Consider the following 221,592-nt stretch of genomic DNA (forward strand, 5'->3'; position numbering starts at 1 on the left):
TATCCAGACAAAAGGCAAATAATCCTTATCCACAAGGGGCTGACATTCTTACATTTGTAAGTATTTGTAACTATGTGCAGAATATTGACAAAATAAATTCAAGGAAATTTAGAGAGGGAAGATACTATTAGCTGACTTGGGGATATCCTACTTATAATAATAGCCTGTCTCCCTTTGTGATTAAACTAGTCTGCTCTAGGTTTCAGTTTTCTCCTTATCTGTAAGAAGAGGTTAATGATCTATAAGATTTTAGAATTTTAAGCTGTGCTGAAGCAGTAAAGGTCCATTTCCACTCTACTTTCTTTTAGGGAGCTAATTTATGGCTATTCAATTTCTTTTTCTAAGAGAGGATCACTTAAGTATTCTATTTCTTCTTCTGTTAATCTAGATTATTTGTATTTTTGTAAATATTCATCCATTTTACCTTAGATTGTCAGTTTTATTGGCATACAATTGAGCAAAGTTGCTCCTAATAATTGCTTTAATGTCATCTCCATTGGTTGGGCAATTACCTTTTCCATTTTTAATATTGGCCATTTCATTTTCTTCTTTTTTTTTCTTAAAAATCATTTTAGTCAATGATTTGTCTATTTTATTGTGCTCCCCCACCCCATAAAACCAGCTCCTAGTTTTATTTATTAGTTCAAATTTTTTTTTTTTTGCTTTCAATTTTATTAATTCCTCCTTTGATTTTCAGGATTTCTATTTTGGTGCTTAATTGGGATTTTCAATTCGTTCTTTCTTTCCCCTAGTTTTTTCTACTTTAATTGCAATTCTCATTTCAACACTTACTATAGACCCTGAGCAATCTAGAATAGGGTAGAATTCATCTACACCAGCTCTGAATTTAATGTATCTTTGAAGTACTTTAAGAGAAACCACAAACCAGCTTGACTTTGTGAGCAATCTATAGAATTATATTTCCACATAGGGACAAAAACTTAGAGAAAGGTTATATTAGCTAACAGAGTTAGTTGTACAAAGTAAGATACTAAACCACTGAACTAATAAACTGATAAAAATCACCCCCAAATAAGAAGTAGGTGAAAGATAATTTCAAGCATTGTGTGTGTATGCTTAATAAGTTAGTTAATATTAACTTCCCCTCCCCAAAGGAGGAGTTTTCTGCGGTTTTCAACATGGCTTGTATGATAAGGGAGGGAGAACATGTCAAGGAGAAACAGACAATGGGAGGACCAAGAAGTCTATTATCCTCATCCTCATCTATTATCATCATCCTCAGTCAGTCCTCAAGGAGAGATCTTGCACTTCAGGACAGGAAATAAAAGGGTCATTCCCACATCTAGTTTTTTTGCAAAAACAGTAAATAAACCAGCTTCCTTCATAAACTCCTGGTCCTTTTTATCTTTGTAGCATATTTCCAGCAGACTTGAAACCAGGGCTTCTACTCTCATGTATCCAATTGAAGGCCAGTTAAACCAGAGATATGGAGTAAGGAACAATTGTAAGTCAATCAGAAGTAAGACTGAGAAGGGATGAAGAGTCATGAGTAAAGGAGTGAAAAAACTTGTATTATTTACTTCTATGTCAAAAACAATGCTAAGCTCAGGATCCAAATATAAACACAAGACAATAATTCCTTACCTTCAAGGAGTTTACATTCTAAGTCAGGAAATAGAACAAAAAAGGAATTGGTGGCTGGGAAGTAATATATTGATTTGGAACAGTTAAAGGGGTTGGTAATTACAGCCATAGAGGAGAGATAATAATAGCAGTATTGATTTGCATTGGTTGCAGAATTATAAAGAAGGGAGGAGGAAAGGGTACCATGGGGTGGGGTATGATTGGGGAGGAAATGGTGGAAAATAAAATGAAGCATGAGTAGAACCAGCCTGGTCTGATATGGTAGACCATATATGAGAGGCTTCAGTATATTATTCCACTATTCCAGAGAAGAGGGGGCCAGAGGATAGGAATTCCATTGATGACAAAATTAAAATCTTCCTAGGCATAGTGCCTAGTCTATCTGGTAAGGAGGAGCCAAGAGAAAGCTGAGGCCAAGAGACTGAAAAGAAAACTTCAAATGAGAGATGGGAGAAGCAATCTAGGTAGATTGCTGCAAACAATGGGTGGGTCAGTGACTTTGTTTTTAAAAGTCTGTTCCTATGGTCAAAAGATATGAATGGGGTTCAAAGGAAAAAATCCAACTGATTAACAACTATAAGAAAAAAAAATCACTAATGCTTAGAGAAATGTAAATCAAAACAAATTTGAGATTTCATCTCTGTTAGGATTCATACAAAGTGCTAAGTAAGTGGAATTGAGGAGACAGTGATTAAATCTAGTTTAACATTGATTTAATCCTACAACAAATAATGGTTTCCTAGTGATATAATGATTGGTGTATACTCAGTGTGGGATATATAAGGAGGAGGTCTCAGGGCCAGGAAGGACAAGCCCAGTAAAGGACAAGCCCACTAAAACAGAAGCCCATTAGAAGCTCTCAGAGCCTCAGCCAGGATTCAATTGAGGAAACCTGCTCCCAGAGAACATTATATTTTAGAGAAGAATATTACACATTTCACTCTTTGAGAATAGTAATATTTGTCCATCAGACTAGCCAAAAAGACAATAGAGGAAAATGACAAATGTTCTCTGCACTTCAGGAAAACAAGAACACAAGTATACTCTTGGTGCAGTTATGAATTCATTTAGCCTTTTTGGAAAGCTATTTAGGACATGATCAAAAAGTTACTAAACTGCATACCCTTTGATCCTGCTATATCACTCCTGTGCCTAGACTCCAAAGAGATCAAAGAAAAATGAAAAAGATCTATATGTACAAAGATCTTTAAGGCAGGTCTTTTCATGAAGAGTTGGTCAAAAATTAGAAACTAAGTATCTGTCTTCCTATCCAAGACTGGCTAAACAAATTATGGTATGTGAATGTGATGGAGTATTATTGTGTCATAAGACTTGACAAGATGAATAATTTCAGAAAAAACTGGGAAAGTTTCTATGAACTGATTCAGGTTAAAGTAAAACTGAACCAGGAGAGCAACTTATATGAGACAACAACTTTGAAAGACTTTAGAAATCTGATCAACAATAATAAGCCATAAGTCCAGAGAAACTATGATAAAACACAACACTCATCTCCAAGCAAAAATATGAGTCTTAAAATGAAGAGAAAGAGGTATGTGGCTAATGTGAAAATTTGTTTAGCTGAACTATGCGTATTTACAGTGAGGGTTTAATTCATCAGAGTATTATTAACACTTGTAAAAAATAAATACATCAATTTTTTAAAAAGCACATTGATGTTTGCTAGCCATAATTCTTCCTGCTTCTTAAACGGATCTGTTTATCAGAAGAAGCATCAGACTCAGTGTCCTGGAGAATACTTAGCTATGCTAGAACCAGTTCTAAATGATTTGTTACATTTTCACTGTGAACATTAACACATCAGCGACCACAAAATCTACAAATCAGGACTTCATTTATTGTTAAGTTGATTAGTGGTCTGTTGATCCGTACATATGTCTGGAGGAGCTCCAGGTGATATAATGAATAGGATACTGGATCTAGAGTTCAAAGACCTGAGTTCAAATGTGACCTCAGACTCTTATAAATTGTGTGATCCTGGGCGAATCACTTAACTGTTTGCCTCAGTTTCCTTATCCATAAAATGAGTGAAGGAAATGACAAACCACTCCAATATCTTTGCCACGAAAACCTGAATGGGGTCATGAAGAGTCAGACACAACTGAAAGGAATGAACAACAACAACAAATTTATCTTTAAGGAAAGCTGGTTGTTAAATATTTATCAGCACACTCCTAACATAGCTGGCATAATTCAGATTCCCATTTGTTGGCAAGACTGGTTTTGAGTGTTTTTATCAATAATTAGATCTACCTATATAACAGGAAAGTGAAAAATATGGAATACTTAACTAATTTTGCCTGCTCTTTGCAGATGCAGACACATTTTTAAAAAAATATCTTGAATTTAAGAGAAAAAAGAGGTAGAACACATTTCCATGTACAAGGTAGAACAAAAAAGAGGAATAAATGTGAAACCATGAGCCTCTGCTATCAGAGGCTTTAAAAATTAAAATAAAATTACAATCAATTTAGCCTTTCAAAGCTATTCTTCCTGTCTGTATTCCCCTATAAATTTTCCTCTGCTCCCTTTCATGGATTTTAAAAGATGACTTTATCATTTTCCTCTTTTTTAAACAATTCTATTAATAGCCACCCTCCCCAGCATCCTATTTTACCTCCTCCTAGCACCCCCCAACAGAAAAATATAATCTCCGTCACAAATAAGTAGTCAAGCAAAACAAATCCTCACATTTGTCACATTTAAAATATATACCTCACTCCCTTCTACCCATCCCCTTTGTGTAAGTGGGAAGTCGACAAGTGTTACACATTACACCTGTTTTCAGACTTTTTCAATTTTTTTATCTATTAATCTGTGTTTTTCCCTCTCTGAAAAATACCATTGTCTTGAAGAATGGCTCTTTGAAGGAGATCATGGTACTATGATACCATATTAATATAAAAACCCCAACAAAATATGAATTTAAAAGTTTTAAAAATTAAAAGAAAACCCAAAATATGTCTCATTCTGCACCTTGGATTCATCACCTGTCAGGAGTTTATATTTCTGGAGTTGTGGCCATTCATTGCATTAAAGTTTTCCAAGTTATTTTCTATACAATATACAAATTGTTTCCCTGTTTCTGTAGAGATAGACATTTGAAGAAATATAAAGATAGTTATTTTTTTGTCATTACCTTGAACTCATATTATCTTTTGCTCCAAAGATACTTAAGAGAAATTATAAAACTTAAGGAAAAATATGACATTAATTCCTTTCCCTGCTCCTAAATGCCATGTCTTCTTTTTATAGAAGAGAAGGAAATTTGATGTGATTTCATTGAGTCCTTCTTCATTTCCTTCCCATCTTTTTCCATCACAAAAATACATTCACAGGGTTAGTGACATGCTGTTCTAACTCCAAAATGAATGAGTGGGAAAGAAGTGTTATAGGTAGGGAGTCAGTAGGGAATCCTAGTTTCCACTTCTTGGTTGGCCAGAGTCACTTTGTGACATTTTTAATGTGATTTCATATTCTTGTATGTCTTTTCCTGCTTAGCAATTCCAAACAGTCTTGGAAAACAGGGAGGCAACTGGGGATAGAGTACTGGGCCTAGAGTCAGTAAAACTCGTCTTTATGAGTTCAAACATGGCTTCAGATATTCTCTAGTTGTATGACCATGAGAAGCCAGTTCACCCTGTTTAGTTCAGTTTCTTCATCTATAAAATGAGCTGGAGAAGGAAATGACAAATTATTTACTCTAATATCTCTCCTAAGAAAACCCCAAATTGGCCCATAAGAGTTAGATGTGAGGGAACAACTTGTAAAGCAGTACAGTATGGTAGAAAAAACATTGGTTTGGGAGTTAGATGGCTTGAGAATCCCTGTTCTGCTAATAGATGTATATCTTTGGGCAAGTAAATAACAGAAAGAGCTTTGGATTTGGAGTCTTAACTCTGATATTTACTCACCTATCTAGAACTTAGTTTCCTCACCCATAAAATGAGAAGTTTGTACTAGACCTCAGGATCATAAATTTAGAGCTTAAAGTAATCTTAGCAGACATCTAGTGCTTAAATCCTCTTTAAATTACAGTTGAGGAAAATGAGGTCCAGAGAAACTCAATGACATGGTAAAAGCTATTAGGCAGGATTTGGACACTAGGGTTTTTTTTTTTTTTTTTTTCTTTTAATCTGGTTCCTTGTCCACAATTCTATGCTATTTCTTTAAAGATTAGAAGGGGCCTTTGGGGAGCCCTATCCCTTTGCAGCAGCTCGTAGAATAAGTATTTGCTGATAAGAATTATTTCTCAAGGATGGGTTTCTTTCATTGAAATTGGGAAGTTGGAAAGGAATGAGGAAGGATGACTGAAAGTATTAAGTTGGTTCAGCACTGGTGGTCTAAATGCTATCAGTTGATGATTTTCAGTTCTGCTAATTTTCTGTAAAGAATATGGATCACACAGTTTTTCAACATGGATTGAAACCTGACATTGAGATAATAGCAGCACTTGTCACCTGGGCATGTCAAAAGAACTCTAGAGAACTGAAGATGGGTCAACATTTAGATGGCAATTATTGGCTTCTTGATCTCATTTGCCAACATTGGCAAATTACATTACTGGCAGATTACATTCAACAAGAATCAGTAACAAAAGAGTAGAAAGTAGCAATCTGGTCTGGACCTCTTGTAATTTTTTTGGAGATGACTAGAATGAGAAATGTGATTGGGTCCGTAAAGACTTAGCTAGTAATGAACACTAACCTAAATGTCTGCAGGGGAACTTTGTATTACAAGAATGATGGCCAGCCAAAAATCTACTGCTTCTGTGAGTAGAGAATTTGTTGATATTAAAACTCATTATCTGGTCTACAGTTGTAATTCTTGGCCTTGAAGTAGGCAATCACTAAACATTTATGGGATTAAGAAAATGGAGCTCAGTTTTAGGCATGGATTGAAAGCAACGTATTGACGTGTATCTTGACAAATGTTGTCGGATGCCATTAGCCAGCAGTGGGTAATAACTCTGGTTGCTCTAAGTTCTGAATGTATCCAAAACTACTTTGACCAGAATTTTTAAGTCTTTCACCGTTCTTTGTTTTTACAAGTTGTTATTTTATAAGTTGTATTAGTCTGCTCACTTTACTGGGTATCAATTCATACAAATCTTCCCAGGTTTCTTTGTAATTGTCTCTTTTATCATTTCTTATACTACAATTTCACAACAAATGTTCATTTATTTGTCATATAAGTTGTCAATAAACTTGTCATTAATTGGCTTTAGAAGGCATGACGAATGGCAAAAATGATGAGTATTGAACAAGTTTTCCCCCTAAGGAATACATCTCTAATGTACAGCCTAACCATCCTTACTAAGTGAGATGTTTAACTATATCAAATCCTTTATGATTTTGTTTTCCTGTTTACTTTTTTATGCTTCTCTTGAATCTTGTATTTGATCATCATATTTTCTATTCAGCTCTGGTCCTTTCATCAGGAATGCCTGAAAGTTCTCTATTTCATTGAATTTCCATTTTTCTGGGTAGATCATTCTTGGTTGTAATTGTAGTTCTTTTGTCCTCCAGAATATCATATTCCCAGATCTTTTATTCTTTATGTAAAAATGCTAAATTTTGTGTTATCTTGACTGTGACTCCATAATATCTGAATTGTTTCTTTCTGAATGCTTGCAATATTTTCTCCTTGACCTGGGAGCTGTAGAATTTGACTTTAATATTTTTTTAAATTTGGGATCTATTTCAGATGACTTATAGATTCTTTTCATTTCTATTTTGCCCTCTGGTTCTCAAATATAAATTGATAAATTGATAAATTCTTGAATAATGATGTTCAGGATTATTTTTTTTTGATTACGGCTTTTAGGTAGTCCAATAATTCTTAAATTATTTCTTCTAGATTCATTTTCCATTTTTCCAATAAGATATTTCACATTTTCTTCTTTTGGTGTTATTTTATTATTTCTTTATGTCTCATGGAGTCATTAACTTTCACTTGCTCAATTCTAATTTTAAGGAATTATTTTCTTTAGTGAGCTTTTGTACCTCCTTTTCCATTTAGTCAATTCTTCTTTTTAAATAATTGTATTTCTTCAGTGAGTTTCTATATGTCTTTTTACCATTTGGTCAATTCTATTTTTAAAGGCACTCTTCTTTTTAGTGGAGTTGAGTGCCCTTTTTACCACTTGGCCTTTTCTGTTTTTTGAGGTATTATTTTCTCCCTCATTTTTGTGTCTCTTTTTACTAAGATGTTGACTCATTTTTTCCCGTGATTTTCTTATGCCATTCCTATTCCCCTCCCTCCCCCCAATTTTTCCTCTATCCTTTGTATATGATTTTAAAAATCTTTTTTGAGCTCTTCTGGGAACTATTTTTGAGCCTGAGACCAACTCACATTTTTCTGTTAGGCTTTGAATATAGCAATTTTGACTTTTTTTTTTTTTCTTCTGAGTTTGTGTTTTGATCTTCCCTCTCATTGTGGTACCTTTTTTCCTAGTCTTTTTTTTTTTTTAACTTTTCACTTTATGTGAAAGTGGGACTCTGTTCCTGGGGTGGTGGAGTATAGAGGGGCAGTATTGATTAAGTCCATGTACAGGAAGAGCCCAGTCCAAGTATTACTTGAGATTTGCTCTTCTTGTACATGGACCTATTCAATAATGGCCCTCTTCAGAGAGAGAACTGTACCAAGTTCCAGACCTTTCTTGCTTCTCTTCTCAAAGATAGTTTTGGAAATCTATAAGCTCTGGTGTGCTAGTACTGCTACCTGCCCTGGGTCTGTGAGCTGTGACTCAGGGCTGTGATCTAGATTTACATATGGGTATTGCAATAGATTCTTGCATCCATTACCAGCAAAGGAACTCCTGTAATTTCTTTCCGATCAGTTGTCTGACCCTTTACCATCTGTGGACTGAGAGCTCTGGAAGTAGCCACTGCCATCACTGATTCAGTCACCCCCAAAGTTTGCTGTTATTTTGCAGGGGCTTGGTCATGGGATAGCACAGCTGGTGCTGGACTGTGCTCCATTCTTACCCTTGTGTGACAGATCTTCCCTGCTAATCTTTTAAGTTATTTTGGGTTAGAAATTTGTTTCACCCTCTCCTTTGTGAGGTCTGTCATTCCAGAATTCCTTTTAAGATGTTATTTTAAAATTATATGGAGGGGAATTTGGGAGAGCTCAGGTGAATCCCTGCCTTTTTTCTACCATCTTGGTTCTGTGTGCCCCCTTCCTTACTCCCATACCCTATCCCATCCCAGGCAATTCTTTAATATTAATTGAAGAGAAGGTGTCAACCTGTATTGGGAAAAGGAGTTTGCTCATCCAATAATTCTCTGTATCAATAAAATCATAATTTCAGTTTCTTTTCCTACTTACAGGGAGCCTACTTACAGGGGCTCTGAAGGAGAAAATGAGGCAGGTGACCTAGCACAGCCTTCCCTTACTTAAATCCAATTCACCTCCCTGATGACCTGAGGTCATGTCTTCGAAGGACAAACAACAACAGGCTTATTATAAGATTCAAATGGCATGATATATGTAAAACTCTATCAACTTTAGGACCTTTTATAAATTTTAATCGCTATTTTGAAAAAACAATTAATATTTACTAAAAACCTACTGAGTCATGTTTATAAGAGCACTCCATAATGATTTTAAGGATCTGGCCAGTTGAAAATTCTGGACTTAAGAAAGAATAAATCCTATTGCTGAACATGGCAACAGATGTATACAAGAAGTGTGAGACCTGTGCCTGGTGTGTTCGGTGGAAACTGCTAATGATTCAAGCTGCTTCTCTGGAAGGTACAAGCACCAGCAAGTCTTTGGAGTTGTTTTGAATAGAATCCTTTTCTTTGTAAGGGGATAAAAAAAACACACATAAATTCCCAATGGGATAGATATGTAGCTTTCCAATGAAGAAATACAAACCACTGACAATCATATGAAAGACTATTTCAAATTAATAATACAAAAGGCAGTATTAATTAAAGCAATGCTGAGGTTTCAACTCATGCTAATCAGATTGGAGATGACAAGAAACCCCCCAAAATGGTAAATGTTGGAAGGCAGTGGGAAGACTTTTCATTAATGTAATGTTGATGATGCTGTGAATTGGTCCAACTTCTAGAAAACAATGTGAATTTATACTAGAAGAATCACTATATTGCACACTATCTTTTGATCCAGTTGTCCCATTGGATATATGTGCCAAAGGCCTCTAAAGAAGAAGGTCACATATATACAAAAATAAGTATGGTAGCATTTTTTTTTTGGTAACAAACAATGAAAACAAGTTGGGTGGCCATCAATTGGCAGATGGTTGAACAAATTGTGGTACATAAATGTAAGAAATATTACTGACTGTAATAGGACAAAGATGAAGAATTCAGAAAAACTTATGAAGACTTGCCTAAACTAAAACAGAACAAAGTAATCTGAACCAAGAGAACAATGACCACAATTACACAACAACAATAAAAAACAACAATGAAAAACATGAATGTCCTGATTAAGGCAATATTTAATTTTGACTCCAGAGGACTGATTACATATTCTCCTTTCTTTTTTTGAAATGAGGCAGCAGAGGCTTTGTCAGATGTGGCCAATGTATTGGTTTATTTTGTTTAACTATATTTCTTTCTTACAAAGGAGAGCTCAAGATGAGGAGGAAGGGCAATGGTCTTGGGAAATGATACCTTTTTTTAAGTACTAGTAAAACTTTAAAAATTAATATAAACATCATTCTAGTGGTGATAAACCATTTAATGTAGTTTCTCTAGACCTATCTTAACAGAACTCAGGGGTCTTTCACAATTTTCAAGGTATTATGGGAGAGGTATGTTTTTGTACATGGTTTTCCTGACAGGATTCATTTTGATTAGGTTTAAAATTTGGAAAGCAAACTATTTAAAGAAGTATTCAACTTAATAGGAATTAGGTCTAGAACTATACCATCTCATTCTTAAGAAAACCAGCAATAGAAGCAATCCAAGCTGTACTCTGCTAATCCTGTTTGTGGTGCTAAGGCCAGAACAGATGGCAAAGTAGAGCCAGCATTTGACCTTTCTTGTGCATGTTTCTCATACCACCAAAAATGATGCCATAGGCTTTATTCCATGTGTACTGATGGCTGGGCTTGAGCCATTGATGCTTACTGACCTATGCTTTGAAATCTCTGAGGATAGGGACTCATAACCAGTATGTTACTCAGCTGAGAGGGTAGCTGAAGGAGGCCTATTGCCTAGTTATGAACCTCAGCTCAGAAGAGCAGGGAGAATACTCAGTAATATGATTTGCAATTAGAACTCTGGTTATGAAATGGAGGCTGGAAGTGCCTCAAAATCTTGATTCCTTGAGAAAACAGATACCAGATGGGCATAGAATCACTCTATGCTGGGTAGAGAAAAGATAGGCAATCTGACAGATTACAAAACAGTACCAGAGACTTGCCAGGTGTTCTAAAGATGATGCATCACAACTGAATGTTAGTCATAGGTGAGTAAGTCAGATTCTCTAGCAAACAGAACAGAACTTGGGCAAGTCAAAAAATTAGACACAAAGTTGAACATGGGTAGGACACCAAATAATGTCCCATATGGGAAGGGACTGGGTCAGTTGTAGAGGAAGAAACAGCTGTGTGTTATTGTGAGTGGCCAAGATTTCTCTCATCTGTGGGGGGAACTGTACCTGGATAGGGGATAACTAAATCCAGAGGTTGAACTGGGCATTCCAAAATTGCAGATGTATAGCTTTAGAGGATGGAGATAGTACCATTTGGTCAAGGCCAACAGCTAAGGAGCTGGAGGGGGGGCTCAGTGGATAGAACTAATATATCTAGAATTAGAAAGACCTGAGTTAAAATCCAGCCTCAGATACTTAACTCCTATCTGCGTTTCCTTGACTATACAAGAGGGTAGTAATGGTACCTATCTACCACTACCAGTACCTTGTGAATAAACAATTAAATAATATTTGTAAAGTACTTCACATAATGCCTGGCGTATATTAGGTTTACTTAGTAAATGCTTATTCCTTCTTTCACATTAATAGATCTAGAAGTGGGATTGTAAGGCTCCAAGGCTGAAGACAATTTTGTGTTTCTCTTTCTCTTCCTCCTTTTCTGACAAAATGTTGAAAGGCAACATTGGAGGGCTACATATTGCCCTGGTTGGGGGGAGGAGGAAGAGAAACACATACAATTAATAGTTACATAAAATTTACTTTATGTAACTGTATTCTTTATTCCTTCAAGACACCTACTTAGAGGTAGCTACATGACCCAGAGTACTGCACCTGTAGTTAGGAAGACCTAAGTACAAATCCAGTCTTAGAAACTTAGTAGCTAGGTAACCCTGGAGAAGTCAGTTGACATCTGAGTGTCTCACTTTCCTATCTTTAAGATGTGGATGATAATACCAACTACCTCAGGGTTTGTTGAGTTTAAAATGAGATATAATACTTACACATAGCACTATGTAAACTTTAAAGTGCTATATAAATGCTAGCTATTATTATTCCACCCCTCCTCCTATCACTGTATTTATTTTATATTGAATCCTCCCAATAGTGACACTTTGCTGGCCCTTAGTAAATGCTTATTGATTGATTGGTCACTTGATAAATATATACCTGCATATGACCTACTGCATTTGGTTCTCTTGACAATACTCTATAACGTTTTTAAGGGATGATAATGTAATATGTGATGGAAATAATTTACATATATATCCAGTACAATTTGCAGAGGCTGAAAAGTTTTTTAATTAAGGGAGAATAAAATAAAATAACATGAAGATGGTCTAATATATCCCATTTCTTTTTTCTTCACACAATTTTGCAAGGTGTAGGGAAGGGAAATAGAGACACTCATGCAGGTACCATAAGAAAAAAATTTCTCAGAAATGTGAAGACTAGATAGATGTACATGGAAGAAACCACAAAATCGTTATTGCTTGGAGAACAGTTGTAGCCGGGAAACAGAAAGAAGGAAGAAAGATGAACTGCAGGTGAGAATTTCCACATTGTCATTGGCTTGGGGGGTAGAGAAGGCTTATTAAGAGTTAGAAGCTACAGAAACAGCTACAGATGAGAATATAGGGACAGTAGATGGCAGCAATAGAGGAAGATGTAAAGAGATGGTGACAGCAGCCATGGAATAGGGAGAGCAAAGCTATATACTTCAATAGAAACAGCAATTTAAGTGCTATTGTGGTTTTCCTAAGACTTTTCCTATTGGCCTCATAAGTTTTTAGGAGGACAAATACAGAACTATTCGGGGGAAAATTGGGAAATAAGAAATAGACTTTACTTGAAGGTGAGATGTATTGATTATTCTTTTCTTGAAGAAGCTTAGAATATTAACCCCTTCTTTGTAGTTCATTGTCCTGAGTATTCTATGGCTCAGAAGTCTAGATTTACTTATAGGAAGGAAACTGAATTTACCTCAAAGGAGAGAGAAAAAGTGAATCAGATTCTAATTTTCCTGCAGATTCTGAATGATGGCCCCAGTCAAGAAGAGTATTTATTGTTAGGTAAATCTTTGGGTTTCACTTGTATCCTTGAGAGTAAAAAGCTCAGATTCTGCACATGGATCATGGGTTATAAAGCATTACAAATGAGTTATTATTCTTACCTTTTCCTTGTATATTTATAGATCTCATAGCTTCAAGTCTCATCCTTGAACTTTCTTCAACATACCTTTGCATCTGTTCTTTGATTTTCTCTATTCTCAACATCAGTCCTCATCAATTCCCTCTTGGACTATTGGAATAGGGTTTCTTTGTGTTTAGTCTTTTCCCTCTCAAAACTATCCTTCATAAAGCTGTCAAATTGATTTCTTCAAGTCAGGGCCTGACCATATTACTACTCTCTCCATGGAGCATCAGTGGATTCCATTGCCTTTAGGATAAAACACCAATTCCTCTCTTTAGCATTTAAAACCTTTTACAATCTAATGGCTCTAGCCTATTTCCAGACTAATTATACATAACTTCCTCTCTTGGAGATTTTGTTCTATTGAAATTGATTTTTTTGTTGTTCTCTTTCCTAACATCCCTTCCCTGATCTTAAATGCCTCCAGAATGCTCTCTTCCTGATCTACCTCTCAGAAACTTCTAATTCCCTTCTAGGCTAAAACAAAATATTAAGTATCAATTATTAAAAGGTTTTTTCCTGCTTTCTCTCTGGCTCAGTATCTTTTGTTCCTGGCTTCCTTTAAATCTTAACTAAAATCCTATCTTTTCCTGGAAGCCATCCTTAATCCCTCTCAGTTCCATTTCTTTGCCTCAATTATTTCTATTTATCATGTATATAGTTGGTTTCTTTATATTTCTTTGCATGGTCTTTGCCATTAGATTATAAGCTCCTTGAAGGCAGGGATTATCTTTTAGATTGTAAGCTCCTTGAAGGTAGGGACTATCTTTTTGTATTTCTACAGCTTAGTGCAGTGTCTGGCATAGAAGGCATTTAATAAATGTTTATTGATTGTTACAGGACAAGAATTAAAAATCAAGAGCATATTAAAGAATATATATGTGTGTATGTACTAGTGTATAAAAGTATCTGAAAAATATGGGAAGATTCATATGAACTAATGCAAAATGAAATGAGCAGAACCAGGAGAACACTGTACAGAGTAACAGTAATATTGTAATGATAATTAACTGTGAATGACTTGGCAACTCTGATCAATACAATAATCCAAGACAACTCCAAAGAATTCATAATGCAAAATTCTATCTATCTTCAGAGAAAAAAATGACCAATCGTAAATATAGTTTGAAGCATAGTTTTCAAATTTTTTTTGTTTCTTGCTTAAATTTTATGCAACATGGCTAATATGGAAATCTGTTTTGCATGACTTTAAATCATGCAAATTGTTGAAAAGAGATGGGGAAGATCTGTCAATAAAAAGTTATTATAATAAAAAAAAAGAGAGATGGGGAAGAGGAAGAATGGAGGAGAGGAAATGGGAACTCAAAAATTTTAAAACTGCTAAAAATTAATATCTAAGATATAATAGGTTGTGACTTGTTAATAAGTGACTAGTAAAAAAAAAGAATTGAAAGTGAACACAATGCCTGCCACATAGTCGGCATTTAATAAATATTTATTGATTAATTCATTCTCTCGGAACTACTCTGCTCCCCTCATCTTGTTTTGTTGAAATCCTTTCCATCCTTTATGGTCCTGTTCAAATTTCTCCTGATTCTCTTAGGTGGAAAATATCCTTTCTTCTTCTGAATATTTGTCCCTCAGTCAGTCAACAGGCATTTATTTAATAAGCCTTTATTATATGTGCCAGCACTGGGCTAAGCTATCAGGCTACAGGTCGTTTCTCTCCTATGTCCTGAACAAACTGTATTTTATGTCGAGTTGTTTGGATAAGTGCTTTGTTTCTAATTTCCTCAAGGACAGGGCTAATGCCTCATTTACCTTTTCATTTTCCTCGGTGTCTTGCACACAGTACATACACATTTACTATCTGCTTGCGGAACTGCTGACGCTTCCTGACCTATTGTGTTGGAGACATCCTGATTTCACCTTTCTCGAAAGCAGTATTCAGAAGCTTTCGTTTGATCCATCTGGCACACAGTAGGTGCTTAATAAATGCTCGGAGTGGATCGTTTCCCACGTTCCGGATGATTCATCAGCATCCAGTAGTATAATTTGTTGTGGTTCTCCTCCCCACCCCCCTCGCCCCACGCCCCTCACAGGGGCCTCTTCCAGGAAGATTATTTTTTAACGGAAGGTCACGAAGGCAAGGAATGAGCCACGCAGGCCCGTTTCCCCCCAAAGGAAGAGGGGGTGTCACGGTCTTGCCGCCCGATAAAGAAAGGAAAGGCGCAAGAATAGACGGTGGCGAAGGAGGGATCGCGAGTGCTCCCGGCCAGAAAGGAAGGACAAGGGGGGGCGGGGTCGGAGGGAGGAGGAGATAAGGCTGATAAGAAAAAGAAGGCTGCAGGAGGTAGGGGGAGGAGGGAGGCTCGCAGAGAAGACCAGAAAAGCCCAGAACGCTAGAGCGGCAGCAGGGTGGAGCAGCCCAAAGGGAGGGGCGGGCGCCGGGGAAGAGGACGGCGGAGGGGGCGCTGTCGGGTGGGAAATGCAGACGAGATCGAGGGGGGCTGGATTTCGGAAAGGTCTGACCAGGAACTGCCTTGGGGTTGGTTTGAACTCGGAGGGGTGTGTGGGTGTGCGCAGGGAAACCGAAAGCCTCGGTGGTTTTGAACCACAAGCCTCTCAGCAAGAACCACTCCTTTTCTTCCCCGTTTTTCCCGAGTCAGGTCGGAAAGAGTTAAGCCTCCAGGGGGCGTGGCCAGGCCCCCTCTGACGCGCGAAGGGCGGGGCTGAAGGCACCGGTTGGGGAGGAGGGGAGGAGGAGGAGGGTTCCGGGGGGCCGAGAGGGGGGAAAGTAAGGGGGGGGGGCAGGGAGGGAGAAAAGGAAGGGGGCGTGGCCCGGGCCTAGGGGGCGTGGCCGGGAGAAGTTGTTCCGCGCTGGGCGGGCCGGCGGCGGACCCGGGAGCTGGAGAAGTTTGCGCGGCTCGCCAGCGAGCGAGCGGAGGGGAGGGTGCGGGCCCCGGCGGCGGCTTCCCTGCGCCCGCTGCCATGGCTTTCCGCCGGAGGACGAAAAGTTACCCGCTCTTCAGCCAGGAGTTCGTCATCCACAACCATGCGGACATCGGCTTCTGCCTGGTGCTCTGCGTCCTCATCGGGCTTATGTTCGAGGTGAGGGGAGCGCCCGGGCATTGGGGGGTGGGGGGTGAGGGTGGGGAGGGAGGGGCGGGCAGGCGCCCGCCGGGTCCGCGCGAGTTCTGCCTCCCCCTCCCCCTCGTCAGCCGCCCCCTCCCCCCGCGTCCGGACGCCTCCAGATGTGGGCTCCTGTATCCACGTAATCCGCATCCTCCTCCTCTCGCTGCTGCTGCCGCTGCCGCCGCCGCCGCCGCCGCTGCCCGGGCCCGGGCTCGCTCTTCGCTTTTGTGCACCCGCTCCGTGGGCTTCTCGATCCATCCAGGCTCCAGCCGCTGCGCCCGCCTTCCGTCCCTGAGGGGCCCCGGGGGGCACCCCGGGCCGCCCCCGCACCTGGCCCTGGCCCGGGGGCCGCCCGCGCTGCCCTAGTCTCCTGCAGATGATGCCGGAGGTTTCCCTGTGACTATATGTGGGTCTGACTCCTTCGTGACCCTCCCAACTTGCGACCACAGCCTCTGGGTACATAATTGTGACTTCATCACTCTCCCAATTTTCTGTTACTTCCTTCCACACATCCAGAGAACGCTGACTCGCCCCTTTCCTTACCCTTAGCCCGTGCTGGGCCAAGTGCTGCCTCAGAACCCCCATATCCCGACGCCCCCTTCTGTGTACCCCGCACCGGCGCCTAGCACAGTGTCCAGTTTCTACGGCTTTATAAACCCCTTCCCTTCCACCCTCCTTCCTTTCACGGCTTTTCTTTCTCCCTCTCCCTTCTTTCCTCTTCTCTCCCCTCCTCTTTGCTTTCCTTCCTATCTCTTCCTTCTCTCCCCTTTCTTTTCCTATCTCTTCCTTCTTTCCTCTTCTCTCCCCTTTCTTTTCCTATCTCTTCCTTCTTTCCTCTTCTCTCCCCTTTCTTTTCCTATCTCTTCCTTCTTTCCTCTTCTCAACCCTTTCTTTTCCTATCTCTTCCTTCTTTCCTCTTCTCTCCCCTTTCTTTTCCTATCTCTTCCTTCTTTCCTCTTCTCTCCCCTTTCTTTTCCTATCTCTTCCTTCTTTCCTCTTCTCTCTCTTTCTTTCCTATCTCTTCCTTCTTTCCTCTTCTCTCCCCTTTCTTTTCCTATCTCTTCCTTCTTTCCTCTTCTCAACCCTTTCTTTTCCTATCTCTTCCTTCTTTCCTCTTCTCTCCCCTTTCTTTCCTCCCTTCCTCTCTCTCTTCCTTTTTTCCTCCATGCCTCCCTTCCTTTTTTTTCCCTCCCTCCTAGCCAAAATGACTTCTCAACCATTTACTTCCCTACCTTCATATAGGGACTGAAAGGTCAGCACAGCCAGTTAGGCTGTTTTCTGTTATTCTGTATGCTAACTCCTTTAGTACCTAGCAGGGAGGGTTGGAGAGGGGAGGGGAGAGGAGTACTAAACCTTCATTCTTCTCTTTGCCAAAATGGGAAGGAGTGTTTTACTGTTTTCTGGGAAAAGATGGCATCTGAGCTAATAGCATAAAATCAGAGGTCATAGGACAACTATAGTCTGGATTAGATTATCCCCTTCCCCACATTTAGAAATAATGTAAAGGGGAAAAAAAATCAAAGGGATCAGGGAGGGAGGACATTGTGCCTCTTGGAGTGAGAAAAGGGAGATACTGTTGGGAAGTTGGGTGAAATGGAGAAGAGATTGAGTAAAATGCTTGGCATTATCTCTTGTCCTGAGAATGAAGATAGTTCATTCCATTAATATACCAATATCCTAAGATTTTCTTTGGTAGGATTGTGGGTAGGGCAGATTTCAGTTATTTTCTCATTCTGGGTATGGGCACTGGGTGGGGTTGCTTACCTAGAATCTCCATGGGGGGGGATAGGTTTGAGCTTTTGCCACTATCCAGGTAAACCTATGTAAAAAATGTTTTCCAATCTCTGGAGGGCACAGGGAATCCTATTCCAACTAACCCTCCTCCCCCCGCCCCTTTAATTCTCATTTCCCATTATATTTTGGTGGGATTCAACTTCCTAGGTCAATACCCAGATAAAAGTTCGGGGAGCCTTTTGTGCTTGAGGTGCCATTAAGATTATTGGGTAGGCATATAACAGTATAGATGCAGTGTAGATCCTATATGTTTGTAAAACTTTTCACCAGATTAGAGATTTCAGACTAAATTCTAGTTTTGGTGGGGAGGTAAATATTTTTACTTTAGTACTACCCACCAGTCATTGTGATAGTAGATTAATGTTTAATTTTTGCCTGGCAGATAACAATCTGAACATCTTCATGGAAATATGTTCTTAGTACTGTCTTGCCTGCCCAACCTGAAATAACACTGAATACCCTCTTACCCTTCTCTAAGGGTGTGGCTAAAAAGTCTTATGTATGAGGACTATAGTCCTTGTGACTGCATATCCAGGGCAAAACTTGTGAAAACTGTTCTTTGACCCAATGGCTCTATGTACTGTTTGTAGAACCTGATGATATTTGTGATTTTTACTTTGCTTAAATCCAGAGGCCAAGTGTTTGTCCATTTTGAATTTCTTTTTTCTTCCTGCCTCCAATCCTTCTGAATAGTGTTATGTCGCCAGGTGTTATTTTTAAAGTGCTTTGAAATCCTATTAGAACTAAATGACCAAAGGAGGAGATGGGAAGGATAGCAAGAGTTTCTTATGTTCTTATTGTTGGCCTAGACAACAAAAAGGCCATGGTGAAATATCCTTAAGGTTACTTTCCCCACTTCTTTCAGAGAGAGCTCTTGGTTCTTTTTGGCCCTTTGGGGCCTATTCTACCACTGTTGATTTGGTTGAGAGTGCTAGTCAAAAGTGGAAGGGATAATAAATAATTGTTGTTTGGGCAATTATTACTCAGTATGGTATGTTGGAAAGGGGGTATTAGGTGGCCACTAAGATTCCTTGCCTAAATTATGTGATTTTTGTTGGGGAGGGGGGAGGAGGGGCAGAAAGCGTTGAACTCAGTGAAGATAGCTATTGAAGTCTTCCTTTTTAAAACCATAGGCTAAAAGCTCCTCAGTTTCATCCATCTATAAAATGGGAATAATAACTATATGACCTACCTAACAAGGATGTGGGATGGGAGGAAGTTGGATCCTTCCTGATTTTTATCAGTTAAAACTCTTATTGTTATTATCACTATTAACTGTTGGATACTTGGAAATCTTCTGCTATTCTCAATGTTATTTGGATATCTTTTCCTATACCTAGTTAAGGAAAAAAATGACAGTTGACAAAATTCTCTTATTTAAGACTGGAGTGGCAGCTTTCTCCCAAACCTGGCAAATTTCATTGATCATCTGGCTGTGCGTTGTGTCTGGAAAAGAGAGCCTTGTCATTGTCCTTCATGTTCTAGGACTTTCTATGCCCCCTCAGCATTCTCTTGGAAGTCTGGGGTAAGGGATGGGGGGGATCAGGATGGCATGGAAGAAAGAAAAGAATAAGATTGAGCACTTTGCATTTTTCTTCTGCATATAAGATTAAGAGGAAAGAAGGGGGAAGGGAAAAAAGGGAAAGAGGGTATCATGCTGTTGAATTTCTGACTTAATGCCAAACTGAGAGTCTTTCATTTAGAAAAAGAAACGTGAAAACTCAATTATAATTCTTTCCACAAAGAGCTGTTCTCCTAGACACCCTCCCCTCCTCATTCCCCCTTTCCCTCCTCCCTTGGTGTTCCTACCATCCAACCTCTTCCCCAAGAGCCTGGCCCCACTCTCTCCAGGAGGCAGCTGCAGTCTTGCATAGTAATCCCCCCTCTTTATCTTATCCATCTTTTCTTTACTCCCATCCCACTCTCCCACCCCAGCTTTTCTCCTGGACTCTCCCACTATCAGATGGAGGTGCTTGGCTTTTTCTCTTGTGATGGGACTACTCTAAATTCTCTCCTTTAGGATTTGGTGGGAGCAGATGAAAGAGTCCTGCGTTTACTTGATTTCATTTTGGGACTTCCTAGAAGTCTTTTACTGCTCATCTCCCATTGCCAAGGCTGGGGGGACAGGTTCCTTTCCCCTAGTCTCAGCTTTTGCTTTTCTCATCACAGTCCATTTAAAGAGTTGCAGCTCTGCAGCCACAGTACTTGGCTAAAAAAATGTCAGGAATGTGGAGATTTTTCCCCCCTTCTTCCTTTTCAGCTTTCTCTTTCTTAACTTTGTGTTATGGAGAGGTGGGGCTAAGTGAGATTCCTACCAAACTACTTGGCCCTTCATTTGGGTTTCTTACGTGGAATCTAGCCTTACCATCGAGAGAGAGAGAGAGAGAGAGAGAGAGAGAGAGAGAGAGTGTGAGTGTGTGAGATTTGAAATAGTTCCCTCCCCCCATCCCTCCTCCCTCCCTTCTCCAGACGTCCTGTTCAGTGCCACGTTTTAAGCTGAAGCAGACAGGGAAAAAAGAAAGAACTTTTCCAGCCACAAACAGAGGATAAGAAAAAGCAGAGGAAGCCAATCTCTTAGACTTTCTCTCTTGGGTAGAAGTGAGCCTCTTTTAAGGCTCATCATTTCAAGAAATAGAAGCCTTTAAGATTTTTTTTAAAAAATCTTATTGAAATACATTGACAGTTATAGGCAAATGATTTTGAAATGACCTGCCTGATATTTGCAGGTGTAGTTTCTCTTTCTCAGCTTGAGATAACTGGAAGGTTTCATTCTGAACTCTTGGCTTTCTAATTGATTTAGTTTTTGAAAATAAGACTGACATGTTAGGGCAAAGTATCCAGCGCATATATAGTAGATCATCCTTGTTAGTGAATGAATAAAGGGAAAAAGTTCAAGCTATATATACATGTGATTGTGTGGCAGGTGGGATTAATCACTTAAAATATAATTATAAGTAGTTTAAAACTACTAATACCTACAATAACCTTGCAGCTGGTGGAGAGAGCTGGCACCAGAAATACCTAGGTTCGAGTCACTCCTTGGAAACATTCTGAATATGTAACCCTTAGCCAGTCACTTACCTGGTTAGTGTCACAGTGGTTCACCTGCATTGATAGATGGAATTTCCTCATGCCAAAATCCCTCCATCAATGAAATTACTGGTCTAGACCAAAAATGCCAAACAAATTGGCATAGTTAGCTTTTAGCACAAGCAATTGTCTTGACTTCTGTTAAAAGCCTTATAAAGAAGCTTGCTTCTCTGTGTGTGTGTGCGCGCGCGCTCACGCGCACACTAGAGCCTCCTCCTTCCTCTCCTAAACTCCTTTCCCCTGAGATATATCTGTGCTTTCTTCAGTAGTTGGAATTTGTAGGGAACTTCAAGTATTGGACTTCTTTTCACCTGTGCAGTGATGTGTATCTTATTTATCCATTAGCATATATTCTGTAGTTTTGAGTGATTTTTTAAAAATGCTCTTTTATTAAGAGATAATAGATTGACATCTTAGGGTTTTAAAGAACTCATGTAACCTCACTTTTATTCTTGTATCCTGTTCTTTGTACCCTAGTACAAAAATACTCTAGAGAAGTCCACAGAGAATCAGGTAAGATAAAGGGACAAGTGGCCCATTGGTCTTCTGATTTCAATCGTTTGGTGCCCTATTCTTATCTTCCACTCAGCTGCCAAATAGACCTTCCTGAAGCACAAATCTGACCATGTTAGCCTTCTATTCAGTAAATCAGTGGCTCCCTATTACTTCTAGAATCAACTAGAACATCCTGCGTTTGACTTCCGAAGCTCTTCATAACTCAATACCTTCCTGCTTTTCCAGTTTCCCATGTACTTCCCATACACTCTATGACCCAGTGATAGTGACCTTTTTGTTGTACCTCCATGCTCTGGACCATCTCTTGGCATTTTCCTTGCTATCCCTCCCATGCTTGTAACTCTCCTTGTGGCTTTCCTGGCTTCTTCCACCTTCTGCCAAAAGCATTTCCTGGCCCTTTTTAATCATAATGCCTTCCCTCTGTAACTATCTTCTCTGTTAGACTGGGAGTTCCTTGAGAACAGGGACTGGTTTCCCTCCCTCCCCCCCCCCCTTTTTTTTTTTAAATTCCCAGGGCTTACATAACATCTGGTAGATAGTAGGTGCTTAATAAATTCTTGACTTGGAGCACTGTTGAACAATTCTTGACTTAATAACCTGACTTTGAGCAACAGACTAAGAAAGAATTTAAACTTAATTGTAATTTCAGTTTTGAAAGTGTTCTGTGACTCCGGGGCAGATCACTTAATCTCTACTCCTTTCTTAGGTGAATGCAACAGCAGCAAGAACGATTGGATTGACCATTTAGTGAATTTTTAACCCTGGAACCAGGATGATTAATCCCCTCCCATATTACAGTAGGATCTGGGAATCAAAGTATACTTTTCACCAGTGTCTTAGAAAAACAAAGCTCTCTTGAATCAGAAAGCAAAAGTTACAGACAACATGCTGCAATGAATTTGGAGTCAGAGGCTGTAAGTTGAAATCCCAGTTCTCTCACTAACTGACTGCATGTGATCTTGGATAAGTCACTCCCTCTCAGGGCTTTAGTTGCTTATTTATGTAATGATGGAGTTGGACTAGTAGACCAATCAATCAGTAAATATTTATTAAACACCTACACTGTGCCAGGTCGTGCTAAGTGCTGGAGATACAAAAGGAGGCAGACAGACATTAAATTACTCTTCCAACTCTAATCCATCTCTCCAAAACAATGTCATCCCCAACTTTTTCCTATAATTCCTTTATTTTAAAAAAGGGTTTTGAGTTGTTAGACATTCTGGGTGTCTAATAAATAGATGCTTGATAAATGTTTTTTGAATCGAGGTTATATAGTGGAGAACAGTGTTGGGCAAATACCTCAACCTGTCTGGGTACTTCCTCCTCTGTAAAAGGATGGGGGTGAATGGCCTTCCAAGGTCCCTTTCAGCTTTTAATCCATGTTCTTCTGACCTCTGAGGTTCCTTCTGTTCCTTAAAACTATGATCCTATGAAGTTTGAGTCATGTCTCCAGCTTGCTGAAATTCTCTCCCGTCCAGGACAACTTGGTGATGTGACTCCTCTGGGGAGAACATCTGTTCTCTCTCAGTTCCATCCATCTTCTTAGGGCATGGGGTGTGGGGTGGTTGGAGAGAATGCTGCTGCTGTCAGTTTAGTTGGGTAGTAAAAACTGTTAGGATACTACACAGCAAGTAGGTGCAGCTTTCCTCTTTCTTCCCTTGTTTTTAAAACCCCACATCTTTCCTGTTGCTCACTGCTCAGGGCACCGTTCCGACCCATCACAACAGATGGGAGCTACAGCCCTGGCTGTTTGTGTTGCTATGGTGAGGACTTCCCTCCCACAGGCATGAGCTTCTTTTTGATCTGCTTCCTATTGGGCAGGGGCCCCACTGACCAGTCCAGTGGTGCAGCTGATGCTTGTTTCTACCTTGATAAATTGAAGAGGCTGAGGGCCTCCCGAGAAGCCTGAATTTATACCTTTCTAGTATTAGAGGCTTGCTTTCTGATCACAGTGAAAACAGTTGGAAGGAGAAATTCCGACGTGTTTGGTGGATAAATCTTGTTATTGTTTGGACTTACTGGTTGTAAGACCAAGATCCACCATTGTCAGACTGGTGCCTTTTGGTAGCAGTTGCCTAAAAGAGAAAATGATTTAAAAGCAACAACAAAACAATTCTGGGTGCCTTGAAATATACTTATCCTTTGGAATTTTGTTTTGTTTTCCTTTCATCTATTTCCCCTTATTAAAGATATCTTGCTAGTTTTTGGAGCAAAGGAGAGTGAAATATGGCTTGGCCTTGTCAGTTTTGCTAGTTGACTCTGTAGGGAAGCATCATATTGCAGTGGAAAATGGGCTGGATTTGGACACTGAGCATCAGGCATCAAATCTGGGCTTTGCCGCTTTATTCCCTGAGTGACCTTGGGCAAATCTTAATTTCTGGTTCTCAGGTTCCTCAGGTGTAAGAGCATAGTGTTACATTAGATAATTTCAGAAGTCTTTCCCAAATCTAAAACTTTGATCCTACTAAAAACAGCATGACATAGGGTTATTTTTTTTAATTAAATATTTTTCCCCAGGTATATGTAAAGACATATTTCATTTAAAATTTTTTTGACTTCCAAATTTTCTCTCTTCTCCTCCCCCTTCCCTGAGATAGTAAGTAATTTGATTTAGATTATATATGTTCAACCAATGGTACAAGGTTCATAGATTTAAAAAAAATATTTGGATAAATATATTTCAACATAATTGGCTTCCTTATAGACATGGGAGTTCATGCATTTAAAAAAAATCTGTAGCTATATTTCAACAAAATTGATTTCCTTTGTAATCCTGTTTTACATTTTATGCATTTGAAAACATTATCTTGAGAAAGAGTCCCTGTAAGCAAGACTGCCAAAGAAGGCCATGACAAAAAAGGATAAAGAATCCTTGGCATGATGAATAGAGACTTGAGTTCAGATTATGCTTCTGACTCATAGGCTTTGTGATCTCAGACAAGCCAGTTCATCTCTTAAGTCTTCCCAGACAGCTCTCTAACACCATAAACTGCAGAAATAGTAATGATCAGCTCTGAAAGGAGTTTGCTCAAGTGGGAATTTGTATCCATGAAATCACAGATCCAGTGCCTGTCCCTATCCCTGTCTTTAATTTAATGATTTGATAGAATGGTCTTTACAAGTAACTCCATAAGACCACCAAAGAAAGTTCCCTAGTTTAGTGATAGGACTGACAAGATATCTTTCTTTTTCTCTCTTTTTTTTTTGGGGGGGGGGCATGAGGGAGACAGTGGGGGTTAAGTAATTGTCCCAGGGCCATACAGCTAGTGTCATATGTCTGAATTCAGATTTAAAACTTGGGTCCTCCTGGCTCCAGGGTCAATATTCTACCCATTGAGCCATCTAGCTGCCCTTTTCTCTTTCTTAAAAAGAAAAGAAAAAAAAAAAAAAACTCTCTTCATGGGATATAAAGACATATGTCATAGTACTAACACTTACTCAGACGTCTGACAATTTCCTAGAGAAATTTATTGCCAGAGAAACAAACTCTGCCACAACTTTGGCTTCATAGCCCCAGGTAGTTTTATTTTCATCATTAAAAACAGTGGGAGAAAAAGGCCAAAGTTTTTCAGATTCTTGGTTCAAGGGTGGAAATATATATATTAAAAAAGTAGAAAATTGGAAGTCTTGTGCTCACAGTAAATAATTTTGTTTTGGAAAGTATGACATTATGTACATTATTACCCTCCCCTTAGAAAACTAGATCAGGTAAAGATTAATTTACTCCAGAAGGAATAAACATTTCATATCATGGTTCCTGCTTCTGTAAAGTCTCCTGTTCACACCTTAGGGTAAGTAGATAAAATAACTTTTTTCACTCTTTTCTGTGGTAGTCATAGCTAATCAAATTCGTGATATTCTGCTTTAACCAATGAGCAGGGGGCATTGGATTATATCAGTGGTTCTCAAAGTATGATCCTCGGATTTCAAAGATCCTTTCAGGGGTCCTCAAGGTCAAAGCTGTTTTTATAAAAATAATTAATTAAATTTCTAATGAAGGTCAATAGCTGTAACCCCAATAAACAAAGTTTCCCTGTAGGATCCTCAATTCTTTTTAAGATTTAAAGGGGTAAAAAGTACTTATGAAGGAAAATGATATATGGACATGTGTTGTATGGTTCTACCTATATTTATATCTCTGTGTGTGTGTGTGTATAATATTGACCTTCTCTAATATGGGATTGGGAAGAAGGAAGGGAGGAAGACAGCTTAGAAACTCAACCTAATAAAAAATGAAAATTTTTAAAAAACCATAACAGAAAAGAGTGTAAAGGTTCCTGAGACTAGAAAATTAATGTGTTAACTTGTTCACAAATTGGATTTAATTGAGACAGAACTGCATAAAATCATCAGCTTCACTTTTTCTTCCTGCATAATCTAAGTCCAGGGCAGGATGGGAAGTCGGGACAACTGGCAGTGGCCCTGAATGTCTTTGAAATTAGACCCAAACTCTGAGCTTTCCATAATGCCTTTTTCTGCTGCTTTCGTGGCTATTGGAGCAAATTGTTCTCATCTGACCATTCTGGCAAGGGAAGTCTTCACATGCTTGTGATAGATACCCCCCAACTCACAGACAGGTTTGAGGCCTGTAAGTTATATCAACCTGGTTTAACACATCTGCTGAGATGTCTAACCAAGTACATCCATTGCACATGGTAGAGCTTCTTGGAGCCACAGATGAGACTTGGGTGAAGATAGATTTGGTTGGGTAACCCTGAACAAAGCTCAGCAAATTCTCTCTCCAAAGGTGCTAGTTTTTGCTGAAGTAAGTCTGAGAACACAGTGAGCCATTTTTTTCTGGTCACTTACTAAACTTTCCAAACCACTTTACTTCTGGAAGGCTATGTTGTTGTTCAGTTGTTTCAATGTATGCAACTCTTTGTATCCCCATTTGGGGTTTTCTGGGAAGGAATACTGCAGTGGTTTGTCACTTCCTTCTCCAGCTCATTTTACAGATAAGGAAATTGAAGCAAATAGGGTTAATAACTTGTAGCTAGTAAGTACTGAGACTGGATTTGAACTCATAAAGATGTGTATTCCTGACTCTAGGCCCAGCACTCTATACATAGTATTATGTAGCTATCCCCTTGGGGGTTTTACCTATGCCTAAATTTTGGAAGATTTGATAGCTTTGATAGCATTACATACACCCACACCCACACACCCATACATATTTGAAATACTTGTTAGTCAGTTTCCTTATCTATAAAAGGAGGGATCTCCATTAGATGGCTTCTGAGGTCCCTTCCAGTTTTAGATCTATGATCTTAGAGCCTGTGCAGAGACTGAATTATGGAAGGGAAGTTTGGCCAAGGACCATCCACCCAGAAAATCAGTGGCAGATGTTGGAAGAGGAACTGAACATCTGATTTCTTGTTTGCTCAAGGTTTAGACTTTATTTTTGATGTTTTTTATTTCATTTCTAAATAAGAGAGACTCATTTTTCCCCATTTATGATTAGACTTTCACTTGGAAGCCATTGCTGGATATCCCTTTGAGACTTGATTTGAGACAGCCATTAATAGGTCAGTCTCTATGATTTTTCAGATAGACAGATCCAAATATTACAGTGACAGATCCATTTATGAACATAGCTATACAGCACACCATTCCTGCCTCAACTCAGTGCAGGTGCAGCACTGTTAACCTTCTTTCATCAGAGAAGTCAGTGGGTCATTGCAATAATGGATCTTCTCAGAAAATCCAAGTCCTCTTTGAGGTAATTACAGTAAGGGAGCTTATCAAAATTGATTTGAGACCCAATCTTGAATCTTACCTCTGCTATTACTTATGTGATCTTGGGCAGGTCATTAACCTTGATGAGCTTCAGGATTCCCATCTGCAAAATGGGAATAATAATACTTAGCATACTTACTTTATGTGATAGTGATAAAGATCAAATCCTGGCTCTGTCATTTACTGGCTTTGTGACTTTGGCCACTTATCTTTTCTGGGCTTCAGTCTCCCTATTTATTAAATGAAGGGATTGGATTTGATGCCTTCTAAGGTATCTTTGTGCCCTGCATCTATGATCCTAATAAAATACCTTGCCAATTTAAAAATACTATGTACCTATTAATCATTATTATCTAGTTGACCCCTTTCATTTTACTTTAAGGACACTGGAAACATATAGGTTAAGCAAATTCTTAAGGCCACATAGTAAGTGAATTACAAAACCAGTACTAGAATTTGAGTGTCCTGACCCTCGGTCTAATACCTTTCCCATTTACCCTGTCTTGGTCATGTCCCACAGTTACTGAATTTCAGACATGGGTAGGATGTGGCTTAGTATTATCATATCCATTGCTGTCTGGTAAAGGTACATTTGTATCTTTCCTAGTTCTTTGCATATCTGTGCTTAATTTGCAATGAAAATATGACCTGATTGAGACACTTAATGTGTTTTCCTAAGAGAGGTGCCAGAAAAGATACTAGATTTAAAGTTCTGAGATTGTGAGAAGACCTTCTTGACCAAAAGAATAATTTGGTATTTTATTTTCTACCTCTGGAGCTTTTAAATTTGAGCACAAAAGTTTCCAGAAAGCCTATAATTTTCCCTTTGGGATTGTTCCAGTAGTAAAATTGCCAGAGGTGTGAGGTGTTGAGTTTTCCATTGTATTTTGCCATGCCTCAGTTTCCCTGCTTGCAAAATCTGGAGCAATTTTTTAAAAAGAAAATCTGTTTTTAGTTTTGTACATGCACAATATTACTTCCTAACATAATTTGCTTTGATTTGCTCCTTTTCTTCCTCTTTATTATAGTTCAGTACTCTCTTAATCAGGGCTTTCAATTTTTGGAAGGGGAAGTTTAAAAAAAAAAAAAAAAAGAGGAGGAACTCCTTCATCCTTTTGCCAATTGAAGGCCTTTTTTGCTGCTGTTGTTCCTCCTCATGCCTACTGACAATAGTTATTGTAAACCCTAGTTGTAATCCAAGAAGCTTTTCCTCTGAAGAGAAAGGCCCCCGGAGGTGGTGTGTGATCTGTGCTCTCTGCAGGCTTTGAGGCCAAGTGGACAAAGCATGTTGCTTACACCATGAAGACATTAGTCCCTTCCTTTACTTAAAAACAAGAGACCCAAACATTTTTAAATGATTAAAATATGTAAGATAATAAGCTTGGAAGATGTGAAGATGAAATAGGACAATAGAAATCTCAAGGAGCAGTGTATATTTGTGTGTGTGTGTGTGTGTGTGTTTATATGTTGTGGTAATGGGGAAGGCAGAATAGAACATGTACACAGATAAGTAATGTAAAAACTGGAAAGTAAAGATGAACAGAGATTCACATCAAATATTTTGTCAAAAGTTTGTAGAGGGAGTAGTCACTTTAGACAAGCTATTCTCAAACTTTTTGGTCTCTGGAGCTTTCTATACTCTTAAAAATTGTTGAGGACCCCAAAGAGTTTTTGTTCTGTAAAAGGTTATATCTGTTGACATTTATGGGGTTAGAAATAAAAACTAATTTTAAAAATATACTTATTAATTCCCTTGAAATGACAATAAACCCATTACATGTTAACATAAATACAACTTAAAAAAATAAAAATGGTTCTGTTTTCCCAGCCAAAAAATGTAATGAGAGATATGGGATTGTTTTACATAATTTTTGCAAATTTCTTTAGTGTTTGGCTTAATAGAAGACAGCGGGATTCTTGGGTCTGCTGCATTCAGTCTTTTGCAATATGTTGTTTTGGTTGAATTATATGAAGAAAATCCAGCCTCACACAGATAAATAGTTTTAAAAAGTAGAAGATTATTTTAATAGTCAAATAATGCTTTAGTTTTATTATGAAAATAGTTTTGACTTCACAGATTCTCCCCACTCTCACTCCCCCAAAGGGTATCAGGAATCCCTAGGGAACTGTGGACCATGCTTTTGAGGATCTATTTTAGCTCTAGGGAGACAGGGGCATGTTTAGCACCTTTATTGGGCCTTGAAGCTCAAGGATAAAAAAGGAGTGGATTTTAGTCATAAGAATTGATCTTTGGAAATATAAAGATAGGATTGGACTGGTTGTATAGATTTGGGCACCATCTGCATAGAGGTAACAGATAACAAATAGTTGTGTTATTAGCAGGATAGCAGGAATCAGACGAGATGATGAGGGCCTGAGCACTGGTTTAGATACAGATTGAGAAGAGAAGAGAGGATGGATTCAAGATGTAGAGGGAGGATTGATAGCTTTTGGCTACTACTCTCATATTATTTCTCTCCAGTTGACCAGGACTACTTCCCTGAATTTGACATGCTATCTGCTGCTCTTAGTTCATTTGTTTCCCTTGGGCTTAGATGGGATTGCCTTTTCATCTTTTTTCCTTGGAGAAACTTTTCCAGCTACCTCCCCTTCCCCTCCATATATTCATATGTAGAATGAACAAAGATTTTTGTCTACTGAACAAAAAATTAATACAAAATAAAAAAATCAACCCTTCTAAGAAAACAAATTAGAGAGGGCTAATTTATTTTCTATTTTAAATTAAAAAATTTCAGTTAATGAAAATCTTATTTTCTTTTCCTATCTTGCCACTTCAGATATTCAGTCAAGCAAAACAAATTCCCATATTGCCTGTGCTCTATAAATATATATCTAAGGAAGCAAGTAGCATTCATCGTCAGAATGCTTCTTAAATTCTTTTTCAGAGTATTTCATCTAATTCTAAGTATTGATCTCATTACACTCTACTTTGTATTACACTAATCTGTGACTAAGTCTGATCTCCTTAGAAGAGACTAGAAGATGCTATAATAGCTGTATAAATGCTGTGCTATCTTTATTATCTTGTATAGCATGTATAGCATGTGCAACAGGCCTCTCTAAAACAATATTGATTTTTAATTGTCAACTTAATTTTTTGATTTGTTTTAGTTATCAAAGACAGCATGGTATAATGTGTGGGAGGGCCTGGATTCAAGTTCTGCATGTAACAGGAACTGAGGCCAGCAGGGTTAAGTGTCTTGCCCAGGATCACAGAGCTGGGAAATGCTTGAGGCTGGACAGATTGGAACTCAGCAAGATAATTGGTCCTTCCCCTGGGCCTGACACTCTGTGCACTATGGTTCTATCTATGTGCCACATGGATTCAAGTTGTTCTTTAAGGGTGACTCAGGAAATAGAGAGCTGGACTTGGAATGTGTAAGAACTGAGCTCATGTCCTACCTCAAGCACTAGTTGTAAGACTTAACTTTTTCTGGATCTCTATTTCTTCTTCTGCAGAATGAAGCTGTCAAAACCCAGCTCTGCATGTTTGCCCCTCTTCAGATGTTCAGTTCCATATGGGGTGGCTGGCATGTAGGTGGCACAGTGCCAACATAGGCAGGCCTTCCTTCCAGAAATCCTTCAGTCCTACAGGAAATTTCGGTGACCTTTTATTACAATGCCATTTCCTTACCAGAAGACGTTCCTCATGAAACGGGGTTCCATTTTTATTCAGACATAGCAGTCTTGGAGTTTAAAGTGGGTAAACTCACAGACTGGATAAACTCTTGATCTCAGTGAGGAAGAAACATCTTAACTTCTAAGGATTTTTCATCCTTAGGGTAGAGTAACAAAATTATCCGAGAAGGAAATTGTAAGTTGTTGATCATGAATATTTAAATTGAATTACTTTTTTTTTTCTTCTGGAATAACAGCAGCAACAATAGTTATTATAACTAACATTTATAGAGTGCCTACTATGTGCTAGGCACTGTGCTAAGTAAGGTCTTTACAAATAGCATCTCATTTAATCCTTACAGCTCCAGGAGGTAGTTGTTATTTTTGTCCCTATTGCACAGTTGAGGAAGATAAGGCAGATATTGACACATGCCCAGAGTCCCACAGCTAGTAAACGTTTGAAGAATTTAAACTTGGGTTTTCTTGACTCTAAGCCCATTACTCTGTCCACTGGGATACTTCAGTGCCTGGAATATTATAAGTGGTTCAGTGGGTATTGCTGAACTAGAGAATTAGGAAGTCTTGAATTCCACCTGTATAAATACCTACCACCTATTTAACCTTAGTTTCAGCTATAAAACTGAAATAAAAATCACATTTTTCTCACAAAATTGTTGTGAGAGTGATAATAACAAGAAGAGGTAGCATATATATCTTTATTAAGTATATATGTATATATGTATTTATTACTTTAGAGTTTGCAAAATGCTTTAACAATATTATTTCATTTTATCCTCATAGCAGCTCTGGAAGTTGGTGCAGGATCAAATGTGGTGACATGTAAAGTGCTTTGCAATCCCCAAATAGATGCAAAAATAGTTTTCAACATTCGCCTTTACAAAACATTGTGTTCCGAAATTTTTTTTCCCTTCCCCTTTCTCCTAGACAGCAAGCAATCCAGTATAGGTTAAATATGTTAACACATTCTTTAAATGCTAGTTGTTAGATATTCCCCTGGGATTTTGCATTGGAGCAAGCAAGATAATCCAAGAACATGCAAGAGAGGTAGATTGGTTTGATGTGGAGGCTAGTAAGACATGCTCCTGTGTAGGGCAGCTTACAAGTCATTCTGCCCCTTTATTTCTTCTTGTCTGCCATAGCCTCAAAAAACCTGCACTGCTAATATTTCATCCTTTTTTGTGGATTTGTTCTGGCCCAGGTCAAAGTTCACCTCCATGACTGTACTTACTCATTTGTCCCATCTTGCCATCTCCTTTTAAAGAATGCTTTATTGATGTCTTTTGGGTTTTATTCATTTATTCTTAATGCTTCCACCCATTCTATTCAGTGAGCCTTCCTTTGTAATGAAGATGTTTTTAAAATTTCAGCAAAGTTGTTGAGCCACTTTAGTCTTGTCTGACAACATATACCAATTTTGCACAAGGAGGGAGGTACATTTTCTGATCTGTTCCCTGGGACTGAATGGGGTCATAATTACATAGTGTTCGATTTTATTTATGTTTTGCCATTTTATTGTGATCTTGTACATATTATTGCTACTTAGAATAAATTTATGAGAGAATGAATATGAATGGAAAATGTTTATTATGTGCTTACTATGCTTAGTATTGGGGATCAAATACAGAAGTTAAATAATTCTTGCCTTTTAAGAACTTATATTCTAATGGAGAGAGGCTATACATTTTGGGAATTGGTGACCTGGGAGAAAAGTTACTGGAAAGTTATCTGAATGGCAAATAGGGGCTTACAGTATAGATTAACTTAGTTGGTCTTAGAGCAGTGGTTCCATGATTTGATCATAGTCAATAACCTAGAATCCATAAGATGTGTGGATCAAATCTTGTTTCACCTATGTTTGATTATTGAAGCACTGGGAAACTCACTCTGTTCTTCATCTACATAGTGGGAGTGATAATATATATAGTAATAGCACCTAGCCCTAGTTTTTTAATTACTAACAACTAAAATGGAGTTACACAGCTGTTGTTGTTTAGTCATTTTTCAGTCGTGTCCGACACTTTGTGATCCTTTTTGGAGTTTTCTTAGTGAAAATACTGGATTAATTTTCCCTGTCTATCTCATTTTATAGATGAGGAGACAGTTCAGCACGGTTAAATGACTTGCCCAAGGTCACCCAGCAAATGTGTCTGATGCTAAATTTAGAGTCCAGTCTTCCTGACTCCAGACCCAGTGAACTATATTCACTATAGTTTCTAGCTGCTCTTTATTTTTGTTAGCTATTAGTAGTAATAATCTTATTAATGTCTTAAGCTCACTGCCTAAAAAATAGTGGTATAGTTCCATACAGAGTTTGTACTTGTCAAAAACAAAACAAAACAAAGCTATGCACACATGCCTGGCTTCAGTTGTTAAAATGGGAAACTATAGCTTATTCTGTGTTTTGATAACATGACTTTTGAGTATAACCAAGCCACTTGATTTCTTCTTGCCTTAATGTCTTTATTTATGAAATGGTCTTATAAGTTCTAATAACTCTATTAAGAATTGGGGTTTGAAAATTTGTATGGGAATCCTGCCAGAGTTGAGGATACCCTCAAGATAACTCCCCAGATGACTTGTCTCTTTCTCTCTTTCCCCAGGTTTTTGAACCTTTTATGGTGGATCTCTTTTAGATTAGTCATTGTTTTAAATTAGATTGAAGTTAGAGACTTTGGTGAAATGGTTTGAATTGACAGTAAAATTTTACTTTGATGAGATGGCTGAGGGAACCATTATCCATGGATTAAATATTTTTTTTGGTCAGGAGAGGAGAGTCCAGCAAAATTCTGTTGAAAAGTTTCAAACATAAGAGTTTAAAGGTTCACAGATTTAAACCTGGAAAGGAACTCCAGAACCTATCTGGTTCAACCCCCTCATTTCACAGATGAAAAAAATTGACTCTAAGGGAAGTTGGTCACATAGGTAGCAAAGTGTCAGAAATGGGATTTGCAGTGACAATCACTAGTTCCTTTTCAGCTGTACCACATGGTCTTGCTGTTCAGTCATGTCTGACTCTTTGTGATCCCCCCCCCTTTTTTTTTGAGGTATGATTATGTTTATTTTTATTTTAATAGCCTTTTATTTACAGGTTTCATGTATGGGTAACTTTACAGCACTGACAATTGCCAAACCTTTTGTTCCAATTTTTCCCCTCCTTCCCCCTCCCCCCTCCCCCAGATGGCAGGATGACCAGTAGATGTTGAATATATTAAAATATAAATTAGATACACAATAAGTATACATGACCAAACCATTATTTTGCTGTACAAAAAGAATCAGACTGTGAAATATTGTACATTTAGCCTGTGAAGGAAATAAAAAATGCTGGTGGGCAAAAATATAGGGATTGGGAATTCAATGTAATGGTTCTTAGTCATCTCCCAGAGTTCTTTCACTGGGCGTAGCTGGTTCAGTTCATTACTGCTCCATTGGAACTGATTTGGTTCATCTCATTGCTCAGGATGGCCACGTCCATCAGAATTGATCATCATATAGTATTGTTGTTGAAGTATATAATGATCTCCTGGCCCTGCTCGTTTCACTCAGCATCAGTTCGTATAAGTCTCTCCAAGCCTCTCTGTATTCATCCTGCTGGTCATTTCTTACAGAACAATAATATTCCATAATATTCATATACCACAATTTATTCAGCCATTCTTCAATTGATGGGCATCCACTCAGTTTCCAGTTTCTGGCCACTACAAAGAGGGCTGCCTTTGTGACCCCTTTTGAGTTTTTTTGGGCAGATACTAGAGTGGTTAGCCATTTCCTTTGACAGGTCATTTTAGAGATAAGGAAACAGACAGAAGTGATTTGCCCAGGGTCATACAGTGTCTGAGGCTGGATTTGAACTCAGGTTCTCCTGAAAATCTAGCTGTCTTTATTTTTCAGTCATTTTAGTCACATTGGTTGGTCTTGATCTAGTCAAGCATTGCTGAATTTGTGCTTGGGCTTTTTTCAGATTGAGAATCCCTTCCTTCTTCATCCCTGTTAATTCCTTCTTTCCTTTCTAGGTTTAGCTTTCTTTTTTCAGTCTTCCTTGATTTCTCTCTGTCCAAAGTGGTTATTTTCTTCTCAGATATTCCTAGGGTGCTTTGCGTAAATCATTCTTTTGCCCTGTCACAATTATACTTGTGTATTATATACTTCTCTGATGACTTCCTGTGTTCCCATAATAGAATAGAAGCATCTTGAGGGTAAAGATTGTCATTTTTCATCATCATATGAGTGCTTTGCACATAAAAGGCAGCTAATAGATGTTGGTGGTTTTGAAATGAAAAGAAGGTACATAAGTGACAGTCTAGAAACTAAAGCCTCCTTTTAGGTATAGGACAGACCTGGGAATTGTGCTTCTCTTCCCCACCTCCCATGTGCCACCCACAGTGACATTCATCATGATTGTCTCCTCAGTTCAAATAAAAAGCAAGCCAGAACTTAGAGCTCCATCTGGGGCCCCACAGACAGTACATCCTGTGCATTTTCCCTTTGAACATTGTACTTAATGAAGTGAGTCTCCGAGTGTGGTCTGGAAAACATCGGCCTCTTAGGGTATCATATTTTTTCTTCCACATCTGTATCTTGAAAAAGCTTTCTGCTCCTTTCTCCTTTCTCCTCCAGCATGGCCAGTAACCTCTTGTCCAGACCTTTCAATTGCCCTGATATTTTAAAACTGAAGTTTAACTCCCTTTTGTGTGTGCATCTGAATCTGTGAGTTCTTTCTTGCAGGAAACAGCAGCTTATCTATAACTTTGCCTTAAAATTGTCTGAGCTTAAATGGTTTGTCCATGGCCACTCACACTGTGTATGTTGGGATAGGACTTGAAAACTTGTGTTCTTGATGCAAGACGCACTTATCTATCCAATTTGAGAAGGGAAGTTCATTTCAAAAAGGCTTGCATTTGAAACCTGCCTCAGACATTTATTAGCTCTATGATCCTGTCAACATAATGAGGGGAAAAACATTTATCTGGCTAACTTTGTACAAAGCCTTAGGTTAACAAATAGTAAAGCAAAATCTTCTCCAAGATCTTACTTTTCATAAAGGCAGACAAAAAATAGAAGACAGTTTAGCTTCAGTGTCTTAAAAATGTAGTAATAATGGGAAATATTCCTTCTCTGAACCCCCTTTTCCCTGTCTGCAAAAAGTGAATAATGACTACACCTTCTTTATAGGAAGCAACAGGATTGTTGTTGGGTTCAGACGAGATAATATATACAAAGCATTTTGAAAACCAGAATACCTGTATAAATGGCAATTGATGAATTAATGTTATTGCCATTGTCCCTGGCCAAGGCAGCCCTTCCCACTTGAGAGTGGAAAAAGGGATGCTATGTTTCCTTCTGAGAGTTGATAAGGGTATATTGGTATTATGTGAATAAATACAGTAATACCTATACTATACTGATGTTTATGTTCTGAATCAATTATTCATTTTTCTATTCATTCATTCATTTAATTTTCGGAGTCAGTTGGGTTAAATGTCCAGGGTCTAGGGTCACACAGCTAGTGTGTGCAGCTGGATTTGAACTCAGTTCCTCCATTCTCCATGGCTAGTGCTCTATCCACTCTACCACCTAGTTATCCCTGAACAATTTATTCTATTTAATTTTAAAATACTGGTGCCTTATCAGAAACAGTATCATGTTAAACATTCATTCTGGTGAGCTTTTTTTTTTTTTAATAACATATTTAAAAAAAAAAAAAGACCTAAATAGATAAATTAATTAAATAAAGAAATTTAAGTAATGGGAATCTTTGGAGTCTCCTGTTCCACAGAACAGTGAATTGGTGGACAGGAGCTGGAGGTATTATATTTTTTGATCTGCTTATAATTCAGCATAGGAAATTCTGCCTTTTGAAGCACATCTTTCATTCATTTATTCCCCCATTCATCAAATGTTTATTGGATTCATACTATTTACAAGGGCCTGAGTATTCATTCGGTGGTAAGGGACAGCCTGGCCACAGGAATTCTTTTGAGGCCTGGTCATGAGAAATAATGAGAGAGCCTTACATCTAGTTATTTTCTAAGTATTTTTCCAATGTGTGCTTGATTTTGGTATTCACTGTTCAGAATGACCGTGGCAGTAGTCTGAAGTAGAGGCCTACGCAGCCTAACAGACACTATCAGCCTCCCCTTCTTAAGAGACATCTTTGTAACTCACTAATCTCCAGGGAAGCCCATGTCCTTTGATTCAGTTCAGCAAATATTTATTAAGTGTATGTACTCCGAGGGCCAGTGGTGTGTAGGAAAGAAAGGAAAGAAAGAAGGAGGGGACTCTAAGCATTTATTAGCATCTTATATATCAAACATTGTGTTGGGTATCATATTACATCATTTACAGGGAGCTCATTTGATCTTTACAGCATCCATGTGAGGTAGGTACTCTTAATTATCTCCATTTTACAGAGAGCAGCAAACTGAGGCAGACAGAGGTGATATCATACAATCTAGTGTCTAAGGACAGATTGGGCCTGGCACTTTAGGCACTGGGGCACACGGTTGTATTAAATAGAAAGCTAACTTCTTAGGCAGGAAGAATGAAGTTTGGATTTGAGCTCTGCTGTCTGTGTGATCCTGGACAAGTCATTTAAGCTCTTATAGCTCCAGGCAGATATTTAAGATAGTAAATTTCAGAGAAGGTGCTGACCTGCATTAATAGGAGAAACTTCCTCTTTGAACAGTTCTCCATACCAGTGAGATTGTAATAGTGGAGATAAAGCTAGTACTGAAAATAGTGGTAAGATAAGACACAACTTGCACTGCCCTCTGGGTCTATACTTTGAAGGTTCTTGAGGGGCATGTGAAGGTGCCAAGTATGATTTGAATTAGATGGTCCCGATGCTTATGTGGAATTTAGGCTTAATTTTAACCATCTCCCCAGAGGGTAGTATAGCCTCACAGCAAAGAATAGTATAATTTGGTGAGCAAACCACTTATCTAGAGGCTAACCTGGAAATGAACCAGAAATGTGTGTTAACCTACATCTTAGAAAAAGGTACTCGTGAGGCAGTAAAATAATAGACTAAGCCTGTAGTCAGGAAAACCTGGGTTTACTTTGTAGATATCTATTTGTTTGCACACTGTTACCTCTATTATATTATAAACTCCTTAAAGACAGGGACTGTCTTTTGCCTTCTTTTGTATCACTAAGACTTAGCATAGTGTCTGGTCAATTTTTATTGAATTTTAATTTGAGTTCAAATGAGGCCTATGTAATTATTAGCTGTGGGATTCTGAGCAAATTATTTAACCTATCTACTGCAATTTTTTGAACTATCAAACAATATCCACCTGCCTCTTAGGGTTGTTAAGAGGATTAAATGAGATATGTATAAAGGGTTTAACAGCACATAATAGGTATTTTAAAAATCCTTCTTTCCTTCCTTTTTTCTTCCCTCCTTTTCTTTCTTTCACTCCTTCCTTCCCTTTCTTTCCCCTCCTTTCCTTTCTTCTGTTCCTCCCTCCCCAGCTTTGTTGCAGATGTTGCCTTTAAATATGAGAAATTGTCCAATTTTTAATGATCTCATAGTAGTTCAATGGTATTAAAGGTCCTTTGGGCATCTTAAATAATTTATTTGAATCTCATTTGTTTTATGTGTTTGGAATTCTCAGGTAAATAGTAGAGAATTTTTTTTTTAACCTTCCTAAGCTGGGCAAACCCTATGGAGATAGGAGAGGATTTGGAACTTCAAAAGACTGTAAAGGGCATTTAATCTAACTCTCGTTTTATAGGTGAAAAAACAGGAAATGATTATAACAGGTCACAAAGATTAGAAAAAGCTGGCTGCAAGGATCCCAACTTTACTTAATTCAACTATTATTTAATACCCAAGAAATACATTGCATTCTTTCTGTATTTAGAGAGAGGAGCAGGAATTTCATAATCTATTCTTGATGATTTCCCTCTTCCTCAATTCAATTCATGTCAGATTATTGGAGGGATTTAATGTTAGTGGAAGGAGGAATAAATACCATTTTTGGTATTAGTGCTTTCACTAGTTTTTTCTCTAGTTGGCCTTTGGGTACAATTGCTTGTGAAAAGGAGGCTACTCTAGCATTAATTTGATTAAATAGTTTTTCAGAAGTTGTTTAACTACTTTTTATAAGTTTTACAATTTTACTATGCTACCAGATCACTAGAAATTGAGCTATTCCTGTACTGTAGTTTTCTCCATCTGGGGAAGGGAAAGGAATAAGCATTTGTATAGCATCTATACCGTGCTAAGCTCCTTACAAATATCCCATTTGATCCTCACTACAATTTGTCAAGGTAGGTACAGTTACTCCCATTTTGTGAGATAGTGATTATACTTTGTGGTGCTTAATTTGCAAGCTCTAGAACTTGATTTTGATTTCCATCACTTAACGTAACTCATCTGGGTTGTTCTAAATAAACCACTTCACCCTACTAGTTTCTTCATCAGCAAAGTGAGAGATGGATCCTTCCCATTCTAAAAATATTATTTTAACCATCATTAATTATCTTTTTACTAAGATAGGTTTCCTTATAATAATGTCATTTAAATATGCCCATCTTCAAGTCTTTATGGAATGCCTACTATTTGCCAGGCACTGCCCAGAGTGCTGAGTATGCAAGTAACAAAGAATAAAATGGGCCCCTTCTCACTCCCCCTATTATGTTCTAATAAGGGAAACAACACATAAACAGCCTGAATTAAAGTGCATAAATACAGTTATACATAGATAGATTAAGAGGAAGGATTGTAGACAGTGGGGACATCAGGAAGGGCTTCATGCAGAAGAAAGTGCTTCAGGTTTCATCTTAAAGGAATTAAGGGCACAAAGTAGAGAAGGAGAAAGTGCACACATGTCTAGGCTTCCATTTTTGTAACCCTATTATCATCTTTGACGACTCCTTCCCCTTCATTCCTGACAGCCAATCTGTTGCCACATCTCGCCATTTCTTCTTCAGTGTGTCTTGTGTTACATCCCTTCTCCATCCTCACAGACACAGGCCCCCATCACTTCTCATCAGCATTTTTGCAATAGCTTCCTAATGTCTTTGTCTCTAGTCTCTTCCCTACTCTAATCCACCTACATATGTTCAGTTGGTTCTGACTCTTTGTGACCCCATTTGGGGCTTCTCATCAGATTATAATGAAGTGGTTTGCCATTTTTTTCTTCAGTTTGTTTTACAGATGAGAAACTGAGGCAGAGTAAGATGACTGACCAGAGTCAAAGTTAGCAAGTGTCTGAAGCTGGATTTGAACTCGGGAATAAGAATCTCCCAGACTCCAGGCCCAGTGCTTTATCCACTGTGCCACCTTCCTGTCCTTTCTCTAGTTAATCAACTCCAGTCACTCTGTGTTGACTGTGGGATAAAATTATAAACTCTTTTGTTTAACTTTTAAAGGTCTCCATACCCTGAAGTATGTAGGTAGCGCAAATGGTATTCTCAATTTGGAGATGAAGAAACGGGCTGAGAAGTTAAATAGGATTGTCCAGTCATGGAGCAAATAAGTAACACCTGATCTAACTCTTAATTTGGTGTACTTTCTAGCTCAGCAATGCATATAATAGGTATTCAGTAAATATTTGTTAATATTTAATTAAAAATATATATAAATCAAAAAATTTAACTCAAAGACCTGTATCTGTGAGTTGTTTATTCTGTCACTGGTGTAATTGTCCCTGGGTGAAAAAAAAAATTGTGATTCTGCCAAACTGGCCTTCTCCTATCTCTCATATACAGTGCTCTGTGCATCCTTGCTCTAGTCATCCCATTGCACTCTTTTGGAGTCCCTTTGTTCTTTTCTTTATTTCTTTTTTTTTTTTTTAATTAAAACTTTTTATTTACAAAACATACGCATGGGTAAATTTTCAACATTGACCCTTGCAAAACTTTCTGTTCCAAATTTTTCCCTCTTTTCCCCCTCCCCCTCCCCTAGATGGCAGGTAGTCCAATACATATTAAATATATTAAACTATATGTTAAATCCAATATATATATACACACACACACAGTTATCTTGCTGCACAAGAAAAATTGTATCTGCAAAGAAAAAAAACCTGAGAAGGAAACCAAAATGCAAGCAAACATCAGCAGAAAGCATGAAATGCTATGTTTTGGTCCATTCAGTTCCCACAGACCTCTCTCTGGGTGTATATGGCTCTCTTCATTACTGAACAATTGGAACTGGTTTGAATCATCTCATTGCTGAATTGTCCATGTCCATCAGAATTGATCATCATATAGTCCTTTTTTTGCCATGTATAATGATCTCCTGGTTCTGCTCATTTCACTTAGCATCAGTTCATTTAAGTCTCTCCAGGTTTCTCTGAAATCATCTGTTGGTTGTTTCTTACAGAACAATAATATTCCATAACATTCATATACCATAATTTATTCAGCTATTCTCCAATTGATGGGCATCCATTCAGTTTCCAGTTTCTAGACACTATAGAAAAGAGTCCCTTTTTTCTTTTAAGACGCATTTCATGGACCACATTTTGCTCAAAATCTTTTCTGATAGAAATCTATGATAAATATATAACATCTGCTGTAGAACATCAGAGGCAGCTTTGTTATGATGAATAGAGTACTGGATTTGGAGTCAGAAGACCTGGCTTTTGATGCTTGTTGGGTGATCACAGCCAAAGACAGATTCCCCTTCAAGTTCATCTGTAGTCTGGGGCTGCTCCTTTGACCCATCTGATAGGGTTGTTGGGAGAAAAGTCCTTTGCAGAACTCAAAGCCCTATTGTGAGTTGTTTATTCTGTTATGCTGGGAGAAGTGGCAAGGAAAGACTATTTCTTATTAAGGGGTTCAGGAAAGATTTGCTATTGGAAGACTCATTTGTACTGGGTCTGAAACTTCAGGGTTGTAATAGACTTCAGTAACTGTTATCCTAGGAGGATACAAAAGTGTTGATTATTAACAAAATTCTAGGTATTAGATCCTTGGGTAAAAGCCTTTTTTTTTTTTTTTCCTCCGAGGGACAAATATACCTCTGATTATTGACATTTACTGAATACCTATTATATATGCATTGCTAGGTAAGAAAGTGGACCAAATTAAGAGTTAAATCAGGTATATCACTCACTTGCTCCATGACTGGACAAGCCTATTTAACCTCTCAGCCCCAGTTTTTTAATCTCCAAATTGGGAATAACACTTACACTACCTACAACATAGATTGTTGATTTTTAATAGGGAAAATTGCTTTGTAAAATTGTAAAGCACTATAGATATGTGAGGGATTGCTAATAGAATTTTGTTAAGTGTTAGGGAAAGGGCACAGGATTTAGAGTTGGGAGACTATTTCAGATCCCATCTCTGCCTTTTGCTGCCTATATAATCTTGGACAAATCACTTCATCCCTGAGTTATAGTAATAATAGGTAATATGAGGGTTTTCCCCATTTTTACAGATGAGGAAACAGATTAAATGACTTGCCCAAAGTCATGCAGCTAATTAATGTCTGAGATTGAATTTGAACTCAAACTCTATGCCTGGCAGTCTATCACTTTGCCATTACCTGTCTACAAGAGAACATCTTTCTCTGAGTCTGTTTCCTTATTGCTTAAATAGGATTAAAAAAAAAAAAAAAGATAAAGACAATTTTACCTACCCCATAGAGTTATTGAAAGTGTCAAGTGAGATAGAAAATATATGTAAAATATTTGCAATCCTTATTAATATACTTGATAAATGTCAGCTGTTGTTGGGTTTTTGTGGGAAGAGGGATTTTGGTGTGAGCTTGTATGGATATTCAGTATGAAAATTGCCTTCACTGATCCTAAGCAGCAGCTCATCTGTAATTAGCCTATTCGTAGATAATTGTCCAGAGTACTAAGAGGTTAAATGATTTTGCCTTGTCCAAGGTCACATAGCTAGTAAGTGTCAGAAATCCAGCTTGAACCAGGGTTCAGTCTTCTGAATACCAAGGCCGACCTTCCATCCAGTGTTCCATTCTTGTCAACATCATTATTATACTCCTACAAATGCATATACTATCCAGAGCCTTCCTGTAACATCATCATCTTGGCTTATTCATAAATTTTTCTTCTCTTATGTTGCTAGCAGTTTCTTTGTTTTTAAAACAGAACCCCAGTTTGCTTCTCTCTTAAGTTCTGCTATCTCTGTTCACTAGAGGATTGAAATGGAAAGACAGGAATCGGATTTGAATATGTGCTCTGTTGCTGGCACATGTGGTTCAGGGCAGAGGTGGGTTGGAGAAAAAAATCCACTGCCAAAATCTACAGTTCACCAAACCCCAAATAAATGGTTTTCCCAAATATAGGACGAGCCTTCAATCAGGCATGCTAAAAATATTACTTTTTTCTCTCTCCACTTTGTAGGCCTCCTTAAAGAATGTGTTTCATGATTTTCAAGTACCCTTTTCATGAACTGTTAGCTGTTTCTGCATTAAAAATGAACATGGTCAAGGAGCTCAAACCTGAAACTTAGGTTGAGTGTGAAACTAAACAGACTGAGGAAGTCTGTCTCTACTTCAGCCCTTACCTTTATACATTTTCATGGAGACTTTTTGTAAAATTTTTAAAAGATGGATTTGTGAGATGTTTTTCAAGTACATGGAAGCTCCTGAAGGAAACTTAGTTACTGTACTTGGTAACTTGTAGTGGAGCCGACTAAATAGACAGCATGAAAAAGTAGGTAGAGGGCTGCTTCTTTGACAAGTTAGCCATAAGGAGTATTTTAATATCTTATCTCTAGACCTTTCATTGGTTTTCCAGTTATACACTGTTCACTTTTTGTGGTGTCTTGTTTCTAGAGCTCCCAAGTTGGGGTGACAAAATGTACCATTGCTTTGTATAGCCCCTACACCAGGGTGATTAAAATATACCTTCCTAGAGGAGAAATGATGAGGTGGAACTCCTGAGGATGGTGGAAAAATGGAGGCCGTTTATTTCAAGGACTTTTTTCTTTTTATAATGTAACAGAAACAACATTGTGTACGTGGGACCACATAAACAACTTGCTATTGTACATAGTTTGCCACCTGGTATCACTCTTCCACTTGGTATCACTCTGCTTCACTCACAACACAGGTTGTCACCATCCCCTGACTTCTCAGGAAGGCCGAGGGCCCTTGGGGAGATGGGGAGCCGAACCAGACACTGTCAGCAGGTTCCCTCTGGGCTGAAGGGTCTTATACCTCACCCAAAGTTTCCCCCACTATCTGTGGCCTTCTACAACTTTTGTTGTTTCTTTCATTTGTACTTTTGTGGTCATTGTGTATAATGTATAGGTGTGTGCACGCATATGTACAATCTTTCAGTCAGCATCAATTCATACAAATCTTCCCATTTTTTGGAATTTCTCATAATTCATCATTTCATACTGCACAGTAATAGTCTGTTACATTCATTTAACATAATTTTTAGCTGTTCCCTAGTTGCTGGCTAGCTAGTCCTCCCCGCCCCCCCCTCCCTCTGTTTCTTTGATAACATCAAGTGCTGCTGTAAGTGTTTTTTTTTCCTACTTTGTTAGCTGTAACCTAAAGCAGGTTGTGCTAAGCTTCCAGGCAACTCAGTAAGGGGTTTTCAGCTACTTCCTGGCCAGTTATCTTCTCACAGAGCAGTTATAAGCTGTGAGATCTCCTACATCACAAGCCAAATTATGGAATTCTGATACTTAAAACACACTTTCTTTTCTATATAGATACATATCCCTATCTCATGGGTAATAGGTAAGGTGTCAGCAACCTATCCCTATCACTAGTACTCCGGGCAGGTTTTCTGTTGGGTAAGACCTTGTGGTATAAGTGGAAATAGCATTGGACTTGGAAGTCTGAAGTTAACTTAGCTCTGTGTGTTTGACTTTGGGTATTGCAATTCAGTAAACAATTCTTAAGCACCTACTGTGCTTAGGAGGCCTTATATCAGGGCTAGATGAGGTTTTTGGACAAGGTACCTTTCTCCAGGTCTCAGGTTCTTTATCAACTAACTATCTTTATAATTGGGACCAAAGATACTGTTCCAACTATCTCTCAGGGTTCTTATGAAATAGTCATTAATGACTATTAATGACATGAAATATATTCCAGGCAATGGGGATATAATTACAGAGAATGGAACAGTTCCTGTACACAAAAGATCACATTTTAAAAGAGGAAACCACACATACAAAAAATAAATAAATGTAGTATAAATATAAAGAAAATAAAATTCTGAAATGTAATTTTCAGATTAAAAACAATTATTTACATTTATAAAGTGTCCCTAGGTGGACTTTAAAATTTTTTTAAATGATATTCTTTTTTATTTTTGGCATAATTAGAACTGCTCAGTCCTTCTCCCACCTCCTCTATAGAACCTTGTAATAAACAAGTACATTCAGGTAAAACAAATCAGCCTATTGGTCATGTCTGAAAATAAATGTCTAATTCTGTACCTAGAGTCTATCACTCTTTAGCTAAAAGATGGAAGAGGCTGCTTCACTTTGATTTCTGAAGTAGTGAAGCTTACTGCATCAGTTAAAAGTGCTGAAGGCTTTTATTTAATGTTTTCCTTTATATTATTTTGGTCATTCAAATTATTTTCTTGCTTCTATGTGTATTGCTCTTTATCAGTTTGTATTAGTCTAATTGTACAAGTCTGAATTTTTCACATTTATCATTTCAGTAGTTATATACATGTTTTTTCCACCCTTTCCACATTTGATGAGCCTCTGACCTTGCTTTTTAAAGTTTAGCTTAATCAAATTAATCTGTAATTGATAGCTAAAACTAAAATTTATATAAATCCTTTTAAGTTTTTCAGAGTGCATTCCTTATTTAACTTGTACTTGGGCATGGGTTGGACCAGACCTTTAAAGACTTTTTGTATTTGCACTTCAGCGATTCTAAGAAGTTATGGGATTTGACAGATTTTTGTAAGAGGGATTTTTCATCATTTTTCACTCTTGGCTTCTGTCTCTTAGTGCCCTCTCCCTCAGTTGCCAGAACAGAGCTAAGTCCCCTGGTACTCACTCAGAGATGCATGTTGAGGGATGTATGTTTTAAAGATGAAATGTGTGGCTGAATGAGAGAATTAAATGCTTTGGTGTGGCAGTGAGCAAGTGGGTGAATGGATGAATAAATAAATGGGAGAAGGTGGAAGAGGAAGAGTAGATAGAATAACTGTGGGTAAATATAGATCTGTGGTCAAAGAGACTAAGGAGGTGGTAAAGAGTAGATACTGGTTGTACATATTCTGTAATAAAAAATAAAGTCTCCTCCCTCAGTCTTGAAGATTTGATTTCTTCTCATTCTGAATAAAAGCCTGACTTTGAAGAATGGTTCAGAGAAAAGAAGTGGTCAGGTTTAAAACATTCTGAGAACTAAGTACAAAAGCATCAAGCAAAATCGAAAGAAACCAAAGTCAAAACTGACTAGAAATGGAAACAGAGATTCTCAGTTTCTTTGTATAAATGGAAGAGGTCAGGCAAAAGAAATAACAGTGTACAAAAGTGAGCTTTTACAAGTGACAGGTGACATTTATGTATAGGTTTGAAAAGACGTGTGTAGGATTGGTGGAGGGGAGAACTAGAGGCAGGAAGAGTATTTCAGTATCCCTGTCATGATGTAGTAAGGGCTTGGACTAGAGAAGGGGATGTGGAAAACAGAAAATGGGTTAGCAAGATATTAGGGAGACAGACTCTTTTGTGCATGTAGGAGGTGAGAGAGAAGAGAGAATGGAACTATTTATTGATAGCAGGACTGAAATGGGAGGCAGGAATTAGAAGAAATAAGGGTGCTAGCTTTGAAGGAAAGATTATACATTTGATTTTAGATAGGTTTAATTAGAAGTGATGCTAAGACATCAAGTGAAGATGTTCAACATAAGACTTTAGAGAAATTGGATATTTGGAAGCCATCCATATATGGAATAGAGATATAGTTGAAGCAGTGAGAGCATAATTTTTTTCTCAAGAGAGGAAGAGAGCCAAAAAGAATGTTATAAAGCTTAGTAGAGGATGAGGACTGGAAAAAAGGTGGAGTGAGGGGTAAAGACTAGATTTAGTGATTGTGGATTCAATGGCCTTAGTAAAAATTAATATCCATTCAGAAAATGTTTATTAATTTGAAGAGAAGATTATAAATTTGAGTTTAAATGTGGTTAATTTAAGGTAATGCTAAGACCTCAAAGGGAGATATTCAGCAGGGGGCTTACTACAATTTGAGTGTGCTATTTAGTACACTGTTAAGACAAGGCCTCTCTTCCCAAGAACTAACCCTGTTCTAGTATACTGAGCTAATGAGCAGGTGCCTAGCAGTGACTTATATTTATTTCTACTCTACATTCTTAATAGTGAACATCTTCAGTTTAGTTTGGGACCCAAGTTTTGAGATTATTTGTATTGAAATGCAATAAATCAGGTCGGATCTCTTGGAATGATATGAATGACAAATATCACATCAGTTTCTTCTCTGTCCTTTGCCAAAAAAGGGCCAGTTTAGTGACAAGATAGAGCAGAAGTCCTCACCTTTTTAGTATCATGTGTCACATTGGCAGACTTATCAGCCTTTGGACTCCTTTTCAGAATAATGTTTTTAGATGAACGAACTAAAATACATAGTCTTACTAAAGAAATCAGTTATGTTGAAATATAATTACCAGAATATTTTTTTAAAAAACTAATTTGAGGATGACTATGAAAGAGATAGAAACAGTTGCTGTCTTAGGCGTGCATGGATGATTCTACATTCTCATTGATGTGGATGCTTCCTCCATTGATGCAGGCTTCCACTCTCAGCTCTTTCCTATGTGCATTTCTCCTCTGTGATCATCTAGGTCTCTTCCGGAAGTCTACCCAGTCTGCTGGAAGCTTTCTTTGTCATCTTTTGACATTTTATGGCTGCTATTAGAGCCTGGGGACAGTCTGTCAGCTACCACCTGCTCCTACTACAGGACCTTCTTTTTTGCCTTCTTTTCTGTTTATGCATTTCCAAGATGATTAGCCTTTATATTGTCTTTTGCGCTGCTCTTGTTCATTAGTAATGTGTGCAGCCTGTTCACTTCTGTCATTTGCCCTTCTATTGTCCTCTGAGTGACCCTCAGCTTCAGAGCTTTGAATTCTGAGGTATTCCATGAGTCATGGCATCACTGAGTACTCTATGAGTCGCAGCCTTCCAGAAGGGCCTTTGTTCCAGGAGACACTTGGGATCACCAAAGCTCTGTGTAAAATTCCAAAGCCAGCCCAGCCCACATTATTCCATCAATTCTTGGTCTATCTTATTATCAATGAGAAGTATATATCAAAAATAGATATGTACTGATAAAGCCTTCCTGTGGTCCTTGAACATAATAGGTACCTAATAATTATTCACTGAATGATTACATTGAAGTGTGATTATCCTTGCCACTCAACATTTTGTTTTCAAGACTTTCACATGGATAATCTCATTCCTTTCTTCCTGACAAACAAATGAGATAGGTAAAAATATTCCATTTTACAGATGAGGGAATGGCACAGAATTCAAGTGGTTTAACTAATCACCCAGCTGGTTTGTGTCAGAACCTGGGCTAGAACCTACGTGCATTTTATTTCTTAGTCTCCAATTCCTTTCTACAAAAGAAAATGCCTTTTATTTTTGAGTGAAGCAGTGGAACCTGACACAAGGCAGAATTGTGGAGTGACCATTTACCTAACTTACGTTTTCCTCATTTTTCTCTTCTCCCCTTCTATCTTCCATTCCACCCAAAACTGTACTTAAGATATCTTTTCTGACTATCCCTAAGTCTAGCTTTGACTGACATCTTGATATTATTCATATTATAGAATCAGATTTAAAGCAGGAGGGGACTTGAGGCCTTCTGTTTTAAAGATAAGGAAACAGGCCTAGCAGGTTGTAAGCTGTCCAAGATTAGAGTGTGTACAGCAGTATTTGAATCCAGGTCCTTTGACTCCAGAACCATTGTTGCCCTTCCATTTTGCCATGCTTCCTTAATCAAATGAAGACTGTTGGGTTATATTTCTAGATCTTGGCTGGCCAAGAAATAATCAGTAGAGAATTATCATATGACACCTTCTAGTGTTTCTTTTTTAAAAATGGAATGTGTCAGTTGAACCAGCTGTTAAACCACTGGTCATTAAAGTTTATTTTCCAGCTAATGATGTCAGGTCTCCTTGGTGTAGACTAAATTACGTGATTATACTAACTGTTTGATCCTTAAGAAATGGTTACAAATGATTGATTCTTGATGTGGCATATAATAGAGTTATATCTCAATGGACCATTTTTTCAAAATGTTTTTTACTTCTCAAATGCCATTTTATTCTAAAGGACTAGAGTCCTATGAATAGTCAGCATGTCATAATGGATGGAGAGCTGGCCACAGAGTTAGGAATCCCTCAGTTCAAATGTTGCTTGCTTCTATTTGTGTGTGTGCGCTCGCTCTCTCTCTCTCTCTCTCTCTCTCTCTCTCTCTCTCTCCTTCCCTTCCTCCCTCTCCTCCCTTCCCTCTCTCTTTCCCTCCTTTCTTTTTTACTCTCTCCCTTCCTTCCTAAGATAGCTAGATTTATATATATATATATAGATTGATGTAGATATATGCTGGTTATATGACTCTGGGCATATTATTTCAATCTGTAAGTATCTCAGCCATTTCAGACAATAAATTGTTGAACAGTTGCTGACCTGTTTTGGTAGAGAAACTTTCTTCACTGGGAGTTTCCTATACTAATGAAATTTTAGATCTTCCCCCATCCCCATGGTACCGACTTCATCTCTGGTAATTAAGCATTGCTGCTGAAGAAACTGAGGTACAGAGAAATAATGACATCAGATTCTTGATGTTTTTGTTGGTTGAGATTTTCATAGCATCATCATCATGTTAGAGCTGACATCTTAGAAATGATATAAACCATTTATCTGTTTTCATAAGTGAGGAAATAGAGAAAGGGAGCAACTGGTTCAAAACTTCATTGCAAAGGTTTGGAAGTTTAGAGCATTAGAATCCAGGTCTCTGAACTCCCAGTTCAGCCTCTATATTATGTCACCTTTCTAATTTGTGATTTATTATTTAAAAAAAAAAAGATTAGATCCTTGTAATTAATGTGATAAAGCTAGGCTCTTTTCAGCAGCTTGACTTGAAAAATAAATATCCATCCTTCCTTTTTGATTGAAGCTTGTTCTCTTCCCTTTAGGAAAGGGCTTTAAAACAATCCTTTAAGTGTTGTAGAAATGTGGATAAATCTATTATTATTTTCTTCCTTCAGAGTGACAGCAGCTTGTCTATAAGCCTGTTAGTGTTATTGCTCCCTTTTCTTCATATTTCTGCCCCTTTGGCATTTAAATAGGGAAGAGCTTTGTGCAGAAACATCTGTGTGAAGGCCTTTTTTTCCCTCGAAGGTAGGTTTGTGATTAACTACTGGGGCTGCTGGTTATCTAGCCCACCTTCCCTCTTTTTTTCTACCTTTCTCCTACCCCATCCCCATTCATTTCATTTATGTTATTCTGCCTCGTATTTCTTGGCTCAGCATGGTCTTAGTGCCTGGCTTGATGTAGCCAAACCAACTAAAGCTTGCTTATCAGCACGTGGCTTGGGTTTCTATGTTAACATTCCCAGTTTGGGATCGCAGGAGATCAAGTGTCCGTGTTGTCTGATCACACAGAGCCTTCTCAGGCAACCAGCTGTGAACCTTTCAAAGGACTATGTGTAATTGGTTTGGGAGGTGGTGGGGGAAAGAAGCTTGGACAAAGAGCTCCGTTTTGGGGGTAAGAAAGGGAAAGAATAAATGAACTAAACAGATTTTGGCAGTTTGGGTAAAGTCCTGCCCTGTGGGCACATTCAAGACCCATCCCCCCTTCCCTTTTTTCCAGAGCTCCCTTTTGCCAGTGCCTTACTGACCCCTGCAAACCTCCTTTGTGTAAACACTCCGTCTGTCTCCCACCCCCCATGCTCATTACACATTCCTTTAATCTGACCCATCTCCAGGTCACCAGCTGGCAGAGTGCAGTACAGATTCCAAACCCCAGCTGGTGCCAGTGTGTTTACACGGGCAGGGAAGCTTGGCAAACAGCTTGCCCCCAAGCCTCAAAAAGGTAGAAAGCCATCCTGGAGATAAGTGTCCCATTTGTTTACAGACTGGGCTTCTTGTCAGCTCCCTCCACCCTTCTCAAGTCATTTCTGCTCCATCCAGAAAAAGAAGAGGAAAGAGAGAATGACAGACAGACAGAGAGATATAGACAGAGAGACAGAGACAGAAAGAAAGAGAAAGATGGGGGCGGAGCTGGAAGAGGAAGAGAATAGAGAGAAACACTGGGTAGGGGGGACCCTTTTGTGAAAGAGGAGGTGATGAATGGTGAATAGGCTGATTCTTTTTCCATCTAAGCCATCCATTCTTCATCTTTTTGGCTCCACAAAGGCAAAATAGTCTTTTGACTTATTATCAGAAGATAAAAAAGCTAAAATGATCATTATTTGTCAGAACTGACATAGGCTTAGCTATTTCTTCTACGAAAATCTCTTCCCATGCATACTGAATGTAGTTCAGTTTTCTCTTTATGTTGATTTCATGTCGTTTAGTAAAATCACTAAGAGAAACTTCAAGAATTGAAAGGGCTAGAAGGAAACTGGAAACCAAGGCCAAACTTGGTTTCAGGAGAAAATGCTAGGACAATCAGTGACCTGCTGTCCATCGGGGCCTGCCTTTAATAAGAATTTTACACAAATGCCCATAGGCAACTGCCCATCATAGGCTTGAGGGCCTGTGAATAGCACCTCCAGTTCAGACGCTTCCAGAAAAATAGCAACAATCATTTTTCCTCATAGACTACCAACAAAGGTTTGAAGAGGTTGAATTAGGTGGTGAAAGGGAAGGTAGGTGGGTGGAGGTGGTAGATCTATACTTAGCTCCTAACAGCTATTTTTCTTACTCATCAGATGACTAGTAAGTACCATAGGTATATATATCATGACTTAGGTAGAAAGGTAGCCACAGAGTTGTAGAGTCCCAGACAACTATATAGATTGTAGAGAATATACTAATCTACACTGGAAGAGAGTTTCCTCATTTGGGATTTCTCTGTACCAGTGGAATTCCAAGTATCCACTTTATATCCTTATACTATATATAGTATGCTGTACTTGGTTCATTAATGGTGCTTGGTGCAATAATCGATTGATCATTCAATAATTATTTATTTAGTATCTACTTTATGCTAGGTGTTGGGCATACATATAAATACAAAAATGAAATAGGCCCTGCAAAGTACAAAAACTTGTACTCTACCAAATAAACAGAACAAAGCAGAAGAGACCTTTGCTTTCTAGAAACTTAGCAGCTAATAGATCATCAAGTTACAATGACAACATCAGTGAATATTATAAGATTAGGAATTGGATCTGCGATTTCATTGGTATAAGAATTTCCAGGTGAAGAAACACCCCCTACTTGTGTAAGTTATCAACATCTCTATAGAGAGTTGCCTAGAGCCCTGAGAAATTAATTGACCAGCCCAGAATCACCCAGTCCATACTTATCAGACAGATAGGGCTTGAACTCAGGTTTGAGTCTGACTATACTACACCATGCTGCCTCTGTCTAGTAAATGTTGCACAACTTGGAATGTAACATATGCTTGAGTGAAAGGATTGCAGAATGTTAGGAAGAATTTCTTTCCATCTGAGGTAGGCTGGAATCAGGAATGCTTCAAGGAGAACTTCCCAGTTTATCTTGGCCAAGAAAGATGAGTTCATTCAGCAACATTATTGTATACTAGATACTAGAGTTTCTTTAAAGTCAAAAAAAAAAAAAATTTCCTTGCCCTTAAATATCTTCGAGATGCTGATATTGGATACTAGAAAATGGGCAAAGAAGAGATGTTTCTGGGGAATGCTACCAACTTATGTGGATGCTAAAAGATTGTATAGATGTTCTAGAGAAAGTGTTTATTGGTAATTGTATTAAGAAGACTTTTTTTTTTTGGGGGGGGGGGGCCTCCCCTTACGATTTTATTGTTGTGGAGATAGAGAAACTCCCTTGTACAACTGTTCTGTTGTATATAAGCTGTTAAGTACCTGTTCTGTGGTTTATATTCACAAGGAGTTGCCTGGTATACCAAGAAGGTAAGTAACTTGTCTGGGCTCACTCAGCCAATAGATATCAAGTTAAACCTCCAAACTGAGACAACAGAATGCTTCTCTCTCATCATTAATATTGTAAATCTGTCTTTTATTTGAGAGGCTCAAATTGCTTCTGCTGTTTGTATTTTGAATCTGGCTCTTTTTATGCAGTAGCCAGAGGAGGCAGTAGAAAGGCTAACACTTTTGTCCCTAATATGTCATAGATACTGGTCATAGACATTCTTGGGAAGTATTACTGTTTTCCTGGTTATTTATCCAAAACAAGTAATTGAGTGATGAGCACACACCTGCACTTAAAATTACTTTCAGGCATATGCTCATTATTGTTTCTTAAAGCACTGGTGAATGCATGTTAAAATGTTACCACTTGATCTTTCTGGTACATACCATACATATAGCATATACTGGTGTGCCATATAAACCTATTTCTTTTCCTGCTGCACCATGTCCACATTGTTTTCTCATCACAGAAATCTTACATAAGTGGAATTTTAATCACCATGCTAATTATAAAGTCTTTAGATATCATTTAAAACAGGAAATTACTTCCTTGACTGGATCATGCCAAGCACCCTGGCCCCATGCAAAGACCTTAACTTGTCCACTGGGAAGCATTTATGATTGGCGGATGATGAAATGTGGGACACTTAAAAATTTATGTCTTAAAACAAAAGAAAGAGGAAATTTATATTCTTACTGTTTAGGGTGAGGACAGAAGAAGACTAACTCTTTGCTAGTCTTCTCTCATAAATAGAATTCTTTTTGAAAATCATGCTTTGAAATGCAAGCCATACCAAAGGGATGCAGGCATGGTGGATGGAAAAAAAGATACCAAAATGTGAAGCACTAAAATGGTTCAAAATATATTTTAATGCAGTGGAAACATTAGATTTCCCTATGTCTAGTTTAAGTTTAAAGAAAAAGACATCTTAAATAGAAATAGTGACACAGTTGAAAGTTAAGCCTCTATGGTAATGCAGCTCTTCTGGGTCTGTCAAGCTCAGCTGTTCTACTGTTGGTATCTTAAATATGTGTTATGTTTGGGGAGTGGACCATTAAGGTATGGTGGGAAGATCATTGAACCTGGAGTTAGGAGAGACCTGAGTTTGAATTTCAGTTTCAGAATTCACAAGCTGTGTAACTAATAGGCAACTCTAGTATTCAATATTACCATCTGTAAAGTGGTAATAATAATACTAGTACCCTGTGCTTCTTTGTATTGGAAATGTTGTGTAAATCTCAAAATACTGCTATAGAAGTATGAATCAATGTGATATTAAAATTTCTGTGTGTGACATTCCTCCTGCCTGAAATTTATTACCCTTTGCCCATCTGAATCCTACATGGTTTTTGAGGAATTATGGAGAATGGGGATAGCTGTCATAGTGGATATGAACAAACATTGTTTCAGTTTTCACAATAGGAGTGAGGGAAGCAAACTGGACATTGCTGAATTTTATGTTGTTTTGGTAAAATTCTAGAATGCATTAAAGGGATGATGTGTGAACACATGGCAAGGGAAGTAGTGATATTTAAAGAGCCAATATGGATTAAGAACATATACCATATTAAGCACATTTTCTTTTTTTGACTGGATTGCTTAGTAGATCAGAGGAAAGTTATTGATATGGCATACTTAAATATCAGCAAAGACTTTGGAGAAATCTTCCAGTGTTTTCATAAATAAGACCCAAAGAGTGGTGGTTAATGGCTTTAGGGAAATCACCATTGGTGAACTAGGTATAGAATTCTGTCCTGTTATGTCTGTATTGATTGTTTTTATCAGTGCCTTGAATAATATGCCATTACATTCTGACTAAGCATTTCATGAATAACATTCTTATAAGATTTATGAATAACACAAAACTGGTAGAGATAACTAACATATAGTAGATGACCAAAGTAGGATATAAAATTCTGTCTCCAGGCTGAAATGATAAGCTAATAATTTAGTCCAACTTTCACTACTGTGGTCCACAGAAACAATCCTTTTGGAGGTAATATTAACTAGAATTTTTTGTTTTTTAATTTAGTTCCTTAAGGATTTGCAAAGCGCTTAACAAATATAGCAGATTTCATTTTATATTCACAACTCTGGTGAATAAGTGGTATTATTATTCCCATTTTACAGATCAGGAAATGGAGGCAAACAAGTTAAGTAACTTGCCTAGGAGTTACATAGCTAAATGTCTGAGACCAGATTTGGACTCTGGTCTTTGTGTTTCCAGTATACATAGCAATGTGACCTGGAAACTACCTCATGCATGTGCTGCTGCCTCCATCCCCTTAGCAATCACAGCTGCTGAAGACTGAAAAAGAAAATTCTCACTATCAGAATCCTTGATACTACCATATGGTTCAGCCTCAAAAGTAGATAGATTTTTATCAATGGAAATGATGCTAAAGAAGATGCATTTCCATCTGCTTGCTGCAGTACCCTAAGGACCATCGGGAGCTTTTTCATCTGAGTTGTAGCTAAAGTCTCAAATAAGTTGTTTCACCTTATCTGAGTTCTTTGAGAACAGGGACAGTTCTCTTTCTATTTGCATATCCCTAGTACTTAGCAAAGTACACATAGTACATATTTAATAAATATCCTTTTCCTCTTTGATTAAGGTGAAATTTAGTAGGATAAATATTGTAAAATATATTTTATTGATATCTTTTATATCAATATATTTCTTTCTCCCCACTTTCTGCCAGAGAGCCATTCTTTATAACAGAGAATTAAAGAGAAACATTTCAGCAAATCCAGCCAACTCGCCTCCAAAGCCCAGCATCTGTGATATTCCACACCTTCTGCAAAAGAAGGGAGGGAGATGAACAGGAATAAGTGTTAACATCCTAAAATTGGGTTTGAAAAATCAACTTCGTGTATGTGAGATGAGGAAGAAATGATTAAATTGCAATGCATGTAAGGACACCCCTTTGCCCCCGGACTTTTAATGGTGTATAGGTTAGTAGTATGCCATAGCCGCTTAAAAACATAAATTGTTATCCTAGGCATCCTAAACCACTCCTCACTTATCTTTCCCTCTTCTGAATTCAGGAGCCCCTTTTTCACTGCTTTCATTTGGCCCTTTATAGTATTCACTGCTTTGTGAAATCTCATCCTGTCTTTTGTAGCTTAGCAGAGACAGCATAGCCCAGAGGAAAGGCTGGGTTTGGAAAAAACACCTGGGTTCTGGTCTCAATTCTCTTATTCCCTACCTTTGTGACCTTAAACCTTTTCAGTTCTCAGTTCTCCATCTGTAAAATAAGCAAATTAAAACAAATGGTTTCAAAGATCTTTTCCAGCTCTAAATCTGTGTTCTTATGAATGAATGAATGAATGAATGAATGAAATGTTTCAAAAACATTTGTTAAGTACTTATTATGTGCGAAGCACCAGGAATGAAAATAGCAAAATCAGTTCTTGCTCTAGAGATGCACTTTTAATTGGGGGAAAGAACACAAAAAAGAAAGTTTAGCTGCAGGACTAAAGGAAAGATCCAGAAGAAGTCCTAAAGGTTCATTGTCAGGATGGATAACAAGGCCCAAAGTAACTTGGTGCTGGAGATCTGGAGGATGTACAAGCAGTTCAGATGGTGAGGTCTGGTGATATTCTATCTCACCAGAAGGAAAGTAGTTGGAAACTCCCATGCCATTCATGCCTGGAGAAGAATTAAGCTCAATGTGCTTTTTGACTGCCTGAATTTCATTTGCCTACTTCCCATTGGGGGAAATAGGAGAGGAGTACTGAGGGGTATCTGTATCTTTTAGTAGTGGATCTTCACAATATTAACTATTCGTGCCTCTGTCTTATTTCCCATTTAAACTATAAGCCACAGGAGAATCATTACCATATTCCTTCTCCTATTCATCCTTTATGAATCCGTTCTTAAACTGTGCGTTGTGATCTCATATGGGGTCATGTAACTGAATGTAGGGGTTGAAAATTATGATTTATTTCCAGTAAATGTTTGATTCATTTACCTATTTTATATACCTATATATTTAAGGTTGAATAAAAATTTCTTGGGCAAAAAGGGATTGTATGTGGAAAAAGTTTAAGAAGCTATCTTATAGTTCTTTGCACATATGATATTTATGTCATTTAGTTATTTCTCAGTTCTTTGTGACCCCTTTGGAGTTTCTTTCTTTATATTTTATTTTATTTTAATTTTTTATTTTTTAAGCATCTATTTTTTTACTTCTTTTTATTAAAGCTTTTTATTTTTGAAAACATATTTATGGATAATTCTTTAACATTAGCCCTTGCAAAACCTTACGTTCCAATTTTTCCTCCCTTCCCCTACATCTTCCCCTAGATGGCAAGTAGTCCAATATATGTTAAACATGATAGAAATATATGTTAAATCCAATATATGCACACATATTTATATAATTATTGTGCTGCACAAGAAAAATCAAATCAAACCAGTATGTAAAAAAAAAAGAAGCAGAATAAAATGCAAGCAAGCAATAATGAAAAGAGTGAAAATGCTATGTTATGAACCACATTCAGTTCCCACAGTCCTTTCTCTGGGTGCAGGTGGCTCTCTTCATCACTGAACAATTGGAACTGGTTTGAATCATCTCATTGTTGGAGAGACACATCCATCAGAATTGATCATCGTATAGTCTTCTTGTTGCCATGTATAATGATCTCCTGGTTCTGCTCATTTCACTTTACATCAGTTCATGTAAGTCTCTCCAGGCCTATTGGTCGTTTCTTACACAGCAATCCAGTTTCCAGTTTCTTGCCATTACATAAAGGGCTGCCACAAACATTTTGGCACATCTGGGTCCCTTTCCCTTCTTTAAGATCTCTTTGGGATATAAGCCCAGTAGTAAACTGCTAGGTCAAAGGGCATACACAGTTTGATAACTTTTTGAGCATAGTTCCAAATTGTTCTCCAGAATGGTTGGATCCATTCACAATTCCACCAGCAGTATATCAGGATCTCAGTTTTCCCATATCCCCTCCAACATTCGTCATTATCTTTTCCTGTCATCTTAACCATTTGAGTCAGTTCTTTATATATTTTAGAAAATAAGGCCTTTATCAGAACCTTTGGATGTAAAAATGTTTTCCCAGTTTATTGCTTTCCTTCTAATCTTGTCTGCATTAGTTTTGTTTGTACAAAAACGTTTTAACTTAATATAATCAAAATTATCTGTTTTCTGATCAATAATGATCTCTAGTTCTTTGGTCACAAATTCCTTCCTCCTCCACAGGTCTGAGAGGTAAACTATTCTATGTTCTTTTAATTTATTTATATCATTCTTTATGTCTAGATTATGAACCCATTTTGACCTTATCTTGGTGTACAGTGTTAGGTGTGGGTCAGTGTCTAGTTTCTGTCATACTAGTTTCCAATTTTTCCAGCAGTTTTTGTCAGATAGTGAGTTCTTATCCCCAAAGCCTTGGGGTCTTTGGGTTTGTCAAACACTAGGTTACTACAGTCATTGACAATTTTTTCCTGTGAATATAACCTATTCCACTGATCAATTAGTCTATTTCTTAGCCAGTACCAAATGGTTTTGATGACTGCTGCTTTAAAATATAGTTTTAGATCCGGCATAGGTAAGCCACCTTCGTTTGCTTTTCTCTTCATTAATTCCCTTGAAATTCTTGACCTTTTGTTCTTTCATATGAATTTTGTTTTTATTTTTTCTAGGTCAGTAAAATAGTTTCTTGGGAGTTTGGTATAGCACTAAATAAATAGATTAGTTTAGGTAATATTGTCATCTTTATTATATTCTCTCGACCTATCCAAGAGCACTTGATATTTTCTCAGTTGTTTAGATCTGACTTTATTTGTGTGGAAAGTGTTTTGTAGTTTTGCTCATATAGTTCCTGACTTTCCCCTTGGCAAATAGATTCCCAAATATTTTATACTATTGACAGTTATTTTGAATGGAATTTCTCTTTGTATCTCTTGTTGTTGGATTTTGTTAGTGATGTATAAAAATGCTGATGTTTCATGTGGATTTATTTTGTATCCTGCAACTTTGCTAAAGTTGTGGATTATTTCTAATAGTGTTTTAGTTAATTCTCTAGGGTTCTCTAAGTATACCATCATATCATCTGCAAAAAGTGATGATTTGGTTTCCATTTGTAGTTTCTTGATAAAGATACTGGAGTGGCTTTCCATTTCTTTTCCCAGCTGATTTTACAAAGGCAGACAGAGTTAAGTGACTGGCCTAAGGCCACACAACTAGAAAGTGTCTGAGGCCAGATTTTAACTCAGGAAGATGAGTCTTCCCAGCTCTAGACAGGTTATTTTACCCACTGCCTGAATTACCTGTTCATTTTATATAAATTTGATTGCTTGATTAAGAATTTTCAGTTAACTTCCTAGAAAACTAGGTATTCATGGAATCCAAGAAATTTATATCTATTATTTCACTTCCTAAAAGTATCATTAGCATTCAGACTTAAACCTTGATGGCTTCCCCAGAGACCTCATTTTATAAATTAGGGACCTGAGGCCCAGGCCATTTAAGTGACTTACTTGAGGTTAGTAGTTTTTGTATAGAGAAACTTATCATTCTCATTTTCTTAGGTTAAAACAAATTTTTTTTTATTGATATATTTTGTCCTATAACATGGTCATTTCAAACTGGGCAGCTAGGTGGCACATTGGATAGAGTTTTGGGCCTGAAGTCAGCCTAATCAAATCTGGCCTTGGACACTTACTATCTGTGTGACTCTGAGCAACTACTTAATCCTATTTGCCTTGTTCCTCATATGTAAAATCACCTGGAGAAGGCAATGGCAAACCATTCCAATATCATTGTCAAGAAAACTGCAAATGTGGTTATAAAGACTTGGACATGACTGAAACAACTGAATGTTTCAAATTATGGGCCTCCCCTCCTCCCAGTTGTCTTATATGAGGCCATGCTTATAAAAATAAAAATAACAAATGACACAGAGTCTGATTATGTAATGTTTTGTACCCATAATCTCTGACCTTTTTGAAAAGAAGAGGCAGTTTTTCATCTCTGGAACCAAAATTAATTATTAAAATTATTTGGTGTCTAACTTACATAATATTCTTTCTACTTACATATTTCTGTCCTCTCCTTCCCTCCCTTTCTGTTCTGTTTATTTCATTTGAGTTCAGTTCATACAAGCATTTCCAGGTTTCTCAGAATTCCTCATATTCATTGTTTCATATAATGCAGCAATATTCTGTGACATCATACATCTAAATTTATTTAGCACTCCAAGTCACTAGCCATCTACTTTATTTCCAGGCTGGTTTTGTTTTTGTTTGTTTGTTATCTGTTTTACCACAACAGAACTGCTGCTAGGAAAATTTTGCTATCTATAGAGGTTTTCTTTTTGACATTGGTTTCTTTGGAGTGTGTGTGTGTGTGTGTGTGTGTGTGTGTGTGTGTGTGTCCAGTTGGAAGATCTTTGGGTCAGAAAGGATGAATGGCTAAATCTCATCTTGCATCATTCCAAATTGAGAAGGGTGGTGACAATTCACAGCTCCACCAACAGTGTTTTAGTGTCTATATCTTACTGCCATAAGTTCATTTGTTGGTTATTAGATGATAACTTTCATTTTCTATAGATTCCTTGGCATCTCTGGACTTACAGTTCTCTGAAACTCTCAAGGGATTGAACTGGGTTGAAGATGCAAGCTTTTCTCCCTCCTTCTTTCCTTCTTTTTGTACCATTTTCCTTCTTTTCCCCCTTAGGGAATTCATTTAGGCTCTTCTTCCTGATCCTGGGTTCCAATCAGTGTTGCCAGAAGTGAATAAAAGGCTATTTTAAAATTGACATATGGCTGTGACCCACTCAAGTGGAATGCTATACCTTGCTTTTCTTTTTTTTTTTTTAAGTCAGAAAAAACTTTATTGAGCATAGACAGAAGAAAGACTCCCCCCACATAACCCATGTTAAAACAGAAACAAAAAAAAAAGCAAAAAACTACTAAAAACAAATGGAACTACAGCAAATCAGACCGCTAGAACTTAACCTGATTCTTCTTACTTTGGCAATTCCCAGACACAAAGCTTGGGGCACACTCTTCCTTTCAAAATGTATTTTTAAGACAATGGCAACATTTCTACCTTTTTTTTTTTTTTTTTTTTTTAAACATTGCATCAAAGTAAAATCATAAATCTAGAAACAGAAATTTAATCTCTCTTTAAAAGGAGAAGGGCCTTGGCTATGGTTTCAAATTCAGCCTCTGGGTTTTTCTACCTATCCAGTTTCCTCACAGGTAAAATAAGCTTGTGTCTTAAGTTCTCTTTCAGATCTAAATCTGTGATTCTGTGATTCTCTGATCCTATAAGTGGTGGGAAGGACTTTCATTCTCATATCTTTTTCTCTCTTTCCTCCCCTGCTCCCCTCCCTTTTTTTTAAGCAAGTATACACTTCCTCCTTAACTTTCTTCCTCTTTCCATTTTAACTGAAATACCATTCATTCATTGAGCACATTTTAATGGGACAATTCAATCCAATAAATACCTTTGTGGCTAATTCTGTTCAAGGTACTTTATAAGTGATACAAGAATCTTAGTGGTACAATTCCTGCCTTCAGAGAGAGTACAATTTAATTGGTAAATAAGGGCAACACACTTGGATAATAACAGTGTAAATATGGGTGGCGTGTGGGATATGGGGAAAATGGGCGGTGTGTGGGATATGGGGAAAATGGGCAAGAAGGGCAGGAAGAGATCACAGTGGTGTGGAGATGGTGAGAAAGGCTCCTTGAAGGAATTAGAATGAAATTTTGTTGGGCAAAGGGGAGGGAAGAAGAGAAGGCATTTCACATATGAACAACATCCTGGATCTAGTGGCATGATGGCTGTAAATCTGGAATAATTGTGACCTCTGTGGAAAAGGAAAGAGTTTGTTGAGGGAAGGAAGGAAAAGGCCCTCCAAGGCCTAGAGTTGTTGAATATTAAAAGGTTGAAGAGATTAGAAGGAAAAGCCAGATTGTGCTGTGCCATGAATACTGGGTTGGGAGGGAAAGAGAGAGGGACTAAATATTGAAGATTTTTTTTTAACCTGGAATCAACACAATGAAAGTGCTGATTTAAAAGGAAGAATAGTGAGGATCCTATATTCCCCACATCCAGAGAGGTTTTTAAAAGGTCAAGGGAACTGTCATGGATCCATAGAGACTTCCTCAGCTTGCCCTTTGGTTGAATTGTACCAATATGTTTCTCACATATTTTTGTCTTGTATTGTATGGCAATACAAGACAAAAATAAAACAGGCTCTCTGCCCTCAGGGAGCTTATATTCTACTCTCCCTTTTTTCTTTGATTCACTTATATGTCTTGGGCAATGGAGAGACTTTTGTCTTTATCCTTTTTTCTTTTTTTTTCCACTTTAGAGTTGATTTCCTCTGTCTTTCCCCTCTATGCCTCTCTACCCTCCATCCCTGAATTAGAGTTTCATTGAGTATATGTCTGCAGGCTTCAGTGAGAGGGATTATCAGTGCTCTCCTGGCAGTCCTTTCCGGAGACATCTTGAAGAGGTCATTTGTGGCCCAGGCAGTTCCTGTTTCTGGTTGGACACTCACTCATGAGATAAAATAGTTGAATGAGTCATATACTCTAGACATCCCGCTAGACAGTAGATTGAAGCTAAGGGCTAATCAGCAAATGGGAATTTTTTATTTTTTGCACAGTTAAGCATCCTATCTAGTGAGAGGGGGAGATAAAATTCTGTTGCATATCTGGTAACTTGTATATCTTCAGAATAGGGTGTGAAGCATATGAGTGTATGATCACATTTCTCCTCCTTCCTCCCCCCATTTCCTCTCATGTATTTATACTTAGTTTTCTCTCCTTGCTATTGTCTTTCTATAGGACTAGGGTCAGACTATTCCAGGGGACAGTCAGAGGGCATAATGGAAATTTGTGTAGCCTTTTGGGTAAAAACAATGCCAGAGACCTGTGTCTGGGCACATTAGATCAAAGGTAATTCAAACCTTAAACTGTAATTTCTTTGGGGGCTTTTTACTGCCAAAGAGGATGCTTTGGAGTTAGTCAAGATGAACATGTATTTTTGTGTGTAAGTAGCTACAGATCTATTTACATATGTGTGATTTTTGTAATCTACATCTTTATGTCTTTATTATGTTAGGGATTAGAGAATTCTGAGAGGTTGCTGTCTGGTAAAATCTGGATAGGATTTTGACTGAGCTCAGACCCTTGAGGATTTGATGTAGTAAGTTATTTTAATCTCTAGCACATTTTTCCTGGAAACTCTTGTTCCTGAATGTTGCTATGATTTTACTTTGGAGATGATTCACAATGTTTCATTTTGATATTTCATCATCTATTTTCACTCTACATTTAATAATCGTTTGTTAAATGACTCTTGTGCCATACTAGGCTAGGTGCTAGTGATATAAGGGCAACAGTGAGCCCTGACCACAAAGACTGTACTGGATATTTACCAGGATATTCCTTCCTTTGCATTAATTATGTAATCTGTCATATTTCTTATCATCCAGATCATAAATAAAAGTGTTCTATGTACCAGACTGAGTATGAAGCTAGTCCTGATATATTCTACAAAAGACTTTGCTCAGTTTTCATACAGTTGTGCATTTAGTGCTGATGGAGATCTAGTTAGTCCCAACTCCCTTAGACTGAATGGGCCAGCGTCACTCAGGTAGGAATTGGCAGAATAGTGATTTCAAGGAAGTTCTCTTGACTCTGTCAATCAGACATCATTGAACTCTCAATTCAATCCTCTATTTACAAACCCAGGAAGAGGAATGGATTCACTTAAAAAACCATAAATTAACATCATCTCTGTTATTTTTTTATTTAAAAAAAAAAGAAAGAAAATAAAAGATTTTCCAGCTATACACCTGGGAGTTTTACATGCCATTACTATTGCTCCTTTTTTTTCCTTCCTTCCCTCCAAGGGAGAGGGGCAGGGTGAGAAATACAAAACCCTTTTAATCATATAAGGCGTAAAGTCAAGCAAAATAAATTCTCACATTGGTCATTTCCAAAAAATGACACCATAGCAGGATTGACCTCAGTAATGTAAAACTGCTACCAGTAAAGAAAATCTTTTTTTCAAAATCTGTCTTTCAAACTTATTTAGCTGTGTGACCATTGCCACAGCACTTAATCTCTTCAGCCTCAGTTTCTCCTCATTTGTAAAATGAGGGGTTTGGATTTGATGTTCTTTTAGGTACCTTTGAACTCTAAATCTTATCCCAGTAACAGCAAAATGCACCTTAGATCATTAAAAAACTTGATAATTGCCTAGCATGAGGAACATAAATATTCATAAAAGACATCAAATAAAAATGTCAGTGAAACTCAAAAAGGGTCTTAGAGGAGGTTACTGTGTAGAAGAAGGTTTTAGTTTGTTAACTGGGATTAGGAGATCTTAAAAAGAAAAAGAAAAGAAAATTTTATATGGTAAGGCAGAATACACAAAGACTTAAATTTTGTAATATTGATACTAATTGAATTCATTGGTTAGCATTCAAGATGATAAGTCATGGAGATAGGGAAGAAAAGTACCAAACCTATGGACTGGTATTCCTAGAAACTTCAGTCAATTCAGTGAACATTTATTAAGCTAGTACAAGGCATGATGCTTGGATTTGAGAATGCAACAACTACAACAACAACAAATTCCACCTGTATTAGGTCATTATCATATTCTATTTCTTATTTCCTTTTGTGGGCAAAGTATTTTGCTAGATTTTGATATCACATTCATTTCCAAATTTTGATCCTCCTCCTGTCCCCAACTAGTCATTTCTTAAAACAAAAATATAAGAAGAAAAAAGTAGTTCAGCACAGTCAAAAAGCACATCCGCTGTGCCTGACAGCCAGAGTTGTGAGAACAAACTGCCAGAATACTTCATCTTTATGCAGAGACAGGAGGGAGGTACATTTTCTCAGATCTTTTCCTGGACCCTAACTTGGTCATTGTAATTTCACCACATTCATTTTTATTCTTTTTTACTGTTCTTACCATTTACATTATTGTCTTCATCGTGCGTATTGTTTTCTTGATTCCACTAATATCACTGTGAACCAATTCATGTCTTCCTCAAATTTTTTATAGTCTTATTTGTGCAATAATAATCTATCCCATTCATATATACTTCTCTTTGCTGTTGTTAAATTGTTTCAATTATGTCCTACTTTTTTTTATTCCATTTGGGGTTGTCTTGGCAGAGATATTAGACTGGTTTGCCTTTTCCTTCTCCAGCTCGTTTTACAGATGAGGAAAGTCAGGCAGACAGGGTTAGGTGACTTGCCCAAAGCCACAAAGCTAGTAAGTATTTGAGGCCAGTTGTAATGGCATTTCCAGCCCAGTGCTGTATCCATTTTGCCACCTACTTTTCTTGTTTGCTTAGCAGACACCAAAACAATGGATAGCCACTTTGTTTCTAGTCCTTGGCTACCACAATAAGTGTAGCTATAAATGTTTTGCCATATCTTTGACTTTCTGCCTTTGATCTCTCTGGGAACATTATTGGTATTACTAGATCAAAGGATATATATAGCTGTTAATCACTTTAAAAAAAAAAAAGTAAAATTTAGTTGTAATTCTTGAAATGTGAGCGTTAAAATTTCTACAGTGCAAGAAAAGCTGCCTAAATGATACAGAGCACATAGTTATAGAGCTATAAAAATGTCAGGAAAATGAGCTATTTCCCAGAGTTGTATTTCCTGTGTAGACTTGCCTCTGCCCCCTTTTTTGCCACAGTGATTCATAGATTCATAGGACCATTAGAACAAGAAAAAAAAAATTGAGTTCACTTTGTCTGACTCACTTGACAGATGAAGAAACTGAGGCTGAGAAAAGTAAAGCCACTTGTCTAAGGGCCCCCAGTTCAGTAGCAGAGCAGTCTGGATTGTCTAACTTTTGATCAGATGTTCCCTCTATAATCCTATTTTGGGTGTACAAGGCACTAAGGAGGTTGAAATAACAGGCTGAAAGGACCCAGATCTTTGGAGCTTTAGAGTCATGAGGGGCCAAATTTAAATCTCACCTATGATTTGTGATCTTGAGCAAATGACTTAAATTCCTGGAGAGCCGTTTTCCTCATTTGTGTAAAATCAGAGGGTTGGATTTAATGGCTTCTGAACCTCTTTCTACCTCCTACATGATCTATGCTCCTACATGAAATAGCATTTTGAAGGTACAGGAAATAGCTTCTAAAGTGCTTAATTAGCAAAGTAGTGGCCCAAATTCTATATGGAGTAGAAGTGTGGGATGATAAGAGGATTATTGTAATGTTTGGGCTAGCTTTATGGAAGTCCTTTGGATAGGCCTTGGTCTCAGTGGGATAAACACCATGAGAATGGTCAGGAATAGTCTAGAGTCTTTATTCTGGCCCAGTCTTGATCTTAGAAGAGGAGTACAGGAGGCAGGAGAGCCACTAGGAGGATAGTTAAAAATAGAATGTCTCATTTGCCGTTCTTCTCAGCCTTATATACCTTAGTACAATTACATCATTACAGCATACTGAATATGTGTGAACTAGAGAACCATTACATCACTATACTAAATACTAAATATATATGTGAACTAGAGAACCATCATTATTATCAATTCCACTGAATTAACATTAATTCAAGTATACTTTTCCAGAGTTCCGGCCCTCTACAGATTATGAACTTGAAGACTTTATCAAACAGCTTCCCTAGTATTTAAAAAAATAAAAATAAAAAATACGCACCCTGTAACCTTTACTTTTCAATTCCTGACAGGGCTAATTTGAGCAGAATTCCATCTCCCCTGAGAGTTGCTGTTTCTGAAATACAATGTAAAAACCCCAGAATTTCTCTAAAGAACCAGATTTTAAATGCATTTCATTCATAGCTCTCTGAGCAGCTCAAGCAGATACTAATCCATATGATTGTAATTTTGTTCAGAACATCAGGACCCTGCGGCTATTCTTTTTTTGAGGGAAGGAGGGGTGGAGGAAGGGAGGCAACGGTTGCAAAATAGGACAATCTACTAAAATCACCTTATTAATCTATTTGGTCCTAACAGCATAAATTTAGAGCTGAAAGGACCTCATAATTCACTGAGGGAATTGAGACTTGGGACAAGAAAAGGACTAAGCCAAGGTTATACAGAGTTAAGATTTGAAACCAGCCCCAGGCCTCTGACTGCTAGGAAAGGGAGGGGGTGTTTTTCCTAGCACCACACTCATTGTCATTTTATCTTTCCAAAGTCTTCATGACAATTTATTTTCAAACTTTGCATGATTGAAGATAGAATTCACCATTCACCCAAACCCAACAAACTTGTATCTATACAGCCTGTGAGCTAGAAGATTTAACATCTTGTTTTGATTGATAATAAAGCAGCAAATTGTAATTTTATGTATCTAATGCTATTACATGAAGAGTTTTTTTTTTTTTTGGGGGGGGTGGGGGGAGAATAAAGCAATTTTAAATATCTACCCTTGAATAATGCTATAAAAAGTCAGTTATTGTTTGATGTGGAGACAGTTTTTGTTATTGTTCTTGTTTTCACTGGTTATTTAAAAATAGGATTGTCATTCTCATTCATCATCATCATCTTTCCCTCCAACCCCATCATCATCTTAGCATCTTTGCCAGTAAAGGCAAAGTGGATCTGGCTGCAAATCCTGCTTCATTTGGTTCATTTAACCTACTTATTTCCCCAAGCAACTTTCAAAGACTCTCGGTTAAATATGTGTTTCCAACCTGCATGTTGGAAGGAGTTGCCGACACTGATGTAATCAATTGCAAATCTAGACAAATAATAATTTAATTATAATGTGAATATATATAGCTCTTGAAGGCTTTCAGATTACTTTACTTAAAACATTGGAGCAGCTAAGGGGTACAGTGGATAGGAATGCTAGACCTGGAGTTATGAAGATTGATCTTCCTGAGTTCAAATCCAGCATCAGGCATTTATTAGTTTGTGACTCTGGCAAGTTATTTCGCTCTGTTTCCCTCAGTTTCTTCATCTCTAAAATGAGCTGGATAAGGAAATGGCAAACTACTCTAGTATCTTGCCAAGGAAATCACAAATGGGGTCACAAAGAATTGGACATGACTGAAACAACTGGATAATAACAATTACTTAAGACAATCCTGTGAGATCTGTGTTCCTTCCATGTGTTGTTTTTGTTACCATGTGGATGAGAACATTCTGCAAGTGAGAGAAGTTAAATACTTGATCAGAATCATAGCAAGCAAGTACACTTGATGGAATTCAGATCTAGCCCTATTTCCACCTCATAGTCTAGTGTTCTTTTTACAATTATTCTAGGCTATAGTTAAATATCATAGTGATGTGTTAGTCTGATGACTTATTACATAGGAAATCAAATTCAAATCATTGGCTGCTATCATACTTAGAAACTCTCAACTTTCTTGTCTTTTGGTCTTTATAATTTTTTAAAAAAAATTAAATTCTATCTACTTTTAAAATCTTTTTTGTCCAGTGGCCAAAAGCAATAAAAATCTGACGACCAAAATATACCTTTTAATATACCAACAACTAACCCAGTGACCTTGTTATGTGGACTGTAGAGAAGATGTGGTTCTAAAAACACACACACAACTTAATTCCATCTCTTCATATATTTTTTGGACATCATGTGGAATGGTAACTTTTTATTAACTTCCAAAATGAACATGGAAAAAGCATGTTATTCACTAGATAATGTAAAAAGCATTGCATAATATTTTATTCTTTGGAAAGATCATAGATTTATATGTGTGTCTTGCTCTCTCTTTGGTCTAGTAAGTATATTTAAGGCCTGCATTGAAAATTACTTTATTTGAGGTAGGCTTTAGCTCAGCCCAGAGTATAACTTTTCTTTATTGCAGTTGTGAATATGACAAAAGTTGGGGAATGATATCTGAGGCTTCCTTTAAGCCTTTGAGAGATGGTTGACTTCCCAAATTGTAGACTGATAGGTTTCTTAAGGTTCTCATCTTTAAATTCTTTGTCATTCCAAACATACCTTAAAGCTCAAACTTTTAAATTAATGGGTATGATAAAATTGGATATAATACCATGGCAAGTTCTTAAAGGATGTATATTTCTAGATGTAATTATTTCTCCAGGCTCTTATCATCAAGAGGACAGAATATCGGTGTTTAAATGACCTAGATTGAAAACCACAGCCACTCCTGAATTAATGAGTGCATTTATTTTTATTTATTTATTTTTATTTAATAGCCTTTTATTTACAGGTTATATGTATGAGTAACTTTACAGCATTAACAATTGACAAACCTCTTGTTCCAATTTTTCACCTCTTACCCCCCACCCTCTCCCCCAGATGGCAGGATGACCAGTAGATGTTAAATATATTAAAATATAAATTAGATACACAAAAAGTATACATGACCAAACTGTTATTTTGCTGTACAAAAAGAATCAGACTCTGAAATATTGTACAATTAGCTTGTGAAGGAAATCAAAAATGCAAGTGGGCATAAATATAGGGATTGGGAATTCAATGTAATGGTTTTTAGTCATCACCCAGAGTTCTTTCTCTGGGCGTAGCTGGTTCAGTTCATTACTGCTCCATTGGAAATGATTTTGTTGATCAATGAGTGCATTTATATGACGCCTCTTGTATTCTTGGGAAATTCTTCATTGTTAATTCATTTTTTAAAAAATTTAGGTAGCTGCTGAGAAAACTGAAAGACAAAAAAGTAACTTACTAGAGATCATGGAGAAAAGGTCTTTTAAGTAGAGCATATTATCCTTATTTGGCCCAGTGTGCTTTTTCTGAGATCCACTCATATTTAGGATCTTTCAGACTAGAAATTTTTGTTTTCCTTGCTAATTGGTACCTCCTTGCTGCTAACATTTGAGGTGGAGAACCACTCAGATATGCCAAGGTGTACTCTTACCCTTCTCTGTAAAACATAAAATGAGTTAATATATCTATAAAAATAAACTTAACCATAATTAATATAAAATAAATAAAATAAACATGCCTATAAAACATGCAATGAATCTAGAAGTCATATGATCATAGATCTCAAGCTGGAAGAGACCTCAATGCCATCTAAATCCATCCCACATGATTTACAGATGAAAAAGTTGAGGCCCAAGGAGACTTGGTGATAATCCTGAGATCACAAAAGTCAGAGATAGGATTTGAACAAAGGTCCTTAACTACAGGAGTAGAGGTTGTTTGTTTGTTTGTTTGTTTTCTGTACCACGCTGCCCTGCAACTGGCAAGAACTTATTTGATAGAAGGATGTGCCCAGCCCTGGGCTCTTTACCCCAGTCTTGGCCTGAAGAATATTGTACTTGAGGTTTGAGGCTGAGGCTTTGTTGACATCTTTGATAATACCTCCTACCCTTTTTTGGAGGTTTTAGCTGCCTTGCAGGGTGCAAGGTGTGTGCTTCTCCAGGACTCTCCCCTTATTTCCCCTGTTTCCCCTTATATGCTTTAGTGGATGGCTTCGGTTAAATCACATCAACTTCCTTCCCTTCAACATGCCAGCAAAAGACCTATTGCTTTCATCCTTGATCATCTCAACTAATTCTTCTGCAAAGCCAAGTCTTGTTTGAAGTCCCAGCACCAGACCCCACTAGCATCCAAAATGGGAATTTTCTGAATGTAAGGATGAAAAACATTTTCTGAATTATGGAAGAGCATTTTCATAGATAAGTATTCACAGCTAGGCTATTATGGTGGCATTTACTCACTCCTACTCCTGGAAACTTGCAGCAACTGATTCTTTTCTGAATAGGACAATGGTGGTTCCCCAAACCAGGATAGTAGTTGACATTGCTCTAACCTGGGACAAATTACTTGACCTATGTGAGTCTCAGTTTCCTCATCTGTAAAATGAGGGTTAGACTCAAATGACCTCTGAGGTTCAAGATTAAATTAATGATCCTCCTTTAGAATTGGACTGGGGGAAAAATATAAATTTGGAAATCATTTCCAGAGAGGCTCAGGTAAGAAGGTTTTGAAGCAAAGGTAGGAGAAGTATGATCTTGCTACCAGGATCTAGCTTAACCAGACTGGAAATCTGAACTAATTACATCGAAGATCCACAGCAGTATGTGACTTTTAACATCAGAAATGAAGGAGCAGCAGTTAGTGTTATAGCCAAGGCTAAAAAGGTTCTTTTATCTTTTCCCATTTCATTTATATTTTTCTCCTCTAATTAAAACTTTCTCCTCCATGGCCTCAGCCATGCCTTTTTTTTTTTTTTTTCTTTTATAAAATTTGCTACTCTTTACTTTAGTCATTGTGAAGGTATGTATGGCCTCCTTATCTATGAATCATAAATTTAGGGTTGGAAAGGATCTTAGAGGTCTTTGAGTCCAATTCCTTCATTTTACAGAACAAAGGTTCTAGAGTAGAGTGACTTGCTCAAAGTCACATGGTTATTAATAGTCAGACCTAGATCCTCTGACCTCATATCCATTAAGCTTTCCACTGCATCTTGCTACCTTTCAGAATCCCCTATATCAGCACAACTAGTGGCTTGACATCAATTGAAGGAAGCCATGATGCTAGGTAAAAAGAAAATTAGTTTCCTGATAATCAGTCCTCAGAGCTTATGATTTTTGCTTCATTTACTATTCTGTTCAATATCAAGATCATCCAAATGGTGAGGGAGAAATGGTATTTGATATAGAAGACACTTAAAACAAAGCTAACAAAATAATGCTTGCATGCTCCTCTCTTCAATAAAAAACCACTTTTTGAATATAGGTGGGACCTGTGATTTCATTGGTGTAGGAAACTGAGGCTTACTGGTCACATAGCTAAAGTTTTGAACTTAATTCTTCCTGATTTTTGGTGAAACAGGGTCACTGATGGGAATGATAGGATCTGGAGCTAAAAAGCAGTCAGAGATCATCTCATCCAATCCTTCATTTTATAGATGAGGAAACTTGAGGCCCTATGAAGGAAGTGATTTGTCCATGCTTATATAAGCAATAAGTTGAAAAGACAGAATTTGAACTCTGGTTGTTTTTTACTGGAGCTTTAGGGCTTTCCCCTGTGGTACCTGACTGTGCATATGCTCTGTGGAATGTGTTCACAGATTCACAGAGCAAGACTTGGCAGGCTATCTAGTCCAATTCTGTCATTTTACAAAGGTTGAAACTTAGACTTGAAGAGAGTGACTTGCTCAGTTACACAGGTAATTTTCATCTGAGATAAGATTTGAACCTCTGGCTTGAGGCAGTATTTTTTCATTGGTGCCACAAAAACCATAACTTTTGATTCTAGCAAAAAAGAAACAATTAGCAACTCATGCTTTTTGTGCTTTGTAGAGTGTTTTCTGTTGAAAGTTTAATGAAGCGCTTAAAGAAATGGTTTCATTTCTGCTACATAATTTAGTGCTCTTCTTTTGCATTAACATATTAACATATTGTTACTTTTAACCTTTCACCCACTGAGTCAGGCACTTAAAGTGCTATTAAGCTCAATAATTTTTCTTATAAATAGCCTGAGAGTGATGGGAAAAGAATTGGATTGACATTTTAAATAGGCTCCTGCTTCAAAGCATTCCGTGGGGCATGAGCATCACCAGTACTCTGAAAGGGGATTTGGGGTTGCTCTCTTAGGCCAGAGTGAGGCATGGATCTGAGAAGGAAGCCAGCCTTTTAAACACACCACACTTCTGTCAGACTAAGCTTGTCAGAAGAGGGAAGACTAGTTTAGGCAATAGGAATTAACCTCTGCCTAGTTCATCCTCTTGTTTGCATGCACAATTATAGGGTCTCAGGTGATTTTTACCTTTTTCTAGGCTGTAGTTTATTTAATCTATCTGAAAAATGGGAAATCACAGGATCTCACAATTGGAAGCAGTTATGCCTAATGTAGAAATTCCTTCTTTAACATGTATTAGGGAATATTCGATCAATTTTTTTTTTTTTTTTAATCTGAAAAATGGGAAATGACAGGATCACATGTTTGGAAGCAATTATGTCTGATGCAGAAGATTCTCCTGTAATTTGGGGATTTGGTTATCCATTCTCTGCCTGGTGATTTACAGGACTAGGATACTGTATCACTGTCTTTTGAAGTAACATCCCATTTTTGGACAGCTCTATTCATTTTTTAGTTTTTGAGTTGTTGTTGTTTTTTTTTTTTTTTTTTATTTTGAATTGAAATCTGCCTTTTCTGTTCATTGTTCCTAGTTATGTTCTCTGGAACAAAGCAAGAAGACTCATCTTAAGTTCAAATCTGACCTCAGACATTAGTTGCATGACGTTGGGCAAATCATTTAACCCTGTTGCCACGGCTTTCTCTTCTGTAAAATGAGCTGGAGAAGGAATTAGCAAACCAATGCAGTATCTTTGTCCAAAAAAACCAAATAGGGTCACAAAGATTGGACATAACTAAAACAATTGAACATTAACAACAAAAAATACTTATTAACTTTTCCTTCCTTTCTTCTTCCCTGGTTTTAAGTACTCAAAAGATTCAAAATCATATCAGACAGAATCACAGCTTTTTAATTGGAAGAGACTTTATAGAGACCATCTAATCTAACCCCCTCATTTCACAGAAGAGAAAACTGAGTCCAGAGAAATAAAGTGATTACCCAAGGTTATGAGAAGTGATCTTCAAGGAGGTGATATTGTCATGATGCTCTCCATGTACCCTCAAAGGCTGCTTCTCTAAGCTGAATATCCTTTGTTCCTTCAACTAGTCTTTATATGATGTGTTTTCTAGACATTTCTCTCTCTGGATGTTCTCCAGCCTGAACATGTCTTTCCTAAAAAATGACATCCAGGAAGAACACACCCCAGATGTGGTGTGATCAAGGGATTTTCTTCCTTGGTGAAAGCAGGAATATTGGGCTTGATGACCTCTGAGGTTCCTTTTACCTTTAAATCCGATCCTGCGTAACATAATCTCTGTCTTTGAGCATATGAAGGAAAATCAGCCAGGTGGAAGAGGGCCCTTTAAGCCTGTGAGCTTGTGGTTTAAAGAGATATTATCATCTCCCATGTTCTACTCCAATTAGAGGCAGCTATGGTGCAGTTGGTAGAACGCTGGGTCTGGCTGGAGTCAGGAACACCTGAGTTCATATTCAGCCATTAACATTAACTAGATGTATGACCCTGGACAAGTCACTCTGTTTGCCTCAGTTTCTTCAGTTATAATAGGGAGATAATATTAGCTCCCATCTTGCAGGGTTTTTATGACCATCAAAAGGGTTAATATTTGTAAAAAGCACAGTGCCTGACACATATTAGGTGCTATATATACTTACTGCTTTTCCCTATTAATGCAGCTTATGTTCATGTTAACTTATTTTTAGCTGCCATACCATACTTTTGACTCATTGAGCTTTTAATCCACTCACCCCCTTCTCTTGCCCTGTCTCCCAATTTTTAGCATGAAGATTTTGATACTTTTTAGAAGATATGTCAAAGTATGAACCCAGTCATGGAAGTACTTTTGACCTTCCTTCATAAAGAGTTTTTGTAGAAATTCAGGCACTGAATTTTACTGGCACTGCTAGTTCTTCAAAATAGTGATGGTAATAAATTTTGAATTTGCCATGGTTTTCCAAAAACTAGGGTCAGTCTTAAAGCACAATGTTTTTACATCCTTCCTCACCTTTCCCTCCCCCCCCCTCCCCCCCCCCCCCCCCAGCACATTTTTAAGCAAAATAGTCAGAACAGGATGACTTGGTTTAAACATTGAATTGAACTGCGTGTGTATGGTTACTTTACCATTAAGATCTTGAGTACTTACTGTGTGCCTAGGACCTGCCTAATAGGGATGATTGACGATAGACAGTTTTGTTGGGGACATGAAACTTACCCCTAGTGAAAAAGTTAAAGAGACCAGTACAAAATGGTTCTATTATCAGTAAGTGCTCCCTCATGTAATCTTGACTCCAAATGCTGTAAAGAGTTAAGAGAGAGCAGTACAAAATGTGTTCGGTTTGAAGTGAGAGGACTTGTGTTTGAATTCCTACTCTGCCACTGTTTACCTCTGTAACTTTGTTCAAGTTGCCTCAGTTTGGTCATCTACAAAAAGAGAGGATTGGAGTAAATAAACATTTAAGGTCTCATCTAGCTGTGATCTGTTCTACCCTTCATCATTCTCTTTCTCTTCTCTGTTTTTATTTCTTTTCCTCTCTCCCCTGTCTGTGTCTTGGTCTTGGTCTCATTTCCTTCCACCCCTACTGTTTCTTTCTTTTCTCTTTCCCCTTTTTCTTTTTCCTTCTCCTCCTCTTCTCTACTTCTCCCATATCTGTACACACATATACACACACAATTTTGTTTAAAGGTAGGGGGAAATATTGTGAGCTGGTACAGCTGAAAGAGATTTAGAAAGAACACCAGAATCTAATTCAACTCCTATCATGCCTGGAAAATAATTTCCTACAGTGTATCTGACAAGTGGTCATTTAACCTTTTTTTTTTTTTTTTTAATTAGAGAGAAACCACTAATTCTTGAGGCTGACCACTCTACTAGGGATAGTTTTAATTGTGAGGAAATCTTTTCTTATTTAAAGGTAATGCTTTATCTCTAGTTTCCATCCATTGATCCTAATTTTGCCCTCTGCTGTCAAATGAAACAGGTTTAATCCCTTGTCCACGTGACAATTCTCCAGGTAGTTGGAGAGAGTTATTGTATTCTTCTTAAATCTCTGTCCATGCTAAACATTTTTAGTTCCTTCCTAGTCCTTGTGATGTGATCTTTGAAGCCTTTTGCCCTCCAGTTTATCAAAGTCCTCCCCAAAATGTGGAGCCTGGTAGCTGATTAACTGATTGAATTAGATGTTGATGACCTCTGAGATCCCCTCCAAGAATTAGATTTGGCAAATAGATGACGACAAGGAAAAGGGAGGGAATGGATTCTAAGCCCAAGATAGGGAGCAGTATGAGTATAGGGAAATATATATATCTATATATCTATAGATATCTATATATCTATATCTATAGATATATATGTATATACACACACACATATGCACATATACTAATATTAGTATAGGCCTATCTTGTCTATTGAGACAATGAGGAATAGTAGGCTGAATTAACCAAATTTCGCAGATATAATTTTTGCATTTTTGTATTTCAAATAACTGTCAAAAATGAATACATAAAAGGTCCTACATATGAGTATGCAAACAAAAACATAATGTAGAGTAAATAATTCACATCTGCAGGTAATATTACTCTTATATATAGTTGCCTGTGTGGTACAGAGTAACCTAGAAACAGCAGATCTCTTCACTGACTGTCTCTGGGGCCTTACTCTTTGCAAAGTCTGTATTAGTTCATCTAAGTCACTTTCATGCTGCCCACTGTATTATTCTCTCTTGCAACTCTGAAAATCAGAGACACATTCTGCAAAATGGTATCCCCTAAAGATCTATGATAAATATTTATTGATAATGAGAGAAAGAAAGTGTGTGTGTGTGTGTGTGTGTGTGTGTATGTTGTGGGTTCCAGACAGTCTGTCTGAAGAAGCCAGCCGCCTCCTCTGAAAAGTCTGATTCTCTTTGGCTGTGCTCTGGAATTTAAAGATTCCTAAAACAAGCAGATGTTTTCATGAGAGGCAGCAGGACCTAGTGGGTGGAGTGCTACATCTAGAGTCAGAAAGACCCAAGTTTGAATTTCACCTCACAGTTTTCATATCTGTGTGACTATGAGCAAGTCATCAAATGAGATGATAATTGTAAACTACTTAGCACAGTGTCTGGCACATAATAAGCAATATATTAAAGTTAGCTATTATTATGGTGGTTGTTGTTATTCAGATTTTTCAGGCTCCAATAGCCCCATCTGTGATTTAAGTCCCTAAATTTGGGGATTCAATGGCTTTTGGAGTTATTAGTCCATTCCCCCTGCCTCTGGGTAGGCTTATGTAAATTGTTTCATCTTTTTTTCTTGTCTTAGAATTCTCAGACATATAATGTCTGCATTTCCTCCCCAAAGAACCCTTCCTAGAGATTCTTGTTGGGGGATCACCTTAAATTTGCCCTATTAGGGACTGGGAAAATGCTAAAAAGGGGGCCACCATTGAAGGTTACTAGGTGGCATGGTGATTGGAGCATAGGGTCAGAGCACAACATCTGGTATCCAGAATGCCCAAGTTCAAATGTGCTCTGTCTCTTAAGTGTTATATATAATCTGATATTATATGTGACTACTGTATAGGTAGTCACTTAATAATGCATGTTTACTTCTTTCCATTACACCACAAAATTCTCCTTAATATATTACTAGAAAGCTCACTGGGATGAAAACAGCTATTTGGTGCTATAGAACAAGGGATTTTACTGATCAACAGCTTTATTGGACTAGGACAGTATGCAAATAATATAGAAACTTGAATAATCTTTTGCCTATACAAAATAGTAAAAAGATGACTTGCTGACTTCTTGCATAACAGTTTGCCTCAAATTAAGCTACTCTCTTTGATTAAGATGACTAAGTTTGGGCTGTTATGGCTTAGGTGCCAGTAAACCAACCTTGTTTTTAAAAAAAAAAAAAAAAGTTATGAAAAACATACACACACACATACATATTTATACCCTCCTATCAACACTTGATTTCAGTGATTTCCTGTCACAGAATTCCTGGGTATGAATTGTTGCTAACTTTTATCTCATGTGAGTTGCTCAGCAGGGACTTTAAACCTAGAAATAGGGCAGAAATGAGTGCCATAGGCTGGTGCTTTGAGTGTGTCCAAGATGAGATAAAATCAAATCTTTTATTTTTCTTTCTTTTCACAGGTCACGGCCAAGACTGCCTTCCTATTTATTTTACCTCAGTATAATATTAGTATGCCATCATCAGGTAAGAAAACTCCCATCTTTTCACCTGGCTATATAAAATGCTTTATCTTTGACTATTTCTTTAAGCTTTTTTTTCTCTTTGCTTACCTTCCCAACTTCTGTTCCCCATTTATCTGCTTAAGCTTTTCATATATTTGAATTCAATTTTAAATCTATCATTGTGCATCCTTCCTCAGGTAATAAGTAATCATAAAATATCAGCATCCATTGGGTTACAGGTGTTCATGAACCCACTGCCAGCTTTGTGGAGCAGAAATACTCTTCATTTTCTAACAGTACATTGTTGCCCAGTTGGAAGCTTTATATGCTGGCTTTGGTTCCTGTGGACTGGGGGATAGAATATTACACTAAGAATAGATGATAAAATGAATAAGCCCCCAGACTCTGAAATTTTATGTAACCACAGGAAGGCTGCCACAGCCTGCCTAAGATGGTGTTTATAAAATAGGACTGCTTCTTGACTTTTTTGAGCATTTAATCTGTATCTAACTTTGTGCTCAATGGCTATCTTTCCCTCTCTCCCCCAAAGAGGGAGGTACATTCATCTTTCTAGATCATTATATTGCTGATAGTAACATGTAATAGGAGTTTCATGATTCTTAGTTGAGTAAATAAAAAAGAAAAAGTGAAGTCTTGCCATCTATAACAAAGTGTGGAGCTTATACGTTTTTGATTGCTGAGTCTCTTAAATCACCAATATAAAGTACTAGGTGAGGTAGCCTGGCTTACTGGGGAGACTTCAAATCCTGATCACTTATGGTAAATGACATAATAGCAAACATTAAAGGTCCATATAAATGGCAGCTACCATCATTTTAATTGTTGATATTATTAATACTTATCTATATAACCATGGACATTCACTTAACCTTTCTAAGTTTCAGTCTTCTCATCTGTAAAAGAAGGAGATTAGATTAGCTAGCTGTTCTTTAAGTTCCTGTCCAAATTTAGATCCTGGGATCACAGAATGCAAAACAGTGGAGGCTGCTTTGATTTCCAGTGAGTTATGCTGCTTTCAAGGTCATGGACCCCATCTGAGATGGTCCATATTTTCTTTTACTTTGTCTATCCCAGTACTCCCTTTTCACCATTGCCTCATAAACTAAAAGCCTCCGAGATTCAGGTAGGTGATCATTCCTTTACAGAAGTGAGATCATACAGAATGGAAATGAGACAAAAGAGAATTTTTTCTTTCAATAAACATTCATTGTGTGTTTGCTTTATGCTAGGCACTAGGATAGCCAGGATATAAATGAAAGGAGCTTACATTTTTCTAGAGTAGAACATATATATGTTCTATATACACAAAAGGAAAGAGGGGGGAGGAGGAAGGAGAGGGAGAAAGAGAGAGACAGAGAGAGGCAGAGACAGACAGAAACAGACAGAGACAGAGAGGGGTGGGAGAAAGAGGAGAGAGAGAGAACACTTACACATTAATAACCAAGGGGTGGAGTCTAGAATCAGGAAAAGCCTAGTATAGGAGTTTGCCTCTAACTGTTCTTTGAAAGAAGTTAGAGGTTCTACAAGATAGAGGTAAAAGAATAATTACACATACTGTATACAAGTAGGGAGTGGAAAATCTGAATGTTATGTCTGGGAAACTCCTATCAAGTCAGGCTTGACTCAAAAGGGAATGAAATGTAGTCAGTCAACAAGCATTTAATAAGCCTCTACTCTTATGTACCAGGCACTGCACTATGCATTGAGACACAAATATAAAAGTTAAAATAGTCCCTGCTCTCAAGGAATTTTGTAATGGCTAAAATTTGTGTAGTGTGCGCTATGTGCCAGACACTAGGCTAAGCACTTTATAATTATTATCTTAGTTGATCCTCACAGCAACAGAAGGTGGGTATTATGAGTAACTTCATTTTAGTTGAGGAAATCAAGGTAAACAAAAGTGACTTGACAAGGTCACACTGTTAGTAAAATTGAATTTGAACTCAGGTCTTTTGACTCTAGGCCTGGTGCTCTCCAGGGATTACCTCTCTAGTTCATGCTAAAGGAAGGTTGTGAGGATCCTTTCGTGTCCTTTTGCAAAGCATTTCTGGTTGACACCACAGGGCCTGACTACTCCAAGAGGATCATATATCCAGAGCTACCTTGGAGGCCATCCAGCCCAACCCTCTCATTTTACAGATGAGGAGACTGAGGCCTGGGAATTTTAAGGAACTTGTCCAAAGTTAGTAGTGTCAGGAGAAGGGTTTGAACCTGAGAGCCTGTACTTTTTGCCCTATGGCCATCCTTTTGTTTTTTGCTCTCTGGTCTTGGCAATATTGTTGAATTTGAGCCACGTACCAGGGATTAGGGATATTCAAAATCATAGGCAGCCATGGAATTGTACATGTGTGATCTGCAGTCATATGTAGTCAGTTTGTTTAAAAATCCTCTGCTCCTAACGTTGGTAGCCAGAAGCAACTCTGTTCTTTCTTAGTGGAGCTTAGAGTAGGAAACAAGTTGACTGATCTCAGTTTCCAGAAACTGAGCTTTTACCATTCTCTTCTTAGGGACTCTGGGGCAGTGGATTTTCCTCATTAGCTCTTGGGAAGTTAGAATGCCTTGAGAGAATGCCTTTTCTGAATTATTCCCTTTACAATCAGTTAATTTCACATTGTATTTCTCAAAGAGAATATAGGTACCTACACTCCTTGAGTGTGGACCTGCCCAGGCTAAGCAGTTTGGAATTGACTTTTGGTGAACCCAGGCTAGCAAGCCTGCGGGGTTCTTTGATGGCCAGAGAGTCAAAGATTTTCCAGGATTGTCCTCCCTCTCCCCAAATGGTTTTTTTGGCTTCTTAGAAGAACATTTTTTTCTCCTTAAAAAAGAAATGAACATTTGAGCCTAGGTAGTTGGTACCACATAGGATCAGATTCTTAGTCCATTCAGCTTGGAATTCTGCCTCTGATCGTGGCCTAAGGGGAGGTTTTGTGGAAGGGCGTGGCTATCTGCTATAATAACATTTTCACAAAGCTTATACCTTGTGTTATAAGTGATAGAGTACTACTAGACTGGAAGCAGGGAGACATAGATTCAAATCTTAGATCACTTAATCACTTATTCTGGGTAAGTCTTTCTGTTTCCCTCCATTTCCTCATTTGTAAAATGAGGGGGTTGGACAGATGGCCACCTGAGCTTCTTTTCAGATCTAGGATCCTGTGATCTCAAATGCAATAAGGTTTCTGAAGAAAGGAAGTGTCACTTTCTGTGGAAATTTAGGACTCATGTAACTCATGTTAGGATGGAGGAGTTTACACAGTAAAATAATTTGAAAGTCAGAAGGACTTCAGTGGTCATTGAATCCAACCCATATAAACTCCTAATATAAGCTTCCTGAAAAATGCCCTTCTAATCTCAGCTTGAACCCTTCAGAGAGGGAGATCTTCCCTCCTTCTGGGCAGCCAGTCCACTTTTTGAGGGCTCTAATTGTTAGGAATTTTCTTCCTGACTTTGGGGCCTGAAGTTACCTCTTTTTGCTCCTGGCTCTGCCCTCTGGAACCAAATAAAATAAATCAAGTCTTCTTTTCTTGTAACAGCCCTTCCTGGAGACTGATACCATATTACCCCTTTAGTCTACACATTACCAAGCCCTTGAGTTTAACTCAGTGCATTTAAAAATTAAATCATTGTAAACAGAAAATTAAGAGCCACTATGTGCAGTGTACATTTCCTAATATTTATTTTTATCGGAGCATTTTAAAATTCTCAGTTGGGCATGCGTGCCTAATATATGTTGCCTTTCAGATTTACTGACTATCTCCTATTTGATGTCTACATTACCACATGGTAGTACAAGAGAACTGAGAACCGTGGATAAAACAATCCCAAACTATTTCTGAATTTGTCCCCACCTTTGAACTTAACAAATTATTGTACCAAGTTCTTATCTCAGTCACAGCTAGCCAGGCTTCTTTTGGAATCCCTTCCTAAGATGACCAAATCTTTGAGCAGTCTAGTAGAACTAATAGGCAGGTATTGGAATTTAACCTGCTGCTGGTGGAACAACAAACTAGTAACTACTTAGACTGAAGAGGCCCTCCCTTCCATAGTCACATTTTCTTTGCACACTCACTTCAGGCTGTAAAAGGAAGCTTCAGTATTCAAGTCAAACTCAAGTGTTACCATTTATCCTAACATTGGATTTCTTAGTAACAGGTTTTCTAAAAAATAAGACTGAATTTTATTCAGCAACTATCTTGTAAACACTATGTACAAGTCTTTTTCAGAGTTTTTAATGACCCTACACTATTTCTTCCTGAAACAAAAGCCCATATTTTTAACCTTAGTATCCAGTAATGCTGTATGACTATAGGCCATAAAGAATTATAGTCTTTCAAGAATTGATTTTGAAAGTTACTCAGAAGTCAGTTGAAAGGAGTATATGGTAAGGTAAGGTCCAACATATTACCAAGGAATAATTGTACAAGAATAAGTGGCATATTTAAAAAATGTTATCAGAAAACTGGAGGACCAGAAAATGAGGTGGTCTTATCTTTCAGTGAGAACAAGGGATAATCAATGGGCTGTCTGCCATGCTTTGTTTTAGTATCCAAGCAGTGTTAAGAGTTTTAAAGGAAAGTCCCCAGTAAGTTGGGAGAGAATTTACATAACGAAATGGCATTGTCTTACTGGGTGAGGAGTCTTGCTTGGTTTATAATCTGTATTACTAGAGAGGAATAGTGACATCATTGAGATCACAGAGTCACTGGTGCAATTTACTAAACCATTTAAAATTTACTAGAACATAGACTATTTTATAAAAGCATTTCCCCACCCCCAACCTTCTTCATTTTTTATTTTAATTTTATAATCTCCATATCCCTCTCTTCTAAGGATTTAGGAAGAAGGGTGGGTAACTAAGTGGGGCAGTTCAATCAAGGTGGGTGGGGGAATTTCCTTCCACTCCTTTGTTTCTCTGTCCCATTCCTCCCTACTCCTCCCTACCATGTCCCTAAGCTATACGTTTGTGTTTTGGCAAGATTAGAATCTGTTAGGTAGGAAAATTAAGCTCTGCCAGGAAAGAGAATGGGGGAAAGAAGTTACAAGTCTTAAAGCAGTAGGTTTAGGCATGCAGACTGGAGCCCTTGCCATATGTACTTAGGGTTTTCTAAGGTCACCTGAGGTGACTTTTTGTGTCATCTCACTCCTACTTCCAATTTCTAGCAATTTCTTCCCAATTTCCAGCTATTCCTGATTTTTTTCCCAAAGTATACTGTCTCACTTGTTCTTGTTTGTCCTTGAAGAGGACCATGACATCAGGGAGGTGATGTTATGACACATAAGTGAAGTGGATTTGAGTTTGGGAGGGCTGTGTAAGGTCACCTGCCTCACTTTCCCCTCCAGAACATCTGGGTCCAGGGGCCAAATACAAATAAAAATGAATTTCTTTCTTTTCTTTTCTTTTCTTTCTTTCCTTTCTTTCCTGTCACTTAAAGATTGGGGGAATTACCCAATCTCTGAGATCATGGTTGAAAATATACAGAGGTCTGGAATTAATGGAATATGGATTCTGCTATGGATTCTACACCAAGCAAAATACCTCTATATCTGTGATCCTAAGTCCTGTTGACTTGCCTACCTATTTCTGGTTCAGAATATATAACCAGAAATAGTCCAAACATTAGAGTATACAGGACTGACTGTTCCTATGGATTTGCTTTGTGATCTTGGGCAGATTATTTTACCTCAGTTGATAGTAAATGTGGTCAATAGTCTTGACCTCTGGGTTGTTAAAAAAAAACAGCCCAGTCTGTGGATTGCAAATTCCTCTAATGGGAGGAGTTACATCAGCCTTCCAAATAAGTATTTGCCTCTAGACTAAAGAATAATATTGGAACATAAAGACCTGAAAGACTGTTCTCCTTAATATTTGGTTATGTTTTTGTGAGTGTTATTGGTGGGGAGGGAAGAAATACTGAATCAAAATCAATAATCAATTTTCATTGGAAAATATTTGAAAGGAATGTTTTAGCTGTGTTCACAGGTGAATATACTGTATGAGTAAATCCCTAGCCCCTTACCTAACACACTCTCCCTCTCCCTCCTTCCTTCCCCCTCTCCTACTTTGTCCCTCTCTTGTCCCTCCTTCTCTCTGCCTCTCCCTTTCTCCCTCTTTCCTCTTCCTTTTCTCCCCTCCCTTCTCCGTCTCTCTGTTCCTCTCATTCCCTCCTCTTTCCTTTTTTTCTTTTTCTCTTCTTTTTTCTACTTTTCCCTCACTCCTCCTCCCTTTTTTCCTTTTCTCTCCTTTTTCCTCTCTCACACTATATTTATTTTGCAATTAATCCAGAGTAACAAGGACCCATTCCTAAAAAAAGCAAAAACCTATGAAAGCCTAGGAGTTTAGCTTTCATTACTAACTCTGCTGGATCAAGGTGGTTTTTATCATCTGCTTTTTCAGTAAGACCCTGGGTATCTTTTTCACTAAAGCTTGGACATGTTTCTTGTAGCCCCTCCTAGAATGGAACTCTGCCTGTAAAAAGGACCCCAGATAGGCTTCCCAGCTGGAGGTTTGAAAGCCCCTTTCAGTGGAAGCCTTTTGTCTCTTCCTTGATGGCTCTGAGTGAGCCCTCCCAGTAATTGCTTGCCACTGGGAAATCTAGTGTTGCCTTAGGGACTTTGATGCTTATGTGTCTCCTCTAAAGATTGGAATCTCTTGAAAACGGAGTGCCTCTTTATGTTCTGTAAGCCGAGTTGCAGGGGGGAAGAGGGGGGACAAAAGCAGAGACAGGTGGGCAGCAGCAGCTCTGGAGAAAGAAACCTCACTTAGGAAGGAAAGCTAATCATACTAGAACTTCATACTTTAGAGCTAGAAGGGATCTTAGAGATCATCTGTTCCAGCCCCCTCATTTTACAGATGAGGAAATAGGCAAGGGAGAGAGGGAATGGTTTGCTCAAAGTCCCAGAATTAATATACAGGGCACCTCTCACTACTCCTGCTTTTTTTCCCCCAGAAGCTCAGGTAGTCTTGGGTAGGGGCTGATTTCACCAAAGTGTATGTAGAAAAGAATTTGGGATTTGAGGTTGAAATCACATACAGGCAAGGTTCATGGCTTTATAATAAAAAATTTCAGCCCAAAGAAGACAGCAGGGCTGTTATTGTTACCAAATACCTCTGAGATTTTTGTGACCCTTGATTTTTGATCTTTCTGCTTTAGAAATGAATCCCTTTCACACTAAAAATAAATAAATGAGTTAATGACTTTGCTTCCTCAACTTAATAAAAGGAAATGTTTTACTGAATAAACAATTAAGAGTTAAAACCCAGTTCCTTTGAGGACAGAAAGCCAGTTATTTTAATCATAAGAGCAACCCAAGTTTTGAAAAGAATATAGAACCTTCTTTTTTATTTGTAGAGATGTAAGAACTATAGATTAAAGCATCACATATGATTAGACTTGGTTGCTAGGTTGGTTAGCTGTGAAGGTTTTCTAGAGGCAGCCTTAGTCTCAGTTGAAATAAATAATTACTCCAAAATCGCAGCCAGCTGGTAAAAATGCAAACGTTTATTTCTCCTTCCAAATTAGCCCGGTTAGTTGAGGCCTATCTCTCTGCCTGGCTCAGAGATCTTGCAGCTTTGTCCTTGGCTTCTGCCTCTGCTTTCTTCAGCCTCCAGCCAGCACCAAGGTAGAAGATACGATGAATCTCTCTTGCCTCAAAGATAGGGCTTGTAGGCTTTCTTCCAGAGTGCCCGACCCCCGTTGATGTTCTGGAGAAATTCTTCTTAGCTCTAAGAGCTTCCTCCATATATATCATCTCCCAAAGATTAACTCCTCCTTCTTGAGGCAGGGATTATGGGTTATCTCCTAGAGTGCTCTATGGTCCTAAGAACTTCAAGGGAGGTGTGAATTCAGACTAAACCAGCCCTGAATTCTCCCAAAGGTGTGAACTCCATTGAGTACTTAAATACTTATGAGCTCTCTAAAGGTATGAACACAAGCATCGTTCTATCAGTTCCAGTTAGTACCTTGTTTCAAGTTCTGGCCCAAAATATCTCTTTCTAAGATCAAATCAATCACACTGAACCATGCCAAAACCAAATAACTATTTTCTCTATCAACTCCAATGTCTTAACACTTTGTAAAGATTCCAACAGTTAGCTTTGCTGGATTGCCTTTCCTCCCCTTTCCCACACCTTTATTTATTATTCCTTATTATAATTTTTGAATGATTTTTGAGCTGGGGGAAGGCATAGGTATTTAAGATATTCCAAAAACTTTTAAGCTTAAAATCTCACCGAAACTTTTGGGATATGCTGTGTATTAAGAAATGAATGTGATATAAAAACAAAAGCTATCCTTTTTTATTTTTTAAGAGAGAATGTAGTACTCTGGTGGCATTGGAAGAAATAACGGCTTCAGATCAAATTCTTCTCATCCAATTTCCTTGATTTATAGATTCATTCAGTAAGGCTATATTGAGCATTTACTATGTCTATCACTATGCTGGGTGTCAAAAAGAACAAAGATCATAGAATGAAACAATTCTTGCTTGCCTTCAATATGCTTACATTCTAGAAAATGAGGGAACCAGATAGAGATTTAAGCGACTTGGCTAAGATCAGATAGTATTGAGTGTAAGAGCCAATATTCACATCCTCAAATGCAGAGACATAAGCTATTTGTGTAGAAACCATCTCAAAAAAGTCAAAGGAAGAAAGCTATATTTCAAGGAATATAAATGTAACTAGCAAGTATTACCCATTTATGGGGAATAGAACTGGGAGAATAACTGTGGTGGAAAGAATATTGGATTGAATCAGGAAATCTGGGGTTGACTCAACCTCACTAATAAGTAACTCTGTGATCTTAGAATTACAGAACCCGTGAAAATTTTACTTCTTTCACTTCATTGAACATATTCGTTTATTTTTTTAAAAAATTTTATTATAGATTTTTATTTATGAGATATATGCATGGGTAATTTTTCAGCATTAACAATTGCAAAACCTTTTGTTCCAACTTTTCCCCTCCTTCCCCCCCCAATCCCTTCCCCCAGATGTCAGGTTGACCAATACATGTTAAATATGTTAAAGTATAAGTTAATTACAGTATATGTATACATGTCCATTCAGTTATTTTGCTGTACAAAAAGAATCGGACTTTGAAATTGGGTACAATTAGCCTGTGAAGGAAATCAAAAATGCAGGTGGATAAAATAGAGGGATTGGGAATTCTGTGTGGTGGTTCATAGTCATCTCCCAAAGTTCTTTCTCTGGGTGTAGCTGGTTCAATTCGTTACTACTCTATTGGAACTGATTTGGTTCATCTCATTGCTGAGGATGGCCAGGTCCATCAGAATTGATCATCATATAGTACTGTTGTTGAAATATATAATGATCTCCTGGTCCTGCTAATTTCACTCAGCATCAGTTCATGCAAGTCTCTCTAGGAGTCTCTGACATCACACATTCATTTATTTAAAAAGATTTATTGAAGCCTGCTATAGTCTAACCATCAAGTAGAGTAAAAGTGTGTGTGTATGTGTGTATGTGTGTGTGTGTATAATCTGTATAGTCTTTTAAGATTTACAAAATGTTTTATACCTCAGGTAATTAGACCACATATTATTATTCTTAATTTATAAAGGAGAAATTAAGGTCCAGAGAGTGTTTTATACAAGGTCAAACAGTAATATGTGTTTCTTTCAGTATTTGAACCCAGATCATTTTACTCTCAGATTCATGCTCTTTTTAATGTCCTCTTCAGTATCCTGTTAAATGAAGAGACTTGAGTAGGTGATTTATCTTTAAAACATATATATTGATTTTTTTTTAAAAATTCTTAGATTTTCAGGTATGTTCCTCTGTCCTTTCTTTCCCAGAGAACTATCCATTGTAACAAAGAATAAAAAAAAGATGGTATGGTAGTGGGGAAAGTTTCAGCCATAATCAACCAAGCCTGACATTATATACAAGATTCTGCACCTGTGGATAAATCTTCTCCTTTCCCTCTGGTCCTGCAAAGAAGGGTAGAAAGTATATTTTGTTCCTCTCTTCAGAATTGAGCTTGATTATTATAATTTATAGTGTTCAATTTCAAATTTTTGTTTTTTCATTAAATTGTTGTGTACTAAATCATTTTGAGTACTCTTCTAATTTTAAATCATTCAGATAATCATTAAGCATTTTTATTATATACCTACAGTGGGCTATAATTAGAATTCTCTAAAAGGGGAAGAGTCTGCTTCATTTTAAATGAGATATTTGTAAGGTGTTTAGCACAGTACCTAGCATGTAGTAGGCACTATATAAATGCTCATTCTCTTCTCCTCTTTAGCTAAGCAGAATGGGGAGAGGAGGGCAGAAAAAGAATCAGAGTTAGAACAGGGAAGTTTATTGGAGAAGAGTATTTCTCAAGCTAGATGAATCAACCAGAAGAACCTATTGGCATGCCTCATAGATTCTTTGAAGAAAGGACTCATGGAATATTAGAACTGAAATGACCCCTACAGATAGATCTTTCATCTCCAACCTCCTCATTTTAAAAAGGGGAGGAATAAACAAAACAAAACCCTGAGAATTAGGAGGTCAAATAACACGCCCATTTAAAAAATGTGAATACATTGAGTGGTTTGACCACTTCCGAGAACATGTGGTAAATAGGTATAGTCCTAAAAGACCAGGAGCTATAAAGTGATGTAACATCCAGAATTACTGTGATAATTAGAGACTAACCAATCTGATCCACAGTGCCTAGGAATAGACAAAGCAGATGAGGTGATCACTCCATCCCTGGGACTGATTGTAAGAAAGCACAGTATGCTGAGTAAGTAGCAGCTAGAATGGCTTGTGAAAAGCAAATTGTGCCAGACTAATTTAATTCGTCTCTGTGATAGAGTGACAGGCCTTTGTAGATAAGGGGAAGCAATAGATGTAATCTACCTGAATTTGCCTAGGAGTTCTGAGTTTTATCCTGTGATTCTGCTTGCTGTTACTGGAGGAGGGAAAATTGGACAAAAGGCACTTTTTACTAATAAATGATAGGGGCAGGGGTAGAATAGGGATGAGAGTAGGGGCAACATAGAGAGAGGTGGGACCAGCTGATCAGCTGGACAGGTTAGAAAGTAGTAGATTTGGGAAGAGTAAAAACTAGATGGAGAAGCAAAGGGTCTTTACTATATATAGGAGGCCCAGAGGGTGCTTGGAAAGAGAGCTCTTAAGGTAGAGGGGAGAAAAAAATCATATGTCTCTGTCTTTATAGAGTGGTCCCTAGAAAGTACTTTATTGGGGAAGGGGTTGAGAAGACAGCCTTCAACAATCCTCTTTATAAGTTTTATTCATGGAGTATACAGTAGCATTGCCAGCTTTTTGGGGTTTTAGGTTAAAGTTGTTTCCAGTCATCCAGGTTCCCATCTTTCATCTTCCTTGCTTGACCTTTCTTCTTCCACATATAATCAGGTGCCAAGTCTTGTCCGTTCTCCATCCACTCCATCTCACCTCTAGTTCTCTAGATATTTCACAACCTTCTCCTTCACAAACTTTCCATTTTAGACAAACTGGTCAATATGAATGAATGAATAAATGGGAATTTATTAATTTTGTCTTTTATCACCTTTGTTTATGCCTTTGGATACTTTTTTTTGTTCCCCAGGCCTGGATTGTATTTCCTCCTCATTTCTACCTGTTAGAATCAATCCTTAACCTCCTTCCAAATTTACTGTGTGGGAAGCTCTTCCTGATCTTCCTAGCTCTTCAAATCATCTTGTATTTTACCTATTGACATGTTATATCCTTCAGTAGAATTGACTTCTTTTGCTTCAGCAATGCCTGGAACATAGTAGATGCTTAATAAGTGTTTGTTGACTAGACTACGAATAATAGCACTGTACATTTGTTTAGTATTCTGTAGTACTTAGAGTATTCTTTTTGCATTTCGTCTTTTTAAAGTTTTTGTATCACTATCATTTTAAATTATATTCTCTTCTTCCCTTCCCTTTTCCTCCCTTTTCCCCAGGCAGCCCACTCTTACGTGGTATAGTTATTGATATGTCATTTCTTCCATTAGAATATAAACTACTATATAATATAATTTGTTTATATAAATGTTTTTTCTTTTGATAAAAGTGATTGGATATAACATCTATTCATTTATCTACTTCCTTGAATTTATTTTCATTTTCATCTGACTATATTTTGGGAGTAGTAGTGAATTTCCTATTTACCTCTCACTTTATAATATTTTGCTTCCTTTAATTTGCTTTAAATATATTTCCTTCAAACTTAAAAAAGAATATAAGCCCCTTGAGGGCAGAGATTGTTTTTGCCTTACTTTGTGTCCTCAGTTTTTAGTGCAATGCCTTGTATATAGTAGAGGTGAGGAAACGAAAGGAATAAGAAGAAAATGTATTCATTAAATTATCATTAAGCACCAGTGCTAGGTTCTGGGCCTGTGGAGGTCTGATGTCATTCCTAATTTCTCCATCCTCTCACTCCTTCCACATCCAATAAATTCTAGTGTCTCTCTTATTACATGATAAATACTCTGTTGATATTAAAGCTCTAATAATTTGGGTTCTTCCTACTTTTCCTTCTTTTTTGTTTTTTTAAGACATGATATAGTTTTTATTTTCAAAAATTACTATTCCTGATTATAAAGCTTCTCCAAGCCCTGGAACTGTCAAGTCATTATAAAATCGATAAAATACTTTTTGCATAACTACACTCTGATATGGGACATGCAAGTAGCATTATCAACTTCATTTTGTGAATGAATAAACTTGAGTCTCAGGGAGGTGATGTCACTCATTGTTGCCCACTGTCCCACAGCTAATAATAATTCTCAAAGTGCTTTTACTATCTTTTGCCTCTGTCTGTATCCACAGCACTTAGCATAATGTCTGGTACATAGTTCCTTCATACTGTTCCAATGCCCTTATGTTATATTCCCCTCTCATCTTCTAAGATACAATACAAAGATACAATGTTCTTTGAACCCTTCACACCTCAATTTCCTATCTCTGACTTTTGCACTATCTCCCATAACTGGTATGCTCTCTCTTTCACCTCCTAGTTTCACTAACTTTCTTCCTCCATAGATCCCTGCTTTTTGCAGGAAGCTTTACTAGTCCCTTCCAACTACTAAGAGAGAGAACCTTCTATCTATTCTATATTTATCATTTATATACCTAGTTATTCACATAATTGTCTCCTTCATTAGACTATGCTTCCTGAGGACAGAAACTACTTTTGCCTTTTTTTTTCTATCCCCAGTGCTTTGCACAGTTCCTGACATATAGTTTGCCCTTAATTAATGGTGATTTACTTGACACAACTTGTATATATTAGAGACAGGAGTTGAAATCAAATCTTCTTACTAATAATAACAGCTCACATTTTATAATATTTTTAAAAAAAAGTTTACAGGGTTCTTTTCTCATAGTGATTGAGAATTGAGTAGGGGGTGGGTGTGTGTGTGTGTGTTTTCATGTCTGCACCTTATTTCATTGGTATAACTAATTTTTGATGAGGTAAATACCTTCTTATCAATTCAGCTCAGCAGATAATCTATAACTTAGAGTCTTAAAAATTTATTTGAGTCACTGAGAGGGCAGGACACTTGCCCAATATCACAGAGCTAGCCTCTCTTCTCGATTCTGAGACTGATTCTTTGTTATACATTACCTGATGCTGCCTGCCATGTTTTCATCATTCTGTAAATTTTCAAGTATCTAGTAGTGGTGTTAAGTACACCAGTAGACATAGAACATATCATTGATATGGGTACCAGGAAGCCCTCTGAAAGCCACAGATTACAATCCAGTGCCACTATGGCCAGCGTTGCAGATTAAATACTTGCAAAATTTTTGTCTCTCTTACTTGATGGTTAATGCCACCTTTAACTTCTATCAGTGCTTATCATTGGTGACAGTGAAGGAAGGACATTGTGGAATGGATTAATTACAGATTCTTCTATCAGTGCCCCTACAAAATCAACCAAGGAATGGCTAAATAAATTATATAAGTGAAATAGGATATTATTTTACTGTAAGAAATAATGAGAGGAACAGCTTCAGAGAAACCTGAGAAAATTTGGATGAACTGCTACAGAGTGAAATGGGCAAGACCAGGAAAACAATTTATACTATAACACCAACATTGCAAAGACACAAGTTTGAAAGACTTCTGAACTCTGATTGATGCAGTGATCAGCTGTAATTCCAGGAGAATGATGATGCTTGTTACCCACCCTTTGATTTAGAGACAACAAACTTCATAATGTATCATAAATATTTTTGGACATGGATGGTATATGAATTTGTTTTTTCTGTCCTTGCATGAAGATTTGTTTTGTTTTATTTTTCCCAGTGGTAGGGGAGGGGATTGGAAGAAGAATAAATGAAATTGGGGGAAAAATGAATTAAAAAGCTCTTAGATTTGGTACTCTCCTAATAGATTCGTTCTATCATATCCATTTGCAGAAAGATAGCAAAGAACCAAGCTCAGACCAAGACTTAGGAACCCTCTGATCTGCTGCCAGACAGGAGTATGAGTCATTTACCATTGCAGGCACAGCAGAGATGTGTTCCTGGGACTTGGGGGTCAGACTCATTCTGCTTGTCCCCAGAGGGAGGCACCCAGAACACTGAATGGGTGGAAATTGCAAAGGCAAATTTAGGCTTTGTGTCAGGGAAAACTTCCTAAGCATTCCAGTTCTTCAGTAGTGAAATGAACTTCCAGGAGGTAGATGGGAGTAGGATGTATGTGAAATGGCACAATGGTAAATGGGTGGTTAGAGCTGTGATATAACAGGTTTCAGTCTGCAGTCAGTTCAGACCCACTTGTTAGTTGTATACCATTCTAGCCTAGCCTCAGAAGCTTACTGGCTGTGTGACTTTGGACAAGAAAGGTAGCTTTAATTTCCTAGCTATAAAATGGGGGTGGTAATAGTACCTCCCATTGTTGTTGTAAAGATTAAATGACATAATTTTTTTTTCATTTTTCAAAATACATGCAAAGATAGTTTTCAACATTCACCCTTGTATTTTACAACCCTTGTGTTACAAATTTTTCTCCCTCCCTCTCCATCTCCTCCCTCCCCTAGATAGAAAGTAATCCTGTATAGGCTAAACAGTGACAAGATATTTGTAAAGTACTTACTAGTGCATGACACATATTGGTAATTATATACATGCTAATTATTTTCATTATTTTTGTAGTGAGGATTTTTTTCAGTTATAAGCTGGATCCAGTGACCTCTGAGGCTCCTTCCACTCTTGTTTTTATTATTATTTTTAATGTTGTCTTGCATTTTTATTTTGTTAAAACATTTCTAATTACATTTTGATCTGATTCAGACTATACTCAAGAGGGCTGTGAGTTTGATAGCTCTTTCTTACAGCACAGTAATATTCTGTTACATTCATATTTCACCATTTCTTCAACCATTTCCCACTTTAGAAGTGATGCCTCCATTTCTAAAATTCTGTGCTTCTAAGTCTCCCAACCTTCATAGACATGTAGGCCATTCCTGCAAATCTCCAGTGGCTATCTTGGAATCAACAAAATTTATCCACTAAAGTGGAATCACTGCCCTTTTCCAAAATGCTTATTACTTAAAAGAAGGGATGATGAGTTTTTGACAAAAAACTTAAGCCCCATGGTCCTTAAAATTCCCAGGAGTCTAACAGGTTTAATACTAAGCATGCTGACTTGTTTCCTGTTCCTTCCACAGAGAGCGAAACTGTTCAGTATCACTATGGACTGAAGGATCTGGTCACAATCTTGTTTTACATTTTCATCACTATCATTTTGCATGCTGTGGTACAAGAGTACATCTTGGATGTAAGTATTACCCATCCTTAGATTCGGTTCATTCTCCGGTACTTTCTGCCTGAGTTGAAGTCAGACAGGTTTGAATTAGATCCCATTCCAGTGTCCCCCACTCTCTGCCACCCAGCCTCCAGTGTGCAAGTTGCAATCCTTTAGTCCCATAGACCCATTACCATGGTTGTTAGGCTTATTCTGTGGTCATGAATAATTACAACTTAGAATTGCCGAAACAAAAGCCCTGTCTACTCATCATTCTCACCAAGGAGGTTATTTTCTTCATTGCCTTAATATAGATGTACACAGGCCTATTATTGGGACAGCTAGATGGTACAATGGAGAGAGCACCAGCATTTGAGTCAGAAAGACCCGAGTTCAAATCTTACCTCTGACACGTAACATTTGAGCAAGTCATTTAACCCCAATTGCCTTGCTAAACAAAGAAACAAAAAACACAATGCTACTATTTAATTCTTGCTAATCACCTCAGTTTCTTTTCATTTCTTATAGTGCCTTGAGTCAGTCCTGGACTTGTAAGCCTGGATTTACAAGGTCTGGGTTCACATTTCACCTCTAAGATTTACTAGTAACTATGGACCCTTAATTACTTACTTAATTAAATTAATTAATTAAAACAATTTAATTAATTAATTGATGTTACTTAATTGTAGAATGTCAGTATTGTTCATTAAATAAAGAAGTGGATCTAGATCAATGATTCTCTAACTAAATACTCTTAAAAATTGTGCTTTTGTTTGTGCAGGTTATCATCAATATCTTTTTGTTATCTCGCTCTTATTTCCAAATAAAAGCCTTCCCACCTCCCCTTCCCTGAGAACTATACTTTTCAACAAAAAATAAAAAGAAAATTTGTTGAATTGAAGCAGTTCAACAAAACTAATCAACATATCAGCCAAGTCAGATAGTATAGGAAAGTAGGATAATCTGCTTCTGAAAAGAAGAAAGGGTAGTATATTTTACCATCTTTTCTTAAGGGTCAAGTATGTGAAAATTCATTGAGCTCTTAATTTATACTTCATACATACTAAAAGAAGAAGAGATCAGAAAAAACATAAGTCACAGACTTTATTTAAGGCAAGTCTTAAGTATGGAGAGTTATTTATGTTCCTTTGTCTAAGACACAGTCTAGATCATTCAGACTCTCCCAAGCTTGTGTCTGGCCTGGCATAGCATATGATTTGAGTGGCAAAGCGTATGACTTAATACTTCAGTGTTAAATACCTACTTAGTAGGTATTTAATAAATACATTTCAAATCAATGCTTGCTTCACACTTTTAATATTATTAATATTATGTGGGAAGGAGACGGAAGTTGTATGTACATGTTTTTTTTTTCTTTTTTTTCCTTTAGAAAATCAGCAGGCGACTTCATCTCTCCAAGGTCAAACACAGCAAGTTCAACGAATCTGGACAGCTGGTAGCCTTTCATCTCAGCTCCTTGGTCTGGTGCTTGTATGTTGTTGTGACGGTGAGTGACAGTCATCATAGAAGGTTACAATTGGCAGCCTTTTATTAGGGGGGTGGTCTAGATTGAGTGGAACATGCTGTCAGCATTTAAAGAGCTAATGAAAATAATTGCAAAGTACTTAGCAGACTAGAAGAAACTAATAAGTACTTTATAATCCTGAAGTACTTTCTGCCTAAGAACTAAAAACATTTTTTTGCCTAGAATACAAATGTGGTTTTGGGGAGACCACATTCCCATGGGCATTCAAAAGCCCCCTATATTCTGATTCAAATTTTCCAACCTTTGTCTCTCACTCTCATCTCTCTCCCATTGTAGTAAAAGTGGACAACCCACCATTCCCCATTCTGTCCTATCCTGTTTCTTTGGGCCTTTTCTCATTCTGCCTATGTCATACATAGAATGGACTTTTCTCCCTTTCTCTGTTCAAGTTCTTCCAACAGGATCGAGGTTATGTTTCTTTGACTTTTTCCTCTTTCCCAGTATAAAGTCATCTTTCCCTGCTAAAATTCTTCACTTTGGAAGAATTCATCACATTCTTTTATATATAATAATTATTTATGTCCTTGAGGGCAAGGGGCTATGTCACAGTTCTACTAGATCAACTAGCTGCCTCAGATTTTAAGACTCTTGATCTCTATTACCTTGATTGTTGTTCTCTTAATAGCAAAGAACATTAGATCTCTTATTTCATCGTTAAATCCTTAACATATAACACAGTTGCACATAGGTATCTCTAGGTTTTAGCTTTAAACACAATAGGTGCTTAATATGCTTAATGGATGGAATTGCTTTTTAACCCAACAATATTTCTGTGACAGAAAGGGATTGAGCAGGAGCAGAAAGTGGAGAAGCTCAGCAAAGAGGATAAATATCTAATTCAAGGCCACAGTTGGTTACCAACTAGAGCCAGTCTCTTATTTTCCACCAAAAATTTGCAGTTTTCCTTGTTAAGAGTACTGATTCTAACAACTCAAATCTTTTTATGGATTTTTAAAAATATATATCTTTATTATATGTGTGTGTGTGTGTATATAGATATAGATATATAAAGATATATTATATCTTTTATGATAAATTCAATTACACAAACATTCTTATGCCTGAAATACCTCTACATGATGGGTCATTCATGAGCATTCGATGTATAGTAAAACAATATACATTATGTTGAGATCCACAAGGACTGTTTCATTCATACCAGTTGTATCCCCAGTACCTGGCACTTATTAGATGCCTTATAAATATCTTGAATGATTAGAGAGAGCACAATTATTAACCACAAGGAGGTTTTCCAGAAACTGATTAAGGTTCTTCAGTCAGAAGGCATTGTTAAAGGGATTACCACTTGCCAGGTACTGTGCTTACAAAGAAAAGCAAAAATAATTCCCCATTCTTATGGGGAAACAACATGTAAATGACTTGGTACATAAAAGATTTATTCAGAGAAGATAGAATGTAACATAAAAATGGAAAGCATTACTAGCTAGCTCTCCCAGAGAATGGGAGCTTTGACTTGCATTTTAGGGGAAATCTAGAGGCTTAAAGCAAGATCATTCTGGACATGAGGAACATGGAGACAAGAGATGAATTGTCATATTCAAAAAACTACAGGCAGACCAGGCTTGCAGGATCAGATATGGAAGACATATGTGACCTGTATCCAGACATAGTAGGGTTTGGATACAAGAAAATTTCAGCACATCAAAAGAAGTCAGTCAGTCATGTAGTCTTCATCACAGCAAGCCTTGACCAGTATTACCACTGAAGTCTTTAACAATAACACTCTCTTTTCCTGGAACTACCATCTGTAAACTGCCCTCATGCAGGACATGGAGCCAGCTTTGTATGAAATCCAAACATAACCCTTAGGAAAATTGGCAAAGCTCTGGTTCCTTCCAGCTAGGAGATCCATGAGCCCATGTTCTAGACTCATACATTAAAAGCTGGAAGCAATTTTGGAAATCATTTTATAGAGAAGGAAACTGAGGCCCAGGATAGTTAAGTAAATGCTAAGTGCTTAACAAATATTATTTCATTTGATCCCCACAGCAGCCTTACAATAATAGCAATGATAGTTGTTTTTATCATTCTCATTTTACCTTGGAGGAACTGAGGCAAACAGGTAAGTGACTGGCCCCCAATCATACGGTGGTGTCTGAGGCCTATTTTGAACATATGTTTTCCAAACTGTAGGCCCTTAGCTGCCTCCCTAACATATCCTGAGGGAACAGTCTTGATCAACCAAAGCCAGAACCAAAATGGCTCCTTCTCCTTCTTGTTAATGATAAACAGGAGAGCAACTTGCTCAGTTACACCAGGGATTGAATAGGGAGGAAGAAGGCCTCTGCATTATTCAGGCCCTTGTGAATGGTAGACACCTTCTATATCGCTTACTATTCCACTCACATCTAGGTTTAGAGGGCCTTGGCCTAGCCATGTAACATAAAAGCCTGAGCTTGCTGGAAGCATTCAACATGCAAGTGAATGTAAATTCTGACTTCCCTTCCCACTCCTATCCCCAGATTTCTCCTACTGTCCACTGGAGTTTTGAAGTGAGGGAGGAGTGGCTTGTCTCGTCTCCTTACAAAAGTATTGCTTCATCTCTCTGAATCACATTTCTTCTTCAAACACCACCCCAGACATTCTTTTCTTCCCTTCTTCATGCCCTCTCCCACAATGTGACACATTTAGACCAGGTTTAGGGGCCAAATGTCATTACTTGGGGTGATCTTTTTTTTTTAAACCCTTGGAAAAAGTGAAACATTCAGTTGTTTTCATCGTTTTCTCCCCATCCTCGCCCTCCAGGGATTTCTTCTCTTCCTCTCTGGATTTCCATTAAACAATAATGGTAGTAATTAATTGAGGGAGAGGATGTGGAATAAAGGACTTTTTCTTTTGGGAAGCTCTAGATTGTCTTTTATCAAAGCATGGACCAGCATTGCTCTCTTCCATTTAATATACAATACAGGAAACAGAGACCCAGAGAGATGATATGCTGTTCTCAGGATACTTGCAGAAAATGCCATTGGCACCAGTACCTCTGGACAGCAGAAATATAAAATGTTTCTAATGTGGAAAAGAACAGCTATTATTATTTTTTTTTTTCAATTAACAAGCATTTATTTTCTCTCCCAGCCCCCACCTCCTATTTAAAAGAAAAACAAAACCCTTGTAACAGATAAACATAGTCATAAAAAATGAATTTTTATATTGTTCATGTCTACAAATGTATGTCTCGTTCTGCATCTTGAGTTTATCTCCTAGTCAGTGAGTGGGTATTTATGCATTATCATCAGGCTTCTTGAATCATTGTTTATCTTAAAGAGTTCTTAAAATGTATAAAGTTGTTTGTTCTCCTGGGTCTGCTTACATGACTCTGGATCAGTTCATAAAAGTCTTTCCAGGTTTCTCTAAAGCTGTCTCTTTCCCTGTTCCTTATGGCACATAATTATTATTACATTCCTATACACTCATATTTGTTTAGATTTTCCTTAATTCATAGGCACTCCTTAGTTTCCAATTCAGAGCTAGAAAGTATTTAGTTTTAAATTAATTTTATTCAAATAATAGAAATGACTCTTCTGGCTAACCATTCCCAACTTCTTAAAACTAAGTTGAAATCCCTGTTCAGTCTTGTTGTTGTTGTTGTTGGCTCATAGGGAGAAAGTTTTCAAAAGAATAGTAAAAGTCTTTTTTTTCTCTAAAATTCTCCTGGGATAGCAAACTTCATATAGAATAGGTAACATCTTATATTTAGAGTCGGGGGTAGGGGAGTCAGAGGTCAGCCCTCTTATAAATGAAGAAACTGAAGCCCACAGTGCTCATAGCATTGGATATTTTGAGTTGAACTTGGGAGTCAAGAAGAGTTAACTTCCTATCCCATTTTAGATACTTATTGCTTTTAACTTCTCTGTGCCTTAGTTTCCACATCTGTAAAATTAGATGGTTGAGATTGATGGCCTCTAGGCCATTATCTTGTGGATACTATCATATTTTTGAATAATATTTTATTTTTCCAATTAAATGCAAAATATTTTAAAATTCATTTTTTAAAATTTTGAGTTCCAAATTTTCTCCCTTTCCTCCCCCTAACCTGAGACAGTAAGCAATTTTATAAAGGTTATTACATGTGCAATCATGCAAAACAGTTCCATATTAGTCTTGTAGTGAAAGAAAAAACAAACCAAAAAAAGAAAAAGAGAAATAGTATGCTTCGATCTGAATTCAATTCTTTTTCTGGAGATGGATAGTGTTTTTCTTCATGAATCCTTTGGAAATGAATTGTATCACTGTATTACTGAGAATAGCTAAGTCATTCACAGTTGAAAATAGTATAATATATTGTTAAACAATATAAAATGGTGTTATTGTGCGCAGTGTTCTCCTGTTCTGCTATCTTTACTTTGCATCGGTTCATGTACATCTTTCAGATTTTTCTGAGAGTATCCTGCTTGTCTTTTCTTTTTTTTTAATAACTTTTTGTTTACAAAACATATGCATGAGTAATTTTTTCATCATTGACTCTTGCAAAACCTTGTGTTCCAAACTTTCCCTTCCTTCCCCCTCCCCGCCCAGATGGTAGGTAGTCCAATACGTGTTAAATATATATAGATATATAATATGTATTAAAATATCAAATCCAATATATGTATACATATTTATAGTTATCTTGCTGTACAAGAAAAATTGGATCTAGAAAGAAGAAAAAAAAAAAAAAAACCTGAGAAGGAAAACAAAAATGCAAGCAAACAATAACAGAAAGAGTAAAAATGCTATGTTGTGGTCCATACTCAGTTTCCATAGTTCTCTCTCTGAGTGTAGCTTCATTACTGAACATTTGGAACTAGTTTGAATCATCTCATTGTTAAAGAGAGCCACATCCATCAGAATTGATCATCGTATAGTCTTCTTGTTGCCATGTATAATGATCCTCCTGTTCTGCTCATTTCACTTAGCATCAGTTCATTTAAGTCTCTCAGGTCTCTCTGAAATCATTCTGTTGGTCATTTCTTATAGAACAATAATATTCTATAATATTCATATGCCACAATTTATTCAGCCATTCTACAATTGATGGGCATCCACTCAGTTTCCAGTTTCTAACTACTACAAAAAGGGCTGCCACAAACATTTTGGCACATTTGGGTCCCTTTCCTTTCTTTAATATCTCTTTGGGATATATGCCCAGTAGAAACACTGCTGGGTCAAAGGATATGCACAATTTGATAGCTTTTTGAGCATAATTCCAAATTGCTCTCCAGAATGGTTGGATCCATACAACTCCACCAACAATGTATCAGTGTCCCAGTTTCTCCACATCCTCTCCAACATTCCTCATTATCTTTTCCTGTCACCTTAGCCCATCTGAGAAGTGTGTTGTGGTATTTCAGAGTTGTCTTAATTTGCATTTTTCTGATCAATAGTGATTTGGAGAACCTTTGTATGACTAGAAATGGTTTTAATTTCTTCATCTGAAAATTGTCTGTTCATATCCTTTGACCACTTATCAACTGGAGAATAGCTTGAATTCTTAGAAATTTGAGTCACTTCTCTATATATTTTGGAAATGAGGCCTTTATCAGAACCTTTAACTGTAAAAATGTTTTCCCAGTTTATGGCTTCCCTTCTAATCTTGTCTGCATTAGTTTTGTTTGTACAAAAGCTTTTTAACTTAATATAATCAAAATTACCTATTTTGTGATCAGTAATGATCTCTAGTTCTTTGGTCACAAATTCCTTCCTCCTCCACAGGTCTGAGAGTTAAACTAGTCTATGTTCTTTTAATTTATTTATAATATCATTCTTTATGATTATATCATGAATCCATTTTGACCTTATCTTGGTATATGGTGTTAGGTGTGGATCAATGCCTAGTTTCTGCCATACTAATTTCCACTTTTCCCAGCAGTTTTTGTCAAATAGTGAATTCTTATCCCAAAAGCTGGGATCTTTGGGTTTGTCAAACACTAGATTGCTATAGTTATTGACTATTTTTTCCTGTGAACCTACCCTATTCCACTGATCAACTAGTCTATTCCTTAGCCAATACCAAATAGTTTTGATGACCGCTGCTTTATAATATAGTTTTAGATCTGGTACAGCTAGGCCACCTTCATTTGTTTTTTCTCTTCATTAATTTTTTTGAAATTCTTGACCTTTTGTTCTTCCATATGAATTTTGTTATTTTTTTTAGGTCAGTAAAATAGTTTCTTGGGAGTTTGATTGGTATAGCACTAAATAAATCACCGAGGCTACTTATTGCCAGGGCCATACATACCAATCTTCCCCAGAAACACATGAAGACAAGCTGATGTTAAGGTGCCAAACAGCTTTTGTTTATTGGTAATCTCAGCAGGGGTTAGCAGGAAGCAAGAGCAAGTGTATTGTATGTCTCTGCATCTCTGAATCTCTCTACCTCTCTGCCTTTCTCTACTTCTCTCCGCATCCTTCTTTTGCCTATGGACTTAAAGCTGGTTATTTATATTTGATCTCCTCTGGGAATACCCTGTGCCTAGCCCACTCAGCATTGCGTAGGTGGATGCACAGAAGGGAGACACCTGGAGTTAGTGCTGCGTCCTAAGAAAAGATCTAGCAAGAGAACACACCTCTTGTCTTTCAAGGAAATACCTATAAGACACAACCTCCTACCTCAGAGGCCAAGCCCTTTTTTACTTTCTGGGTCTACCCTACCAGCTGACATGGTAATGCTCAAAAGGAAAGTCCCTAACAGATTAGTAATATTGTCATCTTTATTATAATTGCTTGACCTATCTAAGAGCAATTGATATTTTTCCAGATGTTTAGAGCAATTTACTTCCTCCTCTGTTAATCTGGGCAGTCTATATTATTGTAGGTATTCCTCCATTTTACTTGGTTTTATCAAATTTATTGGCATAAAGTTTGGCAAAGTAACGCCTACTTATTGCTCTAATTTCCTCTTCATTGGTAGAAAGTTCTCCCTTTTCATTTTTAAGACTAACAATTTGGTTTTCGTCTACTTTTTCTAATCAAATTTACTAAAGGTTTATCTATTTTGTTGGTTTTTTCATAAAACCAACTCTTAGTTTTGTTTATTAATTCAATATTTTTTTTTACTTTCAATTTTATTAATCTCTCCTTTTATTTTTAGAATTTCAAATTTGGAATTTGATTGGGGATTTTTAATTTGCTCTTTTTTTTAGCTTTTTTTAGTTGCAAGCCCAATTCATTGATCATCTTTTTCTGTATTTTATGCAAATAAGCATCTAGAGATATAAAATTTCCCCTTACTACCACTTTGGCTGTATCCTACAGATTTTGGTATTTTGTCTCATTATTGTCATTCTCTTGGATGAAATTAGTTATTGTGTTTATGGTCTGCTGTTTTAGCCATTCGTTCTTTAGAATGAGATTCTTCTTTAGTTTCCAATTACCTTTTGGTCTATTTCCCCCAGGCTTTTTATTGAATGTAATTTTTATTGCATTGTGATCTGGGAAAAAAATGCATTTACTCTTTCTGCCCTTTCTGCATTTGATTTTGAAGTCTTTATGTCCTAATGATATAGTCAATTTTTGTATAGGTTCCATGAACTGTGGAGAAGAAAGTGTACTCTTTTCTGTCTCCATTCAATTTTCTCCAGAGATCTAGCATACCTAACTTTTCTAGTATTCTATTTACCTCTTTAACTTTTGTTATTTAATTTGTGGTTTGATTTATCTAGTTCTGAGAGAGAAAGGTTGAGATCTCTCACTGTTATAGTTTCACTGTCTATTTCTTCTTGCAGCTCTCTTAACTTCTTTAGGAATTCGCATACTATACCACTTGGTGCATATATATTTAGTATTGATATTGCTTCATTATCTATGATACTCTAGCAAAATATAGTTTCTTTCCTTATCTCTTTTAATTTGATAAGTTGTTGCTTTTGCTTGACCTGAGATCAGGATGGCTACCCCTGCTTTTTTTTTACTTCACCTGAAGCAAATAAATTCTGCTTCAGCCTTTTTTACCTTTATTCTGTATGTATCACTCTGCTTTAAATGTATTTCTTGTAAACAACATATTATAGGATTCTGGCTTTTAATCCAGCCTGCTATTTGCTTATGCTTTATGGGAGAGTTCACCCCATTGACATTTATAATTAAAAGTACTAATTCTCTGTTTCCTGCCATCTTATCCCCAGATTATACTTTTCTCTTTCCTTTTTCCCTTTCCCTCCTCCCCAGAATTTAACTAGAGTATCACTTGCCTCAAATAGTCCTCCCCCTCTAGAATACCTCCCACTTTCTCATACCTTTCCCCTACTATTTCTGTTTTCCCTTCTATTTAGCTACCCCATCCCTTTTTGCCTTTCCCCTCCCACCTTTCAATAAGATGAGAGAAGTTTCTCTGTAAATCAAATGTCTAATATTTTTTCTTTGAGCCAAATCTGATTAGAGTAAGATTCACACAATGTTCATCCCTCCCCCTTCTTTCCTTCAGATATAATAGGTTTCCTTTGCCTCTTAGTGAGATGTAATTTCCCTCATTTTATCAACACTTTTCCCTTTTTCTGTACAATCCCCTTTCCACTTCTAGTTCCTTTTTTTATATTATAACAGTAAAATCAAATTAAACATGCACTCTCTATGTATACACATAACAGAAATACAGTTCTCAAGAGTTCTTTTTATTTTTTTATGCTTCTCTTGAGTCCTGTATTTGGAGTTCAAATTTTTTGTTTAGCTCTGGTCTTTTCATCAGAAATAAATGAAATTCACCTGTTTCATTGAATGCTCATCTTCTTCCCTGAAAGAAAATGCTCAGTTTAGCAGGATAGTTTATTCTTGACTGAATTCCAAGTTCCTTTGCCTTTCGCAATATAAGATTCCAGGCCTTTTCATACTTTAAGGTGGATAATCCTTATTGTGGCTCCTCAGTATTTGAATTGTTTTTTTCTGGTGGCTTGTAATATTTTTCCTTGGTCCGATAGTTCTTAAATTTTGCCACAATATTCCTTGGAGTTTTAATTTTGGAGGTGTCTTCCAATAGGTGTTTGGTGAATTCTTTGAGTGGCTATTTTACCTTCTGATTCTATGACAACAGAGGAAATCAATCTTTGATTTCCTGAAAAATAGTGTCTAGGCTCTTTTTTTCATCATGGTTTTCAGGGAGTCTAATAATCCTTAGATTGTCTCTCCTAGATCTATTTTCCAGGTCACTTGTTTTCCCAAGTAAGTATTTTATATATTTTTTGTTTGTTTGTTTGTTTTGCTTAACTGATTCTTGATGTCTCATCAAGTCATTTCCATTATTCAATTCTGATTTTTACTGAATTATTTATTTTGTTTTACTTCTTTTTGTATTTGGCCAATTGAGTTTTTAAATGAGTTGTTTTGTTCTATGGTGTTTTTTTTTTCCCATTTCACAAATTCTATTTTTTAAGGATTTATTTTCCTTTTCCATTTCACAAATTGTGTTTTTCAGGGAGTTGTTTTCTTTTTCCACTGTTTCAAATCTTTCTTTTAATGAGTTATATGCCTTTTACAAACCTTCTTGCAAAGTTTTCCTTTCCTTTCCCCATTTTTCTTCTAGCTCTCTTTTGAGATCCTTTTTTAATTTCTTCTAGGAGAGCCTTGTGTGATGGGCATCAGTATATACCACTTTTTGGGTCTTCATCTCTTTAGTCTCCTTGTGGTTTGAAATTTGTTCCTCTTTCACCATAAAAATTATCTGTGGTCAACATTCTCTTTGCCTTTTTCCTCATTTTATTAAAAAAGTTGGGAATCTGCTTTTAGGGTAAGGGAGGTTTTCCAAGCTTCCTCTACAAGCAGCGAAGTGTAGATTCCTCCTTGTAGATTCTCCACAGCACAAGTCTTTGCCATCCTGCAGAGCCTGCACCCTGCCCCAGGTCTGAACTGGCATCTGTGCTCTGCCTGCCTACACTTGGCCACATCCCTCTGTGCCCACCTGACACAGACCTTTTCTGGAGATCTTCGAAATTATCTTCTGTTGGTAATTTGCTGCACTCCCAATATTCATAGATTCTGCCAGTCCAGAACTAATTCAGAGGCTGAATTTACTAATTAGTTGAGGATTGTGGGAGAAGATTAGAAGTGTGTGTCCTCTCTGCCATCTTGGCTTCACCCTCCTTTTTTCTTCCTCCTCCCCAACTCCCTGCTTGTCATTTCTTATAACACAATACTATTCTGTCACAACTATATCCCTCAGCTTGTTCAGTCATTCCCTAGTGATGGAAATCCCCTTGAATGCTATCATCTTAAAGATAGATTTAGAGCTGGATGGGGCCTCAGAGCACGTCTAATCTAACCTCTTCTCCTGTTGAAGAAATTGAGGGCATGGTGGAAATAATTTGCTTCAGATCACACAGATAGTAAGTTTTAGAACTAGGATTCGGTCCTCTGACTATAAAACAAACATTTCTTAAGCATTTGATATGTTCATAGAACTTTTAAAGTCATTATGTTGTTGTTGATGATGATATACAAAGCTTTATTTAGAAAAGGAGTTAGGGCTTATGATTCATCTCATTAACTTATGGTTATATGGGGCTGTATTCCAGGGTTCATGATTTGACTCACAATATATATGAGTCCAGCAAGTGATGGCCTATTATTGAAATTCTGTATTTTCTTTGTTCATAAATAGTTGGGGGGGGGGGCGGCAAATAGTGGCTTTTGGGAAAAAGTGTGGAATTTCCAACTAAAGCTCCATTTAGCTCTTTATAAAATCAGAGAAGACCTTTAAATGGTTAGCCAGTTTGTTCGTTACAGAGATGATTTTGGTTTCAGATCTGTTTGTTGACACTTTGGGGAATGTAAGTAAGGGCATCTAATGCAGGCCCCAGAAACTTGTGTTTCTGGCACGTCAGAACTTTAAAGTTAACCCCTTAGGCACCAGAGGCATGTGATTATTCCTCCTCAAGCAGCTGTTTGGCTAGACCTCTGGAAAAGGCTGCTCATTTACCAACCAGTGAGTCATTTCTTCTCTGGCTCCTGCTGATCCTCTCCTTTCCCATTCACCCCCTCCTACCTCCCCCAGTTGCAGACCTAGTGGACTGGACAGGCTCCCCATTTGCAATCAGGCAACATTTTTTTATGTGGGGATCTCTTTGTCGGTTTCAGATTTTCCATAGCTTTGTTTCCTTAGCAAACAGCCACCAAGTTGACGAAAGTTTGCATTGAACATGTAAAACTGGGGAGGAAGGAGATGTGTGTGTGTGTGTGTGTATGTGTCTTTGGATTTCTATCCTCACACAGCCAGCCTTTCTTTGGCAGGAATGCCTCCTCTACTTCAGATTTCCATAGACAGACACAAATCTTTTTTTGTGGATAAATATACATTATTACTTCATGTAGGAAGAAACTGTTACTTCCTTGGGGTTTTTTCCCCCTTGAAACTGGCTTGAGGCTTTACACTCTTAATGTGAGAAGAGAGAGGCTGTAAGTTGCCCTTTGCCTAGCCTGGCAGACTTTTAATTGGCTCATAACTGTCAGGAAAAACACCAGGGTGATGAAGATAAAGAATGTGGGTTTGAAGCATTGATCAAATATTGAGACAAGGATGTCCCCTGATCTCTTTTATCTCCTGCATGTGTGAGATATGGAGACCACAGTCAGGAAGGATCACAAGTGTGATCTATTAGAATAAATAAATCTCCTTTGAGAATTCTGGGCATTTTAAAGAAAAAAGGGAAGAAAAATGAAGAAAGTTGTATTCTTTTCCCAACTTTCAGATACTGGTTTTCTGCAAAGATTCTCATTCCCTTCTCTTCCTGTCTCAACTGTTATTTACAATTCTGATTTGCTTTGCTAAAGTAGAACCAAGCAATCGGTCTTTTGGTCTAATGAGATTCTGGTGGTTTGGCCTAGTGTTGCTTGTGAAGATCGCGTATTTTAAAATCAGCAGGAGTCTGGAGTTCAGGTTAGGGGAAAATCGTCAGTCTTTATTCTCAGTGAAGAAGGATCGGAGGTGGAAGAGAATCGGCGATAGCAATGTGTGCAGCTGAGTCAAGAAGCTAGCTAGACCCGCAGCCACACGACCAGCAGCTAGGAGAATGGGAACCCAGGCCCAATCTCTCCCAGCTTCTCTTCCTGTTCCTCTCTCTGCCTCCACCCACCAAAATCGTCATTTCCTGTACAACACATCAGGACTTGCACAGAGAGTGGGCAAGGACCATTCTTTATCCAATCATGTATATCAATAGAGTATAGTCCAATTACTATTTAGCCTCATGTACTTGGGACCTTAGTGCATCAAGCCTCAGCCCATTACATAGTTGCTGGTAATGATGATGATGATGATCATATCCCACCTGGGGTTTTCTTGGCAAAGATACCAGAATGGTTTGCCATTTCTTTCTCTGACTCATTTTACAGATGAGGAAACTGAGCTACTAAGTTCCTGAGGCCAACTTGGAACTAAGGTCATCCTTACTGCAGGACTAGCGCTCTGCCCATTGTGTCACCTAACTGTGGAATCACAGTAACACAAATAAAATGCAAGCTGCAAAGTCCTAGACCTCTCCATCTCAAATGTTCAACCAGTGCCCAACAGGTGGTAGAGCCTTTTGAGTTCATATTGCCTGATGGCCACAGTTGACCTCAATGTACTTGACCCAGCATCATAATGTCATTGGTCCTCTTCAAGTATGAAGGATAAATTATAACATACAGATCTAATATAGCAGAAGGAAGTCCATTTTCATGACTGCCTTTTCTGTGGAGTTTACTTCATGGCTCATGAGGTTTGTTAAGAACTAACAAAGAAAACCAGGAAGTTTTTTTTAAGGAAGTATGGAGTTTATGGGAGTAGGCTGCATATTACAGTGAAAAAAATAAACCCAACTCACTAGACTGAGAGGCTAGACTTGGGTTCTTGTTGTGGCTCTGTTTCTGTAGTCATTAATTCCTTTTTAAGCTCCTATTGTGTCCTAGGCACTGTGCTAGGTGCTGAGAATACAGATAAAAAGAATGAAACAATTCTTACAATGAACTTACATTCTAATGGGGGGAAATAACAAGTACATATAAAATTATGTGTGGCACATGTAGCATTAAGAAATATATTCACATATACACAAATAATGTAGTTACATACAGGGTAATTTAGAAGGATACTAACAGCTGGAGAGGAACTAGGAAAGGATTCATGAAGGTGTTATTTTTGCTATATTCCTCTGATGAAGAGGTATGGGATGGGTGGGGCCAAGGGCTGGGAGGGTAGTGCATTCCAAGCATGGAAGATGGTCTGTGCACACAGATGGAGTGATGGTGTGATCTTGAGTAAATTATTTAATCTTGAAATTCACTTAATTTTTGCGTTCTTGATTCCTGATTGCTGACACTCCCTATTCTACACTCCAGTTGCCAAGTATTCTTGAGAGTATTTCTCCCATCCACATCCCTGTTATCCTTCACCTAGCTGTTAAAATAGTGTCCTGATAATTGCTTTCTGACTCAAATCTTTTTCCTCTCTAATCTATCTGCATGGCTGTCAGAAGGATTTTACTGAACCATAGACTTTCTCTACTTAATGAATTCCAATGGGTGTTTCTTACCTCTAGGTAAGACCTCTAGGATCAAATACATATTCCTTTGTTAAGCTTTTAAAAACTTACACAACTTTGCTACAACCCACATTTCTAGCTTTATTAGATCTATTGCATGCCCCTTCACATGATTCTTAGTCCAATTAAACTGACCTTGATATTTTTCACATACTTCATGCTATCTTTTGTCTTCATGTCATCACACAAGCTGAACTCAGGCCTGAAAGGACTTCTTCCTTACTCCTCTCTCTTAGAATTTCTAGTTTTCTTCAAAGTGGAATTAAAGTACTATCTTCTATATAAAGCCTTTCCTGATATTCCCACTGCTAGTGTTTACCCCCACTAAAAACATTATCCAGCATATATTTAGTATGTACTTTGATAGAAGTGAACTTCTTGAGGCTAGAGACTATCTTATTTTTTTAAAACCATATTTCCTAGCAGAGTGCCTGACATAATAAGCATCTAAAAAATGCTTGCTTGAATAATATGAGCCTCGTGTCTCTTAAGCAAAATTAGGAAATTGAACTAGAAGATCTTTGAGGTCTGCTTCCTAACTTGATGGAAAGGGTATTTTATTCACTATACTAAGTGACTGCTATTTGTCAATAATCCTGGGGATTATTGTCCCATTTTACAAATAAAAAACTGAACCACAGAAATTTCCTTTGAATATTAAAAGGATATTTATGTGAGAAAGGGTTTAAATTTGTTCTTTTTGATTCCAGAGGGCAAAACCAGGAGCTATAGGTGGGAGCTGGCAAAAGAGACTGATATCAGAAAGAAATTTTGTAGAACTGTCTCAAAGTAAAATGCAGGCTGCCTTCAGAAGCCATTGTATTTTGTATTACCTTCACTTGAGGTCTTTAACAAAAGCTAGAGGATCACCTATTTGGGTTTTGTTATAGTGGGTATCCTTTTCTTAGGTATGGGTTGGGCCAGATGATTTTTAGGTTCCTTTCTAACTCCAATTCTCTAATAACAGGAAGAGACCAGTGAAAACTATTCTTAGCATATGTCCCATCCAACCAAGATTCAGTAGCATCTTTGTATTCTTGTGGTTATGTTTACATATTTTGAGCCTGAGAGTTAAAAATCACTGACTTCTCACTAAACAATCTTGACCTCCCATTATTACCCTTATACCTAATCTAGTTGTAAAAGGCAGTCTGACTAATGAAAACCACTTATTCCTTGATTCCATTCACTCAGACACTCTTGATTGTCTAACTATATTTGATCGTGTTCTCCAAAACTATAGGTCAAATTTATTGATGTCAGGAATAGAGTACTAGAACACAAGGTTGGTTGCTTAGTTCCATTTTATGTTTAACTCTTCTCAGTAGAATGTGATCTTCATAAATGTAGAAAACGTTTTATTTTTGTCTTTAGTTCCCAGCATAATGTGCTGTATGCAGTAGATGCTTAATAAGTGTCTATTGCATTGAATTGTTCTTGAACAGCTTCATCATTTGGGCCTGGGTCTTTTCATCTGTAAAATGAATATTAATGATGTACCCTTCTCAGCCTCCAAGAATAAGGATAGAGACTTTTGACTGTACCTGTGATTTAATTGGTATGAAATTTTCATTGGTAGGGAATTCTCAGATGAGGAAATTCTCTGCCAATGCAGGTCGGCACCTTTTATGAAACAAATACTCTTAGAAGGTTGTTTAGAGCACTGAATGATTAAGTGACTTGCTAGCTTATTGTCTTCAAGGTGTTTTTTGAGGCAGCTAAGAACCTTGGGCTTGGGTGAGATATTTGACTTCAGATTCTTATTCAGCTATCTATGAACTCAAGAATACTAGGAAAGGAATAAAATTCTCAAGTCATTTGGAAAGAAAGGAAATTTGTAAAGTGCCAGCTTCTTTGTTACTTAGATCATTTGTGGTGGTATGAAAAGTGAAATGGACTTTTGATATTTCCAGTGTATTGGACAGTACCACCAGAAGCAGAAATGACCCCTACAATATTTCTCAGGTCTGTTTTCTCTAATTCTTGTCTTTTATTTCCCTCCCATAGGAAGGATACTTAACAAATCCAAGAAGCCTCTGGGAAAACTACCCTCATGTTTATCTCCCGTAAGTATTCTCTTGGTTTAGTACTCAGAACAACATTTTGCTAGTTCACTAGTTTCTTCTAAGGAAATTATGTCAAGAGCCCCCAAGCCAACTGGGATCTGCACTGGCTCATGCACACCCCTTGCTCATTTAGTGTGTTGTTGTAGAGAAGTTATTGGCACTGTTTGGTTGTAAGTAAATTGGTGTTTTCTCCAAAAACCCTTTGGGGTTAGCATAGATTCTTAGTATCCTAAATATGAGAGGTCATTAAATCCATTCCCCTGCTGCCAGGAGTGACTTGATCTAAAACATATTAGGCAGATAAGTAAATAAGTCTCTAAACTTGACACTGTCCCTTGAGGATATTATAATCTCCTACTCAGTTGACCTTTATTTCTACCCATCCTTTTATAGCACAAGTGCCTTTTTTTCCTTCTCCTGCTTGTTTGGTCTTTAGTGAATTTCATTCTTTTCCATATTATGTACTTTATCACTCATCTTCCCAATGTCTTTCATCTACATATGGAAGCAAACCTTGATCCTCAGAGGTTCAAGGCTGTGCCAGTTCTACCATAGTGAATAGACTTCTGCTAATAATAATGGTTAAAGTACTGGATGTGGAGTTGGGAAGACCCAGGTGCAAATCCTACCTGTGACACAATAGCTGTATGACCATGGGCAAACCCACTAAGTTTCCACTTTCTCACCTGCAAAATGAGACATTAGTCTTTGATGGCCTTTTAAGTTGTTTACATCTCTCAGTCAGTGATTCAATGTGTCTAGCTGGGACCTGTGGGAAAGGCAGGCAGTCAAAGGCCAGTCTAGCTAATAGAAGTTTGGAGAGTTTTTATCACCAAAAGGTTGACTTCTATATGATAGGATTTTCTAGCCATAGAGACTCAGGAAGACTATTCATTAAAGTTAGGTTATCTGCCTATGTCAAACATGGATTCTTTAAATAAATAAAGTGTGTTTGAGTTTTTAGGCTAAATAACCTTTAACCTTTGCTATCCACTCCTTTGTAGCATTTTAATCATTTATTTTATTTTTCTTAAATTCTTTATTTCCCTTTAAATAGGGGATGAGGGTTGAGGAGGATATGGAACATGGGTACATTGAATATAGAGGAAGCCAAGAAGTAGACTCAATCAATATAGATGTGATGGTATCCCCAGGTCTTTTCTTCTGATTTCCTTTCTCAATTCCTTAAAATCAGAGTTGTGCCGTTGTGATTTTGTTTTTGATTAACCTGACAGGACTAAATTTCTTTCCACTGAACTAAGAGAACTTGGGCTCAGATCCAAATTCTGAGATCATCTGTATGATTTTGGCCAAATCATTTAAATTTTCCTGGGTCTCAGTTTCCTAATTTGTAAAATGAAGGGGGTTGGATTGGATGGCCTCTGAGCTTTCAGCTCTGGGACCTTGTTATGACTAGGCCAGACCTCTCTATGTTCTTTGCTCTTATGTTCCAGCTTCCAGGTGAAGTTTTTCTACCTTTGTCAGCTGGCATACTGGCTACATGCCCTGCCGGAACTATACTTCCAGAAGGTGCGGAAGGTGAGTAGCCCTTGATTCCTTATCTCAAAATGGCATAGCAGGGCCACCTTCCCATTTAGGATATCTCCCTATTTTGCTTCCCAGCAACTCTCTTATTTCCTGCTACTGGGAGGTAGACATTATTGGATAGTGGGTTGACCTATGTTTCTTAGTGTTTGTTTAAAATCCTAGATAACCATCAGGTTTATTCTAGGATGATAAACCATTTATTCCTGGAATTTTCTCTATTTTCACACTTTCCTTCCTGGTTTGTCTTTCTGACCTTCTTCCATCAAGCCGTGAGGCTATAAGATTTGGGAAAGCCTTTTATGAAAATATCCTCCCAGCAGTCTTTTCATAATTTTTTATTGCTTTGCATTTGATAACATTATCCCCCTAGCCTCTGTTCTGTCTGCACCCATTCCTCACCATTTTTTCCTCAAACCAAAGCCACTGCCATTCCTTTTCACTTGTAGCAGGCTTCCTACTCAGAATCACCAATGCTAAGTCAGCCTTTCCCTCTTATGTCTGCTAACAATGGGTATGAGGTTAGACAGCTCCAGATGGATTCTCTAGTTGATTCTTGCTCACCGTATCCTTGGGCTTTGGTTCCTTGGGAAGCGGAAATTCACAGTTTGGTCATTTCTGTTTCCAGGAGGAGATTCCACGTCAGCTGCAATATATCTGTCTGTACTTGGTTCATATAGCTGGAGCATACCTCTTAAAGTAAGTGGTACCAACCGCAGTCTCTCCTTTCCATGCCATTTGAGTCCTCTTCAGTTCATGTTCCTGCCACAGAGTGCCAGGTGATTGATGCCAGCAAAGCTCATGCCCTTAGGATTCTTTGATTCCAGTTATTTGTATATGAAAAAGGAAGAGTAGATTTCTCAAGTATCAAGCACTGTTCAAAGCATAGGAAATAAAATAGAGAAAGCAGAACAGTCCTTGATCTCGTAAAGTCCACTTTTTTTTTTAATTAAAGCTTTTTGTTTACAAAACATATGCATGGGTAATTTTTCAACATAGTCCCTTGCAAAGGCTTTTGTTCCAAATTTTCCCCTCCTCTCCCCTCCCCTCCCTCAGATGGCAGCTAGCCTGGTACATGTTAAATATGTTAAATCTAAAATATGTATACGTATTTATAGTTATCTTGCTGCTCAAGAAAAATCAGATCAAGAAAGAAGGAAAAAAAGCTGAAAGAAAACAAAATACAAGCAAACAACAACAGAGAGAATGAGAATGCTCAGTTCCCACGGTGTTCTCTTTGGGTATAGATTGCTCTCTTCATCACTAAACAAGTGGAACTGGTTTGAATCATCTCATTGTTAATGAGATCCACTTCTATCAGAATTGATCATCATACAGTCTTCTTGTTGCTGTATATAATGATCTCCTGGTTCTGCTCATTTCATTTAGCATCAGTTCATTTGGTCTCTCCAAGCCTCTTTGAAATCATCCTGCTGATCATTTCTTACAGAATAGTAATATTCCATAATATTCATATACCACAATTTATTCAGCCATTCTCCAATTGATGGGCATCCACTCAGTTTCCAGTTTCTAGCCACTACAAAAAGGGCTGCCACAAACATTCGTGCACATACAGGTCCCTTTCCCTTCTTTATAATCTCTTTGGGATATAATCCCAGTAGTAACACTGCTGGATCAAAGGGTATGCACAGTTTGATAACTTTTTGAGCATAGTTCCAAACTACTCTCCAAAATGGTTTAAAGCCCACATTTTCATTAAGGGAGACTATACATATAGAAGAGTTGAGCTTCTGGATAAATGAGGGTCCTTAAGTCATAGTAGCCAGTGCAAATGGCAAGACTTCATTGAGTTTCTGACTGAATGTGAATCCAGTGTTGTCACGTCTGGTGTTGTCATTAGGAGGGTAGTTGAGGCAGTTAACCTAAGAATCAGTAGTTAGTAAACGTTCTTAAGTGTCTACTATGTATCTCACATAGGCTATTTCAGGAGACTATTAGGTGTGAACACTTAAACCTTGGAAATAAGAGTGATACAAGTGAAGGTTTATTTTTTTATTTTGTTAATTGGGTCAATTTAAGAATATGATCAAAAATTTTTCAGTTTAATGCAGCTTAAGTGTATGAATTTTTGCAGAGGATAGGAAATCAGTTGTTAAAAACATTTACTCAGTAAGCCACTGGTTGTATCCATGATAATTGGTGACTCATTTTCTCTTTTCCTTTTTCTTAATAGCCTGACCCGCTTGGGCCTGATCTTGCTGCTGCTACAGTACATGGCTGAGTTTCTCTTCCACATGGCACGGCTTTTCTACTTTGCAGATGAGAACAACGAGAAGTTGTAAGTGCTAATGAGAAAGGCTCTGCCCACCAACCACAGGAGGATAGACTTAGGACTGAGGCAGGGGAAAAACTTTAAAAAATGTACCTTCTATCCTCTAAGTAACATTCAAGTTGCTCAAATATCAAACCATACCCTGGAGCTGACTACATGTCTCTTAAGAGCCCTAGGGATCTTACTTCAGCTACTTCTTTCTTTGTGACTCACACATGACATTACAACTTCTCCCTCCCTCCCTTATTCCATCTTCAGTTTTCACCTCTGCTTTTGAAATTTTTATCTTGTGTACATTGTGGAGATGGAGAACCATCCTCTGAGTCAGGAAGACCTGGGTTAAAGCCCCCTTTGACACATATATTGATCTTAAGCAGTTCAGCTGGTCTCTCAGGATATAACAACTGATTGAATATGGTTAGACTCCAGAACCCCAAACCATAACCCAAAAAGAATTCCTTCTACAATATACCAGAGCAGCATACCAAGTGTACAGCATACCAAGCAGGCCCATACTTCTTGAAGATCTGTAGTGTGTCTTCCACTTATGGATAGTTCTAATTGTTAGAAAGTTTTCATAAGGAATTTTTTTTGGTGACTTTCTTTTTCTGAAATATGAAGGTACCATCTGGACTGCCTACTTTAGAAAAAACAAATGAGATTAAAGTAGTAATAATGATGGTAGTTTACATATAGTGAGATAATATTTGTAAAACACTTTGCAAAATAAAGCACTGTATTAATGCTAGCTATTGTCATCATCGTTTGCATAACATTTTGTGTACTTTGCTTCATTTGATCTTTATAGCAGACATAGGTTTTAGATCTGAGGGGGACTGTTAAATTACATTTAATCCAATGCTTTAACATCACAAATAAAGAAGCTCAGGCTTCCCAAAGGGAAGGAACTTAATAAATGGCACAAAAAGTGTTAAGTTTAATCAGGAGTCAAACCTTGTGGCTCCAATTTCAGTGATGTCTTCTTCAGAAGTGAAAGCACTTTCTAAGTGTACAGTGATGTACAACTGTAATTATTCTTGTTATTCCTTCTGAGTAGTTTATAATCTCCTCTGTCTTTGTGTCTGTCTCTGGGTCGGTCTGTCTGTCTGTCTCTCTCTCTCTCTCACACACACACACACACACACACACACACACACACACCTTTATCCCTTTCTTGGGGCTCCTAGGGGAAATAATTACTCTGAAGCTTAGTCACTTTTTTCCTTCTTTGTGGGCAGGTTTAATGCCTGGGCAGTAGTGTTTGTGGTCACCCGCCTCTTCACGCTCACCCTTGCTGTATTGGCTATTGGTTTTGGACTGGCTCGGATGGAAAATCAAACTTTTGAGCCAGAGAAAGGCAACTTCAATACCTTGCTCTTCAGGTGAGCTGGGTGGTACTCTAAGGGAATAAGTAGGAATCTGGACCCCTAGAGGGATGAGTGACTGGTGGATTCTCCTGGTTGAGGAGGCAGAAGTCTCTGAATTGAAGGATGAAGGATGAGGTCATAACATTCTGTTCTTGCCCAGACCCTAAAGGCAGGAGTCTGCCAAAAATGATCCGTTTCCTTTTCATGCTCCTCGCAGTATAGACAAATTCCCTGGCAGGATTGCTTTTGTCTGTTGCTTGACCTCATCACCAACATCAAAAATAGAATCTGGGTCTCATTTTGTCTCTTGATGACTGGATGATTCCTGAGGCTGATACCAGTGTGGTCCCAAGTGCCCCTAATGGTTGGAGTGGGGATTGTGGGGGGCATTAGGCCTGCTCCTTCATCCTTTTTAGCCCAGGGAAGCAGTGAGGACCTTGGGGCCTCTGGTCTTGAAAGCTGGCTCTTGTTGGTATTTCCCAGGCTGTGTGTGCTCCTGTTGGTGTGTGCCTCCCAAGCTTGGATGATGTGGCGCTTCATCCACTCCCAGCTGCGGCGCTGGCGGGAGTACTGGAACGAGCAGAGCGCCAAAAAGAGAGTGATGGTTGCCCCCAGACCGCCAGCCAAGCTAATCAAGAGGGAATCTGGTGAGTGCCAGGATTCCCCCTGTGGAGATGAGCTGGGGTTCATGTGAGATGGGTGGGGAGGGATGCCAAGGCCGAAGGCTCTTTGGACCATGCTGGTAGGATGGGGCATGGCAGGCTCCTCCTCTGTTTCCCTGTCCCTTTGCCTCTTGCCAGGACCTGGCTGGCCCGTGCCTGGGCTTGGGCCAGGGGATAGTCTGTGGGCGGTGACAACACTGACTCAGCTGGGAGTGCTGCTTCTTGCTGCTTGGGACAGGGAACTCTGATGGGAAAAAAAGCTCTCTAGGGTGGCTTCTGGGAGCTTATCCAGGAGCAACTGTAGCCAGTGCCCTTCCCCTTTCCCTGCTCAGCAGACTGTCCTCACCTGCCCCTTGCCTGAGGAACTCCCTTCCTCTATGGCCACTGGGTACCAACTTTCTCCTCAGGCCTTTAGTACTTAGGATTGAAGTGGATGGGGAGCGCAGCTGTGAAAATGGGAGTCTCTCTCTTTCCTTCCTGCTTCCTTTCCTATAAAGTTCAGTTATGAGGAAAGTGATTGGTCAAGGCTTTACTTCCTAACCAGTCTTGGTGGCAGCATCTATTCTCTGATTTAGCTGCCCTTTTCTTGGGAGCCAGAGAGGGTTAATCCTATTTTTTTTGATATACTGATATAGGTTTAGGATGGGGATCATACAGAACCTTGGCAGGGCTTGGGCTCCTAGGAAACTGTAGTTTCCTACAGTTGTAGTGCTCCATAGTGTCAGGAGGACCTCAGAATGCCCCTCCCACCCCTGACACTTTTTCCTTCAAAAATCACCCTGAAGGGAAGCACTTCACAAGGCAGTCTGGAGGGGAATGCTAGAACAGGAAAAACAGAACTGTGGGGAGCTAGCTGCTATTTTTCTTTTATTCTTAGGACCTGGAAATAATTTTTCCCTTCTTGGTTGCTCTTAAATCCTGTGATTTTGTCATTCTGTGCTCCTAACCCAACTGACCTTAGACTGCCTTCCTCCCTTCATGTTCTGATATTTTCCTTTTAGCAACAAACTTATGTATATGTCTATGTGTATTTATCTCTCTCCACTTCCCAGGTTACCACGAAAATGGAATACTGAAAGCAGAGAATGGAATGTCCCCACGCACTAAAAAGCTGAAGGCTCCTTAAAGCCAGAATGTGGAGAACAGGAATTCTTCCTAGTGGGATGTGCAGTATAGAGGCCACAGGCCAAGGACTAAGTTACTGCCCTTATTTTTTTGCTTGCTACACACTCCCATCTCAAACAGCTGAAATATGTCTTTGGAAACACACACCAACTCTCTCTGTCTCTCTCTTTTTCTCTTTCTTCTCTCTCTCTTCTGCCTCTGTCTCTCTCTCTGCCTCCTTTTTTATAAACCATTTTCAATAAAACCAAAAATCTTCCTTCTTTATGTTCTTGAGCCAACTCACTTCCTTATATCCTTTGTTTGCTGGGGAACCTAGAATCCTTGATCTTTATAGGTTTTTTTTCTCTGTCTCTTTGCTCTCTGTTTTTGTTCACAAATATTTTCCTTACATTATTGTGCAATTATTCAGTGTCTGATTTTCATAGTTAAGGAGGCCCACTTTTTCACCAATGCTGTTTGACTTCAGTTTCTCCTGGGCCTAAATGCATTTCCAGGAAGCATCCACTTAGGATTGTTCCTTGTTAACTGATATCCATGTCCTTGAATTGTTGCACCCTGTGATCAACATATAAGATGGACAATAAGAAGAGAAATGACTGTATCCTAAATTTATTCTTCTTGATTAGGTCATTTTAATAGCTTTGTTTAGCTGCCCAGATGTTTTATTTCCAGTTCCCATGGACTGTCCCAACCCATAGAGGTACCACATTGGATTCTAATGCTACATGCAGAATTTTACAGTGGGATGTGATTCAGCAATGAAATGTAGTCTTTATTGTTGGATCCTGGGACTGAAGTAATACTTGCCTGCTATTATTCCATTAGGGGGGTGCTGTTGGAGGAACAGATTCCTTTTCTCTTCATACCCTAAGGCAAAAGCAAAGGCAAAGTAGGTTGAGGCAGGGGCCCATTCTGAAAGATGGGCTATGAGACTGATCAGCTCCTTTCTTCTACATCCCAACCTGCAGTTACTTCTCTAGACAGATTCACAAGCATCCCAGATGAAACAACAGAGCAATCTTAGGCCCCTCTCTGGAATGGGACTTGGCATTCTGTCTTTAAAAACCTCTTCAATTTCTTCATTTCTTTTGGTGTTCTCACTCAGTCCTGGACCTTTGTGGCACCCATCCTGTTTTTGAGCATTGAGGGGAAGATAGGCCCCTCTCACTGGCCTTACTGGTGGCTTTTTTTCTGTGCAACTTGTCATCATCATGGATGGTTAGTGTTATTAACATGTTATACCCCATGATATAAACAATAGATGCTAAGTCCATCTTTTTGATACCTCTGCTCTCAAGGGGGGGGGGGGGAAACCTGGGCTCTGTGTCATAAGACACCTTCTGGGTGTCTTACGAAGTTCTGTCGAGAAAGAAAGGGAATTAGTTTTAAAGAGTCTTAAGAATCCTGAAATCTCTATAGAGGTGAAAGGGAGAAATTTTGTCTTACCCTGCTGCAGCAACTTGCCTTCATTTGGTGTTAAAAATTAGATGGAGTTGTGTTATGAGAGGCTTGGGTTCTTGGGCTAGGTCAACCATTCTGTCCTCAAACTACCCTCAAAAAAAAAAAAAAATGGGTTTCTTTGTATTAGCCCCAAGGCAGTTGGATCATAGATAGATGGACTTGCATTTGCCATTCAACAGGGATTAGTTGGAAAAGGCATCTTCTCTCAGTTGGACCCCTTCTTCATTTCCTTCTAGGACAGATTATGAACAGGAAAGAGAAAGGCTCACCGAGTCTCCTGATTTCCTTTGAGACCTGGCAGGGCATTGTTGAATGAGAGTAGATGGTTCTCTTCTCCCCAATCTCCCTTTCCTTGGAATTTTCTAGTACCAGAGAACTGATAGAGTGGTTTTTTGCCAGGTAGGCAGGCCTTTGTGTGTTTGAGAGCCTTCTCAGATATCTAGAGGGTAATCTGTAGCAAATGAGTTCCTACCTTCTCTAGCGCTTTGTCATCCAGTCATTTTACCAAAGAGGCTGTGACTTACAGGGTTCTGACTTTTCTCCAAAAACAATGAGTACCCAATTATTAAGCCAATTACTTCACCTAATTCTTCTATTTTTACCATATCCATAATCTCTGGTACTCACGTGGTCCTGTCAATGACTGACAGTCATACTCACTCTCTGCCAAAAGTTGTCATGAATGCTAGAGTGCTGCTCACAAAGATTTGCCTGTTTTTCAGAGTACGTGGCCAGGAAAATCCTAGAATAAGACTGGTGTCTATTGATGTTGAATTTGAGAGCTGTTGTTTAGCAGAGATACAGTATATTTGTAGCTACTCTTGTTCACTGTCAGTGACCTGGCGAGTTTTTTTCCCTGCAAGGCTTTGTTAAAAGAATGAATTGAATTGTGTTGAAAGGGGCTGGGTTAAGATATCTCTACTTTATCCCTAATCTTTGGGCTTCTTGGGCAGATCTGTCCTTCTCTGTCCTAATTCTTGGAAGAAGAGGTGATGATTAGTGACCCATGAACCCATTCAATCAGAGTGTTAAGACACCAGTGAATTCCCTGCTTTCATCCTTATCATCCAGTCTGAGGCCAGGCTTCTATTACCCTCATTCCCCTATGGGAATGGGAATGAGAGTCTAATCTACCTCAGCCACTGTCTTTCTCTCAATGGAGTCTCTTGGCTTTTGTGGCATCGATGTACTTGGAATTAAAGAGAAGAATAAGAGGGGCCACTGTGCGATAGGTGCCTGTGTTCTTCCTTGGAGCTGGAGGGTGTTATGGTTTGGGGGTATTTCATACGTGACCCAACATTTAGGCTCCAGGACAAGCATCTGTACATTTGACTTAGTGTACCTGTCTCTGTAGAAGTTTGGACAGATGGCACTGATGGGAAGGGGTCTCTATATTCAAATGAATTGTTCTAGCTTGAGGTGATAGGGATAGGTTGAAGAGGTGCTGCTTCTCAACTCTGGAAATCCATTCTTATCTGTTTACAGTATTATCTGACTTAGCACCTGGACCCAAATGGTTCCTGAAAACCTGATGTACTTCTTACCATGGTGTCTGCCATTTTAGGCTTTGAAGAACATAGAGCACATTTCTGTGCTCTGGTTGTCCAAGTTTGAAATCCTATGGACAAAACAAAGCTCCAAAGTATGGTTTGAATTCAAGTTGTGTCTATATCCAAAGCTTTGCTGGTAACTTACTCATTATAAGGGCTCCCGGGCAGTGGGAGTGCATTCTGCCTAGATTTTAGAGCTTGAGCATTTTGGCAAGATGTTGGTCTGCATTTTTTCCAGATGTTTAAGTATCCTCCATCTGCTGCTTTCAGTAGGATTTGGATGAGAAGAGTCTATTGGTTAGGCTTGGATACAGCTGTTTGCTTTCTTCCTAGAATCTGAGTGTTAAAATCCAGAGGGTCCTAACTTTTGTTCCTATAAGGAATTTCTCTCCCTCTGAAGTAAAGTGCATGAAGAAAACAAGGAGGATGACTCATAATAGGCTTCCTTTCTTCATCTACAATGCCCGATACCTGTCCTTCATTTATCCTTTTTCTACACTGTGTCCTTATTTCTGAGGCCATGAGACTTCAGGGAGGTCTTGATCTTTTTAGTGTTTTGGTTAACCTTCCTGTATGGGGTAGGGGACAAATACACAGAAAAGAAAACCAAAAGTTATCATCCCACATTGCTGTAGTTAAGCAGCAGGTCAGGGCTTCCTCTTTGGCCTGCCCTGACATTCTGAGCAGGACCTCAGTGCACAGTAGCCTAAAACTCACCACTCCATAGGCTGGGAGCCTTCTACTTTAACCCTCTCCTAGGTAACTATTCTTATTGGGTTCAAGAAGAGCTGTAAAACAAATGCAGCAAGACTTTGCATCAGTGTTGCTCCCCCCATGCTTAACATCTCCTTGTGGTAGTTTTATAATTCTTAGGAGTAGATGATTTATCCTTTCTGCATAACAAGTGCCTTACTTTGCAATACTTCTTTTGGACCCCGACATATGTACTGTACAGAGCTTTCCATTTCTTTCTGCTAACATGACTCTGGTCTGTGTGCCTTGGGACATTGTACCCAGGAGTGGCCACCCATAAAAGGAACACAACACATGACAGTCTTGCTTCCTTGGTCTCTGTGCCTTTACCTTATTTCCATTGTTCTCCTAGTATACTTTTGGCCTTATTTATTGGCTTTTGCCTCAGTTGATTTTAGACTTTTTCATATCAGGTGAAGCAAGGCAGCTTCTCTAGGTATGGATGTAGACTGGGGTGGCAGGCCTGCCAGTAGCAAGCAGTGCTCAGACACTTCTTATGGCCTCATACTTCATCCCACATCCTTCCTCCCCACTCATCCCATGAACCATACCTATTCTTCTTTCTCTTGTCCCTTCCCAGAGAAATCTCTTTCTGAGTCTTCATTCAACCCAAAGTCTATAATCTGGAGCTTACTCTTCCTTCCAGACTCGTGTTAATTCTTAGACGTAGATGCCTGTTTTGCAGAAAGCCAGGTCAGTGTGGTCCCTTGTCATAAAAATATTGTATTTAGTTCATAATTCAGTGTTATTCATGTGTTGCCAGAAGTTCCCCTTTCCCCCCCACTTCTTCCGGGTTGTGCAATAACTCTCCTAGAACTCGTTAGTTTCTATAGTTCCTTCTGTCCATTATGAAGCCCTGGAAGTTGGGAAGAGATGGGACACATAGGAGGAACCATCATCCTTCAATGGAGAAATTCCAGCTATTTCCTTTCTAGCTGTAATTCTCCTTGTCCTAGATAGGTTTCTGTGGCTCTGCGTTAGAACATGTAGCATAATGTAGAAATACATATTTAAAAAAAAAAAAAAAATTGTTGAAAAAGAATCTTCATGATGGGGCATTAATGTGTTCAGTTTTGAATATGACATTTGGGAGTAAGATTTTGGCATAGTGTTCCTGGATGTACTGCCATCCCGGCCTCCATCTTTATCAAAAGGCATTCCAGGATTTTAGAAGGGATGGGAAAGGATGCTTCCTGTTCACAAGAAGAATTGGTTTTCAGTACAGCCTAGGTGCAGGTGGTCCTGCTCTCTCCTCTGACTGTGTGTGCCTGAAAGCTCAGCCCTTTCCTTGGGTACAGATAGGATGGGGTCAAAATGTAAACATCATCTCCCAATCCCCATTTTAATAAACAGCTGGAAGATGTGCTGAAGCTGCTGGTGCCCTGAGCAGACCATAATGCAAAGGTGGATACGTTGCCTTTTTCTTTTCTTTTTTTTTTTTTTAAACCAATTTTACCTTGTTTATTTTATGGACCAAATTTCAACAAGAAACTCAAGGAAAATTGTACCTGCCATATTTATGCATCTGTGTAAAAGGGTTGTTTTATCTGTTTTTACTTTTGATGCAATTTTTTCCAAATTCCTTTTCCATTGTTCCCTTGTCCAGTTTAAAAAGTTACAGTTTTGTATGGATTTTTTTTTTGTTGAAAATGTGCATTTTGAAACAAATGAACAACAAAACTATTTTCTGAAATAACTGAATAAAAGGCTTAGAATTATCGATCCTTAATGTCTAGTATTCTTTGAATTATGTTTTCTTAACTTGAAAAATGATATCTATAATTGAATGTGATTTTGCTGGGGAAACTTCAGTTTCTAAACATTTCTAGGATTTCTAGTTCTTTTGTGTTTCTTTTTCCACCAAGTTTTTATAACTAGTAGTCCTTTTAAGATAACTTTTGTCCAAGATGACCAGTCATATAAACATAAGAACCAGACAGACAGGATTCAGCATGGGGACTCACATAGTTCCTCTTTCAATGGTGGGCAGAAAATGACATCCTATATTGGGGACTTGAATTGGAAATTACAAGAAGAGGGGAGGAAAGGGATTTGGCCCTCATGCTCTGACATTCTTACTCAGTGCTGGCTATTCAATATTTGAATATGAGAATGGAGAGATGGGTACTGGATACATGTGAACATCAGTGCAACAAAATGCCCCAATTGGTTGCTGAAGATATTTTATCCCAGGGGTGGTTATTAGAAATTGGCAACCATACGGGACCCAGTAGTTCTAAATTGTGTGTACTTTCTCATTTTGGCTTGACTGGAAATGAGGACAATTAGACAGGGTAGTAACTTAAAATACAAGATCCAAAAGTTTCAATAGGAAGTTTCCTTTTACACATAATCCAGTCTTCAGTTTGGATTCTGCTGGACTTTTCATAAGTTCAGATTCATATTTCAGCTGGCTGCCTTGAGGTTACTCATCCTAAATTGTCTTTTTGAGAATTGTGTTAGGAAAACCCTGGGTGAAGGGGGGACATGTTCCTGGGCCTGGGTAGATGTCTCAGATTCATCAGTCCTTGATCTTTCCTATTTTTTATCCATTCCAAAGGCTCAGAGTCTTGTGAGATGCAGGAGGGTTATGTTTTCAACAACTTTCAACTACCAGCTTGCCTTAAAACTCCAGATCCTGGGCTGTGACTAACATATAGTCCTTGTTCAGGATGGGATATAATATCAACAGAGTATGGAAAAACCACCCCTAAATCACCATACACAACTACAGAAAGAGATTTTGTAAGTTGGTAAGATTTAAAAGACTCTCTTCCTAGACAATGGGTAGGATCCTCACTGATTTCTTTCCCTTTTTACCATCATGGTGTGTACAGTCTGATGTGAATACTTAACAGGCCTCAGTCCAGATTCCAGGCAGATGCTTCCCAGGAATGATAGTTTGTACAGTGTAATTAGTGACACTCTTGTGGATGCTTTGCTGTTTAGGATTTCAGTAGGAAAAAAGTGATTTGATCTGTCTTCTGTGGTTATTACCACTTGGCTGCATCATATAAATCAAACAGATCTGTGTGGGAGTATGGTCTCTAGAAAACTACCTTTGATGAAATGTGAAATTGTACCCCTGTCCAGCTTTCTTTTTAATCCATCTGATGGAGTAAGTCAGTCCCAACTTTTCAATTCCTGGCAAATTTCCCAGGGGCATTTGAGTTATTTGAGTAGTTCTCACCATATTCAAAACTGACATCTCTCCCTGAAGAAAGACATCATTTCAGTGGATCTGTCATCTACTAGCGCCTATTGCACAAGGCAGAAAGAAATTTAGATTAATATATGAGAGGAGAAAAGGATAGGTAGAGGAATGGTATGAAGATGGGCTAGCATCTTGAAATCCCCAGGGCTACCAACACTTTGTTTCAGAAGGTAGTGACTTATCTCAGAAACCAGGGAATAGGGAACAATTAAATTGTTTTGGTGCACACATGCAAGTCTTTCTCACCCTGATATATATGCTGGAGTTGGCAGGTATAGAAAGTAGTGCTAAATTTGGCAAAAACACAAAAGTTAATCACTATTCAAGTTACAAATAACTAATACCAAATCACTCTTTATTCTCTAAGCTTCCCTAAAAATCTGTTTCCTTAAAAGAATCTGTGGTTAAAGTGAGGTAACAGCAAATTCAAGTCCTGCATACCAAACCATACTTTCCTAGGTGTTCTTTTAGCATCCCGTGGGCTTGTGGTCACTATTCACCTCAAAAAGTTATGAGGAAATCTCAGATCCTCTTATGACCCATTTCAATTCCAGCCCCACTAACAGTTAAAGAACAAAACAAATGTCATATCAGTAGTTCAGGATACATGTGTATTTCAAACTAATTTCATATGTAGATATATGTGTAAGGTTACATATAAATTTAAAATTAATTTCATATATAGAACATCTCATTTAGTTTTCTCCACATAGATCAGGTCACTAGGAGAAAGCTTTGATGAAGTTGTTGTAGTTGATTTTGCCTTTGTCACTGGAACACAGTCTGATTAACTGCAAAACAACAAACAGGGAAAGTGTATTTTGATTATCATGTAATCATGATAGTCATGTATAAAATGTGCATATATTTTCAGCTTTCAAAGTTTTATCACAGGCATTTAATATAAACAAATTCATATGGATTATTATTATTATTATTTTTTTTTTTGGCTGAGGCGATTGGGATTAAGTGACTTGCCCAGGGTCACACAGCTAGGACATATTAAGTGTCTAAGACCAGATTTGAACTCAGGTCCTTCTGACTAAAGGGCTGGTGCTTTATCTGCTGCACTACCTAACTGCCCCTGGATTCTCTTAAAAGATTAAAATTGCTTAATTCTCATAGCTACTCTGTGAGATCCAGTAGGGCACACTATTATACCTCTTTTACAGTTAGGAGAGGTTTTGAACAAAGGTTCAGACTTGCTATATGACAGTTAAGTCTCATTTAAACTAATTCTTGGTTTAAGTTCCCTTTTTGTTGTCATTTAAGTTTGAAATTGTAATATAATTAAGACTCATTGGACATTTTTCCAAGAACAAAACAAAGCTGTTTCTCATAACTTTATATGAGTAACTGTAATGTAGCAGCAAGTATTCTTTTTAAAAGGGAAGTTTTTTTTTTGTTTTGTTTTGGTTTTATAGTTTGAGAGCCTTAAAAGTATCTGTTAAATGACTTGCTCAGTTCTTCCAGTCCAAGGTTTAAAATGCAATAGTTTCTATTCATCAGACGTTACACTGCAATCTAACAACACTATCATCATCATTATTATTAGAGCATATTGATACATTTGTTATATCAATTCCAGGATAACATGAGCAATTTTAGTTTCAAAGATATATTTGACAAAAGTTCTTGGAAAAATCAGGCAGCAATATGAGAGAAATTAAGATTTCAGATCATTTCATATACCATGCAACAATAAGCAATAAATGGTTATATATGATCTAGAGATATAAAATGTTATATCATAAACATATTAAATAAGGGGGGGGAAATTCCTATCAAATTTTGCAAATAGGGCAAAAGTTCATGACCAAACAAAAGGATTGAGAGGATCACATCAAATAAAATGAATAATTCTGATACCATAAAACATAAATTTTTGGTACAATCCAATGAAACTAATTTCAGAAAAGAAACTCCTATTGAGGGGGAAGGATGTTGTAGCAAATTTCTCTGAGGAAAGTCTCCTTTCTAAAATATGTAACACTTAAATTTGTAAGAAGTTATGGGCCATTTCCCAATTGGTGGTCAGTTTTCAAAACTTTGGTCTCGGGATCCTTTATAATCAATTACTATTGTTACTGTTGAGTCATTTCAGTCATGTTTATTTGTGATCCTATTTGGATTTTCTTGGCAAAGATACTGCAATGATATTTTTTTCCTTCTCCAGCTCATTTTATAGATGAGGCAAACAGGGTTAAGTGATTTGCTGAGGGTCACAGAAGTAGTGAGTGTCTGAGACCAGATTTAAACTCGGGAAGAGATGGGTTTCCGATTCTAGACTGAAGGGATAGTATGTTGGATCAAGGGAAGTCTGGAGTGCAACTGTGGCACAGGCAGTACCCCAGGAAACCAGGAACAGGTTGTGGGGACTCTAAAATGGCAGCAGTAACAAGAGGTCTCCAGATCTCTCAGCTCACAGAGGCCAAGGACAATTCATCAGGAAAGGTTTGATGTACCAGTGTGAGGGGAGCCCCAATCCCGTACCAGGTTTTGGGAGCCACTGAATTAACAGTGATAGCAGCAGTGATTGCAGCAGTGATAATAGTGCTTCTGGAGTTCTCAGCTCTCAGGTTGGGGGGGGTGGGATTGGAATACCTAGTCAGAGGGAAATTGCAGGTGGTCTCTTTGCCAGCATTGAGGTAGAACTTTTGCTTTGTTCATACTCAGATCAGGGTAGCAATGCAGGCTCACAGTACAGGTCACTAGAAACTCTGAAAACAGCTGTACAAAACCCCTGAAGCTTGGGACAGTGCACCCTCCACCCTGGAAAGAGCCCTCCTGTAACAAATAGTTAAAAGCCAAGTAATAGGCTGGCAAAATGATCAAACAACAGCAAAAGATTCTGAGTATAGAAAGTTACTATGATGATAAGGAAGATCAAAATAAACACTCAGAAGATAAAATCAAAACTCCTATATCCAAAGCGTCCAAGAAAAATAAGAATTGCACTTAACACTTCCTAGCTGTGTGACTTGGGGCAAGTCACTTAACCCCCCCAATTCCCTCAGCAAAAAAAAAAAAAAAGAAAAAGAAGAATTGGTTTCAAGCCATAGAAGAGCTCAGAAGGAAGTAAGAGAGGTAGAGGAAAAATTGGGAAGAGAAATGTGAGTGATGCAAAAAGAAATGCAAAGATATGAGGAGAAGAATGCCTTAAAAAGCAAAAATGGCCAAATGGGAAAGGAGGTACAAAAGCTCCCTGAGAAAAATAATTCCTTAAAAATTAGAATTGACAAATGGAAGCTAGTGACTTCATGAGGAATCAAGATACAATAAAGCAAAACCAAAAGCATGAAAAAAATAGAAAAAAAAAGTGAAATATTTCACTGACCTGGAAAGTAGATTCAGAAAAGATAATTTAAATATTATTGGTCTACCTGAAAACCACAATCATAAAAAGAGGCTGGACATCAGATTTTAATTAATTACAAGGAAAATTGCCCTGGTATTCTAGAACCAGAGAGTAAAATAGAAATTCAAAGAATCTACTAATTACTTCCTGAAAGAGATCCCAAGATGAAAACTCTCAAGATTATTATATCCAAATTCTGGAACTCCCAGATCAAGAAGAAAATATTGCAAGCATCCAGAAATAATTCAGGTAAAGTGGAACCACAATCAGGATAACATAAGATTTAGCAGCTTCTACATTAAAGGATCAGAGGTCTTGGAATATGATATTCCAGAGGGCAGTGGAACTAAGATTACAACCAAGAATCACCTACCCAGTGAAACTGAATCCTTCGGGGGAAAAGGTAGACATTCAATGAAATAAGAGGACTTTCAAGCATTCATGATGAAAAGACAAGCTGAATAGAAAATTTGTTTTTCAAATACAGGATTCAGGAGAAGCATAAGGAGGTAAACAAGAAAGGGAAATCATAAGGGACTTATGATTTATTATTTATTTTATTTATTCCCATTCTGACATGGGAAGAGGATACATGTAAACTTGTAAGAGCTTTGTCATTATTATGGCAGTTAGGAGTATAGATAGACAGAGGGCAAAGGTATGAGTTGAATATAAAGGGATAAATAATATCCAGAAAATAAAATCAAGCAGAGAAGAATGTAGTGGGAGGGGTGGAATGGTGTAAATTATCTGCCATAAAAGAAAAAGTTTTTACAATGGAGGGGAAGAGGGGGAAGGAGAGGGTAGTGAGGAAGTTTACTCTCATTAGAATTGGCTCAAAAAGGAAATAACACACATACTCCATGTGGCTATTGAAATCTATGTTATCCTGCAGGGAAGAAGGAGAAGAAGGGGATATGACAAGGGGGTAGGGGGATAAAAGACAGAGCACATTGGGGGAAGAGCTGGTCGGATATAAAACGCTTTTGAAGAGGAACAGGGTGAAAAGTACAAGAGAATAAAATAAGCAAGGGGATATAGTTAGCAATAATTATGAAAATAGAATAGTATGAAAATTTCTTTGAAGGCCTCATTTTACGTATAAGGAACTGAGTCAAATTTATTTTTTTAAAAGGGTTTCCTCCAATTGATAAATGATCAAAAAATATGGTTTATGCCCAAAGGGTTATAAAATCATACATATCCTTTGACCTAATAATACCATTACTAGGCATGAATCCTGAGATTTTTCTAAATGAAGGAAAAGAAAACCAAATGTATAAAAACATTTATAACAACTTTTTTCTCAGGGCAAAGAAATGGAAATTGAGGGAATGCCCATCAATTGGGGAATGGCTGAATAAACTGTGGTATGTGATTATGAAGAAATATTATTGTTCTATAAGAAATGATGAGAAGGATGCTATTAGAAAACCTGTAGAGTCCTCCATGAGCTCAGCTGTGTCATAGGAATAGCAAAGTTGTGGAATGATCAGCTATAAATGATTACAAAGAACCAAGATTACACTGAAGGACTTTTGATGAAAAATTCTATCCAAATCCAGAGAAAGAATTGGTTGTGTCTGAATACAGACTGAAGCATACTTTTTTTTGTGGGTAGGGGAATTTTTGGGTTTATTTGTTTTTTTGTTTTAGTTTTTTGGGGGTTTTTTTTTGCAACATGACTTTTATGGAAATGTTTTGCATAACTTCACATGAGTTTTCTCAATGGAGGAGGAGAAAAGGGAAGAAATTTTAATTCAAACATTTTTTAAGTAAACAATTGACTTACCATGTAACTAGGGAAATATTAGAACAAAAAATAGGCTAGAATAATACTATAAATGTGGAATGTCACGTGTACTTTCAAATGAGGTCACTATTTTGTTAATTTTGCTTGTTTTACTTTGTTATAAGAGACCTCTGACAAAGTGAATAAAATGCATAAATATTTAATTGTGTAAAAACAAAATCTATCAATAACACTTCTGACACATTTAAAAAACAACAGTAACTATGTTGGTCAGTTTGAAACCTGAGTTATCAGGTCTTTGGATCATATATAGAAATGGAATCTCAGCCTAACTCCAGTTCGTCCCCATCATTCCTTATTCTCAGGCTTAGCTTACTCCCTTCTTTCCTCTGGCCTCTAGGACATACACTTTTCTTAGGTTTCTTAGCCTATTTTTATTTTTAAAGTTTTCCCATAGAAGTGAGCAGAACATTGTACACAAGATGATTATGTGATGATCAATTCTGATGGACACAACTCTTTTCAACAATGAGGTGATTTGGGGCAATTCCAACAGTCTTGTGAGAGAGCCATCTGCATCCAGAGAGGGGATTATGGAGACTGAATGTGGATCACAACATAGTATTTTCACCTTTTGTTGTTTTTTTCTTTCTCATTTTTTCCTTTTTCTGATTTTACTTGTGCAGCATGATAAATGTGGAAATATGTTAAGAAGAATTGCACATGTTTAACCTATATTGGATTACTTGCTGTCTAGGGAAGGGGGGAAGGAGAAAATAAATTTGAAACACAAGATTTTGCAGAGATAAATGTTGAAAACTATCTTTGCATGTATTCTGAAAAATAAAAAGATTTAAATAAGGTTTTCACATCAAGCATCTTTTTTTTCTGGTTCTCAATCTTTGTAAATCAGTGCTTATTTGGGAAAAAAAAATCAGCAAGAATGACAGTGTATAGGTCATGACTAATAATGATCAAACCCTGAACTTAAAGAGAATTGTAAAAAGGAGCTATAGTGTAGAACACACTAGATTGCACTGCAGACTGGCCCTAGGAAGATGAATTCATTATACTATCTCTCTTCTTCCAGTTGGCCATTTCCAACCTCCAATAGATGCCCTGGCCACTGGGTAGTTGTCACTTGTCATTTTGGTGACCTTGAATGAACAAACACCCAGTACAGATAGAAAAGTCATGAGCATTGTGCCAGACTGCAAAGCCACACCATTCTGTTGGACTTAACCAACTGGCTGTGACATTTTCCTTTCTCTGGGCACCCTATTACCTCCCTCAAATTGGATCTGGCACCCAGTCACTCTACCTTGTTCTTTCCCACATCTGTAGCAAGAGCAGGTGCTAATGACTCCTTCCTACTAACTGACTGACAATGAGCCTTTTTGCTACTTTTATAAGACTGTACTGAAGACATCTCCTTCTTCCCCAAGACTAAATTTCCCCTAGAAAAAGTTGGTATTGTCAAAGTTTTGGAAGTTAATTAACAATAATTCTCTGATTGATACTGAATATAAATTATATACTTTTTCATAATACAGACCTCGTTAATAAGGAAATCACCAACTGGTATGTTAAAATTTTTGCAGACACCACAGAACTTCTCTCTGTCCACAGATCCTGTATTCTCCTTGTCAAGAACTTGAAATGCTTCGTAGACGGGGCCTTCAAGTAAAGATATGCAATTCTTGAACCGTTCCTGGATGTGCTTTATTACAGTTTCCATCTCCACATTCTCTGGAGTAGGTGCACTGTGAAAGGATAAAGAAATAAGTGAATATAGGATTCTTGAGAGTAGTCTTAATGGCTTAAAGCTTGGCACAATTGAAATTTCTAATCTTCACTGTTTTGTAGTTGAGCTAACAAGAAGTTTTACTATCCATTTTAACCTAAAAACACGGATGAATGGGCTGGGCTGAACATAGTGACAACAGGTAGTCAATTTTCATCAAGGATAAAATGTAAACACAGCTATAGATTAACATTTTATAATTTCACTGCTGCTCGCAGTATTCATCTCCATCCCTTGCCTGTTTTAGAGGCAAGATCTAAGAGTTGTAGTGGATAGCACTGATTTTTTTTTCACCTACTGCTGATGTTACATTATCTAAAAATAAATGCCAAGTTTGTTTATGTTTTTTTTTCCCCTGAATTCTGCAACTGAAAAGGACCTTTGGGAAACTTAATACTTCCTTCCCACTTAATACTGTATTTTGTAATGCTTTCTGTACAAATTAAACTGCATTCTTAATATCCCTTCCATATCGAGGGAGTTAAGAGGTGCAGCTCTCTCACAATCTGGAAAATCTATGTAAAATTTTTTAGCTTTCCTTTCCCAGAGAAGAAGAAACTATGTTTATGATATTAAAAGAGAAAATGTTGATATTATACATATATTTTATGCCTTTCTGAGTTTCTAATTTTTTTCTGTGTTATCTGCTAGCCTTTGCATGTTGTCTACAGCTTCTGTAAAACTCTTAAAATTCCCATTTAATTTTTTATACAGACTCATGATATATCAAAACTATGATGGGCAAAGTTGTGATGTGGAAGGGATAAATAACTGTAATAAAGTTAGTCCTCAGTGTCTAGAACCTTCCAAAATAGAAGCAGATTGACATTCAAAACTTAATGAAAAAGAAATCTTTCTCTTTTTAAAGTACAATATGGAAAGTCCAAAATTTTATTTGCTTGGTTCTTCTCTCATCTGAGTTGAGAGTTGGATGAGATAATTCATCCAATAGAAGAAGAAAATGAGACATACAGAGCTTTGTCAACTTATCTAAGGTTACATAGCTATGGAGTAGCAGGGCTGAGAATAAAGCCCAAGTATTATGATTTGGTTGAGCTTGGGTTCAAATCCCAGATCTGTCACTTATTCCCTATGTAATCCTGAGCCAGTCATTTAAGTCCTCATGTATAAAATGAGGGGGTTGAATGTAGATGGCCTTTAAGGTCCCTTCAATGTTAGGGAAATAATCCTCAGCAGGCGAAATACAAAGGAAGAAAGGAGTAGGAATCAGCCTTTCTAGAGTAACTACTGTGTGCTAGGTGCTGACTGCGCTAAATTCTTTAGACATATTATCTCGAATCCTCACAATAATCCTGAGAGGTAAGTACTATTACTTTTCCCATTATACATTTGAGGAAACTGAGGCAAACAGATGAAGTGACTTGCCCAGGGTCTACAGCTAGAAAGTATTTAGGGATAATTTGAACTTGATCTTTTTTTAAGCTTTTCATTTTCAAAATATATGCATATAGTTTTCAACATTCACTCTTGCAAAATCTTGTGTTCCAAATTTTTTCTCCCTTCCCCCCACTCTTTCCCTTAGATGGCAAGTAATCCACTATTTATTAAACTTGTGCAAGCCTTATACATATTTCCACATTTATTGTGCTGCACTATAAACATCAGATCAAAAAGGAAACAAAATTAGAGGTAAAAAACAAGCAACAACAAAATGAGAATGCTATGTTTTGATCCACACTCAGTTCCCACTTGTCCTCTCTCTGGGTGTATGTGGCTCTCTCCATCACAAGACCATTGAAGCTGGCCTGAATCATTTCACTGTTGAAGGGAGCCACGTCCATCAGAGTTGATCATCATATAGTCTTCTTGTTGCCATGTACACTCATCTCCTGGTTCTGCTTGTTTCACTCAGCATCAGTTTGTGTAAGTCTCTCCAGGCCTTTCTGAAATCATCCTACTGGTCATTTCTTACAGAACAATAATATTCCATAACCTTCATACACCATAATTTATTCAGCCATTCTCCAACTGATGGGCAGCATCAGTTTCCAGTTTCTGGCCACTACAAACAGGGCTGCCAGAAACATTCGTGCACATACAGGTCCCTTTCCCTCCTTTATGATCTCTTTGGGATATAAGCCCAATAGTAACACTGCTAGGTCAAAGGGTATGCACAGTTTGAAGCCCAATAGTAACACTGCTGGGTCAAAGGGTATGCAGAATTTGATAGCCCTTTGGGGCATAGTTCTAAATTGCTCTCCAGAATGGTTGGATCAGTTCACAACTCCACCAATAATGCATCAGTGTCCCAGTTTTCCCACATCCCCTTCAACACTCATTATCTTTTCCTGTCATCTTAGCCAATCTGAGAAGTATGTAGTGATACCTCAGGGTAAGGTACCTCTTAATTTGCATTTCTCTAATCAATAGTGATTTAGAGCATTTTTCCATATGGCTCAAAATGATTTTAACTTTTTATCTGAAAATTGTCTGCTCATATCCTTTGGAACTCTGGTCTAACTCCAGATTCAGTGCTCTATCCAAAGAACCAGCTTCTTCTACAAAAACAAAAACAAAAAAAATGTCCATAGCTTCAAGGACAGTATTTTTTTTCATTTCAACAAATGTGTATTAAGTATATATGGAATACTATCCTATACTGGGGGAAAATAAAAAGATTTTTTTAATTGATACAATTAAGGAGACATATCCTGAGAAACATACAAACACAAAGTTTATCACTTCCATTTGAATTGTCTTAGGAAGATTCTGAAGATGACAAGGCAAGATAAGATACCAGAGAGGTTCTTTCTTGAACTAAACTGCCAAGCGTTCCAACTCTACTGCAGAAAGCATAACTCCACTGGGCTGACCATATTGTTTGAATGCCAAATATGCACTTTGCCAAAAATAAAAATTATTTTATGGAGAATTCATACAGGCCTAAGCACTCAAAAGTGGCCAGAAAAAGCGAAATAAGACACTATCAAGGTATCTTTTAAGAACTTTAGAATTAATGGTATGATGTGGGAGACAAAGACACAGGACCACCCAGCGTGGTGTGCCCTTCTTAGAGAAGGGACTGTGCTCCATGAACAAAGCAGAATGAAATTAGCCCAAAGGAAATGCAAAATGCATCAAGTTAGAGAGGCCTTTCTGTTCATAGTGTCCAATTGGGCCAGAGCATTCTGAGCTCATATTGGTCCAATCAGCCACAGTTGGACACACTGTGACTTGACTCTAACACAATGATGTCATTTTTGTCCCCTTGAAGAACAAAGGAACATGCATTTAATCTTGGAGAGAATCATCATTTTTAATTTGGAAAAATAAAATGTTTCCCTGTTCAGTGTAGTTCCTAATGCTATTTACTATGTTATAAATGATTGCTATACACTCTGGCTTAGCTATAAATCCCCATTAGTACTGTCCCAGTTCATTGTCTTCACATAGGTCCCTATTAATACTGAAAAAGAATATATAATTAAAATGATTATCACATCCCTCTGAATGAAGAACTGGAACATAACTTTTGCTCCCTGAAGAAGTCAGGTATCTCTGTCTCCACTGCACAACAGCAGGGATGCCTACAACTTTTTCTGCTATAGAGCAAGTATTCAAGTCAATTTACCCATGAATTACAGCAAGGGCTCAGATTTTTGCCTGAGGCTGGGGAGGACTGGCCAGGGACCCTGCTAAGCGGGAATTCTAAATACCAGGTCCGGGTTTTGTTCTCCAAGATTTAGCTAAAGAAGGGGAAAGGACTGCCAGCCCTTGGAACTCTTGTTCATTCCAAATGCTGCTCAGAGGTCCTGCTGCAGCCTGGTATTCCAAGAGCCGCAGGTGAGAGTACTCCCTGCCAAACCTGCCCCCGCTGCCTTTATTTTCCATAAAAGTAAATGTAGCTTTCATAGGGTGACTAATTCCCCTCTGGGGAAAATCTGGTCTTTTAGCGGTCAGCCTGCTCCTAGAATCCTTGCCAAGAGCACCCTAGCAAAGACCTTCTCATGGCCAGGGCAGTGGGGAATTTATTTATGTTGTTACAAAGCCAATAGCTGACTTCCCTGTCTCTGCTCTCCCACTCCAATCCCTTTCTGTGCTAAGTTACTCACTGACTGGTCCCTCAGAACCACTCTATTGTCATTCCAATAGCAAAGATTCATCTCTTGCTTGACTCTTCCCTAGATCAATGATCCAAGACCTTCCTGACCTAAGCAAGAAAAATCCACCAAGCAAGCAGTCATTTGGTTAATAGCCCACTCAGGGGCTGTGAGGAAGGGGAGAGCTCTGTACAGTCTGCAACCATGTCCACAGAAAAGCCTCTCTGGGCTATATTTCCCCCAACGCTGGTCCTCAAGCCAATCCCTTGCTTCTGATATGCCTTAAAAAGTATGTGAAGGGAATCAAAGGAGGCTGAGAAATCTTATTTTCATCTGTATACGCATGTTATTTGCATCCTCAACTCCTGGCTGTCACAAGAACCAAGAAGAATTTCTGGGGAAGTTTTATATTTAACAAACCTCAAGTTATTTGGTTCTCTAGTTAAGTAATAATGAAGGGCTAACTTTACCTTGATTACTTACATTCTGCAGTGGGTCCCAGTAGCAAAAAAAAAGTGCTACATGCTTTTAAAATAAACACAAGTGGCCAAAAACTATGTTTGTCTCTCTTAGAAAAGGCAAACCAGACTTATAATCAGTGATTGGATAATTATAATTAGGTGGAACTCTTTACCTGTGGGAGGGGAAAGGTAAATCTACTAGGAAGAATAGCATTAACACTTGTAATGGACACCTGCACCCATGCTAGACCACAGAGAAAGAGCAGAAAGGTAGAAGTCAAATCAGAGACCTGAGATTCTGATGAAGGCTTAAAGCCCCTACCTAATACCTGAATTCCTCTTTCTGCCCGCACTCTTAGAAATACTGTACAAAACCGAAGCAATAGCTCAATTCCAAATTACGTGACAATCTGAATATGACATTTTTTTCTCCTCAAAAGGCATAACCTTAAGATAATAATAATAATCTGCAATCAGTTTTCCTTAAAACAACTGTAGAAGCTAAATTGTGCTGATTATCTTCCCCATTTGATGAAGAAACTGTTGAATTGGAATATCTAGCTTATGTATGAAGGGACCATTGTAAAATTTTATGCCAAAGACTTCAGTGAAGAATAACAAAATAAAATAAAATAATCATCTTCAGGTCTTAGGGTCTTATCTTGGATCTGTGTACCTAATTGTTCTTATCAGTAATGAGAGGAACACATTTAAAAATCTACTTATCTTAAACTGAAACTAATACAATGGGATGGTACACATACCTGTCAGATTCCTCTGTCTTAGATTTCGGTTTTGAGAAATGGTTTTTGAGTGACAGGATTGTTGACTGGGGATATTTGTCTGCATGGCTCTCCAGATATTTCAAAACATATTCATCTGCATCTTGGATGATGAATCTATGGCCAAAAACTGGGAAAGAGTAATATACCACTGGTTTAGTTATAGGAATTTAACTGACATGTATTTATATAGTGCTTTGGAGTTAGTCCAAAGAATATAAATATTTCACTGCTTTACTGAATCTTAACTATAAGGTTTATTGACAATATGTAATCCAACAACACACAGGAAAGAGAGAAAGATACAACACGCCCATCATCTCTGCTGGCCATCTCATTTCTTAGATGATTTGGTTGGTTTCAAAGAAACAAAAAAAGCACATATGGTGGTTCCAGGAAAACCAGTCATAACCAGAAGTACAAGCTGAATCTCAGTAGCAATAGTGGTTAAAAATAGCATTATTTAATAGTGAGGAGAATGGAAATAGTTGGAACTTCTCTGAAATACATCAGCCTGGGATAAGCAGGCCAGATAAACAGGTCAGATAGAGATGCACGTGAGGTTTAGTTAAATTACTCTGGTACCAGCGACTGCACTTACAGACTCCTCAATTATTCTCATTGCATCCCATTCCGAGGAATGAGGTCCAATTTGCCAAATGGCACCAGATTCAAAGTTTAGCAGTTACTTTTGTTTACAACAATTCTGTGAGGTAGATATGTTTTCATGAGTGAAAAAATGACTTTAGCACCGTCAAGTTCACAAGACCCAAATTTATGAAATTTAACTTGTTCAGCAGAAGTGCTGCTAACTAAAACCGTTACATGTCAGGTTCCTCAGGAAAGTTTAAAAGGTTTTACAAGTAATATTCACAAAAGATAAATACAGTTGATTTGGTTTTGGAAATTAAGTAAAAGGCAAGATATATCAACATATCCAAGGTGGCAGCATAGTGAGGAGTCATTAAGCGAGGCAGGCGTTAGCACAGTTCCCTTCAGGATTAGTGATTGAAATGCCAAACAACAATAAAACTTTCCAGAAAGATGCTGGAAAAAATAAAACTATGATTTAAAAAAAATTATGGTAAGCAGAAAAAGACACAATGATAAAACACTGAATCAACACCAGAATTAAGGTAATAAATTAAAAAAATAAATAACTGAATAAATAGATGAAGGAATGAATGAATAAGCTCAACTATATATCACAGAGCCTCAAGAAAGCAAAGATTGATTCATGAGGGAAGAAAGAAAAAGATGGGGGAAACCAAAGAGAAATTAAAGGAATGGACCATATAAGAGTCTTCTGAGATTTTGTTCATGATTTATAACCATATAGCATCACTGATGGAAAAATTAAATTATAAAGATATAATTAGTGGTGGGGAACAACTGATTAAATGACTTTTGATACTTAAAACCAAGAAATGAATGTAATTTTGTATACATATTTTCCTTTAATTTCTGTATGGAAGTGAAGTTCTCCCTACAATCTTTTAAGACATTATGCAGATTTCCATGAAACCCAGAACATTTCTCTCTTCCTTAACTTAAAAAAAAAGTTCAGCATAACATTTCATATGGGAAAAACAAAGTGGATGAAGATTGCATGTTGTCCTGCTTATATCACAGGATAACGGATGGTCTGTTGAGTTAGCTGTGGAAGGACTGTCAGCCAAGCTCATAATTGAAGTAGATAAGGTCACATTTGGAAAGCTATATAGTCACAGTCAGGAAGACTCATCTCTATTAACACAAGAACGTTGACCCTTGTTTTCTATAATTATTACAGGTTGAAGGGATTAAAAGAAAAAAAAAAACAGAATGTAGGGATTGTTACCTTATTTCTTATATGTGGAAATAAGGATTTTCTTTAAAATCAGTCAATAATTTTACAATTTCCCTAAATCAGGTGATTTCACAAGAAGTTAAAACTTCACAAAATGGTGGATAAAGGGCAAAATGGGATAATTAGTGTGTGTGTATTTTTTTTTAATGTCAGAAGAAATAAAAGTTCCTTCTGTGTTTAACTTAAATAATGCTAGAACAAGGTACTACTACTTTAAAGCCTCTTACTTATTAGGAGTTCTGACAAATTCTGGTCTCATACACACGTTTTCTTCCAGATATTAGGAACACAAATCTATTCTTTCATCTTTGAAGAAAGCTAGGTCATCACATTAGGTTTGGTCAGAATGAATCTGCAGTATCATGTTATTCCTTACAGGTGTTGCTTCCCACCTGTGTCAACACTTCCCAAGGGTTTAGGACAAACACTCCAATTTTATCTCAGTGGCTCCCCTGGGCCTTCTGAATCTCTCTGGACCCAACTGGGTGAAATAATTCAAATAATTCTGGGTTTCTTCTTCCAATATTCTGAGTAAGGAGATGTACAAGGAAAGCCAAGTACTCTCTCAAACTTAATTGCATGTCAGAGAGAGAAAAAAAAAAAAAAACCACAATTCTAACTACATTCAACATTGATAATCAGAGGATAATTGAAGAAATTTATATCAGGTTGTATCTCTTAAGAAATCTTGTATCGTCCTAACACATGCATGGAAGATTCCATCTTAAAGGATCGTCAATAAGGCTGCCATTTACTCTGTAAAATTAAAAGTATTTTTGGTAACACAGAAGAATTTCATACCTTTCACTCAATTGTGTGACTGGTAAAAATGAGTTCCTAGAGTGAATCTCTATCACCGGTGAAAGCCTATTTATTTTCATCAATGATATCCATAACATATGCATACATAATCCTCATAAAAATATATAGTATGTTAGTATTTTTTTCCTCATGCCTTTTTGGGCACCTATATTTTTTGCTTTCTTTCTGCAACTCTTCCTTCTTAAAAGATCTTATAAAATGATCTCTCAATACTTTCAAGCACAGATTTTTTCAGTGGTCTGTTTTTATCTAGCTTCATCATGACCCTGAACCTCTCCTCTGACCTTTCAAAATTCACAAAGCTGCAGCTTAGTCCATTCCAAATCCAATATTCCTTCATGTGGATGTCATCTCCAGTTGTCCTGATCTATATCTACTGGGCTGGCTTCAGAAGAGAAAGTAAGGATGGTGATTCTATGCATTTCTCCCTCACTTAAAACCAATTCACTTGCAAATGAGAGCAAAAATACAAAATGAGATGGACAAACAACATCATCTTTTAAAGTGACACTTCAATTTCCTCTGATAGCACAATAAAGAATACACAGAGATGACTATTGAACCCATGAGTAATCCAGGCTGAAAAATGGGAAATGGGAAAATGCAAAGATACTGACCTTATTTGCATTTCCTGAAAAGTTTAACTAATATAAAGGGGTCACTACAACCTGGAGGCCAAAGCAGCCTAGAAATTGCTTTAGCTAGCAAATACTTCATTATCTTGTCAAGAAGATAGGGCAGCAAAGGGCAACACTTAAATTACAAATTAGTTTGTAAACACCAGGATAGTGAGAGAAAATAAATGGTCCTGCCAACGAAGCCATAGAGAATTAGTTTAAAGGGGAAAAAGTGCACAAAGCTTTGGCAATGAGACCCCAATTGAGCAACACCATCCCCAAAATGAGTGCCAGTGGAGCCACATCATTCCAATAGTATTCAAAGACAAAACTAGACATTGGAACATCAATGAAATATTCTTGGCATTTTTATAACAATCTCTTAGTCATCAGTGACAAAGGGCCCATCACATTTATATCTAGGTTGAATCATTTGATGATCTGAATGCACTAAAACAGTTAATTCTGACATGATTCTCCCTTTTGTTGTTTTTCAGTTATTTTTCAGTCGTGTCTGTGCCTTATTTGGGGGTTTTCTTGGCAAAGAGACTAGAGTGGTTTGCCATTTCTTCTTCAGTTCATTTTACAGATGAGGAAATTGAGACAAATAGAGTTAAGGGAGTATCTGAGACCACATTTGAATTCAGCATTTAGGTCTGCCTGACTTTCAGCCGGCACATTAACCACAGCACCACTTAGCGGCTCACGATTCTCACATTAGTAACCAGTTCTTTCTAGTTTGTTAAGAAATAGCTAAGTTCTAGAGCACCAGCCCTGAAATCAGGTGGACCTAAGTTCAAATCTAGCTTCCAACACTTAACACCTCCTAGCTGTGTGACTCTGAGCAAGTCACTTAATCCCAACTGCCTCAGGGGAAAAAAAGGAAAAAAAAAAAAAAAAAAAAAGAAATAGCCAAGTTCATTTTTCTATGATGTTATTTCAGGCACACAATTTCTAGTGCTTTTTTAACTCTTCTCCCAAAGGCAGTCTTCATGCTGCAAAAGTACCAATCTTCCAAGTTTCTTCTAAGCTTTTAGGCCCTTAAATAAAAGAGATCATATTTTCCAATACAGTTTTCACTTTTTTTTTTTTTTTTGCTATGCCCATATTCACATTTAAGTTTCCCATTCTCTTCATTTCAAAACCCTTTGAGATCATATTCAACTCTTTTCTCCTTTCCCTCTGTCTTTGACAAAGTGGCCCTTCTCCTTATCAAGGTCAAACTCCCTTAAATGAAAGTAAGTGTGTGTGTGTGTGTGTGTGTGTGTGTGTGTGTGTATGTCTGTGTCTGTGTGTTGTGAGTTTTGAATTTTGAATTCAGTTGCAGTTATTTGATAGATCACTAAGTCAGTAATCCACCATTCAAGACATATACAAGTTATTCAAGGAGAGATGCTCCTGAACTGTTACAGTTGGAGGTCTGTTTGTGGAAAAAAAGTGCACTTTGGGCTCAGTTACTTCCTTTTGAACAGGAATGTTTCCCACCTGGTTATTCCTAAATCTGCCTATGAGGTAGAATCCTTACTGCCTGATGATTGTCAATTGTGCCTCTTACCTGAAGTCAAACACCTAAGGATGTCTTAACCTGCTATACATGTTAATCATTCTGTGCCCTTAAGCTGGAGTTTGAAGGACCACTTTGTATGCTGTTGAAATAATCCTATCCTTCATTTTTTATTTATAGCAAATTTCTGTAATCAGAACAAATGGTCAGTAGAAGATATGAACTTGATGTAATTCTATACTGTTTTCAATCTGAATGTATAGTCATTCCATAGCCCAAACAGCTTAATAAATTAGTACTTGGGCTTGTCTACTGCTAATACTTACATAATTATGTATGAGATTAAGTCCCTGAAAGAACTCATTTTTCCAGAATGTTGTAGGAATAAGGGACAAAGGTGCAAAAAACAATCAATCAATCAATCAATCAAACAAAAAACCCCAAACCAAACAAAACTCTTATGAAACAAAGATTTTAATCTATTTGTGAAGTTCAAGTCAGAAACCTGTTTTATTTTAAGGAATAGAATCTTGAGTTATCTTAGTAAGAGAAATGTTTGTAATATATATTCCATTTGAATAGGACTATTCTAATACAAGCAATTCAATTTGATATATACACTGTTCTCTGTACACAATTAGGAATTCATAGTGTAAGTGTATCTATACAACTCATTCCAAATCTTTTGCTACAAGTGAAATTAACTGTGACTTTTATGTCAATTATTTATCATAGGTTGTCTTTTTTTTAAAAGTGTTAATGTAACATATTTTTGTGAGAATTAGATTTTAACCTGTCTTTGTCTCTCCTAAAGGGGAACTGAATTCAATTGAGTTGGAATTAAATGAAATGATATTTAAATTCAAAGTTTTAAAATAATTAATAAAGTAAAGAAATTGAGTAAAATCTTTGAGAAAACAAGATCAAATGAAGATTTTAAGAGTTCTGCTTTCTATGGTATTTTAAAATATTTAACTTTTGATTTTTCAGTTTGCCAATTTAAATCATATAAAGTTAAATGAAGATGGAATCAATACTAATTTATAAAAGCACTCAGCCCTAGTTTATATGTCTACTTTGGTAAATATTAAATCTTTAACTAGAAGGACTCATTTATAAGTCAAAAGCTCATAGATTAAAAAAAAAAAAAAAAAAAAAAACTTCCCTTTAGCTTGTTAGCAGTGTTTATATCAGGTACAGAATTCAGATAAAGATGGAAATAACAAGGGGTATTTAAAAGCTAAATTTTCTGAAATTTCAAGTAAACTACGGGATCCTAATTTGGTTCCCCCTGCCATCTTCTACCCCCATAGTTCTTTTATTAGGTCAGAACCACAAAATTCGCGCTGGTTTTCATCCCATGAACTAGTTTTTGGAGAAGTAAACTTTGACATTTATATTGAAATCTTGTTTGGAGATATGTTGGAAAAGATTTTACCAGAAATACTTAACTCATCTTCACAAATAACTTGGAAACAGAAAGGAAATCCACTGAAGTGGCAACCCTGAGGATACAATATTTTCCAGACTGCTCCAAGAAAAGATGAGCCAGGGACTGGATAACTGCATGGGACATTCAAGATCCAAGAGGAAACGTGTTGAATGGTTATTGGGAACCTGTTACTAAACTGTAAGGGGACAATGTTTGTCAGTGTTGATGTTCATTATTTCTGGGTTTTTGTTGTTTGTTTCTCTGGATTTTTTTTATTACCTTCTCTTGTTTATCTTGGTGTTGTATGGATTTCTTCTCTGAATTCGTCCCTGATTTTGGATATTCTTAAATGGTTTATGCTGGGTCTGATCAATGATTCTGGTCCCACTTTATGATTGGAACTATTCTGTATCGCTCCTGATATTTTATATATTGCCTTAACCTCATTTCTATGTCTCTGACTTTATTTAGTTTAGAAATTCTAGGTCCCCAGAGGCCTGGGTTCATTTTTCAGGACATCCTTTGAGGATTAGGTCTCTTGTTAATTTTTTGTCTGCTGATCTTTATCTTTGTTAAATGTCTCTTGACCCTTGCTTCCAGATGTATCACTGGGTGGCATCCATGATAATGTTTTACCAGCTCTGGTAAAACACATTTTCCAAAAACACTGAACCTGGGATGTGCAGAAAGTCCTAAACAAGTCAAGGAAGGGATTTCCCTCTTCCCCATCTAGGTGGTATAATTTGCTATTTGTACCTTCAGGTAGACTCTCAGTCTGTCCTTGAGAGCTTAACCAGCTATAGACAGGTGCCAGTCAGTCTACACCAGACTGATAAACTGCTGGTGCAACTGGGTCCCTTGTTGATTAGCATAACATCATATTGTCATAGTCTCCCCATGGAAAAAGAATGTTGCTTTTGCCATCCTGCTTAATAATGTTCCCCCTTCTTTTCTGCTCCCTTCGTTCTCCCCTACCCCTCCCATTTGGGAGGAAATTGCCTTCCACTGCTCCTATAAGACTTCTCCCTTTTTGTAGCCCACAAATATTTATGTTTAAGTCTGGATTGCGAACTCCTTCATACTTGGTACAGCAATTTCCCATACATGTTCATTTCTCTTGTAATAAATCCAGTTGTGACATATCTCATGGACTTGTGATTTTTTTTCTGGGGGAGGGAGTTAACTTATACAAGTCTATTTGAATCCAATTCTCCTATAGATTGTATCCTGAGGCATCCCCCACCCTCCTCCAGTCTTTAATTGGTTCCTTCTCTATTGCACTCAAATATCCCTCATCATTAAAAAAAAACCTTCACTATACCCCTACCACCTTTTCAAGCTATTATCCTATATTTCTTCTCCCTTTCTCAAGCTCCTTGAAAAAGTTGCCTGTCTTTCCTTTCCTTTCCTCACTAACTTCTCAACCCCTTGCAATCTGGCTTTTAATCTCAACCTTAATTGAAACTCCTCTCTAAAGTTACCATGATCTCTTATATATTATGGTTTTCTCTTAGTCCTAATCCTTGTTAATCCATCCACTGTATTTGACACCACTGGCCACTCTCTCTTACTGGGTTTTCAAGGTACTCTCTTGGTTCATAGCCTGCCTTATCACTCTTTCTCAAGTTTTCTTGGCTGGCTCATCATCCACATACGTATCAAATGCCAGTGATAAACATCTGATATCCAGTATAGAGACTAGGTACAAGATACACCAAAAACCATTCTCCATTAGATAACTGGCCACAGAATCCGATCAAAATATTTTCAAAAGAGCTGCAAATTAGAAGTTATCAAATGAAAACTTACTCTAAATCACTAACAGTAGAGAAATGTAAATTAAAACCATTTTGAGGTTTCGTTGAATGCTATGTAAAACTGGTAAGTTTTATTTTATTTTAATGGAAACAATTCCTATCAAAGGTCACTTGTACATATTGAGTCTGCATGTTGAAGTTATGAAATGGTCCAACCATTCTGGATTTCAATTTGGAATTATGAGAAAAAAAAAAGTGACTGCTGCCCTTATCATTTGACTTAGCAATTCCCCTGATAAACAAACACCCAACGAGGTCAAAGACAAAAATAAAACTCCAAATATATATGACAAAAATATCCATAGCAGCCCTCAGAAACAGCAAAGAACTAGAAGCAAAATAGGTACCCATAAATGGGAAATGATTGAAATCAACCAAAAAAACCCCCAACTTTTTACAATTACTGTGCCAGCAGTGCACTAAGGGCATTAAAAATAATAATAAAAACAGTTAGTGCTCCCAAGGAACTCACATTTTAGTGAGGGAGACAACATGCCAATAACTAGGTGCATAGAAGAGTAAGTGGAAGGCAATTCAGAGGTGGAGATTATTAGCAGCAAAGGGAAACCAGGAAAGGCCTTCATCAGAAAATGGTGTTAGGCCTAAAAGGAAACCAAGGAAATCATAAGAGGTTGCCTTAAGGAGGTATATAAGTATAATATAATATTATTTTGCAATAAGAAATTATTAACATAAGGGACTTCAGATTTTGTATGAAGGGACACTGAATTAAACAAACAGAATTAAGCAACAATATACATAACATAAATAAAAATGCACAACATAATGAAAAAAATCACTAAAAGAAAGTTGAATTCTGAGTAACAGGGCAAAAACAAAAATGAAGATCCTAGAGACGTGATGATGAAATAAATCTCTCTCACAGCAAAGAGAGAGAAAACTGCTAAGCCAGAATATTATTTCCACTGTCAGATATAGACTTATCAGATATTTTTTGTGATTGCTTTTCTGTATTACAAGGAAGGATTCAATCTGTGAAACGAAGAGAAAATTATTCTGATATAAAGACAAATGACATCAATAAAATGTATTTTAAAACAACATAGAAAAGACTGACTACATAAAGAAAAACTATATATATATATATATATATATATAGAGAGAGAGAGAGAGAGAGAGAGAGAGACAGAGAGAGACAGAGGCTACAAGGAAACATAAAGCAGAAGAGTTTTATTGTTATTAATATAAGGTATATTTATAGTTCTGATTATGTGGATTATATTACATGCAGGTGGGAGTGGTATTTGATCATAATTTTAAAACATTTTTTTTTAGAAAGAAGAAAACCAACCATATTAATCTCAGTCAGTATCCTAGTTAATTATTTTGCCCACAAGTTGATAAAAATAAATCTCAATAAATGAGAAAGTACTTTCAAAACTATTAGGAAAGGCAGGATTATTTACAGACTTACCTTCAATGAGAGCACCAATATAAAAATCACCAGGTCCATAGAAAGAGGGTTTGTCTAAAGAGGATCCTGGCTTAGCAATTTTGGTCTTTGTGAGGAATTTACCACCAAAGAAGCCAGAATTTCTGACTGGTGGCTCAAAAATACTGACCATATCTGTGGCTAAGAAATAAGAGAAGATAAAATGGCGTCCTTTATCTTCAGGAATAGGGGATTCCTATGGAAATAAAAAAAATGAGGGAGATAATTATCTAATAGCCGAATAGATAAGCATTTATTTGACTGTTCATGATCTGTAATCTTAGCAATCACTATTTTAAAGTTAGTGAAAACTGAAGGCATAAGAGCAGCATTTGGCCCTTTCACATGTGTATTATATTAAACAGCTATAACTACTGGGTTAGAGTATATTCAGCACTCATTACACATATTTTGCTGCTTCCCAGGCTTAGAGCATTCAAATAGTCCATTTTGTCAAAGGGAAATTTCATTCAACTAATTTTTTCTCGATTTTTTTGCTTGATTGGCTAGGGACTACAACTGGGAACTTCCTCAGCTGACTTAACCAGCTCTAGCTTAATAAAGATATTCTGAATCAGTAGGGTATAATGCAGTGGTTCTCAAACTTTTGTTTTCAGTATCTTTATCCTATTAAAAATTATTGAGGATCTTTCCAAGGAGTTTTTGTTTATCTGGATTATATTTATAGACATTTACCATATTGGAAATAAAAGCTATTTTTGAATTTGTAGACCCTCTAAAAGGGTTTCAGAGATCCCCAGGATTCTCTAGACCATACTTTGAGAACCAAGGCACTGGATTGGAGTGGCAGAAACTTGAATTCAAATCCCATCCCCTTTATTCCTTGGTTATGGCAACCTGGACAAGTCTTTTAAATTTCTCAGCCTCAGTTTTCTCGTCATCACTTTTAAAATAGAAATAATACTGATCTCAAAAAGTTGTTACAAGAATTATTTGAGAATGTCTTAAAGCACTATCTAAATGTCAGCCATCATTATTATTCTGCAAATGAGGAGTGAATTGCAGTCAAATGCAAAGAGGGCTAAAATCTTTCATGAAGCAGCTTTTTCTCTTGATCAATCTTTAGAACCAGAGGAGAGAAGGTCCCTATCACCTATCTAGATCAGTGAATGTCACCTTCAGTTCCTCACTCTCCCTTCTGCACTCCACAAATTCAAAAGGCCAAATCTTGTAATTTCTTGCTTTATATCAACTCTTGCATTGTCCCCTTCTTCTATGATCTTTTGCCTGGACAATTAAAACAGCATGCTGATTGTGGTCTTCTTGTCTCAAGTCTTTCCCCTAATCAATCCACCTTCACATAGCTTTCAAATTGTTGTTCAGTTGTTTTAGAACTGACCAACTTTTTGTGACTCCATTTGAGCTTTTCGTGGCAAACTTGAAGTGGTTTGCTATTTCTTTCTCCAGCTCATTTTACAGATGAGGAAACTGAGGAAAACAGAGTTATGTGACTTGCCCAGGGTCGTACAGCTAATATGTCAAATGCCATTTTTGAGTTCAGGAAGAGGAGTTGTCCTGACTCCAGACCTGCCACTCTAACCACTGCCCTAGATCTGACTGTCACTCCCTTAACTCAAACTAATTTCTTTCTACTGATTGTCATTTTTTCAAAATTTCTATTTTTTTTTTAGTAAACATAATTATTGTAGTACAGCAATACTCTTTTAAGTAAATATGCCCACATAGTGTATATGTTGTTAAAAAAAATTTTTTCCTGATAGGGATCAAAAAAATCTGAAGACTAGTGATTTAGATGATAACTTTTTTTAATAGTTCATTTTTTGTTATTTTGTTATTTTAATTTTTTGCTAAAAATGTTATTCTTTTTTAAGCTTTTTATTTTCAAAACAAATGCATAGATAATTTTTCAACATTAACCCTTACAAAACCTTGTGTTCCCAATATTCCCCTCCTTCCCTCCACCCCTCCCCTAGATGGCATGTAATCCAAAATCCTGTTAAAATATGTTAAATATACATAAATAAATATATGTATATAATATATTTATACCAATATGTATATAATATATTTATACAATAATCTTGCTGCACAAGAAAAATCAGAGATGATAACTTTTTTATACTTTATGGGAGTCATGAGATTTTTGCTCACAAAAAAATTTTAGTTTCTTAAACTTTTCCCCATATATATATATTTTTTTTAACCTAACCTTTTAATCACCCTCATGATTCACTTGTAGGCCTTCTTCAAGTTCTCCACATCCCATTAGTTTGGGACCTCAGAACAACATTTGCTCCACTATAGCAACTCTTTACGACTAATTCACTTTGTTTTCAATCCCCTTCTTGACCCAAGACCTTTTTCTGCTCTAATATTACCTAAGGAATTATTCTTATCTTGGATTCATGTTGTTTGTTTTATCCTCTGAAGAGTATCTCTAGGGTATTATTCCTTACTGAACTTCATTCTGTTTATTTCTAATCATTTCCCCATTTAACCAAGACAATTTGAACTCTAATCCTATTTTCCAGTGTGCCAGCCACATACACACAGCTGCCCCCTTTCCTCTGTCTGTGGGCCTCTGACTTCTTCCCCCAGCTTATTCTTCAAACTTAATAAGTATTCTCAATCTCATTATACTAGTTTTTTGGGGAAAAATGTCAACAACATTGCTACTGTTATGAAATCTCCTTGTAACATCACTTTGCATGTATTGAGTTCAAATAGACTCTGGCCTTTGGAAACAACTTTGAGCAAGATCCTTTGGCCAATTGTTCTAGATGACATTTTCCCAGTTTATTCATGAGCAAGATGATTGAGACATAAACAGAATCTGCCCTGTAGTCAAGATAAATTTAATTTAACAATTCTGCTCAGTTAACCAACTCTGTCATTACTCAGCACCCTGTCCACTTTGCTAATTAATTTTGGGATGATTTTTTTCCAGGCTTGTCAGGCATGGAAGCTAAATTTGTAAATCTATCATTTCCAATGTCATCTTTCTTGCCTTCCCCTCCTCCCACAACGTAAGCACTAATACTGATAATGATAATACTTGTGTGAAACAGAGCAAAAAAAACTGGATCTGGGAGCCAAGAGTCTAGGTCCTATATCTGTGACCTTAAGAAGGACAATTCTCTGTTCTAGCTCTGCTTCTTCAAGTGTAAAATGAAGAGAGTTAGACTTAATTATCTCTCAAATTCTTTCTGCTTCACTTTTTAAATGATTCCCTATCTCCCTTTACAGTTTACAAAGTGTCTCATTATATCCTCACAACAATCTGGGTGCCCTTCTAGGTTCCTATATACATAAAGGGACTCTTTGCCTTAATTTCTCTGGGTCTTAATGTCTTCCTCTATGAAATCAATTAAATAGACTAAATGATGTCTCAAATCCCTTTAAATCCTGATATTCTAATATATTCTTTAAGTATTTACTGGTGGCCCACTCAGCAAGACTTCATCTTAAAAAGATATCTGGGTGAACTCCAAAGTTCAGTGTAAAACGGAGATAGTGCCAGAGCGACATCTGCTAAGAATCTGCATCAAACTCCTATGTCCCTGTGGCCAGGAAGAAGGGAAGGAGGTTGTCAAAGATGACTGGTGACTGAGTCAGGAGGAGTGGTCTACTTGATGTGGTATAAAAGAAATTGAGGAGAAAGAGGTCCAGCTATTTTGCAATACTTACTGAGCTTTCTGGCCCTTGGACTTCCAGCAATGGCAGATGGAGGACTTCTCTATTCTCCCTTGGACCAGCGGCAGCAGAGGCAGATATGAGCATATGGCTGAATCCAACCCAGCCAGAGAGTATAATGTGTGCTTTATGTGTTACTGTTATGTATTTCTGGGTTTGTTTGTGAAAGCTTATAAGGTATCGGTATTTAAGCATTTTTTAGAGGTAGAGGAAATAAATTGTTGTCCTAGACCTGATAACCACATTGTACGTTGGATACTTGTTCTAGGTCTATTACCTGAGCCAAATTTCAACTTTATTTTTAGATCTGTCTATACTTCCAATATGTACAGTGTAAAAGGAAAAAAATTCTGTTTAAATGAGGATTTCAGTTAATCTGGATCAGGAAGTCCATCCACAATCTCCTCAAAAGGCATTTTTAAACACCTACTTATAAAAGGCATGATATCAAGTAAGTAAGACAGAGTCCCCAATAAATATCAATATATAGAAAGCAACAGGAGAGAGAAAGGAACACTTGACTAGAAAGTAGAGGATTTAGTTTCTACTTGCTCTATGAACTATGAAGTTTTGGGCAATCATGTTAATAGCCCTAAATGTATCAGTTGTACAACAGAAATAATGATAATACTTGATCCATTCAAAAGCAAGGAGCGAAGTCTATTATGCTTTGACAAGTAAATCCACTGGCAAGTGAATCACATACTGAACAGTCATGGTCTAAGGGATCTTTATGAAAACAGTACTCACCAGCACAGCCCTATATCGAAGCACCTTGTTATCACCCATCAACATCTTGATAATATCTTTTCGGGGAGGCTTTGGAATCAGGGCAAAGCAATTCTGAGCAGAATCTTCAATGAGTCCAAAACCATTATAGGGAGGTAATTCCTGGGGAAAAGTGGGAGGCAAGAGGGGTTAATTATGATTTTAAAAGATATTAACTTCCATCCAAATGTGAGTTCCTTACAAGGACCATGTTTTTTTTCCTTTCTTTATATGCTCAGTACTTAGTACAATGCCCGTTATCATCCATCAACATCTTGATATCATTTTTTCTGGGAGGCTTTGGAATCAGGGCAAAGCAATTCTGAGCAGAAGCTTCAATGAGTCCATTGACGGTTGTTCAGTCTCGACTCCTTTTGGAGCTACCTTGGCAGATACTGAAGCAATTTGCCATTTTCTTCTGCTGCTCATTTTACAGGTGAGGAAACTGAGGCAAATAGAGAAGTGACTTGACCAGGGTCACACAGCTAGGAGGTACCTGAGGCCAGATTTGAACTCAGAAAAATGAGTCTTCTTGTCTCTAGGCCCAACACTCCAACCACTGCACCATTTAGCTGCTCTGTCTAAATACTTAATAAATGCTTGTTGAGTGAATGATTTCCTTTAAAATCCTCTTCTCACATCCCATCACGGTGTGAAGGTGACTCTGCGCTCTCCACGGTTAGGCCAGTAGCCCTCAAGGCCCATCTAAGTTGGAAGAACTCCAAGTATGGACCTAGTGACTATGTCTGTCCTCTGAGGACCACTGGAGGGGCTCATTACTAGGCTGGCTGTCAGATCCTGAGGTATTTTAAGTATTATTAATAGCATTGAAATGTTTTGAAAAAACCTTGACTAATCAATAACTCCTTCATTTTTGTGTGTGGTCAGATAAGGCAATGCACTTTCATAGGCATTTCTACAAACCATGCAGCATCATTTACTAGAAAGGATCCTTGATTGAGATGTCAGGAGGCCTGAGTTCAAGTTCAATCTCTATAACTTTCTGCTTTGAGCTAGGGCAAGTCACTTAGCCCTCTGTGAAGTCCCTAAAGAGAATAGCATCTGCTCTAATTTCTTCAGTTAAACTGTTTTCAGTAAATTATAAATAACTAACTATGTGTAATCTGGGCTTCCAAGTCTGGGGCACTTTGCGTGCTACTGTTTGTACAGAAGGAAGCTATTCAGGGGTGCAAAGAACTCAATGTGATACATTAGAATGTAAGCTTCTTGAGAAGAGGGATTGTCTTTTGCTTCCTTTTGTGTTCTTAGAGCTTAGTATTGTGCCTGGCGCATAGTAGGCACTTTGTGTTTATTACTGATTGACTGAATGATGATGTCTACTTATGGGAATAACAGAGTTGGTGAGAGCTTTTGGAAGGAGCTCCTGACAATATATTATCTCCACCAGTTGGAAGCCTCCTCATATCCACATTGGTGTAACAAAAACTTTGAAGTACAGGTAGCATAAAAATAAATAATTATTATATCTTTTTAGTTATTAATTCACTATTGTAAAGAAAGGTATGAACTGTATTTCAAGGTTTTCCAGGTAAGGGGTGCAATTTATATTATTCTTTATAACAAAATTTTACTAAGGTAAAAATTATATGGACTTCATTATAATGAAATTTAACATATATTTGTATATAGATATACATATATCTGTGTATATATATATATATATATATGTATGTGTGTGTGTCTATATATATACATAAATGTGTATGTATGGAAAAGCCAAGTTACTTTGCTATGTAACCTCATTGCCCCTTCATTATTACCCATTTACTTCTCATTTTCTTACAATTTGGCTTGTGATCCCACACACTTTATTCTTTTAAGTTATCAACTCTCAAAAGCTAAATCCAATAGTCTTTCCTCATTAATAATGTTGGTAAACTTTCCTTCCTAAGCATTCCCTCTTCCCTTGGCTCTTGTGACATTACTCACTCCTTGTTTTCCCAGCATATTGGTCAGAGCATTCTGCAGGTGTCTTTGGCTGAATCATCATCCACTAAGAGTGAGTTCTTCAGGTCTCTATCCTGGGCTCTTTCTTTGTTCTCTTTCTACAGTATTTTTTTTAGGAATCTCCTTAAGTTTCATAGTTCAGGTATCATCTTTACAAAGATGATTCCCAAATCTCTAGCTAACTAGAACTAACCTTCTGTCATGAATTGTCAACTCTCTAATGCATAGGGTATCTCTTTATGGGTTGATTCTTGTGCATCTCACACTTGTCCAAAAGAGAACTCAACGTCTTCTCCCCAGAGCTTGCCTTCTTCAATTTCACCTATTTCTATTAGAAATACAGCTTTCTCAGGCTAACCTCTCAGGTTATATCTGTCAATCCTTGACACCTCCCTCTTTCTTCTCCCTACCTCCAAACCTAATCAAGTCTCCTATATTTTAGTTTCCAAACATTTCTCACATTAATTTCCTCCTGTCTTCTCACACAGTTATTACACTAATTCAGAGGCTCATTATCTTTCCTTGGTATTACTATAAGTAGCCTAACAGGTATCTTTTCCTCAATTCTCTCTCCTTAATTTGCCTTTCACAAAATTTCTAAACCTCTGTTCCCAAGACATAGGAATGGCATTTTTTTTTTTTACTTCTCAAAAACTTAAGTGGCTCCCCTTTGTATTTAAGATGAATTAAAAAAACCACTTAATCTTGCATTTAAAGACTCCCATAATCTGATTTCCACTCACTTTTCTATGTCCAACTTCATTTCATACTGTTCCTTTTTGGAACTCTGTTTTCCAGAAAAATTAGATAACCAGTTATTACCAAAAATCAATACTCAATCTTCCACACAATTCATCTTTCATGCCTAGATTGTATTTCATTTCTGCTTCTCAGGATCTTTGTCTTTCTCTAAGTTTCAAGTCCTCCATGACTTGAGCTGCCCAGCTGAGGGCTCTCTTTCTCTTCAATTTTCCTTAAACTGTATCTATTTGTGTAGGATATAAACTCGTTGAGGGTGGAAAGATTGTTGTTGTTTTTTTTTAATCTTCATATCTTCTTGAAGCAAACTAATGATGAGTTATTGAGTGCTTTCCTAGTAACCATGAGTGTTAAAATACTAAAAGATCCAGAATAAGCCATTGATATTTATTACTATTCAAAGAAATTGGTCCAAAAATTGAGATGGGGAAAAAATAAATTAAGATTGTTTGCTGTTCAATCTATGACATGATGTTAGATGGGAAGACTGATGAGTTAGTTCATTAGCACATATATTATAGAGGCACTGTGAATGAACAGTGATCTAGAGACAAAATTGAATAGGAAGAAAAAAGTAGGTGAGATTGTTTTGAGTAATTATAGAGAGCTTTCAATAATCCCAAGATGTCCCCCAACTTCCCAAAAAAATCTTTTAAAATCAATATTCTTCTGTTGATGCCATATAGTTACAAATCAAAAAATACCAATTTCCAAAGAATAAAAATTAGTTATGACCAAAAAAGCAACAGGGAGGCATATGGTAGACATAAGCAAGATGAAACATATTGCCAATTATGACTTGAACACAAAAAATAGTGTAAACGATATCATCCAGGAAATAAATATGGTTTATTATACATTTTTAAGGGCTTGCCTGTAAGGCATGGTGTCAGGCTCCAATGATCTAAAGACAAAATGTGAAATACCTGCTCTCAAAAAATGTCCATCCTATGAAGTGAAAAGATGGGCCAGTCATCACATAGCAAGAGCCAAGTATAATGGAAAGCCAAAGTAGTGCAATGATAGTCATAGGTGGAACTAAGAATAACAGAAGTCACAAAAAGAAATTTAGGCTTGAGGTAAGAATAATTTTCTTAATAATTAGAGCTATTCTGAAGTGGAACGGGTAGATCTGGGAGATTTCAAGCAAGACTGAATGATTACGATTTGTTGAGCATGGTCTAGTGATGACTGGTTTTGGGGTATAAATTGGGCTGTATGGTTGTTAGGGTCCCTTTTAACTCTGAAATTTCTTTTTCATTCAGCAACCTGGACAGATGGATAATCTCTGAAGAATCTGAAGGTGCTATGAAAAGAATGCTGGGTTTGGAGGCTGGGAACCTGGTTTTAAATCTAATTTGGGAAGTACAACTTATTTTTCCATAATTACCTACTTTTTATGCAATCTTCAAATGTGACATCTTGAAGCAGAAGTCATTTTCAATTAATTATTATTAATCCTTCTAAGTAGATCACACACACATAAGTTAAATTCCATTGTGATTAACTCCACAGTCAATCCAATTTTTGTTGAAGCAGAATTTTGTTATAATATATACTTTCCTAGAATTTGCATTTGAAAAGCGCAAAAGCCAAAAAACACAACTAAAACTTTTCATTTCTCTAGTGACACAACCAATGAAAAGAATTACTTGGAAGCCAGTTAGAGGGGAGGGCAGGGAGATTTATCTGAAGGGTTTAGCCCCCACTTTCCTCCACTAAGTTCTCAATATTTTTTCTCTACTATGTGGTTCTGCTTAAGTGAGTTCTTCTAGAGAAAATGATCAGAATATGTCAGGGACTACCTTTCAATCCTCACTGACTATTTCCAAGATAATCTAAATCAACATTCTGAACCAGGAAGGTAGACAGAGTTGGACTAAAAAAATAGTTAAACTATCAAGGTATACTCACTTGATCCTGATACTGTTTTCATGGGCAAGAAACAGAAAATGTGTTTGTATAAGATTATTCATCCTAGGGAATTTACCATAACAACATTGACAAAAATATTTAGAATGAGGACCATAAGAAAGGTTTAAGGAGAAAAAAAAAATAACTGGAAAAGTTCTTCCTCATAACCTTTCCTATCCATTTCCTACACCCAAAAATGAATAAGAAGGGGGGAGGGAAGTGAGAAATTAGGAGAAAAACAGAATAAGCTCTAGAGAGGGATCTAGAGTTGGTAAATTTTCATTTGCTTAGAGGAAATGTAATCCAAGAAAACAAAGAACAGTGCTCTCAAGATTTTCCTATTCTATATAGACATTTTCACTGTAATAATATTGTTTAATTCAAATGTATGATATGACAGCTTGTATCTGATGAACATTAAACAGAATTTTACTTGGAGATTGCAGTGTTATACTGAATAAGTAATTTATCCCTCAATATCCCTTATTTATAAAATAAAGATAATGCAATGACATATTTGTGAAAAACGTTCATATCTTAATTGCTATATATTCTGTTGTTTGTGAGATCATTAAGGTTTTTTTTCCTCCAAAGGTTGCTGTTGTACTTAATGAGTATATTTACTAAAATCAAGAATTCAGCCACTGAAAAACTGATTTGTTTTTTAAAAAACTTTTAGCACAAATCCTCAAACAATTTGTTTCAAGAGGCTTTATTGCCCTCAGGAATAGGTAGCAAGCTCTGAACCAGGCACACAGACAAAAATAAAAGTCTTGCTGCTTTTAAGAATAATCATATCTCTTGGACATATATTTCATGAGCAATTTTCCTTCAAATACTTTTGAGGTAAAATAATAATACTTCTCATTTTTAAGGTGATTTGAAGTTCAAAGAGTCTAATGGACAGAATCAATACCAGTCTCACAATGAAGTAGATGAGAGTGTACCTATCAATATGCCTATTTTTAAAATGGGCAAACAAGAGTTAATTGACTTATTCAAGGTTACATAACTAGTCTTGCACAGTGGACAATTTGTCTAATAATTTTTTTTATAATATGATGTCTTAATAATTAGAGTTGTTACACACATAACATTAAGATATATATGTATTTATATGTATACACAGATACCATACTCTTATTCCAGTAAACATAAATCCATATATTAAAAACCTTATAAATTATGTGGCTGAAATGGAATGCTTAAGGGCTGATTTTTGATGCATTGATTTTCATGGAATCCAAAGCACCTTAGACTTTTGCTTCAACATGGATTTTTGTGATGAATTATATCATCAAACTAGGTAGTGTAGTGAATAGCATACCAGGCTTGGAGCCAGGGAGTCTTAAGTTCAAATCCGCCCTCTGGTCACTATCTGTGTGACCCTGAGCAAATCACTTAACTCTGTTTGCCTCAGTTTCCTCATCTATAAAATGAGCTAGAGAAAGAAATGACAAATCATTCCAGTGTCTTCCAAGAAAATCCCAAATGAGGAAGAATCAGACACAAGTGAAAGAAATGAACAACAAAAGAGCAGTTAGCCTCTCACAAAAAAAAGATACCAATGGAAAGCTATACTCTTTTCCATCTCATCCTTAATATCTAAAATGCACACACTTCTTTTTACTTTAATCTTTTTAAGCTGATGGTTTTTGACATGGTCTGCTGGCCTAAAATCGTAAATCTTAAACTACAATTTCTGTCTCAAAAATTCTGTTCTCATCTCACCAAGATTGGTATGCCCTTACCTGTTTTATGACAGGTGGGGGTTTCTTGCTCACATCAATGGTTGGGAATTCAGGAAGCCCAAATTTGTCTCGGCAAAAGTCTCGAGTGAATTTGTCGCAATCATAGATGAAGAAAGTCCGTCCAAGCATGGTAACAGGCTTCCCCACAGCAAAATCTTTGGCAGTGTACCATTCTTGTACGTCCTGATCAGAAACTTCCAGGACACATCGAGGGAAGCTTTCTAATATAAAAACAAGGAGATAAAAAAACCAAAAGTTTGAGTTGGAGGGAAAGCTGATTCTCAATAATCAGCTTTCTCAATCATTCAACAATTTATCAAATGCCCACTATGTGCCGGGCAATGGGGATATGAAGACAATAGTGTTTTCAAGACACTTCCAGTCCACTGTGGGGGCATATATGTACACTAGATAAATATAAAACAAATGGAATAAAAAGAGAAGGAAGAAAGCACTGGCAGTGAGAAGGAAATAAAGTCAATAGATGGCATTTGAAATGGATTTGGAAGGAAAATCTGGCCCAATGAAAAGGCTAAGATACTTCTAAATTTTTATCCTGTCCTAGCCACAGACTATATGTGAATCAAGTTATTTATATTCAGATGTTTCTTCTTTTTGCCTTTATTGTCTCTCATCTCACTCACTTCTCAATCCTTTTGCAATATAACTTTTGACTTCATCATTCCACTAAAACTGTTCTCTCCAAAGTTATTAATAGTCTCTTAAACTGTCAGATCTGATGGCCTTTTCTCAGTCTTAATCCTTCTTGAAGTTATTTACAGCATTTAACATTATTGGCTAACCCCTACTTATGGAGATTCCCTCATTAATCAGTTTTCATTATATTTATTATTTTATATATTATATTTCAATATTATATATTCATATATATTGAATATATAATATATATATATATATATATATATATGTGTGTGTGTGTGTGTGTGTGTGTGTGTGATCTGTTAAGTCTCCTTTGCTGGATCTTCTATATCCTGCATCCTAATTGTGGGTGTACATAGTGAACAAGGCTTCATACTTGAGCTCAGTTCTCTCCCTACATTCTCTGATCAGTTTCTATGGACTAATTATCTTCTCTCTGCAAATGATTCCCGTCTATATATGCAGCTTCAGTCTTTTTCCTGAGTTATATGACTAAGCACCTGCTGGACATTTCAAGTCAGATGGCTCATAAGTGTGTCTAACTCAGCATGTCCAAAACAGAATTCATTATCTTTCTCCCAAAACTATCCCTCTTCTGAACTTCTCTATTTCATGCATCCTTCCATTCATCAGCTCTGCAATCTAAATTCCTTCTTGACTGATTCACCCCACCTATCTAATCAGTTAGCAAATCCTGATGCTATCTTTATATCATATCTCACAACCATCCAATTCTGTCTCCTCATGTAGCCACCAGCTTAGTTTAAGGATCTAATCATCCCTCATCTAAACTACTCATGGATCACTGATTAGTCTCCATCCCTCAGGTTTTTCTTCTCTCTAATCTATGCTCTGCATAGTCACCAGTGATTTTTGTTAAAGCATGATCACTGAGCACATCACTCACCTGCTCAATAAGCACTTAATGTCTATCTTTAAGGATAGGACAGAATGTGTATTTTCTTTAGTAAAGATAATTTTCAGAAGAGGAAACCCCTCTACTTTTTTTTTTTGCTTGATGAATTTTATTTATCTTCTTCTTATTATTATTATTAAAGCTTTTTATTTTCAAAACACATGCACGGATAATTTTTCAACACTGACCCTTGCGTAGCCTTGTGTTCCAAATTTTCCCTTCTTTTCCCCACCCCCTTCCCTAAATGGTAAGCAATCCAATATATGTTATACATGTTAAAATATATGTTATATCCAATATATGTATACATATTTATACAATTCTCTTGCTGCACAAGAAAAGTCAGATTAAAAATGAAAGGAATGAAAAAGAAAACAAAAGCAAGCAAACAACAACAAAAAGAGCAAGGATGTTATGTTGTGATCCACATTCAGTCCCCCAGTCCTCTCTACAGGTGCAGCTGGCTCTCAAGATCATTGGAACTGGCATCAATCACCTCATTGTTGTAAAGAGTCCATTAGAATTGATCATCGTATAATATTGCTGTTGTCGTGTACAATGATTTCCTGGTTCTGATCACTTCACTTAGCTTCAGTTAATGTAAGTCTCTCCAGGCCTCTCTAAAATAATCTTCCTCATCGGGAAACCCCCTCTACTAATAAAGATCAGTACCTTTTAAATAACTTGAGAATTACCTTAAAATCAAATAAAAACACCTGTGTTTGACATTTAACCCCTTTGCAAGCTGGTTCTTATTTACCTTTTCCAGCTTTATTATATACTATTGTCTTACATATTCCAAGGTCCAGCTAAACTAGCATCCTGACTCTTCCTTCATCTCCCCTCCTATTTCTTTGTACACTCTGACCTCATGCTTGCACACATCTTCTCTGCCTGCTGGAATCCCTAGGTTTGTGCTTTTTTCCCCAAAAATCTTAACTCATGCACCACCTTCTACTTGAAGTCTTCCCTATTCCACCCAGCCAGTATTGCATCCACCCCTTCTCCACAAACAAAATTACCTTATCCTGTTTTTTATGCTCATTTGTGTATGCATTGTTTCCCACAATAGGATTTCATTCCTGTCTTTGTATCCTCCATACCTAATACTGTGCTTGGTATGCAGTAGATGCTCCAAAAAATGCTCACTGAATGACTGATTCTTCACTATTTCTTCATGTTCATGTTCTACCCAGATCATCTTATCATCTGTCCCTCCCAGGGTGGTCCTGCTCCTCTCCATCTGACTTATTATCCTTTATGCATTAGATCTTCTCCACACTGAAACTCCCAAATATATGACCTCAGATCCTGAAAAAATGAATCCGCTGATCTTTGAAGTTCCATCTGTCTTGATAGCTGATTGAATGAGCGTATGTTTTCATATACTGCATTGGGATCATAATTCAAGGTATTAAAAAAAGTTTAAAAAGCTGAACCCAATGGTCCAAAAATATCCCTTCCCATATAAAATAACTTGTAACCTAACACCATTCTTCATAGACCATTAACATACTGATGAGCCTTTTGACTTGAGATGTCCAGCAGATACTTAGTAATGGAATTCAAGATACAGACTGGAGCTGAACATACAGACTTGGGAATCATTTGCAAAGAGCTCAGAGAGATATTGAAAGCCAGTTTTGTAGATAAGGGACTGGTGAGTCAGAGATGGAAAGCCCAGGCACACAAATGAGAGAGGCAGGATCTGAGCCTAAGTGTTGGAAGCCAAATGCAGGGCTTTGCCCATAATGCTGGTACCGAGTTACCAAGGAAAGAACTATTTGCCTGCCATGTAAGAGTCATAGAATCTTTGACCTGGAAGGAACCTGAGAAGTGTGGTGAAGTTTCTTGTAAATATAAAACTATCTCCTAAAATACCTTTAAAACATGACCATTTAGCCTCTACACAAATACACTGGATGGGAGCTGAGTACTTCATAAGACAGCCCCTTACAACAACAATAACTATTTACTAAATTTCTTTGAGGCAAGATTTATTTCCCTTCAACTTCTATTCATTGCTTTTGAGTTAGTTCTCAAAGAAATTTATTCCCTTCTCTACACGACAGCGGCGGCCTTTCAAATACTCAGATAGGTATTGTGTCTGTGTTTTGTCATTTTTCAAGCAATACATCTCTCTAGCCTTCAATCATTCCTCATATGATGTGGTTTTTTCCAGACATCTCTTAGAGTATGTAGTGTATATTATGTATGTCCATGTCCCCTTGTAGCAAGGGATGGAATAGGAGAATACCTCCTGCAGAATCCCCATTGCCTTCCTCCAATCCCCATCTCCCCCTCCCCACATACACTATCGGGAACGTTCTCAGTCCTGAAGGACTTGGAGCTTTGGAATGATGAAGCCATCTGTTGGCAGAAAAAAGTGTATAGGATCCTAAGGCCAGGCTTAAACTGACCTAGGAAATATATCATCTTGACTGCCATGTTAGCCAACTGTCATTATTGGGGGTAGGGGTGGAAGAAGCAAACTTATTCACCTCTCCTACCAGTCCCCACCGCCTGTGGGAAGATCCAAAATGCTCCAAGCCATGCAAACGGGAGAAAAGGAGAAAAAGAAAAGAACAGAAGTCGTATTCCCCTTTAAAGTGCAACAACTGACTGGCTCTTCTTGGTTCTGTGGCCAATTCTGACTTGATGCATCTCCCCTTTCTTAACCTTGCTGTCCTTCATTTTCCTTAACTTACAAAAATACTAATATCTCTTCTGCCTTCTACTCTATGATACTATGAAGGCTGGATTAATGAAGGGAGAGACTGAAGATTTCAGTAGTAGAGATTTCAGATGGTCCAAGAAGGGTATAAATTCATTTCGCGTGAGCACAAAGATATTGTGGCAAGGAAGATGCAGAGGGGGCAACATAGTATGTTGAAAAATGGCTCTAGAGTCAGAAAACTTGTGTCCATCTCCTGTCTCTGATGTTCAGTGACTGCATGCCTTTGAATAAGTCACTTTAACCCTGATAATACCCCATTTTCCTCATCTGTAAAATGATTTGTTGGCCTTTGTCCCTGTGAGAGCAGCAGGGATGAGAGCCACGATTTGGAACTTGGTGCTTCTCCATACCTCCACAGAACAGAAATCCATTGTATCATAGCTATTAAAGATCTACCCATTCCAGTTCCTTCATTTTAAAAGTAAAAAATAAGAGGCTTACAAGATAAAGTGACTTCCAAGGTCATATACTTTAGTAATTGGTAGAAGTTGGGATTCTAAGAGATCATAGAATCTCAAAACTGAAAGGGTTTAGTCAAACTCTAAACAAGAGCCTTCCTACAACATGTCCATCATTTGATTCTACTGTTACTGGTCTTATTCTTCTATACTGATAATATGGCAACATAGGCAATCTAGTCTCCAAATTCAAAAGTATCTTAGTGTCATGTCACATTAAAAAGGAACGAACAGGTCACCTGATACATTAACATGAATACTGCAAATCAAAAATGAATAATTTAGGTAAGGTTACCATTATACAATAACAATGGCAATATAGCTTCAGAGAATTAAGAGCACACTATCACCATTACTATTCAATATTGTATTAGAAATATTAGATTAGCACTAAGAGGAGAAAAAGAAATTAAAGAAATTGGAGTAGGCAATGAGGAAACCAAATATCACTCTTTACAAATGATATGATGGAATACTTACAGAATCCTAGAGAATCAACTAAAAAACTATTAGAAACAATGAACAACTTTAGCAAAGTTGCAGGATACAAAATAAATCTGCATAAATCATCAGCATTTCTATATATTACCTACAAAGTCCAGCAGAAAGGAATAAAAAAATAAACTCCATTAAAAATAACTGTAGACAATATTAAATATTTGGAGTCAGAGAATTAGGGGCAATTAGATGGTACAGTGGATAGCACATCATTCCTGGAGTCAGGAGAACCTGAGTTCAAATCCAGGCTCAGACACTTAATACTTCTTAGCTATGTGACTCTAGGCAAGTCATAATTGCCTCACCAAAATAAAACAGAATTAGGGCACCTTCCTGTGGCTATGGCCTCAGCAAAACCTTCCTCAAATACCCAAGAGCTTTATTCATAATATTTTTTCCCATCTATAGCAAAAACCCTCTCAGGTAAGTGTTTTTATTGAAGAAAAATAACTAATCATAAGTGTGAAAATATATACAGTTACAAAGTCTATGTAGGTGAGTAGATAGAGAATCTTAAAGTTTAAGAGAGGTATGACAGAGATTCCTCAATCCGGATTATCTCTGTCCAGGCAACCATTTTAAATCTATTCCTAGTCCAGGCCTTTCCCTTCCTGTTTTACTGAGAAGCCTACATTCTTTATGTAATTTATGTAATTTCCTTGAATATCTAGGGTGAGCTCTTCTTCTTCTTCCTTTTCCCCCTTAATAATAGCTTTTTATTTTCAAAATACACACTAAGAGAGTTTCAACATTCACTCTTACAAAATCTTGTGTTCCCCATTTTCTCTATCCCTTCCTTCCAACCACTCCCCTAGACAACAAGTAATCCAATGCAAGTTAAACATGTGCAATTTTTCTATACATGTATCCATATTTATCATGCTGCACAAAAAAAAAAATCTGATCAAAAAGGGAAAAAATGAGAAAGGAAAAAAAGGCAAGCAAATAACAACCACAAAAAAAGATGAAATTATTATGTTGTGATTCACATTCAATCCCCAGAGTCTTCTTTCTGGAGGCAGATGCGTCTCTTCATCACAAGTCTATTAGAATTAGTCTGAATCATCTCATTGTTGAAGAGTTACGTTCATTAAAATTGATCATTATATAATCTTCTTGTTACTATGTACAATGATCTCCTGATTCTGCTCATTTTACTTAGCATCAGTTCATGTAAGTCTTTCCAGGCCTTTCTGAAATCATCCTGCTGATCATTTCTTATAGAGACAATAATATTCCATAACATTTATATACCATCTAATTTAGTCATTCCCTAACTGATGGGTATCCACTCAGTATCCTATTCTTTGCCACTACAAAAAGTGGCACTATAAACATTTTTGCACATATGGGTTCTTTTCTTTTTTTTTTTTTTTTTTTTTTACCATCTCTTTGCAATACAGATAAGCTGAGCTTTTCTAATTAGTAAAGGAAGCAGTTCAATCCCAATATCTCTACTAATCTCTAGACTCATATAGCCAAATTCCCATGGGAAAATTTTCACTAATACCTCAAACTAATATTCACAAAACTCAAGCAATAAATCTGTCCCTCCTTCCAACTTCTCAATTTATGCTAATCTCACAACCATTTCCTCACATCCAAGTTTCAAACATCCCAGTCATTTCTGACTCTCTTCTTCCACCATCCTTTCACTCCCCTCCCTCAAAAAATATCCAGTTAAGGTCAAATTCTGTTGATTTTACCTTCACAACATCTCTTTTATCACCTCCTCTCTACTCATTCAGGATCTCACTTGATTTGATCATTTCTCTTTTTATTATGGTAATATTCTCCTAACTGGTTCTCTGTCTTTAATCTCTCCCTTCATTACTCCATCTTTCATAAGATCATAAAGAGTAGAAGGTAGAAGAGACCTTACCCATTCCAGCTCCTTCATTTTAAAAATAAGAAAATATGAGGTTCTTAAGATAAAGTGGCTTCCAAAGTCACCCAGTTTAGTAATTGGTAGAAGTTGGGATTCTAAGAGATCATAGAATCATCTCAGAACTGAAAGGGAGTTTAGAGTTCATGTAGTTAAACCCTAAACAAGAGCCTTCCTACAATATGCCCAGCAGTTTTATCATTGAGCCTTCACATGAAGGTATCATACAACTTTCTACCTCCCGAGGCAATCCACTGTAACTTCAGACAGCAATTGAGATCCACCTCTAGAGTTCACTTTATTGTACCATGTGCTTCCCACATAACTACCAAAATAACCCAATTTACAGGTCTGATCATTATCATTCTGCTCAAAAATAATCAATGACTTCCTAATACCCGTATGATAAAATACAAATTCCCCAGCTTGATATTTACCGCTACCTTCAACTTGGCTCTAAACTACCTGTCCAAACTTCTCGTTATTTTTCTTCATGCACTTTAACATTCCTGACAAGCTACTCAACTTTTCCTATTGCTATTCATTCATTCATTCTCTATACAAGAAATGCCTTTTCATTCTTTCCAGTTAAAATTCTTCTCTTTTTTTAATTATTTATTTATCTTTTAGATACACGAAGCTTTCCTTGACCTTCCCAACCAGAATGCTATAATAGGCTCAGGACCTGCTAGATATGGTGAACCCTCACCAATCAGATGAAAGCCCAGCAACATGGCAGAAAAATGGCCAGTGCAACATAGTCACTTTAGGACCAACTAGATTTGTTAAGTTCCTAAGCACCTTTGCATCCTTGATGACTGCAAAGAATAAGATAAAATGATAAATTATTTGCAGAACTTGCAAATTGATTATCATCATTATTTTACAGGAAATACATAACTTAAATGTACATTGGACTTAAGATCAAGAGAGAGCTAGGCTTGAACCCTGCCTCTGATATTTAATAGCTTAATAGCTATGTGATCATAGGAAACTCAGAACCTTTCCAACCTCAATTTCTTCATCAGTAAAATAAAATACCCATGTTACATATTTCATAGAACTACAGTGAGGATCAAATATATATAAAGCACTTTGCAAGCCTAAAGCTATAAATATCATTTTCTTACTATTGTTTTTATATTCAGCACTGAATAGAGAATTGTTAAATTATATTGGATGCACAGAATCCAATGACTAAATGCCTTTTGTCTTAGCATAATATCATTCTGCTTTACATTTGTTGAGTCAAAGTTCAGGTCTGTTGTCTTCTCCTTCCTATTACATCATATTAAATAATACAGATTTTCTCAACAAGGCCTTTCTCACCTGCTCTGCTACCATATTTCTCTATGTAAGCTACCACACTACTTGTCTATAAGTTTACATGGGAATTTAGAGCTGATGAAAACTCTTCAATTATAAATTTCAAACTTAGTCACGCCAGAGTAAAAGTTGTGAACTATTAACCAAGCAGTTCAAAGTGGAAATGGAACTGGAACCTACAAAAGATTCTGTGCTTCAGGGACCACATTATCTCTCTCATTTAATTCCTCTCCCTAAGTGTATCCTCATTATTTCCCTGTATTTCCCTAATCCGTCTAACTTTGTTAGCTCACTGGGCAGGGACTATATCTAATTTCATGCTCACTTAAGCACTGAGGAAGCTCAGTGTCATAATATTCCCACTCTGCTATTGGTTCTCTGACTCAAAATCAATCTTTCTCTAGAGAAATTTCCACTTTCTTATCTCCCAGTTACCAAGGATGCAGTGAAGATAAATGAATAGTATTTAGAGATTCCTTTCAGCTACCTGTGGATGAAAGATTTAGGGTCATTAGATGTAGCAAAGAGAAAAAAAATTTAAGTACTTAAGTCAGTAACAAAAACAGACATGTGTACCAAGGATGCCTATTCACCATGGGCAAGTAATAATGGATGGCAAGTGTTTTCCCCTTTTTATCTGCCTTCTTTATAACTATTTTAATCCAGTGAAAACAGAACAGATATTGCCATAGTAGGAGCCATCTTAATAAGCTACAGAGGCACATCATCCCCATCAACACTATCTAGCTGCACAATTTCTAATTAAGGAAATCATTTTTAAAATGTTAAAAAAAAAAAAAAAAGCATTAGTGTTACTACTGGGCTTATACCCCAAAGAGATCATAAAGAAGGGAAAGGGACCTGTATGTGCACGAATGTTTGTGGCAGCCCTCTTTGTAGTGGCTAGAAACTGGAAACTGAGTGGATGCCCATCAGTTGGAGAATGGCTGAATAAATTGTGGTATATGAATATCATGGAATATTATTGTTCTGTAAGAAATGACCAACAGGATGATTTCAGAAAGGCCTGGAGAGACTTACACGAACTGATGTTGAGTGAAATGAGCAGGACCAGGAGATCATTATATACCTTAACAACAATACTATATGATGAACAGTTCTAATGGACCTGGCCATCCCCAGCAATGAGATCAACCAAATCATTTCCAATGGAGCAGTAATGAACTGAACCAGCTACGCCCAGAGAAAGAACTCTGGGAGATGACTAAAAACCATTACATTGAATTCCCAATCCCCATATTTTTGCCCACCTGCATTTTTTATTTCCTTCACAAGTACAATATTTCAGAGTCTGATTCTATTTGTACAGCAAAATAACGTTTTGGTCATGTATACTTATTGTGAATCTAATTTATATTTTAATATATTTAACATCTACTGGTCATCCTGCCATCTGGGGGAGGGGGTGGGGGGGTAAGAGGGGAAAAATTGGAACAAGAGGTTTGGCAATTGTCAGTGCTGTAAAGTTACCCATGCATATAGCCTGTAAATAAAAGGCTATTAAAAAAAAAGTTAAAGCATTTATTAAGTACCTACTATGTAATAGGCAGGGCAGCTAAATGGTAGAGTAGATAGAATTCTGGGCCCCAAGTAGGAAGATTTATTTCCTAAGTTCAAATCTGGCTTTAGATACTAGCTAGCTATGTCACCTTGGGCAAGTCACTTGATCCTGTTTGTTTCAGTTTCCTTATCTGTAAAAATGACCTGGAGAAGGAAATACCCCAATCACTCCAGTATCTGCATATCAGTATAATGGTTTAAGTATTCTACACTCACTGACCCACAAATCAGTACAACTCCATCCCTAGGTGTAATTCCAAAGCTAAGTTGATAAGTTTCCCCAGAGATAGGGGACCTGGTCTCTAAATGCTTAGGATACCAGAATAGAAATGCATTCTGAAGTGGGGATCAGCAACAGGGCAAATGGCAAAGATACAGGATGGTTTTATAGTAGATGACTGGATTGGGATAATGAGAAGTAAAAACAGGGGGCAGGTAAGAAAGAAAGATCTTTGATTCTTTGAACTTTTTTTTTTTTTTTTCAAACCACTGTAGGTCCTAAAAATATATAAATAAATAAAGATAGTAACAGTTTTTGGGCAAAAAAAAATTTTTTTTTTAAAGCTCAAGAAATCAGGTTGTTATGAGTTAAGAGGGTAAAGTGACAGTGAATTAATTTTTCACTTCAAAAGATTAATTCATATCTCCCATCAGTTGGACACTACATCATCTGTAGCAATGACAGATAGTGATAAATAGAGGTGTAAAGAGGAAAAGGCAGGTCTGTCTTGCTCCCTACAAGGTATATGTTTCTGAATCCTCTCCCCACCCTAAACTTCTAAAGAACAGTTCATATGGTTAATTACTATGAGAGGCAGAAAAAAGTGCTACAGATCCAAAGAATAGAAGGCAAACCAATGTTATTGAAACTCTTACTTGAATTTTCCACCAGGATTTTGGGCAAGCGCTGGCGCTTCACCAGGACTGGGAAAGGATCTCGGCCATCATTCCGTTCATGAACCTCTCGGACCTCTACTGTGTCATCAGCAAGATAGTAGAGAATAATATAGTTTCGAGTCTCCCCAAACATGCGATCTGTGTCATCCCAAATCGCATAGAATCGGAGAACCTAGAAGAAGCCAAAATAATTACTTTAAAAAGAAGTAATGACCCCATTCTCTCCTCATTTTCTAAGAAGAGGGATTAACTTTTCCTTTTTCTCATTTAAGATTTAGACATAAACAAATAAGGAGCAACAGACATCAAAGTGCAAAGTAGCTGCTCATGATGAGCTCAAGAAAAGAAAAATTCTTCTAAAGCATTGGAATGGCACTTGAAATGTTGAAATAGTTATCAACAGCTAGAAAGGAATAAAAGATGGACTCTGTACAGAAATCAAAGGTTAAACAGCTCAGTTAATTTTTTAAAAGTCTGATTTTTTAATTGATATTCTTTGTTCCTACATCACCTTCATCTTGAATATATCCCTCTCCTCTTTACTGCTCAGGGAGCCCCCTCTTTTTAATGAAGGTTTAAAAAGAAGGAATAACTGAGTTAAAAACCAAAATACTGATCTATAAAAAAAAATCAGCTGAGGTACAAAGAGTAATTGGTTCTGTTCACAGTGACATATGGATCTTGATAAAGTTATATTAAAATTACTTATACATGTCAGAGGAAGCATCAAAGAGGAGTAGTCTCTGTCTCTCTAAACAGGGACACCAAAGCCAGGATCTGCAGACAAAATAAAAACAGAAGAAGAGACCTGTTGTTTCTCTGAGGCATGTATCCAAAACCCCACACTTTTCCCAGATTAATCAAAACAGATGATACTACCCACTTGTGATAAATCAGAAGGGCAGAAACAGTATTGCTTAAATGAACCTAAAAAACGTATTTCCAAAGATTATGCAGTCTTGGGCAAGAAACTGAAGATCAAAGGAATATAAGGTGTTTTTTGGTTGTTGTCGTTAGTTAGTTTGTTTTACTGTTGTCCACTGAAAATAAGGAATGTTGAAAAGAAACAAACAATTACCTAGGATATGATTATTCTGCTAAGAAGGTGGTATCTGAGAATGGAATCCAGAATTTTGGGTGATGATTTAAAACACAGGAATAATACACCCCCTACCAAGGATGGAACATATCTAACAAAGGCTGATTAAGAATATAATTATAAAGTTTTCTGAAAATCTAATGGAGGAATGATAAGACTGCCTATGCATATCCATCGAGAGAACAATTATAGTTCAGAAGAACAACAGTTAGAACCCCTATAAATTCACAGGAGACAAAATCCAAAAAAGGAACAAGTAATAAAACTCTTGGTCTCAAATGTCTACACATAAATGTCTAAGCAAAATAGGGGATGACAGAACCAGAAATCCCGATACAAGAAAGCAAATCTGACTTCATCTCTAAGACTTGGTGAGTTTTATGCCTGAAAGATGGCTCTACAATAGAATACTTTATTTAGAAGAAAAAAATAGGCAATAGTGCCATTGTATAATAAGAAGTCATACTTGTGAAGAAAGTTAGAAACCAAAGCATTAAATTTGTAATGGAGAATAGTTGAATAAAGCTAGCAGAAAGAGAAATATCTATTTTTCCTTAAAGCTACTACATACAGACTTTTTGTCACTGTCTCATGGGATGTGTATGTGTGTGTATCTGTCTGTTATGTCTCTGCCTCTATTTTCTGTCTCTTTCCTAGCGACCCAATTTGGAATTTTATGTTAATGCTGGGCTCTGTTTCCTGGAATGGGGAAGAAGGGATTCTATGTCTATCTTTTATGCACTGCTAAAAGTAAAGCAAATAAACAAACAAAAAGAAGCTGACCATGAAAAGCTACCATGATGACTGGGAAGATCAAGACACAGATTCAGAAGGCAATCAAGTCAAAACTGCTACAAGCACAAGCAAAGCCTCAAAGGAAAAAAAGTGAATCAGACACAAGCCCAACAAGAATTCCAGGAAGAGGAAGAAATGATTTTCAAAATCAAATGAGAATGGGAGAGAAAAAATTAAGTAAAGAAATGAAAACAAAGGAAGAAAATCATGAAAAGGAAATTAACAGCTTGCAAAACAGGCACTAAAAATTCATTGAAGAAAAGAACTCCTTAAAAAACAGAAGTGGCCAGATGGAAAACAATCTCACTCAAGAAAATAATTCCTTAAAAATTAGAATAGGGCAAGTAGAAGATAATGACTCCATGAGATTTAAATAAACAAACAAACAAAAAAAAACAGTCAAAAGAATGAAAAATAGAAGAAAATATGAAATATCTCATTGAAAAAACAACTAACCATGAAAATAGATTAAGGAAAAATAATTTAAGAATTATTGAACTATTGAAAGTCATGATCAAAGAAAGAACCTAAATATTATATTTCAAGAAATTATTAAGGAAAACTTCCCTTTGTATTCTAGAACTGGAAAGTAGAATTGAATTTGAAAGAGTTTGCCATTCTCCTCCTAACCGAGATCCCAAAATAAAATTTGTTTAAAATATTATAAACAAATTCCAAAGCTCCCAAGTCAAAGAGAAAATATTTCAAAAGCAGCCAGAAAGAAATCAAATACCATGGAGCCACAGTCAGAATCACACAAGATTTAGTAGCTTCCACATTTTTTAAAATAGTATTTTATTTTTTCCAAATACATATAAAGATAGTTTTCAGCATTCATTTTTGTAAAACTTTGTGTGTAATTTTTTTTCCCCTCGATAAGATTTAACTGTTTATCTATTTATATGAATGTTGTAAGACATTTATAATTATTGGGTTAGTGAGAAAGACTACATAGAAAAAGGGTATGGGGTAAATCAATTATGTTGGTATGATGCTAAGAAAAGTGGATAGATGAGAAAGACAGATGACCTGGGAAAAGGGGGAAGGGAAAGAAAGAATTGGAGAAATTATTTCTCATAAAAGAGGAACTCAAGGAAGAGCTTTTATAAGGGAAAAGGAAATAGTAGGGGAGAGGAGCAAGCAATGCTTGAACTATATACATCTACCTTGGATGAAAGAAGAAAAATAATTATATATACATACACTCAGTAGAAGAAATCCATTTTACCCATTTGGGGAAGTAAAAGGGGAAAGGACTAAAGAAAAACAGAGTATGGTGATGATAAGAGATAGAGAGAAAAAATGAGGAAACAAAACAGATGATATGTTGGTATACTTTGAAAACTCTAAAGATCAACTAAAAACTACTTGAAACAATGAACTTCAGTCAAATTACAGGATATAAAATGAACCCATATGAAATCATTAGCATAGACAAAGAGAAATTCCATTTAACATAATTGGATAATAGACCTGTGATGGAGATTGCCATCTGCATCCAGAAAGAGGACTATGGGGACTGAATGTGGATCATAACATAATATCTTTGCCTTTTTTTGTTGTTGTTTGCTTGCTTCTTTTTTTTTTTCTCCTAATTTTCTTTTCTTTGTGATCTGATTTTTCTTATACAGCATGATAAATGTGGGAAGTATGCTTGGATAAATTGCAAATGTTTAATCTATATTGGATTATTTGCTATCTGGGAGGGGGAGAGGGAAGGAAGGGAGAAAATCTGGAAAACAAGGTTTTGCAAGGGTGACTGTTGAAAACTATTTTTGCATCTTTTCAAAATATAAAAAGTTATATTAAAAAATAAATAAAATAATTGGAGACAATGTAAAATACCTGAGAGTCTACCTGCCAAGGCAAATTTAGGAATCATGAAAACAATTAAAAAACATTTTTTACAGAAATAAAGACAGATCTAACAATTAGAGAAATATGAATTCCTCATGGGTAGGCCAAACCAAAATCATAAATTTCTTATTCTATTTAAATTAATTTATTTATTTAGTGACATGCAATCAAACTACCAACAATTTATTTTATACAGCTAGAAAAAAAAATAGTAACAACAATTTCAAGGAAATCAATGAGAAAAAAAAAGTTAGGAAAAATGGTCTAGCAATTTCAGATATTTCAATCTATATTACAAAGTGGTAATCATCAAAACAATCTGATACCAACCTAAAGGATGGTGGAACAGTAGAACAAAGGAGATACACAATAAATAGTAATGACCATAATCTAGTGTTTGATTAACCCAAAGATCCAATATTTTGGAGTAGGAACTCAACATTTGACAAAAATTGCTGGAAAAAATGGAAAGCCATTTGGTAAAAACTAGGCATAGACTTTCATCTCACACTATATATCAAGATAAAGTCAAAATGAATAGATGATTTAGACATAAAGGGTGAAATAAATTAGGGGATCATAGAAAAATATACCTGTTAGATCGATGGATAACGGAAAAATTTATACCCAAACAAGAAATAGGGAGGATTGTGGGAAATAAAATATAATTTTCATTACATCAAAGTGAAAAAATCTTTGCACAAATAAAATTAACGTAGTCAAAATTAGAAGGAAAACAGCAGACTGGAGGCAGGGGAGGGAAATGTCTACTATAACTTTCTTTGAAAAAGACCTCATTTCTCAAATAAAGAGCTGGGCCAAATTTATAAAAATAAGACCCATTTTCCAATTGATAAATGGTCAAAGAATATGAACCAGTTTTCAAAAGAAGAAATGAAAATAATAGCCACATGAAAAAATACTCTAAATCACTACTAATTAAGAAATGCAAATCAAAACTGTGAACTACTCTACTTTTTAATTATAGCTTTTTATTTTCAAAGTACATGAAAAGTTAGTTTTCAACATTCACCTTTGCAAAACCTTGTGTTCCAAATTTTTCTCCCTCCCTTCTCCCCATCCCCCCTCCCTTGGCAGCAAGTAATCCAATCTAGGTTAAATATGTTCAATTCTTCTAAATATATTTCCACAACTATCATGCTGAACAAGAAAAACCAGTTGAAAAAAAGTAAGAAAAAAACAAGCAAGCAAACAACAGCCCACAAAAAAAGGTGAAAATACTATGCTGTGACCCACATGTAGTTCTCTCTCTGGACGCAGATGGCTCTTTCCATCACAAGTCTATTGGGATTGATCTGAATCACTTCATTGTTGAAAAGAGCCAAGTCCATCACAGCTGATCATCACATAATCTTCCTGTTACTGTATACAAAGTTTTCTTGGTTCTACTCGCTTCACTTAGCATCAATTCATGTAAGCCAAAGAGAGGAATTTTAAGCATTTCTGATGAAAAAACAAGAACTGAATAGAAAATCTGACATTCAAATGGAGAAGCACAAAAAGGTAAACATGCAAGATTAACTATAAGAGACTCAAAAAAGGTTAAACTATTTGGGAAAATGATACATATATCTTTTAAGAATTTTATCATTATTAAAGCATGGATATGAGTGGTTTATATTGGAATAATTTCCCCAAAAATAAAGATATGAAAAAGAGAGAAGGCCTGGGGAAAGGGTAAAAGGAGAGGCAAAACAGGGGAAATTTTCTCACAGAAAAGAGGCATGTAAAGAAGAACGTTGACATTGGAAGGGGAAATGAGAGAATGGCTGGCAGTGTTTGAACCTCGAGGTTCAAACCAATTCTGATAAATCAGCTCAAATAAAAAAAGAATATATAAACACTCCCCACACCATTACACACACACACACACACACACACACACACACACACACACACACACAAAGTTGTGTGTAGAAATATAACTTATCTAATAGGCAAATGGGAGGAAAGGGAGAAAAGAAAAACGGTGGGAAATGATAAAGTAGATAAGATTAAGGGAAGTAGCTGTTAGAGGCAAAATAGATTTTTGACAATGAACAGGACAAAAGATAGAGGAAGAAAATGGGATGGAAGGAAATATACAGTTAGTAATCATAACTGTGAATATGAATGGGATGAGTGTATCTGTAAAATGGAATCAGACAGCAGAATAAATTAGAAGGCAAAATCCAACAATATGTTGTTTACAAGAAATACATAAAACAGAAAGATACACAGAGTTAAAATAAAGGATTGGAGCAGAATCTAATACGCTTCAGTTGAAGTAAGAAAGGCAGGTCTAGCAATCATGCATTCAAACAAAGCAAAAGCAAAATGATTAAAAGAGATAACCGAGGAAACTGTTATACTAAGAAGTACCATAGACGATGAAGTAATAACAATTTTTACAGAAAGTTTCTATGGTAAAGATCTCAGTTCTCAAACATATACTGAGTATAGAACTGAGTCATAATCATAAAAAAGTATTTGTCTAATTGATAAATGGTCAAAGGACATAAACAAGCACTTTTTAGAAGAAATCAAAGCTATCTATAACTATATAAAAATGTTCTAAATCACTTTTGATTAGAGAAATGCATATTATAACAACTCTGAGTTGCCAGGTCATACTAATCAAAAATGACAAGTGCTAGAGAGGATAAACTAATGAACTGCTGGTAGAGTTGGAACTGGTTCAACCATTCTGGAAAACAATTTGGAACTACATCCACAGGGCTTTATAACTGTACATATTCTTGGCCCATCAATACCACTACTAGATCTATATCCCAAAGAGATCAAAGAAAAAGGAAAAGGACCTAAATGTACAAAAATTTTTATAACAGCACTTTTTATGGTGGCAAAGAATAGGGAATTGAGGGGATGCTCAATAATTGTGGAATGACTAGCCAAGTTATGGCATATTATTGTGATATAGTACCACTGTACTGTAAGAAACAATGAGGGATTTTTTTTCCTTTTTGATCTCATTTTTCTTGTGCAGCAAGATAATTGTATAAATATGTATACCTATATTGGACTTAAACATATTTTCTACCACATCTAACATATATTGGATTATTTGCCATTTAGGGGAGGGGGTGGAGGAAAGGAGGAAGGAAATTGGAACACAAGGTTTTGCAAGGGTCAGTGGTGAAAAATTATCCTTGTCTATGTTTTGAAAATAAAAGGCTTCAATAAAAAAAAAAAGAAGTAATGAAGGAGGTGTTTTCAGAAGATCATGGTAAGAACTATATAACTGATGCAAAGTAAAATGAGAAGAATTGGGAGATTATTGTGTTTAGTAACTGCAATGCTGTAATAGTGATCAAGTACATCATCTAGTGGACAGAGCACTGGGCCTGTAGTTAGAAAGACTCATCTTCCCAAATTTGAACCTGGTTTCAGATACTTTTTACTTGTGGACACTGGACAAGTCATTTAAACCTGTTTGATTCAGTTGTTCATCACTCTCATATCTTTACCAAAAAAAGGGGGGTCACAAAAAATCATATAAGATTAAACAACTGATGAATAACAACAATGATGATCAATTGTGAAAAACTTAAATGCTCTGATCAATACAAGGATCCAAGACAATTCCAAAGGTCTCATGATAAAAGAATGCTATCCACCTCCAAGAAAGAACTGATGAACTCTCAGTACAAACTGAAGTATAATTTTCTTACTTATTTTTCTTTCTTCTTTAAAAAATATAGCTAATATAGAAATGTTTTGCATGAATTCATATATATAATTCATATCATAGTGCTTGTCTTCTCAGTGATTATGGGAAGGAGAGAATTTGGAACTCAAAATTTAAAAAGAAAAGAATGTTAAAAATAAATTTTAGAGTTTTTTTTAAAAAAGAGCCATAACAACTGTATTGAGAAGTCATGTGACATTTTTTATCCCAGAGTAATTAAAATTAGTAGTTGAGGACACCTCTGTACATAGTTTACCTCTATCTTAGCCAATCATTTGATAAAGTATCACATACTACTCCTATCAGATGAATAGATATTAAACAATAATCCAATAAGAAAGAATTAAAATTTGTAGAATAGCTAGACTCAATGACTAGTTAATAATTCTATGTCAGTAGTATAGATAAAGGTTTCCAGCAGGTATTGCAAGAATCTATATGTGACCATATACTCTTTAGAAATTTTATCAGAGACTTGGACAAATGGCATCCTCACAATACACACTGAATAAGATAATCAAGATCCAAAAAGATCTTGATGGGCAATGGAGATAAATGTAGTCTTATACATGATTTCAAAAAGAATGCATTTCACAAATAGATGATAAGAGTATGATTAGGCAGAAGCCTATCAAAAATACCTGGCGATTTCAGGGGGCCACAAACTCAATATGAGCCAACACTATTATATGACAGTCAAAATAATCCCAGTGATTTGGGGCCTTTCTGGAACTTCCAGAAATGAGTCCCTAACCAGACTGTATCTAGAATATTGTTCAAATCAGGATGCTTTGATTTAAGAACAACACTGATAAATCAGTGAGCATCCAGAGAGGATGGCAACAAGGGTTTGAGTCCATGACATAGGAAGATTCATTGAAGAAACTGGAGTTGTTTTGCTTGAACCACAGAAGATTCAGAGTAGGGATTGGAGGGAGGTTATGACAATTATCTTCATGTATTTGAAGGGGCATAAGGTGGAATAGAGAATCGTCCAAAAGTGCATCAGTTTGCTTTGATGGGTTCTTACAGAAAATCTTCAAGTTTCTACTTGAAGTAGATGACCACTTGGTTCGTTAAGTTGCCTCACAGATTCCTTTGGAGTATTAATCAGTCTAGATTAGGCCATTTCCAACTCTCAACGTCTGTTTTCCATTGAATAAGAAAAGGCTCAGTCTTCTGCTTTTAGTTTATAGCCTCAGTAAAAACATCAGTAACTTAACATAAAAGTTTTTTTTTTTTTTTTTTAAAGAGAAATCATTAGACTTAATGAATAGCAAGTAATACTTTCTAAACCAAAGGAAACAAAATTCCTAAAAAGTAAAGACTACCACAGAGGAGGCATTGTTGAGTATGATATAGGTGATATAAAATTACTCAGAAATCTCAATAAAGGTTAGAGGAAGCAGAAAGTAAATTTTCTTAAGAGACTAATGCTATAAAGGATTTAGCACTTCCTAATCTTGAAGGATATTATCAATACCTTTTAATCCCGCCCCCTGAGCACATTCTCTTTATTTCTTTATATTCATGCATCTAACTTACATTACACTTCATTTTATCACTATGGAAGTTCAACATATTTTAGGAGGTCTTCCCTTAGGAGAGAATAGGCTACCCTGAAGGAGAGGCGATAAGTTTTGGGATGTTTTTTGGTAATTCTGTATCCATAGAACATAACAAAGAACCTGAAACAAACCAAGAATTTATGAAATGCTTGTTGAACTGCTCTGAATTGAAGAGAATCAATTTGCTTGTGCATCAAAGCTCAAATAGCTCATGATCAGAGGGTGGACTTTGGTTGAACCATACTCAGCATAATCAGTTCAAAGGAAAAACTCAAACTCACTGACAATTCATCACCTATTTTATTTGAGGTTGGGGACAACCAATAATTGGTTTTCCTTTTTGATCTTATTCCCAGAAATTTCTGATTTATACCAAGTTTCCACAGATCTTAGCCACTAAGTCACCGTTGTGCTTAGCAATTTCATTCTGGTAGTTAGTATTTTTGGTGTCTGAAGCAGTAGGCAGGGAGGGAGGGAGGGAAGAGTACAGTAAAAGTGTTCCAGAGCAAACAATCCCTGTGGGAGGTGGATATAAGAAAGTGGGGGTTAGGATGGTAATCAGGGCTAAGAGTTCCATCGCATTCCAAAATGAAACATTATAGATTGAGACCCCTAGGAAAGGGGACAGAGAAAGTAAACATAAAGGCGAGGTACAATGCATGGGAAAGATGTGCTGGGACACAGGGTGGGGGCCAGGTTATGATAGAGATAAGAGAGCAAGTCACTTTCTAAGCATCAATTCTTTCATCTGCAAAATGTGGATAATTATAGCACTACCTACTTCATAGAGTTGCTGAAAGAAAAATATTTGTAAATTACCATAAAACACTGTTAGTTGTTATTATTCTAAAATTATAAGGCATTTACATGACTATGAAAATATATATATGACAAATATATAGCACATTTGTCACTTCACATTATATTATTTTGTCTGACAAATATCTGAGAAGTTCTTTTCTATATTCATTTCTATATAAAATCTAGATTATAATATTCACTGGTACAAAGCAAATTTTCTGCTTTGATTTATACTACTGAGATTTAATAGAACAAAACTGAAGTCTATTATCATAAATAGCTATAATTCAAGAGTTTTGTTCTGTTTTTTGTTTTGCTTTTTCCCCCCATATTGTTTGCTTTCTCAGAGGATTGGAGAAAAAAAGTTTGGAAGTCAAAATTTAAAAAATTAATGTTAAAAATATATAATTTGAAAAAGAAAAATGACAAAGGGAACATTTTAGAAAATCTGGGAAGACATATATGAACTGATACAAAGTGAACAGAACATTGTACACAATAACAGCAATATTGTAACAATAATCAACAACAATCAATAATCAACAAAAGTTTCATTTCACTACAATCTATTAAAATAGCTATTGATTGCTAAAGGCAGAAAAATGTGAAAAGGAGAGCAGATCCACTAAGATATTCTTGGGTTCACTTACCTTTTTATCAAAGGTCAGAAACTGTTTAAATTGATCAAAGTCTGATGGGGTGACAAACATGCGGGGAGGATTTTTTCTAAGTTCAGTATAAGGGTCCAAAGCCATTTCCTCTGGTGGATTCAGTTCAATTCCTTGACTCTCTAAAAATACCTAAATAATTCAAGACACAAAATAATCATTTATATTCCCGGAAATATTATAGAAGATAACTATCTTCTATAAACAAGTGAAACTATTGGCCATTGCAGAGAACATGAAATCAGATTTTAGCATTAGAAAACACTTGACCTTTACTGCCTTGTCAATCAACAATACTTCCCATCTAAACTGGGCAAATGTAACATTACATTTTAATGCAGCCATACGGATAGATAGATGATAGATAGATAGATAGATAGATAACAGATTATAATACAGAATTTCTTCATGATATTTTAATTTTTAAATATTGCTGAACAATATGACTAAAATATAGTCTAAGAGGCATTGATTGGTATAAGAAAACTTGGACCTAAAAACTGAATAAGATCTATGAAATTTAGTAAGATGCCAAAATCAATAAGCACTGATTAAGTGCCTACTATATACAAGGCACTTTGCAAAGTTCTGGGGATACAAAAAGAGGCAAAAATTCCTTCCTTCCCTCAAGAAGCTCACAGTGTAGTGGGGAAACAATATGCAAACAAATACAAAGAAGCAGGCTATGTACAGGATTCATTGTTCATTCATTTTAGTTGTGTTCAATTCTTTTCAACCCCATTTGGGATTTTCTTGGCAAAGATACTGCAATAGTTTGCCCTATCCTTCTCCAATTCACATGACAAATGAGAAAATTGAGGAAAAAACTAAATTTTTGGTGCGTTTGCTTCCAAGATTAGCCCAATTCTATTATATCATCATTGAATGCTGTATAATTAGATGCAATAATGGATGTAATATGTCTTTGTATGATTCTTCACTAACAATTTTTATTGTCCTTTTCACTTATATAAGCTATTTTGGAAATAATTTTTTAAGCTTGTTATATTTTCACCAAAAAAAAAAATTTGATCCATGTTTTTAAATTTGGCATTTTCTAAAGTTAGATCTAAACAACTGGAAGAATATTAAGTGCTCATGGGTAGGTCGAGCTATGAAAATAACAATTCTACCTAAACTAATCTACTTATTCAATGCCCTATCAATCAAACTGCCAAGAAATTACTTTATAGAGCTTTAAAAAATAACAAAATTCATCTGAAAGAACAAAATGCATTATAAAATGGCAGTCATCAAAACCATTTATTACTGGCTACAAAACAGAGTAATGAATCAGTTGAAGAGATTAGGTACATAAGACACAATGGTCAATGACTACAATAATCTAATATTTGATAAACCCACAAACTCAAGTTTCTGGGATAAGAACTCCATATTTGACAAAAATCGCTGGGAAAATTGAAAAATAATACTGCACAAACTAGGCATTAACCAACATCTGACACCAAGATAAGGTTGAATTGGGTGCATGATTAAGACATAAAGGATGATTATTTTAAGCAAGTTAGGAGAACAAGGGATAGTTTACCTCTCAGATCTGTGGAGAAAGGAGGAATTTATGGCCAAAGAACAACTACTCACAAAGTGGATAATTTTTATTAAATTAAAAGGCTTCCACAGCATAAGGAATATGGAAATATGTTAAGAATTGCACACATTTAATCTGTATCAGATTGCTGTCTCAGGGAAGAGGAAAGTAGAGGCGGGAGGGAGAAAAATTTAGAACACAGTTTTTCAAAAGGTGAATGTCAAAAACTATTTTTGCATGTATTTGAAAAAATAAACTACTGAATAAACAAATAAAATGTGGCATGTTTTTGATAGATATATTTATAATTTTGCTGAATGCATGAAGCTATGTTATTGTTTTTCTACAATTTGGTATCATTCCCTGTGCATCAGAATTAGTAGGGCTCCAGTATAAAATTGGCTAATGTCATATCTACATTTCTTCTATGTGTGCTATCTGCCAAACAATGTTCCATATTTATAGAGCACTTAATTGTGTTAAGCATTACTACCTAACAATGGTAATGAAAAAATAAATAAATAAAAGGAACTTGATTTTTAGGGCCAGGACTTTATTTTACAACTAGATATCTCTACTTAAATATGCCTTCTTCTGTACCCTATCTTTTGGAATCTTTAGTGCCTGGAAACTTCTAGCCATTCTAGTTGGCCTCTCCCTTCTGGGAATATTTAATGTAGAAAACCAGTAAGAGGCCCCTGAACAAGAATCTGAACCCTTCTATATAATCCCCAGCCGATGCCCATTTCCTTTTTGTTATAAGTGTTACAATCCACTTTATGACTGTAATGTAGGAGGCTATCCTGTGATATTTTTTTGGCAGAGAAGGGAATCCAGTTGCTGCTACTCCACAGGCTATTCAAACTATCCCCCATATTTATTAGGATAGCTGAGGGAAAAGCTAAAGCTGGAGCCACCAATTCAGAGCAGCAACTTTTTCACAATGACCACCAAAAGCCCCCTTTTTCCTCTTGCCATGACCAGTTTGGATATATCTTTATTTTTTTTTTCCTTTTCCTCAATAGTATTTGATTTTTTCAAATACGTGTAAAGATAGTTTTCAACATTCATTTTTGTAAGAGTTCCAAATTTTTCTGCTTTCCTTACCTTCCCCCTCCCCCAAACAGCAAGCAAACTAAATTAAACATGTGCAACTGGATGTATCTTTCTCTGGTTATTTCTACCTTCCCCTCTGAGCTTCCACCACTCTGTATGCGCTTAAGCTCAAAAGCTTTCCCTTGTGAATTAATATTAATTGGATGACATTAAAATGGACTCAATATATAATTTTTGTTTTTATCATTACTGGCTGGTTCAACTCTTGCAAATACCTTCAAATTGCCTAAGTAGGCTAAAAATTAACTCACAAAATTTTGTATTATTATTCCCATTTAACATATGGGGAAACTGAGGGTCAGAGAAATTAAAGGACTTGTTTATTATAAATTATTAGTAGCCTCAGGACTTAAACTAAGGTCTTCCGGCATCTAGCCTATACTCAAACTCAAAGCCATTGCTAAGATTCCATGATTAAGGTCTTCCGGCATCTAGCCTATACTCAAACTCAAAGCCATTGCTAAGATTCCATGATAAAATTGGACCTCGAGATATTTATTTCATTTCCAAGACTTGAGTTAATAACACTTGAGCTTTCTTTTTATTTCAGACTTCTCAATTCTACCCAATAATACAAAAGAGATACGGGTACCAATATTTGTCTATTTGAGGATAGCAAGAAGGAGCTGGTCTGAGTTGGCTGCTAAACTAGATGTCTTACAAGTGTCTGAACTGGCATGTCCCTCCCCAGTGTAGAAATGGATCCAATCTAATGTAGAATTGAGGATTTCTCCCATCTCCACCATCAAGGAAAAACCAACTTGGAAGGAAAACAGTACCTTCTCAGTACTGCTAGGGTCCCTAAACTGTATTACTCTAACAAAAAGTCAAGATAAACTTCTGAATTAGATACAGTCTTGAGTTTCATTTTGTTAATTCATTACAAATCAATGTAATGAAAGTTTTCACAACTGCTATTTTCCAATTCATCTTGACATCCTGTCTCCTTTAAAGGCTTCATTCAATTAATCAATTAAGAGGCATTTATTAAGTACTTAGTGTCAGGCATTTTTCTAAGCATAGGGATACAAAGAAAAGGGGAAAAAATGATTGCTGCCTTGGAGGAGTTCACAATCTATCTGACTTGATAATAAATGGTACAGTAAATGAGACGAGAAATGGGAAAGTGCACTAGAATGGGATCTGAACATGCTTTAAAACTGGAAATACAACTGAATTTCGGTTTTATTTGGGCAACTATGGAGGCTGTATTTGGACAACTGAGTAGTATGGCATAATAAAGAATATGGGATTTTTACAAAGAATGGGTAAAGAATTTTGTAACGAATCATGAGAGGAGCCAAGATGGCAGAGAAATCACCTGAAGTCTCCCAAATTTATCTCTAACAACCATAAATTAACACCTCTGAACAAATTCTAAAAAAGCAGGATCTGAAAAGATGAGATGAAACAGTTTTCCAGCCCAAAACCATTTGGAAAGTCACCAGAAAAGGCTTGTTTTATTCAGGTAAAAAAGGAATACAGTCTGAGGGCAGGCGGCCAGCAGGAGACACTGAGACTCAGTGCAGGTCAGTGACCAGGGACACCCGACCTTTACCCCTGGGCCCCAGCCCGACACCAGGGGAATGACCAGGGCTTCTCTTTTCCCTCTTCCTGCTCTCCCTGCAGTCCCACTGCAACACCAGGGCTATCCTGCCCCACCATTACACAGTGCCAGGCCAGGCTCTCTATGGTCCCAATGCAACACTGGGTCAACAGCCAGGGCCTGCAGTCTCCAGCATAAGAAGCTTGGGACAGTGTGCCCTCCCCCCCAGGAGCAGAACTCAACTTTAAAAGTAACAAAAATAGGCTGGAAAAAAATGAGCAAAAGACAAAAAAAGGAACCTGCCCAAAGGAAGTTATTATGGTGACAGAGGAATCAAAACACAAACTCAGAAGACAACAGTATTAAAATGCTTATATTCAAATCCTCAAAGAAAATAGAGATAACAATATCTAATAGGGTAGTTATGAGAACCAAATGAAATAATTTTTAAGTCAAAAAGTACTACCTAAATACTAGCCATTATTATTATTATTATGCAAAGGAGTTCCTTTGCAAAATTCCCAAACTCATTCCATACCTCTGTAAAAGGGTCACAGTTAACAATACGGAATGTCTTTCCATAAATTACAAGGTTGATTCCCCGATTCAGGTCTTTCCAGTGGTAATGGTCCCCACGCTCATTCTTAGGCAGTCGCTGGCGCTTGATGAATTTTCCCTGAGGAATACCAGAATTTTCCACAATAGGCTCCGTGATTGACATACTGTCATCCTCCAGATAATAATACATGATCACCTTTCGGATCCTATAATGCTCCTCGGTAGACATAGGAACATCCTCTTGGAAATAGGCATCAAATGTCAATACCTATGAATACAGAAATTCCTCCCAGAAGGAGGAGAAAATGATGACATTAGGTTATCATTAAATAAGATTGAGCTTTTCCATGTACTAGAACACACTTGCACATATGCATATACACTACGATACTTCAGTGATCAAGGACTTTGTTAATTCTCCACCAATGCACTTCACAGTTATTCTACCTAACAGATAGTCTACAGATAGTCTTTAAGAATTGCCCTTGGATTGACTGAGACAACAGGAAAAGATAATGCTAGGGGAGGATATGGGAAAACTGGGATACTGATGCATTGTTGGTGGAGCTGTGAACTGATCCAGCCATTCTGTAGAGCGATTTGGAACTATGCTCAAAAAGTTATCAAACTGTGCATACCCTTTGATCCAGCAGTGTTATTACTGGGCTTATATCCCAAAGAGATCATAAAGAAGGGAAAGGGACCTGTATGTCCAAGAATGTTTGTGGCAGCCCTGTTTGTAGTGGCTAGAAACTGGAAACTGAATGGATGCCCATCAGTTGGAAAATGGCTGATGGCATATGAATGTTATGGAATATTATTGTTCTGTAAGAAATAACCAGCAGGATAATTTCAGAAAGGCCTGAACTGATGCTAAGTGAAGTGAGCAGAATCAAGAAAACTTATTCCCAGGAACAGGATCATATGATGATCAACGGTAATGGACTTGTACGGTTTCAACGGTAATGAATCACAAGGTGATTCAAGGGAATTCCAACAGACTTATGATGGAAAGTGACATCCACACCCAGAAAGAATTATGGAGACTAAGTGTGGATAAAAGCATAATATTTTTCACCTTTTTGTTGTTATTTGATTTTTTCCCCCAGTTTCTCATATATTTTTTTTCCTTTTGATCTGATTTATCTTGCGTAGCATGATGAATATGCAAATATGTCTAGAAGAATTGCTCATGTTTAACCTATATTAGATTGTTTGCTATCTTGGGAAGGAGTAGGGCAAGAAACAAAAATTTGGAACACAAAGTTTTGCAAAGATGAATACTGAAAACTATCTTTGCATGTATTTAGAAAAAAATAAAATACCATTAAAATTTGAAAAAACAAAAACACAAAAAGAATTGCTGTGATGACATAACTAAAATGGCATCATGTTTTGCGTGATTGAACATGTATAGTCTATATCATGTTGCTTACTGTCTTGAGAAGGGAGGAGATGAAAAAGAGAAAAAAATTCAAATCAAAAATTTTTAAATGAATGTTTAAAATCATCTTTATGTATAACTGGAGGAAAATAAAAATATTTTTAAAATAAAGAAAAAAAGAATTGCTGTGACAAAAAGTTCAACCCTGCAACTAATTCAGTGATAAGCCTCAATGAACATACCTCTAGATTCTGGAATAAAAAACAAAGACTCCAACACTAAGTTCCCATCTGATATCTATCCTTTTTGGTAGGATCTGTAAGAACTTTAGGCATAGCCTTCACAGGCCATGACCAGGCAATAAGGAGTCCTTGGGGTAGGACTTTAGTACAGGAAGAGTTAAAATAGAGTAAAGAAGACAAAAAAAGGAAAGTGACAAATGTTGGAGGTGCTTCTAGAAAATAGGGATATTAATAACTGTTGGTGTTATGAACTGGATCAGGAATTCTAGAAAGCAATTTGAAACTATATCCTAAAACTTGGTAAACTATTTATACCTTTTGATGTAGCAATATCATCACTAATCCTATCCTTCTAAAGGGACTAAAGAAAAAGGATTCATTTGCAGGGATATATTTATCACATCTCATTTTTTGTGGCCAAAGAATGGGAAATTAAGTAAATGTTCATCTACCAGGGAATGGCTGAACTAATTATGGAATAAGACAATCAAATATTATTGTACTACAAGAATAATGAAAAGAATTGGTTCTAAGAAACATTTAAAGAGTTGTATAAACTGATGCAGAGTGAATTAGAAAGTGAATAGAAATAGAAAAGAAATTTATACAGTGACAGCATTGTAAAAAAAAAAAAAAAAAACAAATAATTTTGCAGACCAGGAATTCTGATCAATGCAACAACAATCTCAGAAGCCCAGTAAAGAAGCATGCTAAGCACTTCCTGACAAGTGAAGGACTCATACTGAACAACAAAATATATATTTTGGGACATGTCCAATGTAAGAATTTGATTTGTTTTACTATGTATATTTCTTTCTTCCTTTCTCTTTTTTTTCTGCTGAGGCAATTGGGGTTAAGTGACTTACTTAGGGTCACACAGTTAGGAAGTATTAAGTGTCTGAGACCACATTTGAACTCAGATCCTCCTGACTTCAGGACTGGTGCTCTATCCACTGTGCCACCTAGCTACCTAGGTAGCTACCCCTACCCCTATAGTAGGGGCCTACTATGTATATTTCTTTCAGAAGTTTCATTTTTTTTTCCCTTTTCCCAATGAAGTACAGAATGAGGGGTGATAAGATGGAGAAAAAATAAATGCTTGTTAATTTTTTAATTAAAAAAATAAAGTTAAGTTGCTTTTATAAAAAAGAGTTACACAGAGCATACTAAATAACCATCACTCTTATTTTCTAAATGTTTAAGCCCTGTGATATTTATTCTGTTTATAAGATCTCAATGCTTTCAACTTTGCTTTCCCACAGCATTTTTGGAAATGAGAACAAGTGTGCAACTGTGCTGTAATTTTTAATGTCCAAAATATAATTTGAGGATTCTGGGACAAATTCATTACCTTTGAAACTAACAAATGTCTATAGATGTTAATTGGTGATATAGCTATTTCCATAAAATTTTAATCCATCATATAAACTTTAAAAAAAATTTCTTTAACTTCTGAATGCAAAAAAAAAAATGTGCTAGGAATCAAACATGATATACATATATCAAATAGGAAGAAAATAACATCTTGGTGAATGGGAAGATTGAAAACATTCTGAGACATCACTGAAAATGACGAAGTTTGAAGCCAGCAAACAAACTAGTGAGAAAATTAAATAATCAAATAAAGAGAAATATTAGGATAATGTAGAAATAAAACCTATTATAAGGAAGCTGCATCTGATACAAAGAGCTATGGAGAGCTAGTAAGATATTTTTTAAAAGGGAAACAATGTCATCATGGTACATGGCAGGGATAATAGGTGCTATAGTACTATTTCATATTATCTGGAAAATATCTGACACTCTCAATCACTTACCTCCTTTCTCATTCACTGGCTTCTGAGAAATTATGTTCTCATTGCTTTCCATCTACCTCATTTTCTTCCCACCTTTTAAAGATGGATGTTCCTTAAGATTCTAGGTGGCTTTCATCTCACTTTACTGTACCTTGGTGATCACATCTATATGCATTACTTTTAGTTCTTCCCACAGAGCTACAGTCCCAAAATGCCAACTAAGTTTTGGATAGTCTCAACCTGATTTCTCACTGGCATTTCAAACTCAACATAGCCTCACTGAATCTTCTTCTCCCACCTTCTTATTTCTATTAACAGTCTATCTAGGTAATACTCCCTCATTCTCCCAGTGACCTAGACTGAAAACGTCCTCATTATCTTTGATTCATCCTTGTCCTTGCCTTTCTACTCCTACTAACTATAGCATCCTGACTCTGGTAATTATCCCCTTGACTGGATTATCCTAACATTATCTTCTTCATGTATTTTCCTGCTTCCAGTCTCATCCCTTTCTCAGCTATTCTTCACACTCCAATCAGGCTACTTTAGCTTATAGAGAGATCTGGTTATATCATTTTAAAATTTTTTATATTTTCTTTTCCTCTCTTTTTCCTTTTCCTTTTTTTCCTAAACATGTGTCAGTAGTTGCTTAACTGTGGCCTCCCAAATAAAGCAGACTACTTATTCTAACATTCACATCCTACCTCCAAACTAATTTTATTCTAAACTTAGTAACCATCACCACCACTAAATCGAAAAAATACCATTTAAAAAAAAAAAAAAGACCAAACACAAAGTCTCTAATTAGACTTCATTCTTAAATGTGCATATTAATTTTAATATGCTATTTAACAATATAAGCAAGTCCCCATCAGTAATCTTTTTATTCTGTATAATTTTGGGAACATTTGTTGTTATCATCTTTATCACTATTGGTCTGGACTTGTGATTTCCCTGTTACACGTTTTACTAGCGAAGAAACGCCCCTCCTCCCCAATCCCTATCTCATAAAAATCTACAAATGCTTTTCAACCTAGTCTTAGAGAGCAGCTTGCTCAGGGTTGGTTGCACAGTCAGCCTGACAGAGACAGAAGCAGGTCCAAGATGGTGCTGGGTCCACTCTAGCATGTCTCCTGTCACCATTATTATCCCACAACTTATGAGTATATCACTTCCTTTTTTGTGTTTATATGATACACAATCTCCATTTTGCTCATGTTACCCTTTAGAATACTCTCCCCTTTTCCTCATCCTTAAACTCAAAGCTCAACCCAGGAAAGATTTCATAGATGAAATAGATCTTTCCTCCTACCAGGCTAGAAATGATCTCCCCTCTCAAACTTCTCATTAAACTTTATCTGTAATTGTCCTTTACTACTACTACTACTACTACTACTACTACTACTACTACTACTACTACTACTACTACTTCTACTACTACTACTACTACTACTACTACTACTTTCTTCTTCCTTCTTCTTTTTTTCTTCTTCCTTCTTCTTTTTCTTCTTCCTTCTTCTTCTTTTTCTTCTTCCTCTTCCTCTTCTTCTTCTCCTTCTTCTCCTTCTCCTCCTTCTCCTTCTTCTTCTTCTAAAATCCACTTTATAGGGATAAGATGGAAGCATGGATAGACAGCAATTGTTTAGTATAGGATGTGGGATGAAGCCATTTCTCAAAAGAAAAGTGCACAAATGTCCTTTACTTCTTTGAGAAGGAAAAATAAACAAAAAACAAAAACCAGCATTATAGTAGTTTATGGACACATATCATCATTATTAGGCTTCTGGGTGACAGAGCAAAGAGATCAACAAGCCTGGAAGTATGAATCATGTCTCAGACACTTACTAGTTGTGTGACTCTGGGAAAGTCCCTTCATCCTGTTTGCCTCAGTTTTCCCAAATGTAAAATGAACTGGAGAAGGAAATGGGCAAATTACAGCAATATCTTCATCAAGAAAAGCCAAAATAGGATTATGAAACATCAGACATGACTGAAATGACTGAACAACAAAATATTATCATCCTTGTAAAAGGTCTTTGTGTCTCATTTAATCTTTCTATCTGAAGCAAGTGCCACATTGTCTGACACATTATAGGTATTTAATAAATGTTTGCTAAATTGAAATTGAGACAGGAAGAGTAAAAGGTAAGGCAACGAATGACATGATGAGATTAAACTACATTTGTAGATGGCTATTTCTGGAAAATATTTCCCATCTGCCTACCCAGTCCTTCTCAAGACCTTTTGCTGGTTCATCAGTCATATCATTATGGGTACACCCTAAGGCCTTTCACTGAGACCTTGTCTCTTCTTTCTCTACAGTCACTCTCATGATAACTCCAATGAGTTCTATGGGTTCAAGATAGATATATTCTAGGTCTATCTCTCATACCCTAATCTCTTGAGATCCAGTCCCACACCACTGCCTGACTTTTGAATACTTTGGAATAGACATTCTATAGACATCTCAAACTCTACATGTACAAAATAAACTCATTTTCTTCCTCCCCTCTTTAACCAGCCTAACTCTTAATTCTGAAAGGTTTCTTTTTTTGGTTTAAAAATCCACTTTATAGGGATAAGATAGAAGCATGGATAAATAGCAGTTGTTTTGTATTATCCTTAATTCTGTAATATCTTTATCCTTAATTCTGAAGGAGGTACCACTATCTTTCCAATCAATCAATCAATAAACATTTACTAGGTGCCCACCATGTACCAGGAACTGTGCCAGTCTCACATGCTCCCATGTCATCCTCAAGTCCCCATTCTCCTTCGTCCTGCATATCCAATCAGTTGCCATATCTGGCTATTTCTACCCCATCTATCTAATTCTCCTTAATGGGCCACCATTCTAATTCACACCTTTTTCACCTTTCACCTGGATAACAGCAAAAGCCTCCTAACTGGCATCCCTTCCAAAAGTCTAGCCTTATTCAATCCATCCTTCACACAGATTTCAAAATTATTTTCCTGAAGCACAAATCTGACTTTGTCATTTCTTTACTCAATACATGGTCCCCCTATTCCTTTCAGGATCTAATATAAAGTCTTCTTCTTGGCACTTGAAGTCTGTCAAAGGGTAGCTCCAAATTATTTCCCAGCATTATTCTATATTATTTTCCCTTCTTATTGGCATTCTATGGTGAAGTCCAATTGGTTCTCTTGATATCCCTCAATGAATCCTTCCATCTTCTGCCTTTATAAGTTTCCTCTGACAGTCCTCCATGACTAGAATGTCTTCTCACATCACCCCAACCTATTAAAATACCTTATTTTCTTTAAGACTCAGCTCAAATATCACCTTCTATTTGAAACTTTCCTGATACTTCAAGATTTTACAACTGAGTTTGTCTCCTTGAATTACAGTTAACCCTCCACATTGTGACTTAGTTTGGATGTATCATGGATCAGCACAAAAAATTAAATGAGAACTTGGGGGGAGTTTTGTGCAAGCTTTTCAATGATATGCAAAAATCTGCAGATAACACAGAACCTGTGACCAAATTCTTAACCCAAATTTTACAATAAGGTACTGTAAACACCCCATATAAGAAAAAGAAAGCATTCAGATTTATTTTTTAATACTAAAGGAGGACCAAAAAAATTTTATGTGTATTTTTTGGATCACAGGGGCACCACAACAATTGTATTTGATACATAGTCATATATATACATTCTGTCTTCTCCAATAAAAGGAAACTTTTTGACAATAAGGAATATTTCACATTTGTCTTTGTATCCCCATAGTTCCTATACTGGCACATAATAGGTGCTTTAAAAATGCCTGTTGGTTGATTAAGAATGTATTGATTAAGAGTATGTCAAGATCTGCTGACTTCTTAAATATAAAAGAAATAAAAGAGAAGAATGATAGATAACATTAGAATTTTAAACCTATGTAATGTTGGAATGACCAGTTAAAGAAGTGTATGAAGAGAAAATAAAAAGCTATTTTGGCTAAGTAAGTTTGGAAAAAATGAGATTCTCTCATAGCTATAGAGTTTAGAAACAAGAAAACTTAATATCAGGAATGAAATACAAAGGCAGACATGGGAGACGCCAGCATAGAATGATTAAGGTCACCCAGAATTATCAAGTAGTCAGAAACAGGGTAACATGACACAAGAGAGATGATATAATAAAAAGGCTCTGAAGAAGAGATCAAATTAACAACTGAACGGTACAAAGAATAATGGTACAAATGATATAAAGGAAAGAATGATACCTTAAAAGAAGGATCAATTAGTTTCACTAGAATTCACAAAAAGTACAGTGAGTATTGTGACAAGGAAAATTCTCTGGGAAGAAAGAGGTTACTAGAAACTTTTCCTGTGAAAGTTTCTATGGAATAAAGGTATTTATTGTAAACCTAACAAACAAATTAATTATGCCTATGAGATCAGAGCTTGGCACCAGAAATAGGTATGACTTATCTTTCTAGAAGTTTACAATATCTCTACCAAAAACAACAACAACAACTACTACTACTACTACTACTACTACTATACACACACATACACACACACACACACACATAAAACAAAGTAAGGTCTTAGTCTTTTCAAAGTCAAGAAGAAAACAATTTAGGCATTTTATCGTGAACCTTTTGTTTTTTCTTGACAGAAAGAAAAAAAGGGTATAAAAGCAGAAAAAGTAAGAAAGATTAATAAGAAAGTGTAAGAACACAATAAATTGATGAGAGGAATAATCTAATTCAATTTGTCATATACTTATCAACTGTCTATGAAATCTAAAATAGAATCTGACAATGTGGTAGTTAGGATACAAAGAAAAGCAGTGATGGGATGCAAGAGAACTTGAAACAAGGAAATCAAAATTTTATTAGGTACTGTGTACTATTTAATGTCAATTCTCTCCACAGGTTGAAATATCTATATATATGACCCACAACTGATGTTTTAAAGCCAAAAAGAGTTGAAGGTAATATTTAGTTAAGTAGCAAGTGAAATAGATACTAACAGTTCATCCCATTAATCTGTTAGTTCAAGCTTTTGGAATGAATGACCAGATTTCAAACTTTTTATATATATATACGTGTGTATATGTATGTATATATATATATATATACACACGTATATATATGTATATATATATACACACACACACACACGTGTGTGTACATTATATATGTGTGTGTACATTATATATATGCATATGTGTGTGTATATATATATGTATACATAATGCACATACTGTATGTGTGTGTGTGAAGCAACAGTCATCAAAACTATTTAGTATTACTTAAAAAAAAACAGAAAAGTAAATCAGTGAACAGAGAAGATAAGTAAAACTGAAAACAATCAACATGGTAGCCTGATGTTCAATAAAGCTAAGGAACACAAAATCCTGGTGAGAGAATTCTTTGTTTGACAAAAAATGCTGGAGAAATTATTTCTAGTTAGGAAGAAAACAAATTTAAGTTAGCATCTTATTCCCTAAAAGATCCAAATATAAAAAGAACCTAAACTTTAAAAGTTATAGCATAAAAAAATCAGAGATCCATTATAAAAGTGAAAATTAATAACAAAATACAAAATAGGAAAACACCACAAGCAAAACATCTTTTGCTTATAAAACATTTTAAGTGTTACACAAAGAAAGCAATGCAACTAAAATAAGAACAGAAATTACTGAGTGGAGAAAAAAAATCTTTGCATCAAAGATTTTCTGATAAAAGTCTTAACGTGATTTGGGAATAGGCATTAACAAGCTATTTTCCAATAACTAAAGGAAATACAATTTTCAAAAAAAGAGCAAAAAAATCAATAACATAAAAATAATTCCAATCATTCATAAATTCAAATTAAAAAAACTAAAAAATTTTGCCTTATATCCATCAAATTAGGTAAAAAAATTATGGTAAAATATTTTAGTAAAAGGTAGAAATAAAAGCAGATACTTAAAAGCAGAGTTGGAGTGGCTTAGGAAGACAGACACATTGATACATGATTTCTGAAAAACAATCTGTAATTACTTCAGAAAAGTCATCAAACTTTATATTTTTTGACCCAGAGATCGCACTATTAGGCATATCACCAAGGATGCCAAAGACAGAAATAAAGTTTATATGTATTTGAAGGTATAAAATAACATTTAGGTAAAGAGAACTACAGATCTAATTAATGCCAAATAAATTCCATGAAGGGGTATCTATCTTCCCCAGTCTTGATTTCAAATAGAATGATAAATAAGTATAGTAATTTTTCTTTACCTTACTCCAGAAGAAACTACTGCTACATAAGAAAATTTTAAGTACCCTGCCATGTATCATAGAGCTATCTAAAAAAACAGCAACGAGTTAGAGATCATGAAAAAGGAAAAAGGACTCATGTATAAAAATATTTATAGCAGCTCTTTTTGTGGTGGAAAAAAATTGGAAATCGAGGGGATGCTCCTCAGCTGGGGAATGGGTGAACAAGTTGTGGAATCTGTAATACTATTGTGATATGAGAAATGATGAGCCAAGAGATTTCATAAAAACCTGAAATTGCTGAGTGAAGTGAGCAGATGGGACACTGCATACAGTTAACAGCAACTTTATGCTATGATAAACTGTGACTGACCTAGCTCTTTTCAGCAATACAATGATCCAAGACAACTCCAAAAGACACATGATAGAAAATACTATCCACATTCAGAGAAAGAATATGAATGTAGATTGAAGCATACTGTTTTCACTTTTTGTTCTTTATTGTTTCTTCCTTGTGTTCTGTTTCTTCTTTCACAATATGACTAATGTGGAAATATGCTTTATATTATTGTATAAATCTTTCAAAAATGAATATTGAAAATTGTCTTTACATATAATTGGAAAAAATAAATTATTTAAAAAAATTTTTTTAAAGCAACACTAATGAGTCAGCTCCAAACTTCTTACTATTGAGTAGTTCAGTCAGTGTGGATTATTAATCAGATTAATATTGTTTGAACCTAACTTTGTCACTAGAGATTGACTCCAGAATGTCACCCTGACCTCATTAATTCTCTAGAAATGTCAGAGGTAGCTACAAAGAATTTTGGCTTCCCCCAAGTCCTACATCTACCAAAAAAGCACTCTTGTTTTGAGTCCCCACATCCAGGTCTTGTTTTGGGTACACCCAAGCTTGTATTCTGGCTTTGTCCAAATTTTATTAAATGTTTGTATTTATTAATACCCATCTCAATCTACTTTGAGAATACTTGTAGTTCATGTGGGAGTGTGCCCTTGTCATAATCCTATATAATATACTTTCCAAAACCTGAGGAAAGGAATAAACACCTCCTTCTGGCTCACTCTCCAATAAATTTTGTTCTAAAACTATTACCAATTTTGAGGTTTGTTTTTTTGTGAGCACTACTAGGAAGTTCTAGAATTGTCACATGGGTGTGACAAGCCCATTCCTTCCAGAACTCATTTTTTTCACTATCACTGACCCCTCCAAGGGACTTTGTCCCCCATCTTTTGTTCCCTAGATCCTAAGGCCATGCTTAGAGAACATTATCTACTTTATTCCTCCACATTTTAGGAACATAAAAAAGAAAAGCTTTAACAATGTAAATTGTAGCAACTTTCTCAACATAACAAATAATGTGAATAGGATAGAGACTATTTTACTTAACAATGTCCCAATAAAACCAACAACTTAAATGAATGAATATTTATACTATACCAAATTAACAGACTAAGAAATAAAGAGAAACCTGAACTTTCCATGAATGAACTCTGAAAGAAAATTCAGACAAATTCACAAGTGAATTCCATCATTCAAAGACCAATTAATTCCAATATAAATCATTTGTAAGAGTCAATAAACATTTATTAAATGCCTATTATGTGCCAAGATTCTACCAAATTCCTTTTATGACACAGATATGGGTTCTCCTACATAAACCAGATAGAATCAAAACAGAAAACAAAAATCAGAAATCAATATCCTTAATACAGATGCAAAAATTTTAAATAAACTATTAGCAAAGTGACCAAAACAAAATGTAATAAGTATAATATACTATGACTAAACTGGATTCATACTTGTGATGGGAGGTCTGGATCAGCTTGTGAGCTGGGCAGGAATTGCTAAAGTGAGCATATCCTGTTCCTCTATCTATCTATCTATCTATATCATATAATCAGGTCAGTTTTCTCAGATTGTCCTGTTTGCATAGAATGATATAAAGTCTGATTAATAGATTACTATTAATCTATCCATCCTGTCTTCAACCTTTGAGACAGCCTTGACAGAAACTCAGTTTTCCCAGATTGTCTTTAAGACATCTCAATACTACATAATCTTGTCACTCTCCTGATTCTACATTTTCCCCCCTCTCCTCTTTGAGATCTTAAAAGTCATGTCCCTTCAAAAACAAATGGCTTATCCAGTGTGACTCTGTCTTGTCTAGTCGTATTTGTCTGGGTCCATGTGGTATTCATATAATAAAATACCAGATCTCTTGTTATCTGTGATGGCTGTCTGTGTCACAGTTGCTCCATGTCATGAACCCAATCTGTTATACTATTTTTATAATATTCTTTTACAATTATGCTCTCCCAAATCTATTTCATATTTCTATTTTATATTACTACTTGCGGTACTTTTATTACCACTTCACCTGGAATGCAGGATTGATTTAAAATTGCCAAAATTATAAACTTAATAAGCTACATTAAAAACAAAATGGGCAAAAATTATCATTAAAATTAATGTTGTGGTCCAATTATTTTTCAGTTGTGTTTGACTCTTTGTAACTCCATATGGGCTTCTTAGCGATGATAATGAGGGTTTTGCCATTTCCTTCTCCAGTTCATCTTACAGATAAGGAAATTGAGGCAAACAAGGTTAAGTGACTTGCTCAGGGTTACATAATTAGTAAGGTTTGGAGGTCTGGATTTGAACTCAGGGAGATGGCTTAAAGCTTAGCATTCAAAACTATACCACCTACCTGCCTCTGGATATCAAATAAATACAGATATCATTAGAATTTTTATATGATATCAACAAAACCCAGAAGGAAGACACAGAAAAAGCAATTCCATTTTAAATTACCATAGAATATATAAAATGATACATATTCCCTGAAATGCATAAGAATTATATAAATAAAACTACAAAAAACTGTTTACAGAGGGAGAAAAAGCACAAATATTAATTAAAATTAAAACATATAATTAAAATGTAAATGACATTAATTGTTCATGGGTAGGAGGATCAATAAAAATGACAATAGTATAAATTCATTTTACTAACTGAAACTGATTCCTTCAATGCCATATCAACAAACTATTAAAGAATTACTAGAAAAAATATAAAAATAACAAAATTTGTATGTAGAAGGAAAAAAAAAGTCAGGAATGTCAAGAGAAATATTGAAAAGAAAGGGGAAGGAGAGAGGATAGCAATGGTCCATCTCAAACTATTATTCCACAAAGCATTAATTATTTAAACAAATTAGTACCAGTTAAAAAAAGAGAGAAATCAATCTACAGATTAGGTGTATGATATACAGAAACAAATATATCTATAGTGGTGCCAAAGTACTGAAAGCTAGATGGTGAAGTGGATAGGATGCTAGGTCTGAAGTCAGGTAGATTCATCATTATAAGTTCAAATCCTGGGCAAGTCACTTTAACCCTGTTTGTCTCAGTTTCCTTATCTATAAGATGAGATGGAGAAGGAAATGACAAATCACTCTAGTGTCTTTGCCAAGAAAATCCATATGGGTTCACAGAGTTGGACACAACTGAAAAATGACAACAAAATATTCCATAGTACTGATGTGAAAATAAAGGCACCAGAAGAGATAATACAAAATATATTTATGAAATAGAATTGGCAGAGCATAGTAGTTAGTGACATAGAGCAACCATGACATAGACATACATCACAGATAACAGAATTTTGCCACTTACTACGTGAAATATCTCATGGGCTCAAACAAATATGAGTATGTAAGACAGAGTCATACTGAATGAGCAACTTACTGTTGGGGAGAAGGAAGGGGAAATAAAGTCAGGATCTAGGGAGTGACAAGATTGTATATTGAGAAGTAGATACTATCTTAAAGACAGTCTAGGAAAACTGGGAGTTCCCATCAAGACACTCTCAGAGGCTGAAGAAAAGATGGATGGATTAAAGATGGACTCAGAGTTCACATCATTCTATGCAAACAGGACAGTCTGGGAGAAGTGACCTGCTTATATGATTAATAATAGGAACATCATGGATTTGTTTTAGTAATTCCTGAGAATAACCTAGTTCAGGGTTCACATTAGTACTAAAGGTACTCATTAGTTGACAAAAATTATTGGGAAAATTGGGTGGTAGTATGGAAGAAATGAGATTTAGACTAATACCTATCACTTTATATTGTAATGCTGGAAAAACTGAGGTAAAATAGAGATTAGAGAGTTTTTAATATTTTAATTCAGAGGGAGATTGTTCTGGGGGCATGTTGCTCCTAGAGCTGATGTCTCAAAGCATCCAGCAGCCAATGTGAGGTTCCCATGAAATATATATACCCGTGGCTCTTAAGCTTATCAGGGTAGACGGAGGCAGGGGTCTGGTCCGAGCATTGAGAGCAGGAATGGACCATCAATCCAGTTCTGACAGAGTGGGGGGTAGGACCATAAATTCTGATAAATTGGGATTAAGAAGAACAATGACAGAATAGGGGTAGGTACTGGATATTCTGATAAATTGAGAAGGTCTGGAGGCATGATGTCCAAGATAGAAGGTCTTTCTCCTTATCTGGATGAACTTAGGAGGGAGGGGTAGTGTTGCAACCAGGGGGAATTGAGGCAGAACAATTCAAGGAACTGAGGTAGAACAGTTCAGGGAAACTGAGTCAGAACAGTTCAGGAAAACTGAGGCAGGACAATTAGGAAACTGAGGCAGGACAATTAGCGGAGACTGTGGCACAAAATAAAGAAAAACTCCAAATAATTGCATTGCCTAGATATAACTCTTCCATTTTTCCATCAGTTATTTTGCCTGATTTTGACTCCAAAAATAGCATGCTTCCTCCAGATAAGCTCATCCCTTGAAATCAAACTGACTAATATTTTGATATTCAGCACCTCAGAACACTTAGCTAGTCTATTTCATTGATTAGAGGGCTGAAAGACAGAATAGTGAACTCCTTCCAAAGTTTTCTTGTATAGAGGGTTCAAAATATTCTGGCTGACTCCATTTTTTATCAGTTTTTTTGTCTGTTTTAATTCTCCAACATCATTTTCCTCTCCCTCTTCTGCTTCTTTTTTGTAGAAAAAGGATGTCTTCCCCTTTTAGATTGTAAACTCCTTGAGGGCAGAAAATATCCCCAGCATTTGGCATAATAGTTAGCACATACTAAGTGTTTAATAAATATTTATTGACTATTGGCTACATAAAAAGTCACATTGTTAACAACTTAGAGAAATTTGGGAAAAATTACCTTTTAGATCAATGGATAGGAGAAAAATTCATAATCAAATAAAGAATAGAGAAAATCACATATGATTAAATAATCTGCATTAAATAAAATTTAAAACTTTTTGCACGAAGCTAATAAAGCTAAGATTAAAAGAGAAACAGTTAACTGGAAAAAAAAATCTTTGTAGCAAGTTTCTTTGATAAAGCTCTCATTTGAGACCAATTAGGTCTTGAGTAGCTAGACAGGAACTGATCTAGAGAACCTGAATCTCTGTCAACAATTTGTAAGCATAGTTACTCTCTAAGCTGTAAGCAGGGAAGAGCACTGATAGCATTATAAATGGACTTTTTAATTTTTTAAATTTTGCATAGGCCTTTTGTTCAAGTGAACATTTATTACAGCCCCATCCAGGTGAAGATCTCTGGTAGAGCTGAATTCTTTGCATTGACAAAATCATTCTAACTTCACCGTTACAGTATCCAAACAGAAAGCCAAGTTATATCAAACCCCCCGAGATTAAATTTTCCTTATAAAAGACCTTCTCTACTGTAACTTCCTTGCTAACCCCTTTTAGGACTAGCTCACCATGTATACTCCTGCCTCATAGCTTTTTTTTTTCCTTATTATAGCTAACTCTTTTTAGGATGCTAAAACCCTTTTAGGGTTATCCTGCATAATTCCTCTTCCCCTACTAACTCCTTTTTGAAATTAGTCTGTTTGCTAAATGTCACAATGCCAAATATCTAATAGGATTCTAATTCCTTTTCAGGGTCCAGTAATCCCCCACTAGCCAGGCCTTAATAGAATCTCTGCTAGGGAACTTGTCTTCCCCCTTGTTATTTACTAAAACTCCTTTTCCTTGCTAAAAATCCTCTGTTAGCAGCATAAAAAAATTTTGTCATTGATAGAGAAAGTCTACAAATTGTTTTGAGATGATCTGTGACATGGTTGTAACCCCAATATACTTTGGAGGTATCACTTATACCCCATCATTTGGAGCTAATCCCATCATTTTGGTAGCTCTGTACAGGAAAAGTCTGACTGAATCTCAAAACTCAACAGGACTGCTTTGGAAGAATAAGTGCTATTCCCCACTTGAAAAAAAGGCCTAAGAAAATGAATGGATAACTAGAGAAATAAAGCAATGCTATGATTCTACCTCATACCCATTATAGTGATAAAAATGACAAAAATGCCTTTTGAAAATGATAAATGCTGGAGAAGCTGTGGGAAAACAGATCCCCTACAGGTGAACCAATGATTGGGTATAATCATTCTGAAAAGCAATTTGGAATAATATACAAATTTCCAAACAGCACATAACCTCTGACTTAGAGATAGATATCAATAAGCTTGTGTGGGACCGGTGCTAGACCCCTTTCCCAAATTAATTAATCAGAGACATCTTCAAGTACAAAGAGAAAACATTTATTTAATCTCTGCAGGGAAAGGGCCAGACACACGTGGGAGCCATCCCAACTCCTCCATGTGCTGCTGGAACCACAATTTGAACTATAACATCAATGATATAAAAAATGAACAACTTTGAAGAACTTTACAAACTGATGAAGAATGAAATAAGAAGAACCAAAAGGACAACAAATAATTACAGCATTGTAAACAACAAAAACACAAAACAAAAACTTTGAAAACTGTAAAAACTATATGAGAAATGGATGGACATTTGTTTGATTTCCACAGTTGTGAAGGGTGAATTGGGAAAAAGGGGCTTGAATTGGAGGGTTAAAATCTACAGAGACATCAGAGAGTGGTCTGGGATGGAGGCTATCTCCCCCAAATGAATGTAGCAACTTGTAAGCTCCTTGGGGACAAGGGCTGGGTTTCATAATCAGGGGAGATGATCTGAGATTTGAAAATAATCTTTTGTTCTTTGCCCCTACTTTTCCATCCTTATTTTCTTCTTCTAGAATGGAAGCTTCTTGAGGACGGGGCCTGGATTGAGTGGGAAACACCCTGCCCTGTTAAGCATTTGATAGCCTCAGGCTTTCTTATTTCACATATTTAGAAACTTCCATATGCCAGCCAAAGGGGAAAAAGGGCCAGGGGGTTAGGAAGGGGAACATGCATAAATGGGAATAAAAATGTACTATCCCTTGTGTGTAGTTTGGAAAGTCACATTTTGTGTGTCAAAGACAATGTACTCTTTCTCATGAGAAAGAAATAAACTTTTTCCTGCACTCATACTCAGTCTCCTGATTGTATTAGTGGTGGCTACTGTCCCACTCAGCTATGATCAATATATTCATGATTCCATTAGACTTTGCATATTTATTAAAAGTAATTTTTTTCTTTTCTTTTCTCCTAATAGAAGCAAAAGTGAGAGGGAGAATAGATTTCTTGAAGGTTAAGGGTACAGATATAGAATATTCCATTTACTTTCAGATGATGTCACTATATTATTAGTTTACTTAACTGTTTTATTTTGTTACAAAATGAGGGTAATTTGAAAATGTTTTTAATGGGAAAAAAAAATCAGTAAAACTTTTTTTTTTCCATTTTTATCAACTACATACCAATATGACACAGTTGTTTGGAATAACTTCATATTTATCTGTCATAACTTCAGATTTAACATATGTATGATTAAAAATTATGTTAAAATAAGCTGACTTCCCTTTCTGAATTCCCTTTAATCATTATCATTGATCTTTTTGCTGCTTTTTACATTATTAACCAACCTCTTCTTCATATTCTCTCCTCCCTTTGCTTCTATGATACTATACTCTCCCAGTCCTTGTCCCTTCTTTGTTGAATTAACATCCATCCCCTGGCTTATAATTGTTGAGTATTCTCACAAGGCTCTGTTTTGCGTCCCTATTTCTTCTCTTTATCTGTTCCCTCTCTTAGTGACTTCACCGACTCTACTGGAGTGATCATCCTTATTCCAAATCCCAAATCTACAAATCTGATCACCATTCTTTCTTGAATTGCAGACATTATTATTAATATGTCTTAATAACCATAAATAATAATGTGCCTGCAATTCAAGAAATAATATCAATAATAAACTTCAATATAAAAACAATAACAATAGGTAGCATTTATATACTGCATTAAGATTTGCAAAGCACTTCACATTTATCACACATTTATTATTTCATTTGAACCTCACAAAAACCCTGGAAGATAGATACTATTGTCATCCCCATTTTACAGATAAGGATTCTAAGGCAAACATTAAGTGGCTTGCCCAGGCTCAAAAAGAAGTCAAATGTTTGAAATTGGATTTGAACTTAGAACTTCCTGACTCCAGTTCTGGTGTTCTATTTACTGCACCACCTGGCTTCCTCATTTTTCCTTCCTCTAAACTTGTCCCTCATCTAAATATCACTATTTCTGTTGAGGAGACCACAATTCATCAACTCACTTCCTGCCTGAAAACCTCCACCTTTTTTTGATTCTTGCCTTTCCCTCAATTCTCATATACAATCAATATCTAGTCAATCCAATTCAAGTATTGATGACGCTTAATTACATCTATCCCTTATCTTTCTAAAAACAAAGCCATTGCTCAATTAGGCCCTCATCACTTCTCAAGTGATCTACCCAACACTCTAATTGGTCTCCTTGTTTTTAGGATTCTTCTTGTTCCAATCCATCTTCCACACAGCTGACAAAATCATTTTCATAACAATCTTCATAACCAATATAGCTTCATAAATTTCATAACCTTGTAGCTCCCCTAGTTAAAAAAAAATTCCAGTACCTTCCTCTTGCTTTTTTGGATAAAACAAACTGACTCAACCTGGCCATTTAATGATTTCCAGCAGGTTGCTCAACTCACCCAATTGTAGTACCACCTTTCCTACTTTCTACAATCCAGCCAACATGGCCCATTAGCTGATCCCATCTCAGATCCTGTGTAGTAGTAGCACAGGCCAATTCCTGTCCACCTGAAATTCATTTGCTTCTTATTGTCAGCTCTTCAGATGTCAGGCTTCCCAAAAGGCTCAATTAAAATGTCATTTCCTTAAGGAAGCCTTTTCTGAGCCCCTTTAGTTGTTAGTGCATTCTTTGTTTTTGTTTTTAATTTTTCTTTCTTTTTTTTTAATGATAGCTTTTTATTTTCAAAATATATACATGGATAATTTTCAACATTCACTCTTACAAAACCTTGGGTTCTAATTTTTTCCCTCCCTTCCTCCACCCTCTCCCCCCGTCAGCAAGTGATCCAATACATGTTAAACATGTGCAATTCCTCTATGCATATTTCCACAAATATCTTGCTGCACAAGAAAAGTCAGATCAAAAAGAAAAAAATGAGAAAGAAAACAAAATGCAAGCAAACAACAAAAAAAGTGAAAATCCTATGTTATGGTCCATATTCAGTTCCCACTGACCTCTCTTCTGAGTACAGATGGCTCTCTTCACCACAAGTCCATTGGAACTGGCCTCAGTCATCTCATTGCTGAAGAGAGCCATGTCCATTAGAATTGATCATTATATAATCTTGCTATTGCTGTGTATAATGATCTCCTGGTTCTGCTCATTTCACTCAGCATCAGTTCATATATGTCTCTCCAGGCCTCTCTGAAATCATATTCCATAGCATTCATATACCTCAATTTACCCAATCATTCTCCAATGATGGGCATCCACTCAGTTTCCAGTTTCTGGCCACTACAAAAAGGACTGCCACAAATATTTTTGTACATGTAGGTCCCTTTCCCTCCCTTAAACCCTAAATTCGCCCAGTAGTAACACTGCTGGATCAAAGAGCATCCAAGTTTGATGACTTTTTGTTCTCCAATCCAATTCCAAATTGTTCTTGAAAATGGTTGGATCCATTCACAACTCCATCAACAATGTATCTGTATCCCAGTTTTCCCACTTCCCCTCCAACATTCAACATTACCTTTTCCTGTCATTTTAGCCAATCTAAGAGGTGTGTAGTGTGTACCTTTCTTCCTCAAGTCACTTTAAATGTACATGTTGTCTTCTAATTCCAGAAAGTAAACTCTTTGAGGACATGAGCTGTTTCTTTTTTTTTTTCTCAATATAATCTAACATATTTTATTTTTATTTTTTTAAAATAACTTTTTATTGACAGAACCTATGCCAGGGTAGTTTTTTACAACATTATCCCTTGCACTCACTTCTGTTCCAATTTTTCCCCTCCCTCCCTCCGCCCTCTCCCCAAAGATGGCAAGCAGTCCTATACATGTTAAATAGATTGCAGTGGATCTTGGATACAATATATGTGTGCAGAACCGAACAGTTTTCTTGTTGCTCAGGGAGAATTGGATTTAGAAGGTATAAATAACCTGGGAAGAAGAACAAAAATGCAAGCAGTTTACATTCATTTCCTAGTGTTCTTTCTTTGGGTGTAGCTGCTTCTGTCCATCATTGATCAATTGAAACTAAGTTAGATCTTGTCTTTGTTGAAGAAATCCACTTCCATCAGAATACATCCTCATACAGTATCGTTGTTGAAGTATATAATGATTTCCTGGTTCTGCTCATTTCGCTCAGCATCAGTTCATGTAAGTCTCGCCAATCCTCTCTGTATTCGTCCTGTTGGTCATTTCTTACAGAACAATAATATTCCATAACATTCATATACCACAATTTACTCAACCATTCTCCAATTGATGGGCATCCATTCATTTTCCGAGCTGTTTCTTTTTAATTCATATTCTTAATACTTTAGGGAGGTGCCTTGTATATAGTAGGCACTTAATGTTTGTATAATCAAAGGCAACATACTCCTAAGAAAAGAGTCTCGACTTGCTCCTGTATTTCCTATCTGGGTGACATTGGAGTATGACTTAAACCTGCCTAGGTGTCAATTTTGTTTACCTGTAAAATAAGTAGGTTGAACATACATGACCTCTGAGATCCCTTCCAACTCTAGATCTGTGATTCTATGAATTAAAGATAAACTTTCCAGGAAAAGTTAAAAGACTCAGTAAACAAGCAGTCTGGCACTATGCCTCTGGAGGTTATGCATTTGAACCAGGTCTCTTTATACCTCCAGATTAAAAAAAAAATTACATATTTTTAAATTATATATAAAAAAGAAAATTTTAACTAACAATGTAAATTGTACCAATTGTCAACTATGGAATAATATTAGTTGTAGTTGTCTGAGCTAGGAAAAAAAAAGATTATAACTTGAGGTTTAATTATGTTTATGCTTGAGAGTTATTTTATGTTAAATTATATTGAGTTCCCTTTCTGAACATTCCTTTTGGGCATCTGTATTCCCTAAATTGCCCTATCAGTTGAAAACCTTTTCTCTACCCTAAATAATTGTGTAAAAATGCTGTTATTTTAAATGAATATCACAATCCACTTTAGAGTTATAATTTATAAGAGTTACAATTCCTTCTTATAAATTATAAATATTTTAATATGGAAAGATCAGTTAATGTTGAACTTGTTAAATTTGAGGGCATGGTGAACTTCCCATTTAAGTTTCTTCCCTGAAGCAAGAAATGTATCTAGAAATGAAGAATGATGATAATGACTTTATTATATGGGTCTTTTCCATATTATCAGCTGCAGACACATTTTTGAGAAATTTTTTCTGCATTCTTTTACAAATAAAAAGGACATTTAAAAAAATGCAACTTCAAGGATATCAAAGAATCAGCATAGATTCATTTCAATCTCCTCCTATACTATTCAATTATTAACACATAGCTATTTCTTTTGGATACTACAAATTCCCGAATCTACTCAATCAACAAAGATTTATTATTAAATACTTTACTATGTACCAGGCACAGAGACCAAAATGAAAAGGGAAACTTACCTTCTACCAGGGGCAATAACATGTAAATAAGTATATTAACCCATATGGATATAATGTAATTATAATATTATAATTATAAAATATAATATAATAAGCATATTTAATTATAATTATAAATTATATACTACTTATAATGTAATTTGGGAGGTAGGGTTAATTTAAGAGGTAATGCTTTAATTGATCTTTAAAGGAAACTAGGGATTGAAGTCTGAGAAGTAGAGATGAGGAAAAAAACCAACTTCTGCAAAGGCAGAGATGATAGGAAACAGTAAGAAAACTAGTTTTGATGTGAGTTATGGCCAAATGATGTGTTTGAGGTTCAGCACCAAATGATGAGATTGATATTCAGGCACCACAGGTTGGGGTTTGATCATGTGAAGAATTCACAATCGCCATTCCCTTTAGCAAAAAATAGACTTATTTAGGAGAAGAGGTTACAGACAAAATGAAGAGGTATATAGACACCAGGAGTGATATATATGAGATAGAGTTGGGAAAGAATATAGTTAGCAAGGAAAGGGGCTGTTAAAAGACAAGTTCCCTAGTGGACCTAACAATTTACCAGGAGAAAGGAAATACTGCATAGGTTGGAGTATGCCCTTAACTGGCAGCCTAAATAGTAAGAGATTTAGCCTAAAAGAGATAGTTAGCTATAAAAAGGAGAAAGACACCAGAAAAAAAGAAAAGGAGTTGAGAGGAGACACCATAGGGCATGGTAAGGTGTAAGGAGCCATATTATGTGGCAGTATGCTATGTTAGCCCATAACCCCAAGAGGAATTCAACAAAAATGGCAGAGCCATAGGGGTTTGATTCCTGACTGGATGACTTCTACAGAAGGTAGGATTATAGGGTTAGAATGATTTCTATCAGTGCCCTTCCCTGCCTGACCCCAGAGAATCCCATCAATATTTCATTCTTTCTCTGCCAACTGCACCCAGTTGTAAAACATGTGAAAAGCAGTCAAATATAATAGACTGAGGCCAGGTTGTGAAGAGCTTTGAATGCTCAACAAAGTAATTGTTCTGAGGAATCTTAATTTTCCTTAACCTCTCATATTATGAAAACTTCTTGGTCAGTGGTACCGCTACCCTCCACTACTGTGAAGCTTGCAACACACTCTGTGGAAACCCAACTTTTCAGTATTTCTCACAAAATGGAGACAAACTTGAGGCAGGAAGATCAATTAGAATTCTATGGCAATAGTCCAAGCAAGAAGAGATGAGAATCTGAAAGGAGATTATGGTTATGTAAGGAGGGCGAAGGGGAAGTATATGAAAGATGTTGTAATAATGGATTTATTTCAATATAATTTTAGTTACTACATATTAATTCTTTCAATTTTGGTCAACTAAATATTATACTCATTAGCCATCAATGGGAGGAAAAAAAAAACTTGCATTAATTACAATACCCCATTTCCCCATCTTTTCTGAATCAAAAAGAATTTGCTAACAAGTAAGCTTGGAGGGATTTCACCTGTTTAGCACCACCACTAGTGTAATTCACTTTAAAATGTCTGGGTTGTAATTTTTATTATTTATATAAGATTATGTTTGCTTTTTAGAATTCTGTAATTGCAGTGTTATCCTTCCTCACTCTGAAGAATACAAATGAATTTATATCTCTTGCTAGAAAATATACACTCTCATACACATTTATAGAAAGCTATATTAATAATTAAGATTTTTCCTCTTTTTTCAGACCTTTGTATATTAGAATTTCATCCCTCCCTTTCCACAATTTTCACTTTCCCATAGAATATGAGTTAGAATTCTCATATAGAATCCTGTAGGGAAAAAAGACAAAAGCAGTTCCACCAAATGTTTATATTTTCATCTGAAAGCAATCCAAAGCCACCTTACTGGCATGGGCCAGACAATTTTAAATTGTCTACTATCCTGTTTTGCTTTTCTCTAATTGAGATCTCATTTTCCCAATTATAATTTTACATATAAATATCCATCTGAAATTAAATAATCTACAGAACCTGGAATTGTATATAAGATGACTATAAGTAGCATAATGTTGAGGAAGAAAACCCCCTTACAAGATAAGGATTCCCCTTGTTCAGTGTCATGGGTTTGGTGAAAGAATTCACATACTCCATCTCCAAGTTAACGGTCAAAGATTTATTACACTGCTTACCAGTAGGCTAAAGTTCCTAAGGAGTTTAGCAAAGAGTCCAAATCAGGGAGATAATTGTGACATTGAAGTGGGTCAAAGCTCCAAAGGAGTTTTTAGCAAAGTCAGAATCAAGAAGATAACTTTATGGGAAAGAGAAACAAAAATTAGGTTGATATGCTAATATCATGGTTTAGAGATACAACTGAAGAATGGTAGTGGTGGAGTAGTTCTCATCATTGAGTTCTACAGCTTTCTGACCAGAAGATTGACCATCTCTCAGGCTTTGCTGCATTCTCATACATCATTCTCACACCTCATCAATAGTACATGGAACCCTCAACTTAGGAGTCAGGAAGACCTTACTTTAAATTCTGAGTCAGATACTCAAGAAAAAGTCACAATCTCTCAGTCTGTTTCCTCATCTATAAATAATATAATAATATAAATAATAATAGCATCCAGGGTTGCCACAAAAAATCAAATGAGATAATATTTATAAAGCATTTTGCAAACATTACATTATTCTAGCTACATATACCTACATAAATACTAGCTATTATGATGATGGTGATGATGATGATGATGATGATGATAAAATATTCCCTCTCTCCCTTATTGGTTAATCTTGAGTTAAGTTGTACAATATATCTTGGACATATTCTCATGCTCCTCAATGAACTACTTTACTCCAAGATCCCAAATTGTAGATCTAGAAGTAGAGGTAGAGACAATACCTTATTTCTTGCCAAATACCATCCTTGAATCTCTCAAAAGTAAAAAATATCTTTAACACACAAGAGACTGGATTTTTCCTAAACAAAAAGGGAAAGCTGGGAAGTCATTTTGGGAAGAGCTATCTCACCATTTCCCCCATATACACATTTGTACATCCACGACACAGATTTGAGGGATAATGCCATCACCCTTTTCATCTCCAGCTCGCTGTAAAGAATAGCCTCCAATAAAAGTTTCTTTTGGTCATGTAAGTCTCATACATGGATTTTCTCCTCTCTCTCTAGTGTAGACACTGGATATAATCAGTCATTTGGAATGCACTCTCTACCAAATGTAGGTGTAACAATGACCTCCTATGGAAATATAGTTCAGTATTTAAAAGAGACATGATTCCCTTTCCAACACAGGAAGCAACAAGGATCTACAGCAGGTATGGCCTCTGGGAAGGCTTCCCTAGCTCTTCTTAATTCTACTGCCTTTTCTTTGTTAAATATTATTATTTCCTATTGAGAAAAATTACTATTTTCTTATATTAATAATCTAATTTTGTATTTGTGACCCAAAGATTATTATTTTCCTATTGAGAAAAATTATTTTCTTATTACATTAATAACCCAATTCTGTATATGGGACCCAAAGATTAATATTTATTATTGAGAAAAATTATTATTTTCTTGTTAGATATGGGATCCAAAGATTCTCTTTTTCATTTGCTCATTCAAAGTACAGTCTCTTAAGGACAGTTCTAACCTAACCCAAAGATTTACTGTACCTAAATTATCTTATCTAGGTAGAATTTTTACCATAACCCTACCATTATTCAACTTCAGTAGGAATGGGTGGAGAACAGATTGTTTTGTATAGATTTTATATAGACTGCTAAAGGCAGAATGATCTGGAAGTCATTGATCACATGATCAAAATCAGAAAAAGTCTACCCTGTCTTTATAATATTCATTTTCTCATTAATTATTAATCAATCAGAGTTGATTTTCAGTCAGGGACACATCTTTTTCCAAAAGTATTTAAACACTCAACAACCTTTGGTTAGGAAGGAAAAACAAAGACCTCACTTTTCATTTGCTAGCCTAATAAACAAATTGATTATTAATTACCCAAAAACCCAGGCTTTTCATTTGTTTCATTATTTATCTTGTACATAGGTTGCTTCATATGTATTTGTTTTCATATTGTCTCCCAAATTAGATTGTGAGTTCCTTGACTGTAGGAACCATCTTTTGCCTCTTTTTGTATCCCCAATGATTAGCATAGTGCCTGGCACATAGTAGGCACTTCTTAATAAATGCTGATTGATTAATTTAACTTGGCAAACTATGTCAGCTTGGGAAATTGGAACTGGGTATGAGAATAAACAGGAATTAAAAAGGACCTACCAGCAGAATGGTTTACAGTTCACCTTGGGACCTAATGAGCCAAGAGATAACAGACAAACAACATGACTGAGGGGGATAATTAAGAGGTAACTGTCTTTAAGAAAGACAGCACCTGGCATGATCCCAAATGATATAATAATACATTTTCTTGCTGATGTCCCTTTAAATGCTAGCTTTTCTTGATTAATTTAGCAGAGGGATAACCAGCCAAAAGCTTTAATTGGCTAGGAGAGGCTTAGGAAAGCTATGGCTTATGAATTTTTTTAAATTAACAATTTGTACGTTTGCACAAACTACTTAAGAGACAGAATATAAACTCCTGAGCAATCTCCACTTCCATGCTAGAGAAGGAAGGGGAAAAGCCAAATGGAAGGATCCAGTCCAAAACCAGGCCCCAAGATTAGGGCTACCACAAATGTGGTCTGGGAGGATGGGTTCTGCCCCTTTCTCTTGGAAGGGCAGAGGTTCAAGAAGTCCTCAGCCAAACTCCATCCTTCATAGCAATACCTTTTGAATGTAGAAGAATTGGGTAGAAAAACAAATTAAGACTCCTTATTTTAAGCCTCCTCAAACTCACACAAATAGCATTCATTACATTTGCTGCTATAAGTGGCCTAAATTTACCTAATAATTTTTTCTCTATTTACATACCTCACTGGTTTTTATCAGCTTGTCTGACATGGTATATTAGCAATACTCTGGTGTGTAATATATATGTGTCTCTATTTTTTTTTTTTTACATATTTTTTTTTACTGGACTTTTTTACATATTTTTACTGGATCACTCAGGTGACAAGCTATGATCATGGCCAATGTGTAAGCTAGCAGGTAACAAACAGATTACAGAAATAGGTTAATTACATATTTAGTAATCAGATTTTCCAGGAAAAATAAATCACTTCCTTCTTTATTTCCCCACAAAAAAGAGAATTCAGGTTTCTATCACAAATTGTTTACAGTCACAACAATTTTATGAAAGAAGTCCTTTGTTCTTTATCAATTAAGATTGTCATTCATTTTCAGAGAGAAATACAAAACCTTGAACTGAGGTCTCTGCAAGAAGTAAATGGGGAAATGAGAATCCTCTATTTGATTTTTTTTTAATGTGACATTTCGTTGGCATGCAAGATGGCATTACAGAATTATAATAATCTGAGAGCAGATGCCTTTTACTTTTGATGTAGAACTTTCAGATATCCTTTTGTTTATGAAGTCTGGTATTTCCCCCATCACATAACACAAACTTAAAAGATTGCATTTTTATTTTGCTCAACTTTCACATTTGCGGACTAAGTTTAGGAATATGAGGCAGTGACAGAAAATTATTTCGCTTCCTAACAAAAAAAAAGGTGTCTGAACCTGGTAGTTACTTTTCTAGCTGTCTAAGCAGCTATGAAACAATTTCCAAAACTCAGCCAATTCACACTGATTCTAATTAGACTTAAGTGAGAACAATGCAAATAAAGTAAATTTTTGTTTATAAAAAATTTTTCCAGCTTCCCAAGTCAAATTGATGAGGTTTAGGTTTTGGGGTTCCCTTTTGTCAGGGAATCAAATGAGGTCTAGATTTGGGGAACCAAAATGAGATTAGGGTTTCTGGTGGTCAGGGAGTTAAATGATATGGTCTAGTAGCAGGTTCGGGATTCAGGGAACCAAATGGAGAGGTTTGGCTCTCCTGCAACCCCTTGGGATTTGGCACAAGGGTAGGGAGTTTTGGAGACTCTCTTCTGGTGGCACAGAGATTCTCTGTAAAGGAAATTACAAACCCAAAAAAGACTAGACTCATAAAAGAAGTTTATTATAGGTATTGGGAAGTCAGCCTTTACTATGCAAGAATAGAAAGGCTGAGTTCCTTAGAGGCAAAGTCTGACAGAGAAGTAAAGTTTCTAGTAGAGGGATCCCAAGAGAGGGGCATAAGTCTCATTAGGGAAATAGGTGAGGATAGAGAGAGGGGAACACTGGAAGATAATATTATTCCAGTGGGCAGAGGTTTCCTTGGCATAGCATGGCATAGCACAGCATGGCATGGGATGGCATGTTAGAATCTCTACAAAGAGTTCTTCCAAGTTGGCTCTTTTTATCTACAAGCTGGGTTTCAGCATGGGCTGGAATTTGAATAGAATTGAATGAGTCTCTTTAATTCAATAGGGTTGGAATTCTTTTAGCTCAGGATGAACCAACCTATCTAGATAAACCACTTTATCTGATTCCCTGGGGCAGTCTAAGTTTTGGGGTCCCTTCTTCAAAATGTCAAAAAGCCAATATACTTAACAGCCTTTCCTATCTTAAGGCTTATAAATAATGACTCTAGAATACAAATTCCTGACAATTATTAAATCATGATGCACAAAATAATGAAATTTAAAACAAAAAGCCAAATTTGCTACATGAAATGTCTATTGTCCCTTGAAGAGCTGAAAGCTAAACAAGATATAACATCTTTGTAAATTTAAAACCCCAGAGATAGAAAATGTACTAAAAGTAGTCTATTACTGAGAGACCAATTAGGTAGTTCATTTAGCCAGGATATGGACCATCAACTTACAAACTAGATTCCATGGAACATAAATGGCTGACCAGGAGGCCAAAAACTTGGTGGAATGAGCCAAAGGCCCAGATTAGAAAGAAATAATAATGTCAACAATCATGTAAAACAAAGACAGATTTGATGAAGTGAATGGTGGTATTTAGTCAGTTCATGACAGATGAAATACAGTTCTCCAAGAAGACGTTTGAAAAACAAAGGATAAATAAAAAGATAAATAAATAAAAAGTCCAAGTATAGAGTCAAAATGAATGCCACTAATTCATGTAATAAACAACAACAACAAAATCAACTAAAATTAATTTTAAAATACTCAAAAGGGGGGAAAAACAAAAACCTAGGATAAAGACAAAAGTATTACCCAGACAGTAAAGCAACTGAGGAAACAGCAGGATTGGGTGGGGAGAAAAATAGGTTTGTACAATGAGAAAAGCATTAATGAGATGAAAATATCAATAGACACACAAAAAAAATACCTACTACATGGCAAAGATATGGGGGATATAAATTCTTTGATTAGACTGCCCAAGGAGTAAATGATATAATCGAATTATATTTTCTCATTAGAATCAGTCTACCTCTCAATGTATATTCATTCTCTCATTGTTATCCTACAAGAGCTGAAGGCTAAAATCTTCCAAGAGTAAACTATGTTTGGTAAACTATTATTATTAGTCTTTGGCATTCAAGAATATCATAGTCCTTTTATTAATAAAATGCTATCATTATTAATAATATGATTAATTACCCAGAAAGCATATCTCTTGAATTCTTCAAACACCACAAATCCCAAACCATACCTTTTTGTCAAAAGCCACATGTGCAGGAACAAACTCAGAAGGTGGAACCTGCTTGCTTTCTTCATAAGTCGGTGTAGGTTTCTTATTTTTCATTTCTTGGAACAGCTGGTTTACATGGAGACATTCTTTGCTGGCCCCCACTGGAAGTACAGAGCAGGCATAGCCATTCCTGTATCCCAATGTCTGGCTTCGGGGAAAAGTAGTTTTCTGAAGAAGGAAATAGAATCATTAAGAACACTACCATATGTTCATTTGCCACATATTACTATAGAACCCATTATCATATAAACAATTTTTATTCCTTGTTTTTAAATGTCATTAAACTTCCATGGGGTAAATAAACTCAATTAAAAAATAATGACATTTTTGGTGAAGTATTAAATTACTTGTCTAGGGCTGAACAGTGAAGTAGTGATTGAGCTAAAAATATGACTTATAAAGTCCTGTTCTTTAATTTTAAATGATCATCTTTGGAAATAAAGAGTAAAAAAAAAAAAGTATTTTATCAGCTAAGATTGTTACCATTTTGTCTTGTAATTAATAATCTTTTGGTGGCATCTGTTAGCAGCAACATTCAGTAACCTGTCTGAGAAATCTATTTTAATTTTTAATTAAAATTTTTTTTCTTGCCCATTGTCTAATCTCTTTGAATTCTGTCCTAACTTCTTTCAAGAGTCAAGTACACAGCAGCAAGGAAGCACAGAGGATGGAATACTTGTGCCTGGAGTCAGGAAGTTCAAATGTGACTCTGTCTCGCTTTTCTTAACTATAAAATTGGGATAAGAATAGCACTTACCACACAGAATTGTTTTAAGTATCAAGTGAGATAATAATTTTAAAACAGTATAATGTCTAGCACATAGTAGGTGTTTAGTCATTATTTGTTTCCTCCTTCTGCCTCATTTGAATGGCTGCACTTAGTTAAATGTCCTCTTTTATGAGAACTGGAGAATATGCAATATAAATATATATTTTCTATTAAAATAACTCACACAGGTCATTCTCAGTAAGAACTGCACCTGATTCACAATACATGGATAAGAATGTGATTTTATTGTTTCAGGGAACTCCCAGATGAGGAAAATTGTCATCTCCTTTGCAATTCTTGCCTAGAGCAGTAATGTCAAATTCAAATAGAAACGGATCCCTGAGGGCTTAGAAAACCACAAATCAATATATCTATATTATATTTTTGTTTTGTTAAATATTTTCCAATTATATTTCAATCTGGTTCCAGCCACACAAAGGAGCTTTGTAGACTTCTTGGAACCTGGGCCATGACTTTGATACTTCTGGTGTCAAACTAAGAAATTAAATGACATACTCATCAATATTTATCAGATGCAGAAATTAAAGCAAGTCTTCCCAACTCTGAGACCAGTTTTTAAATCACTATGTCATGCTCCCTCATAATATATGACATAGGAAATATGCTACATTGAGTGCTACCTCCCTGATGGACAAATCAAATAAAATAATATATGTATTTTGAAAACATTAAAGCCTTATATAAATGGTGATGGTGGCGGGGCGGCAGTAATAGTAACATTTGTAGTAGTTACAGTATCCATATTTCCTATTGTCTTTTATCCCCAAGGACAAATGTAGCATCTGCTGCTTCAATTCACTTTCTCCTTTTTGAATAAGAGACTTAACTAATTTTAATGTGCATCACCTTTGAGTCCTCCTGCAGGACTAGGACAATCCTAGAAAAATGGCCTTTCAAGAAAAAAAAGCATATTCCTTCATCACTTTGCTCTCCCTTTGACAAAAACTTTTATGTACATTTTCACCAATGGCCCACAATACTTCAAATAGGACCTTCACCTTACTTGTACTTCACATTACTCACTATATTTTCACTGGTACCACTTAAGACACTAGTTTGGGTACATAGTGCTCACAATTCATTCTGTTCGAATGACAGCAATAGAAATACCAGAAGTCCATTGCCTGAAAAGTCACTTGAATTGCCTTGCCTCTAAGAATGGCCACAAGCTCACATTCAAAAAATTTTAGGCTCATTACTAAGGCACTAACTCAGTAAATCTGCTAGTATGATTTTCAAATTGCAGAAAATTCAAACTTAATAATATAAGGATTTAATAATTGTTCTACAATCAGGATGAGCAAGGGGAAGGAATCCCAGAATCTTTATTCTCTCACCAAACTAAATTACAACATTCTCTTTTACAAGAGAAATACATGGGCATTTTGTCCTGTTGAATTTAAAGCATTTATGCATTTAGAACACAAAACTAAATGTAAAATATGTACATCTCTGGCTAATTCTGTGCCAGTCTTCTGATAAATGACAAGAGACTTTCCAAGAAACAAAAGTTCACCAATTAACTTGGTCAAGCAAAATTGTAAAAGTACATAAAAAAGAATTACCCAGATGAAGACAAAATAAGCCACTTGCATATTTCTAGAAGAAATTTAAAGCATTATCCTTTAACAAATTATATCACTAAGGGAGTCTGAGGAAAAATAATAAGTTTAGAAAGGAAGTAATTAGTCCACTATAGGAAGAGTAGATTCTATGAGACAGTTTGGTATGAAGGTATAAGGGGATTTAGGATGGGGCTGGTATCTTGAGTGGATTCGGGCAAGTGGGGAAGGATAGCTTATAAGGAAGAAGGTTGAATAAAGTAGAAAGAGTATAAGAAATGTTGATAAAGATTTTAAAGTTAGTAGACAACCAACCAATAGGTTAATATTCTGGGTTATTCTTTTTTCCCCTCTTTTCCAGTTTTTCCTAAGCAAGTTAACTGATGATCTATGCTTCCTGGAAGATTTCTCTTGCCTTTAAGCAAAGTGTAGATGGATGGGGCTGGAAGTTCCAAGGAAGAGAAATAATAACTTACATTTTTCTATAATGCTTAAAGATTTACAAAGTGCATGTCTAACAACAAAATCCTGTGAAGAAAGTGATATGTGTATAATCCCCTTATTTTACAGGTGAAATCATTAATGGCTAGTAGGAAAAACTGGGAGAGGAAAGGTAGTCACAAAAACAATAGCTACTATGGAATACTGCTGGAATAGTATGTTTTGAAATAATATGGAATTACTAACTACTTCCCTCAAAACAACCTAGTGAAGGGGGTAGCTAGATGGCACAGTGGATAAAAGCAAGGGACCTGAAGTCAGGAGGACCTGACCTGAAAGAAACATATTTTTCATTGGACCCTATAGGGCAGAAGTAAAAACATTAATGGAAGTAATACGGAGACAGATTTAGTCATGATGTAAGGAAAAACTTCCTACAATAAATAAGGCCTATTCAAAAGTAGTGTCAGGAAGTAGTGGGTCCCTTCTCATTGGAGATCTTCAAGTGGAATCTGGAACCTGAAAATTCCTGTTTTTGTTTAGGTATAGGGTGCACTTCTATCTCCTAGATCCTGTGATAATCATTTTACAGATAAGAAAACTGAATAAACAATGTTTCTAACTGGCACCACTAGAAAGGATGGGAAGCAGGATTTAAATCCAAATCCAGAACACTCCAGAGTCCAGCTTCAGTATTCTCTATACTGAACCACTGGTAGGGAGGGCAGGCTAGGAATAGAGATAGAGCTAAGAGGAGAGGTAGAGGATCTCAGAGATTCAGAATTGGTAGGAAGAGAGATGGACATGAGGGAAAAGAGCTAGAGAAATAGGCTACGAATAGGGGAAGCAATACAGCTGGAGTAAGAATTGGGATTGGGATGGAAAATAATGGAGTTTGAAGAGAAAGACTGAACTGGAGGTTTACAAGAGCTGTGGATTAGGCAAAAATGAGAATTTATATAAATATATTACACATAAATTTATATACAATTATATACATTAATATAATACAAAATTACAAAATGCTATGTAAATATCAGTTATTGTTAAGGGATAGAGGAATGAAGGTGGAAAACTAGAAGAAGGCATGGGGTTGGGTGAAAGGAGTTAAAAGGAAAAGTCTGGGGATTCGATAGAGAAAGGATGGCTGCTGGGAGAAGGGAGAAGGATGAGGGTTGAGGGCTTGGAGAAGATAAGAAAGTCAAGGGAAAAGGCTGGAAGGTGGGGCTGCCACAGGAAGAGGAAGGGCTACAGAGAAAGAAGAAGGGATGGGAGTTGATGAGAGGCTGAGGCTAGGCGAAGAAAAAAGGATGGGAGCTGGAGGAGGAGGGTTGAGGTTGGGGAGTGGAGAAAGGACAGTGGGAATTGGACCTGAGAGAAGGGATGGGAGTTGGTAGAGCTGAGCCTGGGGGTAGGCCTGGGAGAAAGGATGAAGGAGGGGAGGGGAGAGAGAGAGAGGGCTGGAGTTGAGAGGAGATAGGTTGCTAGAAGAAAAAAAAAAAATGGGGGTGAGGGCTGTATCTGGTTGCAGAAGCATAAGATTGATGAAGGGAGAGGTCTACAGCTAGAGGTGGGAGAAGGGATAGGTGGGATATGGGGCTGGGAACAGGAAATAATTTGGAGGAGGCATGCAGCTTGGATAAGGAAAGATGGAGCTGCAAGAAGGGATAACGTCGACTTCCAGGTGGAGCTGGAAGCTGGGCTGGATTGGTAGGGTAGAGGGAACGGGGTGTAGGGTCCAGCTGGGGAGAGCGGGCTGCCCTTAGGGCAGTGGGGAGTGGGCGTGCCGAGGCCAACCTGGAACTGGGCTGTTCCTCACCGTGGGGTCGTTGAAGGAATAGCCCGGCAGGAAGGGCAAATCATGCCCAGAATTGGATACAGTCTCCATAGCCGCTGTCGCCTTCTAGGACCCAGCTTCTGTCTATCCCGTTGCCCTGGCAACTGAAACTCGCACAGGGCTGTGCAACCATGGTAACGCCAAACATTCGTAGAGCACCGAACTGAGGGAGTCGTAGCCCACAGGATGCTGAATGACGTGTCTGCGCCTGCGCATTCCAATGGCCCTAGCCTTTCTGGCGCAGTTGAGTTCCGTGAACATACAGGCGGCTGTATAAAAGTGTTCCCTTGGTGCTGGATGCTCCCCACCAGTAGCCTCCATAATGATGGGTTAAGGCAGGCTGGCTTTCTATATGGAATTATGACGTTAGAGGAGTTGACTTGCCTTTCTTTTCATTAATTTTCATTATGAACTTAATAAGCTAAAAAACATTCAAGTACACAAAGAAAAAAAGGGGATTGTATATGAAACCATGAGCTTGTTAATCAGTTTTTAAGTGAACATCAGTAAATTCAAAACAGTAATAAAAAAAAATTCCCTATTTGGTTTTAATCATTTTTTGGAAGTTTTATTGTTGTGTTTTGATTTTATATTACAATTACAGGTTGCTCCCCTTTATTGAGACCTCAGTAACAAAAATGAAGTAAAACTAATAAAATGATGATCTCATCTAAACATGCACAAAACATTTCACATCTGTCCCATTTCCATTTTAAAAAATGAACAGAAATCTATTTTCTCTCTTACCCCATCTCTTGGGGGGAGTGAGGGAGAAAAGAAAAATATTTATTAAAACAAATATGCATTATCAAGTAAAACAAATTCCTTCAATGATTATATACAAAATATATAGATATAAGGATCAATATCTGTATCTCATTTGGTATCTTAATCTGTCACCTCTCTGTAATGAATAAATAGTTCATCATTGATTCTATGGCATCATGAATGGTTATTGCATTGATCATAATTCAGCATTCAAAGTTGTGTTTTACAGTGTTATTATTCTACAAGTTGTTCTTTTTTATTTTTGCTGTTCCACATGGTCTTTCTTTTTTTAACTTTTTATTTTCAAAACATATGCATAGTTAGTTTTCAAGATTCACCTTTGCAAAACCTTGTGTTCCCAATTTTATTATCCCTCCCTTCCCCCACTTCTCCCTTAAGGCAGCAAATAATCCAATATATGTTAAATGTGCAACTTCTCTCTCTCTCTCTCTCTCTCTCTCTCTCTCTCTCTCTCTCTCTCTCTATATATATATATATATATATATGTATATATGTATGTATAATTTCCATCATCATCATGATACACAAGAAAAATCAGATCAAAAAAGGAAAAATTAGAAAGAAAAGGAAAAGCAAACAAGCAACAACAAAAAAGTTGAAAATACTATGTTGTGATCCACATTCGCTTCCCACAGTCCTCTTTCTGGGTGAGATAATTCTATCACAAGTCTGTTGGAACTGGCCAGAATCACATAATTGTTGAAAAGAACCACATCAATCAGAATTGATCATTGCATAACCTTGTTGCTATGTACAATGTTCTCTTGGTTCTACTCACTTCATTTAGCATCGGTTCGTTTCTTATAGAAAAATAATATATTCAGTAGCATTCATACACTGTAACTTATTCAGCCATGCTCCAACTAATAGGCATCTACTCAGTTTCCAATTCCTTACTACTACAAAAAGGGCTGCTACAAACATTTTTGCATTTGTGGTTCCTTTTCTCTTTTTTATGATCTCTTTGGAATACAGGCCCAATAGAGACATTGCTGGATCAAAGGACATACACAGTTTGATAGCCTTTTGGGCATAGTTCCATATTGCTCTGCAGAATGGCTGGATGTATTCACACATGCGAAATTGGTAGAAGATCATTATACACAGCAACAACAAGATTATAAAATGATCAGTTCTGATGGACTTGGCTCTCTTCAACAATGACATGATTCAGACTAGTTCCAATGATCTTGTGATGAAGAAAGCCACCTGCACCCAGAGAGAGGACTGTGGAAACTGAGGGTGGATCACAATGTAGCATTTTCATTCTTTTTGTTGTTGTTTACTTGTATTTTGTTTTCGTTCTCATTTTTTCCCCTTTTTGATCTGATTTTTCTTGTGCAGCAAGATAATTGTAGAAATATATATGCATATATTGGATTTAACATATATTTTAATATGTATAACATATACTGGATTACTTGCCTTCTAGGGGAGGGGATGGAGAAAAGGAGGGGAAAATTTGGAACACAAGATTTTGCAAGAGTCAGAGTTAAAAAATTATCTGCGCATATGTTTTGAAAAAAAAAGCTTTAATTTTAAATAAAAAGGTTCTTAGAAGTATTTGGTGCAAAATATGATTTACTCCCAATTGTTCTCACTCAAGGAAGTTGATACAAAAGGTGTTTCATTCCCTATAATCTGTACCCATCACTTTTCATCAACAGGAATAATCAAAGACAGAGGAGAAAGTTCAATATATTGCATAACTATTGGTGGTAATATTTTAAATAATGACCTAAGACCATAGATTTACAGATGAAAACAGACTCTTTTAGAGACTATCAAGTTCAACCAAGGATACTGATGTAGGATAGTGGCACTTCAATTCAGACCTGGAAGGGACTTATTTCTGACTCCATTCACAGATTAATAAACTGAGGACTAGAGAAAATAAGTGACTGAGTCCAGATCCCTTGACTCCTAAGCTACCTCTCTAGTATGGAGAAGTTGGCAAATATATAGGGGGTTATGAAGGAGAATTGCACAGAATGGAAAGTAATGAATGGGTTGTGATCTGCAATATGGACTACATCAGTGGAATCACAGGACCAAACCAGGATCATTAACTGACTAGCACTCTTAGACAGTGGTGATTTGAGCAGCCTACTTTTTCTGTGGCAATTAGATTTCAGAATATTGGAACTAGAAAGGACTTTGGAGATTTCAGGAAATTGGAACTGGTAAGAACTTTAGAGATTTCAGAATATTGGAACTGGATAAATATTTAAAGATAAGCTAGTCTAAGCCTTCATTTGATAAATGAGTATGTTGGGGTCCAGAAAATAACTTTGCTCAAGGTCACAGTTTTCTGATTCTAAATGTAATGCTTTTTCTATTAAGGGTGCTAACATGACTGGACAGAGGTCATATGATCTATTTTAATTTAATTGTTCTTTTTTTACTATAAGATATAATTTAATAAGGAAGAATGTTGAAAATAAGTGGGACATAAAGACAAAAGGCATCAATAAAATTTTTTAAAAAACATTCTTTTGCATGCTTTATAAATTTTCCATCCTAAGGCAAGGCTCCAGAAACCCACAGCTAGTTATAGCTGTTAGGTAGAATGGAGAATGCCCTGAAAAATGAGATAAAATTCAAAATATGCTTTATAAACAAAGGAGAAATGGCCTTAGTAAGTAAACAAAATTCATTATGACAAGTAATAAGTAGGACACCTCAGAGCAAAAAAAGCAAATACCACAAATACATGTTGAAGAAAGTTTAATTAGGAATGTGAATTATAGAAAAAGGCCTGAGTACCATAGTGGTTCACTATGAAGTTGTAGAGGAAAAAAAGTTAATCTCATGCTGGAATGTATTAAAAGAAATATGACATGCACAGACTGTGGAGTAATCTTTCTTCTAGACTTGACATTAGTCAGACCCTTATTAGCAGCTGGCCAATTTTGGTTACTACCCTTTACAAAAGGATAGGGAGAAACTACAAAGTGTTTGGAGGGGAATGATTGAAATGATTAATATATTCATTTGTTCATTTTATTTTTCAAAAATAAATAATTAAATAGACTAGAAAAGAGTTCTTTTAAAAAGAGCTAAAGGAATTTGGGCTTGAGTTTGCTTAAAGATGAACTTAATTAGCATCTCTAAGCAGATTAAAAGTTTTTCCAAGCAGGATGCTGGCAAGCTGTTCTGTGTAATTCTAAGAGGTATTGGATTTATCCCTAAAACAAGGGATATTTCAGTTTAATATAGAAATGAAATTTTGACTGTAGGAAGATAAAATAATGTAGAAAGCTACAGAGAACGTAAATCCTCCACTCTTGTAAATCTTCAAGTTTTTCTGAAGAGAATAGACAACTCTCTCCTGGACAGTTTATCCAGTTACATCCTTGAAAGCAAATTATTCAT

At 36.7% G+C, this 221,592-nt stretch overlaps 2 protein-coding genes across 2 annotated transcripts; one reads left to right on the forward strand and one right to left on the reverse strand.

The window, feature by feature from the left end:
* The first annotated feature begins 16,029 nt into the window (after positions 1-16,029).
* Positions 16,030-123,291, forward strand: TRAM2 (translocation associated membrane protein 2). The gene is made up of 11 exons (XM_031964726.1): positions 16,030-16,305; positions 77,879-77,942; positions 93,607-93,716; positions 95,074-95,190; positions 110,745-110,803; positions 112,258-112,342; positions 112,977-113,047; positions 114,546-114,650; positions 115,883-116,026; positions 116,495-116,658; positions 117,726-123,291. Exons 1-11 carry the CDS (start codon positions 16,186-16,188, stop codon positions 117,797-117,799), a joined length of 1,113 nt encoding a protein of 370 aa, XP_031820586.1. The 5' UTR covers positions 16,030-16,185; the 3' UTR covers positions 117,800-123,291.
* A 2,075-nt stretch (positions 123,292-125,366) lies between these two features.
* Positions 125,367-217,563, reverse strand: EFHC1 (EF-hand domain containing 1). Its single transcript, XM_003769149.3, has 11 exons — positions 217,411-217,563; positions 212,760-212,966; positions 183,529-183,816; positions 178,762-178,911; positions 168,262-168,454; positions 157,325-157,545; positions 150,915-151,055; positions 146,472-146,685; positions 136,978-137,125; positions 131,443-131,650; positions 125,367-125,567 (listed from the first exon to the last, which is right to left on the reverse strand). The coding sequence occupies exons 1-11, from the start codon at positions 217,477-217,479 to the stop codon at positions 125,499-125,501; spliced, it is 1,908 nt and encodes a 635-aa protein (XP_003769197.2). The 5' UTR covers positions 217,480-217,563; the 3' UTR covers positions 125,367-125,498.
* Positions 217,564-221,592: the final 4,029 nt, after the last annotated feature.

This window comes from Sarcophilus harrisii, chromosome 4, assembly GCF_902635505.1.
Source record: "Sarcophilus harrisii chromosome 4, mSarHar1.11, whole genome shotgun sequence".
In the NCBI taxonomy this organism is placed as follows: domain Eukaryota; kingdom Metazoa; phylum Chordata; class Mammalia; order Dasyuromorphia; family Dasyuridae; genus Sarcophilus; species Sarcophilus harrisii.

Bases quoted from the DNA above. Each gene is read 5' to 3' on its own strand.
- EFHC1 (XM_003769149.3), bottom strand. From the start codon at position 217,479: ATGGAGACTGTATCCAATTCTGGGCATGATTTGCCCTTCCTGCCGGGC. The intron at 151,056-157,324 runs GTAAGGGCATAC...ACTTTTCCCCAG, and splicing joins CCCCACCTGTCATAAAACAG to GAATTACCTCCCTATAATGG. The intron at 125,568-131,442 runs GTCTGTATTATG...GTTGTTTTGCAG, and splicing joins GTGATTTCCTTATTAACGAG to TTAATCAGACTGTGTTCCAG.
- TRAM2 (XM_031964726.1), top strand. From the start codon at position 16,186: ATGGCTTTCCGCCGGAGGACGAAAAGTTACCCGCTCTTCAGCCAGGAG. The intron at 16,306-77,878 runs GTGAGGGGAGCG...TTCTTTTCACAG, and splicing joins TCATCGGGCTTATGTTCGAG to GTCACGGCCAAGACTGCCTT. The intron at 93,717-95,073 runs GTAAGTATTACC...TTTTTCCTTTAG, and splicing joins TACAAGAGTACATCTTGGAT to AAAATCAGCAGGCGACTTCA.